The sequence below is a fragment of the Urocitellus parryii genome, chromosome 6 (assembly GCF_045843805.1).
Source record: "Urocitellus parryii isolate mUroPar1 chromosome 6, mUroPar1.hap1, whole genome shotgun sequence".
NCBI classification, from domain to species: Eukaryota; Metazoa; Chordata; class Mammalia; order Rodentia; family Sciuridae; genus Urocitellus; species Urocitellus parryii.
The window spans coordinates 61,076,953-61,365,310 of record NC_135536.1 but is presented as its reverse complement, the minus strand read 5'-3'; the positions used below and the strand labels follow the sequence as shown (position 1 = coordinate 61,365,310).

Genomic DNA, 288,358 nt, shown 5'->3' with positions numbered 1-288,358 from the left:
TATAGGCATATAGGATATTCCTACTCTCAGTGCCTGGCCAACTACATGCCAACTCTGCACTGACTAAATCTCAAAAGAGGAGGCCCCCCACAAAGGAGGGGGGCCTCCACCTTTGCCTAACAGTGAAAACAGCAGTGCCTCCCTGAATGTTGTAAGACTGCATCTGCACCATTTTCCATTGATTCTAAGATATATCTTTTGCAAACAATGTCTTTAAGTATAGAACATGATGCCCTAACCGTGGACCTCCACCGTCAGCCTCTGGTTGCTTTCAGGTTTTACTTTAATTCATCAAGATGAATTAAATGACACCAGTTTCTGCTGTCATTGGCTGGGCTTGGGATGGCTAACATCATTATGGATCTCAATGATAGTTTCTTCTATCTGAGGGATAGCTTTTACTCTCCTGATTTCCAGAAAGTACTTTGGTTGTCAATTTGCAAAAATATGTACTATTATGTTCACCCTTCTGATCATGTATATCTACTTCACTAATATCAAATTCAAGTCCTGCTGCTCTGTTTCTGGGCCTTTTTTGCACATATTTTTTTTTTCATTGTGCTTTGAAGTCATAGCATAATCTTTTGGAGGACTGTTTAAATGGTAATTGAACTCCATTCCTACAGTCCTAACAATGCACTTAATTCAATTGAAGTGATCACAGTAGGAACTGCTATGATGAACTTTCAACATGAACAACTGCACCTCCACCAAGTCTAGCCAACACCACATCAAATGATCCCCAGAGATGTTGGGATGTAGAAAATGAACATTCTATAATCACTTAAATATGGTTCCAACTCTCTATCCCATCCTGCTTTCTCAATGTCCTAACAGACTACTGTTCATAAGTAAGATGAAGAGGAAAATGGTTTCAACTAAGAAGAGGATAATGTAAAATGAATAGTCCTCTCTCTTTTATAATATTCTGGCTCATTTCCATCATTCTGTCTTAAAGTGAGAAACTCAAAGTTACTCTCTTACCTACTCTATGGTATATCAGGTTTCTTTACTGTGACCTCAATGTCAAATATCCCACTCTCTTTTTTCTCCCTTAATTTGTCTCTTTTTCTCTACTAGTAACCTGGAAATAAAAGCAAGTGACTGACTCCTATTTTATCAATCAAAGCTAGTACAATGACTTTTGAGTCAGGCCAATTTTTGCCCCCTCCTGCCCCACCTTGTGCTCTACTTGCATTTTTTATAGCCCTTGAGCAAGACCACCAGAGGCTCTTTTTACCACCTGACCTCTTGGGAAGGAGGGCTCCTCTTAAAGAGCTCAGGAGACCCCCACCCTGGGGAAACCTCTGACCAGGGCTAAGGCTGTAAGGAGTTTCTGGCATTTGGGAGTTGGCTGGTGGTCAGGATTTTCCAGTCTATTCTGAAAAAGCAACAGATTTTTTAAGTCAGGATGATAAAGTATCACTGAAGCACGGGAGACTGACAAATGGGATCACAGCCCTAACTTAGTGGAGCCAGATTCTCTGTATCACATAAGGACACAGACACCCTGGCTTCTTCCCCCACGTTAACTGAAGAAATGTGAATATGGAGCTTTTTATTCTATTCACCACATCCTCTCTTGGGAAAGGGAACAGTTCTGCTCTTGACTTTTCTTTCTGATTCTCAGGCCTAGGGCTGCAGAGGGTCTGTTGAAACTGTGAAGTTGTAGCCATTTCTTGTTTGTTATCCTCTCCTTTGGATGTTAACAAAGAGATGCTGCTAGGGAGGCTCAGGCATTTGAAATACAACTATCCAAAGTAATAGTAATAATATAGAGTGTTTTTTAGTTAAAAGTGCTTTCACCTTTGCTTTTATTTTAATTTGATCTTCATTTGATTCCTCCCACCCCAATAATCCCATAAGTATTTATCAGGGTCCCCGTAGGAATCAGATGAATAAAAAGACACAAAGTGTTTAATTGAAAATTATTTAAAAATAGGACTAGTTACAGAGATAAATCAGTTAGAATCTAATTAGGAAAATAGAAACTACATAATTATTTTGATAAAGTAAATTAAATATAAAGAATTAACTCAAAAGGGTTGGAGATCTTTATATGAGGTACCTAAAGTAATCACAGTAGCAACAGAAAATAGAATGGTGGGTACTAGGGGCTGGAAGAGGGGAGGTGGGGAGTTGCTGTCTCATGGGTAGATTTCCATTTTGCAAGATGAAAAAGTGCTGGAGATTGGTTACACAACAACGTGAATATGCTTTACTAGTGAATGGTGCACTTAAAAATGGTTTCAACAGTACATTTTTGTTATGTTTTTCAACACAATAAAAAGGGAAAAAAGGAGTGGGGGTTAGAGATTCAAATATGTAAAAGAGTTCATTCAAGTAACAAGTAATCCAGCAAAGAAAAGGGGATAAAACAACTGGCACTACTGGCCAGGAACCAGAAGACCTCGGGGGACTGAAGATCTGGGACTCAGGTCTCCAAATAGGCAGGGCTGACTACTATAGTGCTTGAGAACAAGCACCCTGGGGACAGTTCTGGATGCTAAAAACAAAACAGAACAACAGGAGGCTGGAATCTACTATGCTGTAGGGGAAGGGGCTGTTGCTTAGGGGACAATTACAGAAAGAAGAAGCAAAGAGAAGAAATGAGCCTTCCTCCTGCCTCCAGCCTTGCATGCTCCTTATAGCACCCTGCACTGGCAGATCTGAGAGCGGCTGCTGGCAAAGAGAGAGGCCATTTGCAAAGTCCCTTGCACTAGTACTAAACAGCAGGCAGAGAGGGAGCTGAGCAAAATTAGCTTAACAATGAACACACACACACACACACACACACACACACACACACACACACACACACAAATGTGGGCAGAATTAAGGGAATGGTCAAACAACCCACCACTAGGAATAGCAGGGTAGTTAGCACCCTTATGTCTAAGGGGCAAGAGGAAAAAATGATGTTACGAGAACCTTGTGAGGATCATCAAAACCTTGGCTGTCAGAGTAGACTGCCTAGCAGGAAAAGCAATGTCCCTCTGCCTAAATTATGGCCAAGCAAAGTAAGAATTGGGCAAGGGTACAGGGAAAATTCCCTAACCCCTCTCTTCTCCTACATGTTGATCTGAAACTGCCACAGCTTGGCTAAACCAAACTGGAAGCCAGAGAACAATATGTTTAATATTTATTTTTTTAAATAGAATGTACTATATAGCTTTATCTGCACCTTGATTTTCCTGCCTAAGGACAACAATAATATCAACAACAAAAAAAAAAATTGAAATCCCTCTGTGTTAATAGGCATCAGCTCATTCCTTCTCAAAAGTTGAGCAATAACTGATACTGCCACTGATGAACACCAACCAGGGCCGAGTTCTATTTGCCCAGATGTGAAGGTTGAACACCTAAGCCCTAACCCTTCATAACTTGGCATGAAGGAAATCTGATTTTATGTTAAGCATAAAAAATTTGTGATTTTTGTTAAATGTCTATGCCACAAAATGCCCATAACCGATTTTCATAAATACCTGAAAATTTAAACAGCAGATTAGATTTTTATCATTGGTTTCTTTTGCAAATTGTTGAGAAACTACTTCGTTTTCAGACTCCTCTAAAATGGCAATGATGGCAATACACATCTCAAAAGATTGTAGGAGGACAAATGAGGGGAGAAAAAAAAAACAGGTAATAGCACGGCAGAAAGATGGGATTCATTTTCTATTACCTTCAGCTCTCCCTGGATCTGAGACTTCTTTAAAGTACTACCATCCCTGTTATCACTATCACACCATCACTATTATCATCCCCATCATCACCAATATAACCATCATCACCTATGTCCTCACTGTCATCATCACAAAATCATTGTCACCTCAGTATAACTAAGATCATTATCTCTTCATAGTCCTAAAGATCATTGCCCTTGGGACCTTCAAAATTTTATGGAGCAATAAAACCTCTTGGAACAAAGTGAGTAATGGGATTCAAAGTCAGAGACAAGGTTGGAATGCTGGCTTTGCCACTGTCTAATTGTGGGATCCTCCTGAGTTTCCAAGTTTTCTATTCAAAAGGAATATCTAGTTGCTTTCTTCTCTGATGTGACGTATCCTCTCTGAGGATGTTTTTCTTTTGCCTTGAATAAACTTTGCTATACTTAAAAAAATAATTTAAAAAAACTACCTATTATTCTCCTTTTCCCTCTCCAAATTCATCCTCTACCTTTTGCTGTCCTATTTTGTGTACTGCAAGGATGACCTTTATAGACAGAATCACCTACTCTCCCTTATGTGTGTACATATTTGTATGAATATTGATAGAAGAGATGAAAACATGCATACCAAGCTTAAATTATGTGATTTAAGAGAGCAAGGGTGGTGACAATAGTGGAAACATTAGTTAAGGGAGAAAAAAAGTAGAATAAAATGAAAAAAATTTATATCTGAAAATATTATGCTAAGTAACAGAAATGATCAACAAAATCATACCTCTGTATGAAATTCTAAAACATACGAACTTATCTGTTGTGATAGATAGCAGATGAGCAGTTGCCTTTCCAAAAGTGGAAGGACAGATTGACCACATTAGGGTGTGAAGAAATTTTCAGGGATGATGGAAATATGTTATTCTGATTGTGGTAGTGGTTATAAGGTGAATACATATGTAAAAACTCAACTACTTGTACAATCAATTACCTGTACCTAAATGAGGATAATTCATTATACGTAAATTATACCTCAATAATGTTATATAAAAATATTCATGGCACAATATAAATGGAAGACATATATCACTGAATTCTAACTATGATATTACAACCTGAAAGTGCATGACATGGACCAGTGAGCACACAGTTTGCTATTTTACAAGCAACCATCAGAAAAGAAATGATTTGGTGAAATCTTCTGAAGACAGGACTTTCTCAGCAATATCAAAGACTTGATAAACTTGCTTTTTATAGAAATCATATATAAGAGTATTAAGAGAAACAAGAGGAAATCAAACAAAACTGTCTATAGAATCCTGATGGGGGTCTAATTTTAAAGTCAAAAAATCTCCCTGCAATGGATTGTTGAGTTATAATAAGGCTTAAAGGGAAAAAGAGAGCACTCTCAATGCCCTGTGGTCAAATAAGTTCACCAACCTTTCCAACTTCAATTCTTTTCTTTATAAACTAAAACTAATATGAATTTTCAAATGTCAAGTTTTCAAGACCTCAATTGTTGCTGAGAAATACTTTCAAAGACTTGAGAGGAAGCATTTATTAATTCAAACTTAAAATGTGCTTGTCTCATCTGACTTGTACTAATCATTCAGGAAATTTAAGACAACATAATTAGCTCCCCAGATTTAAAGAGCCCATCCTCTTTAGGCCATTCCAGTGGCTATCACCCTGGCTGCACTCCTGATGCATCCAACCCTTGGATGCAGCCTGGAGAACTGTGCAAGTTCTATAATGACTTGGGCACTCAGCTCATGCTGGGAACCATTCTGCAAGTGATATTTATATGTAGTCCAAGCAATCCAACACACACAGACCTCTCAGAGCACACTTTCTATTTTCTGGCATAAATGAAGTTTTGTGTTATTCTTTTAGCATCATTCCAACTCCATTACCTCATATTTTAAAGAAATGCAAAGCAGCTTCTATTCCCAGCTGAGATTAAACACATCTGAAAAGGGAAAGAAGGAGAGATTGGATAGCATGGTGCACCTTTCCATGTTCCCATCAAAAAGGCTTAATCTGGAACACTGTTATTTTGTATCTTCTTTCTACTTCCTAAGCAGTATTGGTTGAGTTACATAACAAACAGTACCTGAAAAGTAGTGTTCAGTAAATTAATGCAATAAAGGTGCAAAGAAATAAAAGAACTCCTCACCTACTGGTGACAGACCCACTTACACCTGCCCTGAGATCTAGGCTTCTCAGGAGCTCCTCATTCATTCCTTCAAAAACAAACTGATTGCCTGCCAACCTTGTACAAGTTCTGGTCTAGGTGATGGGGACACAGCAAGGAGTGAAACAGATGAGGCACTTTCCATTCTTGACTTACAGGCCAGTTAGAAGACACAAATAAAACACAATCAAAAGACAGTGCCAAGGAGGCCCGAGTCCATCCTGCCATCTGCAGACAACTACCAAGAGATCATGCTAAGTCCAGACCCACCTCACTGACCTGCATGGGAGCCAGGGTCCATGGAAGGACTGGGTCCATCCAGCTACCGGCAGAGCCCTGCCAGACGTAGCCCATACCTACCTTGCTGACCTTCACAGGAGCCAGGGCCCAGGGTAAGCTTGGGTCCAACCTCCCCCACCACCACCACCACCTAGTAGCCCAGGTCTAACCCACTTTCATCTGGAGACACTGTAGCCATTCCCATACCTTTCCCCATGTAGTAGCCTCTACCTTAGGACAACAGACAGGGCCTAGAAGCAGCTGCATCTTGGAACAGATACCCCAAAGCCAGTGTAAAGCTCACCCTTTCAGCCCCATGTCTGAAAGACATCGCATCCATTTTGGGGCACCTCCACTGCTATCTCGAGTTACCTCCTATTGCCACCACCACCTATAGTTGCAGGAGCATCCATCCTGGGACACCAGCAGGGTCTGGAAGCCCAACACCAAGGGGAGATACAGATAATCTACACAGATACTATAAGATTATATGGTAGAAACTATAATACCTCAAATCCACATTGCAAGTAAGGAAATCACATAGACAACATGAAAAAGCAAGGGAAGAGTTTCCCAAACCATCCAGAATACTATAATAACAGAACCCATGGATAGCGCAGTTGATCAAATGTCAGAGAAGGAGTTCAGAATGTCATAATTAAAATGATCTGTGGAATAAAGAATGACCTAAATGAGCAAACACAGGCAAAAATTGATCACTCCAACAAAGAGATAAGAGAGCAAATTCAAGCAACCAGTGATGAAACCAATAAACAGATAAGGGTGCAAATACAGGCATCCATTGATCACACCAACAAAGAGATAAGGGAGCAAATACAGATAGAAAAAAAAAATACTTCAAGAAAGAGATAGAGATTCTGAGGAAAAAACAATTCAAAATCCCTGAAATGATGAAACAATAAGCTTAAATAAAAAACTCAATAGAAAGCATCACCAACAGACTAGATAACTTGGAAGACAGAATGCCAGAAAATAAAGACAAAGTATACAATCTGGAAATTAAAGTTGACCACACAGTGGAAATGGTAAGGAACCATAAGCAGAACATCTGAGAATTATGGGATAGCATCAAAAGGCCAAATCTAAGATTTATTGGGATAGAGGAAGGCACAGAGATACAAACTAAAGGAATGCACAATCTCTTCAATGAGATAATATCAGAAAATTTCCCCAAAATGAAGAATGAATTGGAAAACCAAATACAAGAGGCTTACAGGACACCAAATGTACAAAATTACAACAGATCTACACCAAGGCACATTATAATGAAAATGCCTAGCACACAGAATAAGGATAGAATCTTAAATGCTACAAGAGAGAGAAATCAGATCACATATAGGGGAGACCAATTTGCATCTCAGTAGATTTTTCAACCCAGATCCTCAAAGCCAGGAGATCCTGGAACAGCATACACCAAGCTCTGAAAGAAAATGGATGCCAACTAATAATCTTATATCCAGCAAAAATAAGCTTTAGATCTGATGATAAAATGAAAACCTTCCATGATAAACAAAAGTTACAAGAATTTACAACTAGAAAGCATGCACTACAGAATATCCTCAGCAAAATATTCCAAGAAGAGGAATTGAAAAACAACAAAGAAAATCAGCAAATGGAAGTATTACACAAAAGGAAAAACTAATCAAAGGAGAAACCAAGTCAAGTTAACAACCAAAAATAAACAAAAATGGTTGGGAATACAAGTCATGTCTCAATAATATCACCAATCAAAAGACATAGACTAGCAGATTGGATTAAAGAGAGAGAGAGAGACCCAACAATATGCTGCCTCCACATCTTGCTAAATTGTCAAGGCTACCCTCAAATTTGCAATCCTCCTGCCTTAACCTCCTGAGTTAGTTGAAATTACAGTCATGCCTCACCTTGCTTGGTTCACTGAATATGGCCTAGAGTAGTAGCTTCTTATGCTTCAATGATCTTTTTGTGGAATTGATGTTACTGGCCCCAAGTGGCTGGAGAGGCAGGCAAGAGAAACCTTCACACACTAAAAAGATTAGTATAGTACTTCCCAAGCAAAAAAAAAAAAAAAAAAAAAAAAAAAAAAAAATCAGACTCATTCAGGTTGAAAGAAGCAAAAGTGATTCTTGCTTTTATAAACATATTTTCCCTAATAAAGCATGGTATCAAAAAAATGCTGCCTCCAAGAGACTCATCTCATAGGAAAAGATATCCACAACTGAAGGTGAAAGATTGAGAAAAATCATACCACTCACATGGACTGCAAAAGCAAGAAGGAATTTCTGTCCTTGTATCAAATAAAGTAGACTTTAAGCCAAAGTTAATCAAAAGGGATTAAAATGAACATTTCATACTGCTTAAGGGAACCACTAATCAATAAGACATAACAATAATAAATATATATGCCCCAAACAATGGAGTGTCTATGTTCATCAAACAAACTCTTCTCAAGTTCAAGAGTCAAATAGACCACAACACAATAATTCTGGGTGACTTGAACACAACTCTTTCACCACTGGATAGATCTTCCAAATAAAAGCTGAACAAAGAAACTATAGAATTCAATAATATAATCAATAACTTATATTTAAGTGATATATATGGAATATTTCATCCTTCAATAAGCGAATATACCTTCTTCTCAGCAGCACATGGATCCTTCTCTAAAATAGACCATATATTATGCCACAAAGCAACTCTTAGCAAATATAAAAATATAAAAAGGTAGAGATACTACCCTGCATTCTATCTGACAGTAATGGAATGAAATTAGAAATCAATGATAAAATAAAAAACAAAAGCTACTCCAATACCTGGAGACGAAATAATATGCTACTGAATAAACAATGGGTTGCAAAAGACATCAGGAGGAGATTTAAAAATTCTTAGAAGTGAAAGAGAATACACATACAACATATCGAAATCTCTGGGACACTATGAAGGCAGTACTAAGAGGAAAGCTCATTGCATGAAGTTCATTCCTTAAAAGAAGAAAAAGTCAACAAATAAATGACCTATCATTACATCTCAAAGACCTAGAAAAAGAAGAATAAATCAACACCAAAAGCAGTCGAAGGCAGGAAATAATTAAAGTCAGAGCTGAAATCAATGTAATTGAAACAAAAGAAACAATTGAATAAATTGACAAAACAAAAATTTGGTTCTTTGAAAATAAATAAATAAAATTGACAGACCCTTAGCCATGCTAACGAAGATGAGAGAGAAAACTCAAATTACTAACATACATGATGATAAAGAAAATATCGCAACAGACACTACAGAAATACAGAAGATAATTAGAAATTATTTTGAAAAATTGTACTCCAATAAAATAGAAAACACCAAAGGCATCAACAAATTTCTAGAGTCATAGGATTTACCCAAATTGAATCAGGAAAATATACACAATTTAAACATAGATTTTATAATAGAAGACACCATCAGAAGCCTGCCAACCAAGAAAAGCCCAGAACTGGATGGATACACAGCCGAATTCTACAAGACCTTTAAAAAACTAATACTAATACTCTTCAATTTATTTAAGGAAATAGAAACAGAGGGAGCACATCCAAATTCATTCTATCAGGCCAATATCACCCTGATTCCAAAACTAGGCAAAGACATATCAAAGAAAGAAAACTTCAGACCAATATCTCTAATGAATATAGATAGATGCCAAAATTCTCAATAAAATTCTGGCAAATCGAATACAAAAGCATATAAAAAAGATTGTGTAGTATGATCAAGAGGGGTTCATCCCAGGGATGCGAGGTTGGTTCAATATACGGAAATCAATAAACATAATTCATCACATCAATAAACTTAAAGATAAGAAACATGTGATCATCTCAATAGATGCAGAAAAAGCATTTGACAAAATACAGCACCCATTCATGTTCAAAACACTAGAAAAACTAGGTATATTAGGAACTTATCTCAACATCATAAAAGCTATCTATGCTAGGTCCCAGGCCAACATCATTCTAAATGGAGAAAAATTGAAAGCATTCGCTCTAAAAACTGGAACAAGACATGGATGCCCTCTCTCACCACTTCTATTTAACATAGTTCTTAAAACACTGGCCAGAGCAATTAGAGAGATGAGAGAAATTAAAGGGATACACATAAGAAAAGAAGAACTCAAATTAGCACTGTTTGCTGATGATATGATTCTATACCTAGAAGACCCAAAACATTCCACCAGATATCTCCTAGAACTAATAAATAAATTCAGCAAAGTAGCAGGATACAAAATCAACACCATAAATCAAAGGCATTTCTATATATCAGTGACAAATCCTATGAAAGGGAAATGAGGAAAACTACCCCCATTTATAATAGACTAAAAAATAAAATAAAATACTTGGGATCAACTTAGTGAAAGAGGTGAAAGACCTCTACAACAAAAACTACAGAACACTAAAGAAAGAAATTAAAGACCTTAGAAGATGGAAAGATCTCCTTTGTTCTTGGATAGGAAGAATTAATATCGTCAAAATGACCATACTACCAAAACCACTATACAGATTCAATGCAATCCCAATCAAAATCCCAATGACATTCTTCATAGAAATAGAAAAAGCAGTCATAAAATTCATCTGGATTAATAAGTGACCCAGAATAGCCAAAACAATCCTTAGCAAGAAGAGTGAAAGCAGGTGACATCACTATTCCAGACCTTCAACTATACTACAGAGCAATAGTAACAAAAACATCATAGTATTGGTACCAAAATAGACTGGTAGACCAATGGTACAGAATAGAAGACACATAGACTAACCCACAAAATTACAATTATATTAGACAAAGGTGCCAAAAACATATATTGGAGAAAAGATAGCCTCTTCAACAAATGGTACTGGGAAAACTGGAAATCCATATACAACAAAATGATATTAAACCTCTATCTCTCATCATTCTCAAAACTCAACTCAAAGTGGCTCAAGGACCTAGGAATTAAACCAGAGACACTGTATCTATTAGAAGAAAAAGTAGGCCCAATCTCCATCATGTTGGATTAGGCCCCAATTTCCTTAATAAGATTCTTATAGTGCAAGAATTAATATCAAGAATAAATAAATGGGATGGATTCAAACTAAAAAGCTTCTTCTCAGCAAAAGAAACAATCAGTGAGGTGAATAGAGAACCTACAATTTAGGAACAAATTTTTACCACACGCATGTCAGATAGAGCACTAATCCCTACAATATATAAAGAACTCAAAAAGCTAAACACCAAAAAAAGAAATAGTCCAATCAATAAATGGGCCAAGGAACTGAACAGACATTTCTCAGAAGATGATATACAATTATTCAACAAATATATGAAAAAATGTTCAACATCTCTAGCAATTATAGAAATGCAAATCAAAACTACTCTAAGATTTCACCTCACTCCAGTCAGAATGGCAGCTATTAAGAATATAAATAACAATAAATGTTGGCAAGGATGTGGGGGAAAAGGCACACTCATACATTTTTGGTGGGACTGCAAATTGGTGCAGCCAATATGGAAAGCAGTATGGAGAATCCTTAGAAAACTGGGAATGGAATCACCATTTGACCCAGCTATCCCTCTCCTCAGTCTATACTCACAGGACTTAAAACAGCATACTACAGGGACACAGCCACATCAATGTTTGTAGCAGCACAATTCCCAATAGCTAAACTTTGGAAACAATCTAGATGCTCTTCAGTAGATGAATGGATAAAGAAAATGTGGTATATATACACAATAGAATATTATTAAGCATTTTGAATAAAATCATGGCATTTGCAGATAAATGGATGGAGTTGGAGAATATAATGCTAAGTTAGCCAATCCCAAAACACAAAATGCCAAATGTTTTCTCTGATTTAAGGATGCTGATTCATAATGTGGTGGTAGGAGGAGGCTGGGAGTACTGGATGAATTCTAGATAGGGCAAAGGGGAAAAGGGAAGGGAGGGGAAAGAAGCAGGCATGGTGATAGGAAAGACAATGGAATGAGACAGATATCATTACCCCAAGTACATGTACGAAGACAAAAAAAAAAAAAATAGACAGTGCCAAGGGGCTGGGATATAGCTCAGTTGGTAGAGTGCTCTCCTCGAATGCACAAGGCCCTGGTTTAAATCCTCAGTACCACACACACACACACACAAAAAAAAAAAAAAAAAGAAAAGAAAAGAAAGAAAGAAAGAAAAGAAAAGACAGTGCCAGATTATCCCAATTATAATGCAAAACATTCCAAATACATTGTTAAAAAATAAGTGCTGGCAAGGTTGCTGGAAAAGAGGAACTCATACACTGTCAGTGGGAATGTAAATTAGTATAGCCACTACAGGTTCCTCAAAAAACTAAAAATAGAACTACCATATGATTCAGCTATACCACTCCTTAGTATTTATCATAAAAAAATTAAAGTCAGCATACCTTATAGATAGACGCATACCTACATTTATTGTGGCACAATTCAAAATAGTCAAGTTATAGACCCAGTCCAGGTGTACATCAATAGATGAATCGATAAAAATGGATAAAGAAATGTGGTATATATACACAATTAAGTATTTATTCAACCATAAAGAAGAATAAAATTATGACGTTTACAGGAAAAGTAGATGAAACTGTGAAGTTAAATAAGCAAGACAAGTATCTTATGTTTCTTCTCATATGTGAAAGCTATAAGGAAAAAGATATCTAAAAGATAGGAGATGATTAGGGTAGAGGAAGGAGATTATGGGCTACAAAGGGGAGATATTGGGGGAATGAAATTGATCAAATTATATTACATGCATGCACACATATGCCACTAATGGAAGTCAGTATTCTGAATAATTAATATGTACCAATAAAAAAAGGTCTTCAAGAAAAAAATTGTTATAAAGAATAAAATGCAGACTCACAGAAAGACAAGTACTGCATAAATTCACTATTTATGAGACATCAAGAATAGTCAAATACACAGAAATAGATAATAGAATGGTACTTACCAGGAGCTGGGGAGGGGGAAATAGAGAGATGCTATAAAACAGGTATAGAGTTTCAGTTATGCAAGATGAGTACATACTAGAAATATGCTGTACAAGTGTGCCTACTATAGACAATACTGTATTGTACACTTAAAAAATGTGTTAAGAGCATTGTTCTTACCACAATTAAAACAATTTTAATTAAATAAATAAAAAGTGAAGGGCAGAAAGCAGGAGGCAGGATATAGGAGTGGACAGTGAGTTGGTGAGTAGTCAGGCAAGGCCTCCCTGAGGAGTTGACACTGGAGCTGACACTCACGGAGATGAAGGAAACAGCAATGCAGAGAAGCCAAGAGGGGCCTGCGAAGGAGTAATGTGAGAGCAGAGGTCTGTCAGGAAGCAGAAGACTCTCAAAGGGACTATGTACAAAAGTACAGAGAGCTTAAGCTAGCTACAGAGGTCCCTGGTGAGAGCTGTGGTCATTGGTAAAGGGATGCAGACAACCCCAGGTAACTAGCCAGGAAGAACAGGGGGAATTGACACCCTGAGTAAACATCTCCTCCCCTGTCTGTCTCTGTCTCTCTGTCTCTCCCTCTCTCTCTCTCTCTCTGATCTACCAGGACTTCCCCTTAGCCAATTCCAACAGGAAGCCAGGAGGCAAGAGTAAGCATCTATTGATGCAGTTCTTATCATCATCCTACTGACACACAGACCAAGTTGAGAAAAAGAAGTGTCTGAAGGGCAAATAGAAGGATCAGCATAAACACCAAGTACAAAGGTACACGATGGGAAATAGCTCAGCTTGTTCCAGGAAGAGAAGGGCCATTGTGCTTCAAGGAGCTTCATGGACAAGGTACATGATGAGGACAGAGAAGACACTGAACACTGATCACTCATGGCCTTGTATGCCAGGACAAGGTGATAGTATATCAGTGTACAGTGTAAAGTCTTTAGAATGTTGGGGTGGGAGATCTCAAATTTGCCAAAGTCTTGGCTTGGCACTGAATCACGAGCCACCACACACTTGTAGATTCAAACAACAATTCTTTATTCCCGAACTCACACCCGCCTCCACACAGGTTCAGGGGCCATCTAAAATCTGCCCGCACAATTCACCTACTCCACGAGGCTTTTTTCCAAATCCCATTTGAATCTCACGAGAACTCAACGGGAACAAGCAGCAGGAACACCCTAATCCCAGCAGCAATAATCTTCAACCTCCAACTTCCCTAAAACCCCTATTGTCTTAAACCGGGAACGCCTTAAACTTATCTTAAACCGGGAATGCCCTAAACCCAAATTATCTTAAACCCGGATACTTCCTAAAACCTGCAGGATACACCCTAATCCTGGATCCACCCTGGTCATTGAGCAGGGTCACCTTTCTCAAACACACATGCAAAGTCACAGCAAATTTCCAAGGCAAGTCCATTTAACATGGGGTACGCTGGCAAGGAAATATCGATGCGTCATTCCTACTTGGCAATGGCCCTCAGCACAAATTCTCACACTTTAAAAGGCCACTGTGCCTGCTGTGTGGAGGGTGTACCAGAGGAGCAGTAAAGGTGTAGCAGGAAGCAACCAGTATAGCAGAGGTATAGTGAACTCACCCTGGAATTCAAATGCACAAAGGAATGAGACGTCTGCTTTGTCTACAGAAGATCTGTTCTTCTTCATTAGTTCCTCTCCAACATAGAAAGATATTTTAATCAGCTTTTCGTTGCTGTAATCAAAAGATCTGACAAGAACAACTTAGAGGAGGAAAAGTTTATTTTGGCTCACTGTTTGAGAGATTCAGTCCATGGTCACTGACTCCATAGCTTTGGGCCCAAGATGAAGCAGAACACCAAGGCAGAAGGGCATGGTGGAGAAAAGCATTTCAGGAAGCAGAGAGAGAGGTCTGCTCTTCAGTTTCAAAATATAAACCCCAAAGGCATGTCCCTTCCTTCAGCCACTACTACTCTCCCACAATTACCACTCATTTAATCCATATCAGTGGATTAGTTCACTGATTAATTCATATCTAAACCATAAGAGAAAACAAAAGGGACAGGGGAAATCTTTAGAACAAAGCAATTTAAATCTGCCTCTGGTTAATTATGCTTCATCACTAGATTTTGGCACCATCCCTGCCCTGACAGCAGGACAGGGGCAAAAGAAATATGAATGACCTGATGTTAAAACACGGGGAAAGAGTCCTCAAAACTAGGCAGGGTCCTCTGGTTGTCCAGCAGCATCCATGTCCCCCTTGTTGTTTGTCCTTGGTGGTATCAGTAGGATGACAGCTGAAGCTGCGGCTAGTGTATGTTTTGGTCTGTCCTCCCTCTCAGCTCAGTGGGTCCCTGGTGCTGCTCATTCACCTCAGCTCTCACTGACTTTATGGGCCCCTCTGAACGTTTCTAGTCCCCCATCTCAACAGGCCCAGGTAGGCCCTGCTGGCTCTCAACTCTGCATTCATGTCTTGGAAAAAGAAAGGAAGACCTGGGGATAGACTGTCATTCTCCCAAACCACATCACTGAATTTATTTCATATGGTCACCCTCCAGCTTGGCCAAGAAAATTCCTTAGGGAGCTTCCTGGTGTCCACTTTCCAGTACACAGACCGAAAGCTAAGAAGAAGCCCCTCTGCCCTATTTTCCTCCATGTACTAATCAGAGTCCACCCTCTCTCCAGGTAACCCAGAAGGAAGATCAGAATACCTAAATGACTTACTATCTTCCCTGTCTGTCTCCCTCTGTCTTCTGCCTCCAAAAACCTATCCAGGTTGATGAGCAGGTTTCATTATCACAGCACTTATCTCCTGAACTCCAATCTTATTATTGAGCATTGATGGTTGTTATGGGAAAATTTTATAACCTTTCAGGTTAATCCTTGCCATATAAATGGAAACTAAAAACATTTATGAAATCCTTTCTCTCCCTATAAAGACTAGCTTTCAAGCCTTTTGTCTTTTTGCAGAACCCATGTTTTAATATCTGGAGGAAAGTTTAACTTTTTGCCTTGTATTCTTTATCCACTCTTGGATACAGATATATTCAGGAAAAAGAGAAAAGCATGTTAAATTTTTCCAAAGATGGCCATCATTTCACCTGTCAAGACGCTATCTGAAAGTTCTGGGAGAAAAACAACCAAAGCTTGCTATCTGGTAGAAGTGGAGTGGAGAGCAAGAGATGGGAGAGAAGGCACATTTAGGAAATATTTCAGAGGTAGAACTTCAGAATTGGATGATGGACTGATCAGATGGTAGAGAGTGAAGAAAACAGGGAGCCAAGAATGACTCATAAGTAAGCAGTAGATTAGCCAGAGGGTAGTCTACTTTACTGGAATAAGAACTCCTAAGGAAGAAACAGGTTTGATGTGGGAAACAATGATTACCTTCTATCTAGTAAATTTGAGATTCCAATGAGACATCTAAGTAGAAATGTCAAATAGGTCACTCAGAACAGAGGTCATGGATGAAGATAAAAGTCTGGAATTCATCACCAAATAGATGGGTTCCTCGAGGCCCAACACACAGCACAAAGAATGTTATCTGTGCAGAAAAAGCACCAGGCAGGAAGCCTCTGTAAGCCAGCCCATGGCAGGACAGGGAGGAAAAAACCCAACCAATCCCAACCTACCTCAAGACATGCTCCCTCAAATATAGCAGAGCATTTAAGATCCAGCCACTACAAACCCATCTCAAATTAGCAATATCCAAAAAGAAGAAATCGCATTTGGAAATGGGTCATCATCATTGTTTAAGCTTTTTTTTTTTTCTCCAGGGGAAGTTGTAAGTACTTTTTTGATACCAGTATCATATAGAAAATACCCTGTGAAGCAAGAACCCAATAAGAAACAAGGCTTTCTCTACCATCCTTGACTCTGCTATCTACAACGGGGCTTGTAACACAGACTTTTCAGCCCAGAAGTAACCTAGAGGGTGAGCTCTCCAGCTGTTCAAAATCACCTGTGGTGTGGGTTTTCGACATGCACTCTAGCACATTTGTTGGGTAGGAAAAGGTAAAAAAGAACTCATAAGCTTCTCTACCTTAATGAAGGTAAAGAGACAACCTAGAGAGGCGGACAGAAGAACAGGTGTGAGAACTGTAAGGAGGAATACTATTCCCAATGAAACAGCCCCACCTGCTGAACCAAATTTCCATTTGGGTAAGGGAGGAGAAGGAAATAAGATTTGAGTCCTTTTTCAGGAATTGTTTTTACATAACAACTATAACCTTCTTACTCCCTCTAGAGGTCAACTGGATAAATAACATGTCTGTAAAAGAAATAGAAATCACAGCTTCATATTTTTAAAGGCACCTTTCTTTATCACTTTAAAATAAATATTAGAGCAGAAGGGCAAAATAAGAGCAAGAAATTTAAAGTTATCTGTCACTTTCCACATACCCTGAAATTTGAAGCCAAGAAATTGGGAGGTGGGGAGGGTGCTCTGCAGGCAAGGCCAAACCTATAACAATAATGAAATGCTTATGATCGACCTCATAAGATGGGAAAAGATGCTATACTACATTAGTCTTCACTAATATATTTTTACAAAAAGCTAATTGCTTATTCTGAAAATGAGAAGATTCTTTAATATGGTGTTCCTCTTCAGATCAATGTGGTCTTTCCAAAAGGACAATGTCTGGACTGTTTCAGGTTTTCTGAATTTGAATGAGGACACCATTGTTGCCAGGCAACTTTGTTCTCTAGATGTAGGTGCACATGAAAAATAAAGTACCTCATAATTTCAATGAATCTATTCTGGCAGTAATCATGATATCACAATTTGTCTACCTAGATCCAGCATCTGAATAAAGGAAACAAGTCCAGGAGCCAAGGACAATAAACTAATTAAGCCAGTGCTCATGAGGCCATTCTTCAAGGCTTCAATACAGTGGTTCAAAGTAGCACTGAGACTAATTTTAGAAAGCTTCACTTCAGCCTAACAACTTTACAATAGAACAGACACTGATAACATTTGGACAGAAGGAGTAATATCTCATAGCTGTGGGTTCAATTTGGGTAACAGCCTTTTATAAATACATAGCCAGAAGGTAAATTTCTCTAGCATTCAAGATTATTGCTGCAACAATTAACTATTCTTTCAGAAGAACAAATACCAACCCAGAACATTATTTGTGGCCACAGGCAATGAACAGATAACATAAATTCCTCTGGCATTTTCCACATACTCTTAAAAAGTACACTATGACAAAGTACAAAATGAGCAAAAAGGAAATTTTAAAGGTGATTCAGTGCAATTTATTATATGATAAAAATGGCATCTCAAGTCACTGGGGCAAAAATGGACTTTCAACAAAGGATATTAGGACAAGCGAAAGGCCATTTGGAGAAAAAGATAAAATTAGATCTGTATTTCAACCACACAAAAGAGTGAATTCCAAATGCATCAGAGGTCTAAGTGCAAAAATAAATAAAACTTTACAAGTGCTAGGAAAAAAGATGAAAAAATGCCTCTTCAATCTCAGTATACAGACTAAGACTTAAACTACAGAGGCTTTCATTAAAGTCCTATAGGATGTAAAATATTGATAAAATTATCAATAAAAGACTGACAATTTGACCACATAGAAATAAAATATAATTCAGAAAAAAAAACAACATAAACAAAAGCAAAAAGGACAACTGACAAAGCAGGAGTAAAATATATTTGCATTAGACATATCCCTTATATGTAAAAGCTCTTGAATACCAAGGGAGAAATTACCAAGAACCCCAATATAAACAGATAATTTCCCCAAATTATATCAGTGTCCTTAAAAATAGATAGATTGGGGCGGGAGGAGACAGAGAGAGAGAGAAACGTTTTAGGTTTAAATTTATAAAAGAAAACAACACTGAGATACCATTTCTTATCTATCAGATTAGCAAAAATCGAAAATGATAATACATTCTTTTGACAAAGCTGTTGGGGAAATGTTTTTATTCATGCTAGTAGAAATGAAGATTGGTACAATGCTTTCTGGAAAAAAAATTGACAGCATTTAATTAAACTAAACTAATGAGATGGTTGCTTACAGAAAATAAATGGGTACAGGACAGAAAAAAAAATTAGGAAAGAGAAACAGGATAGTAGTGACAATGGGAAAAAAAAATACTTCCATACAACATTTCACATAGCCACCAAAATAAATAAATTTCAATAAAACAGGTTTGGGGAAGGGGGATCTAACACATGGACTTAACTGTAGTACAGATGAATAATAGCCTCCTAAAATATGGGCAGGAGACAGCAACTCAGTATTATGACGACTATGAAGGGAAGTGAAAACCCAAGGAACTGTGTGTGAGTATGTTTGGGGCTAAGATACACACATAGACTTCCAAGCTCTATCTTATGAAAGGACTAGCTCTAAGTTCTTAGTTTCTAAATATCCTTCTCAGTAAATAGAACCAAAGCTTATAAGAAAAATGGTTGATTCCAGGCCCGAGACAAGAAAACTGATGCCAGAAAGGAAATGCTTAGAATGCACAAAGGAATAGACACTAACCAGCAGAAGTTTGCTGTGGCTAAGCTAGAACCACTTTGAACGATACAGTGGAATGACAGCAAAGGACCACGCCCATAAGTGCAAACTGATAAAAATAAATTCACTTTCCAGTTAATAAATAAGGAAGGAATGATGAAAAGAGAAAATCATCATTAGGAAAATATATTGAATAACTGTTGCAAAGAACCATCAATGGACAAATGGGCAAAAGTAAGATGAGAAGCAGGATATTTTTAAGCATCTCCCTACAAGATACTTACTAATTACTAAATGAAATGTAATCACCTGACAGTATAGAAATATGGCATACAATATCTCAATAAAGTGATCAAAGTATATATCACCAATAACAAGACAAACTGAAACCAGGTACTCCTTGACATCATCACACATTGAGAAGGGCAAAAGATGCATGATCTCACTCTACTCATGAGAAAACATCAGACAAACCCCAATAGAGGAATAATCTATAAAATAACTGATAGTACTGACCAAATATGTCAAGTTCACAAAAGACAAAGATTAAGGAGAGTACAGAGATGTGACAATTAATGTACTGTTGGATCCTGTTGGATTCTGCTAGAAGAAGGACATTGGTGAGAAAACTGTTGAAATCTGAATAATTTATAGATTAGTTAATAGTATAGCATCAATGTTAATTTCCTTATTATTCTGTTGAATAAATGTTAATATAAGAAAATGTTGGGTTACAGGTATGTGGGAACTCTGTGAGACTTCTGCAAGTCTTTTCTGTAAATCTATAAACATTTCAAAATAAACTGGTTCCATAAGGTGAAAATATCTCCATGTAGCACACTTCTGAAGGGGGTGATCATGTGGCATACCTTTTAATTATTATTGGACTTAAGTTCTGCAGATATTGATGTGTTAATTATGCAGGAAGACTATTAAACACAAAAAATCAAAATAATATATTTTTTAAATATCATAAAATAAAATATAGAGAACTGGAGTAGAGCACTTACCTCACATGCACAAGGCTCTGGGTTTGATTCCAAGAACCACAAAAACAATAATAAAATAAAATATAATCCATTTGTATAGCAGTCTAGGAAAAAATAATATTGTGCTACTTGTGATATTTCTACTTTCAGAGATATTATTCTAACTTTCAAGTCCATAAATAGTCACTGAATGTATAATATGTGCTCCAAACTGAGTTGGGTCCTATTAAGTTCAGAAAACTTTAATGGACATCTCTTATGCACCGCAAATAAGAGGTACCTCTTATTTGCGGTGCATAAGAGATATAAATCCTTTTGCTCCCACCTCTTGGAATTAATGCTTGTATGGCCAGCCTTAACCAAAAGAGGGCAAATAATGAATAAATATTTCCCTTTTCTGTTCCCCAGGCAAAGCAGTCTGAGACAATATTTAAAATAACACCTCCTCAAGAATGAACAACACTCATCCATAGGAACAGACAACTCAATTCTACATCACACTACTTCCCCCAACTTGCTGTTCCATTGCCCTGATCGCTTAGTCTAGCTTAATGGGATTCTTTCAGAGAAACTATGTGCTCACCAGCCTCAAAATACTGATAACAGAAATCTATAAATCTGCAAATGTGAACAATGTATCCCAGAGTAGATTGACTGTGAGGTAATCCTTGGGGGAATAATAGAATAAACCAAGAGAGCATTTCGTATTCATGGAGAAAGAACACCAGGAAATAGGTGAAGTTGGGTTGTCTTACTGCCACATGGAAAAAGACTGAAATGACTACATCTGCCCTGCCCAAGGACTTCTTATGTACATGCACCCTCGAAGTAGTCAATTAGCAACAAAGATGAAAAATAAAAGCATTTTGACGAGAGGAAAATGGAGAGGTATCTCAAGTTTGTTTATATCAAAGCCAAGTCCTACTTTTTTTCTTTTAAAGAAAGAGTTCCCATGTGAAATGCTGGAAAGGCAGTATTTATAAAAAGAAAAAAGAAAAGAAAGAGAAATCTAATAGAAGTGTAATGAGCACCAATCATCCACAGGAACAGAAGGGGAAAAAAAAAGAGAGAGAAGTCTAACAGAAACAAAATCAAAGCAAAACTTCAATTTGTCATTAAAAATAAATTCAACCCTATTGCTAATTTTTAACAAAATAGCTGCCTACCTAATAATTTATACCAACAGTCACATTATTTTATATTTTGCACACAAAACTTTTTTTTGCTGTTTTTTTCTTCTCATACTTTTCCCCCCACTGCCAGTGTGTGTGTGTGTGTGTGTGTTGACCCAAGACCTCATGCATATCTCTACCAATAAGCTATACATGTCCACAGGACCCCCATACTTCCTTTCTTTTTGATGATGTTTGTTTGTTTAAAAGATCTAATAGCTATTTCCCTTAAGAAGGAAAGAGAGGAATTATGAAGTAAGGCTGTTAACCAGTCTCCAAGTTCCTGTTGCTGTGAAAAATCATCTGGAGATAGCCAAGCACTGAGCATAGTATGTCTTCAATCTGGTCTTCAAGAAATAAAACAAGGTTTTGAGGCTAACTGGTCAAGAGGGCCCCTTCTAAGATGAATGACCCCTCTCAAGTATTGTAAACACACACAATTTTAGTGTAAATGGAAAGAATAAAAGTACTGTTTGACTCAAATGAGTTCGTGTTAATCACCTTCACATTTAATACTACTGAGAAGGATGATGTTTAAGTTTCTAAATGCCAATCTCTTAAGGCATGTTTCCTCAATATGTCAAACCATGTTGCTTCAATTTATCTTTTCAGTTTTTAAACTATGGGATGCAAGCTGTTAAGAAATGTAAGTCTCCTAAAATATTTTCTAAAATAGTAAATCCCACTTCAATAAGGCCAAGATCGTCACATCCAGTTACACAGCTTGTGCACTGCACAAACATATACAGTCAAAGGAAACCTAAGGGCCAAGAAGGGTTGGGCCCCAAAACATGCATGAAAAAAAAAAATATATATATATGTGTGTGTGTGTGTGTGTGTGTGTGTGTGTGTATGTGTGTGTGTGTGTGTGTGTGTGTGTGTAAATCTGTACATAATTTCAGGGGATTCAAGCCCTATGAATCCCAGATCCTGGGATAAGAAACACCTGCTGTTTCATTCTATCCAAATAACTGGGGTTTGCATTTTACCATATTGACTGAGAATTTCTTAGAGTCAATCATGCCTCAGGCATAAAACTAATTACAAAAAGACCTTCTTCAAGGTAAAAAGAAAATTTATTGTACCAACTTAATTAACTATATTGTACTCTGATACAAAACAAACTTTTATTTTCTCTACAATTTCTCTTCTCAGAAATGACTGAAAAGGTCACTCTAACATTGCCTTATAAATTTAAAGACAAACATTACAGAAAGCATATCCAAAAGCAAAGTCCTAACATTTGTAACTTTAAAATATTTGTATCATTTTAAATTTTCACTAAAATGAGAATTTATCCATTGTGACTACAAGTTATAACAGTTTAAATGAGTGAAATGACATAGGAACACATATACTCAGCTGCAAACTCTAACAGATTTAACAGTAATATTTAACATTAAAAGAGGGAAACAAAATTGCCACACGATTTCAGGATACAGCTATAAATTTAAACTTAAATTCTGTATTTGTGACATCATCACCTCTATGCTTCAGTGTAAAGAGGGCCCCAAGATAACAACTGAATCATCTTTTATAATAAATAAATTGTTACTCTTTAACTTTCTCAAAATATCACTAAAGTAATAGTAAAGAGATTTTTTTTTAAATTAAGTATAAATTCATAATATCAAAAGAATACTTCTGTTTCAGGCAATTTAGTGGAGTGGATAACTTGAGAAAAACTCCTTTGACAAATGCCTAAAAGTTTTGGGTAAATATATATATATTAATGACTAAATTCACAGCTAGGGCCAGTTACCATGGAGCACACCTGTAATCCCAGCAACTGTGGAGGCAAAAATAAGACAATCCCAAGTTCAAAGGCAGCCTCAGCAACTTTGCAAGGGCCTAAGATATTTAGTGAGACCCGTTCTTAAAATAAAAAATAAAAGGGGATGGGGAGGTAGCTCAGTAGTAAAGCATACCTGGGTTGAATCCCCAGTCTGGAAAAACAAACAAATAAAAAATCATTGAATTTTGAAACCCAAAGAAGAGATTAAATAGAAGATTAGGCATGGTTAAAGAATAAATTTGAAAATAGTTCTGAAGAAATTATCCAGAATTAAGGAAACAATAATAAGGAAAAATTCTTTATAAAAGGGAATTTAGTGGAATTCATTAGGCCAGAAGGAGAATGTTTAATGTAACTAATTAAAGAATACAAGATAACAGAAAATATAGGAAAGAGGCAATAGTCAAAGATAAAATAGTTAAAAATTTCCCCAAATTAGTGAAAGGTAAAAATCCACAGATTCAAAAATCTTGAATAATCCTAAAAAGCTTAAATAAAGAGATTTACTTCTAGACACTTTAGAAAACAAAGGACAGATCCTAACAGCATCTGAAGGAAAGAAGGCAGATCACATAGGAAGAAGTTAGTTCATAATTGGCTTCTAAACTTCAGAGGATCTGCTCTAGGAAAATATTAAATGGGGCCAAAGAGGCCCATGATATAAGAAACAAAGGTGAGCAAAACAAATGAAAAATACATAGGAAAACCTAAACTAATATTAGCTGCATACGTCAACAACAATAATATCTATATTGTGGGGTTAAAATAAAATAAACTAAAAAAAATTAATAGCATATGATTTGAAAGATAGTTAAAAAGTTAATAACTTTAGAATTTGTTAAGTTAAACATGCTTGTTAGAACTTTTATGACAGGAGAGTCGGGGCAGAGCCTCTCACAGCCAGAGGGCAACATTTTGGACTTCTTACCAGCTCTCCAGGCAAACAGCAGATCCTCGGAGGTAAGGACCCAGGCACAGCAGCAGGACTCACCGAAGTAGGGCTTGGAAAATTCACATGCAGCTTAAAAAAATAAGAGAGATCCCATGGAAACTTCCTCAGTTTTCCCAATGGTAATATCTTGCAAAACTATTATAGAATATTGTAGCCCAGACATCAAGAGCCAGAACATTTCTGTTACTGGATTCCTAGGACAGATGCATGACTGGCGATCCAACACATCAGATCTGGCCACTCTTCCAAAAAATTAAACAAACAAACAAAAAGAATTCATCTATGCCCTTATCAACTGAAGGGAGTCTCCTGGCTAGCCCAGCGCTTTCCCTGTTACAAAGGCTGCATCCTGGCAGATGAGTTGGGCCTTAGTAAAACCTGCAAGACCTCAGGACAGCTGGTGCCAAAGATGAGCAAGGAGTTTAACCAAACTGGAAAAAGAAAATGGGGCAAGAAAGAAAAGGAATAGGGGAAGAAAAGAGAAAGTAAAGATTTCAGGGAAGGAATGTGGAAGCTGGAGGGAACACTGTGGTAGGTCACCACTCATCAGCATGTGCCCCCTGGAATGATGATGAATGGAGGGCAGATGCTCTGGGGCTAGATGCAGCTGTTCAAAGCAATAAAAACACATGCAATGTCAGCTGGAGTGTCAGGGAGAGCAGGGGCTATTTTTCTCCACCTCAGGGACCAGACAATTAACTTCTCCATGAATTACATACCCAGAAAGAGATCAACCTACCAATGTTGCCTAAGAACCGACTGGCCACCTGAGCCCCATGAGCCTTCTCAAGGTGACCCAAGGACTGATCACACACCAAGCTGCCCCCACTACATTTGCCTCCCCCACCTTCCTTGCAGTGACACTACCAATCTGACAATCATGGGCAGGAGGATTCCAATTGAGGATATCTGTCCTTGTGCTCCCACAGATCCCCAACATGAGAGAGGAATGAGGCCAAAGGCCACCTGCTAAGAAGCATCCAGACTTCACTTCCTTACCTCTTGCACTGCCTCCTTAAGCCTGGGCAGAGTGTCCACCTGCTGCCCACTCCAAAGAGACTTTTAATATTTATTTTAATTTTTTAAAGTTATAGACACAATACCTTTATTTATTTTTATGCAGTGCTGAGGATTGAAGCCAGCACCTCACATGTACAGGACAAGCACTCTACTGCTGAGCCACAAACCCAGACCTTTTTAATATATTTTTGTATGTGATTTGCCAGTATTTTGTTCAGAATTTTTGCATCTATGTTCATCAGGGATATTAGTCAGAAGTTTTCTTTCCTTGATGTGTCTTTGTTTGGTTTTGGTATCAGGGTGATATTAGCGTCATAGAATGAGTTTGGAAGGGTTCCCTCTTTTCTATTTCATGGAATAATTTGAGGAGGATTGGTATTAGTTCTTCTTTGAAGGCCTGGTAGAATTCAGTTGAGATTCCATCTGCCCTGGGCTTTTCTTTGTTGTTAGGCTTTGTTGTTAGGCATCTTCAATTTTATTGCTTGAAATTGATTAAATTTTCTATGTCCTCCTGATTCAATCTGTACAGGTCATACATTTTTAGAAATTTAAGAACATCTTCAAGATTTTCTATTTTATTAGAGTATAAATTTTGAAAATAGTTTATCATCTGTATTCATTATTGTCTGTTGTGATATTTGTTTTTTCATCTAGAGTTTTAGTAGTTTTTCTTTTTCTCTTGGTTAGCTTGGCTAAGGGTTTATCAATTTTACTTGATTCCTCAAAGAACCAAATTTTTTTTTAATTTTTTGTTTCAATTTAATTGATTTCAGCTCTGATTTTAATTATTTCCTGTCTTCTATTGCTTTTGGAGTTGAATTGTTCTTTTTCTAGGGTTTCAAAATGTAATGTTATTTATTTCCTATTCTTTTAATGAATGAGCTCAATACAATGAACTTTCCTCTGAGCACTGCCTTTATAGTGTTCAAGAGATTGATATGTTGTGTCACTATTCTCATTTATAAAGTAGATTTTTATTTCATCCCTAATTTCTTCTGCTATCCATTGTTCATTCAATAGCAAATTATTTAGTCTCTAGGTGTTCGTTTCTACTTTTTATTTTATTGTTGATTTCTAATTTCATTCCATTATTATCTGACAGAATGCAAGGTATTATGTCCATTTTTTTTTATTTGCTAAGAGTTGTTTTGTGGCCTAAGTTATGGTCTATTTTAGAAGAGGATCCTTATGCTGCAAAGGTGTATTTAGACATTGATGGATGAAATATTCCATATCTTTTAAGTCTAAATTATCAATTGTACTTTTTGGTTCTATAGCTTCTTTAGTTTTTGTTTGGAGGATATATCCAGTGGTGAGAAAGGCATGTTAAAGTCACCAAGTATTAATTGTGTTGTGGTCTATTTGATTCTTGAAATTGAGAAGGGATTATTTGATATACAGAGATGCTCTATTGTTTAGGGAATAAATATTTACGATTGTTATCTTATTGGTGTAAAATGTCCTTAAGCAGGATGAAAGGTCCTTCTTTGTGCCTTCTGATTAACTTTGACTTGAAATCCACTTTTTCTGGTTTTAGAATAGAAACCCCTGCTTATGAGATCCACATGGATGTTTTTCCTCACCTTTTTAACTTCTATCTGTGGATATCTTTACCTATGAGGTGAGTCTCTTGGAAAAAATATATTGTTGGGTATTGGATTTTAACCCAATTTGCTATGTCTTTTGATTAATGAGTTTCAACCATTTACATTCTATGTAATTATTGAGAAATGATTTTTATTCCCTGTCACTTTTTCATTTTAAATTTGAATTAGTTTCTCCTTTGATTGACTATTATTCTAGTGTATTTACTCCTTTTGCTGGTTTTCATGTTTCTTTTTCATTCTTCTTCATGAAATATCTTATTGAGTATGTTTTTAGTGCAGGCTTTCTAGTTGTAAATTCTTTTATCATGAAAGATTTTTATTTCATCAATTCTGAAGCTTAGTTCAGAATTAATCAGGATAAATATTCTTGGCTGGAATCCATTTCATTTCAGAGTTTGATATATATTATTCCAAGACCTCCTAGCTTTGAAGGTCTTGATTGAGAAATCTGCTGTGATAAGAACTGGTTTCCTTCTAAATTGTGACCTGTCATTTTTCTCTGGCAGCCTTTAAAATTTATCCTTATTCTGTATGTTAGGCACTTTCATAATAATGTGCCATGGTGTGGGTCTTCTATAACTGTATATTTGGGTTCCTATGTCTCCTGTATATGTTTTTCCATTTCATTCTTTAGGTTTGGAGAATTTTCTGATATTATTTCTTTGAAAAGACTGCATTCCTTTGGTTTGTAACTCCGAGCCGGGAACCTTTGGGAACACAGTAAGTCCACAGGGTAGAAACTCCACAGCCTCAGACCAATACTGTTAGATGGGTAGACACACAAACAACATGAAGAAAAAAAATCAAGACACTTCAATAACAGAATCCATCGCTGCCACAGTGGAAGAAATGTCAGAGAAGGAAATTTGAATGTACATAGTTAAACTGATCTGCAAGCACAGGGGGATTTAAGGAGTGAAATCATGGAGAAACTACAAGAAGTATTTTCAATAGAGATTCTAGGGGCAAGGGGAGTCAAGTAGAAAACCTCAAAATGAAGGAGACAATAAACCAAATTAAAAATTCCATGGAAGGTATCACCAACCATCTTGACCACGTGGAAGACAATGAGTTTCAGGCAAAGACGACAAAATATAATCTTGAAAATAAAGCTGACCATGGAGAAAAAGTTATTGAGTTTTTTTAATGGAGGTTCCATTATACAGGTAGAATGGATTAAATCACTGGCATGGGTGACTGAACTCGATCTCCAGCTTCTGTTTTCTTTCAAAGAAGTGAAACTTTAAGTCCCCACCTTCTAAACACACAGTTGGTTCCTTTGGCAACCAGCCCTCATCCTAGCTGGGATTTTTCAGCCACCACTCATCTCACTAATAAACCAAAAGACATTCACTACTCATTACAGGGATGCCACACGTCTAAGAAGCTCTTGTATTAGGTACCAAGAAAAGATATTATAACAAAAGATGGTTAATCCATTCTACCTGTATAACGGAACCTCCATAATAAAAGATGGCCCCATCACCCTATCACTAAGGAAATTACATGATTTAGGAATTATCTTAAGAACCAGGGTCAGAAACCAAATATATATATTTCATATTATGCCACAAAGGGGATAACCAAGAATGAAACCATCTGTACCCATGTGGCTTACTGTTATTAGCAACTTTATCATTCAGCCATCTTCATTCATAAGGCATTAGTATTCTAGGAAAATTGCCCATGAAGCTAAAATTGCAAATAATTTTATTATTCCAGAACTTTCTCATTTATCTGAACACTACTGAACTTACCCTAATCAAAGTAAATATTCTGTTCTCAGAACTATTGCTTTGAATAACTATTTAGTTTCAAGATTCACATTAAAACCCTAACTCCAAATTTTTCCTGTCATAAACAAGGATCCAAATCAATGCACCTTAAGCCAGGCTCCAAATAATATTACCTTTGTACCTGGATTTCCTAAATTTACTTGAATATAATATATATTTACTATATTCAAGTAAATATTTATATCACCATAAGTAATATTAGCAACCAATACCAGTCATCCTTATCCACTTAAAGTTAAGGATCAAAGGTAAAATACTCTTGTATCTCTAAAGCAACATAAAGCAGGAGTAAAGTGTTTTCATAATACTTCACATTAAAAATAAGGCAAATTCATAGGAATCATGCAGAATGTTATTAATAAAATAACACGGTACAACCAGCAGAATCAGGGCTTTCTTTGTAACTCAAGATCAGTGGTAAACATAGCTAAATAAAAAAGTACATTCAACATATATTCATTAAGTGCTACATAGTGCCAAGATACTGTGATCTTCATGAACTTGGGCACTTCTTGTTACTGTTTTATAACCAACGTTAAAAAATAAAAAATACAGAACCTCAGTATATCCAACTGGTCCTTCTGTTCATAGTGCCAAGCATAAGATTCAAGCAAGTATGCATTAACAAGGAGCTTGAAAAAAACATTTAAAAAAGTAATCATTCTTGACAAGTTTGCAAAATAAGACTTCAAAAATTATTTAAGTTATAATGCAAGTTACAGAGTATTTGGCATTAGGGTTGTTCACCTGGAATCCACTTGCATAAACATTAAATCAACAACCATTCCAGATGACATAAACATACCCCACCATTTCCTTCTTCCTCCCTACAAGGAAAAAATAACAAAGCCTTCTCAGCATCTTCAAACCTGTATTGCTCCCACTCTCAGAAGACTGAAGTTATTGTCTAAAATGATACATACATAAGAAATTTGGTCACAATGCATTAAAATCTAAACATACAAGGATTTTAAAAGCTGAACAAGTCTTTTATCCTGATTTCACACAGAACAGCTACACTTGAACCCAACACACAATATTTTTGCTTCTCAGATTTCTCATAATTATGGGACATTAGTGTTACAAATTAAAAACAATTCAAAAAAGTTCCCCAAACTATATTCATTTAACCTTCCATTACCCAGTATGAGTGCAGGACATGTCTGACTTGGCCCATGAGTTAATTTTTTTCTCCTGATCTTGGAATGACCCAGTGAGATGTAAAGCATGGCTTGAAGTATTCTCAGATAATGAAATAGACATGAAACTGAACCAGGTTAAGGTAAATCAAGACACCATTGTTCACAAAGTCCAGAGAGGTGATAGCTATGTTCACATTTTAGTTTCAAGTAACTGAAGAGTCTTACTCAAAATGATTAGGTAATTAAGTATCTCAAGATGTCCAGAGGTAGGCTGTGCTATGCCAGGGCTTGCTAGCTTTCCTTTTACAAGATTATTCTGGCTCTGCCCTCCTGCTTATTGGCTTCATCCCCAGGCTACAGGATAGACACAAAATTCTATGTGTCACATACAGGTAATACCAAATTTCACTATTATCTAAGCCTCATTTTCTTTGCCCCATCCCAGGGCCTTTTTAAGAAGCCCACAATATCTCAAATCTATTGAGTATTTCTATTACAGTATCGGTAGCCTGTGTCTTCATAATAGAAATTAAAGCCTAATAGGCCAGAAAGGAGCCAGCTTCCCCTGAAGTATATGGATGGAGGGAGATGGCTTCTTCTGTGAAGGATGTGACATTAGTTCAGTGATTTAATGGTATGAGAATAAATACAAGCAGAAGATTCAAGACCAGGCTGGGAAGCTTAACAAGATTCCATGTTTCAAAAATAAGACAAAGGGGCTGGTGATGTAGCTCAGTGGTATAGCACTATAGTTTAATCCCCAGTACTACAAAAATAAAATTTCCAAAAAATAAATAATTTCATTCTGGGGAAAAAGAAAGACATCCAAAGTTTAAGGGAAGTTTCTTAGGAATGCCCAGGTGGCAATAAGTTGAATCTTCCTAAGTACCTGAGCTATTAAATCCAAGTTCCTAGCATCCTGCCTACTAGTAATATTTTAATGTTTTATTAAAAACACTGAAGCCAGGAACGTTTTAAAGAACACACAAAAGCAACAGTAAAACTGACTGCTTAAGTTATTCTTCAAAATGAGGTATATTTCCATTGAATTTAAAATTATGACTTGATTATGTTTTAGATCAATCAAACTTCTTTCATCATTTCTTACATCATCATTTCTCATTTTTTCATTTCCAATACAGAATAAGGTTGAGTTATAGTAACTATGAAAATAGGTTTAAAAGAAATGTCATGGCTAACTGGCCATGGCTAATGGCCAAAATACTATTACCATTTTCAGTAAATGAAACTATTTTTAAATAGAATGTTAGACTTATTCATGTATATAACTTGACTTACATACTACCAAACTTCAAACTTACATTGTTGCTCTAGTTTTGTTATTACTTTCTTTTTTTTGAGAGAGAGAGAGAGAGAATTTTTTTAATATTTATTTTTTAGTTTTTTTTTGGCAGACACAACATCGTTGTTTGTATGTGGTGCTGAGGATTGAACCCGGGCTGCACGCATGCCAGGCGAGCACGCTACCACTTGAGCCACAACCCAGCCCTAGTTTTGTTATTTCAAATAAAAAAAGGTGCTTGATATGTAATATCAACTTATCTAAATCTGCAAAATTTTCAATACAAATTTTTATCTTTAGAATTACATAATCACTGAAGACTTTCCATTTAAATTCCAACTCACATTATCTTGTAAAATTTCAAATCAAAAGCAATTCTACCTTATAAACTTTGAGAATAAAAAATTCTACCTTACAAACTTTCCTAATGAATTAAAAGGTTCATTCAAAAATGTTTATCTCATCATATTCAAGTCAAGAACTATGCCTTTATGCATTAGCTTGAGGACACAACTTGAGAAAAAAACTATCAAAAGCATCATTTACTGTAGTAACTTTATACAGGTAACCACCATCATAAAACTACAAATACTGAATAATTATGGTATTTCTGAATAGCATTTGTTGCTACAGTATGATAGATTTGAGAGAAATATAGATTGCTGAGTTCTCATGCTCTTAGGGAAGGTCAAGATTTGGAATCAGAACGGGATTCAAATTCTACCTATGTCTACCATATCTGTGAGCCTGTTCTCCCGAAAGACATGTGATAGTTGTTAGGGCTAACTGAATTAATAAAGAAAAACAAAGCTCCAAAAAGTACTCTTTGTTGGTATGGGTATTTAATTGTTAGTCAATTTCTTTTTAGTAGTGTGATTAAAATATCTGACAAGAATAACCTAGAGGAGAAAAAGTTTATTTTCAGGTCAGAGCTTTCAGTCCATTACAGGCCAAATCCATTGCTCTAGGCATAAAGTCAGGTGAAATGCCATGACAGAAGAAAGCATCTCAGGTCATGGCGGCATAGAAGCAGAAAGCAAGGGAAGAGCCAGGGGACAAAACACAATCCTCAAAGACTTGCCCCCAGTGACTCAGTTCCTCTAGCCACACCACACCTGCCCATAGTTACTACCCAGCACAGTAGTCCTTTCAAATCATTAATCCATCAAATGAATTAATTCACCATTTAAGTTACATCATTCAGAATCTAACCATGACTGTCAGGGTAACACATCTTATCCAAATTATAATATTGATATACACTCAGGAATCTTCATTAAGACTCTCTTTTTAGTTTTACCAATAAAGACTAGGCAATATGTGGAAGAATAATGCATTTTCTCTAGAGACCAGATTATACGATACTTCAGTGGTAAAGCTGAATGATTATGGAGTGAGTGAGCCAGGATATCATTGGCACTGCACATTACTCATTCCTGAACCACTTGTCAATGACTTCATATAGGTTTTGGAAGCCTGTAGTATCAACAGAAAAGCATTCAGATTTCTACAGTGACAATCTTCAACAACTGAGATCATATGTTTATGGAAATACCAAGACCCTACCTGTTTGCCTACATTTAGTTTTCTGTCATCACATTTTCTAGTTAAAAATCTGACAATGTGGGCTGGGGATGTGGCTCAAGCAGTAGCGTGCTTGCCTGGCATGAGTGTGGCCCGGGTTCGATCCTCAGCACCACATACAAACAAAGATGTTGTGTCCACCGAGAACTAAAAAAAAAAAATATATTAAAATTCTCTCTCTTAAAAAAAAAAAAAAGAAAGAAAGATCTGACAATGTCAGATACGAGAATGCTAAAAAAAGAATGTTAAGGAGCATCATTTTCTTCAATCATGTCAAATAACAGAAAAAGAATCCAGTCTTTGATTGCACATATAAAGTACATATACAGCAACGCACAGCGATTCATCTTAAACATTGTTAAATACAAAGAAATTAAGCATACTTTGAAATGAGCAACTAGAAATCATACTGGTCTTCAGGTTTAATGAAGTGCTTAGAAAAATTTATTTTGTGCTTAGAAATTTTTTTCTATGGCATCACAAATTACATATCCAGACCATTCAATGGCAGAATATTTAATATTTGAAGAGAAGCCTTTAAATAAAACTTGTATACTAAAGATACTGCAAGTCTAATGAATTCACACAGAAAGAGAACCTTAAAATTGACGATTTTACAGAAATAATCTATTACAAAATGGCTGAATTATTCATTCTGAGTATTTATGGGTGTTCCTATTCTTGTTATACAACCCTCTAATAAACCCTCTACTTGATGTAAGGTGAAAACTATGCATTTCTCTTGCTGACTTCCACCTGAGAAACACCACAGAATAGCAGTCAAGAACAATAGAATATGAAGTTTATCTTTTAAAAAGCATAAAAATGTTAAAATTTTAAAACACAAAGCAGAAACTAACTACAAAATCAATTAATTTTCTGAACACAGGACAAGGAAACTCTGAAAATATACAGGAGAAGATGTTTTTTCCTGAGTAGAAAGCAAACTTTATTTTATATCAAATTAAGCTTTGCACTTCCCAAGTATAAAATACCAAAGCTTTTCTATCTCAAATGAAAATCAGGAATGTCCACCTTTACATTAATAACAAAAAGAAAAGAGAAAAAGAACAAAATCAAAATATTCAAGACAAGTCTCAACAATAATAATGTAAAATCTGGACTGAATGACTAAAATTTTAAATTATCAATATAGTTCAGTTTGATGGATTTCTCTTAGTAAACTTCAATTTGAAACAAAAAAGTACTATTTACCAACAGTAAATGTAACAGTGATACTGTTCATGTTATCCAATTTGAGATGGTAAATTAAAAAATACAAACCATACAGTGACCAAAGGAACAACAACAAAAAAAGCAATTGACCTTATTAGGAATCAAGAGAATACCTACACTTATAAAAACTACCTCAATCAGTAGCATATTCTGTATATGATGTGCAGAAAAGTATAATTAAAGCAAGGTAGTTTTTTATTAGTTGCATAATTTTTAAAATGAGGAAAATTTGAACTATATCTCTAAAAGACCACAGAATTATCATTGAAATATGTGTTTCTCAAGACAATGGGCAAAAAGTTCCCACTTATGGGAAATATGTTCTTTTTTTTTTCACACAGTGAAACTGAGAAAAATCATACCAAATGAGAAATCTTTTTCTCTAATCTTAAATACCCCAATAATGCAAACTTTGGAAAATGTAATTTTTTCAATTCAGACAAACAGGTTGTTATTAAACAAACATGTACAAATCTTATTGCTTGGCACCAGATTTTTTAAAATTAAACATTAATTAAACAACCATAATGTTCTTAAATCATATTACAAACTTTTATACCTGCTTTTATTTTCTTAATGAAAACTGTTCAATCCAACAATCTGGATTGAACCCTGTAATACATAAGCACGTCACAGTTCACATAAAAACAAATGATCAAACTTCAGTTTTTGTTAAAATCATGATATTAAGAAATCCACAAAAATTAACTAGGATTTATCAGTGGACAATGATGGACCCACAGAGCGTTGTCTTATGGCATTCTGTGAAAAGTCTTTGTTTGTTCCTTCTTTACTTTCAGCTTCCTCTTCTGAAACATCTGCTTCATCAGCCTCTTGTTCCTCCTCCACTTTTTTCAAAGGTTGAGAAAATTCTGGTAATGACTTTTCTTAAAGACAAGGACCAGAGAAATCAATATACAATAATTAATATGCCTGTGACTGCTTTAGCATTTACTTACATTTGGATTTCCAAAAGGAATAAATTATTAGGAAAACAGTGAAGACTATAAACACTAGTAGAAAACTCCATTTTACATGCCAAATTCTTTCTACTTACCCATCTATTTATAAACTAAACTGAAAGTAATCAATAGGCACTAATACTGTGAATGTGGAAATTTTAAGAAAATATACTGCATTAAATAGATCTTATATTAATTCACTATTAATATTTTGGTATATAAGCATACTAAAACTTCAACACTATCCTGTTTTGGTTCGAGGTGGGCGGGGGGAAATCAATCACAAATTTACAGTTAAAGATCACATTCTTTATAGGGTTGTGGCTCAGTGGTAGAGCGCTTACCTAGGATGTGTAAGGTGCTGGGTTAGATCCTCAGCACCACATTAAAATAAATAAAATATAATAAAGGTATTGTGTACAACTACAACTAAATATATATATATTTTTAAAATCATATTCTTGTACATTTTGTAGACAAGAATGTGCTTTCCCTTCCAAATGTGCCTTCCCTTCATCATCTTATTAAGGTATAATTACAAACAATAAAATATACACATTTAAGTGTACAGTTAATGAATATTTAAGTATGTACACATACACACTTGCTATTTGTTATAGAGCCAATTGCTAGTTAAGTTCAGAGCACACCACATTACTAAGATGAAATTGGGCCTGAGTTTTACTATGTTCACTCATCCTAAACTGCTGAGAATTCTAGGCAACCCAGAACCAGGGGGAGGATTAATAAGTAGAGCAAATAAGTAGAATCCTAGGCAACCCAGAACCAGGGGGAGGATTAATAAGTAGAGTAAGAAATTCCTAATCATAAACAACCTATTATTTGGTCTGCCCTTTCTATGCTGGGTTAATAGACCATTGTGCTACATCACATCTTACATGGTTCCAGTAAGTACTACAGTTCATAACAGAGGTTTCCACCAAGAATGATACTGTCCCTCAAGGAACAATTTGCAATGTATGGAGATATCTCTGGTTGCCACACTTGGGGAGGGGAGCTGGGCAGGGAAATTAGCAACTACAGAGATACTGTTGAACATCCAACAATGTACAAAGGTAGTCCATCACAATTAAAAATCATCTGCTCAAAGTGGAAAAGTACTGTCAAGCTTGAGAAACCATGGTTTACAGCAACTCTTCTAAGTAAGCTCTTTAAAAGTGGAATGCACCAGGATTTCTCTAAAAGTTAGGTGAGTATGGAAGAAAGTGGGTTTCCTTCTTCCTCCATGATTGTGAGTGATGGCTTTTTTTGATCATCTTGTGCTACTTACTACAAAGAACCAAGCTGAGACTGGAACAAGATATGGAGAATTGAACTACTAAAAAACACACAGCATCTTAATAACATCATCTGGGTCCCAAGGATCCAGTCAATTCTGTCCTCGGACTTTCTTGCTACATGACCAATAGGTATACTGAGTGGCTTTTTTTTTCCCCCTGAGCAACTCAAAATCTTAGACAAACACTTACACTGGAAAACAACTCAAATCACGTGGCATTCTCCAGAAGGGGCATCATCACATTAAAGTCTAGATTAATATTTATCAATTATTTCACTAAAGGAAAACAAATTACCTAAGACTATGCACAGTGAAGATTAAGCACTTATTATGCATCATCAGGATAATGTATCACAGACCTATCTTTTTAAATAATTTGAAAAGATATTTAGAAAACCCATTACTTTATACTTTTCAATCTCTCCAGATTAAAATATATTTTAAGGCATAAGTTTTTCTAATAACTTTTTACTATGGGCATTAGTAGAAAAAAAACTTAAATACTTTGATATGAATTGTCATTTTTTTAAATTTCTAAAAAATTATTTTCCTTGTAACTTCCTAAAAGTATCATCTCTGCCATTTCCTTTGGTTCATCTCAGAAAATTTTTAAAATTACACCTATTCAGTATATTGTCCTCTTGAGAACACTTACCTCCTTAAATGTATACCAAGTACATATCTCACAGTTTATTCCATAGAGGGGAGCCTACCAGAGTCACTATTTTTTTTTAAAGAGTTTGTATGTCAATACAAGTTCTTTCATGGGCAAGGACCTACACAGCTTCCTATTGGTAGCCATTTTCTGCAAGACAGAATTTTTCAAAGAGTAGTCTTCAGACCAGCAGCATTAACTTCTCCTAGAATTTATCAGAAATACAAATTCCCAGCTTCATCACAGAACTTGATTCCAAAACCCAGGGCAGGGACCAACAATCTTTTAAACAAGGTCTCCCGGTGAGTACATGCCTTCACGTTTGCTCCAATTGATAAAACAACTCTGACTCCAATACTTATGGTCCCAGATACAAAAATTAATCTATGCAGACTACCAGAGTAGTCAGCAGATGACTTTGATGGAGATGAGAATCTGGCAACTGTCCCAAAAATGATTCAGTCTACGTAATATGATTCAGCATGAACTTTGGTACATTTATGGGATCTAAGGTCAGTTGCACCCTATCTACCTATAGATTTTCTAACAGCTGTCAGAATAAAAATACAGAAGAGTAATCAATAAAACTAATAATAGAATTGGTGAATGAACATATTTATTCATTTCACTTCAAAAACCTTAAACCTGACAATGAATTTATCTTTTAAATAATCTGTGCTTAACATTTCCCCCTGCAGATCAGTAGTCCCTGGCAGATAAAATTATTATTTCTTCCATAACTGCCCCTTTCACTGTCAATACAACTATGTACAAAGGATAGGTACATCACTGTAAATGAAATACCCACTGATTTCATTTCAGGAGTTTTGACCTCAATAAATCCTAAGTCAAAAAGGCAGCAACATGCAGGCAATACCATGATGGTCACAAGTTTGATTTAAGTCTGCACTCACCTCTGTCATTTCTGTGTGACTTTGGGGGAAATCCTTCATCTCTCTGAACCTTATTTTCCTCAACCAAAAAATGGGAACCATATCACCTGAACAGTCAACTACAAAGTTGCTGAAAAGCCAATAGATAACAAAGTCCAAGTTCTTTACTAACTGAAAGTATGAGGGCTTCGACCACCAGCAAAATTTTCCAAGATCAAAAATATAAGATTAAGAAGTATTTGTATTACAACAGGCAGCAAGAAATACTTTGAATAATATAAATTCATTTTACAATATAGTTCAGGTCAATGCCCATCGAAATCAGCTACAGGAATTACATTTTCCAATATTCTACCAAAAGAATGAAATTTGGCTGAAACAAGAAAAATCTTCAAACATGGTCACTATTGTAATGAATGACTTTAAGAGTGAAGTATATTCACCAAAAAATTGAATTTGGACTCAGGTATACTGAAACAGATCCATGAGTAACATGAAGTATTCAAATACATTGACATCAGATCAATGTCATTAAATAGCTACAAGCTAAATGCAATGTTGAAATTCTCTATGAGTCAAGAAAATAAAAATGTTCTAAATCACACTGGGCTACCATTCTCACATGAAGTACACATTTCCTCCCCCTTCATTTATACCACAACTGATAGAGACCACTTAGGAACTTAGGGACCAAACTTAGGAACCAAAGCTGCCGAGGAACCTATTAAGTGTGTAATTGTGTTTACAGGAACAAATGGAATTATAATGAATACAAATATAAACATTTTAGGGCTGGGGATGTAGCTCAGAGGTAAAGAGTGTTTATTAGCATGTGCTAGGCCCTGGATTTGCACAGCAAAAAACAAACAAACAAACAAAAAATATATATATATACTTACTTAAAGGGTATGGCTGTGGTTTGCGCCGTTTTGAAGGACAAAGGCAATCTGCCACAAATATCATACACTGTAAAAATAAACAGAATCATAACATAATACAACTAATGCAAATGTATCATTTTAAAATATTTTCTTTTTAGTGCTCTAAAAATGAAGTACTCACAAGTCCTAACAACAGTCCTGAAAGCAGAGTTGCTAAAGCAAAAAGTGTATAAGATCCCCAAACTGGTAACCCAAGGTCTTCAATAAAATAGTTGTGGCAAGTCTGAAATCAAAAGGAAAAAAAAAAATGAACTAAAAATTGTTTGTTTAAAAACATGACAGTTTACAATAGAAATATTTTAATACATACCCTGATGTACATAGACAGCCGAAAGAGTGCTGACATACTACTCATCCTAAAATTTAAAAAAAGAGATTCGAAAACTGAGTAAGATATACAACATTGTCTATATTTTCTATTTCTACTCCATAATTTCCCAACAACAGATATTACTGCTACTGTAATCACTCACTCACTCTCTTTGTGACTGTAATAAGGTTTTTTGCTCAGAAAAAGTAAGTTTCTAAATTGCTGTCATCATCTAATCATCTCATAAACAAAATACTTGGTAATTTCTTTTTTTTTCTTTTTACAGTTTTGATGATGGCTTTTACTTTTCCTTTTTTCTTCCCCCAGTATTAGGGATTAAACCCGGGGCCTTGCATATCCCTAGGTAATAAGCACTCTAATGCTGCACTACATCCCCTATCCCTTTTTCTTTTGAGACAGGGTCTCACTAAACTGCTGAGGCTGGTCCCAGACTTGTGATCCTCCTGTCTTAGCCTCCCAAGTAGCCGGGATTACAGGTGTACACAACTGCTTCCAGTTCAATATTCACTTTTAACTTTCATCTGATGGTTTCTCAAAATACTGACCAACTGACTCTGAGCTCTATTAAATCAGATGGAAATGGCAATTCTTATTCACCCTTAAAATACTTCAAAACATGAGCATAGAACAACTAGGAACACTTGTTAAGATGATTTTTCCCAGTTAAAAATCACCTCTCCAGGGATGTAACACAGTGGCAGACTACTTGCCCAGCACATACAAGACGCCAGATTTTATCCCCAGCACCTCCAAAACAAAATTACTTCTCTTATTATATCAAAAATTAAAATTTATAATAGCACAGTTTGACAACTTCCAATGATACATAAATGACTATGTAAGAAATAAATCATCATAAGTAAAAATAATTATTTTTACATAATTAAATGCAGGTAGTTTAGATGGGCAGTTTTAAAAAAAAATGCTTCAAAAAGAAGGGTTTGTGGGTTTCCAAAAATATTCCCTCTAGCAAAAAGCAGAAGTTGGTGTTGCCAAAGGCTTTTTCACACACAAGTGAAAGGATGGCTTAATTCAATGCCAATTGAAACTGCCAACCTTACACTTGCAGTGCCCCCTGTACGCAGTCTCCAAATAATAAAGGCCTGCTACCTTTAGGATTCAACAGAAACTTACAAACAACTGCTTTTTCTACCAGAAAAAGGTAAGATTCACTTAAGAAGTTTAAAGAACAAAAATCAGTTACTAAGTTCCACTGTTTAACAGGCCAAGTGGGAAGCTAGGTATAGCAGTGCAGGCCTATAACCCCAGAGACTTGGGAGGCTAAGACAGGAGGATCACAAGTTCAAGGCCAACTTCAGCAACTTAGCAAGACCCAGTCTCAAAATAAAAACAAAATCAGTTGGGGATTAGCTTAGTGGCAGACAGCCCCTGGGTTCAATCCCCAATATGGGGGGGGGGGGGGGAAGACAAGCACAAATAACAAGGAGCTAAAATTTCTGTGTGACCTCACGGTTGAATGCACTAATTAAACTATAGCAGGAATACTAGGTTCCATAATTGCACTGGACATGGTGGTTCAGTGAGAAGTTCTGACAACTAAAGAATAATCTGGCCAGGTGTCATGGTACATGCCTATAATTCCAGCAGCTCAGGAAGCTGACAGGAGGATCTTGAGTTCAAAGCCAGCCTCAGCAAAAAGCAAGATGCTAAGCAACTCAGTGAGACTCTATCTCTAAATAAAATACAGAATAGGGGTGGGGATGTGACTCAGAGGTTGAATGCCCCTGAGTTCAATCCCCAATAGCACCCCCTACCAAAAAAGAATAATTTGGAAGCACAAAAGGAAAAGACACACTTCAATTTCAAAATATTGCTTAGAGTAGACCTTTCCCCCACTCCCAGAACCCAAAGCATTTTTTCTCTGATGGTTGGTGATCCAATACCTCATCTCCCAAGAGCAAGTATGTTGAGGAGACCAGAATAAGAAGAGAACACAAACCTTACCATTCCCAAGTCTCTCGAATGACCAGTGAGGCCTTGTACTCCAACAATGTAGTAAGAAATATGCCTGCCACTCCCAATCCTAACTGGTATCTATCTCCCAACTAAATTTAAGCTCAGGGATTAATCATACCATTAGTTATTGTTCAAACAACTATTTATACAAATCAGATGGGCAGAATAATCAAATGTAATTAATCACTGTGCATCAAGAAATTTAAAGATAAAATATGCAGGTAAATGTTTGAGTCTTTCAAATTACCACACGTCCATTTACACTGTCCAGTCTTTGGGGCACTAGTAAGTTTTTAATGACACATATCAATCTAAGCATCTAAAAATATTTCTTAAAAAGGACTAAGCTTAATTTTGCAGAATAGCTCCACCTAGTTTAATAAGCACCAAGGTTATTTGTTTGATTTACAAGATCTAAGTAAAAATATCAAATACATAATGAATGTAAATATGCCTTAAGAGTCCAAGAAACAAACTATGTACTTATATTTATTTATATAAAATATAATTATCTCTTCCAATTAATTCTGAAGTAAATAAGAGAAAAATCCCTTGTACTTACAGAACAGAACCTGGACCAAACCATGATGAAACAGGTTCAATATTCTTCCACTCTTTTTCGCTTATAAAGTTGATGAAGTCCTTCTTAGTCCTTGGACCCTGATAGCGCCTAAATTCACCATCTTTACAACTAAAGATCAGGATTAAATATTAGTAGCAAAAGGAAATAAATTTTGTATGTTTCCACTATTTCCTCACCTTATTTTAATCAATCCTAATATTCAAAAGCATTAGCAACACAGAAGCCGCATATTAAATTATTACTGATGATATCACAGCCCAAATACAATCATAAACCTTAAGATTTTGTTATTACTCTTACAAGTATGAAAGTTATTATGAAGCACAGTAAGCAGAAAAATCTTAGAAAATTATTTTTATTTTAAAGGAATTGCCATATAAAAAGTTACTAAAATAGTGCCTAAAACATAAAAATTATTAGCTATTTTTAAACTGTAAGTTTAAAGTTTTTTTTTTGTTTTGTTTGTTTTGGTTTCCCCTGGTACTTTCCATCATGGTCATCATTTCTGCAATCCTGTTTTAAATTACAGAGAGCATCTGGGACAGTGCTTTCCTCCCAGGGACTTCAGTGATTCTACTTAAAGGCAATTTTGCACTGGTCCTTCCATCTACATCCTCCTTCCCATTCCCAATGTATGTATAGTATTCTGTCAAATAGTCCTAAATGTTCTCCAGTCTTAATGCATCCTCAAGTGCAAAAACTCAATAGTTCCCCACTACCTACCACAGGGTTAAGAGATTCTTCATCCATCCAGATAAAAAGACCACAAGGAAGCTCCCACTCAAAAACACAAAAGTTTTAATAGAAAGCAAACTGTTCTTTGAAGGATTGCAATAGGCAGAAATTAGAGAAAAAGGCAAGGTAAATGCCTTGGCTAAGAGAAAAAGGGCAGGAAATTCCAGACCAGTTCAGGGGTATTGAGAAGTAAAAAAGAAATAGGAATACTGATTATAGCCAATTAAGGGGCATGTGAGGAAAAGAAATGAGTGAAAAGGGAGGGACAGAAAAAAAGAAATTTAAATAGATACAAAGGAAGGATGGCTGACTTTAAAAAAAAAAAGTTTAAAAAAAATGGACAAGGAAAAACAAGATACAGACATACACAAGGAACTTCCCATTTGTTTTTCTATTGTTGTTCCTTTTTGCAGAACTGGGATTGAACCCAGGGGTGCTCTACTACTTACTACATCTCTAACCCTTTTTATATTTTATATCTGGACAGGGTCTTGCAAAATGCTGATTCGACTGTCTTAGTCTCCTGAGTCACTGGGATTATAAGCACGCACCACCACACCCAACAGAATTGCCACCTTGTCTTCGAAATTTTAAATGAGAAGTACCTCTTAATATTTAGCCGACCACCTAGACGACATTAAGGTACAGAGTAGGTAGATTTGAGATTTCCCATCTCCAGATTAGAATATCAATAAAATCAAACTAAAAGATATTGCAGACTACACTGTCTTGTTCCTTCTGACTTAACACTACCCTATCACCCACTACTTTCCCCCAAAGTTTAGCTACTTTTTAAAAATAACACACTCCTGTTTATGAGAACGTCCACGGAATGAAATGCTTACCCTGCACTCTTGACAATTCTACTTCCAAGATTTCATTTAAACCCCGTGTTCTCCAAGAACTGCTCCAGCAAACAGCAAGTTCTCCCTTTCACCCTATTTCCCAAAGGATTTACTAGCACTCTGGTCTCACAATCATTTCCTATGCTGAACAGGATCACAAAATTTCACATGAGCATCATGTTCCAAACAATTCCAAATCTCTGACAACAAGGACTGCTTCATGGATCATTTGTCTGTCTAAAGGAACTTAGGGTACAATAAAAGCAAAATGAGCTAAAATACTTGCTGAATGAGATTACCTCAGCTCTTTAAAAATGATCCAAGAGAGAGGCCTACTATTCTGATTACACTATGATACATCCTTCTCAATAACTGAGAATCTTCAAATACTTACTGATAAATAGTAGGAAGAGCAGTTATGATAAACCGTCCACTCAGTCCTACAAATGATAAAGAACATACAGCGGGTTTTATATTGGACAATCACTAAGTATAAGGTGACTCTAAATTATTTAAATACTATTATGAATATGGAAATCATGCCTAATATAAATTATAAACTTAAAGCAACTAACAGCCCACATTCTCATATCATATGTATTAAATCTGAAATTCAATTTTAGAGTCAAATCAAAGAATGTGACTTTGACTTTGAAAGAAACATGCCCTTATTTTGAAGCTTGGTAAATTGCAAATGATGACTTGGCTAATGTCTACTTGGACCACGGTGTTCTAAGACTTCTCAAAGGAATCTTACATGCTAGTAGAATGGAACACAAAAAAGATAAGAGAAAATTATATGGGCAGGAATAGGGAGAGAAAGATATCTCAAAAATCCCTTAGAGCAATAAACAAGGAATGAGTTGTACACACAACCAGTCAATCTGCTTTTTGCAGTCACTGCATGCTGAGCCCCCAACAGAGAGACGATAAGTCAAGTGGGTTTTAACTAGCTGTGGACTAATTTAACTAGATGCAGAACATTTTCAAAATGTAATGAAAGGTTAAGAGCATCTAATGTGGAAAATAGAATAGATTTCAACACAAGTGGCAAAAAAAACAAAACCAACCAGACTTACTGTACCTGTCTGCTCTGTGACATCTACTTTTGCAACATTAACCTCAAGATCTTCTCCCCATTCAGCAAAACTTTCCCATTCTGGTTGAAGATTTTGACAAGCAGGACACCACGGTGCATAACTAAAATATAGTTTAAAAACAAAAACTTAAGTGCTCTCATGATCACTCGTCTTTGGATTGAAAAAAATTATGAAAAATACTTTAAACATAAAATTCATGAAGAATATTTTATACTAAAAACTGAACAAAGTAGTTAATTTTATGCATATGAAAACAGTTCTGTGGGCCTAACAATCTGGATACTAAGAAATATGAATTAAGGATCATAACCATCCATAATAAAGCAACCCTGAGAATAAATTTTTAAAGACACAAGGGCTTTTTCACATGAATAACAACTCTTTAAAAACCCTTGGATTTTTCTACTACAATATAGCCACCAGAAAGCTAGAGACTTTTTTTTTAAGTTTACCATTTTAACAATTTTATAGTGCACAGTCAAATGCAAGGTGTTGGAAAAATAGAAAGTACTTTGGGCTATAGTGAATGAGGAAACACAAGTTCCAACTTAAGGCAGCTACTACTACTATGCAGCAGGATTGCCAGAGAGATAGCTGTTCCAAGAAGAAAGGCTATTCATATTAAAAGGAGCTAGACACCTGTGTTTTTATGTAAAAATATTATTTCAAAACCTAATCCCCAAATACTAAGCAGATTAAGCAAATATTTTTTGGCCACCAGTTTTCCAAGACCCTAGTTTTACAAATTCTATGGCCAATCATACTAGCATTTTAATGGCATTCATAATCTTCCCAGGTCCTAATTTCTCCCTAGAATTTTGCTTTTCTACTTTATTGTAGATTGCAATTTGCCTCAGCTTATGGAACCAGAACAAATGAAGCCTATACATGTTTAAAAACAAAAATACAGTTTCTGTATTCATGTTTTCTTGATTGTTTTAGGAAAAATTCCCAAAATAGGCACTGTAGAATAAAACAAACTAGTATTTTTATTTATATATATATATATATATATATATATATATATATATATATATATAACTCCTTAACAGTAAGTTATAATGAAAACATCTCTATAACAACTTCTGATCAGAAATAGAGTAAATGAAAATAATTTACTTGTAATTAAAAGCAGACTATTAAATCCTATTTATTTATTTATTTATTTTGGTACCAAGGACTGAACCTAGGGGCACTCAACCACTGGGCCACATCCCCAGCCTTTCCTTATTTTGAGACAATGTCTCACTAGGTTGCTGAGGCTAACTTGTGATCTTCTTGCTTCATTCAGTCTCTTGAGGGGCTAGGATGACAGGTGCGTGCCACCTTGTCCAGCAATCCTTTCTTTTTTCCAATGTGTTGCATCCTGTGTTTTTTTAAAGACTTCTTGAACCTTAGGATCTTTAGCTAAGGATAAAGAAGGAAAACACTATCCTATAATTTCTAATAGATGCTCTAATTTGAATTTAGCTCATCATCAATGAATTTGTTCATTATTTTCTCCTTAATACCTCTTCTGATGCTATATTTACAGTTAGACCAAATGAATTTAAAATGTCCTGAAGTAATATTTGACTGTATTTTGCACATAAACTCATAATCACTACTGCTTAACATATTGTTTAACATTAAATATTTTACAGGCCCAAATCTAAAACAAGCTACTGATGGAAAAAACAAATGCTGCCATTGGTTATACTTCCTCTCCTCCACAGCTTCAACAGTGCCTGATAACTCCTTCAACCATGTTGCAGATTATATGCATACTAAATACTTTCCCTATCTTATTTTTGTTCTTATTTTTTACGATTCAAAAGTTACTGACTCTGTCTTCTCCAATGTCCTTTCTGGATGTCCACCCCAACTTGTCTCCTTAACTCCTTAATGCTTCATCCATGATCCAGGAAAATATCTGAGCCTTGTTAAAGAAGCAGGTGTTCTAACAATTACTGCATGTTTTTGGAGGCCCAAAGAAAGCCAGTATAGCAATATCTGGACAGGCCAATTAAGTACTTAGGCATCTGTTTCTCATCTGTATAATGAGATAGAATACTAACTATCATTAGGAAATTAAATATGATAATGTATTTAAAAGTGCTTAGTAGTGTCCAGTATACAGACAATATTCAAACAATAATGATGCTTTGGGCCAGAATTAGTTATACCACTGAAACCATATTACCATCATCAAAAAATTTAGCATCTAAAACAAAGACAGTTATTTCCTACAGCAGCAGAAAGGACTTGAAAGTAGAACCACCACACAAGACACATGAATTCTTTCAAACTACCATAAGCTAGCGCTCTTAAAAGAGTTTATAATAATCCCAGTAGTAATTTTATCTTTTAATGCAATATCACTTACAAAGGTCTAGGAGTCACAACTCAAGGATTCTCTACATTTCGAATGCACAATGAAAAAAATGACTTGCAGAAAGAGAATGTGTGAAGGAGGGCACAAATATTTTAAAATAACCTTATTTCAACTTAGCATATGAAACAAAAGTCCCAAATTCCAACACACAAATGGATAATTCTTGAGGATAAACAAAAAGCCAGAGATTGTGCTCAATATCCTCTTCTGCGAAGCTTAGCGAAAATAAGTCTGAACGCCCATCTGTAAAAGATCATTCTAAAACAATATTATACGGGAACAAGTCTGAGGCCACCTCCACCCCATCCCATCCGAATTCTAATCTCAAAGCCAGGAAGAAAAGTTAAGAGACAACTCGATACAGCACAAGTCCTTTGGCGCACCACAGCACTAGAAAAGAAACACGGGAGCAGAGCGCAGAAGAAACTTAATATTCCCAGGTAGGAAACCAGGAGGAGTGCGACCAAGTCGGCGGCAGCTCCCGGGAGGAGCTGGGGATCCTGAGGAGTTGGGGCGCCCACTCGGCGACTAGAAGGCGAAGTCCGGGGAAAGCTGCGGCCTGCCTGAGGAAGAGGGAATGAGGTCGGGTGTGCGGGATCGGAGGGACCCCGGCCGGCGTCGCGGGACAAACGCTCCACACTCACAATTCTATCATCCACTCTCCTTCCAGCAACTCCCTCCAGTTCTCGTCGGTGATGACACGCACGTCACTCCGCCGCCCGTGGATCCACGGAAGCCCCCAAAGCAACAGCACCAACACTGTCAGAGGAACCACGAGACGCCCGGAGGGCGCCATGACCGCCTCTCGCCCACCCCTCGGACAGCTCCGCAGCCCCGCCTCCCCGCAGCAGTTCCCACTTCCGCTCTGGCCGGCAGCTCCGCTCCTGCGCACGGCGGCGCGGCGAAGCGCGCGAGCCCAGGGCATACTCACTGCGCATGACCAGTTCTCCTGGTGGGTGGTGGAGGAGGGAGAGAGGGAAGCGCGCCGGCCGCAGTGCGCATGACAGAAAGGCGGTGCTTCCCCACCACCGTTCCGCCCGGGTCTCCCGCGGTGTGGCGCGACCAGGCTCCGGAAAATCCCGAAATGGGGCTAGAGGCGCAGTGGGGCAGGGCTTTACGGAACGACGGCTGGCGCCAAAACCCTGGCGCCAGATGGTTGTCAATCTGACTGTTAAGTTTGTACTAAGGCAGTTCCCAATTAAATGTTCCTCATAGTTTTTATTTGTTTCTTTGAAAATTTTTGTAATAAAGTTACAGATGTTGATAGGAGTCAAGATATTGATTTACCTTTCTCAGGGATAATACAATGAGAAGGTGCAGAAGGAATATTATGGAGTACTCTTTCTGTTACCTAAAGCGTGATCCTTGTCCCCATTGCCAGTCCAAAAAGGAGAACAAGGTTTGAGGCGGAAAAAAAAAAAAAGTTTTTTGTTTCGCTGGCGAAACACAGTGAACTCCTGTGCCAGAGGCTGTGATCCCCTCTGCCTGCGGGAGCACAGGGCTTTGAAGAGCAACATTTAAGGGCTGGGATCCAAATATTATCAGTAGATATAATTAGTGAACAGCCACTGGGTGTCCTTGAGCTTGAGTTCTTAGGTTTGGAGTTTTCTTTGTTCTTGGGGACAATGACACTTTTCCAGTGAAGGGCATAATAGCTTAGCCTGGAAAATGTTAGTCTTGTTTCCCTTATTTTAAAAGGAGAAGGGAAAGAAGAAAAAAACATGTCAGTTTTAAAAAATAAGCCTCCTGAGCCCAGCGTGATAGCGCATGCCTGTAATCCCAGTGGCTGGGGAGGTTGAGAAAGGAGAATCAAAAGTTCAAAGCCAGCCTCAGCAACTTTGCAAGGCCCTAAACAATTTAGGGAGAACTTGTCTCAACGTAAAAGGGGCCAGGGTTGTGGCTCAGTGGTTAAGCACCCTTGGATTTCATGGCTAGTACTAAAAATAAATATATAAATAAAAATCAAGCCACCTAAGGTCTGGCAACAAGGTTTATACTCAAAACTTTATACTCATAAAGTGATCTTGGTTACATTTCCTTGTATCTTGGTATGGACGGTGATTAACTAGGCAACATAGATCAGTACATTGTGTGATGAATGATGATCCTTGATTAGAATTTCAAAATGGTAGGAGAGAGGTAGGACCATAATAAATGAGACTTTTTTTCACCAAACATTTGTGAATACAAATGCAAACCAAAAAGTGCACTGCCCCCATGGATCAAATGAAAATAGTTTCCATTACACTTTTCATCTCAACATCTCTCCTAACCTCACTCCACTCCAGTTATGGCCCTTCCAGAGAACACTAGTGATCTGTATATGTTACTGTCTAGGGGTCTCGGACTCATTGCTGTTCAGCAAAGAATTGAAGAACAGGACACAGAGGATTATTGCAAACTGTAGAAATAGACTTCTCTGAAGAGAGGGGGCTCCAGAGCCACAAGGTTTGGATTGTTTTTGATAGTCTCTGGATTTCCTCCTTTTTTTTTTTTTAAGAGAGAGAGAGAGAAAATTTTTTAATATTTATTTTTTTAGTTTTCGGCGGACACGACATCTTTGAATGTGGTGCTGAGGATCAAACCTGGGCCGCACGCATGCCAGGCGAACTTGCTACCGCTTGAGCCACATCCCCAGCCCTCCTCCTTTTCTTATCTTCTCTATTGTCCATGCTCTCCTGTTGTTCATTGGTGCCTCACCATGCATCCATTTTAGTTGTTTTATTGGATCCCCCACTTAGATGCATGAGTACAGAAGTGACTATCTGATTGGGTCCTCTGCTTGTGTGAGTGTTAGCACAGAATGTTATGGATCAGCAAAGCCTTTATTCAGCAGTAGAGTTTTGCATCTGGTGGACCCACTTTCCTGATGAAATAAGCTACTGGCCAAAGGGGGAATCTGTGCTTATATAGGTTGCACTGAAAGGTGACTTAATTCATGATAGAGTGTGTCAGTTTGGGCATTCAGGAAACAGGTTTGTGAGAATTTGAAATCTGTTTTTACTGGGCAATGGTTTTCTTTGGGGAATAATGGAGGGTCTGGGGTCATCATTCGCTTCAGGGTTCCATTGTACTGTCACTGGGAAAGGATTTATTTGGAGAAAGATTACTGCTTTGGTTTCCTCCCAGAGATTGCTGTTTTAGGCTTGATGCATATCTCCTTCCCAGGGATTATCTTGACACCTGGTGAAGTTTGCTTTCTTCCCCGGGATTGTCCTGTCATTGGAAAAGGATGTATTGGGAAAGAATCAATGTTATCAATGTGTTGCCTTCTTCTTCACTCCCTCTTTCCCGGCCACATTATTTGGGGATTTGTCATTTTCCATATCTTACAATGAGCACTTTCATCAACTGGGAACTTGACCTCATTGGAGGACTTCTCCATGCTCCTTTGATCTGGACCCATCCATGACTGCTCACTCAACATCTTGCCCTGGCTGGCTACACCTCTTCTACATCTCCCTTGGATGGACAAAGCCAATGGTTTTGATACTGGTCTTGGATATCAGGAATGGGCCCTCCTTCCCCCAGTGTTGAAAATAAAATAACTGAGAAATGCTGAGGCAAGTGAAGAAAGCAAGTTTTTAAAAAATATTTTTGTTTATTTTTTTTAGTTATACATGACAGTAAAAAGTATTTTGACATCATATGTTTATGAAGACAACTTCCCATTTTGATGGTTGTACATGATGTGAAGTTACACTGGTTGTGTATTCACATATGAACATAGAAAGCTATGCCCAAATCATTCTGCTGTCTTTCCCATTCCCATACCCCTTCCCTTCCCCCAACTCCACTCTGTCCAATACAGTGAACCTCCACTTCTCTCCCCCTCCCACCATTGTGAGTCAGCATCTGCATGTCAAAGAGAGGACATTTGGCCTTTGGTTTTATGGGATTGGCTTATTTCACTTAGCATGGTAGTCTCCAGTTCCATCCATTGAACAAAAAATGCCATAATTTCATAATTTCTTCTTTATGGTTGAGTTATATTCCATTGTGTATATGTACCACATTTTCTTTATCCATTCATCTGTTGAAGGTCACCTAGGTTGGTTTCATAGCTTAGCCTTTGTGAATTGAGCAGCTATAAACATCAATGTGGCCATAACATTATAGTATTCTAATTTTCAGTCTTTGAGGTATAGGCTGAAGACTGGGATAACTAGATCAAATAGTGGTTCCATTCCAAGTCTTCTAAGAAATCTCCATACTGCTTTACAGAGTGGTTGTACCAATTTGCAATCCTACCAGCAATGTATGAGTGTACCTTTTTCCTAACATCCTCACCAACATTTATGGTTAGTTGTATTCTTGATAATTGCTATTCTGACTGGAGTAAGATAAAATCTCAGAGAGGTTTTAATTGCATTTATCTGGTTGATAGAAATGTTGAACATTTTTTCATATATTTGTTGACCAATCATACTTCTTCAGTGAAGTGTCTGTTCAGTTCCTTTGGGCACTGAGTGGGTTATTTGTTTTTTTGGTGTTAAGTTTTTTCAGTTCTTTATATATCCAGTACATTAATGCTCTATGTGAAGTGCAGGTGGCAAAGATATTCTCCCATTCTATAGGCTCTGTCTTCATATTCTTGATTGTTTTCTTTGCTGGGAAGAAGCTTTTTAGTTTGATAGTGTCCCATTTATTGATTCTTGATCTTATTTCTTGTATGAAAGCAAGTTTTATTTAAGAGAGAGACAGAGATAGACTTCTCTGGAGAGAAGTGGGGCCCAGAGCTGGGTGTCTGAGAGAGGGGTGTGTCTTGCTCTTTTATAGGCCTCCAGAATCCCCACCTTTTCTTTCTTCTTCATATATGTGCCTAAAGGCAGGAAGGAGCAGCACAGGGGTTTATTGCTCAGGTTGGAAAGTGTAGATCCCCAGGTGCCGCAACCTGGCTGGGCACAGAATCACGAGCCACTCAAGCAGGAACAAAACTTTATTTTTGAAAAAGCCGCCAATACCCCCGTACACGTCAGGCTAGCAAGCTGGTCCACACACGTGGTTGCGTCTCCCGGAACCGGGGCCCAGGACCTCCCCCGGAAAACCCTCCTACTATCCTTCCCCAACCAATGGGAACTCTCCAGGAGTCCCATTCTGTAGCAGGCCAAGGTGAACAGCAGGAGTCCAATTTCCATATGAATGTAAATCTTAACATAATCATATCATCTCAATGGCTAGCTGGCAGTCACCTTAACCAAAGGTGCCATGCATCATAATACTTTGCTGTGGCTCCTAGCACCCAGGAATTTGGGGTCTGGAGATTCAGAGGTTTTAGCAACTAATTGGTGGGGGGGGGGAGATTGCTTTTTGGCAAAGAAAACATGGGGAGTCATTTTAGTGGGCTCATTTTATAGAATTATTCTCTCAACCTTATGTTCCCACCACCCTCACCTATTTGTCCCCTTACAGTTTCTTCTCTGTATTTATCTAGTTGCCTCCCAGCAGTATTTCACTGACCCACACACTCCTTGAAATGCTATGGGCAGCTTGTTTTACTTCTTCCTCACTTCTCAAACTTCTCCGCTGGTCCTCTCCTAATTGACTTACAGACTTTGTCTTGCCCCAGATCTTCTGTTCTTCTGTATATCAACACATTCCTCCAAGTAACCTAATCCTGACATTAAAAACTTTCAATATCCTGTCATTCCAATTTGGACCCTTCTGGGAATTACCAACAAATATATTCGGACAGCTCTTCAATACCTAATAGGCAGCTCAAGCATCACACAGCCAAAATACTACTAGTCTTCCATCTCTAATGGGATTGACATACAAGGGATTTACTGGGGAAAAGACCTGTGAAGAACCTGGGATAAAGGAGCAGGAGCAGGCAGGAGAAACATTCAGACTACAATGTCATTCTGATACCTGTGAAAAAAATAAAGAGAGGAGGATTGGCTGGGAAGATCCTTAGATCACTGTGAGTTCTAGGAAAGTGTTAGTCAGACCAATCAGAAGTCCTGGGTCAAAATTGATTATTAGAAGAATCCCCATATCAGCCAGAAAAGACTAGTGTTAGCAAAAAAGGACCAGGCAGGGTGTAAACTTCACGGATCATCTCAACCTTTTATTCAGGAATGAAGTTTCTTCCAGCAATGGGGTGGGAAAGAATGGTGTGATGCTGTTGGACCCACTTTCCCGATGGAAAATGAGCCACTAAACAAAGGAAGGGACTGGGCTTATATAGGTTATACTGAGAGGTGACTTAATTAATGACTATGTCAGTTTGGGCACTCAGGAATTTGGGGTCTGTTTTATTGAGCAAAATGGGAGGGGGTCAGTGGTCAGTATCTGGGATTCATCTTACTGGACCAGAATGGTATGGGATCAGTGGTTGGTATCTGGAAAGAATTTGTTTAGGGAAAGATCAATGCTTTGGCCTCTTCCCAGAGACTGCTTTTCTAGGTTTGATGGACATCTCCCCAGGGTTTGTTTTATCATTTTTTTTAAGGGGAAAAAATATTTTGGGAAAGGACCAATGCTCTCAATGTATGGCTTTCTTTTTCACTTCCTTTTCCCAGGCCTCACTGTTTTGGGTTTTGTCATTTTCCATATCTAATAACTGGTGCTAGTGTGTCTGAAACTTAGTCATTCTCTTGGAGCAGCAGATGGAGTCAGGAGAAGGGAATATGGCCTCGGGATTCACAGTGGCAGTAGCTGGGGACTAACAACCAGCCGTGCTCCCCACAGCAGGTTCTCTTGAAATCAACTGAGTGGTACCTCTCCATAATCACTACACAGGTATTACACATAGCAAAGACTAATAAATGGTGGATAAATAAGTAAAGAAATAGCTGTAAGGCAATGCCTTTCATGAGAAATATGATGAGAATCATTTGTAATTATACATTTCTAGGAATTAAATGTTTTAAAAGTCAAAAAGTCAAAGAGGAATGGGGGAATGGGAATACGAAAGACAGTAGAATAAATGGAACATAATTTTCCTATGTTTATATATGAATACACAACCACAAGAATGAAATCCTAATTAGAATAAGTTATATCCATGTATATATAATATGTCAAAATACACTCTACTGTCATGTATATCTAGACCATTGTCTTTTTTTCTTTTTCTGGAATCTATAGGGTTTCATTATGTTTCTAATAATAAAATTATAGACATATTTTTCATATTATACAATTCACTATTTAAAATGTACAATTTAATGTTTTTTAGTTTATTCTCAGAGTTGTGCAATCTTCACCGCAATCAAATTTAGAATTTTTCATCATTCTTAAAAGAAACTCCATATTCATTAGCAGTCACTTCTCTGCAAACATCTTTTCCTCTGGCTTTAGGGAAATGCTAATGTACTTTTTGTATGGTTTTGCATATGCTGAATATTTTATATAAATTGAATCATGCAATATGTGGCCCTTGTGACTAACTTGTTTAAACACTTTAAGGGCAATTTCCTTAAGTTCTTTGAATGAATGTAGTCTCTGTTAGATCTCACACTTTGGTCCTCTCATGGGTAGTTTTTTATTTTTGTTTTTGGTACCGGGGATTCAATCTAAGGGTGCTTTAACACTGAACCACATCCCCAGCTCTTTTCATTTTTTATTTTGAGGCAGGGTCTGACTAAGTTGCTTAGGGCCTCATTAAGTTGCTGAGGCTGGCTTTGAACTTGTGATCCTACTGCCTCATCTTCCCAAATTGCTAGGCCACAGGTAGTTTCCATTGCCTGCTTTTGATCTTCCCGTGTGTGGGTCATACTTTCCTCTTTCTTTGCATGACTCATAATTTTTCGTTGAAAACTGACACTTGAGGTGATATATCACAGTAACTCTGAGTAGTGAATTTCCTCTCCTCTCTCGGATTTGTTTTTGGTTGTCATTTGATTATTTAGTGGTTTTGTGAGGCTATTTCATTGAAATCCACTTCTCCCAAAGGGCAAATCCTACGCTGTCACTTTTCAGAGGATACAGGCTTGGACATGCACAGAAGTCACCAGGGGAAGATAGGTCTTTTAGCAGAGTTCTCTTTGACTATATCTTTTCTGGATGTCCCTATTATGCCATCTGCCTCATTTGGTATCACAACCAGATGTTACATTATAACAAGTGAAAGGTGATTGCTCTATTAAAAAAACAATCCCGGAGACATTACTTGCTCCATAATCTAATCCAATAAAACATATGCAGCAGTAGGTTTTGAAATAAGTCATTGTGGTTTGTTTTAATTCCATGAGAATATGTCTTAACTGTTTCTTTTCCTGAATCTCTGGTGAACTAATGACTTACAGTTTCTTGCTCTTAATTTAGGGAAACTATTATATTTGAGAGTGACTTCAGGCTTGCCTGGCTCACACATACTCTTTCAAATAGTGTCAGTTCCTTAGGGGAGAGTTCAAAACTCTCTTTTTTTATTTGTCTGGTTTTGGTTTTATTGATTATCTTGGTGATATCTAGGATTGAATCCAGGACCCACACATGCTAGTGCCCCATGCACTCTATCTCTGAGATACATCCCCAACCCTTTTTACTTTTACTAAGTTGTTTAGGCTGGCCTTCAACTTCAGATATTCCTGTCTCAGCCTACCAAGTAACAAGAATTATAGGTGCGCACACCACCCCACCCAGACTGGCTGGAGCTCTGTTTTTAGGGACTGCTTCTCCCCTTGGGCAGTCTCTCAACCACTACTCAGGCACTGGGTGGCTTTGGTGTTCTGAGCTTGCTTCTCCTGGAGTAGAACCTCTGCCATGTGAGTAATGTGGGGTGATCATGGTCCCAACATTCTCCTATACCTGCTATACCTGGAATAGAGTTTTCCTCCCACGTGTGGGGTCACACTCAAAGTTGTTGCAGGGGATAAAATTGCTAGAGGCATCTGCTGCTGGTGAGATACTATATTCTCTCCCACATACACATTGTAGTAGGGATTGAACACAGGGGTACTTGACCACTGTGATACATCCCCAGCACTTTTTTTAAATTTTATTTTTCATTTTGAGGCAGAGTCTCACTAAGTTGCTTAGGGCCTCTCTAATTCGCTGAGACTGGCTTTGAACTTGTGATCCTGCTGCCTCAGCCTCCTGACTAACTGGGGTTACAGGCATGTGCTGCTGAGCCCAGCTTACACTTGGTTTCTTATAGTACTTTGACCAAGCCATATTCTTCTGGGATTTTGCAGAAGACCTATTGCCCTCCTCATTCCAAACTGCCTTGCTCTGTCTCTATATAACTAGCTATTCCATTTTAAATATTCCATCTTTTGACTTTACCTGTGTGCCCCTTTATTCAGGAAATCTTCCCTGAGATAGTTGGTTTGGGTAAGGTGCCTTCCCTGGTATCCCCATTGAACCATGAATTTCCAACTTCAAATGTATCATACAGTAGTGAATTTGCCTGTCTACTGGTGCCTCTCCCACAGGACTCTAGCTCCAGATTATGAACTGTTATGTTCATCAATGTCTCTTTGGTACCTACAGGTCATTGGTGCTATCAGATTCCATAGGTCAATTAAATCTTGAGCTCAAAGAGTTAGAGGCATCAAAATTACTTAACTCAACAGACACAAATGTGCATATACTGTGTATAAATACAGTTATATGTATATGGGTATAGTACACATATATATTCAGTCAGTGTAATGGAATTTTTCTATCTCTTAACAAAAATAATGAGAAGTATGGATTTCTTTTATGACTTAAGTTTTTTAAAATTAAAAACAGTTGATGCAGTCATTCCTCAGTAAGAACAGGGGATTGATGCCAGAACTCCAACAGATAACAAAATCCTCAGACACTCAGTCCTTGATAGAAAAGGGCATTATGTTTGCATGTAAACTCCACTCATCTCTAGATTATTTATAATACCTAATGCAATGTAACGGTCATGTAAATAGTTGCTATCTTATATCATTTAGGGAATAAGGACATAAAAAATGTCCTTTTTCTTATTCAGTACATCTACAATTTTTAAAATATTTTATTCTGAGGTTAGTTGAATCTACAGATATGAAACTTGTGAATACAGAGAGCTGACTATATTGCAACAGCATAGTCATCAAACAGCTGGAAACCTGGTAAATTTAACAGTACTTTTGGAAATAATTTGACAGTATGCTTTAAGAATTTGAAATATGTTTATGCACTCTAGAACTTCACTTCAGGTACTTCCCAAAAGGAATGAACTGAAATGTCAGACTTTTCCTGACATGTATGTGAAAAAAATCTTCATATGCATTACTGACGAACTATAGAAAAGATTTTATCTTCCACATAGTATAGTAAATAGCATCCTAATATGGTCAAAGATAAAAGGTTTAATATCAGTGTTTGCAAAAGAAATCCTTTCATATTGTCTAATAGGTGGCAGTGGACGGTTGTCACTAAAACTAGAAGCAAAACACACTAGAGAAGCGTGGCATCACATGTCATCATGAAGGCACACAGCTCCTCAAACAATCTCACAGCTCTGTAGGCCAAGATTAGAGAGATTAATCACATAGTCTCCTCTCCCATTTATATGCAGAAAGACAAAAGTAAGGGTCATTCTAAATTTATGAGATTGGCTTTAAAATTTAACTTTAAAGAAACTTATTGAATATTTTATGATATTCTTGTTCACGGATGAAATATTTAAATCTACCTAGAGAAAAATCTAAGTGCCCAAAGAGATCCTACCATGTGAAACCCTAAATTATTAGTAGGTTGGTAATAAAGAGTTGGCCATCTGAAAGATAACTCATCACTGCTGTAATTACTTGGCAAGTTTCAGGGGATTGGTAGCTCAAGATTAGTTTATTATACATTGCTATAATTGTCCAAGAGGCATGAGGAAAGTTAAAAGTATAGACACCATGCTTAAATTCTGAAGTGTGATCAATTTCAGAAGAGGAAAGATCAGTATGTTCCCTTAGCATTAAAAATCTCCAAACAGAGTAGCATCTCTTCCCACACAGATGGCCCAAGGCATAGAAAGAATCAAATGCTGCAGAGCCAGGACAACAAGAAATGCTTGAACTAGACCAGCAAGAGATGGTTATCTAAACATTCCTGGCTATGGTTAACACTTTCTCTGCTCCTGAGTATAACAGTTAAATAAAGAACAACATTGCATATTAACATATTTATGTATCATATTATAGTAGATAAACGTCAAATTGTTTGAATTTATACTCATATACTACCCTTGCACATAATTATCCCTCTGAAATTCAATAATTATGGAAATGATCACTTATCTCAAAAAATCAAAGACGACAAGTTTGTATGCTTTAGGTTTTTAATATTTCCATTCTACATAATGGTTGGAGCAAATAGTAAACAGGGGCATCTGTTTTTACAAAAGCCTGTTCTGTTATTTAGCTATTGCTGTCTCTGCCTCAAATTACTTCAAGATATTAGTAACAAAGTTACAATGGCTGGGCATGGTAATGTATACCTGTAATCCAAACTACTCAGGAGGCTGAGACCGGAGGGTTGCAAGTTCAAGGCCAGCCTTGTCAACTTAGTGAGACCCTGTTTCAAAAAAAAATTTTTTTTAAAAGCATTGAATATGTAGCTCAGTGGTGCAGTGCTTGCCTAGCAATGACTAAGACTGTGGGTTCAATCCCCAGCAGAATCAATCAATCCATAAGCAGACAAACAAATAAATCATCTCTCACAGTATCTGAATCAGTAACTCAGCAGTGGCTTTTCTCCTAGTGGTCCTGGTGTGATATGTTTCATGAGATTGTTGTTAAAATGTCCGTGGAGTCACATTCATCTGAAGGCTTTCCTGGTGCTGGAGAATCTGCCTCCAGAGGGACTCTTATGCAAGTTGGCGCTGGCTGTTGCTGGGCTTCAGCACCTCTCCATGTACATCTTTTCCAGGGTTACTTGGTCTCCGTGACCAGCTTCTTCCAGAGTGAGCCATCCAGGAAAGCAAAAGTGGAAGCAGCAATGTTTCCTAGGATCTGGCCTGAGAAACTGCTTACCATCTGCTCACCTTCTACAATATTCTATTGGTTTTAAAGGTCAGATGCCCCATTCATCCTTTTTGTTGAGTTTGATCGTAGCATTCATTACTACCTGATGTTATACCTACTTTGATTATTGTGACTCTCTCTCACTATTATGTCAATCCCACAAGGACTTTTTCTCATTCATTATCATAACCATAGTGCCTAGAAATATGTTTCACTTATTGTAGGCGCTCCATAAATATTTGTTTAAAAATTTAATAATGCATATAAATCACTCAGCACATTGCTTGATCCAAACCATCATAAGAATTCAATAAATCTTAGCTCTTACCAGTTTCGCTGTCACCACTGTCATCCCCTGACCATATGTGGTCCTTTTTGGTTTTCAAAACCTTTTATCATTTAAGCAGTAGCAATACTTTTGAAAGAAAAGCTATAATTATGTACCTGAAGTTGGAATACTCAGAAAATTAATGAAACTGGGAAACGCAAGGGAAGATTTGTCTCTTATAAGTGACTTCTTAAAAAGATTGTCCTACAGAAAATGGGTCTTTTCTCATCAGATAAGCAGCTTTCCTTAGGACCAATGAGTTGTCCACAAAGTTAAAGCATACTCGTCTGAGACAGTGTAGCACAAATCAGATGCCACAATACTTGGGAAGGAGGGAGATAGATACCAACTACTGTACTATACATGTGAGTGTCTGTGTTGGCTGAATTAAAAGTTTAGTAGACTTTAAGAAGTTTTTATTGCAGAGTGAGGGTTTGGTCACTTTCAATGAGTTATTTTGTTTTATTCATTATTTATCCATTGAAAGATCCCTTTATTTACTTGTTTACATTGGTACCTGGGATTGAACCCAAGGGTGCTTTACCACTGAGCTATATCCCTGGCCCATTTGTTATTTTTTATTTTGAGACAGGGTCTCACTAAGTTGCTTAGAGCCTCACTATGTTGCAGAGGCTGATCTCAAGCTTGAGATCCTCCTGCCTCAGCCTCCCAAATTGCTGGGGTTACAAGCGTGCACTATCATGCCCGGCTGAAAGATTCCTTTAAAGATAGTTCTAGAATGGCACCTGCTTCTAATGAAAATTATAGTCAGGAATCCAGCATCTTAAGGATAGAATGGAGGTTGGGGTAGGGTAGACAGAAGCCTTTAAAGAACCTTGCCCTAGCTCAAAGCAATTCTGGATGAATTACATGTTCCCAGATATTTCTTGGGTTCCACAATCTTCATTATTTTGTTATTTGAATTTCTAACTTTTTTAAAGTCAAGATTGTGACCATGAGTTATTTACATAAGATATTGCTTATCTCTTTGTCATTTAATATCTGTCAATGTACATCTCTAATGCCCAATGTTCATAGAATGTATCAATGTAGAAAACTTGTAATGGTTAAATAATTGATATATAATCATGATTTGCTAGAGTTTTTTTTTCTATTCTGTCTTGCCCATAAAATCCAATGTGGTATTATTAGGAAGAATCCTTTACTCCCTTGGCATGTTGGGTATAGAAATCAGGGACTCACACACTAGCAAGCTACCACTGAACCACATTTCCAGCCCAGGATCTTCTAAATTAACTCCCTGTCTTCATGCTAGTAAGATGATTTCTGTTTTCAGAGAGGCTCAGTATTTATTAATACAATCTCTCCTTTTCAATTGTCTCCAAACTGGCCAACAGTTATTAATTAAGCAGTCCTCAGGAAAAAACAAACAAACAAACAAACATATATTGTAAACTGGTCCTTTTAAATTCATTTAAGACTTGACTCTCAAAGCTTTGAGTCTTTGGTGTTTGAACAGTGTCTTCCATCTTTCTAGACAAAACTGTGAAAAAGAAGATCATGTTTTAAGACCTTCAGAGTTCTGTAAGGTTAGATGTTTCTTCTACATACTTACTATCCAACCATCAGCCTCTGTTCTTGTCAAATAGATCCCCATGCAAGGCTGAGGATATTAGGAAAAGACATTCTTTCCTCCTCACAGAGAAAGCCTTGCAGGAGACCTGTGTTGCTGGGGACAGTGACCAGAGGACACTGCTTTTCTAGGGGAGCACAGCTGTAATTTGAGCTTCTACTTACCCCTTAGCTGGAGGTCTAGGGATACAGTAGCAGGCAATGAAACCTCTGTTCCCTGCATGATGCCTGCAGGCTGCCCATGCCCACTATCATCCAAGGAGTTGATGGCTCCACTGTCATATGGCTTAGAACAAGTCTTCTCTGAGAGGCAGTCTCCACAGTGGGGACAACCCAGCAAAATGCTTGAAAGTGAGGGCTTAGAGTAGCCTAGTCAAGTTTTTGTTATTGTAACAAAGTACCCAAGACTTGCAAGGAAAAAATAGTTTATTTTTGGCACACAGTTTTAGAGGGGTCAGTTCCTGATAAATTGGACCCCTTGCTTTTAGGCCTTTGATAGGAGTTCCAGATGTCAATGGCAAAGGAGCATGCAGCAGAGAAAACCACTCACCCAGTGACTGAGAAGTAAGAGAGAAAGAGAAAGGGTTGGGGGTCCATTATATCCTTCAAATGTGCTCCCTATGATCTAAAGACCTCAGCAGGTCCCACCTCTTAAAAGTTTCCATCACGGGGCTGGGCTGTGGCTCAGCAGTAGCACACTTGCCTGGCATGTGTAGGCACTGGGTTAAATTCTCAGCACCATATATAAATAAATAAAATAAGGGTCTATCAACAACTAAAAAAAATTATATATACATATATATATATGTGTGTGTGTGTGTGTGTGTGTGTGTGTGTAGATAAATAGAGAGAGAGAGAGAGAGAGAGAGAGAGAGAGAGAGAGAGAGAGATTTTCCCAGGGGACAGAGACTTTATCGCATAGATCTTTGGTCTTTGGGGGATACTTAAGATTAAAATTATAGTATAAAGCAGATAACTTTGCTTTGAATCTTGCTTCTACCAATTAATAACCTGTGGCCTTAAGTTATACAATCTTTCTGTGCTTCAGTCTTAGATAATTGTGAGGCTTACATTAGTTAATATGTATAATACATACTCAGTGCATGTTATTTATTAATGTGGATTAGCCCAGTAAACCCAAGGCACTTGTTCACATATTGTCTTTTTCGGTCTTGATGACAACTGGATGAAGGTACAGTTCCATCCAAGAATGCTTCACCTTAACACCTCCCACTCACCCTTTCCAGAATCAGAAGCTGGCAGAAAATATTGAGTCATATGGCATGTACCTAACTAATTACTGTGCACAATGTTATCAAAAACATTTTTAAGAGATAACCCCCACTCCCCAAAGTATGTTCTCTAATTCACAAAAACTGAATCAAAATAACAGAAAATAATTAACCATCATAAAAAAAAATATGACCATCTCAGGAAGCATTCCATAGGCCTTCTGGTTTATTAGAACAGACATGTGCTCTGGAGACAGATCATCTTTGAATCTTCTCTCACTTATTATCTGTATGATCTCAAGTAAGTTACTTAACATCTTTGAGCCTCAATTTCCTAATAAGTAATATAAGTTAAAACAAGCAAAAAAAAAGGATTATCGTAAGTATTGAGGCAATATTTGGAAACAAAAAGATTTGTGGCACATAGGAAGTAATTAATCAATGGTAGCTTTTGTCCTTATCAAATTTCCTATTATTGTCTAATTTTCTATGTAAAGACCTATAGTGGCTCCTAATATTTCACATGTTGAAGTCCAAACTTAAATCACATTTAAGCCCTTTGAGAATCTAGCCCCCACTTAACCTTTCTATTCACTCTCCTTACCCTGAACCCCATAGGCCCTAACACATGGAATTACTTGCAGTTCCCAGAACCTGTTACAAGTCCATTGCTACCTAAGTGTTTCTGGGAGGATGTTTTTGATGAGATTAACCTTTAAGTAAGTGGACTGAGTAAACCAGATTACCCTCCCTGAAGTGGTTGAAACTTATCCAATTAGTGGAAGGCCTAAACAGAACAAAAAGGCTGGCCTTCCCTTTGGGAAGAGAGAATTCTTCCTGTTGGATGGCTTATGGCCTTCCCAGCAGAACACAAGCTTTTTCCCCCTGCTTTTGGACTTGAATTGAAACTTCCCCTCCTGAGTCTCAAACCTGCCAGGCTTCAGACTAGAGCTACCCCGTCAGATGTCCTGGGTCTCAGGCCTTTAACCTGGCTGAACTATTATCTTTCCTGGGTCTCCGGCTTACCCACTCACTCATTCTGATTTCAGAACCAGCCACCTCCAGAATCATATGAGCCAATTCTCTGTAGTAAGTCAAAATCAATCTCTCCCCTGCCATTTACCTACCTACCTACCTACCTGCCTACACACACACACACACACACACACACACACACACACTCTTAACTGATTGTTTCTCTGGACAACCCTTACTAATACATCTTCCTTGACATCCAATGTCCCCTCTGTGTTGATGGCACTTCTTGCTTCTTTGGTCCAGTGGACTTCTGTAATTCTTACATAAAACATGTGGTAGACAGAAGCAGGCTTATCTCCGCACATTAAGAAACAAACAGAAAGCCCTGAGAACTCTGCATTTTTTAAAAAAATCAGCTTCATTCTACTTTTATTTTCAAAGCACAGAGCAAAACATTCTCATATTGATATTTTGCCTCTGTCACAAAGAAACCAAAAAACTTAACTGTTGCCAGAAAACCATAAAGGATCCCAGTTGCTCTGCAGAGATGTTGTTAGCATTTGAATATTCAGATGAAATTTGATCAATATTCTGGAGAAAATCAATAATAAAATTTTAGTATTTGAAATGTAATGGTTTTTGTCTTTTATATATTGCTTCTTTGGAAAAACTGACAATATAGGTCTTTTGTTTAAAATCAACATGAGTTTCATGAGTTTTATTTGTTTGGGGATTTTCCTTGCTGTTTTTAAGAAGCCACTAGGTGGCAGAGGATACTCCTTTTGATTACAATAAGAGATTATCTTAAAAGAATTCAGTAAAAACAGATTTTAGAAAACAATTTTTTAAAAAAAATCACATTATTGACATGATAGAGCAACACGATGTAAGAGTATTCCATGGCTCCACCATGAACTAATTTGGCCTATCAGCTGTATTATAGTAATAATGATAACAACAACAATGATAATAGCAAGAAACATTTATGTAATGGTTGTCAGGTACCAGGCGACGGACTGAGAGGGTCGTACATATTATGCTGTTTTTCTGCACAGTGGGGAAATGAGGCACACACTCTTAATCTCCATTTTGCAGAGAAAGAAGCTAAGTCTCGAAGAGGTTTGAACAATGTGCCCAGGTCCTCCGACAGTGACAGAGACTAGATTCAAACCAGATCTGTTGCACTTTCTTAATGTCCATATGAAATTAAAGTGTTAATTAAGAATTTTACAACCTCTCATTTTCAGTTTTTTAACCATTATGATTGACCCATTTCCCCAGAAAATCCTTTCTATCATCCTGGTATTCCTGGCAGAGGTAATTCATCAATGAAAGACAATTTTTTTCCCACAGACTTTTCTCTAGCCCCCCAATTTTATGTCCCCTCCAATAGTGTAATTGGCAAGAATAATAATCTAATGGTGTCCATGTACACATGTAAAAATAAAATGCAATCAATTGTCAGAGCTGTTAAAATTTTGCTTTCCCAAGTCTGATAAGCTTATCTTCAGAAAATTACACCATATACTAAAAGCTCTACCTAGCTGAAGGCATCTATAATCATGAGAAGGCAGGTTGTCTTTATTTTCTAAGTGTATTTAATAACTGTTTAAAGGCTATGATGGGAAAAGTGAGAGATCTTGGAGACAATATTGGTTAATGTCAAACCCTTTGGTAATATGTGACTGTTTTATAAATGTGAATCAGGATGGTGGTGATCATGTAGAAATTTCATAGCACTACATAACTAGGAAGTCTCATAGGGCTGCTCCTGTTAATTGTTTTATATATTGTTTTTACCCTTGTGTTTTCTTTTTATTTATCTTCTTTGGAAAAGTGTGTGTGTATGTGTGTTTGTGTGTGTGTGTGTGTATGTGTGTATGTAAGAGAGAGAAGAGAGAGGGACCTCATACCTACACTAATGTCATTTAAATTAGCAAAAGAATGTCTCTAAAACCTTCATGTTCCTAGATATTAAAGTGGGAGTATGGAGTTGAAGAAGAAAGTCTAGGTCTGTATGTCTTAATTGCATGTTAAGCTATGAAATTGTCTCAAAACATCTAAATTGAATGATAATATTTTATGTACTACATTCATATAACTATGTATAATTTAGAAAGTGCTTTCAATAAACATCCACTTTTTTAAATCTTTAAAGCCATGTTTTGAAATAGACAAGGAAAGAAAAAGACAGATTAGAATAGTATTGTACATTGGTAGTTTATTGGATGTTAAATGTGATAGTTATTTGTATTAATACCTAAACTATATCTTAGGGATTTTTAATGTTTCACTAACATTTTAAAATTATGTTAGTATAATAGGCAAAATGAAAATTCAGAATTCTCCTCCATTTGGTTGCCCTTCAACCTTTTACGTTGGTCAAACTCAAATGTCTAGTATGACTCTACATTTTAGATATGCCAATAAAATGTAAATTTATATAACTAAGAAGTTTTATAAAAACAGAACAAAACTAAATAAATAAAACTTTCAAGAATCCTGATTCTTAGGTATGTGAAAGAAAAAATCACAACCACATTGGTTATAAATTTTACTGACAAGTAACTTTTTAACACCATCTCCTTGAATTACAGAAGCACATCAGGGATCGGCAGCTGAAAGCCACTAACTGTCACATTATCAACTGATTTATTTATCAATTATTTATTTATTCTAATTTGTTATACATGATGGCAGAATGCAATTCATTTCATATTACACATATAAAGCACAATTTTTCAAGTTACTGATGATACACAAATTATTTTCACACCATTCATGCCTTTATACATGTACTTAGGGTAATGATGTCTAACTCATTCAACCATCACTTCTACCCCTATACCCTCTCCTTTCCCCTCCTTCCCCTTTGCCCTATCTAAAGTTCCTCCATTCCTCCCATGCTCCCCCTGCCCCATTGACATTAGGAGTCAGCATCCTCATATCAAAGGAAACAATCAGCCTTTGGTTTTGGGGGATTGGCTTGCTTCACTTAGCATTACATTCTCCAACTTCATCAGTTTACCTGCAAATGCCATGACTTTACTCTCTTTAATTGCTGAGTAATGTTCCATTGTGTATATATATCAAAGTTTCCCTATCCATTCATCTACTGAAGGGCATCTAGGTTGGTTCCATAATTTAGCTATTGTGAATTGTGCTGCTATAAACATCGATATGGCTGTGTCCCCTAATATGCTGTTTTTAAGTCCTTCAGGTATAAACCAAGGAGTGGGATAGCTGGGTCAAATGGCGGTTCCATTTCCAGTTTTCCAAGAAATCTCCATATTGCTTTCCAGATTGGCTGCACCAATTTGCAGTCCTTGTATGAGTGTGCCTTTCCTCCAACATCCTCACCAACACTTATTATCGTTTGTATTCTTGATAGCTTCCATTCTGACTGGAGTGAGATAAAATCTTAGAGTAGTTTTGATTTGCATTACTCTAAATGCTAGAGATGTTGTACATTTTTTCACATATTTGTTGACTGATTGTATATCCTCTTTTGAGAAGTGTCTGTTCAGTTCCTTGGCCCATTTATTGATTGGGTTATTTGGGTTTTTTTGATGTTAAGGTTTTTTGAGTGCTTTATATATCCTAGAGATCAGTGCTCTATCTGATGTGTTTGTGGTAAAGATTTGCTCCCATTTTATAGGCTTTCTATTCACTGAATTATTTCTTTTGCTAAGAAGAAGCTTTTTAGTTTGACTCCATCCCATTTATTGATTCTTGATTTTAATTCTTGCACTATAGGAGTCTTATTTAAAAAGGTGGATTCTAATCCAACACGATGGAGATTTGGACCTACTTTTTCTTCTAATAGATGCAGTGTCTCTGGTTTAATTCCTAGGTCCTGGATCCACTTTGAGTTGAGTTTTGAGCATGATGAGAGAAAGAGGTTTAATTTCATTTTGTTGCATATGAATTTCCCAGTTTTCCCAGCACCATTTGTTATCTTTTCTCCAATGTACGTTTTTGGTGCCTTTGTCTAATATAAGATAACTGTAGTTATGTGGGTTAGACTCTGTATCCTCTCTTCTGTACCATTGGTCCCCAGGTCTATTTTGGTGCCAATACCATGCTGTTTTTGTTACTATTTCTCTGTAGTATAGTTTAAGGTCTAGAATAGTAATGCCACCAGTTTCACTCTTCTGCTAAGGATTGCTTTAGCTACTCTGGGTCTCTTATTTTTTTCAGATGAATTTCATAATTGCTTTTGCTATTTCTATAAGAAATGTCATTGGGATTTTGATTGGCATTGCATTGAATCTGAACAGTGCTTTGGGTAGTATGGTCATTTTGACAATATTAATTCTGCCTATCCAAGAATAAGGGAGATCTTTCCATCTTCTGAGGTCTTCTTTAATTTTTTTTCTTTAGTGTGTTGTAGTTTTCATTGTAGAGGTCTTTCACCTCTTTCCTTAAATTTATTCCCAAGTATTTTTTTTTTGGAGGCTATTGTAAATGGGGTGGTTTTCCTAGTTTCTCTTTCATTGAATTTGTCACTGATGTACAGAAATGCCTTTGATTTACGGGTGTTGATTTTATATCCAACTACTTTGCTGAATTCATTTATTAGTTCTAGGATATTTCTGGTGGAATGTTTTGGGTCTTCTGGGTGTAGAATCATATCATCTGCAAATAGTGATAATTTGAGTTCTTCTTTTCTTACCTGTATCCATTTAATTTCTTTCATCTATCTGATTTCTCTGACTAGAGTTTCAAGAACTATGTTAAATAGAAGTAGTGACAGAGGGCATCCATGTCTTGTTCTGGTTTTTAGAGGGAATGCTTTTATTTTTTCTTCATTTAGAATGATGTTGGCCTGGGGCTTAGCATAGATAGCATTTACAATGTTGAGCCGTGTTCCTGTTATCCCTAGTTTTTCTAATGTTTTGAACATGAATGGATGCTGTATTTTATCAAATGCCTTCTCAGCATCTATTGAGATGATCATATGATTTTTATCTTTGCCTCTAGAAATTTGTCAATAACTTCAATATTTCCTATTTTATTGGAGTACAAATTTTAAAAATAATTTATATTTATCTTCTGTATTTCTGTAGTCTCTGTCATATTATTTCCTTTTTCATCATGGATGTTAGTAATTTGAGTTTTTTCTCTCCTCTTCATAGCATGGCTAAGGGTCTGTCAATTTTATTTATTTTTTCAAAGAACCAAATTTTTGTTTTGTCAATGTTTTTAATTGTTTCTTTTGTTTCAATTTTATTGTTTTCAGCTCTGATTTTAATTGTTTCCTGTCTCCTACTGCTTTGGGGGTTGATTTGTTCTTCTCTTTCTAGGGCTTTGAGATGTAATGTGAAGTCATTTATTTGTTGAGTTTTTTCTTCTTTGAAGGAATGAACTCCATTCAATGAACTTTCCTCTTGGCACTGCCTTCATAGTGTTCCAGAGATTTCAATGTGTTGTATAGGTGTTCTCATTTACCTCTAAGAATTTTTAAGCCTCCTCCTTGATATCTTTTGCAACCCATTGTTCATTCAATAGTGTATTATTTAGTCTCCAGGTGTTGGAATAGCTTTTATTTTTTGTTTTATCATTGATTTCTAATTTCATTTCATTGTGGTCTGATAGAATACAGGGTAGTATCTCTACTTTTTGGTATTTATTGAGATTTGCTTTGTGGCACAACATATGGTCTATTTTATTGAAGGATCCATGTGCTGCTGAGAAGAAAGTGTGTTAACTCATTGATGGATAATATACTCTATATGTGTCAGTTAACTCCAAGTTATTGATTGTATCATTGAGTTTTATAGTTTCTTTGTTTAGCTTTTGTTTGATATATCTATCTAGTGGTGAAAGAGTTGTGTTTAAGTTACCCAGAATTATTGTGTTGTGATCTATTTGACTCTTGAGAAGAGTTTGACTGATGAATGTAGATGTTTGGGGCATATATATTTATAACTGTTATGTCTTATTGATGTATAGTTCCCTTAAGCAGTATTAAATGCCCATCTTTATCCCTTTTGATTAACTTTGGCTTGAAGTCTTCTTTATTTGATATGAAGATGGAAACCTCTGCTTGCTTACATAGACGATGTGAATGGTATATTTTATCCCAACCTTTCACCTTCAGTCTGTGGGTGTCTTTTCCTATGGGATGAGTTTCTTGAAGGCAGCATATTGTTGGGCATTTTTTTTTATCCAATCTACCAGCCTATGTCTTTTGTTTGTTGAGTTTAAGTCATTATCATTTAGGGTTATTATTGAGATATGATTTGTATTGCCTGTCATTTTTGTTTATTTTTGGTATTTAGCTTGACTTGGTTTATCCTATGGTTGGCTTTTCTTTTATTGTTGTTCTTCTCTTTGCAGATTTTCACTGTTGTTTTTCATTTCCTCCTTGTGGAATATTTTGCCAAGAATGTTCTATAGTACAGGGTTTCTTGCTGTAAATTCTTTTAGCTTTTTATCATGGAAGGTTTTTATTTCATTGTCAAATTTGAAGCTTAATTTTGCTGGATATAAGATTCTTGGTTGGCATCCATTATCTTTTAAAGCTTGGTATATGTTGTTCCAGGATCTCCTAGCTTTGAGAGTTTGGGTTGAAAAATCTGATGAGATTCCCTTATAGATAATCTGATTTTTCTCTCTTGTAGCCTTTAAAATTCTATCCTTATACTGTATGCTAGTCATTTTCGTTATAATGTGTCTTGGTGTGGATCTGTTATCATTTTGTACATTTGGTGTCCTATAGGTCTCTTGTATTTGATTCTCCAATTCATTATTCATGCTTGGGAAATTTTCTGATATTATTTCATTGAAGAGATTGTGCATTCCTTTGGTTTGAATCTCTGAAACTTCCTCTATCCCAATAAATCTTAAATTTGTTTTTTTTATATATCCCATAATTCTTGGATGTTCTGTTTGTGGTTTCTTAACATCTTCAATGTGAGGTCAACTTTATTTTCAAGATTGTGTATTTTGTCTTCATTGTCTGAGATCCTGACTTCCAGAAGATCTAGTCTGTTGGTGATGCTATCTATTGAGTTTTTTAATTAGCTTATTGTTTCTTTCATTTTGAGGATTTCTGTTTGTTTGTTTTCAGTGCCTCTATCTTGTTCTTGAAGTAATCTCTTGAAACCTGTATTTGCTCTCTTATCTCTTTGTTGGTGTAATCGATGGTCACCTGAATTTTGTTCTCTATCGCTTTGTTGGAGAGATCAATTTTTGCCTGTATCTGCTCACTTAGGTCGTTCTTTAATTCCCAAATCATTTTAGTTATCTATATTCTGAACTCCTTCTTTGACATTTCACCTACTGCACTACCTATGGATTCTATTGTTGTAGTGTCTTGGTTTGTTTGGGGCACTTTCCTCCCTTGTTTTTTCATGATGTCTATGTGTTTTCCTCTCTTGCAGTGTAGATCTGAGGTATTACAGCTTCTGTCCTATTGTCTCATAGTGTGCCTACAGGTTACCAATACCTCACTTTTAAGAGAGAGATCAATATTATAGCATTCAATGTACCCAACGTGCAACCATATATCGGCAGCTTCTATTTTTACATTTGCAGATTTGTCACTATAAACAGAAATGATGAGTTCAGTTATCTTCAACCATATAGTCAATAGGTTTGCATAATGATTTACAGTTTCTGATGGTGGAAGGGGGAACTGGAGGGTTGACTGAGATGTTTACGAGGTAGGATGTGAGAATATGGATGTATTAGATTATATGACAAGTGAGAAGGTAATTATAAGAAGTTGGCTGTTACTAGGAGAAACAAAAGATAGGCAACCCCAAGCAAGACTCCTTGTTACCTCAGCAACAGGATAACTGTTAGCATCCCTAGTAGAGAAAGCTCTGGTGTAGCCAGGCTACCGGGACTTTGGTGATGTCTTACCAGGTCCTTATTGTTGTCTCTTGATAGAAGAAGCAATATCCCAGTTTCGTGGCAGTGGCAGCCTCAAGACTATATGTTTCCTGATGTTGGGCTGTGGAGCCATGCTTTGGTGAGTAAGGAACCCCAGCATGGCAGTCTGGCTCTCCCCTGAACTCTGGGCCACGGGCATGTGCTGGTGGGCTTTGCCTCTGGAACTCCAGGCCATGGTGGCACTCACAGAACATTTTAATTATGTACATCCTGAACTCCTTCCCTGTCGTTTCATCTGCTGTGCTGCCCATGGATTCTAACAATGTGGTATCTTGATTTGTTTGGGGCACTCTCTTCCCTTGTCTTTTCACATTGCTTGTGTGTCTTCCTTTCTAAATCTGTGGGTCCGTTTTTACCCTATAGGAGGCTTAAATGTCCCTGTAGGGTTCCAATACCTCACCTGGCTATCTGGTGTTCCGACTAAAGATGGTGATGGAGATGACCCAAGATGGAGGCAGCTGCTTTCAGCAATGGGGTGTTGGGTTGGATGTGGGGAGCCTAGTGATGGCGGTGTGCCATGTGTTCAGAGATGAGCTCTGTGGCTTGCAGGGTTGTGGCTGTGGACTTTCTTCAGAGCCTATGGTGTTCCCAGGTACAGGCAGGCTACCATGAGTAGGGTACTATGGCAGTGGCTGCCAATTCCCAAGAAGGAGGCAACCAGGAGAGGTCCATGTTAGTAGATGGGGGTCCACATGGAGTGGCGGCCAGAGTTCCTGCTCGTGGGTAGTGGCTGAGTGTCCTGCGCGGAGTGGTATCTGGGAATTCTGCGCCAGTGCTGATGCTGGTGATCCCGCTAAGGCACCCGAGAGACCTGTGTAGGAAAGTAGTCAGGAGTCCTTTTCTAATGCTGAGGCCTGGGGCTGGCATGGCATGGTGTCTATGATTCCTGCGCAGGATTAGCTATGAAGGGGTCCTGTATCACTCTCAGGAAAGCAGTATTCCCACTAGTTGAGACCCAGGTCATGGAATGACACAGAATGCTGCTTCTCTCTCACCCACCATCTTGGATCCCCCTTAATCATCTTTCTAATCTTTAAAATTGACTGAATATAAGTTTAATTTGATGGCTTAAATTTGAGTAAAGTCTTTAACCACTTATACAGAGATTAAAAGACACCTCAGTTCTATTAACTTGCTTTATTGTTGTTACCATGGAGACCAGGGAGGCACAATCTTTGTAAATTCTCAAACTATAAATTGGATTTCAAGCAATTAATGTTTTATACATTTGTTCACTTTGAATAAATTTTAAAATCAATTACAGTTTTTGTAGAAAACGAATATAGATATTTTCTACTTGCTTGAGTTTTATAAATATGTAGCCTAGGACCAAAGGTTATAGATGTAAAACTAATTCACTGAAATATTCATTTATGAGTCTAGAGTTATTTATTAGTTCACAAAATTTCATAGCAAAAATAAAATGTATAAATTGCTTTTACTAGTTTATAGATCATTAAAATGCATAACCATAATGAAAAATTATATACATGATATCAAGCTTAATGTTAATGTTATATTCTAAATCAGCTAGTATTCTAGAGGGCATATATTATTCTGCTTTAAATTTAAAAGTTATTATGTAAAAATATTCATGAAATGAAAATCACTAAAAGTCATAACAGAAAATGATGTGCTGTTGGTCAATGTAGAGTTAGCAATGGTTATAACCAGCAATATTTAGTTTACTCTCATGGCAAACTTTTTGCTTGAATAACATTTCTTTCTAAATATTGTCTTTTTTTGTTTATAATTATGACCCATGCAGATATCTCTGTTGGGACTCTGGCAGAACTCTGGAGTTAGTCCAATAACTGTTACGTTACTGTTAATTCTTTCATCTTAGCTAGCAATGACATCTTAGGCTAAATTTAATTTAAAAAGAAAAGTCAATTCATATTGCTATCCTCTCTAAAGTATGTTCAACAAGATTCTGCAAACTGAGCTTGTGTTGAAATGTGGCTTCCCACTTTGGTACAGAGGAGAGAAGTAGAGGAACTTTTTATTCTTAGGGTCTCCCTTTAACTAGTCTTTTACCTATTTAGGTCAAAGAATCATCCATGCCTCCCTAAAGCAACACTCCCCACTTAAATATTGATCAAAATAGTTTCTGCCACAATCAGTAAGTAGGTTAAATAGAGATGAATTGGAGTCACTAGGGACCTCTACATGTCCCCAGCAGAAAGAGAGAAAAGTTTGAGGCCTGTTTTTGTTATCCCAGCTCAGCCATTCACAAATTATAGAATCTTGTGCAAATTGCTAAACCCTGTTCTTCAGTTTTCTCTTAATGTAAAAAGTGAATAATAATAGTACTTATTTCAAAGGCAGTGGCATGAGGCTTGTTCCTATTTGCAAAAGATAATTGTTAAATTTTGGGGAGTTTTGCAATCCATTGTTAAATAAAACCACTATTAAAAGATAAATTATGATGCAATTTAATCAAGTAAACTATATTCAAAGATAATAAATACTCCAAACTCATCATTTCCTAAATATTTGATTACATTTTACTAATATCTATGTGTTTCTGAGGTTATTTGTATCTATCATATCTGTACAGGCAAATAGCATATAATGCTGAGTTTCTCAGCTGCTATGAATCTCTACCCAGATTCCATGTTCAGTGACATCACAGGCTGATACCTTGAAATTGGCGTTGGTGGAAATCAGCAAAAACACTACAATGCAGGATTTTTCATTTCTCTAAGCTATTGTTAAAACATTCCCAGTAAACTACTGCTCATAGTACTTTTAGAGTTTTTCATTCTTAATATGTTAGATACATGCATGTTATATGAGCATGTAATATATGATACATATTTGTATATTATCATGTAAGTATATTGTGTGCATGTGTACAAACAAAGGAACGGAATTGGCAATGTGAGCTCTCAAAATGTATTAGCCATTATCATTTCTGAAGTATTTACTCGTTTTTCATATCTATATTCTTTCTTCACTTTTTCCCTTAGTTTTACTTTTTTTCTCCTTTCTTTCTTCCCTTCCCTTACCCCCAAACCTGAAGCACTTGGAATTGGGAGATACCACAAGAACCAAAATCATTCTAGTTTCCCTTTCTTTCCTCCTAACCTCTAGTGACTTGGCTTCAAACCCATCCCACAGACCTGAGACTAGGTGTGTATAGGTGTGTATGTGGCTCTCTTATGCCCCCATTTGATTCTAGACAGTCAAAGCTCCAGTTTGGAAATTCTGCTTTCCTGTGCCCTTGCCCCTCAGGCCACCCCCAGATTTCACTAAAAGGGTTTTAGAAAATGTTTTAAAGAGTCTATTAGATTAATAACCTTGAGATGTAAACAGTAGTGGCCTATTCTGTGAAGAAGTATGCAAACATAATGACTTAATAAAGGTTTTCATTTGCCCCCAATACTAGAAGCTCTTTGCCTTTGTCCTCCTTCTCCTTGTTTATACCTGGTCGGGAACTTTCCTATGTAACAATTACTGTCAAACTGCCTCTGGTTTTGAGAATCAATATTTTTCTTGTTTGTCAACCCAATGACCTGCTTTAGTTCATTTTACAAGTAGAAATCTTTCTGCCCCATGGCCTAATTCAATTTTCATTAATTTGCCTTTTAATGAAGAACTTTGAGATTTAGTTTTCTATGTCTTGGCTATGCTCTATTTTAAATTATAGGTTACGATTTTGTCCTATATCAAACTAAGAGTAACACCTGAATTTTGAGTTGCAGTTGAAAGTATAAAAATACTGATTTGCTTCAGTACAACTATCTGTGGTTATACTTTTAGTAAATAGAGTAATTTGTAGATTCTAAAGTTTAAAGTAAATTATCCAAAGTGATTTTTTGCTTGTTTGTTTGATTTTTCTTCTTTTGTAGTACTGGGGATTGCAGTACCCAGGGCCTCACTCATAGTAGGCAATCACTCTACAGCAGAGCTACATCCCCAGCCCTCCAAGAGACTTTTGTGCATATTTGCCTTTATACCCACTGATCTTCCCAATGCTCTTTTTGAAAATAATTCAGGGATCTGTGAGTAGCTCTTTTACTTATTTCACTGGGGATAACTTATATAAATCTACAAACTTGTACCTTCAAATAATTGGAGATAAAGAAATGAAATTCCAAGGTAAAATCTTTCTTTTAATGACCTAGTCCCTGAAAGTTTTTAAAGACACGAATTAAATACTTTTATATCAAGTTTTACTGCCCAAGTTATCTTAAATGGGCTATGGGTTGGCATTAATCTATCCCCTGGGACAACTTGATTGCTTTTTAGGTTAAAAGTGGCTCAGCACCTGGTTCATGAGTGGCCATCTGCAAGGGTAATTTAATTGTCCAACACAGCCTCTGGTATTGTCCCAGTTGCAAAAGAAATGGCTCAGTGAGCAGAGGGCAGCTGTGGGGGGGCCAGCTTCCTGAATTCTGTTTAGAGGCCACAAATATCTTTCTTTGCATACGCTTGAATTTATTCCCATTTATTTCCTACTGTGGGGTCAAAAAAAATTTTCCTTCTATCTCTGCTTCCCTAGTCCACAGTAGAGACCTGAAATACAAGCTTTAAGTGTAATAAAATATAGTATAATGATTTCCATGCATAGTTGAAAAAAAAAGTTCATTTAGTTTAAGGAAAAGGCAGGCACCTTAAGAACAGGTGTTGCAATGTGTTTGAATGATGGACCATCTGCTAGGTCATGGGAACCTGCTGGGCACAGTTGGCTGCCTGACACATCAGGGTATCCCTGATTAACATATTACACGATGTCTATTAACATAGTTGTAGAACATGGTGCTTAGTATGGCCTGGAGCTGAAATTAAAAAGATAAATCCATAAAATGTTCTGCTTGTTGTGGCCTAATGTGAGACTCAAAGTGTGTCATATTTGAGGGTTGTTTTCCATTCATTACTATTAAGTAAAAACTTGTTATTTTCTCTTTTATACTTTGAAGATTCAATGACATTAATCTTTCAGATTAATAAAAGGATCTCTACCTCTACAAAAATATAATATAGTCAACCAATATTCTACCAAAAGTACACCTCCCAAAGATCTCTTTAGTAAGATTCTTTGGTCCTAAACCAGAATTTTGAATAGTGTTAGTATAATTCAGTATTCTGTTTCACAGTTGTAGTTATATACCCAAAATGTATTACTTTGTCTTGACTTCCTTTGAATGGTGTTTGTCTACTAGAAGTTCTCATTTATGTTTTTGAGGGTAGTTGGTACACAGCCAGTTGTTATCATTATGTACTCTTTTGAAGTATGTTAAGTGTTATCTGAAAGATCTGTCTACTTCTCTTACATCTTTCAGATAGGCTGGTGAATTATTGGTACTGCTTTTCATCATGAAATACAGCTGGCAGAAACTGAAGGAAACACTTTAAAACTACCTAGGAAAATGTTATAATTGAAATATAACTTTCTTTTCCAAAGACAAACATGCAAGGGAATATAAACTGAGAAGTAGCAGCAAGTAAATCCATGATAAGTGAGCAGCTCTTGGTAATCCTCAGTGAAATTAGAAAATCTCTTCCCCAAGAAGGAAGTCTTGGAACTTGGAAGCACAGAACTGTGCACTGTTTTCTGCCTGACACAGTTTTCTGCACTTCCCTTTGTTGGACTCCCCAAGTTCTTATAGGAATTACAGTCATGAATTATACTCCTGAATCGTTTAAGGATGAGGACCTATTCTGAGAACGGAGTCATTAGGCAATTTCATCACTGAATGTAGTTACACAGGACTAGAGGGTACAGGTCAACCACTCATCACGGCCTCTCCATGAAATCAAGAGACGAGGTAAACACAAGATGTAACAGGCTGCTGCTGGCATAACACAACATACTATTTACCATACATGTTTTATTTGGTAAGTAGGAGCACACATGAAAATAATGATTAAAAAGTATAAGTAAATTCATAAGCCAGTAACATAGTCACTTATTATATCACATATTATGCACTTTACATAATTGTCTTGCTATATTTTTTATATGACTGACAGCATAGTAGGTTTGTTTATGCAACAAATAACATGTGAGGAATGCATCAATCTATAGGTTTAAGCCAGCTATCATATCAATAGGAATTTTTCAGCTTCACTATAGTCTTGGGGACAACACTATACATGTAGTCTGTTGTTGGCCTATATCATTATGTGGTGCACAACAGTATATATACAAACTATAATAATGTGCTTATAGTCACATTATTATAGGGAGCAGAAGCATCATTGGCAATATCGTTGTTAGTTTGCAATTTCCACCTCAAATCATAGTCTGGAGCTCTCCTTCTCCCTCTCACAAAGCACACAGAGCTGATTCTGGCAAGTTGAGAAGAATACTTTGCAAATACATCCAAATGCCCCTTGGGATCCAGTTTAGTCAATCTGAGCCTCAATACAGAATCATTCCAGGCCACAAATATCTTTCTCTCTTTCCATATGCTTACAGGCCACAAATATCTTTTTTATTTGCAAAGAACTGCTCTTGTTCATAAAATGCAATAATCAGTCAGCAAATCTGTTGGTTTTATCTTAGGGCATTAACCTATAATGAGACTCAACATTCAAAGTAACAATCATTGGTAAGTAGTAAAATAGCCTTTTAAGGATTTGTTAGCTGTTTCTTTGTTAGGTAACATGATTCTACAGAGATTCTGGACATCCCTGATGAAATGCAGGAATTGATAAAATTAGATAAACTAAAAACATTTGCAAAAACCAAATATAAATAATCATAAGATGTTGCACGTAGCTTATCAAGGGGAACAGAAATATGAGCTGGTGTTCAAAGGAGGCCAACATTTACAAAGGTAAGGAGAGATATAAAAATAGAAATTTGAGCAGTGGCTCACAGCCTCTTTTATATCATTTGGATTGAGAACAAATTTTGCCATCCCATCTATCCTTAGAAAAGAACACATCCTATCCCAATGGGAGAATGGGCGAAAATGATTTATGAGGTACTTTTGGAAGAAAACCTGCCTTCTGGGAAACAAATGAGGGCAATCAATGAAACAGCTGTAAACAATGAGTATTAAAATTCAGGAAAGGAAATCTGGACCAATATAAATTGAAACACAAGCATGAGATGAATAGGCGGGATAACTTAAGATCCATACTCAATCTCAGGCTCTTTGCACTCAAATGATCATAACTAAGTCATACTCTTTTCATTTTTCCAACATGTAGTTGCCCTTTGTCACAGGCCAGCCATGGGCTGTGTGTGTGAGCTGTGTGTGTGAGCTGTGAGCATTCTGAGCGCATGAGCAGAGTGCACTGACTTTGCTGCTCTTTCTGGGCTGTGCATGTATGTGTCCTTTTCGCTCACTCTCCCTTATGATCCTACATAGCACCTGAGATGGGTGTGACTTGACAAATGTCAGTCAATCTTCTGAGTACAAGACACCACAAAACTAGATTCAATCCCCTGAAACCTGACCCTTCCCCTTATTTGCAAAGAACATTCCACCGAACCTCCCTTTGTATGTCCCCCATTATGTGAGAATAAAGAATTCAGGTGTCTCTCTCTCTTTCCAACAGACTCCTAAGGTCACTAGGGCCATCCTGGATTTTGAAAAGGTATTTTTGTGTACTTGTGTGCTTTCTTCACCATTTTCTCAGTTATTGATGTATTCAGGTTTTGTGAACCCAGCATGGGTCACCAGCTCGGTTAGATGGCAATAAATGGAGGCACCATTGGGATTTGAACCCAGGATAACTTAAGATCATACTCATCTCAGGCTCTTTTTACTCAAATGATCATGACTAAGTCATACTTCTTTTATTTTTCCAACATGTAGTTGCCCTTGACTTCAGCTTGAAGCTATTTTGTCTATATACTTAATGTATTTAATAAACAATAAAAATCTCAGACAAAAATTACCCACCAAAAGAAAGTCTCCTAACCACCTAGAACTTCCAAGTTTAGAAAATCGAGGCATTTTATCTTTAAGAACAGAAGCTGAGTTCTAGGATCAAGGAGATACCAGCTACTGGCAGTAACTTCTGAGATGCCCAAGTGATTTCTGTTTCTGGTGTTGTCTCAAATGTTTAATGTAGCTAATACAAAACCCATCTCCATTTTTATGAGTATAGGGTGGTGAAATATAAGAAAAGTATATATTTGTTCTTTGTTACTGGTTCCTGGCACTGAGCTCATAAAACCCTTATAATTTCCTGAGTGGCGGGAATTTGGGGAGCATGTTTTGGTCTAACATTTGGTCTTAGTTCCTGGTGCAAAGCTCCTAATTACTTAGAATTTCCTGAGTAATAGGAGCATCTTCTGTTCTGATAAAATGACTCTTGGTGGGCTTCTGAATGGGGGCTGGTGCTTAGAAATTTGGAATGTTCTATCCCACTTTCCAATCTCCAGAAAATGAGAAGGATTGGAGATTGAGGTAATGATGGACCATACCTACATGATGGGGTCACTGTAATAATCCATGAACTACAGGGTTTGAAGAGCTTCCTGGTTGCTGACATGTGGAGGTTCCTGGAGTGTGGTATATTCAGGTAGGGCATGGAAGCTCCATGTCTCTTCCCACATACCTTGTTTTCTTCATCTTTTCCATTTGGTTGTTCATCTATATCCTTTATAATAAGCTAGTAAGTGTAAATAAACTATTTCCCCAAGTTTTGCAAGTCACTCTAGCAAAGTAACTGAACTCAAGAAGGGGGTCTTAGGAACCCCCAATTTATAGCTGGTTGGTCAGAAGTTCTGGAGAACTAGACTTGTGATTGGCCTCTGAAATGGAGGTAGTTTTGTAGAATTAAATACTCAACTTGGGGAATTTGACTCTAACTCCAGGTAGATAGTTTCAGAATTGAAGTATAGGATAAAGAGTTGGTGCTTAATGGAGAATGGCTTGGTATCAGAAATGAAATAGTAATAGAGTTGAGGGGTGAACATGAGAATAGGAAAAACAAATTGTTTTTTGTTTGTTTGCTTGTTTATGTTTTTGTTTTTCTACCTAAAACAAGGCTCCTGGTAGGGACCTGACATTCCCTGGTAGAGACCCGACATTCCCTTTCTTCACTTCCTCATCTCCTTTGCCACAACTTTCTTACCTGCCACCACTAATCCATGGAGCCACTGTGATGGCATGTTAACATGATATTAACAGCAATAAAGATTAGTAAGGTAGGAGGTGCAGTGAGGGATGGGAACCAGTCTACTCTCTGCCAGAGATCTGCCTGTGGCATCCAATGGGTCCTTCTGTACCTGCAGGTGAGCTCTGGCTCTCCCAGCCTTCTGGCTTGTATGATGGAGGCTGGGAGGCATTTGTGCCATGCAGAGGTGCTCATTGTTCCCATCATGGCTTTAAGAAGTCATGTTTTCTCCACTTACACTGAGAGAGAACTACTAGGCTCAAGTCTACCAATAGTGAGCTGTCAGCTTGCCAACAATAGGATCACCATGCCTCAGAGTCCAGAATTTATGGTTAAAAAAACAAACTGTGCAAAGCAGTTTGGCCAAGAAAAATGAGTATTTCTTTCTCATTATAGAAAGAGAGTGTTAGACTTCAAATATGATAAATGTATGAACTGGCTTAACCATTAATTTTTCGTAAATGACAAGGGAAATTTATACGGACCATAAATTTTTTATCTACACTTCTTTTTGAGATTTTTATAAAGAAATGAAATATATATTATATTTAGAAATGCATTTTAATGTTAAGGTTCTCCAAAATTTCCCAACATATCTACCATTTTCTACAAATGTAATAAAAACAATGGGCAATAATTTATTCTTCATATTCAAATAATTACAAAATAATTACAGGGGCAGATAATAATTAATCACAAAAATATACATATGGAAATCATCCTTCATTTCGGTACTACATAAGATATTTACAAAATGCTTTAAATCTGAGAATGTAGGAAGAAATCTGGACTCACTTGAAAGTTTAATTTTTAAAAACAAAAAATCCCTTTTATATATCAAAGTCAAATAATTGAGTACACTTTCAGAATTCTAGGGTCCCATATAAGTAGCCCTATTCAAAAGCCAAAATCCACATTTCTACTTCACTAATATTTGAACCTGTGCAGTTTTTCTTGGAGTAAATGGGGGAAATCCCACATAAATTTGACTTGTCAAGCCTCAAATAACTAATTAATGACTATTATCAACAGTATAGGTATATTTTAGAATTCATTTTCTTATGGAGGGGAAATTATGTGAAAGATTATTCTACAAATAAATGCCACTGTATGTAAATACAATACTAAGGTTAATAACGTGAAAAAGCTCTAACTTAGAAGACAAAGGATCCTATGTTCAAAACATTATTCTGAGCACTTTAAAAAGCTTTTAAAAAAATTCTTTATAAATGAAAATAATACCTACAATCCATATGTTGTGAGGAGGTGTGGAGATCAATCAGCCATTTGAAGTTTAGCTTTGAAGAGCTTTCTTAACTCACCCACTACTTTGCCTTACCTGGGATAATTAATGTGTGAGCTGGTGAGTTCTACATTTATCCACTTGGCATTTTTCTTGGGCTTTCTTCTGATACAGTGTGGTATTTACTGTTAAGGGTAATGTTCCCTCTGGAAATAACACATGAAAAACAGCTAGGAATTATTAGCCACAGGAGAGAATTGGATTACAGATAGGAAGCCGTGGAAACTGCAAACCTTCCGTGGAAACTAAACTCCCAGGAGACCCAACCCCCTCTACCTTTTTTGTTTCCTTCTGTTTCCTCCTGAAGATTCTGCTTTGCTTCATTCTCCTGTGGGATATGGATGAGAAAGAAAAAAGAAAATTTTGGTAAGTTTTGGGCTTATATTTTATATTCATAAGAGACATTCTAAGCATAAATCATTTGGATACGGATATACCTATATTTTTTAACCCAATTAACTGCTGGGATGAATGAAGCAATGGATTTCTCAGGTCATTTTCCAAACATAACAGATTCAAAAAGGGGAAAAATAATTTTTCCCCATAGCAAAAAATATCTTTCATTCCTCAGACTTAAATTTATCCTGTTCTATTTTCTATTCATCTAGTCCCTTTATTTGTCAAAGAATTATTTCATAGTACACCAAAAAAGTATAAAATGAATGGATGAATAATGAAATGATGATAACTAATAATTATACTCTGTAATATCTATAGTAGAATTTATGAAAGTCAGAGATTTAAAATACCCTGTAAGATAAGTATTTTTTTTTTCTACTCTGTGCTCCATCACAGAAAAAAGTTAAGATTGTGGAACTAAGTTGCTACCTGGATAATGACAGAAGAACCAAGGCAGAATCTGAACTAAAATTGGAGTAAAAAGAAATCCCTGTCATTTAAGAGATTGACACTTCTGTTCCATTTATTTCAGTCAGAAATGTCTTCTATTATGAAGCTTAGTCAGCCCCATTATTGTTGCTCTGGAATTGAATACGGACTCTCTTCTACTCTTTCTCTGCACACAGTCATTCAAATATTACTAATTTGATTCTGGCTTCCTTTCAATTTCCTATGTTCTTTCCTATGAAAGAATTCAAGGTGGGCACTATTCCCACAGTATTATCTGGTCCAAGTTTTTTATCTTCAGTAAATAAATGAAACCAGCCATCTAAGTAGTCACATCTTAATCTCCTCGGTACTAATAAGCTTTGTACTGTGACAACAATATTAAGTTTGTCCAAGGACAAGCTCTGATCTTCAGAATCGTCCAAACGTAATATGCTATGTCCCAATATAATCTGTTTTGGTGCTGTCTTTGCTCAAGCACAGCCATTTGGTATGTTTTTAGATTCATAGATTCTTAAGAACTTGCCATCTTGCTTAATCAAAACACTTTAGAGTACCCTATAATCCAACAGGATACTTGGAAAGTCATGTTTTTCAAAGTGTCTGTGATAAAGAACTACTTCTTAAAATTTCTTTACAGTAATATGCCAAAATTTTTTGCAAAATGCCATGAAAATTTATTACTAGAAAATGATATTTGATATCAGCAAAATCAAATTGCTGTAAAAAAACTAAGATATTACTCTGTATTGCTTTCACAAAGCAGCTCCAGTCCACAGGTGTGTCTTACACAGAAATGCTATAAAAAAATCCTTGTTACTTTATCCCAATCTTTTGTTGCATGCATGTATCATTGTCATATCAACAGCAGGGAGGTGAAAATCCTTTTCTTGGCACAGGCAATAGAAATCTGTATTGTCTGTAGATAATTTTAAAACAATCATTTAATTGGCTAAAATCAATCTTTTAAAATCATCATTTGCCAGAACTTCTGATGTCAATGATAACATGGGTTCCCTCCAAACAAATACTATTCTCCATGTAGAATCTACTATGTGAAGTTTAATCAATTTGTTGCTGTCTCCATCCTCTCCATGATCTCCCATTGAACATTCTTTTCCATGCAGGGTTTGCCTAGTCTAATGTGGTATTCTTCAGGATATCAGACCATCTATGAATCCTCATTTATATTGGTTCTGGATAAGATACTATGGGTAGAGTGGGAAAACCCATGCCTGAACTATGTGTCATTCCTGATCAGGGACAATCCCTGATCTTTCTAGGAAGAAAGCATCTGATGGAATCACCTTAATGGCTGACGTGTCTCCTCAAGGATGGTATAAAACCAAGAGGTCAGTTTGGGTTTCCGTTGTTGGAAGGTCAGACATTCAACAACAAAGAATGGTTTAGTTTGTTGTGCGGTCTAGACATATCTCCATCTCTGCCTCTGTGTCTGTCTGCTCTTGAGTACATTGGGTAAATACTGATAATAGAAGCTGGTAACATATATTGGCCAAGACATGCTGCCCTCATGGTTATTTTGTGCTTCTTCTGCAGTGGGTACTGTCTGGTGGTTAGTAACATCCAATACAAAGATGTTACATTTTGTTCCTACTCCAACAGATCCATCCACGTGCCTCATATGCCTCTTTCCCAGAACATTTTTGTTCCCACACCCTCCCAGTGGACTAAGATAGAGGAGGGGGGGGGAGGTAGGACACTCATTTTCATGTATATTTCTGTATTTGTTGAAATTCATGAGTTCACATCATTTTCTTTTTCCATATTTTCTCTCCTTCAATGTTTGTAACTCTTTCTCCAACACCTTCCCACTTGGGTTCCAGTATCCCACCCTTGTTCTTCCTTCCAAATGAATTCTGTCCTCATTCTGCTAAGGTTCTCATACCTCATGCCAGGTCTGCCCTCCCACACTCTATTTAGATTCTGTCATGACTCAGAGGAAGGGCTTCACACTGTCTTGAGCCATGTGGTCCAAATCATCTCTACTCTAGTGCAACAATGGGGACATTGGCAGGGGAAATAAGATAGTGTCACCTTGTTTTTTATTTGTTTTTGTTTTTCTTTAGTATACAATTTTCTCTAGACTCATTCCATGAGGGAGAAGGAAAGAGGAAAGAGTGATTGGCAGGACAGAATTGAGAATTCCAATACTATTAATAATAAAGTCACTAAAATTAAGCACAAGTAATAAAGATTGCCGAAGCCAAGTGCCAATGACTCGGCTTGGCACAGAATCACGAGCCACCACACAGCTCTGTAGGTTCAAACAGCAATTCTTTATTCCGGATCTCACACCAGCCTCCACACACGTTCAGGGGCAGTCTCGTTCTGCCGCACACTTCACCTACTCCACGAGGCTTTTTCTAAAATCCCATTTGAATCTCACGAGAACTCAACGGGAACAAGCAACAGGAACACCCTAATCCCAGCAGCAATAATCTTCAACCTCAACTTCCCTAAAACCCATATTCTTAAACCGGGAAACGCCTTAAACCGGGAACACCCTAAGCCCAAGGACCGGGATACTTCCTCAAACCTGCAGGATACTTCCTCAAACCTGGATCCACCCTCGATCACCTTGAGCAGGGTCATCTTTCTCAAACACACAAGCAAGGTCGCAGCAAATTTCCAAGGCAAGTCCATTTAACATGGGGTACACTGGCAAGGATTACGATGCGTCAATACCTACTTGGTAATGGCCCTCAGCATCTCCCCCCTTCTGATTAATTAAACAACAAGCAATGTGGCTTAGGACCGTGCCTGGTAGGTTGTCCAATTCAACATGTGGTTCTTACCCGTCATGGGAGAGCTGACCTTTGGGCGTCAACTTCCTGTCTTAGGTTGAATCCACTGCAACCAGATCAACCCGTCACTGACTACCGGTCCAGCATTCAGCCATGCTTGTGGATAGGCCTAAGCACCAGTGGGGGGGTGAGGTTCTTGCCTCACCTCTGTTGGCCCCCAAATTTTAGACCATCACTAGTAGAAGGGAGGAAGACACAGAAATGCCAAGACACCAAGCCAATTGACGGCTCCTTTGGAAAAATTGCGTCACTGGTGACACCATCAGCAAAGATGCCAGTGTTACCACAATTAACATGGGGTGCGCTGGCAAGGAAATTGCATCACTGGTGACACCATCAGCAAAAATATGCCAGCAGTACCACAATTCGCTGCACCAGACGATAGTTCACAATGCATGCAACTGATATATAGTCCAGGCAAGTTCTGCAGGCAGTTCAAAGTGGAAGAGTCTATCAATATGTCCATTTCCTCCCAAAGTAAATCAAGTCCTTGATTGAGCATTACTTGTTGAGTTATATTCATTGATGCATCAGTTTATACAGTTTACTGTGATCATAGAAGCTGTAGTTTGGTTTTCTTAGTCTTCACAGGCACTGGGATGGAGATGGGAATTCTGGCAATGATGTTAAAGAGACATTATCCTGAACAGAATTATTAAATATAATGAAAAGGAAAAGTGAAAGTAAACAAACAGATCTGTTAATCACTTTTAAAAACAATAGCAAGCAAACAGATCTGTTAACCACCTTTGAAAACAATCATTAACAGCTGTTTACCTAATTTAGATTAAACCACTTAAATCACGTGAATAAAAAAAAAAAATTCGGATCCATTTTTTCATGAGCGCTCCTCAAATAAAAATATGGACATACACACATACTGACATGCAACACAAAACAGTACACACATAACATACAACACATAAGACAATAATAAGTAAAGGCCTTGTAGCTATACCTAAGTGAAATCTCCATTGCAATGTTTAAAAACTCCACAGTCAAAAAATAAAACACAGTCAAAAAACAAAACTGATCAGAAAAACATTAACCTAGGTTTGTATGAGCTCAAAAAATAAAATAGAACTTTATGATGTGGGAAAAATGCAATAATAAAATAGATATTGAAAAAAAGCACCGTGGTTAATCACTGTCGCAGATGTAAGAATAGCCAAGCTGGAGCTCTGGATATCAGCTGTTATGGATTTCAGTCAAATCATCTTCTTTTTCTGTAGAAATTGTTTTGGTTAACCTCTCTGGAATCCAAATCGGCTGCTGTTCTCCCTGTGGGAACACACAAACGGAACCCCGACTCCAGACAATAACTGGGTCGGGACCTTTCCATTGTCCTGTTAGAATATCTTTCCAAAGTACCTTAGGTTTATGTACATTTTTCGGATACATATGTCTTTCCGCAGCACTAAGTCCTGATGAATCCAAATTTAGAAAGTTTAGAGTAAAAAGGGTTATTTTAAGTTTATCTTTGGGGGATATATACCCCTTTCTAATTCCCTCTTTTTGCTTTAATAAGTACGTTTTAATAGTTTGATGAGCAAAGCAATCTTTTTTTCCGCCAAGAAGGTATCTCGACTACCTTCAATTTAACCTTTTAAAGCCTTTCATTTATCATGTATACTGTACTTTTAAATGTACTTTTTCACCACCTACAGCTTTACTCTTTTAAATGAGGCTTATATTCTGTTTAAATCGCTAAATGTTAGTTTACATGGCTGCCCTTCAACCAAAGGCTCTTTTTTTTTACTCCATTAAGAAGCTTTGTCTCAATCTGCCATGTACAAATACCTTTTTTCTTCTTTCTTCCTTTCTTAAGCTTTTAAAGTAAGTCTAGTTTCCTCAAAATCTTTTTAAATGGCATTTTACAACTTTTTACTTTACCACACAGAGATTATCTCATCTAGAAACATTTCTTTTTCCTTTAACCTTTTATATTAAAATATATTTCCACATCTTGAATCTTTTTATCTCTTTTTTAACCATTAACCCTTTTTATAAATTCACATTCTAAAACAACCCTTATAAAATTTCTGATTTAGACAAATTACTCCACTTTAATAAGATGAAATATTTTCATGTTTTCTAAGGTACTATTATACTGTAATTGAAACCCAACTGAAACTTCTTATACTCTCTGTATATAAATTACACATGATAGAATCTTAACTCTTAGTATTGTTTTAGCAAAGACACAGACCAAAGCAATATTAAACCTTTTTTTTCCCATTTACCAATTTATGAAAACACACATAATGTTTAAATATATTACCTTATGGAACTTAATAAGTAAAGAGTACTTGATTTTATATTTAGTGGTTGATATTTTAACACTTTAGCTTGGTAATTAATCAGATGTCTGTAAAAACCAAGATCTTAGACAAATGTAGTAAACAGAACTAGCCATCTCTTTCTTGTTGAAGAAAAATCCTTCTACAGGATACCATGATGGTCCCATTGATAGACTTAATAACTCGTCTGTAAAAAGCCATGGGCTACATTTTTGTATTGTATCAACATATGCCCTAGCTGTTCTTGGTCTTACTGGGGTGCCTCCTTTCTCTGACAATTTGTCTTCCTCAGAGGCGAACAAATTCAAACCTTGAGTCAACCATTTTCCCCAGTTTGCCTGAGAAAGTTCTAGGAACAGGCAACTTGAAATAAAAACAAAATAAATCACAACAAGAACACATTGTTTTTTGAAATGGTCACCCATTTTTTTGCTCTCCTTCGGGAGGGAGCAAATTCACTTACCCCCAAGCTTCAGACATCCCCGTACGGGCCACCATTTGCCGATGTCTTGGGGGGGCACCAGAATCAGGAGGCACCACACAGCTCTGTAGGTTCAAACAGCAATTCTTTATTCCGGATCTCACACCAGCCTCCACACACGTTCAGGGGCAGTCTCGTTCTGCCGCACACTTCACCTACTCCACGAGGCTTTTTCTAAAATCCCATTTGAATCTCACGAGAACTCAACGGGAACAAGCAACAGGAACACCCTAATCCCAGCAGCAATAATCTTCAACCTCAACTTCCCTAAAACCCATATTCTTAAACCGGGAAACGCCTTAAACCGGGAACACCCTAAGCCCAAGGACCGGGATACTTCCTCAAACCTGCAGGATACTTCCTCAAACCTGGATCCACCCTCGATCACCTTGAGCAGGGTCATCTTTCTCAAACACACAAGCAAGGTCGCAGCAAATTTCCAAGGCAAGTCCATTTAACATGGGGTACACTGGCAAGGATTACGATGCGTCAATACCTACTTGGTAATGGCCCTCAGCAAAAGATGTAAAGAAAATGGAAAAATATAGAATTATCATTGTTGTATGCCAGTATGTGATACATATTAAATTATCTATATATAACAAACACCACAGAGAACTCTTTGAGTACATATCAGTATATTCAGGTTGACAAATAACAAGATAATCACAAAGTCCATATGGAATGAATGAGAACTGATTTTAGTAATAGCTTGTTAATTTCCATCCCACAACTTAACATCATAATGATTGAACTCTTCATTTTAATTATTCCATGCAATCCTGGAAATAGATCAGTTTGAAGAGAAAAGTGAGGAGAAAATTTTCTCTAGTGAAGCATTCTTGCTATAATCCTTGTGTTTGTACCAAAAATGATGAGATTATGCTGATATCTCCTTGGTTTTAAGAACTAGAAATAAATTGAATGGCAGTTATTGCTGGTAGCCAGATGTAAAAGCCAGAGCAGATTTTGAAGAGGGTTAAGAAAAGGAGTTGCTAGATAAAACACAGGTCATCTAGTTAAATTTGAGTTTCAATTAAGTAATAAATAGTTTTTACCATGTTTGTTCCAGATATTACATGAGACATTTTAAAATTATGTGTTGTTTAGCTGAAGTTCAAATTTGACAGCATGTCCTGTATCTTTATCTGCTAAATCTGGCAAACATAGGTAAGAAGAAAAGCTTAAAAAAAAGTCTCATCTGTTGTTTTCCTAAAATAATGGAACAGTACCAACAACTTCACTCAGCAAAGACAATGTAACCTAGATAAAAACAACTGCACAGTATTGGGAACTCTTCCAGGTGTTATCAGGACTGAAATTAACTGGTTAAAACATGAGAGAAATAGACCAGGGGAGGAGTATCCCAACCCTAGGAGACACAGAAGGAGACAGAGAAGAACTAAGAAGATAGAAGAAGATACAAGGAAGAGAAAAGGAAAGAGAACAAGAAAGGAAGAAGTTAAAGGAAAAGAGGGAGAATAGGATAAGGAAGACAGAGCCATACAGAAATGGACCATTTTTACCAGCCCAGCAGAGGTAGAATGTAGTTGAAGCCCACCAGAGGAAACATTTGGCCATGCCATCCTCAGCTCCAAAGTAAATATAGCTACCTTATCAAAATTATGATCACATGTTTATCTGATGACAAATATGTAAAACTCAATACCCACCCTTAGAGAAGGAGCAATTGGACAAACATTTACATCTATGCTCCATATTGAAGTCATGATGAGAAATGCTTCTGTGGTATCCACCTTCTCCAAAATGAGCCTCTCCAAATATGTAATATTTCTAATTTGTGGCTAGAAACCATTGAATAAAATGTACTAGAATAGTTAGAATAAAACCCCATAAGATCCTACCAAGAAACCAGATATTTTGATACCACATATTACAAACAATATCCTAGAACTTATTTTCCAAGATAGTAGAAGCATCCAACACTCCATTTGCATTATAATAGTGTCAGTAAACAGCCATGGAACTCTGACCAGGGATTTTAAGCAAATGAAGAAATGGAAAATAATCACACACACTGTAGAAAACATCAAATCCAAATATTTCTTTTATCAGATAATGGCATTAACTAGGTCAACATCTTGCATGAATCAAGTAGAAGGAGATTTGGATCAGCTAAGAAACCCTAGTAGCCGACCCTGGCAGCCAACACTCTCACATCTTAGGGTCTGATTTCCCACTGCCAGCATCTCCATTTCTTTACTGGAGGGTGAGCACTCTTGCTGCTGGATCCCACTCTGATATTAGTGGGCCCCTCCTGCACTTTGTCACTCTTTAGACTGACAACTCTGAAGGGTGGGACCTAGGCTAGCTCCCCCAAATCCTCCAGCGTTGACTGCCTTCTTTCTTTCCACAATCTACATGGCTAAACCTGTGATACTTAGGAGGGATGATGGGGGATTAATCAAACACACACATACACACAGAGATGAAGATAAATGGCTGGGATCAGATGTAGTGCTGCTTTCTGATGGAGAAGCAGTATCTCAAGAGCTGTTCCAGCAAGTTTTATTTATACATGTCTCATGATCAAGTTAAAGACTATTGAAGTATTATTCTTTGTGCTCAAGAAAGTTACAGGACTAGAAACACCTATGTAGCTTTTCCACAGTTGCAATGTACAATGTTAGGAGCTTTGTACAGTACTCAAGAAGCCCATTGTCTAAAGTTACTGTTAAGCGGGTAGGCTTATGAGTAGCAGTGCTGGTGAAACAATTGTGATTGTGTTGCATGCTCAGAATTCCTCTATCCCTGGGAGATATGAGCTTGAGATCAAGGTCGAAGCTGATAAGACTCCTGCACAGAGCCTCTTTGGGTGGGGTGTCACCACAGCAACTGGGCATTCTGTACCCTTGCACAGAAACATTTCCAGGCCACAGTTATGATGTCATCAGATACTCCCAATCTTAGTCACTGCTCTCCCATTCCCTGTCACTGCTCTCCACACCTTTCTTTGTCTCTTGTCCTTATGCTCAAATAAACTTCTCAAATTAACTATCCACATTTGAAACTTGTCTGTCAGGGGGGAATCCAAACTAAGGCAGTCAAATTTCTAGTTCATTGTATCTCTGAATTTCTGACCATTTGTTTAGTAAATCCTATTTTATTATACTTTTAAAATTTTCTGTTGTGTATTCTAATAACAAGAATTGTTATCACTTATTTTTTCAAATATTTTTTATAAATATATTACTCTAATTCAGTGTTCCTTCATCCTCTTACATTTTTCTTTTAAATGTTTTTGTGAATTAGGAAACTCTCAATTGACAAGAGATGTGAAAGTCTTCTATTAGTAGACAGTTATCACTAGACCCTAAGGAAAAATGACAAGAAGAAAAACAAAACTATTTTGGAAAAAGAGTGAAACAAGGCAGACACAGAAGAGCTGAAAGTCCACTTACAGGCTCTAGTGTAACTGAAGTCGATAATTACTTCTTACAGCAGCTAAATGGGCTAGGTTATTTTGCTGTGTCCTATTAAATCACTGCCTAAAAACTGCTCTAGAATGGAAAGTTGTTTGAAATTTTAAAATTTCTTAAGTTGATGCAGGAAAATCATCTCAGTATTATCAGGTGCTGCACTTCTTAGAAAGAAGGAAAGGATTTGGAATGTTCGGAGGAAAGTCACTTGATTCAAGCCCCTCTGGAGTAGACAATTAATATACTTGGGCTGCTTTGCCCCTTTAACACTCTTCCTATGCCAGGAAATTCTCTACCTTTTGAGTCCTGGCCTTCCTGTGACAGAAGCCAGACACCCTCTTCTGCATCCCACTTAAATAGGAACTACTGAATGATGGAGGCCACCCCAATCAGACAACTCATGTATTGCCTCAGATCAAAAACTGGTGACCTACCAAGGCTACTGCTACACAGATTCATGCTGGGGAAAGTGACTGTAAAGACAAGCTTCCAGAGAATTTTCTGGGTCAGCAGTGAGCTGCAGTGTTGATTCCATCTGGTGACTCCACAGGGACCCATCCTCTGGTAGCATTTGCACATAGCTCTGGGCCTGGTGACCTTCAAAACTGATTTTCTGGTCCTTCTGAAGATTATTGTGCTACCAATATCATTTGATACATTTCTGACACTTGGAATTTCTGTCAACTTGGAACTAAACTGGTTGACACATTCTTTATATGCAAAGTTACAATATTAAGAAATTTAAAGGTGAATTAGAGTATGTCCTCCAGGAGCTTATAGAATAATACAGAGAAAGAAAGATAAATAACCAAAATACACAGGAGGCTCAAAGATGGTGGGAAAGTGTTGTAAATAAGAGAAAACCATTTGGAGAGACAGACTGCCTGCAGTTCAATTGATCCAAACATTATGAACTATTTTTCCTTGAACAGTTTACTTAACTTCTCTGTGTTTCAGTTTCTTTATCTGCAAAGTGGGGATAATAAGATGACTATCTAACAAGGTTTTGTGATAGAGAGTCCCATTTGTTTCCCCATGTCCATTCTCTCCTTCCTGAGCATTCTGAGCAGATGGCTGCTCTGCTAAAGATTATATATTTCAGCCTCCCTTAGAATGAACAAAATGCAGCCATGTGACTAAATGTTAATGAATGGATTGAGAGCAGATGCTCTCAGTTTTACTTGGTTAAAAAAGAAAAGTCTTTTCACTAGACCTTTGCTCTTTCTCTCTTTTCCTCCCAGCTGTTTGGAAATGATTATTGTGGACAATGAGCAATGATGTTGAAGCTGCATATTGAGGTTGGCAGAGTAACCTGGCAGCTGGGCTCATGGATGACTTGAGCAGAACAAATCATCTATCAGTATTGGATTGTTGAAGGGAGAAATCAATGTCTTTTTTCTTTAGGCCTCTCGATCATTTAGACTATTTTTTCATAGCAACTCTATGAACTCTCTTTTACACTAAATACTATAGTTATTAAAAGGGTTAAATACACATATTTTATATATAGCTTAGAACAGAACCTGGCTTGAAGCAAGCACTAAATATGTTTTAACTAGTGTTACTCCCTTTTCCTATTTTCATATGAAAACACCGAGGCCAGAATAGATTAAGCAATAGACACATGGCCACACTCAAAAATGTCAGAATTAGGATTTGAACCAAAGTCTGTCTGCCATAGAACTACACATGAGTTTCAATGCCGCAGTCCGGCTGGGCACAAAATCACGAGCCACTCAAGCAGGAACAAACTTTATTTTTGAAATTGTCGCCAATGCCACGTATGCTCCCGGCAAGATTGCCAACCAACCCACGCGGTGTTCTCCTGGACCCCAACAGGAAGTCCCTCCTCCGGAATTCCCTCCTATTGCACTTCCCCAACCAATGGGAACTCTCCAGGAGTCCTGTAGCAGGCTGAGGTGGACAGCAGGAGTCCAATATCCATATGAATGCCAATCTTAACATAATCATATCATCTCAATGGCTTGCTGGCGTCACCTTTCAACCAAAAATGCCATGCATCGCATCGTATTACTTGGCTGTGGCTCTTAGTATTTCCCCCCTTCTGTTTAATTAAGCAACAAGCAATGTGGCTAGGGACCGTGCCTGTTAGGTTTGTCCAATTCAACATATGGTTCTTACCCGTCATCGGATGAACTGACCTCTAGGCATCAGCCTCCTGTCTTAGGTTGATAACATTGCAATTGGATCATACCCGTCACTGACTACCGGTCCAGCATATAGCCATACTTGTGGTAGGCCTATGCACCAGTGTGTGTGGGGGGGTGAGGTTCTTTGCCTCACCTCTGTTGGCCCCCAAAATTAGACCATCACTAGTAGAAGGGAGGAGGATACAGAAATGCCATGACACCAAGCCAATTGACAGCTCCTTAGGAAAAATTGTATCACTGGTGACACATCAGCAAAGATACGCCAGCACTACCATAATTCGCTGCATCAATAGATAGATCACAATGCATACAAGTGATACACAGTCCAGGCAAGTTCTGCAAGCAGGTCAAAGTGGAGGAATCTATCAATATGTCCATTTCCTCCCAAAATAAATCGACTTCTTGAATGAGCATTACTTGTTGAGTTATTATTCATTGATGCATCAGTTTATACATTTTGTTGTGATAACTATCGAAGAAACTGTAGTTTGGTTTTATCTTTGTCTTCACTGGCACTGGGATGAAGATAGGAATTCTGACAATGATGCTAAAAAAAATTATGTAACATTTCAATAGGTACTAAGAAAACAATTTTTGAACAATTTACATTACCCTGAACAGAATTATTAAATATAATGAAAAGGAAAGGTGAAAGTAAACAAACAGATCTGTTAACCTGCTTATTTGTACACATATTAAAACAATCCTCAACAGCTGTTTACCCAATTTAAATTAAACCATTAAAATCACGTGAATAATAAAAAAAACTTCCGATCCATTTATTCATGAGCGCTCCTCATATATGATATATGGACATACGCACATACAGACATACAACACAAAACAGAAGTGTGCACATGTAACATACAACACATAAGACAATAGTAAAGGCCTTGTAGCTTTACATAGGTGAAATCTCCATTGCAATGTTTAAAAACTCCACAGTCAAAAAATAAAACTGATCAGAAAAACATTAACCTAGGTCTGTATGAGCTCAAAAATAAAATAGAACTTTATGATGTGGGAAAAAGCAAATAATAAAATAGATATTGAAAAAAGCATCCTGGTTAATCACTGTCACAGATGTAAGAATAGCCAAGCTGGAGCTCTGGATATCATCTGTTATGGATTTGAGTCAAATCATCTTCTTTTTGGTCTGTAGAAATTGTTTTGGTTAGTCTCTCTGGAATCCAAATCGGTTGCTGTTCTCCCTGTGGAAACACACAAACAGAACCCCCACTCCAGACAATCACTGGGTCAGGACCTTTCCATTGTCCTGTTAGAATATCCTTCCAAAGTACCTTAGGCTTATGTACATTTTTTGGATACAAATGTCTTTCAGCAGCATTAAGCCCTGATGAATCCAAATTTAAAAAGTTTAGAGTAAAAAGGGTTATTTTAAGTTTATCTTTGGGGGATATATACCCCTTTCCAATTCCCTCCTTTTGTTTTAACAAGTACATTTTAATAGTTTGATGAGCTCTTTGGCTCTTAGCATTTCAAAACACATTTCTTCATTATTTATGTACATATACTTACATAAAAATAGTGAGGCCTAACCAATCTTATCATCCCTGAGAACTTACATGTCCCAGGTTTCCTTAAAGGTGAGGGGTGTGCTTCCATCCCAAGCTTCCCTTATCATCTGGATAACACTGAAACTATCAGGGGAATAGGAAGTGTGTGGCATTGTCCACAGCTGGGGCTTAGAAAATGACCACAGGAAAAGGAGTCTAGGCCTCACTGAAAAAGCTATTCATGGGGCCCACCTGGGTGGGAAGAAAGTAGGGGAAAAAAGAACAGAGGAGCCCAGAGACTTGCTGTCTGTCCTCTAGGGATATAAAGTACAGGTGAGGGATTGTGAAAACAGAAAGAATGGGAGGTGATCATTACTGCATGGAACTTCAGACCTAGCACACAAGTCTGTCTCAATCTTTTTCTCAATGGCATGTACATATTTATTTTTTCTTCCATTTTAATGGTCAATGAGATTTCTATGTCACCCTCTTAAGGATGTGAATTCTTTTATATTAGGAGATCATATCATTTCACTACATTCTTCTGACAAATGGATTTATTAATTTAATGGTTGATTTGCTCAGACTGACTGTTTACTATCTATATTGGTAGCTTCTCCAGGGTCGGTTGTATATGGATCTAAGGTGACATTTGATTTACAGCTCTGCAGTAATTGCAGAGGAAGGGAAGAAGAAAACCAGAGTTCCTTCAGCACCAAGTAATACATATTTGACATTTGAGCATATAACTTTCTTTATTTCTGATAACTCATGATATTTTATTATCCTGTTTTTTAAGGTAAGAAATCTAAATTTCAGAGAGGTTACATAAGTTATCCAAGTTTACAGATTCAGAAGGTGGAGGAACTGGTGTTCAAATTCAATCCTTTCTGACTCTGAAATCTATGCCCTTACCACTCTACTTTGTGGGCATGACCATGAAGTTTCTGTCATTCAGACAGAACTGAATTTCCTCAGTAAAATAGGAATAATGTTATCTCGTGTAACTACATAAAATGAAATAACATAGGCACTCAGCATAGTGTCCAACAGAACAAATGAATCCCATGCAAGGCCCTGCTTGAGAAACACATAAGACTTTTCTGTATGTAACCTTAAAGTCGATAAAGTTTGAATGATTGCATTGAAATTTTCATTTTGCACTGAAGTCAGAAATCTAGGAGAGTGATTCTCAGTTTGGTCAAGTTCCCTGAGCTCTGAGTGGACAAGCTGGGTTAATTGTTCCATTTTGATATTAAGGGAATAATAATTTTTAAGTAATAATAATCATGATAATTGTTTTTGTTTGTTTGTTTTGCTGCTCCAGAAGGTAAAGTAAAAGGTGAGTAGAAGTTTTAGAAAGGCAGACTCTTTTTATAGAGAAAGAATTCCAGTTGTCAGATGTTTTCCCAGGTAAGTAAAGGTCACTGCATATGTCCAAGATGACCAGGGGACCATCTGGCATCCTGAACTGGGCAGGACAAGGGCTGCAACAGTCTGATCCTGTCTCCTTGCTAAATTTCAATGGCTTCTTTGCAGCTTGAAGAGAAGAGTTCTGTTTACTTCCGGGGTGATTTCAGGACAGCTCAACCTTGAAATGTATGTGGATTATGCTAGATGGGAGACTGTTTTCTTCTTCAAAAGCCACTTTTCCCATTTGTCTTTCCCTGCACCTTTTGAGGGAGGAACCGTGTTGAGCATCTGCTCCCGGATTCTTGTCCTGTCCTCCAGCTATGAAGAACACCCCCGTTCCTGTGGGGGCGGGAGGCTTGGCTCTCCTTTTAGAAATTCCCTTCTGTGCTGCGCTAATCACACCCTCGGTACATTTCACATCTTATTTTTAGGAGCAAAGCATAAAGAATCCCAGCACCAACAGCAGTTTCTGTGGCAACCTGTATCGCCACCCCCCTGCTTGTCCAGCTGTGCAAGAATTAAATTCTAAAAGAGGCCACTTTACATCATGTAAAGGAGATTCACAGTGAAGGTTCTTTTTAAATGAAGGTTTTCTAACTTAAGAGAGAACTAGATGGGAATTAGGTTGGGGGGTGGTGGATGAACAATAGAAACAGAACCTTTACTTAGAACTAGAACTGTTATAAAATCCCAGGTATGCACAGATATGTCCTAGTTGCCTTGATTTTTTCCCCACAGGGTATTATTTTAGATGCAAAAATAGCATTTAGACCAATGAAAACTAGGTTCAAATATTTATATCAAAGGGCTTTGTTGATAAGTTATCCTTTACCTCCACCCTCATAGTCTTCCTTATAATCTTCCACACAAGGCTAGATTACAAATTGACATGCTTCTCGAATTTTCTTGAATAACTCTTGCAAGCCAACAGTCCCAGATCTCCAGAAAAGTTTACCAAACTCTCTCTTCCTAACGCAGTTGACTCAAGAAGAATCTCCCTGGGCCAGGACCAAGGGTGGGCCTATAAAAAAAAGCTTCTTAGAAGTGTCATTTGAGGGAAACAAAAAGACTACCACAAAGCCTGACACAATCCCTCCCCAGGTCATGGTTTGTTCTGGATTATCATTATAACCACTATTTGGGGTTAAGTCATTTGTTTGCTTATGATTCTGGGAAATTGAAAATATGCTTCTTGGAGGCAGAATATTTTATAATCAAATTTATATTTTGTATCTTACTTGCTTTTAAAAAACATGAGGAACCCATATTAAAAAATATTTCTACCATAAGATTATCTGTATAGAGAACACTGAAAGGAATAAATATACTCCAAACCTAGATTAACATCAATACTATGCCTAAACATTAATAGAGCTCAAAGTTTCCTGAATTCACTCAAATAAAATTTTTATTATAATGCATTATATGATGATCACTTATTACAAGGAAAGATACCAGTTGGTCCAGAAAGAGACATTTTCTAATACTATGTTCTTAAAAGGGACTCTTTGTACACGGGAAACAGAATGACTTTTTTTTCACAGTTATTTTAAAAAAGATGAAAATGGTTCTCCACATGGCCATTGCTTTTATTAACTTTGGATAAATCTAAATTTATAATCTCAAAATAAAACACAGCAAAGCCACTGATTAATTAATTAATTAATCTTGAGATTGAGTCAATATTTCTGTGACTGTTAAATGTTGTAATGAATAACATGCAACTCTTTTTTGACAATATTTGGCACTACCATAACTCAAATGACTTTCCTTTGTTCTGTTACGCATGAAACATATTGGTTGTGGGGAAAAGACTCTGAAAATTATAGTCAATGAAAATTAGTCTCAAAATTATGTCTAAGACAGCAAGTTTTGTCCTCAAATTTCTTGGTTAAACTTTTTAACTTTTATTGGAAGTTCGAAGTAAGGTGGGTCTTTTTGTTTTGTTTTCTTGGGGAGAAACCATTGGAAAGTGAAAGTAAATTATTTTTATACCATATCTTTAGAGTTTTCATTAGAACATTACTAAAGAGGTATGTTTTGGGTGCCAGTAACGTTATAACTGGTTTTTTAAAATTACAAATTAAATAATGATTTTAAGGGGCACAGCATTGACTTTTCAAATACTAATATTAAATTTTCACTTTACCTCTAAATTTTGGTAATATTAAGATAGTAACAAAATGAACTTAATTTATAACAACATGACATATTCATCCCCCCTCACCCCCCTTGCTTTCAAACACAGCTGATCCTAGAGTCCTCTCCAGCTTGAGAATTCCAATAGTTGAAGAACTTTGATGATCAACAGCTGGTGTGCTATTGTCTTTGTGCATTAGGGAAATGTGGTGAGAAGACAGAGGAGGGTAGTGCATCCTTGAATTTTTTTTCTCTCTATTAGATGTAAATTCATCAAAAGCAGAGGATACATTTTATCCATTTTAGGAATGTTGGTAGCTAACACAATACCTTACATAAAAGCAATACTTAGGACATGGTTATTGAACGGACTGAAAATAAGATTAGTTATTCAAAACATAGCCTGTAACATCCCAGAAAAACTTCACCCTGGCTGTGGATTTGAAGGCTGTTACTCTGCCACAAGTTTGGAAGTGAAAAGGAAGATCCCTAATTCCAAGGATTGAGAAAGGACTCAAGGCATCATCTCTGCACCTCTCTCTGTCCATCTACTCCCTCCCCAGCATCTAGGCGGTTCATGGCAACGTTCTATTACTTGGCTCTGTAGATAATTGGGAACTTTCAACCACCTGGCAGAGTGTTTGAAGCTGGGGCACAGGACATCATTACAGCTGCTGGCATTGGCAGGAAGTTCACCCAAATATCCACTGAAAGTAGGCATGACCATAACTGGATGAGTGACAAGAATGACAGCTGGTTCCTTCTGGCAGCACAGAGCAGAATAAGCCCAGAGAAACCCAAAGATGGAAAGCTTTCTCATTTTTTTTTGGGGGGGGGAAGGTACCAGGGATTGAACTCAGGGACGCTCAACTACTGAGTCACATCCCCAGCCCTATTTTGTATTTTATTTAGAGAAAGGGTCTCACTGAGTTGCTTAGCACCTCGCAGTTGCTGAGGCTGACTTTGAACTCACGATTCTCCTGTCTCAGCCTCCCAAGCTGCTGAGATTACAGGCATGCCACTGCACCGGGCTTTCTCTATTTCTGCCCTTGGGTAACCCTGAGGATGAGAATTTTTCTTCTTCACCAATAGTGAAATCATGGTACCTTCTCTGTATTTCTCCTTTAGTATGAACCCCATAAAATACTGAGGCATTTGGATTTTTCACTAAATGTATGGGAATTGCAGGGTGGACACTAAATACGAATTAGAGGATTTCTAAGTGCTTAACCTCACTTGGTGGAACTTAGCCTGTATCCTTTGACAGAATTAACTGTCACATGCTTCTATGCTCCCACAGCCAGCTGCCATTCCTCGTGAATATAGGGAGGCCCCTTTGGATCACTCAAGAAGCAAGTCTGGCCTTCTCTCAGGGTTGTGATTTGGGGCTGAAAAGCTTACTAATTTTCTTAGCTAACAGCTACCTGGAATTTCGCACACAGAAATTCTTGAAAGTAAAATTCTTCCTTTCTGGGAAAATGCTGCCCACACCAAATCCTCTCTGTTGTTGCTCCTCTGAAGTTCTCTTATCCTTCATCTAAATTTCCTAACAGCTCCCAGCCTGACTCATTGTCTTACCTGACGAATGTTAACATATTTAGTGGAGGAATTTAACCCACTCACATTTATTTTAACCACCAATATATTTAGTCATATTCTTGACTTGTAATTTTTAAATTCTTTATTTTTCATTATTTTCTACTGGCTACTGTTTCTCCCTCTTTCCTGGCTTTTACTAGACAAACCAGTTTTTCTTTTTCTTTCCCTCTGCAGCAGAGATGGCTTTTCTTAGAGCTGGCTGCAAAGCAACATGGTCCTGGGAATATGTATATAGGGTAAAAATGTATATAGGGTAAAATATGTATATAGGGTAAAAATGGGAGTTCATAATCCACTTGAATCAAATGTATGAAATATGATATGTCAAGAGCTTTGTAATGTTTTGAACAACTAATAATAAAAAAATAATAAAAAAATAAAAAACAAAAGACCCTCTGTAACATGTCCTTAAAAAAAAAAAAAAGAATCCTCTCTTATGGGTCCTGTTTACTAAAGAATTGCTCCTCACCTCTATCTACAACCTTCATTCACCTTTCAGTCACAGGAAAGGAGAAAGGGGAAGAGGAAAGCATTCACTTCTCTTTTATTTATTGCATTATTTTATTTTTATTTATTTATTTTGGGGGGATACTGGGGATTGGACTCAGGGAAGCTCAACCACTGAGCCCTATTTTGTTTTTTATTTAGAGACAGGGTCTTCCTGAGTTGCTTAGAGCCTTTTGCTGAGGCTGGCTTTGAAGTTGTAATCCTCCTGCCTCAGCCTCTTGACATACTGGGATGATAGGTATGAGCCACCACACTGGCTTATTTATTGTATTATTTTATTTTGCTTATTTTTGGTACTGGTGATTGAATCCAGGGGCACTTGAGCATTGAGCTATTTCCCATTCTTTTTTCTTTCTTTCTTTCTTTCTTTCTTTTCTTTCTTTTTTTTTTTAAGTCAGAGTTTTGCTAAGTTGTTGAGGGTCTCAATTCTCACTAAGCTGCTGAGGCTGGCCTCAAACTTGTGATCCTCTTGCCTCAGCCTCTCAAGTCACTGGGATTACAGGCTTGTGCCATCAGATCCAGCAAGCACCCCCTTCTCTTTGAGTGGACAGGCCTAGAAAATACAAAATCATTTTTGCGTACATATCTGTAGTTAGAAATAAGTCCTAGGCCACACTGGCTTGTTAGGAAGCCTAGGATATGTAGATAAACTTGAAGGCCATGCACCCATCTGTCAATCCTAGGACAATAGGTTGCTGGACAGATTCAGGAGCATCTGACAGTCTCAGCTACAACTAAAACTTTGATTTTCTGATTTTCTGTAAGGATTAATTAGCAACTATAACCCCTCATCCAATCAAAATAGAACCATTAGCCTATTGCTATAGTTTGGATAAGTGTCCCCCAAAGGTTCATGTGTTCAAATCTAGGTCTCCAGAGTAGCACTATTAGGAGATAGTGGAATCTTTAGGAGGTGGGGCCTAGTGGGAGGTCCTTAGGTTATTTGGGTTGTGCCCTTGAAGGGTATTGTGGGACCCTGGCCTTTTCCTCTTTGCTCCCTGAATCATGATGTAAGCAGTTTTATTCCACCATACACTCCTGCCATGATGTGCTACTTCTTCATATGTCTAAAGCAATGCTCATCCCTATCATCTTGGATTGGAGCCTCTAAAAATATAAACCAAAATGTACCTTTTTTCTTTATAAATTATCTCAGATATTTTTGCTATACTACCATGAAGCTAACTGATGCCTATGTATGGGGCCTTTTACAATCCAGTTACATTTGTACTGTTCTTATCTCATGAGGTTTGGATGATTCTAACCCCCTTATGAGTTTTTGATGTTTCACACTCTTCATCTAATAATTCTCTAAGATCTGAGCACCAAACTTCCAGAACAATTATCCTACATCTTACTCTCTCATGTTTCCCCCTCCCCATGGGGAAAAAAAGAAATAGAACATGGAAGAGCCTTAATATTTTTGCTTTGAGAGGTCTAAGTTTTAATTATGATCATTTACAGATGATTTTTGTGTTTTGTGGTGGACAACATGAAATGAAATGTTTGCTAATGTGACATGACACTCAAGGAAGGAACAGCCCTCCACAGACAACATGTGTCAGTGAATTAATTCCCTGTGGTGGTAACTGTTCCCAGAACCTCAGCCATCATCCCCCTTTATGAATAATTTTCCATTCATACATACGGGTGTCTGACAGTTTGTTTACATGCGCTGTGGGGGAAAAAAGCTAACATTATTTGGCTTGCTGTCAAAAATCGTCTCTATTTTCGTTGTCTGCAATGCTCTGATTCAATGCATTTTAATAAGTTTTTAACAATGCATGAATTAGAGTCAGAGGAACTAGAGGAGAGACTGGGATGACACACACTCATTATACAATATAAAGGGATGAGACGTCATCTATTGTTTGTCATGCCAGCAACTCTTAAATTAATGCCCTTTCTCCTTCACAACTGAAGTGTTCTCACTGCAACTGGGCATAAGCCACTTGGCATAATTTGGTGTGTTTCTTTAAGAAGCTTTAAATCTTAAGTCATGCTTGAGTTACTCTCCAAATTTGATCTCATCCAGATTTTATCAGCCTTCATTAGGATCTGGGCTTTCAAAAGCCTCTTCCCTTCATGGCTATTAGTTCACCGTGTGCATCTTGAGCCAGGCAACAGCAAAAGGGAAATACAGTGTTGTTTCTATGGAGGCCAAAGGAATCCCTTTTTCATTCTCTTGATCTTTGGCATGTGATATTGAGTCAACAATGAAATATAAATTTAAATTTCATAGCATTGAATTATATTAATTGTTTTAAATGAAAAAATAATTTGGACTCTCTCATTTGGGTGTGAGTAGCCCTTATACAGTGGCAAATCGGTATATTCAAGCTGCTTGTAGTTTCTGCCTATTGCTGGAAGTAGAGCTTGAATTTTAAGTGACCAGAACTGAAAAACTGTCTCCTGGGGTCCATAACCAATTTCTGCATGCTAAAGTGGAAACTGAAATCTGTTCTATGGGCAAGTCCTTATTAGGTTTTACATTACAGACAGATGTGAAGCAAATAACTCCATATTAATTTTGGGAAAGTCCTGAACCACTGAAATAATACAAATGTAGATGCATCTGACTGAGATGTTTTCATTCAATTTAATAGTAGAATTGTGTACCTACTTAGCAAGATGTGTCTTTGAAAAAAACTATCTTTGCTGTTAATATGCACATATCTGGGTTTTTGAAATATTTTTTTTCAGTTGTAGATGGACACAATGCCTTTATTTTGTTTATTTTTATGTGGTTCCAGGATCCAACCCAGTGCCTCACATGTGCTCCGCAAGTGCTCTACCACTGAGCCATAACCCCAGCCTAATATGTGCATATTTGAATGGAATGAAATGTTGTCCCAAAGGGGTAATTATTCAAGACTGAATAACTTAGACTTTAGTCCATCAATGACTGCCACTGCCTTGCCATGGAGGGGACATCAAATCACACTCTTTTCCCCTGACTAGGGTGGAATGAAGAAAAATGGACATTGGTCATATAGGAGAATTTTCTCTCTTCCTCTTTCTGAATTGATGAGAGAGGTGGAGAATTAGGTTTTTGGGAGAAAGCCTGGGATGTGTTATTTGTGGGACATTGAGCAGGTGCTTCTGGGTGGTGACAGGTCGGGAGCAATGACTGCAGGGGCCCTCTGTGAAAAGGTTTGGTCCATTGACTCTAACTTTTTCTAGCCTAGAGTTTCCCATACTTATTTGAACAAGCAACATTCTCATTGGATAGCACTGTTGCTATGACCCAGAATACCTTTTCTAAAGACTACACAATGGTGGGACATGGAGCCACCTGCCTGGATTGTTAGAACATATGTTGCTGGTACCACGCTCAAAGTCCCAGCCTCAGAAGGGTGGGCCTGAGAACTTGTATTTCTAACAGGGATGCATGTTGATGCTGGGTCCAGGAACCACATTTCAAGAATGAATCACAGCCTAAAATGATTTGGTTTTGTCTTTGTCATTTTAGAATAACACAAATAAAATCAAGGAGTGGTCATTGAGCTTGTATGCTGAGCAGTACATACAGGGTTTGTTCTGGCCTAGATGTACAAAAGCACTCTGATGAAGCAGATCCCAGAAATAAAATCTAAAAATACAGTTGCCCCTCAGCTGTAGCAAGATAATTTAAAAAATCAATAAGTACACAGTATGTTATTTAAACTTCTAGGTTTTTGTGACCATTTCACAAGTCAATAGTGGTTTTGTTTCTGAGTGTGAAATAACTGAGAGGAGATGGAATTTTACTCATTAATATTAACTTTAGTACATTTTTCTGTAATTTGACTACATTAAGAGCCATTTGGGCATGTTGGTTTATGTTATCACAGCAGCTCAACATCTAGTCAATTAAACCTGAAGAAACTCAGTCATTAGGCAATTTGGAACATATAACAATAAACAACTGGTTTTGTTGATTACTCTGGGTGAATTGATTAAATGCCTCGTTGAAACAGTAGAAACCCTTCAGCTTGTATGACAGCTTTACACATTTGCTTTCCAGTAATTATAGTGTCTGCTGAGCCAGTACTTCCAAAGGAGTACTGTGAAATGTTCTGAATTGGTGTCTCATTTACAATATATCATTATTTTTATTATATTTACCTGAAATAGAGAATTGGCCAAAGCAAAACCGAAATACATCAGAATAGATGGGAAGTCTGCCCTCCGATCATCTAGAGAAGTTAAATATGCACACCATAGCTATTTCTGTATCTGTGAGGCAATTCACATACATTATCAGCCCACAAATTCAAATGTGCTTCACTCCAATTTGCTTTAGGCATTGCCTCTTGGCACAGCTGCTTATAGCAATGAACCTCAAGAAAATGTCAAGGGCATTCATTTTGTGTTTCAAAGATTTAGGGAGCCATCTATCTATTCATCTTCTTATAGTGTACAACATATGACTGTGATGAAACTGAACTTGTGCCACTCAGATATGCTAATGTGATGAGCATAATTGACCATGACCCCAGTGTCTGTCCCTCGGAGTGCATCACCATTTGTACTACAATTGTAAACATAATTCCCATGGCTGTTCCCAGCCAATGACTGAGTGAGCATGATGAAGATATGAATGTGGTGTCATACCTGTGAGATTCAAGTGACCTTGATATGCTTTGAATGTGGTGTCCTCTCCAAAATTCATGAGAAAAATCAATAGGCTCACTGCCCACATCTACATAGCATATTAGAAGGGCACCGTCTATGAGACCGAAGAGTCACTACTTCATTAACTAGCTGGATACCCTAAGCTCTTTATAATAGTGTTCATAACTGCAGAATCAGGGGAGTTGAAATAGATAATCCCCAAAAGAAATTAAAGGCATAAAAATAGGAAAAGAAGAACTTAAATTATCACTATTTTCGGACGACATGATTCTACACCTAGAAGACCCAAAAGGGTCTACAAAGAAACTACTAGAACTAATAAATGAATTCAGCAAAGTGGCAGGATATAAAATCAACACGCATAAATCAAAGGCATTTCTGTATATCAGCGACAAAACTTCTGAAACGGAAATGAGGAAAAACACTCCATTCACAATATCCTCAAAAAAAAAAAATAAAATACTTGGGAATCAACCTAACAAAAGAGGTGAAAGATTTATACAATGAAAACTACAGAACCCTAAAGAGAGAGATAGAAGAAGATCTCAGAAGATGGAAAAATATACCCTGTTCATGGATAGGCAGAACTAACATTATCAAAATGGCGATATTACCAAAAGTTCTCTATAGGTTTAATGCAATGCCAATCAAAATCCCAAGGGCATTTCTTGTAGAAATAGATAAAGCAATCATGAAATTCATATGGAAAAATAAAAGACCCAGAATAGCAAAAGCAATTCTAAGCAGGAAGTGTGAATCAGGCGGTATAGCGATACCAGATCTCAAACTATATTACAGAGCAATAGTGACAAAAACAGCATGGTACTGGTACCAAAACAGGCGGGTGGACCAATGGTATAGAATAGAGGACACAGAGACTAATCCACAAAGTTACAACTACCTTATATTTGATAAAGGGGCTAAAAGCATGCAATGGAGGAAGGATAGCATCTTCAACAAATGGTGTTGGGAAAACTGGAAATCCATATGCAACAAAATGAAACTGAATCCCTTTCTCTCGCCATGCACTAAAGTTAACTCAAAATGGATCAAGGAGCTTGATATCAAATCAGAGACTCTGCATCTGATAGAAGAAAAAGTTGGCTCCGATCTACATATTGTGGGGTCGGGCTCCAAATTCCTTAATAGGACACCCATAGCACAAGAGTTAACAACAAGAATCAACAAATGGGACTTACTTAAACTAAAAAGTTTTTTCTCAGCAAGAGAAACAATAGAGGTAAATAGGGAGCCTACATCCTGGGAACAAATCTTTACTCCTCACACTTCAGATAGAGCCCTAATATCCAGAGTATACAAAGAACTCAAAAAATTAGACAATAAGATAACAAATAACCCAATCAACAAATGGGCCAAGGACCTGAACAGACACTTCTCAGAGGAGGATATACAATCAATCAACAAGTGCATGAAAAAATGCTCATCATCTCTAGCAGTCAGAGAAATGCAAATCAAAACCACCCTAAGATACCATCTCACTCCAGTAAGATTGGCAGCCATTATGAAGTCAAACAACAACAAGTGCTGTCGAGGATGTGGAGAAAAGGGTACACTTGTACATTGCTGGTGGGACTACAAATTGGTACGGCCAATTTGGAAAGCAGTACGGAGATTCCTAGGAAAGCTGGGAATGGAACCACCATTTGACCCTGCTATTGCCCTTCTTGGACTATTCCCTGAAGACCTTAAAAGAGCATGCTACAGGGATACTGCCACATCAATGTTCATAGCAGCACAATTCACAATAGCTAGACTGTGGAACCAACCCAGATGCCCTTCAATAGACGAATGGATAAAAAAATGTGGCATTTATATACCATGGAATATTACGCAGCAATAAAAAATGACAAAATCATGGAATTTGCAGGGAAATGGATGGCACTAGAGCAGATTATGCTTAGTGAAGCTAGCCAATCCCTAAAAAACAAATACCAAATGTCTTCTTTGATATAATGAGAGCAACTATGAACAGAGCAGGGAGGAAGAGCAGGAAGAAAAGATTAACATTAAACAGAGACATGAGATGGGAGGGAAAGGGAGAGAAAAGGGAAATTGCATGGAAATGAAGGGAGACCCTCATTGCTATACAAAATTACATATAAGAAGTTGTGAGGGGAATGGGAAAATAAACAAGGAGAGAAATGAATTACAGTAGATGGGGTAGAGAGAGAAGATGTGAGGGAAGGGGAGGGGGGATAGTAGGGGATAGGAAAGGTAGCAGAATACAACAGTTACTAATAGGGCATTATGTAAAATTGTGGATGTGTAACCGACGTGATTCTGCAATCTGCATTTGTGGTAAAATTGGGAGTTCATAACCCACTTGAATCTAATGTATGAAATATGATATGTCAAGAGCTTTGTAATGTTGTGAACAACCAATAAAAAAAAAGAAATAGATAATCCCTAGGGTCTTGTCCATGTTTTTTTCCCCTGTTCTGTATTTTTTTTATTGGTGCTTTATAGTTGTACATAAAATTGGGATTTCTTGTTACATATTCACACATGCACACATACAACAACATAATTTTTCAATATTATTCCCCATCACTTCCTCCCTCTCTCTCCTCTTCCCACCCTGTGGTCCCTTTCTTCTACCGATGATCTCCCTTTGGTTTTCATTAGATCCCTTCTCCCCCACACAACTTTCTTTCTCTTTTTTTTCTCTCAGCTTCCACATATGAGAGAAAGCATATGAACCTTGACCTTTTGAGTTTGGCTTATTTTGCTTAACATATTGGTCTCAAGCTTCATCCCATTTTCCTGCAAATGAAATAATCTCATGTTTCTTTATGGTTGAATAAAACTCCATTGTGTATATGAAGCACAGTTTCTTTATCCACTCATCCATTGATGAGAACCTAGACTGACTGGTTCCATGGTTTGGCTATTTGTGAATTGTGCTGCTCTAAACATGGGTATACATGTATCACTGTAATATAATAACTTTAATTTTTTTGGATAAATACCAAGGTGTGGTATAGCGGGGTCATATATGGTGGTTCCATGCTTAGTCTTTTGAGGAACCTCCATACTGATTTCCCTAGTGACTGCACTAATATACAATCTCACCAATAGTGTAAAATTGTTTCTTTTTCTCTACATTCTCACCAGTATGAATTATTGTTTGTACTCTTGATGACTGTCATTCTGACTGGAGTAAGATGAAATCTCCATGTAGTCTTGATTTGCATTTCCCCAATGGCTAATGATGTTGAACATTTTTTCATGTATTTGTTGGTCATTTGTATTTCTTCTTTTGTGAAGTGTCTTTCCAGAGTTAACAGCACCCTAGTAGAGCAGATTCCTGCTTGGAGGTGTGATCTGCCTGGGAAATAAAAAGTCTGAAATAATCAGTAAGGAATAAAAGACAAAGCCAGAAAATAGATTTAAAGGGGGGCACCTGACGGATCTTCCAGCCTTGATAGGAACTGGAATTAAACAACTGATAAAGTCCCCAATCCTTTATTTAAGGGAAAGTGCATCAAAAATTTCAGTGTGGGAGGGATCTTGAGGTAAACAGGTTGTTTGGTGCTTGGCAGGTTACGCCCATCTCCTGACAGCTGTGTTTGAACCTGGGGCTGTGAGCTAAGGCAGGGCACCAGCATGATCTGGGCTTTCTCAGACCAGGGTATTTCACCCAGGAGTTCCCAGAAAAGCAGCTTTCCTGCCTTAATGGCTCAAATAATATCCATAGTTCATGCATGGCTCCCAACAGTGTGTGTTTTCTTCATTTACCCATTTATTAATTGGGTTATTTCATTTTTCTGGGGTTAAGTGTTTTGAGTTCTTTGTGTATTCTAGATACTAATCTTCTGGCAAAAGAGTAGTTAGCAAAGATGTTCTCCCTTTCTGTAGGTTTTCTCTTCACATTCTTAATTGTTTCCTCTGCTGTGCAGAAACTTTGTAATTTGATGCCATCCCATGTATTAACTCTTGGCATTATTTCCTGAGCTTTAGGGGTCCTACTGAGAAAGTTGTTGCCTGTACCTGTATGCTGGAGTGTTGACCGTACATTTTCTTCTAGGAGTTGCATGGTTTCTGGACTATTTCTTAGATTTTTTATCTGTTTTCAGTTTATTTGTGTCCAGGGTGAGAGAAAAGAGTCTCATTTCATTCTTCTACATATGGATAATCAGTTTTCCCAGCACCATTTGTTTTAAAGGGTGTCTTTTCTTCAATGTGCTTTTAGCCCCTTTGTGAAGGATCATATGTCTATATATGTGAGGGTTTCTCTCTGTGTCTTCTGTTCTGTATCATGGGTCTCTGTGTCTGTTTTTCTGCAAGTTCCATGAAGTTTTTGTACTATAGCTCTGCAATATGATTTGGAGTATTATGATGTCTCCAGCACTGCTTTTTTTTGGCTTACCTGTCCATGTTTAATATTCTTGGATTTGCTTAGTGCACCTATCACCTATCCAATGCCATCATTTTCCTTATTCCTTTTCAGGTTATATAGACACAAGGAATACTATTGGTAATGAATTTAGGGATATAACTTAAAGGACACTCAACATTATGTTGGAATATGGTTGGTTCTACAAGCCTTCATCTCATATAACCTACTATTTCTGTGTTTTTAAATTACTTTGGACCCCCAAGTGTTGTGAAGTACATCAGAGCTAAGTAAACCTGCTCACTAAACCTTCTAATGTTAACCCAGAGCAAAATATTATTCACTTGTTAGGTATTGAAATCTCACATTTAAAATTTTTCTTTTATGTTCTTTGCCTTGTTAATCTGATTGGATCTTCATTTTAAAAGGCTGTTAAGTATTTCTCCATGCATGTCTTTGTGCCAGGAATTGAATTACAAAGACATCATTTTCAATGTCCAGGAATTTCCAATTGAAGTGCCATGATGCTTTGAGGAGAGGAACAAAGGACACAGGGGCTTCTGAACAACCAGTCTGAACCTCAGTGCCTGCTGAACTTGAAAAGGTAGGAGCCAGTGCATATCCCCCTCCTCAGAGAAAAAACATGTGTAGAAGATGGGATTCCAGAGCTTTTCAAATAAAGTGGCAAGACTTGAGTTCTGCCAGAGGGAAATTTCAAGATCTCAGATCTAAATATGTGACGTTTCTTCTTGATATAGATGGAGAGAGATAGCCAGGCATAGCGGTGCATGCCTATAATCCCAGTGGCTTGAGAGGCTGAGGCAGGAGGATTGCAAGTTCAAAGCCAGCCTCAGAAATGGGAAGGCGCTAAGCAATTCAGTGAGACCCTGTCTCTAAATAAAATACAAAATAGGGCTGGGGATATGGCTCAGTGGTCGAGTGCCCCTGAGTTCAATCCCTGGTACCAAAAATACAAAACAAAACAAAAACCAATGAAGAGAGAGCCATCTAATATTTACAGAATGAATATAAAACAGTGAAGAAATTTGTTCACTAACATCTATTCCTCAATCATTGTGTGTGTCCCTTAATCAGTCAGTTCTCCAATCAGAACCACTAGGAGATGATAAAGAGATAAGTAGGTAGGTAAATAGATATAGATGATAGATAAATAGATAAGAGGAGATTTATTATGGAAATTGACTCACATATTTATGGAGGCTGAAAAACCACACAATCTGCCATCTACAAGCTGGAGAACAAGGAAAGATGGACATATAGTTCAGTCTGAGTTTGTCGGTCTGAAAATCAGGAGCTCCAATATCTAAGAGGAGAAGATGGATTTCCCAACTAAGGAGAGAGAGAATTTCTTCCTCCTCTGTCTTTTTATTCTGTATTGGTCCTCAATGGGTTGGATGATGCCCACTCATATTGGTAAGGACAGATTTTTCTAAGTCTTCTGATTCAAATGCTAAGCTCTTCTGGAAATACCCTCACAGACACACCTGGAAATAATGTTTTACTGACTCTCTGGGCATCCCGTAGCCCAATCAAGTTGATGTATACAACTAACCATCCTAGTCCCCTAACACATTAACCTCCCTATATAAAAAGCTCTCATTTGTCCTAAGACAAAAGCTAAAAGATGTCTTTGTACACGCTGAGGCAAGACATTGGCCACTTACAGGAACTGTCCACTGACTGGTTCCATTTTGCCATCTGAGATCTGTGCTGGGTCAGATGAGCTAAGTCCACAGAAGAAAGCTATCAATGACTTTTGAGTAATGCCAGTACCTCTTTCATTACCAGATTTCTTATTGCCTTAGTGAAAGGATGGTCTTCAGAACCTTCCTGGGCAATGTAAGTATTTGTCTGGTTCTCTGGTATCATGTATTAAGCCAGTTTTTAACATGCCCTTCTGCCTCTTCTCTCCACACTCCATTGGTGTAGTTGTAGCATTTCTGTCTCAATTTTTATGTTATTACCATGTTCAAACATCAAAAAACATGGCCAACAATGTATTAAGTGTCCTTGCCAGGAATTTAAATCCTGAGTCACAAGAGGATGATCCCAGGTCAATAAACAACTCCTCTAAACAACTTTACGCTCCATTTTCCTCTGTCCAGCATCTCCAGCATCCACTCCCACACATGTTCTCAAGTTCCTGCCAGTATATATTAGTAAGATTCCACAGTTTTTCCAGAAGAAATTTGTTTGCTCCTACCATAGGCACTGCTTGAGCTAGGCTGATGCTGAGAGCTAATACAAATGATTAATCTGAAGGTGATGGGGAGAGGGATAGACCTTGAAAAGGACAAGCAGCATCTTACCTCTCAGGTTTTTGTTTGGTCTGTTGGCAAAGGGGAGCTACTCTTTTCTAGCAAGGTGGAGGGGAATTCTTCTTCCAAACCAGAGGAATGCAGGACTTCAAAATTCTCAGGTGCATTCACTCAATAGTCCATCTCGTTTCTCAGCATCCTACTTCTCCTGTACAAGGTCCCTGATTTCACCAAAGGACACCTGTCAAGAATGAGCAATCATCCTCCTTAGTAACACATCTGCCCCTCATCAGTAGGAGATAAGAATCTCTTTAATGCTGCCATGTGCTTTCTGGGTTTTCCTAAATTGACAGACCATCTGTGATTCTCTTGCTTCAAGATTTCTACAGCAGATTAAAAAAAAAAAAAAAGCCAATCCCATAGTCCTGATTATTTACTCTCCTAAGTACAAGAATATATGAGGTATCAAAACTTTCCCCTTTTAATTAATCCTCTTACCCATCCTCCTCTGGGGAAAGTCTTAACAACCACATTATCACTGACAGAAACCAGTTTCATTGCCCTTTCCTGATGGTCTGCTATTTTTAAGGTCACTTTCATTTTAGATGTCTTAGTTTGGGTTCCCCTAAAGCAGAGTGGTATGATGGCTTACTTGAGAGGAGACCCAGAGCTGAAAGACAGAGTGAAATGAGAAAGGGAAAAATGTCATTAGAAAGTGCATTTTAAACTGGTAACTGTAAGATAAATTGGGGCCCAATTCTATTGGACTGGAAAACTAAGTGGGCAGTACCTCAAAAATTATCCAACCAAGAATATGGAAGCACAAAAGGCTGGATATTTACCTATTCCCCTTCTGTCTGCATTGGTTGTACTTTGTCCTCCAGGGGCATTCTTTTCCCTTACTGGTGCCATGTGCACACCTTCCACAACTTCTGAGAAAGCATTCAGATAGAAAAGCAGAAAGACAGCATGGGGTATCCTTGGGTAGGATGCTGGCCACTCCCATGGAATTGTTCCCCATGGCTGTATGGAAATCAGTTGGGCTGGGTTGTGGCTCAGGTCACTGCAAACATTTGCTACAAGAAGTTAGTAAGTTAGAGAGATTTAAGGCAAACCAATGGATATTTTCGAACCTTGGATAATCAACTCATCCTCCAAAACCATTTCTTTAGGGACAACCAGAGGAATGCCATTCACTTTAAAGCTGATACCTAGGAAGAAGTGCTCTACTTCCTCAGACACCAAGAAAACTAAATGGAATAGCCAGAGTTGTCAAACTAGGAAGATCCCTTGAGCAGGATGAGATCAAGCAGGAAATGGCTGGAATAGACTAGGACTAGTCAATACTTTAATTCAGAGGTACACTAATGGAGAAGAGAAACTGGAGAAGACATATATAAAAGAAAAAATACACACACACACACACACACACACACACACACACACACACATCTTTTTCATACTGGTGAAGGCTTTGTTCTCTCATCCCAGCAAACATAAATGGTAGCAGCAGAACTGTTCAAGAAAAGCATAAACACCTGCCCACGGAGCTATTTATCTAGGATTCAGTGTAGGGATGCTTGGTTCCCAGGAATCTGAAAAGAAATAGCTACCTTGCTTCAATTCTGTGTTAGAATAGGATGAGTGGTAGGACGGACTAATTGCTATGACAAACAATTTCAAATCTCAATAGCTGGCATGCACACAAAAGGTTTAATTCTTGCTCATATAGTGATCTAATTAATACAGGCTTTGCTCCATGGCAGTTAACTCAGGGGCCCAGGCTTCTTTAGCCTTGTGGCTCCTCTGTCCCCTAGAATATTGGAGAACTTCAGTGGATTCTGTTTCTAATCAACCAAAGTGCAGAGAGGAAGAAAGAGAATGAGGCAATGTGGGGGACCACCCAGGAGATTCAGAGCCCAGTGGCCTATATGTCTTCTTTCTACTTTCTTTTACCCTGAGTAGCCACACAGTCCCACACAGAAACAGTTGTCTTAGTTTGGGTTCCCCTTAAGCAGAGTGGTATGATGGCTTACTTGAGAGGAGACCCAGAGCTGAAAAACAGAGTGAAATGGGAAAGGAAAAAATGTCATTAGAAAGTGCATTTTAAACTCATATGAATCTAAGAGAAAAATGAAAGAGTTGGGTGAACATAGAAAGTTGTCTCTGCCCCAAGCTGTATTTTATTTACAGATTGTACTACATGATGCTCACTGGAGTGAAGATCATCACTGACATAACCCCAGAAACTCAATTCTTTGCATGCTTCTAATTTTGGTTTAAAAATTACTTACATTGATGCTTTCTGTCACTTCTCCCTGATGCCTGAATAAGACTTCCTCCCTAAATACCCATATCCATGTGTCACTTTTCAGTAAGGCCTGTCTCTATCATCCCATTTTAAATGGCAACCTATCTGCTGCATCCTATCACCCTAACTCTTCCCTGTTTTTCCCAAAGGTATATACCATAATCTCATATAACATATCATTTGTTCGTGATTTTTCTATTTTATTGGATATATTCCCTCACTAAATTATAAGCATTATGAAGGCAGGGACTTTTGTCCCATTGGTTCATTAGGGTATCTCAAAGCCTAGAAATGTGCGGGGAACATAGTAGGCATGTACTAAATATATGATAAGTTAATGACTGACTGAATGGATAGACAAACAGGGAGCTACAGGTGTCACCAAGAAAGAATCCAGAAACAGTTATTTGTACCGCTATGTGTATAGCAGCATTATTCACAGTAGACAAGATGGAATTAACCTAAATGTCCAATGACAAATGAAAAGATAAATAAAAATACATACACTTCAGCCTGAGAGAGGAAGAAAGTGATTTAAAAATTACTTATATTGATACTCTCTGTCACTTGTAATCCCAGCAATCCCACTTGTAGGTACATATTCAAAAGCGCTGAAAGCAGAGTCTCCAAGAGATGTTTGCATACTTTTGTGCACCCTCCACAAAAGCAAAGAACACAGATGTCTATCAACACAGATGTCTATCAACAGATAAATGGATGAACAAAATGTGGCATATACATCCAATGAAAAATTATTCAGCCTTCAAAAGAAAGGAAATCTTGTCCTTATGCTATCACTGACGGAACTTGAGGACACTAAGCTAAGTTAGGCACCAAAAGACAAATACTATATGATTCTACCTATATGAATCATCTAAATCATCAAATTTATTGAAACAGAAAAATAGTAGTTATCAGGAGCTGGGGGAAGGGGAGAAATAGGAGTTGTTTAATGGATATAGAGTTTCAGCTTCACAAAATGAAAAACTTACAGAGATCTGTGGCATATAGTAAAGGTTGGTAATAATATTGAACTGTACACTTAAAAATAGTTAATATGGTAAAATATATGTTGTATTTTTTACCACAATAAAAAGGGAAGAAATTATGAGATGATACACACTATGTATAAACTTGAAGACAACATGTTAAGTGAAATAAAGCCAGTCACAAAATGACAAATACTGTGTGATTCCTCTTCCATGAATTATCTGAAGTAGCCCATTCACAGAGACAGAAAATAGAATGGAGGTGGCCAGAGGCTGGATAGAGAGTGGTGGGAATTGGGAATTACTGTTTAATGGGTAATGTTTCAGTTTGGATCTGAGGTGTCCCCCAAAACCTCATGTGTGAGACAATGCAAGAAGGTTCCACAGGAGAAATGATTGGGTTATAGCCTTAACCTAATCAGTGAATTGTTCCCTGATGGGGTTAACTGGAGGAGGTGGGAATTGGGGCATGCCTATGGGGTAAATATTTTGTACCTGGTAAGTGGAGTCTTTCTGCTTCTGATCATCATGTGAGTTGCTTCCCTCTGCCACACTCTTCTACCATGATGTTTAGTCTCACCTTGATCCCTGAGGAATGGAGTTGGCCTTCTATGGACTAAGGCCTCTGAAACCCTGAGCTCTCAAGTAAACTTTTCTTCCTCTACAATTGTTCTGGTTGGGTTCTTTTACTCACAGCAGCAAGAAAGCTGACAAAAACAGATAGACTTTTCACTGAGGAAGATGAAAATCTTCTGGAGATGGCTGTGGTGATGATTGCACAACAATGTGAAAGTACTTAATACCACTGAACTGTAATTTCAAAATGATTAAAAGAATACGCTGTATGTTATATATATTTTACCCTGATTTAAAAAGGAAAGGAAAATCCAGGAAAGAGACAAACATTTACTTGTAGACAGAAAAAAAATACCACTCAAAAATCAAGATCCCTTCTTTCAGTCATAGATGAGACAGAAACAGGATTCCACTAAAAGTTTACACATGATAGCATCCCTAAACGGGGTCCCTCAGTGGTGGGTCTTTTCATCAGATGTAGAAGGTGAAAAAACAGAAGAATAAATGTCTATATTGTTCAGTCTGTTCAAATACTGACTGCTATACATTTTCTATCAGTTCCTGAGTAACTGAAATGGACCAGGCCATCTTAACCTGACAGCCACTCCCAGATAGACTGTATTATTATTATTATTATTATTATTATTATTATTATTATTATCATCATCTTCTTCTTCTTTTTTAATGGATTCAGAGATATTGAATCACTTCCTGAGACATTAAAATCATTCATGGGACAGAAGCAGAACATTTCATCTTATATGTGCCTGACTCCCAAACCACGTCACCACTCTTTCTCTTCTATTAGTTAACCTCTTTGCAGTGCTCTTTGCTGGTGGGATCCCCACTGAGAAAGGACACAGGTCAAGAGCATGAAGTCTATTTCAACAACTGTGTCAGGATGCTGGTCACTATGCAGGAAACTGATGACCTAATGTTCTGAATTTCCAAGTATTTCATAAAAATGTCCTGAAGGTGACAAGAAAGCTAAGGTGGGCAAAAATTCCTTTCAAGGAGCCAGCTTGAAGGTGCTGCCCCTGGCCACACTGAATAAGAAAATCTTTGATCCCTACTAATGGAGAGAGAAAAAAAGAGAGAGACCTCCTTTATAGAAAAACAAAGGCTAATAAACGTAGAATAAATCATTTAATTAGAAAATCACCATTTTGCAAACTTTATATTGTAATTTATCCAGGCAATGATTATAAAAGGATGCTAAAACCATAGGGTCAAAATTTGAGAATAAGATAGTTCCATTATCTCAAATTATCACTCTTAAGATTAATTTTAATTAAAATAGGAAAGATGGATTTACAGCATATATAGTTGTTGGACACATCTTAAGCAAAAGGCCAAACTTTGTTTCTTACTAATAATAGAACAAATTAATATTCTGTGCTTCTTTTCTATAAACTACAGAGAGGAAAAAATGACAAAGCCTTTGTAGTATTCTTGTCAAAATGTTTAATTTGAGTCTAATCATGAGAGACAATTCAAAATCGTAGTATATTGTACATGACAACAACTCAGTGTCTTCAGAATATCAGTGTTAGAAAAGAAAAATGGAAAAGGGAGGGATAATATTCTTGATTAAGGAGACAATAGGGGAGGGGGTGCTGGAGTTCTGGCTCAGCGGTAGAGCGCTTGCCTAGCACGTGCGAGGCCCTGGATTCAATCCTCAGCACCACATGAAAATAAATAAATGAATAAAATAAAGGTATTGTGTCCAACTACAACTAAAAAATAAATTATATATAAAAAATGAGACTAACGGGTCATAACAATCAAATATAATACAAAAACCTAGATTTCATCTTGTAGTTAAAAATTGTATGTGAAGTCCACTTTGAGGATAGTAGATATATAGATATCAATATAGACTATTAGATAGATAGATAGGTAGATATCAATATAGACTTACGTTAGATGAATCTGTCAAGTCCCTGTTAACTTTCTTATGGATAATAACAGGGGTGAAATGTCATTGGGAAAATAATTTGTGGTAGAATATCATGATGCTTCCAATTTAACTGATTCCAAAAAGTATATATATTTAATGCACGTAAGATTTAGACATTAGATACATATGTAAATAATAAATGAAACTATAGAGACAGTGGCAGAGAGAGAAGCCTTAGAAATTATGACAAACCTACTAGCAAGAGTAATTCTTAGTATCCAATTTATACTTTGAAAGACTATTTCTCACTAATAGAGACTAGAGCTTCTGGAAGAATTGGCTGATTCCAGGTCTATGGGAGAAAATGACAAGATGTACCTAGAATATCTTATCTATCAAACATCAAGGCTACTAAACTACTAAGGTCATATCAAAAAGATGCAGGGCCCAACTTGAAGAAACTCCCACTAGTCAAAGGTAGGACAATTAGAGCTTCAGTAATGAAATAGTAATTTCAATGAATTAAGCCTAATCAAATATGCTTAAATCTATGGGCTCATGATATATATCTATAAAAACTGATCACCTTCAGGATATGAAAGTAAAAAAAAATTAAGGCTCTGTTCTGCCTTTCTATATGATTGGAACCACTGGAATAGCACTTATAATACAATTTAAACTAACAAATGAGAGAGACATTTTAAAAATTAAAACATTTCCACTTTATAAACCAATAATAAAAGAATCAGTAGAGACAGTGAACTACCAGATATAGGCAGTGATCATTAATGGCTGCTAACATCACACAAAGATAAATCACCAGATGTGCCTTTTGTAGAATTGCCCAACTTTTCCTAGCCTTGCAAAGGAACCAAGTCTGAGACTAATCCTGTCTCTGGATCCAGCTTCCAGTTTGCAGGAACACCCAGAAGGCAGATGAATATGTTGAATTATGAATTGCACTAGGAGTGTGTGATCAGTAAAAATCCAGTCTATAAGAAACTCTACAGGTCCCCCAAACCCAGATAAAATATAAGGGAAAGAAAGGAATGATTCAATTAAAACTTGAAAAACACCTTTTCACAAGTGGGCAAGACTAACTAGAACATCTAAGGATGCATAATTTAGTGATTAAACTCTTTGTATAGCATAAATTACTATAAAAACAATTATAAGAAGAAAGAATCCATCACTGTGATAGGGGCATGTTGGAAGGGCTTCTAAAGTGAAAGGCAAAGTTTTGGTAAAGGTGGTCACTTTAAAAATCCATTGTCATACATTTGTCTTATGTGGTTTTTTATTCCAATTTTTAAAAAATTAAAGGGGACTGGGGATGTAGCTCAAGCAGTAGCGCGCTCTCTTGGCATGCGTGGGGTGCTGGGTTTGATCCTCAGCACCACATAAAAATAAAGATGTTGTGTTCACCAAAACTAAAAAATAAATATTGAAAAATTCTCTCTCTCTCTCTCTCTCAAAAAAAAAATTATAAATAAAGAAGGAAAAATACTTTTGATATTCAAATACCAAATATAATGTGTGGTCCTTGTTTGAATCTTGACTTAACAAACTAATCATTAAGGTCATCAGGAAAATTAAAACACTGAATAGATTTTGATGATATTAAGAAATGACTACATCTTTAGACATAATAATGGTATTGTTTGTTTTAGAAAAAGAGTCCATATATCTTAGAACACACTGAAATTTTTTAGATAATGTTTTGGATTGACCTTAAAATACTTCACTGGAAGTTGATCAAGCAAGTAGGGGTATAAATGAAACAAATTGGCTTTATGTTGATAATTGGTAATCTGGTTGCAAGGTACATGGTGGTTACACTGTTCCCCTATACTATCTCTATAGTTCAGTGTATGCTTGAAAATTCCCATCAGAAAGCATTTCTCTTATTAATATGGTTTCGATTAATCATAAGCAAAAGAAAGATGGACCCATACATTTTGTATGAGGTTTGCTCAAGTGTTTCTTTCTTTTTTAATTAGCTGTTGGAGAAATTCCCCCAACACAATAATTTAAGTAAACAGAAAGCTCAAGGTCAAGGTTAATTTGTCAGATATAACGTCATGAAACACCAGCTTCCTAGTGCTTCTTTCAGGTCAGAATAGCAAACTAAAACATATTCTCATTTCTCTTTGGAGTGCCATGGGCCAAGAAGCGCAGCTACAATGGGCTGTAGTGAGTCCAGCACCTGAAATTCAGATTGGTGCATCTTGTAGAATAGAATCTTCCATTCCATTCCTCAGAATTTAGGGTCCAGACCTAAAATCTGCCTCTAAAACGCCTCCTACACTTATTGAACAGCTGCTCAATCTCAAGTTAGCACCCAAAGTAAAACATAATAATGTGTTTTATTTTCAAGGCCTCACTGCCTCTGTTTCCTGCTGGCATCAGCACCATATGCCTACTGGGGTGGTAAATTGAGAAGAAAATGTTTCTATGACCATGCTGCTGATTTTAAAAATAACATATCTAATGAGCCAGCTGTGGTAAGAAAAAAAATCCATAACTATTTCTGCATTTACTTCACCCTGAATATTTCTTAAATCCTATTCTGTCCTTTCAAAATTGTAATACAGATTTCACACAGATGGCCTGCATCATGGGGTCTATTTTAAACAGGCCACCTGGAAGATCATTCTTTTCTAAAAAGGTGGGGAAAATAATTTATCCCAGGTCAACAGGTTGCAAGGTACATGGTGGTTACACTATTCCCCTATATTTCAAAATGATGATGTTGATAAAATGGTTTATGTTTTATAAGGCAAAATGTAAATTCTTGAAGGTGATTTGTCCCCAGATCTTGAAAGTAAGAAAAATAAAGAGTTAAACCATGCAATCAATATATAATTATCAGAGCTGAGAATGTAAATCTTCAGAGAAATGGAAGAGATATTAGACCAGGAAGATTACAAAACCAGACAAAGTCACATCAAGGAAAGAAAACTTCAGACCAATATTCCTGGTGTACAGAGATGCAGAAATTCTCAATACAATTCTGGCAAATTGTATACAAAAATGTATTTAAAAGATAGTGCACCACAATCAAGTGGGGAGTTCATCTCAGGGATGCAGGCTTGGTTCAACATACAGAAATCAATAAATATAATTCATCATATCAATAGACTTAAAAACAAGAATCATATGATCATCTCAATAAATGCCGAAAAAGTATTTGACAAAATTTAGCACTCCTTCATGTTTTCAACACTAGAAAAACTAGGGATAGAAGGAACATACCTCAAAATTGTTAAAGCTATCTATGCTAAACCCAAAGCCAGAATACTTCTTAATAGAAAAAAATTGAAAGCATTCCCTCTAAAAACTAGAACAAGACGAGGATACCCTCTTTCACCACTTTTATTCAACATTGTCATTGAAACTCTAGCCAGAGCAATTAGAGGAAAGAAATTAAATGGATACAAATAGATAAAGAAGACCTCAAACTATCACTATCTGCTGATCACAATATTCTATATTTAGAAGATCCTAAAAATTCTACTAGAAAACTTCTAGAACTAATAAATGAATTCAGCAAAGTAGCAGGATATAAAATCAAAACCCAGAAATCAAACACGTTCCTATACATCAGCAATGAATCCATGGAAAGACAAATTAGGAAAATTACCCCATTCACAATAACCTTTAAAAAAATAAAATACTTGGGAATCAATCTAACAAAAGAAGTGAAAGACCTCTGCAATGAAAACTACAGAACACTAAAGAAAGAAACTGAAGAAGAAGGGCTGGTAGAGCGCTTGCCTTGTACGTGTGAGGCACTGGGTTCGATCCCCAGCACCACATATAAATAAGCAAATAAAATAAAGGTCCATCAACAACTAAAAAAAAAAATTAAAAAAAAAAAGAAATTGAAGAAGACCTTAGAAGATAAAAACACCTCCCATATCCTGGATAAGCCAAATTAATATTGTCAAAATCGCCATTCTACCAAAAGTGTTATACAGATTTAGTGCAATTGCTATTAAAATCCCAATGACATTCTTCAAAGAAATAGAAAAGGCAATCACAAAACTCATTTGGAAAAATAAGAAACCTAGAATAGCCAAAGCAATCCTTAGCAAGAAAAATGAAGCAGGAAGCATCACAATACCAGACTTATACTACAGAACTATAGTAACAAAACCGCATAGTATTGGAACCACATAAACCAATGGTACAGAATAGAAGATACGGATAAGCCCTACAAATACAATTATCTCATACTAGACAAAGGTGCCAAAAACATTCACTGGAGAAAAGATAGCCTATTCAACAAATGGTGCTGGGAAAAATGGAAAGCCACATGTAACAAAATGAAATTAAATCTTTATCTCTCACCCTGTGTGAAACTCAACTCAAAGTGGATCAAAGACTTAACCACTAGAACAGAGACCCTGGGCTTACTAGAAGAAAAAGTAGGCCCAAATCTTCAGCCTAGTATCTGACTTCCTTAACAAGATCCCTAAAGCACAAGAAGTAATCAAGAATCAATATATGGGATGGATTCAAACTAAAGAGCTTCTTCACAGCAAAAAAAAAAAAAAAAAAAAAAAATCAATAAAGTGAAGAGAGAGCCTATAGATTGGGAGAAAATCTTTACCACATGCAACTCAGATAAAGCACTAATCTCTAGGGTATATAAAGAACTCAAAAACTTAACACCAAAAAGTCAAATAACCCAATCAATAAATGGGCAAAGGAACTGAACAGACACATCACAGAAGAAGAAATACAATCAATCAACAAATATCTGAAAAAGTGTTCAACATCTCTTGCAACTAGAGAAATGCAAATCAAAACTATTCTAAGATTTCATCTCATTCCAGACAGAATGGCAATTATCAAGAATACAGGCAATAGTAAATGTTGGCAAGGATGTGGGGGGAAAGGTACACTCATACATTGCTGGTGGGACTGCAAATTGGTGCAACCAATCTGGAAAGTAGTATGGTGATTCCTCAGAAAACTTGAAATGGAACCACCATTTGACCCAGCTATCCCACTCCTAGGTTTATATTCAATGGACTTAAAATCAGCATACCACAATGACACAGACACATCAATGTTTATAGCAGCTCAACTCACAGTAGCTAAGCTATGGAACCAACCTAAGTGCCCTTAAATAGATAAGTGGATAAAGAGAATGTGATATGTGTGTGTGTGTGTGTGTGTGTGTGTGTGTGTGTATATATATATATATATATATATATATATATATATTCAATGGAATATTACTCAGCTTTAAGGAAGAATGAGATAACGGCATTTGCAGATAAATGGATGGAGTTGGAGAATATCACACTAAACAAAGTAAGCAAATTCCCCCAAACCAAAGGCAGAATGTTTTCTCTGATATGTGGTTATGTAATTCACAATAAGGAGGCGGGGGTGCTAGGGAAGAATAGAGTTACTTTAGATTAAGTAAAGGGGAGTGAAGGCAGGGGAGAGGATATGGGGATAGAAAGGATATTAGAATGAACAGACATTATTACCTTATGTGTGTGTGTGTGTGTGTGTGTGTGTATATATATATATAAAACGATATGATTCTACAACATGTACAATCAGAAAAATGAGAAATTATGCCCTATTTAAGTATGATATATCAAAATGCCTAAGTTCATTCTCCTGTCACATATAACTAAAACAAATTAAAAAATTATAAAGTAAAAAAGAAGATTAGGCTATTAAAGAAAGAAGGTATTCTGATACCTGAAAAATGCATTTATTCATAGATGTGTGAGCATGTGTCTGTGTGGGGGAAAATGATCCCTCATCAAAAAATAAGAAAATGAGGTCACTGATGCAAGGACGGCTGTGTGCATTTGCACACTTCAATGGGCAGGATCCTCAGTCAAAGACTCTGAGTTACTCAAGTCCCACATCACGGTCATCTGGTGCCACATGCATGAGGATATGGAAACTTGAGGCAGAGGTCACCAGCTGGAGCACTGAATCCGAATTTGGCTCACAGAGGGATTTGTCTTGGCTACTGTAGGGTTTCTTCTTAGTAATCAAATTAATGAGAAATGTCCATTAAATAAAAAAATCTTACACAAGATTCTCCATTTATTACTTTGGTTTTGAAAATACCAACGTTCCCATGTGGTGACGATCAGAATTGCTAAGAACTGTCCCCTGCAGCCTGCTCCCTAGTGATCTGAAGTCCACATGACACCTTCACTCAGTTCTCTTGCCTGCCTGGCTCCTGGAAGCATCTGCATCAGCCACCCCAGCTTCCCACCTTCCATTAATCAGTTGCTCCCACTGCTGTGCCCTGTTCCTCCACATCTTCTGATTCTAGCCAGCTTCCTTTGTTGGTCTTCTTCAGGGCAAGAATGTGCTAGTCATGTTGATGTGAAAATTCCTGCCTATGTGACAGCTTTATACGTTAGGGTCCTGTAAGAACCTGACAATTCAATTGGACTCCTGAGTGTGTAATAAGTTAGCCTTCAGAGAGATGGATCTGCTCTTGGTGTGCCAACAAAGCCAGATATCAATACTCAAGGCCGCTGATCAAAACCTCATTGCTAAATTCACAATGGTCATGCTCCTGGTAAAGTTGCTTGAGACTAAACTACCCAATGTTCCCTTCTAGGATCCTCTATCAATAGGACTTTCTCATTTGATATTTAGAAGGTAAGTCATGTGCTGATTTTTTTTTTAATTTTATTTTATTTTTTCATGTGGTGCTTAGGATCAAACCCATTGCATCACGCCTGCCAGGCAAGCGCTCAACCACTGAGCTACAACCCCAACCCCCTGATTTTGTTTTTTAAGTCACATTTGCTTATATTTTTGTATGTATGTGTGTGTGTGTGTGTGTGTGTGTGTGTGCGCGCACGCGCGTTTGCACATGTAAACCTGAAAATGGAAAATTAGGGGAAAAGCACATAAGTCAAAAGTTGTGGTTCAAAAATAAAATGGTCTTTGCCTTTCTAGTAACCTCTTTCCTGCAGAGTGTTGGATGTGTTTTTGATTTCTTGATTCTGTTAGTATGACATTCATGGCTCTTTATGAATTGTGAAAGACATTTTCCTTGTCTAATTCTCAAATTCATCTCTTCTCCACTTTGCTAATGCCATTGCCTCTGCAGTCACCCACTAGCCTCCTTTATTTTATAATTTAGAAATGTCCACCTACATATTACACCTTAATTGTGTCATCTGCCAAAAAGCAAGATGATTGGGAAAGAAAATCTTAAAAACACTTCCCACACATTCACACATTGCGGAGGCCTTACATTATAGGCATTTGGGAGTCCCACTGTGTCTGGGAGAACTTTGGAATGATCCATGCAGGAAACAACTTGGGAAAAGATGAACTCTGGAAGATTCTTTTTAACGTGGTCGCTACAGTGCTGACTCGAGTAACAGCTCTGAAATGTTTAAGATCCTCCAGCTCGTTGCCCACCCAGCCATAAACATTGACATTCCATCATTCATTCAAAAAGTGATTATCAGGTATGTACTACATGCAAGTGACCAAAGATTGTATCCACTACATGCTAGTGACCAAATAGACTGTATCTTTGGCCATTTGGACAAGTAATAGATGCTTTCTGTTTTTCTAATGAAGAGCAAAGTTTTTCTAAACTCAGACTCATGGGTGATGATGATGATGATGATGATGATGATGATGATAACAATAAAGCAGACATGGGCTGGGAATGTGGCTCAAGCGGTAGCGCGCTCGCCTGGCATGCGTTTGGCCCGGGTTTGATCCTCAGCACCACATACAAACAAAGATGTTGTGTCCGCCGAGAACTAAAAAATAAATATTAAAAAATTCTCTCTCTCTCTCTCTCTCAGCTTGAAGAGAAATGCAAAGAGAAAAATGAAATAAGAAAATTTAAAAAAAAACAATAAAGAAGAAAAGGATATTTTTGCCTTTACAACCACAGAAGTGATTTCAGTTGTTTTTCCCCCTGTGCTCCAGGATAGAACCATTTGTCAGCTTTCAAGAATTTCCAGAAAGTGCCAAGTAGATACATGTTATGGTTTGTGTTTTCCTCCCATAAAGAGGAATCCTCAGATGTCAAATTGAAGAGGAGATTGCTACTACATTCATGCTGAAAGCTGACAACTACTTACAGAATATTTCTGAACACTGCTTCCAAGTAATTGGCAAATCATAACAAAATATCAAAAATTCATTTTTTATCCCTGTCCTTCCTTTATCATTCCTGTATCAGCATCATACAAGGTGGAAGCATCTTCAAGGGAAGAGATGATATGTGGTATATTGAGAAAAATAAAGGAATAGATCTCTTAACAACATATTTGAAAACACATTTGTATTTGATGATAAATCAGTCACTTGTAAAAGAATCCTAACTGAGCAAATTCCCAGACCTTTAATTTCAACAGAATAGAATACTTCCAAGGTTGACATTTCAAGTATTAAAATACAGAGGGCACATTCCCTCTTCAATACAGAAATAAGTGTTTGGGTTAATTCTTTGTCAGGGTTACAAACTTTATTTTAGTTATTGCTTTCTAAGAATCAAAGAGAAAGAAAGACAAACAGAATAATGACCACATTTTTAAAGGACCAAATATTGATGTTTGGATGATGGAACAATCCAGTTTCAGTAACTCAAACCAGGCATCCTAACATTGCTGTATAAATGGGTCTTTCCCAATAAACAGTGTTGTATTTCTTACCTTTAGTGAGTACTTGAGCTTCAGATTGACATAGGAAGATCCAAGATATAATTCATTGTAAATGTTAGCATAGGATTCACCACTTTTATTCCTAAAAATAGATTAACTCAGCAGAAAATCTTTCCTTTTTTTTTTAAACTCTGTCAGCAACAAGCCACAGAATTTAGTAACCTGACAAATAGGTCCTAGAAACCAGGGGAGATGATGAATTGTTAAAGCTGTGCTGAGGTACTATTAACTTTTGACAGCAGACAGTTGCGCTGCTGTATAATACAGAGTGACAAAATAGCTCTCTTTCATATGGGAATCTTGTAATCTTAAAACTGGCTTGGCAATCTAGAGGTAGGCTTCGTGATCTGACTGCCAATGAGGACGTTTGATTGACAACTTCACAGAGGTGGATTTGATATAGTATCGTATTATAGAAGAGAAAAAATATCAAGTGAAATGTCAAATGTCATGCATTATGTCAGTGACCACAGAATGAATGACCTGAAGGGAGATAGCAAACATGTTTACCTGTCCGGCTCAAAGCCACTACCAAGCTCATCTAACTTGAAGACAAGGCAGATGCTATGGTTAGGATATGATTTGTCTCCCTCACAAAGGTTCATCTGCTGGAAGCTGGGTTCCTGGTGTGGCAATGCTGAGGTGGTAGAGCCTTTAAGAGGTGGGGACTTAGTGAGAATTAGTGAGGTTATTGAGGAGCTACCCTCAGAAGGGGTTAATATTGGTCTTGCAGTCTTGCAGTGTGACTTAGTCCTCTCTCTCTTTCTCTCTCTCTCTCTCTCTCTCTCTCTCTCTCTCTCTCTCTCTCTCTCTCGTTATAAACAGTGAAGACGATCTCTGAATTTCCATGGCTTCCTATTTTGCTATGTCATGATGCAACCTAGGGGATGCTCACCGCAGGCCAAACAAATAGATCACCTTATCTTGGACTTTCAACTTCCAAAAGTGTGAACTAAAATAAAACTCTTTTCTTTACAAAGCACCAGTGTCTGGCATTTTATTATAGCAACACACACACAACACACACACACACACACACACACACACACACACAAAATATGATAGCAGATGACTTTCCACCTGGTATTAAAAGGCAAGGACTTCAGTGAGTCCATCCCACTTCAGCACAGGATTCAGAATTGGACATTGAGGATCTGTGTATCCTTGATCAGTTTCCAAAACCTGAATCTAAAACTTTTATCTGTCATTAATAAATTCTAATGTCTCAAAATAAAAAGAATAAAAATTCCTATTCCACAACATAGGACTATTTTAAGAGTCAAATGTGCTTAGCAATGTGCCTGATGAATAGTCAGTGATCAATAAATGAGAGGAGTTAGTGTGGCCCTCCCCACCACTCTCTGTTGGCTGAAAGCAAGGGAACAGAGCCACCACTTTTGACTCCTGCTTTGCCTTTACCTCAATATGTGGTCATTTATGAAACTACAGCAGCTGCTTCTGTTTTCTTTCTAGAGGAAGACAGTTATATATGAGCAACATGATGTGTAAGTGCCCCTTGCTAACATCAATGAGATGTTAAGAGGAGAGATTGCCCTCCTGAGGAGGATCAATAGAGAGGAATGTGTGCATCCACTTCTGTATAGCAGCATGTGCTGGGCCCCCTGGGGAATTTAGAATGCCACTGTGCACATAAGAAATACAGGTGAGGGACTGAGGTTGTGGCTCTGTGGTAGAGCACTTGCCTAATATGTGTGACGTACTAGGTTTGATTCTCAGCACTACATATGAATAAATAAAACAAAGGTCCATCAACAACTAAAAAAAATTAGAAAAAGAAAAAAAAGAGAAATACAGACAAAACCATTTTCCTCACTATAAGAGGGGTTGGACACTTCCCTCATGTTTGTTTCTCCACTCACGTCATTGCTCACGTTACTTATTCATTGAGGCCTCCTCTGACCACCATACTGAAAATAGCAACCCACTTCTCTATACTGATCCTCCTTCCTTACGTTTTGTCTTCCTCTTCCTTAGCCCCACTAATCAAACGGAAAATACTGTTTTAAAATTTATCATATCTGTTACTTACTGCCTCTCTTCTACTGGAATGTAGGTTCAAGAGAGCAAAAATCTTTGTTGTATATCTGAAATGACTGGTGATTTACTGAATGAACAAATAATAGAATAATTAATATTTGCTTGTATACAAACAGAGAAATTCTAGAAAGCTTCTTGAGTTTGTTGGTCAGAGAAAACTGGAGAGGCGGCGTGGTTGAACTGGGGAAAGGAACAGGAGGAAGATTTTAATTTTTGATTTTTGAACTATGTGAAGGCTAATATGCATCAAAGACATCCACTGTTCCTGAAGTCACCAGCCAGCCATGACAGGCCTGACTTCTTCGTCTCTGTTCTCTCAAAAGACCTCTTTCCCTTTTATGCCCTTAATTTCTCTGTCAAGCCTCAAAATAGCAAATGTTCTTCCTGCTACATATGTATCTATACATATCTTTTCTGTGTAAATGAATGTTTTAAGAAAAGTGTGAAAATGAATTTCAATTTCAAAACAGAGATGTTCTACTCAAATATGAAATGTAACAAAAAGTCATCAATAAAGACTCACTGAACAAGTGTAACAAAAAAAAAAAGAAGAGTCCAAAGAGGAAGGAAGCAAAACCAGGAAGAATGCAGATGACTTTAGAGGGTTTCACAGATTGATGGTAAATGACAGTAACCCTTGGTTCCCAAGGCTCACATGATGGAAAGCCCATTGAGCATCTGAGCTCTGCAGTGAGCTCTGGGCTGGGAACGAGGACTCTGGGATGCTCCCCACTGGGGGATGTCTGTGCTTCTGGGCTGCAACTTCCACCATTCTGATGAAAGGACTCCATGGCGTCTGAGGCAAATGCCTCAGAGAGACTTAAGAAACGCAAACAAGTAGATCTGCTGCATGGTATGAAGAAAACAGAAGGGGCATGTGAGTCGGGGTGTGCTAAACATTATGAATTCATTTCCACAGTCACCAGGGGAAGCAATGTGATCTAGAGCCAAGATGGTTCCTGCCTTCAAATTTCCAGCACTTTGAAACATAAGTAAAAATTTTAAATATGTATGCTTTGTTCTTCCCTTCTAACCTCTTTTCCACCTCCCTCCCATGTTTTCCAGCTGGTTTTAGGCTAGTGGGTTATTATTCTAGCCAAATTTCTCCAGGAAGGAAAAGAATAAACTCAAATCCATCTTCATTTCTCTCCTCTGACAAGGTAGGTAAGACAGTGATGATATCAGTCCTGTACTGAATTTTGCTCACAGTGATTTAATGAATAACTATTAATATAAAGCAATGCAAAAATAAGAAGCACATCAAAGTGATAATGACCATGAATTATAATTCCTAACCCCTATTATGCAGAAAATGAATCTATCCTTATAGCAGCCCTAGATCCTGTTGGTTCCCTTTATGTACTCCTATGAATTTTAATTAGTCAAGATTTATTCCTAATTTCTCATAAAATTATTTCTCTTTATAAAGAAAAGTTAGTTCTTTAGCATGGAAATTTGCCAGAATCACACACCTCAATGACCTGAAAACGTCTTCTATTAAAGGCTAAAAAGGTTTTTCAGATTGACTTGTTAATTTATCTATTGTATTTAATCCACTAACCTAGACAGTCATGTTAGTGTAATTGGGAATTGAAAGCAACATTTTCCAGATTGTTGCTCATAGTCTTTTTTGCTGTTGACTGTTGCTTCTACCCTAAATCACTGTAATGACACCATTCCTTGAGAGCCCTGCCAAGCAACAAGATATTGCTCCATTCAGTTCTTTACTTTTCCCCCTACTTCCTCACTATCATGACTGTTATTATTTTTCCATTGTGAGAGTCACAAAATCAAAGAGAAGCAGGCCCCATAACATCTTCACATTACAAAAGCATTCAGCCCAAGGGAACAACCCAGATCCTCCAAGCAGCACCTACAGAGAGGGCTTCAGACCCAAAAGAAGAGCTTTGCTCTGAGGTGCATAAAAGGATATAATCCCTCTTAGGATATCCCTAAACTGCAGTGCAATTAAATACTGAACAGCAGTCACAGCTCAGTGGTCAAGGGCTGGAGGAAGGGCCCAGACAGAACCCAGAGCTCTAGCAGTTGCCATGGCAGCAGCAGTAGGACTATGAAAGGTTTCTAGAAGCAGGTCTGTCTCAAGAGTTTATAACACACCATACGCTGTCTGTGTTTAACACATGCTGAAAGAAGACGGCTTCGGTCTGTTTTGTGACTCACTTTGTCAGTTTACACCAAGATTATCTGGTGAAATTCTGGGAGAAGATTAGAAGAGGTTCATGACCTGGGTCTTCAAGTGTGTCTGCAAGATAGAAGGCTGGGTCCCTTGCTCCCAGCTTGTGCAGGAAATGTAGGAGCAAATCAAACACCACATTGGTGCATGTAGCTCACTCAGCTGAAATGTCTGGATATACTGTACATTTTAACTGTTTCACTCCAGAGTGGTTGATCAACCAGCACAACTGATTTGATTATTATAGTATTACTTGGGAGAACTAAGAGCTAATCCAGAGGGGAATGTTCCTTGAATCTGCATTTATTTCAGAAAAGGCAACAAAGGATATTTCTCTTTCTCTTTATTCCTGTGATTGCTCATTTTATGGGTTAACTTGAGGGGGCCATGGGTTGTTCAGAATATACATTATTTCTAAATATGTCCTGAAAGTGTATCTGGATGAGGTTTTTAATCTGTGGACATGGGTAAATTGCCTTTCCCATTGTGATTAGGCATGATCCAATCCTTCAAAACCCTAAAAAGAACAAAAGGTGGAGGAAGGGAAATTCATCTCCCTTTTATTACTCACTCTTCCAATTGGAGCATTTCATCTCAATGTCTTCTGCCATGGGACTGGGATTTATAGCCTCAGCTACACAGGTTCTCAGGCCTCCAGATTCAGACTGAATTATACCACTTGCTTTACCATTTCCAGCTTGTAGTTAGTAGGTCATGGAACATCTCAGCTTATTTAATAATCATGTTAAACAATTCCTCATAAAACATCTATGTGAATGCGTGTGTGTGCGTGTGTGTGTGAGAGAGAGAGAGAGAAAGAGAGAGAGAGAGAGAGAGAGAGAGAGAGAGAGAGAGAGAGAGTGTCTCCTGTTGGTTTTGTTTCTCTGGAGAACAAAGACTAATACCATGTCTCTCTAGGTAATTTGCAAAGGAAAGAAGTTAGACTCAACTTGAGAATATCAACCCTTTGCTGGGACAGACCAGACCTTCAGATGTGGGTCCACACTCTAGATAAAGCCACCCTGCCTCACTCCAGGGAGAGCAAGCCACCTTTTTTTTATGGTGTTAAAATGTGCATAATTTAAAATTTGCCATTTTAGCTTTTTTAAGATAGTTAGTAGGTAGTTCAATGGCACAGAGTACACTCCCAATGTTGTACAACCATCACCATTAGGCATCTCCAGAACTTTTCTCATCGTTCCAAACAGAAACTTGGTTCCCCTTAAATAATAACTACTAATTTGTCCCCCACTGAAGCCTCTGGCAACCACCATTCTACTCTCTGTCTCTATGAATTTGACTACTTTACCTCATATAAGAGGAATCATGTCACATTTGCCCTTTCATGATAAGTTTATTTCACTTAGCACAGTGCCTTCAAGTTTCATCCATGCCTGGCATGTCAGAATGGCATTCTGTTTTAAGGTTGAAAAAAAATCCATTTTTATATTTTTAAACATTCTTTATTTTAAGGTTAAAAAAATTCTAACATTTTGTTTATCCATTCATCTATTGGTGGGGATTTAGGTAGTTTCCACCTTTTGGCTACTGTGAATCGTGCTATTGTGAGCACTGGTGTACAAGTATCTGAGTCCCTGCTTTAAATCTTGGAGGGTTATATACCTAGAAATGGAATTCTTTTGTCATGTGGTAATTAATTCTGTGTTTAACTTTTGGGGGAGACACCAAGCTTTTTTCCACAGCGGCTGCACCATTTTAGATTCCCACCATGTTCCCCCATTTAATGCTTTTGAAAATATACTTCTGTGTTACTGTTCTTGATTTGAAGGTACTGGGAAAAGATTGCCAGGAAGCCAATCCTGTGAGCCAGGGTCCATACATTTCCCTGAGGTCAGACGTGGAGATACAAAACTACAGTGTGATGAATCCAGTGAGAGGAGGGTGTGCAAGACAATAAAAGGTCAGGAAAAGATCTACAGAAGGGATGATGAAGCTGAGTTTTGAATGATCAATAGGAGTTTTCCTTAGAGGAGAATGAAAAATTGCCCAAGCAGGGGATAGTAGGCACAAACAAAGATCCAGGTGAATAGGCATTCTCAGGCAGCTGAGCACAGTGCATTATGGCCACAGTTTGCTATTTGGTTACTGGCCTGTTGCTGTTCCCTCAGAAACTCTGTGGAGAGGGGAGGATGACGTGCACAAGAAGAGGCATGTGCTCACATGCAGACATGTGGCTGCAGGTGGGTGGGAAGTGTGAGACTTCTCCAGATGGTGTTCCAGGTCTTGTGATTCGTGGTCAAATGCAGAAGCCTCGAGAGGCTGAGTTAAGAAGATGACTGTAGGGGAGAAAGATCCTTCAAGGCACTGAAGCAGTTGCTAACCAAACAGAATTTTAAGGATTTTCTACCTGGAGATAGAAATGTGACCCACTTAAAGTGAACTTAAAAAAATTCAACTTTTGAGTGATCTCATTTCAACAATACAGCAGACTAAAAAACCCCAAATCCCTCCTACTGTGACTTATAAAATATAATAAAAATGTAACAAAAGAATAGTAAAAACCCTTTTATTGCAAAGCCCAAGTCATACATACAGAGAATGGAGACATGATGGGATGTCAGAAGAGAGGACATTGGAAAGTAAAGCAGTGATCTGAAACTGTAGGCCAGGGAAGTGCAGGGACAGGGATGCAGAATAGAAGGTGAAGTTTAAAAGGAGTGGTCAAGAAATCCACAATCACAGTGAGATTATAATGGACCCGTAGCAGTTACTGATAGTTCAAGCAAACAAAAAGCCAGGATGTAGATTTGAATAACACAGTTACCATCCAGGGCAGTTACCGTCTTCCCTTGTGGAAACCCAACAAATATCATGAGAATCCCAGTCACAGTACAAGCCCTGAAGTAGTGTTCTCTCAAAAAGGATGAAGTGCCATGATATGGAAGTTAAATGTACTCCCCTTCTATTTGGGATCTTGCAGTTTTTATGAATCCTGAACAATTAAAGTTACAACAAATGAGTATCTCTCATCAGAGGCAAAATGGATGAGGAGAATTCTCTGACATTGGTTAGAAGGGGAAGAGAAGCAATTGAAAATAAATGTTAGACTTAAACTTCTGTGTATTAGTGTATTAGCTTTCTATGCTATGTAATGGATTATCATATGTTTAGTGATTTCAAACAATACTAAGTGAAAGATGCTAGTAATAAAGGAGCTTATGTTATATAGTTTCACTCATAAAAATGTCTAGACTAGGCAAGTTTATCGAGACAGAAAGTAGCTTAGTGGTTGCTGAGGGCTAAAGTGTTGAGGAGTGACTGCTAATGGGCCTGGGGTTTCTTTATGGGAAGATGAAATGTGTTAAAATTGATTGTGGTGATAGTTTTATACTCAATGAATGTACTGAAAATCACTTAATTGTACATTTTAAATGGAATAATATGGCATGCAAATTCTATCTCAGTAAAGCTATAAAAAGAACATATACTCACTTATCATGGCATGGGTCATGCATGATTCCAGGAACAGCTTAGCTAGGTCCTCAGCTGTCACCTGGGCTCTGTTTTCATCTGGAGGCTATATTGGGAGGAATTTTCTTCCAATCTCACTTAGGTTGTTGGAGAATTCATCTTCTTGAGTCTGTAGAACTAAGGGCTTCAATTTCTTGCTATTTTGACTGGAAGCAACTGATTGCAGCTCCTAAAGGACACCTACCATTTCTGGAACTTGGCCCTCTCCACAGGCAATTCACAAAAGGACCACTTCCTTCTACAAAGCCAGGGGAAGAGCAAGAGCAGGAGGCAACAACACTTATCTAACACCATGTAACACAATCAGGAGGGTGACAGCCCATAACCTTTGCCAAATTCTATGGGTTAAAAGTAGGTCACAGGTCTCAATAACATCCAAGGGAGGGCATTGAACAGCAGAAGGAAGGGATCATTGGGGGTCACCTTAGGGTCTAGCCACCACTATTATCATCTGGGTACAAATATTCTATGTTTCCACATCTCAAAGAGTATCTGCCAAGAAGTTTCTCACTAACCCCAGTCCAGCGTGCTGACTGCTGCCTTTCTCACCTTTGGCATCCTGCTACTAAGATTTGCCCTATAACCACAGCTGTGGTTGGGGAATGCAAGATATACACAAATTAATTTGTGTCTTTTATGAAAGTATTCTATAGTTATGGAAATATTTCAAATAATGCACAAGTACAGATTCTCTATCATTTACAAACCCAACCCTACTCTTCAGAAATAATCTTTAGAAACAGTTTCTGGATAGTACATTTTTTAAAAGACTATCATTGTTTCAGTAAAATAAGAGTAACATCTGTCCAAAGAAAAGTATAAATTGTCCCGAGGCAAGTAATGTATTTGGTTTTCTGAGGTACCCAAGATGAAGATGAAAGAAAAGAGAATGATTAAAGGATTAAAAAAAAAAAGGCAAAATCAGAATAGCTGTGTGAAGCCAGCCTGCCTGTTGTGCTATGGTTCACCAATAGGTTAAGAAGAGATTAAGACCAAAGGATAATTTTAAAGTAAGAAAAAGGGAATAAAATACACATATATGGAAAAAATCCAACAGATTATTTAGGAGTAAAGAGGAAAAGTATCACCATGAAAAATATAAAAGTAAATAAAAGTTAAAAGTTATAAAAGTCACATTGAAAACTAAAATTAAATGTCAAAGCAAAAAACTACATTATTAGGCTTTTTTTTATAAAATAAGATGGTGATGAGAGCTGACAATTCATAAGAAACAGATGTTCTATATATATGAAAATACTGTAGACAAAACACCCTTATAACTGAATAGATAAATATAGATTTCACAAGATGCTGTCTTACCTATTAGTTTGACAAAGGCATCCAGGATAAATATGAGGAAAATAGTCTCATGGATTGTTAGCAGGAGTATAAATTTCTCTAGCCTGTTTAAATGACAATTTGACAATATCTATAAAAATTTTATAAGCTACTTGAACTAGTCATTCCCTTTTAAAGAATATGTCTTATATTTGCATGGTGTATGCATGTGTACATAAATGTGCCATATATCTTTATATGTGAGCTAGCCAACTACATAGATATATAAATCAGAACTGATTGTAACAGAAAATGTAGAATAACCAACACGTTCATCATTTGGGAACTGGTTACATAAATGATGGTATCTCCAGTAAATATGACTTATTCCCAGAATTTCTTTCTCTCACTTGAGATTGCTTTCCCTTCATTTTCTTCCTTCAGGAATCTTTTTGGGATATTCTATATCTACATGAATATTTCTTTAGTACTTGCTAAGCTATTCCCACCACATCAATTTTCTTTCACAGTGGTAGATTGATACATATTTGGTTTTAGTTATTGACCTCTCTATCTGAATAAGGGCTTGGCCACGTGCCTTTGGCCAATAGAAAAATAGCAAACTTCACACACACACACACACAAACACAAACACATACGCTTGAAGAAAGAGTTTGCAACTCTCCTTCCTTTTTCAGACCTCTGAGATTGCCACAAGAACATGCCTATGCTAGCCTCCTGGAAGATGAGCTATGTGGAGTGGAGCTCAGGCACCCCAGCTGAAGTCACAACTGTCAGCTAGTCATCAAGCTGTGAGTGAGCCCAGCTAAGACCAAAGCACTACCCAGTCAAACCAAGTGAAGATCAGCAGAAATACCCAAACGACATGTAAATTCATGAGAAATTATAGTAATTGTTGTTTTAAGATACCACATTTTAGAGTTGCTTGCTGCACAGCTATTGCTAACTGATATACCTTCCAATTTACTTTTTTCAAAATATGCCCATATTTTTAGGAACTTCTTTTTATTAATTGCACTATCTTCAAAATATGTAAAAAAAATGCAACCACCATTAAGTACAAGATACTCTACTGTTTTTACACTGGTTTAATTATTATATTTTCTATAGACCTGATGTTTTTTGGAAGGGGATTTTTCATTTTTTTTAACCTATTCCCACATTTGCAGCTGAGAATCAAATATATTTTTATACATGCAAATATATATATTTTTGAAATTTTTCTTCTTCAGAATGATATATGTGACATATATTATATATATATTATATAATGTATATTATATAATATATATGATGAAATATATATAATTTTATATATATGATATATATATATATTCTGAAGAAGAAAAAATTCAAAAATTACATGTTTCATAAAATGATTGTTTTGAGAATTTGATGTTTTTAAAGTCAAGCTACATATTTTTCAACAGTATGGCAAACCAGAGGATAGTGATTATCAGCAAAGTAAAGAAAAAACCTTTATTGAGAGGGTTTCCTAAAGTAAATTGTAAATTGTTTTTTCTCCCATCCTATTCTAGTTTCTTCAGTGTCTCAGATTTCAGTTGACATATAACTTCTTTAAAGGGAGAGTGTGTACCCTCAATTATCCATAGTAAAATATTTTTTTAATGGTATAATATTTTTTAGATGTAGATGAATATGCCTTTTTAATCTTGGAAAAAAAAACTTCAGGCATTTTCAGAATGCTGTAAGAGGCAAATTAAGTTAATGCATTGTCCTCACACATTTTAAAGGCCTATGGAAAATATATATTTAAAAGGAGGAAATACAAATATCAATATTTGAAATCCTTAACTTCTAAATCCTCCAGCTTTTCTTTTTGCTTAGTGCTTCTCCTAGAAACTGTCTTCTCCTTGTATTTCTTTCCTTTTTAAAACAGTCTTCAAATTTCCAAAACAGAGGGATGAATTAGGACCTCACCCATGCTTCAGTTACTCCATTTTTGGAAGATAGAAGCCTTCTTCAAAAATCCTTTGCAAACAAACTGTCAAATCAGTTACTCTCTTATTTTTGGTAATGCAAAACAAATTATACCATTAGTTATTTAACTCATCTCCGTTTGTGGAATTTACCAAGCCATTTGGTTAAAAATAAAGGATAAAAAAAATTTACCTAATAGATGGAACTTGATAATTTTTCCATATGTTTTTATTAAAGTTGACATGGCAGAAGTTGCCAAGAGGAAGCACTAAGCAATAACAATAAATAAAGAAAAGTAGTTCTTAAACTCTCATTAAATGAGAGTTTTAAAGTTTTTTTTTTAAAAAAAAAAAAAAAACTTTTAAAAAGTTTTAAAGTTTGGTTTTGTTTCCACCAAGAAATTAATTGCCATTGTCACTTATGTCTTTGCCTAAAATTAAACAACTTCAAGAGAAATGCCTTCAGAATTACTATTTCCAAAGTCAGTCTATGGAAAAGGCAACATCCCTAAGTAAATTTTTATGATACTTAGGACACTAATGAATGTAATGTGAGTATGACTTTTTTATACTGAACAAAGCAATAAAAAGATATTCATATCTTCCAGACACGGTGGTACACACCTGTGATCCCAGCAACTTGGGTGTTTAAGGCAGGAGGATTGCAAGTTCAAGGCCAGCCTCAGCAACTTAGAGAGACCCTCCTTTTGTGAGACCCTGTCTCAAAATAAAAAATAAAAAGGACTGGGGATGTAGCTCAGTGGTGAAATATCCCTGAATTCAATCCTGAGTGCCAAAAAGCAAAACAAAACAAAAAAAAACCAAAAAGGTAATCACATTCTCATCACTTTTTTTCTAAGACTTTGACACTGTCACCATTAGTTGCTTTAGAAATTGGAAACTTCTAGAGCAAAATGATTTAAGTTGAAATTACTTTCTTTAAATCCAACCTGGATTTCCTATGGTCATACCCCATGTTCTAAATCTATATTCAAACCTCCCGGCAATTATACTGTATACCAAAGGAGTTTCCAGTAAGAAGACAAAAATATACTAATTTCACTCAATTTCCTTTTTTTTTTTTTGATAATAGTTTCCCAAAAAAAATTAACTGGAAAGTGCAATAATGGCAGCCAAAAATCACATTACCCAAGGGCAGAATGCCACTATTAATATACGAATTTCTGTCTCACTAGACTCCTTTGTTTTAATTTTAAAATAGTTATTCTTACTGTCTTGGCATGTCATGGCAAGAGACTTGTTTCTTTTATAATAAAATTACATTCATGTTGTGATTCTTTTAATTGTTAAAAATGTCTCTTTCCATATCTGTAAAAGAGAGGAAGGATTCAAAGAGAGGGAAATATAAGTTAATTTACTATGAGCCAAGTGTTGTACATGTGTTACCTTATTTAGTTGTCATGATCACTCTGTAATTCAGGTATTACAACCCCAGTTTTATAGCTGAGGACATCAAGTCTCTAAAAAACGATTAAGTAACTTGCCTAAGGCCACATGTGAAAACAGAATATGGTGCCACATAGGTTTTCTGATGTATCCACTTCTTACCTAAGTTTAATGAAACCCATTTGAATAACATTTAAAATTCACCAAGATTCATCTAATTTAATTTCTGTATTTAGGATTATTTCCTCAACTTTTCTATTTAGTCTACAACTTGATTATTTTTTGCCCTTTTTAGTTGCCCCAAATGCCAAGTAATACCAGTAAAATATGGTCTCCTATTAGCAGAAAAAGCTTCTGTGACCAACAGTGTGGCAAACCAGAGGATAGTGATTATCAGCAAAGTAAAGAAAAAAATCTTTGGAGAGGGTTTCCTAAAGTCAATTTTAAGTTGTTTTTTCTCCCATCCTATTCCAGTTTCTTCAGTGTCTCAGACCTCAGTTGACACATAACTGCCTTCAAACATAGGCAAAGGCAGTGTGTGTACCCTCCATGGTATTATATATATATAATATATATATATTATGGTATTTTATATATATAAATTATATATATATATATAAATGGTAGTATATTTTTAGACATAGATGAATATAGGGAAGACAAGTTCTTTGCACATGTGCAGGGGAAGCACTGTCAATGAAATTCCTGACTCTGTCATCAGGCAGACCAGGGTTCAAACCTCAGGGGATTGTTTGAGGACTAAATAAGGTTGTGTATGTAAACAGCCAATACATGGTACAATAAGCAGTAGCTTAATTTAACAAATGTTTACAAAGTGGCAGGGAAAGCTGACCCAATTCCTGCCCCATTCAATGACTGTACCCTGGAAGAAGAGAGAGGGAATGAAAAGTGAAGAGCATGGGGTAAATGTTAAAAGAAAGGTTGCAAAATGAAACTAAAAGCACACAGATCCTAAACCCTCCACTGTACAAAGTCAAGGGCTGTGGCTTTTCATTGTATCTGGGGCTCCATAAAGCTTTCTCCTCCTGTTAGAGAACCTCCTGATTTCCACTTGAGAGGGAAACAATCAAGCTTGGCAGATAACAAGCAGCTCTGTGATGCCAACAATGCTCAGACATCACGCCTGTTGACAGAACATGCTGACAGGTTCATACCCTCCGTTCAGGATTACGAATTCTCAAACGTGTTTTGCCACCTTTAAGTGTGGACAGATGTATTTGGAAGAAAGTGATCTTATTGCAAATTAGATTTTTCATATGTTGCCGAGCAGCCCCTGCAGTTTTGACAGGTGCAAGAGAGGCGGTGGAGGTAGGTTTGCAAATGTAGCCACGATGCCTCCCCCAACTGTGAGAGGTGGGTGATCAGCAGGATGTGCCGATTCAGTGTCTGTTGGCATTTGTTCCATCAGGATGTAAATGACAAGTGCTGCTTGGAGGAAGCTTCCTAGCAAAGCACACCCCATCTCCATGCTTCATCCTTCATGGGGAATTCCTTTAGGGAGCTAACTGTGTGCTGAGCCCTGTTTTAAGTGCTATATGTGTAATAAATCACTTTATCTTCATATCAGCCAATGAGGTAGCCACTAAATTATCCCCATTCACAAAGGAAGACCCAAGGCACAGAGCCGTCAAGTAACGTGCCCATGGTCATGCTTGTACGTAAGTGACTGAGCCATGTTTTTAACCTAAGCAAAGAATCTCTGGAGTCCATATGACATGCAGGGTCTTGTAATTTCAAGGCAGGAGACTCCAGAATCCAATCCTGGCCTTGCTACTTCCTGGTAACAAGGGCTGTGTTCATTGAGTGAACTGTTTTCTCAGCCCTGTGCTAAATACCTTCAGTACATTTCTCATTTAATGCAATATCTGGAGGAAGTAAATATCACTTTTCTCCTGGCAAATGGGGAAAACAAGGCTTAAAGGGAGTAATAAACTTGCTAGAGTTTACAAAATAAATATTATTTGAAGCCAAAATTTTAAAACTGACCCTAGAGCCCACGTTCTTAACTATTAAAGGGTCCTGCTCCTGCTCCTTACTAGCTGCCCTGGGTATTTGATCTCTCTTAGTTTTCTGATCTATACAATGGGGATGATATCAATACCTAGTCCAAAGACCCACGTGAAAAAAGAAAGGTATGTGAAAATGATCTACAATGGTCCATACAATCTGAGTTACTATTATTTTTTTTCACTATATTGCTTTAGATTTGCATTTTAGTTCTCTCCCTATTTCATAGATGAGGGAACTAAGGCATTTAAAGAGATCAAATGCCCAAGACAGCGAGCAAGGAGCAGAAGCAGGACCCCAGAGTACTTAAGAGCATGGACTCTGGGTCCGACAGAGTTTTAAAATTATTCCTAACTCAATGCAAGTTTCTCAAGGGTAGAAACAACAATTTCTCTGCTTTATAATTTTATCTCCTGTAGAATATAGCCTTTTATGGATACATAGACAGTGCTTGGTAAATCTTTCTTAAATAAGCCCAGACATGAGACATAGCAATCCCAGAGGAAGCTTTGTTAAACCATTGTATAAAATTTAATTCAGGCTTTTATCCAATAGTTGTTCTATTTATAATAATCATTAAGTGCATATACATTCTTTTAGTTTAAAATAATACACAGACTAATGTAAATCAACCTGAAATCAATATAAGAAAAGACTCAAAGAAGAAAGCCATTGTCATGTCACTAAACCCCTTAACCTGAGGTGTCCTCCACTGCACCGTGTTCTAAAGGATGTGCTGATTCAGTTCCTGTTAGGACAAGAAAAGTCCACTTCATGGAAAATCTGTGATCTATGATTTGTGTATCAAGACTTATGGAAATGACTACCCTTTTCTTGGATTTTCTAACCTATTCTCTACAAAAATAAAATCTCTAAGTTATGTTAAAAAATATTATTCCTATTACCAGTTTGCTGATGTGTGACCATTATATTATCAATAGACAATTTCTACAGTACATGTTGTGAGTTCATATTCTTCCCTAAGAGAATTCATTGAATTCTTCACAAAGCTGATGTTTTGGGCCCCTTGCTGACTTATTGGCACAAGACAGTAAGCAGGTGGAGGAGAGAAAAGAGAAGGCAAATCACTCGTTTTTATTTCTCCCACCAAGTGGTTTTGTGCAGAAAAACTGATCCCCAGTCACTGAATCATACTTTTCCTTCCAACATGGTGGGTCCTTATATGTCAGAGTCTTTGCATTTGTTCCTTCCCCTGTCTGGCATGCTTGTCCCCGTACTTTCCCATAGCTGCCTCCTTTCCATTTTTCAGGTCCTTTTCTTAGATGAGTTTCCATTCTTGGCTAGAGTAGCTCCCTCACTCAGTCCAACCTAGCCACCTTCTTTAAGCATCTCCACAGCAATTCTCTGGGCCTGAAGTTATCTTATTTTTTATGTGTTGACTGCCTGCTTCCTTCCACTTCACTATAAGCTCCTTGAGAGGAGGGAACTCTGTTTTGTTTATTATTGCATCCCTAGATTCTTGTCACAGAGTAGGTGCTTGTTATATATTTGTAGACTCTGTTACAGGATGACAAGCCAACATCTCCAAGCCAGGAAATCTGTATTGAGGTCAAATCCAAGGAAGCAATACTTCCATGTCCTTGATGGTGCCCTGCAGCTTTACAGTGATTGGAGCACCACATCTTTGCCTGTGGCAGCTGCATCTCAAAATCTAATCCACATATTCAGTGTATTATTTCAAAACATCTATGTGATGGCTTCTAGGATTCAAATCCGTGCTCTGGCTTTCTAGATGGGTGACCTTGGGCTGGTTGGTTATTAAGCCCATGGTGCCAAGTTTCTTTTTCCTTACAAGCAGGGTTATTTAGCCCCTATCCTGTAGAGCTGAAAAATTAGCTGAATTAATGAAGTTTCCAGTCTTAGCCCAATTCCTGGCACAATATAAGTTTGCTATAAATTGTAACTCTGAATTTATTACTGATGAAACATAAGTTTATGTTTGTGCCATTAGTCCTTCTTCCATGGCAGACCTCACAAATTGATTATGGCACTCTTTCTTTAAAAAGAAAAAAAAATGGTCTTACAACCTTCTCAAGACGGACCTTGCCTAGACAGTCAAGACAAATCAATCACTTGGAGTTGGCTTGCAAACGGAAACCTATTAGCTCTTCCTGACTCAGAGCCCCTTAACAGGCTGTCAAGCAGGATTATTAACATTGAGCATGGTGTCCAAAAGTAAATTGGTAGTTAATATTGCCTCTGGACAAATGACAAATTCAGCAGTGTGCACCCATGGACAAATTTACTGGCACTGGAAAAGAAAATGTATCAAAAGAACTGGCCTTTTGATAGATGAGGATGGAGGGAAGGTCCTGCTTCCTCCATTAGTTTTGGCTCCCAAGAGATTGTAGAAATAAGGACTCTCAGAAGGCAGGGTATGAACAGTTCTCTGATTTTCTTGCTGATGTATTCCTTTGGATGGAACAGCCATGATGGAAATTGGGAGTTCACCAGAAAAAAAAAAAATCATCCCTGATGTTGATTGGCCTCCTGTGAATTCTTGATAAACATTCCAATACCCTCTGGCAATTTTTGGATTTCATTCTATATCAAAAGAGGTCTATAGTTTTTTAATAATTTATTTTTAAATGGAAGAGAACTTAGAAGTTTACTTTTTTCTTTCTTCCTCTTTTTTTCTTTTCTTTTCTTCTTCTTCTTTTTTTTTTTTTTTTTTTGTCATTTAGAATTGACAATGGGATTTTGCTAAGGAGCTTTTCCAAGAGCTGAGGAGCCTGCCAGTTTGGTTGGATAGCAATGATGCTTTCAGAACAAAAATGAAAAGAAGCTAGAAAAGATGAAATAGAGAAGCAAAAATAGAAGGACACTTGTGTTGAATTTAGTTCCAGAAATTTGACTGTATCAAAAATAGCAAATTAGGAGATGCTGGTCCTAAGCATCCACAGGTTCTCTTTCTTGTTTCCAACTTTGAAGGCTTCTCTTCATTCCTTAAATAACCCAAAGCTTCCAACATTCTTCAACATTCTTCATCACCACCAAACTTTTCCTGCAGGAAATGTGTTGGGAAAAAATTAATTCATACCAGGGTGGAAATGGCTAGATGACCTGGTATTTCCTCTTATTGGCAATACACAGATTTCATGGTTTAAGGACTATTAAATTGTGTCTGAATTGTGTCACTCCAAACCCTGCCCCCAATTCATATGTCAATATCATAACTCCCAATACCTCAGAATATGACTCTTTATAGAGTCAGAGTCTTTAAAGAGGTAATTGGGATTAAATGAGTTCATGGAGCTAGGCCTTAATCAATATGACGGGTGTTATTATAAGAAAAGGAGATTAAGACACAGCCAGGCAGTGGGAAGACCATGTGAAGACAGCCATTTAAAGGCTAAGGAGAGAGCCCCTTCAAAAGGAACCAATTATACCTTGATCTTGGACTGTTAACCTCCAGAATCGTAAGGAAATAAATTTCTGTTTCTTAAGCCTCCCAGTGTATGGAATTTTATTATGGCAGCCTGAGAAAACTAATGTAAGTGGAGTCAGTGAAACTTATGTTAGAATCTCAACTCTTCCATTTAGTAACCAATGAAACCCACATAGTTAACCAACCCTCAGTGTTTCAGTTTCCTCTGCTATATTTCATGAGGTGGCTGTGAGGATAAAATGAGATGGTGCACATTATTAGTTAGCATGGTACCTGGAACAGCATCTCATAAAATAATATTATCACCACTATGATTGTTATTATGTTGGAATTTTAACTGGATACAATTGGGTGAAATAAATACTTATGGACTATCACTTTTTTCAAAAGATATTCATTAAGAGAACATACTGTACTGATGCCTTCTTACTCCTAAAGAGACTTCAATTCCCATAGAGGTGCCATCAGAGGCCACAAGCATGGCTTTGGTCTTCAAAATGCAGGTAAGAATTGTGGAAAATAAACCAGGTGCAGTGCACCCACTTAGATACCAGCAACACAGGAGAGAATCAAGAAGATCACAAGTTCAAGGCCTGCCTGAGTAACTTAGTAAGACCCTGACTCAAAATAAAATTAAAAAGGTTGAGGATGTAGTTAAGTGGTAGAGTTATGTCTAACATGTACAAGACCCTGAGCGAATCCCCAATACTGAAAAAGAAAAAAAAAAAAAAAGAACGTGGAAAATAAAGCAGAGTCTATCCTATAGTAGAAAGAGATAAGACTGATCTGTGAGAATATAAATTCTAAACTCATAGAACTATGAGTGGCTGTGGTTAGACAAATAGTTTATTAAAGCATTAAGACTAATAATAAGCAACTTGTTTCTAATTAATTTCCTAGGAAGTTGAATCATTTAGGCATATATCAAAATATAAAACTGAAGGTAGACTTCTTTCTGAATCTTGTCCCTGATGTGCAGTCTGTGCCTGGTCATTACTTCCCAGCAGCATTGGGCTCACTCCTCTGTCACTTTACCCAAACCTTAGCACAAGATCTCTTTATTCACTAATCCTGAGGGTGTAATGTTACCCATCCTACAGCTTTGTGTTCTATTCTCCCCCTTGTTCCCCTTGCTAGGCCCCCCACCATTCTTTGGTACTCAAAGTCTACTAAACCCCTTCTTCTGAAGAATCTCTTACCTATTTCCCTGTGCAATACAACTAGGATCATCGTGCAACAGACTCAAGAAATCCGAAGCAGAGAGGCTGAGAGGAAGGGAGAACTGGAACCCATTCACTTATCAGGCCTCTGAAAGTTCCTAGAACATAACTATTAAGAGTATACCATTAACTTGATTGTTTAATATCTCCCCAGATTCAGAATTGACACAAACATTAGAAATGGTTTAACAAAATAGACAAAGGTAATGTTTTCTAGACTTATAGCTATTTCTTTAAGAAGAGTGTGAACAAGACAAATTTCTTTGAACTGAAATGAAATCTTCCATTGTAAATGGTTATTTACATGAGCCTTACAGAAAATCATTTCTAATATCTCTACCAAAAAAAATGACAAGCATGACATGTTCACAAAGTGTCTGTTAGTCTGACATTCCCACTCCCACCCCACTGTCCAGCAGAAGGGAATAAAGACAGACAAGTGTTTCTAAATGGTGTAACTAAATTTTTATTGCACATATATCTTTGCTCATTAAATTTCTAAACTTAGTAAAGATGTTAGCTTTGTTTTCCACTTTTCTTAACTAATGACAAATCAATTAATTTATTCGCCTTAGCCTCTCAACTTTTAGACCTCATGGTAAATAATGAGAGCAGGAAAAAAGGGACTTACTTAAATTCCTTTGTATTGCATCCAAGAACCTTCTTTGACTGTTCATGTGGACTCACTCCCTTAGCTCCTTAGCTAGTCACAGGTAGACTTGGTTTGCAAGTGCACATTCAATGTCTTCCATGCACTGACTGCCAACATCACTGATTTGATTTTGCATCTGACCTGACTATGCTGTATCTTTTTCATCTCCTTGTAATGTTTCAATCTTAATGACAAGTCAGTGTGTTCTGACTTTTTAAATTGTTTTAGTCTATACTGATGAAAGAAAACAAGTGTTGATAATGTTATAATCCTCTGATTTTTTTTTCTTCCCCTAAGTTCATGGAGGAATTTGGATTAATACCTCTGGATGTGATAGTTTCTGTGAACGATTTGTGATATCTCTTGAAGGCCTGATAAAACCTTCATGTCTTCTTACAAGCAGAACTCCATATTATACAGACAAAAGAACATACCAGAGCATGTAATTATGACTAGCTTAATCACAGGCTTCCTTAAGAAGAGTAAAGGAATAAAAATAGTCATTAAAAATGAAATTAAAAGCAGCAAATATAATGCAGTGTTCCCCATAAGCATTAAGTAGATACTCATTAGCAAACTAAAAGACAAAGAAGATACCAAAATGTGACTCAGGTCTGCACTGTCAGAGATGTGCAGTCACTGACACGATGGTCTCAGCAGTTCCTGCAACAGGTGATGGGGAGGCTTGGATAGGGGAAGTATCACTTAAAAGTGAAGTTGTTCACAATAAGGCAGGGGGCACTAGGGAAGAAGAGCATTACCTAAGAATCGGTAGGAAGTAATGGGAGGGGAGGGGAGGAGATACGGGGATAGGAAAGATAGTAGAATGAAACAGACATTATTACTGTATGAATGAATATATGTGACTACATGACGATTATGATTCTGTAACATCTACATTCAGAAAAATGAGAAATTATATCCCATCTATGTATGATATATCAAAGTGCATAAATGTATTCTACTGTCATGTATAACTAATTAAAACAAATTTAAAAAGTTATTTTAAAGTGAAGTTGTTTTGTTTTTAGTAGTGATGGCATCATTAAAAGAGTTTTCATTTGTTTAGTGAAACTCATGTGACTAAGCAAATTCTCACCTATTGTTTAGCAGAAAAGCTGTGTCTGGTCAGCATCATCCAGAATACACATGCTCCCAATTGAGATAGTCAGTGTTCTGTTTCATAATTTATTGGATCTTTGCCCTTAGTAGAAGAAAATTTTAAACTAAGTTTATCTCCAGAATGTACTGTCTTTGAAAAGTGTATTTTATTCTAGTATCTGTTAAAAACTAAATAAGCCATATTTTTAGGGAAGATATCATCAACTATCTGGACTATATAGACCAGACCAGAAGTTCTGATATGAATTTACTCTTGACAGGAATATCAACTTCTGGGGACAGAAAAGGACAGCCCACTGCTTATCATTTCCAAAATTGGAATTGAGGTGGTTCTTACAAGGAAAATGAAGGAGAAGCTTCCCCTTTCTCTAGTGCCAGATATATAAGCCATCTAATTTATACAAATGCTTAGATATTTTTATTTATTTGTTTGTTTGTTTATTGGTGGTGCTGAGTATTGAACCCAGGGAATTTGTGCATGCTAGGTAAGCACTCTACCAACTGAGCTATATCCACAGCCCCCTAAAGATTTTATTTCTTGAGGTTGAGCTGACCTGTACTACTTAGAGGCCTAGGCTGTTTTCAATGCCTAGGATAAGAGTAATCACTTTTCATAGCATATCTAAGATATTCTCAAAGACCAAGTGATCTATGCAAGGCAAAGCCTCAAAATATTTTCATTATTCCTTGCAAATATTATCCTAAATCTGAAAACGGAATGAAGTTTCTTACTTGTCTTTGTATCTCTAGCATCTAGCATAGGTCTTGGCACATTTTATTGGATTGGACTTTTATAAAATTCAACGGATAACTAAATACATTGAATAAAGATAACTAGCCCTTAGATGACTTTTGTCTAACTCAAAATGCATCTATAGACAGTCTAGTTCAACTGCCTTGCTTCACTGTGTAAAACTGAATAGGTTGGTCAAGTCACTGGAATAGGTGAAATCACAGGTGTCCCTTGACAGACCCAAGGGAGAGTCACTGATTCATCTCACTGTTCATTCCCTGTTTCCATTTCACTCAGGCCAGACTTTCACTGAGTCAACCAAAAGCATCAAAGCTAATGTTGGTTTGTTTTTCCAATCCATGTGTTCACACTTTCATAGTGTCCTTGAACCTATAGATATTAGATCACATGTTTTTTGAAAGCCCAATGTATAGTCATAAAACTAAAAAAGTAACATATTGCTAAAACACATAGTTAAGTAAAATCTTGATCTAAGAATGAAAAGAAAGGCATTATTTTAGAAACCTGTGTGAAAGATATTGTGTTCAGACACTTTTGCTGACATTTTAAAAAATGTCTTAACACACTCTTTGAACTGAGTATTAGATTTCCCTCTTTATTAAGGAGAAAATTTGGGTTCAAAATGGAGCATTAATATTTAATTTCATTAAACAAATATTTATTCATTATGTATTAGTTGTGTTTCAAGCACTGTTCTAGATGCTAAGAACACAGCAGTAAATAGAACAAAACTTTCATAGGCTGTGTACCTGTGTTCATGTGACCAGTACGTGGGTTTCCCTCCAGATTTGCCAAATCCCTATATTCATGCTCTTTTCACTACACATGGTGGTTGGAATGGAGGAACTTGGAGAGAGAAGGCTGCAGTATTTGAGTAGCCTAAATAAGTGCCATGAAGTCCTGCCCAAAGTCCCCTCTGCACTAGACACAACACCCCAAAATTAAAAGGCTTCAATTGACTCTAAAATTGTTTTAAAAAACAATGAATACACACACACACACACACACACATATATATATATATATATATATATATATATATATATACACACACACACATATACATATATATCTCACTAGAAAGTATATTGTTAGAGATTCTTTTCCTTATTTAAATTCTGGAAAGTATCATTTTCACCAAGTTAGCAAGGAGTGATTCTGAGATTTTCAGCAGATACTAAAATTCATTGACCTATTTCTGACCTTTTGGAAAAAAATCCAGTTCCTTCATCCATTCATTCCTATGTTCTCATGTCTTGCATGACCAAAATAATAACTCAGGACTGACTCCTCTTCTTTATAAGCTATATCTTCAAAAGCTCTGCATGCTAACTTCTCTGCTTACTGTGTTTTTCTAAACATTCTTCCCCTACCTGTGTTACAGTTGGGTTTTTGTTGTTGTTGTTGTTGTTGTTGTTGCTGTGACCAAAGGACCTGAAAAGAACCACTTAAGAGTAGGAAAAATTTATTTTGGCTAGAGATTTCAAGGGGTTAGTCCATGGTAGGCAGACTCCATTGCTCTGGGCCCAAGCTGAGGCAGAACATCAGGGCTGAATGGCATGGATGAGGAGAAGGTATTTTCCTCAAGGTAGCCAGGAAGCAGAGAGAGGGAATGGGACTGAAGAAAAGATGCTCCCTTCCAGGGCACATCCCCAGTGACCCATCTCTTCCAGCCATGTCTCACTGCCTACAGTTACCACCCAGTACATCCATTCAAACTAGGATGGGCTGATTAGCTTATAGCTCCCATAATCCAATCATTTTACCTCTGAATATTCCTATATTAACACAGGAGCATTGCGGGAGTGGGGGGGACACCTCATATCCAAACCTCAACACTATCCTAGCTCTTTCTTTTGAAATCTGACCCATAAAAGCTTCATAACTTCACTCATGAGTCTTGCTTATAACCCCAAAATACTCAGGATCCTTTTCCTAGGATTTCAAAGACTCTGATCACAGTGGCTTTGGTCTTTTTCTCACAAATAAAACATTGAAAGGGTAAGGGCGGCTTTCTCAAATATCTCATGATCAATAAGTGAGGAATAAATATTTTTAATCAAATCATGTAATTGAATTTGTGAAGAATTATAAAATAATTTAATAGCTAATTTAGAAAGAAATTAAGAGAAATTTAAACTGGTTTTGGGGCAAGAAAAACAAACTGGTTCATTCAGTCTCTTGTCAGAAATAAAAATGCTAGGGCTTACAAACCAGCAATGAATGAAATTGTCCAAAACATCCACGTAAAGGCTTTTTAATATAGAGTCCATTACACACATGAAGGAAAAGAAACATGGAACAGTAAATATTCACCATCTTATAAAATTTGGCATCTTGATTTACTATTTAACTACCCAATAAATATCAATGAACCTACATCGTAGCATGCTACTTCCAAAATTATGACAACAAAATGTTCCCTTGCACAGTTGATTTGGCTACCCCTGTGTATGACCTGAGCTTTACTTCACCTGACCAGGAATGACCCTGGACACACCATGCCACTTTTCAGAGCCTTCATTTCTCTAGAGTCACCTACTCACTAGGGTTGTGAAAACTAAATGAGACCAAATACATAAAAGAGGTAGAGACAAATAAGGTACTATACCAAAGGTTATTATGTTTTTTCTCTGCTTAAATTATCAAATTAATATTATATTACATTAACTTTGGATTTTATTTAAGATATGAGTAGATATTTTCTGCTTGAAAAACTGGACAAAAATTCATAGCAAGGAGAATAAATTAATAGAACGGCTAGTAATTCTACAACCATGTCTCAGAAATTTTCCTCCTTTGAATTAGCTTAGCTCTATTTTATCCTGTTAGATGTCATTTAGCAAGCAGTTCTGACCTTCCATTTATTGGAAGAACGTGTACAGGATGCTGTAAGCCCTAATGGACTCCAGAGCCCATCTTCTTTCTCAGTGTGCTGGAAGAAAAATAACCTGAAACATTTTCTCCTTGGAAACCACAAGGCAGAATCTCTTCCTCCTTCTCCTCCCCTTCATTCTCTCTTGTTCCTCATCTTTCTCAGACTGTATTTCTAATTTAATTCTATTTTAGTACACTTTATGTACTAAAGTCAGAGATTTGCAGAACTACAGGGGACTAAAGGAACTATCTTGGAATTCTCAGGATTTGGAAACTTAGGCCCATGTAAGGTACCTGCACAAGAATATAAATCATGAAAGCCTGAGAAACCTAATTCTGGAACTGTAGTCTATACTTTCTCTCTTTAAGAACAATCAAGTATGAAGACCCTGTCTATTCAAGATCTTTATATTGAGGTCCAGGGCCTTTTCAGAATCTCTTACCTTGTCCTTTCCCTCCTGAATATTTTTTAAAAATTAAAACATGATAATCTTATTGGGGGGGGGGCTGGGGATTGAACCCAGAAGTGTTTTACTGAGCCACATTCCCAGCCCTTTTAATTTTGACATAGTGTCTCACTAAGTTGCTTAGGGTTTTGCTAAGTTGCTGAGGCTGACCTCCTTGTAACCCTCCTGCCTCAGCCTTCCAAGCTGCAGGGATTACAGGTGTGCACCACCACACCCAGATTATTCTTGCTTTTTCCTCTCCGTGGAAAGAGAATTGAATTACATGTTAGAACTCATATTTTAAGTGCTGGCTCTGCTCATTGCTATGTCACCTTAGAGAGGTCACAAGATTTGAGTTCTAGGTCTTGTACGTAAAACACTAACATGCCTACCCTGATTACCTGCCAGAGTTGAAGCAGATAAGATGATAAATGTGAATATTTCCATAAATTATAAAACCCCAAATACAGGGATTATTGTTAAATATCTTGTGACTTCCAGAAAAGCTTTTAAAAATTTAACTAAAATATTATATCATATGGGGTAGAAATATAAATTAACTAATTCTATTTTGAAATGAAAGGTAAGAGTGACATCAGAACCAGGCATGGCGGTGCATGCCTGTAATCCCAGCAGCTCTGGAGGCTGAGACAGAGGATAGCAAGTTCAAAGCCAGCTTCAGCAATGGCAAGGTGCTAAGCAACTCAGTGAGATCCTGTCTCTAAATAAAATACATAATAGAAGGATAGTAGAATGAATCAGACATCATTACCCTATGTACATATATAAATACATGACTGGTGTGATTCTACATCATAAACAACCAGAAGAATGAGAATTTATACTCCATTATAAATTATGTATCGAAGTGCATTCTACTGTCATGTATAACTAATTAAAACAAATAAAATATTTTAAAAAATAAAATACAAAATAGGGCTGGGGGTGTGGCTTAATGGTTGAGTGCCTATGAGTTCAATCCCCAATACCAAAAAAAAAAAAAAGTGACATCAGCAAGTTAGTGTAATTGGAGTCTTTAGTCCTCACAGAGACACAACCTTAACAACAACAAGTGGACCAAAATGCCCTGTGGGAATTCAAGAAAATAGTTAGAAAGTTGCAGTGCTACAGGTGAACAAGCTGAGAAAAGACACACTAAAACAAAACAAAATAAAAAGCCATTGTTCTCCACCTTCAATTTCCCCTCACCCAAGTTGTTTTCTTCCTGTGCATGGCTCAGCACAGGAAGAAAACACCCAACTCTTGACTTGAAAGGGAAGAGAGGAGTTCCAGTGAGGGGCTGAGGTGGGACAATGCTTGAGGGACTGATTTCTGTCTGAGCTGCTAAGAGTCATGAAGAACAAGTATTCCCTGCATGGCTGAGAGCTGTGGAAAGCAAAAAGGAGCTTAGCAATATCACTATGTCAAGAACCTGCAGTACAACAAACAAAAGAAAGAGCAGCTGATTGTAAACTCCTGAAAAAGAAACAGATAACCCTTATGCACACAGGCTCAAAGAGGACATATCGACCTAAAATTTTGATCCAGACTGATTTGAGATGATCTCCCAAGTACAAAGCCTGCTCACTAAGGACAGTGAGAAGTAGCTGTTTTTTCAAGTGCCTAAGTTTTGACAATCAGGAAGCATGTGAAGAAACATGGCTCAAATAAAGGAAGAAAATTAATCTCCAGAAACTGATCATAGGGAAACAGAGATCTATAAATTATCTGACAAAGGATTCAAATTAGTTGATTTAAATAAGGCCAGTGAGCACAAACACAACACAGAGAGACAAATAAATTAAATTGGGGAAACAATATATAAATAAAGTGAGAATATCAACAAAGAGAAACTACTAAAATGAAACACAGAAATTCTGGAACCAAAAAATAGAATAACTGAATTGAAAAATTTACTATAGGGGTACAACAGCAGACGTAACCAAACTAAACAAGTGATCAGCATACTTAAAGATAGGTGACTGAGATGATCAAGACAAAGAAGTAAAAAGAAAAATGTGTTATAACTATAAAATGTCTTATATAAGCCTCATGATAACCACAAAGAAAGTATTTACAGATACACAAAAGAAAAAATTAAAACAGGAATCAAAACATCACTATACAAAAATCAACAAAATACAAAGAAATACAAGAAAGAAAAGAGGAACAAAAGAACTACAACACAGAAAACAATCAACAAAATTACAATAGTAAATTCTTCCTTTACTTGAAATGTAAAGGATTAAACTACTCAATCAATTTGAGAGAGAGTAGCTAAATTGATACAAAACAAGACTCAACTATATGCTGTCTTCAAGAGACTCACTTTAGACTTAAGGACATACATAGGTTAATAGTGAAGGGTTAGAAAAATATATTCCATGTAAATGGTAAACAAAAGAGACCAAACTGGCTATATCATATTAAATAGATTTTAAGTCAGAAACTCACAATGAAGAAGGATTTTTATATTGATCAAAAGGGCAATTCATTAAGAAGATATAACGTTATAAATATGTATTTCACTCAACATCAAAGCACTTAAATATGTAAATCAAACATTAAGAAATCTGAAAGAATAGATTGTAATGCAATAATAGTAAGAGGCTTCAATACTCCCACTATCAATAAAATAGAGATCATCCAGACAGAAATAATAAATAAGGAATGAGAACATCAAAAATTATAGAATAAATGGACCTAACATAAAAACATAGAATCATCTTGACCACACAGCAGAATACTCATTAATTTAAGCACATAGGGAACATTTTCCAAAAGAAATCATGTTAAGTCACAAAAAAGTCTTAATAGTTCTACAAAGACTGAATTCCACCAAACATCTTTTCCAACAACAATGAAATGAAATTACAAATAAAATCAAAAGGAAGACTGGAAAATTCACAAATATATTTTAACACACTCTTGAACAAACAATGGGCCAAAGAACCAGTCATAAGGAAAATCAGAAAATAATTTGAGACAAATGAAATTGAAAACATGCTAAAATTTATTAAATGCAACAAATCAACACTAAAAGGGAAGTTTAATCCTATATTTAAAAGAAAAAAAGTTGCAAATAAAAACCTAATTCTATACCTCAATGAACTAGAAAATTTAAAAAGGAGCAAACTGAATCCAAAGTTAGCATGAAATGATAAGATAATGAAGATTAGAACAGAAATAACACAGAGAACAGAAAAACAACTAACTCAAAAAAACCCCAAGAAAACTAAAGAGTAGTTTTTAAGAATATGACCTACAATATTGACAAAATTTTAGCTAGACCAACTTTATACACATTAACACTCCCTTTTACTAACAGATTTAAGAAACTGAAACCATATATGTATCCCTATCTTATAGAAGGATAAAATGAATCTGAATGAATTCAAGCAACTTGCTCGAGGCAACTCATAAAGAGAAGAACTAAGACTGCAATCTATGTTTGTCTGGCACCAAAACCAGTGGACATAATGTTGTATAGTTGCAATCATAGTCTTTGTAGCCTTTTTAGAATGGCTACATTCACTTAGCAATATGCACCGAAAAGGTTCCTTCAAATATTCCTATGGTTTGATAGTTCATTTCTTTTGAATCAATGAATAATATTCTGTTGTATGACCCATTCAGCTATTGAAGGATATACAATTATAAATAAAGCAGCTAAAAACATTTATACTGTGGTCTGAATGTTTGTGGCCTCCCAATATTTTAGGGTTAATCTCCTAACCCAAAGATGATGGTATTAAGATGTGAACCTTGGGAAATGATTAGGACATAGGGTTGGAGCCCTCATAAATGGTACTAGTAACCTTATGTAAAAGACTCAAGAGTTTTCATTTTTCTCTTCCACTACATTAGAACACTACTAGAAGGTACTATCTATAAACTGCAAAGTAAACCCCCACCAAACACTGAATCCACTATGTTATAGCAAGGCACACCCTTACATCTCTGGCTTTATTACACCAAAAGTTAATTTCTCCTCTGTTGTTCTTCAGACAGTGACTCGATTATTCTGATAATTGCTTTCTATGTGGTGATTTGACTCTCTAAGCAGCTTTGGCATCATGGGTCAGGAGAATCTCAATATATTATCCATAACAGTGTGTAGGGGCTTTTTAGTAACTCAGTTTGGAAATAACACACATCACTTCTAAATGTATCTTTTAATATAACTTGTTAGAAAATCTTGCTTAACAATAATGGGTTGGGATGTGATGTCTCTCCCATATGCCCAGGAAATAAATTAGATATCACTAAGCATGGGTAATGTCTACCATCCTTCAAACTTTACCTTCCATATAATGATCTTGGCTAAGTTGATCTCCAGTATACTCATGAATTATTTTGCCTAGCCCCCTAACTAACATACTCAATTTTTCAGTTTCTAATTTCAAAAACTCAGAGAAGAGTTCCTATACTCATTGTCTTCAAGCATTACCCAAAGCAGTAATAGCTCAATTTAAAAGAAACTGCGGTATGAATAACTTCTGACTTTGAGACTTGAATATTGCAGAAGACCTGGGGCAGCATTTACTAAACACCTAAAGAAAAGGGATTCTGCTAACCAGTTTATTTTTCTAGTAGACTCTTCATTTTAAAATCAGGAGAGAATATTTGAAAATTTGCAGAATGTAGAGAAATTTACCAAGAAGACAGCATCATGGGAACATTATAAGGAATAATGGCCTTGGATCTGTATTGGAAATCTTAAGAAGAAAAAAACTATAATTTCTGAGGACACAGTTGGTAGAGCATTTTGCCTAGTATTATGGTTTGGATGTGAGGTGTCCCCTAGAAGCTCATGTGTGAGACAATGCAAAAAGGTTCAGAGGGGAAAAGATTGGGTTGTGAGAGCCTTAACACAAGTAGTGAATTAACCGCTTGATGGGATTAATTGATTGGTACTTGGAGGCAGGTGGGATATGGCTGAAGAAGGTGGAGCATTGGGAGCATGGCTTTGGGGTACATATGTTGTATCTGGCCAGGGGTATCTCTATCTCTCTGTTTTCTGATCATTGTGAGCTGCTTCCCTCGGCTACACTCTTCTACCATGATGTTCAGCCTCAACTGGTGCCCTGAGAATGGAGCTGGCTGTATATGGACTGAGAACTCTGAAACTCCTTCTTAAAGCACTATCTTCATTCTCCCTCTCTGTATATACATATGGTTTGCATATGATTATATGAACATGTAGAAACTTACAAAAGCATGAAAAGCAATTTGTAAATCATGGCTACCGGAAAGCCCAGGAGATGGAGGCCTTTAGGTGGAGATGGAGGAAGACAGTGGAAGCCTATTGTATGTTTCCAGCATACAGAATTTAAGATACTCTACTTAAGTAAACTCAGTTTATGAGTTGCAATGTTTTACACACAAACATACACACACATGGTAAAAGGAAAATACCTAGATCTACAGATACTGACTTGCATGGTTATCCTAAAGTTCTGTCAAATGAAAATATTTAAGTCATCCTACTAAAAACAAAATTATCTTGAATATACTCATATGCATCTTATTTTTCTCAGTGACTTCATCATATTCTATGGTATGGATTCAATATAATTCATTCAAAAATGACAGTCTCAGTGAAAGCTATTAGATTTTCTTAAATCTAGCTTGAAGACAATATAAACATCTATCTACAGTTATTCTTACATGTTGATATTCTTAATAACATAGTTTCCTATCAATAAAACTGCTGAATTGAAAGCAGGTATATTTTTAACTTTAATAAATGTATCCCTATAGCTTAGAATTTTCTGAGGTCATCTTCAATTTCTTCCTTCGCTGTTGTATACTTTTCATTATAGAGGTCTTTCACTTCCTGGGTTAGATTTATTCCTAGGTATTTTTTAAAGCTATTGTGAATGAAATTGTTTTCCTGATTTCTTTTTTCAGCAGATGTTTTGTCTGTATCTAGGAAAGCGATTGATTCTTGTCTGTTGACTTTGTAGCCTACTATTTTGCTGAATTTGTTTATTAGCTCTGAGCAGTCTTTGATGGACTTTTTGGATCTTTCAAGAATAGGATCATATTATCTGCAAATGGTGATAATTTGACTTCTTTGTTTCCTATTTTATCCTTTCTATTTCCTTCTCTTGCCTAATTACTCTGGTTAGAATTCTAGTACTATATTAAATGGAAGCAGTGAGAACAGACATCATTGTCTTATTCCAGATTTTAAAGGGAATGCTTTCAGTTTTTCCCCATTAATTCTGAAGTTGGCTTTGGGGTTTTTGTAGATAGCTTTTCTGATGTTAAGGTAAGTGCCCCCTATACCTAGTTTTTCAATGACTTTATCATAAATGGATGCTAAATTTTGTTGAAGGCTTTCTCTGCATCTTTTGAAATGACTAAGAGATTTTTGTCCTTAATTCTATTTGTGTGATGAATTGCAAATTTTTTGACTTGTGTATGTTAAACCTTCCTTGCATCCCTGGAATAAAACCAACTTGGTCATGGTGTACAATCTTCTTAATATGTTGTTGAACGTGATTTGCTAATATTTTATTAAGGATTTTTGCATCTAAGTTTATCAGGGATATCGGTCTGTAGTTTTCTTTCCTTGATGACCTTTTCCTTAATGACCTTATCTGGTTTTGGTATGAGTGTGATACTGGCTTCATAGTATGAATTTTCAAGTATTCCCTCCCTTTCTATTTCATTAAACAATCTGAGGAGTATTGGCATTAGTTCTTCTTTAAAAGTCTGATAGAATTCAACTGAGAATCCATCTGATCCCAGACTTTTTTGTGTGGGATGAATTTTTATTATTGCGTCTGATTACTAGTTATTGATTTGTTTAGGTTTTCTATATCCTCCTGATTCAATTTTGGAAGATCCTGTGTGTTTAGAAATGTATCAATTTCTTCTGGGTTGTCCAATTTATTGTATAGGTTTTCAATATATTCCTAATGACCCTTTGTATTTCTATGATGTCTGTGATGATTTCACTTTTTCATCTCTAATTATATTAATTTGGTCTTCTCTCTTTTTATTTGGTCAATTTAGTTAAGGGCTTGCCAATCTTGTTTGTCTTTTCAAAATAACGACTCTTTATGTTATCAATCCTTTGTATTTTTTGTCTTGATTTCATTAATTTTGGTTCTGATACCCCCTTTCTTCTATTGGTTTTAGAATAGATTTTTTTTCTTCTTTTTCAAAGGGCTTGAAATATATCATTAGTTTGTTTTGGAGGCTCTTTCTGATTTCCTTATGTAGGCACTCACAGCTATAAGCTTTTCTCTTAGAACTGCCTTCATCATGTCCAAGAGGTTCTGGGATATTATATTACTATTCTCCTTTGATTCTAAGAATTTTAAAATTTCTCCTGATTATTCTATTGCCCATTCATCATTCAAAAATATTTTGTTAAATTTCCATCTGTTTATACAGTTTCTATAGGGTTTTTTGGATTTGACTTCCAATTTCATTCCATTATGATCTGATAAGATGCAAGAAATTATATCAAAATGTTTATGTTTGCTAAGAGTTGCTTTGTGGCCTAAAATGGTGGTCTCTTTTGGAGAATGTTCCATGAGCCTTTATTGGGTGAAATATTCTATAGCTCTTTTTGGGTGAAATATTCTATAGAAGTCTGTTAAGTTCACTTGATTTATAATATTTTTAGGTACAAAGAGTCTTCACCAAGTTTATATCTGGTGACCTGTTTATTGATGAGAGACATGTGTTGAAATCACACACTATTATTGTAGTGGGGTCTATCTGAGGTTTTGAGTAGTGTCTGTTTTATGTAATTAGATGTACTAATGTTTGGGGCATAAATATTTATTATTGTTATATCTTCTTGTTGGATTGTTCCCTTTACCAGTATGAAATGATTGCTTTTATCTCTTCTGATTTTGGCTTGAATTCTTCTTTGTCAGCTATGAGAGTAGCTACTCCTGCTTTTTTAAAATTTTCTTTCTTCTTTTTTTTTTTCTTGGATCTGCTTGCATGTTACATCAATTTTTATCCTTTCACTTTCAGTCTATAGCTGTCTCTGCCTGTAAGGTGAGTCACTTGCAAACAAAATACAATTGGATCTTGTTTTTTAATCCATTCTGCCAGACTGTATCTTTTAATTGGAGAATTGAGACCATTTATATTCAATGTTATCATGGAGGGAATGTTTATTAATTCTTGCCATTTTGATATAATTATCATGTTTAATTTGGTCCTGTTGCTAATTTTCTTAGCTACTCTTCAAATGAGATTTGTTCATTTATAACTCTGAGACTTGTTTTTTAATTCTTCTGTATAGGGTATTTCTCTAATTAAGTTCTATAGTGTTGGATTAGTAGTCATTTTCTTTTAGTTTCTGCTTCTCTTGGAAGGTTTTTATTTATTCTTTGGTTTTGAAGAACAGCTTTGCTGGATTTAACAATCTTGGTTGACAGTTATTTTCTTTCAGGACTAGTAACACATTCCAAGCCTCCTGGCTTTTAAAGTTTGTGCTGAGAAATTGGTAGTGATTCTGATTGGCTCACCTCTAAATGTGACCTGATATTTTGCTTATAAGGCCTTTACTATTATATCTTTGTTCTGTATGTAAGCATTCTAATAATAATGTGCCATGGGAAGGTTCTTTTCTGATCTTGTTTATTTGGGGTTTTAAATCCTGTATGTGAACATCCACCTCATTCTCAAGGTTTGGAAATTTTTGTTATTATGTCTCTGAAAATGTTGTCCATACTATATCCTGCATCTCACAACCCTCTTCAATTCCAGTGATTCTTAAATTTGATCTCTTAATGTTGTTAGAGAATTCTGTATATTCTGATCCCACTTACTTCTTTTCTTTTATTTAATACTATCATAATGTTCTAGACTGGCCACTTTGTCTTCTAGCTCTGAGATTCTGTCTTCAGCATAGTCTACTCGATTAGAGATACTTTCAACAGAACATTTTATTTGATTTATTGTGTCTTTCATTTCCAGGATTTATGTTTGGACTTTAGCTCCTCATTGAATTTCTCATTCATGTCCCGTATTAATTTTCTTAATTCATTCAGTTGCTTCTCTGTGTTCTCTTGAAATTCATTGATCATTTCTATAATCATTCTTTTGAATGATTGTATTTTTATTTCATACAATCATTTATATTAAATAACTTTAATATATTTGGAGTCAGTTACTTGTGAATTATGAATCTTAGGAGGTGACCCGTTACCTTATTTTTTCATATTTCTTATATTTCTGTGTTGCGCTTTATGCATCAGTTGGGGTGGATTTCTCTTCCACTCTTACATGTAGACCTTTTTTGGGCATAGCCTTCTCTTGCCAAAGTGTCCTAGTATGATCTAGATTGAGACTTTCTCATAGTTGTGGTATCCAGTCTTTGTGTTAATTTCATTTTTGCTATATGAGTAAATAAGCATGAATGGTACCTGAGAGCCCACTCCTCACTATTTCTACTTGGGGCCTGGTCATTATTTTGGTTTTTTGTCTTTTCCATTTTTATATTAAAGTATACCTAAAATTTCAGTTTGTCAACTTTGTGGAGCAGGGTGCTATCTGTTGGCTGAGATTATCTCAACAGCAGAGTCTCTACTCTGTGAACTTGTGGTGTCACTGTAGATTCCCAGCATCTCACTAAAAAGGGAGAAACAAACAATAGCAACAACTAATGCAAACAATGTACAGCATTAAAATAAATACTCGGTGCCTATTATGGCATCTATAATGTTAGATGTACCACAAAAACAGGAAAGGTGTGGTCAGCAATTGCCATTAGCAAAAGCAATAACTGTGAACTATATTTGGCATTAAACATCATGTATCAACTATGTCATCAACAGCAGTAATAACTACAACATGAATGGGCAGGAGTTATTTAAACCAAATAGTTCTAAAAGATGATAAAAAACATAGTTCATTAACAGAAAAGAAAATGTAACGGGAAGGTAAAAGAGAGTTCAGAATGTTTAAAATGTGAACAGAGTTAATCCAGAAGAAATGTAATGAGTGATCATTATAAAGAAGAGAAAATAGGAAAAACAAAGTAAATGAAGTGAGAAAGAACAGAGAAATTGGCTGTTAGCATGAGAAGAAAGGAGAGAAAGAGAAATAAACAAACAAAATAAAAATAACCCCAAAATCCTAATTCTCAAATGACAAGGAAAAGTAACTGTATTTTTTAAAATGTTAAAAATGAAGGGCAGGGAGAACAAATATCTATATGTATATATGTCCACAAACCAATCAGCATAGCAAGGATACCAAAGAAATAAAGAAATAAGAAAGAACTAATGATGCTTAATGAAAAATGAAAGGATGGTTTCCACTGAGGTTGTTAAAACAGTCGATGAGAATGGATGATCACTGCCTATGCCCAACTGTTCTTTCATATTTCATTTTGGACTATATACTGGGGCAGGGGAAGGGGGTACTGAGGGAGGAAACATGTAAACATTCAAGGGCTGAGGATTATTAACACTTTTCTTTTTTGGTGTTGCTCACTGAGCTGTCAGCTAGAGTGACCTAAAACTCCAAATAACTGAAATAACTTTCAGCATTCTTTATCACCAGTGTGAGGCAAGATGGAATGGAAAGTACTGACAGTTGGAGTTTTATCTAAATAGACCCTACTGATGCACTAACAGGGTGGGGCTGGGACTTAGGTCTAATCAGACCTTAGGGGCTTTGTTGGATGGTATCTGCTCTGAAGGAATTAGATTAAGATACCCCTGGGGCCTAGCAGATGCTCTCTTCTGGGAGCCAATCTCGGGCCTCCCAAGAATTCTACTCATGGGGCAGAAGAGTCAATCCTCCACAGACTCTGCTGCCTAGGAACACAGCCTTCAAAGCCTTAGTCCCTGTGTATATTTTTACCTCCCTGTTTAGATGCCTGTTTAGATTTTCAACCCTCTTTACATGGTCACATAAGCCATCAGACTCAAAGGCAAATCAAGTTGGACTCTTCTTCATTTTTCTGACTTGATTCCCCCTGAGTTTTCTGTGCCTGTTTCACTCACATTCTGCTAGTTACACCCTAGGCCACATGGCAGGCAAGCATGGTAATGTTGCTATGATCTTCTGGGCTCTGCAGCCACAAGCTGCAGTGTGGTCTTCTCGGGATGGTTCCTGCCTCAGTTCTCCATTTGTCAGCTGAGAAACACAGAGCATTTTTTAAACACTAGAGCTTACCATGCAGTCTCTGATCAACTAACATCAGGTTTCTTTTCTGATCTACAGGTTTTTCTGTGCCAAATATTTCCATTTTGTTTCTCTCTATGTGCCAACCCTCCCTTCTACAGTGAACCAGTGCCACTCTGCTGCTGCTGCCACTGCCACTGCCAGCACCAGCTTGGCTCCAACATACTTTGTCTTATTTGTTTGATGCACCCAAATTTCTAAGTCTCTAAGACACTCTGATTGTCCAGCAGTAAATTTTAGTGAAATCCCTCTTTTACCCACCTTGCTGAGAAGCAATACTCCCACTTCTTGAGTTCAAAGACATGGAGCAACTGGAATGTAGTCGTCCTCAAATCTGCCACTTAGAATGTGTACTTGCAATTAAGTGACCTTAGATGTATGAAAGTATTTCTGGATTCTACTCTGTTTCTTTGATCTATATGTTCATCCTTAAGACACTAAAACAATACCTCATTGTGGCTTTATAGTAAGTCTTCAAATCTGCAAATCCTTCAATTATAATCTTTTTCAAAATAATTTTGGATGGTTAGCTTCTTTATACCTTCTTATAAATACTATAATGTTTGCCTATTTCTGAAAAAAAAACCTCAAATTATGATTGAAATTGCAATGAGGGGGCTGGGGATGTGGCTCCAGCAGTAGTGCGTTCGCCTGGCATGCACAGGGCACTGGGTTCTATTCTCAGCACCACATAAAAATAAAATAAAATGTTGTGTCCGCCAAGAACTAAAAAATAAATATTGAAAAATTCTCTCTCTCTCTCTCTCTCTCTCTCTCTCTCTCTCTCTCTCTCTTTCTCTCTCTCTTTAAAAAAAAAGAAATTGCAATGAGTATGTTGATCAACTTGGGGAAAACTGGCATCTTAGCCATTTTAAGCCTACCAAGCTATGGTCACAGTGTATCTTTCCACTTATTAAGGTCATCTTTAATCTATTTCTGGAATGCTTTGTAGTTTTCAGTGTAAAGATCTTGCACATATTTGATTTCATTGTTTTTAGCAGTATTCTAAAGGTTAGGTTCTAAATATCAGTTGCTAATTATACATGGCTAGTATAAATAGATACAATTGATTTTTGTATATTGAATGAGTTCTCTTTATTCTGGCTGAAGGGAACATGAAACATTCCTGGTCCTGTATTGCTCTGAGAATTGTTTGTATTAGAATTTCACTAATTGCTTTTTCCTCAGAATTTGTTACTGCAATTCACCCTACAGCCAAACATTGTGTTCCAAGACTCAAGCAAATCACCATATAGATATCTGAAAATTTTTCCCTCTTTATCTCTTTCCTCTGCAAATTCTTGCCTCTTTGGTCTTCTCATAATTCAATCTCTGTCTCTTCAACTCAGGAAGATTTGGGGCTTGGTTTGGGTTCTTCTTCTGTATACCAAAATCTAGAAATGGTCATCTGGTAGACATTGGCTCATAGCCATGATTTCTAAGAACAGAGTTGGTAAAGTGCTTGCCTAGCAACCTCTTTGTCTGCCTATAGCTGTTTGCAATAGATAATCCTGCTTTATAGAAATTTATGAATGGGAAATTACTCACACTTCGCCAAAAGAGGGAATTCTGTCTCTTGCATTTTTTGTAATAAATTATGTTCATAGTTTTCCTGACATCTAGCTATACTACCATTTCTGAGAAATCCCTACTTGGTCATAGTTATTGGTCATTTAATTCAATGCTTAAATCAATTGGCTGATATACTATTTAATATTTTGGCATCTAATACTTAGTTTTTTGTTTTGCTTTGTTTTTTAATTTTAGGTGGACACAATATCTTTATTTTATATTTATGTGGTGCTGAGGATTGAACCCAGTGCCTCTCGCATGTCAGGTGAGTACACTACCACTGAGCTACAACCCCATGCTCTAATACTTAGTTTTAATTCATAGTTTTTTACTTATTGTGTTCTCTATTAACTATATAATCATATTTTTGTTATTAAAGTCATGATGGTTTTATAAAGTGAACTTGGGAACATTCTGTTTTTCTTTAAATTATTTCAATAAAGCCAAAATTGCTTGTTTTTACACAGAACTCATCTGTTCAAACATCCTGTCAAATGATCTTTCAAATCCCTTTTATAGAGTTTAGTTTATTATTCAGTCTTCTACTTTGAAGGGTTAATTCAGTTACATTTTGTGGGGACATATCCATTCTTCTAGTTTTAAAAATTTTTTGTTATAAAATTTCACACAATATCTTGCTAATGTTTGTTAATTTGCAAGTTCTATTGTGCTTTTCATAGTCCTAGTATTTATATATCCTTTTACAGGCCTAATGATACAAGTATTTACTTACTATTATGTGAGGGGGGAAAAGAAGATATCAAGCAATCCCTTCAACTGAAACATTTCTTATCTTTTCTTTCCCATTTCTTCTTTCTCCCCAATACTAGGTCCATAGAATATTTTTACTTCCCATTCATTCCTAACCCATCTTGAGACCCTGCTAAGATTCATCTCATTTGGTTCAAATGAAATTTCTTTAATATTTTTCTCATATATGTTATTGCTATATTGCAAATATCTTTCTTTTACCTGAATAGCAAATGATCTCTTGGTTGGCTATAAAATACTTAGGATGTGCTATGATTTGAAAGTGTTGCCCAAAGTTCATGTGTTGGGAAACTTGATTCTGAATATAGAGAAGTTGTGAGGTAGAACCTTTAAAAGGTGTTTAGAACATGGGGCCACTATCCTCATAGATTGATACCATTAAGGCCCACAAGAGTTCATATAAATGGATAAATTCTGGCCCTTCTTGCCCTCTCTCTTTGCCTTTTCTCCATAAGCAGGTCTGTACAGATGCTGGTGTCTTCAACTTAGACTTCCCAGTCTTCAGAACTGTGAGGCAATAAATTTCTATTTATTACCAATTAGCCAGTCCATGGTATTCTATTACAGCAGTACAAATGGACTGAGATAGGGTGCCTTCTTTTACATTTAATAGACCTTAGAATTTATTTCATATTCTTTTTGACTTCCAGGTTGCATAAAGAAGTCAAATCCTGATTCTATTTTTTTTATAATTAACTTGTTTTTGTCTGATGAGGGGCTTGTAAAATGTACTCTGTTTTTCATCAAAGTTCAAGAATCATATTCATATATGCCTGAATCTTTTTAAGTCAATGCCATCTATAATTCTAAAATCCTTTCACTCTATAATCTCATATGTCTTCAGTTCAGGGATATTATTTTTTTAATGGTGGCTTTTTGCCTCCATGTGTGCTTTTTCCTCATTCCTATGACTCATAAATTAGGTCTCCTGGATTATCCTCTATTTCTTAGTTTAGCATAGGATTCCTTAAATCTCCATTTTCTCAGATCCTCCGGATACTGATCCCAAAGCATCAATAATACATTTCTTACAATTACCAATGCTTCAGAATTTGAAAAAAAGTCATCTTCTAGTAGTAGTACTAAACAGCAAAAACCTCATATTTCACCATAATAATCATGTGATTTAAAATACCAAAGAATATCAACAATAGATGAATGTTATTAAAAATGGGACAAAACGTTACAAATATAAAATTGAATACTAATGGATTAATTTTTTCATAAAAAGTAGATTTCTCAGAATTTCTTTTAAAGAAAAAAATTGAAACAAAATTTGAAACCAATTTGGCAAATGCCCTGAACCACCAATACAAAATATTTTTATATGTGTGTCGAAGAATATTAAAAGTATCAGAGGATATGACCAGCTTCTTACACTGATCCCCCCACCCTTCCCCACAGCCCCTACAACTAAGCATAGATAGCTCTAGGAGGAAATGTGGAAAGAAAATCCTTTCTTCTCTACATTCATTCTTTAGACTCAAAGAGACTATTGTGTTAATAATCAAGCATTATAGTCAAAACAAACAGGAAATCAACCCTATTTTTCATTGTAAACATTTATATATTTTTAAAAATAGAAAAGCTGTTCAAATAACTGCTAAAGAACACCATTAGGGTGAATAGTAAGTTTCAGAAGATAATCAGCACTTTACACAAATGAGAACATCTGCAGTCACCCCAGGATTGATGAAATTACAGGGTTATCAATCCTCATGCTTCAGGGAATGGACTAATCACCAGATGGAAGAAAGAAGATATTCTCCCAATGGTATAATATTTCTGCAATTTCATCAATTACATTCAGATTTTTATTCCCCTTTAAACATAATTCATTGGGAGGCTTTAAAGTACACCACGGCCAAATAATGTAACCTGAGAGGAAACTCTTTAAAGGTTATGAAAATATATTTTAGAGAAATGAACTCAAGAAAAAAAAAGAAACTCTCACAGAAGGTAAGCAGAATATTATATTAGTTAACAATGATCCACCATTTTGGGTATTTATCACACAGAATATAACATCTAACACAAAGTAAAACTCAGCATTTATTAAACAAATGAATGAACAAAGGAACAAATTTTCACATGCCTGGCTGGGTTCAAATATACCAGTCTTACTCTTACTAGTATTTGGCCTTGAGTTACTAACTCATGTGTCTTTTTTTTTCCCACTGGGGATTGAAACCAGGGCCACTTTACCACTGATTTACATCTTTAGCCCTTTGTTATTTTTGACACAGGGTCAAGCTAAATTCTGAGGCTGGCCTTGAAATTGGGATCCTCCTGAATTAGCCTCAGAAGTTGCTTTGATTATAGGCATGGGCCACAGAGCCAAGCCTCAAGTGTCTTCTTATCCTCAGTTTATTAATCTGTAAAATAGAGATAATTGTAACTAATTCTTCTTATTACAGAGAGTGAGCCAAGTAATGTATATAAACAAAACTGCTATAGACAATGAATTGATTTTAAATTATAAATGTAGCAGCATTATAATCAAGTTATATTTTCTGGAAGGTGGGAATTTGAAAGATTTCTTAGAAACTGAAAAGAACTTTTTCATTTCTTTCATGAGTCACTCAGCAAAAATCACCCATGTGCTATTTCAAGTTAGTTATTACCTGGGAATGTCATTTGATTCAAAGATTTTCTTTTCTCTCCGTCTCATGTTTTTGCTCTCTGTTTTGCCTTTCAAATCACCAAAACAACAGTTCTGCAGGCATGGGGCAGGAACCATTATCTCCATAAATGTTTGGGGGAGAAGAAAAAGAAGGCTGCTTAATATTTAAGAACTGACATTAGAATCACTCTCTCGTCCCTACCCCACCCACCCGACTCCATCCCACTCCATCCCACTCATGTCACTATCACCATCACCTTACAGAACAAAAAGAAACCCCCGTGCTGGAAGCGGTGGTAGATGCTCATGGCATGTGACATTGAATAATGTTGTTTGGAGTCAAACATTCAGACTCCTCTGTCACACTGTGATTCATTCACAGAGCTAGTTACTAAACCATAGGCACTCAGAAATAGACAAACTATTCCTGCCTCAACTGAACCAACGTTCCTGCTGGTCTTGTGAAAGCTCAAGCCAGATGCTGAGTGAGATGAAGCCATGGCTTTGGGATGCAGGGAGGGTGACAAGCGATGGAGGCACGTTCACATCAAAGCACGGCAGCCTCCAGAATTTAAAACGAGAAATGAAGGCAGGCATAGACGTAAACTGATGCTGATGTTCCCCCAAGAACACTGGGTACCTAGTTAAACCTCGCCTTATGGAGACTAGGGATTGAGGGAGAAAGAAGCTAGGAGACTCTTGCCCTGGCTCACAGCTGCGCCACCAGGCTCCCGGAATGAGGGGTTCTGTGGCTTCTCGGAGCGGGCTTAAAGCCAAAAAGCCCTGTGGAAACCCTGGCCTGGAGAGGCGCCCACTCAAGCTTCCAGCAGCGGAAAAAGGGGTGTCCTCCGCTCTGCGCAGCACTTGCCCCTGGTGGGTCGGCGCCGGGATCTGAGCTGGAAGCCAAACGCCTGTTGGCAAGAGGCACCAGCCCCCTCCGCCGGCTCCCTCGCGGCGGGAGGGGTTTCTCACGCCCCCCTGCTCCTGGGCGACGGCACCGGAGGTCTGAAGGAAGCAGGGCGAGGGATGAGTCATCCCGCCTAATTTCTCCTTCCCGGTCCCTAGCCTCCGCACTCCAGCCCCCTCCTGAGATCATGCAGCCGCGAGCGAACACTCCCCTCACCCTCACAGTTCACCACCAAACCCCCAGTGGCCTGCGGAGGAGAGGAGATAGACAGGGCATTTGGCCAATGATAGCAACGCTCTCTCGCCCACTGTCCAATGAGCCTTGACTCTCAGGCGGGGCGGGACTAGGAGGGCAGCCGGGGGCGGTCCTGGGCTGGCGCGCGGCACAGCGGCTCCGCGGCTCACAGAGCTAGAGCATCGCAGGGAGTCGGCGCCAAGGCGACGCGGGAAGGCGCCACCACCACCGCGGTCGCCGCCGCTGTCGCCGCTGGCCGAGGTGCTGGACACGACAGGCCCGTCGGCCATCTCACCAGCTGAGGAACCCGTTGCTGCAGCTGCTGCTGCCTCGTTTCCAGCCAGGTCCCCATGGAAGAGATGGAAGAAGAGTTAAAATGCCCCGTGTGTGGCTCCTTCTACCGGGAGCCCATCATCCTGCCCTGCTCTCACAATCTGTGTCAGGCGTGCGCCCGCAACATCCTGGTGCAGACCCCAGAGTCTGAGTCCCCCCAGAGCCGTCGGGCCTCCGGCTCTGGGGTCTCCGACTATGACTACCTGGACCTGGACAAGATGAGCCTGTACAGCGAGGCGGACAGCGGCTATGGCTCCTACGGAGGTTTCGCTAGCGCCCCGACTACCCCGTGTCAGAAGTCCCCCAACGGCGTCCGTGTGTTTCCCCCGGCTATGCCGCCACCACCCACCCACCTGTCACCGGCCCTGGCCCCGGTGCCCCGCAACTCCTGTATCACCTGCCCGCAGTGTCACCGCAGCCTCATCCTGGATGACCGGGGTCTACGCGGCTTCCCGAAGAACCGCGTCTTGGAAGGGGTAATTGACCGCTACCAACAGAGCAAAGCTGCGGCCCTCAAGTGCCAGCTCTGTGAGAAGGTGCCCAAGGAGGCCACCGTCATGTGCGAACAGTGCGACGTCTTCTACTGCGATCCGTGCCGTCTGCGCTGCCACCCGCCCCGGGGGCCGCTAGCCAAGCACCGCCTGGTACCCCCGGCCCAGGGCCGCGTGAGTCGGCGACTGAGCCCTCGAAAGGTCTCCACCTGCACAGACCATGAGCTAGAGAACCACAGCATGTACTGCGTGCAGTGCAAGATGCCCGTGTGCTACCAGTGCTTGGAAGAGGGCAAACACTCCAGCCACGAAGTCAAGGCTCTCGGGGCCATGTGGAAACTGCACAAGGTGAGCCCTAGGAGAACCCACCCCCTCGTTCCCCGCTCCTCGGATCCTCCAGTTTTGCTGCAGACCGTTCCCTCTATTGCTCACAGCGCGTCCCAGTGGGGGCGCAATGCAGGTGCCTTCGATGTCTGCCTTCCCGGTCTGGTGCATTGCAGGAGACTCGGGGGACATCATACATCACACAGGGAAGTTGAATATCCCCAGAGAGTTGTTGCGGGGATGCCTTAGAGTGGGTCTCCAGAGGCGCGCTGCTGGTGAGCTGGCCCCGCAGGGCGCCCTCTCTCCGTCGCGGGCCTGCAGCCTGTGGCCGCGGCCAGAATGTGCAAAGTGCTGCGTAGCTAGACAGAGCCGCTCCAGTGCTGAAAGCCTCCAGGCAAGCTCCAGCTCAGGTTGAGCTGAGAGCCTTGGGGGAGGAGGCAGGTTGAGGCAGTGGGGTGGCGGGGACCCTGGGGGCTGTAGTTGCTGGATTCGCTGCCTTGAAGCGCAGCGCGGGCCGGCTAGAAGTCGCCCGCGGAATATTGATGAGCCGCCCAGAGCCAGACCGGGTGCACCAGCCGGGAGAGGTAGCTAGTGCCTAGTGCTGGAGACAGGAAAGGAAATACTGTGGTCGCCATGGCAACGCGGTGCCCAGGTCCAGGCCTCTGATGCTCTGGGAGGGGGACCTGAAGCTAGAGTGACAGGATCAGAGTTGCGGTTGTGGCCTGAAAGCCAGGCAGGTGCATCTCCCAGCGAAACCCCCACCTCCCAACACCACACTTCGTTTCTCCAGGGTTCAAACCTTTTCCTCTTCCAGTAGTTGTATGTACAAACTTTGGGGTACCTCCTAAGAGATTTCTATCTCTGGACTCTTTTGATGGTGCCGTTCCCATGGCTAGACAATAAGACTGCCTTTAACAACATACTAGGTCACACCATTCCTCTAATCGCAATCCTCAGATGGCTCCCCGCTTTTCTCAGGCCGTCCTTAGAATGGTCTGTCAGGACCTGCAGACCCTTATCTTCAGTCTCAGTCTCAACTTCGTTGTCCCTCACACTCATTCCCTTTGCATCAGCCACACTGTGCCTTTTTATGTTCCTCAGCTATTGCCAGGTGCCCTACCAACCTAGAGCCCTTACATTCAGTGTTCCACCAGCCTTGAAAGTGTCCCATACCTAGGTCTGGATGGTTCACTCATTTGCCTTCTTTTCATCTTTGCTCACAAGTAACCATTAGAGTGAGATCTTCCTATGACAGTGCTTGCCACCTCCTCAAGAACCCCATAATTCCCTTTCTGCCTTATTTTTCTTGGTAGTACTTGTTACTCTCTGGCGTGCTAATCATGCTATTTATGTTAACGATTGTATTAGTTTTGTATTCACACACATACATATACAGGAAAATAAGCTTCATAGAAAAGAGGTGATTATAATAATATGCCCATACCACTTAGAAGGAAAGCAACCACTTTGCCAAGATGTGCTTATATTGGCTTTTTCTTTTTAAATAACCTACTTAGTGGAGGACAGGGCAGAGACTCAGGATTATTAGAGGGGAGTTTTCTTTACATCAGTCACCAAGTTGCATGACCAAGGAAGAAGCAGGACGGTGAAGATGATGTACAGGCCTCCACTGTAGCCCCATGCAGAGTTCCCCACATTCTTGGAAATTAGAAAAGATAGCCTTTGAGAGATGCCAACTCTGGGCTGGAACAGTGATCACAGCAAAAAGCTGGGAGCAAATATCACCATTTCCAGCAATCATTGGAGGTTTCTTAACCCTGTATCCCAACTGAATGTAATCCATGTTTACAATCATTCGTATTCTCACATGTAACCTATTGAATCATATTAGCACTGATGAAAATTTATTTTAGCACAGATTTGATCCCCACTGGCACATGCCACTGTTTTTAAAACACTTCAATTATATTTCTTAATGACATTTAATTTAGAAAGTTTTCAAAATTTTAATTCACAGCCAATTTGTTCTTCATATTACAATTTCACTGTTCAACTGCTAACTATATTCTATGTTGAAATGCCCTACAGAGGGTCTAAGAAATTAATCACCTTGTCTTGTCAAAGAGTTAATACATATGCTAATTAGGATGGTCAACCCACTGTATTACTTGTATTACTTTTCTATGAAGAAGAGTTTATACTTTATGCGTTAAGACCAAAAAGAACCTTGAAATCTTTATCAAGCCTAATGTCAAGCCTAAATAAACTATTTGTTTTATTGATAATGGAAGTTGTGAGTAGACACTGTGATCCTGACTGGATTAAAATTTGGATACAGGATTTTAAAAAAATGTTAAAACCCTTGAGACAGGGCTAAAAGACCATTTGTTCTTTGATCTTTTACACATGTATTTCAACATAGTAAGTAGGTATCATTTTTATTCAGTCACTGTCAAGATGATTAAACTACCTAGAGAAAATAAGGCAGAAGGAGGACAGGTTTTAACTTTCAGTTGTCATCTACTAGATGAACAGCATACCTACTCCAACCTTATTTCCTTAAAAGGTAGTTAATGTGTTAATACTCACTTTTCTCATATAGTCTATGTTCTAGTTAATAATACCTCTGTCCCCACAAAACCTTATGGGTCAGAATTTCTGTGCCCTACAAAACATACAAAAGCAAAGAATTATACTTAGTTCTCCCAAAGTTGGGGAATTAATTATCAGTAGAGGTTATTATGAGACCTGAAAGTTTTCATTAATATTCAAATATATTAGCCATCCATTTCTACTGATAAAGAAAATGTTGTGAATATGTATTTCCTCAAGTCATCATCTTACATATTAAAGATAAAATGAATGAAGTTTATTTTTAATTAGTTTCAAAAACAACTAGTTAAAATGTATTAGTTGTCAGATAACCAAATTAAATATATATCATACATTTATGACCTTCAAAATCCATTGGAAAATATTAATACAAGAAGTAGACTGATAAGCTATATCTGGTAGCAATTTTTAGTAGTCCTTTTACTTACTTTACTTGCTGTAGCCCTTTATTCAATTCAGGCTGACATAAAAAACTGCAATACAAAAAATGACTTTGTAAACATTTAAAAACAGGTAAATGGAACATCTGTTATTACTTTTTAATTTCAAGTAGTTAACCTTTCTAAATCCTGACATTATTCCACAGGTGACACTGCTACTTACTCCTCCAGACTTTAAGCAAGTCTCATACCTCCCATCCACAAGGATATAAAGGAGTTAAAACTGTATTTGTGAAAGTATTATGGAAAAATAGTTTAAATATTTATAATTTATAATTTCAGTTTAGTACAACTGTGAACTGTAGTGCAAAACAGAAGTCAGTGTTTCACTGGTCAACAAGGACTGCATAGAAGTCTCATCCCTAATTGGGGTTTGCTTGCTTCTTTCAGAGCACAAAGTATAATCCAAAACTGCTCTGAAGGTGGCCTAAAAGGGTTAGTCTTATCTTCCTGGGTCTAGAGAAAAATTCTCATTTGATTAAACTCAAGGAATATGAATATTACACAAAGATATATTACCCAAAGGTATTTTGTTTTTCCATAACAAAGCTAAAATGATAACTGATGACTCCATTGTTTTCAGATTCTCCAATAAAAATATTGTATCCAGTTTGAAGTAGCTGAATTTTTTCCTGTGTATGATATGAAAAGATGCTATTAATTAGAACATCATATCAAATCACATTTTGCATAAATAAGAGAAAATTACACAGTCATCTATTATTAAAATACTAAGAATTAAGGACAGGCAGAAATTATACTTACCCATCAGTAAATAAATTGTACTTTCCTCCCTGAAATAAGTTAATGGGCTTTTCAGTATGTATGCATATCTGTGTTTCAGTATACCTTATCTGAAATGTTTAGTATCAAAAATACTTAAGGTTTTTTTTTAAACTTTGGAATATTCTCATATACATAATAAGATATCTTAGGGATAGAACCCAAATCTAAACATGAAATTCATTTATGTTTCATATATACCTTATTCACGTGGGTGAATAAGGGAATTTTATACAATATTTTTAGTGCGCTGCTGGTGTTTTGACTGAGACTCATAATACAAGGTCAGGTGTGGAATTTTCCACTTTCAAAAAAATTTTATTTTGAAGTATTTGAGGTTTTTAATTTTCAGATTAGAGATTTTCAACCTGAAACTTAACTTTGGAATCTGGAGGAGAGTAGAAGCTATTACATGATAAATGTTTAAGAACAAAATGGTTCTAAATAATATCATTTTTAAATCAATTTTATCAAGTACTATTGGTTCTAAGGAACAGAAATTCACTTGGGTGATGACAGAGGCTTTTGTGAGAAATGAACCAAAATATATGTATCAGGAGAGTAGAATTTGAAAACCAGAATCTTAGTTTATACTCTGTACCAGTCAGCTTGGACAAAGTGATGCTGCAGTAACAAATAATCTTCAAATCTCAGTGAATCATGACAGTAGCATCTAATTTTGTACTCCTATAACTGAGTCCATGCCCCTGTCCCCGCTTTTTTGCTTTAGCTAGTTTGTGTTCGTTTTCTATCACTCTCAACTGAGAAGTTCAGACTTTCGAGCAATGAGTGATCTCATGTAACCATTTGTATATGAATATTCTAATTACTATTAATTCTAGATATTGTTATTCTGATGCTGTAAATATAAATGGAAAGGCAGTTTGGTTCAATGAAATCATATAGTATTTAATGCTATCTGCCCACTTACCACTGGTAGCCTTAACTGGCCTATTGGCTGATTTATTTAACTATTTTTATTGTGAAGTTATCTAAAAAGAGGCCTAAGGGAATATTTATTTAAACTAACTCTGAATTACACAATGAATGTAATGATGGTACCTTTAAGGAAAATAGACTTTACAGGGAGGTTCTGGAGTCAAATTGCTGCCTATAATCAATTCTGTTTGTTTTCAAAGTCAAGAAATCTCTGAATATGTGAATGAAACCTCACATATTCATTTTGTTTTAACCTATACTCTACAAATTAGATTTTTCAAACTATTATTACAAATTTTCCATAGTTGAATAAATTTGAGACTTTCTAAATACATTCCTGCTAGTTCACCTTGTGCATTTTTACATCATAATAATAGTATATGGTAGTCCTCTTTAACTATCATTTTATTTTCTGTGTTTTTAGTTACACAATGTCAATCATGTTCCAAAAATATTAAATGGAATTTTCTAGAAATAACTGGTTTTTAAGTTTTAAATTGCTTGCATATTTAAAACTTACAAAATCTTGCTATCATCCTGCTTTTCTCCACATTGTATATGCTTCCTACTTGCTAATTACTGAGTAGCTATCTCAGTTAACAAATCTAATGTTGTGGTACCACAGCGCTTATGTTCAAGGAACCCTTGTGTAATTGCCCAATACTGTGTCACAATGTTAACATCATTCACCTAAATTCGTCTCATTGGGAAGAAAAGGGTAAGTACAGTACAATGTTTTGAGAGACACATGCATTCATATAACTTTTATTACAGTGTAACTATTCTATTATTTATTTTTATTAATCTTTAATAGTGCCTAATTTATAAATTCAGCTTTATCATATATATAGGCATATATATGATAATATGCTTTTTTCTGTGTTTTTAGTTACACAATGTCAATCATGTCAATCATATATATTATTATTATTATATGTATATATAGGCATATATGTATGATAAAGCATTTTATACATCCAGATTTTGGTACTATCCAGTTTATGTATCCACTGTGTGGGGGGTGGGGTCTTAGAATATATCCTCTGAGGATAAGAGAGAACATATGTCAATATATTTTGCAGCAAACCAGCTACTTGATTCAACCTAGCATTTTCAAAACTTATTTAACTTTGGAAACACCTTTTGAGTGGCACACATGTTTGAGAAACACTAGTCTAGGCAATGATTAGTCAATAAGCTAGTAAGGAGGTAATTGTTATCATTTCTGTCTAGGCAGAATAGAATACCCTAAAACTACATACACATGTCCACAGTAAGCCTGTCCTTAAATCTTATGTTAATTCCTAAGACATATATTAAAGTTAAATTTGTTATTCTTTAAATATTAAAAGTAGAAGATAAGACAGCCTCATTTTATGGCATTTATATATAAGGACCTGAATACAAATTGCCTCCCTTTCTATTATAAATAATTTACTCTTTAAAAATGATTTTAGATTTCAGGAGTATAAATGTAATATAATAAAAAAGTAACTGATCTATTTTTTTTTACTACTTTTAGGCTTTATATACATGATTCCAAATAACTGGCTTAATTGAGTTTTTATTAAACTGTGTTAATAATGTTATTTTTAAAAATATGTTTGATAAAAAGATCTTAAAAAGTTAAAACTCCTAATGTTGACTCCAGGACAACATAGCACAGCAACTTATAAAAGCTAAACGAATAGCACATCGCCTATTATATTCCAGGCTTTACTAATATTTTCATTTTGACAATTCGTGTCAATTTCTAAACTTAGAAAAAGAGTTAGCTATAAAATGGCCACCAGCAGTGTACCTAGATGCTCAGTTTTAGGGTTGTCTCCATCATATGTGATTTGTCCCAAACCCAAAAACACTTCCTGAGAGAGTGCTCACAGAAGTTTCATCCTCAACCCTAAGGACTCAGGAAGGCTCAAGAAGTATTCAATTGCTGGTTGTCTTTCCGTTTTCTCTGCATCTGCCTCAGAGAAGTCATCATATCATCTCACTGTTGTTTGCCCTTGGCTTTGCCATTGTGTTAAAGTGGAGTATGTTGGTCTAGTCACAATCCCATCTGCCTAAATTGCCTCCTCCCTCCAGATACCATCTGGCCTTCCAGCCTCCCCACTGGGTGATGCTGTCCTGTCTTCCAGGCTTGCCCTCCATCTTTCTCAGACCAGATCTTGAGATCCCCCGACTATCTAACTTTGCCAAGATCAGATCAGATAAGCCAGCACTGACAGACTTCTAGCAGACCAGCCTGCCAACCAGGAACCTGGTGCTACCCTGACCCTATCAGGGTTACACCTGCAGCCTCCCCATCCTCAGCTGGGTTTAATTGCAGGCATTTTTTTAACTGTAGAAAGGGACTTTTTTTTTTCATTTTGATTGATTCATTTTAACCTGAAAAAAGCAAGATAACTCTTCTTGAATTTCAAGTCCTGAGTAAATGAACATCATTGACTTTCCCTCCTTTATCATGCCTGACTTTAGAGACTCATCTCCATAGTTTCAACTCCTGCTGTAACTGAATTTCTAAAACAGACCTATTTATCTCAGTACCATTCCTTTTCACAATGTGGTCCCAGACTATCTTTCCAGCCCTATCTTCTATCCTTCTGCTTCCCACAACTGCTATATCTGTGTTCTAACACTGAATGTCCTCTACTGTAGGGTAAATGTTTATGATAAAATCTTCCAATGGACCACTCGGTGTGTTGGACTGTTTCTTTGTTCTCCCCATTTCTACACTTAGTAGATGTTAGGTAAAGGTTGATTTAATGAAGAAAAGCATCAGAAATAGAGTATTAAATTAGTAATATAACCCAATAGTTTAAGTTTCATATATTAGCCTGACAATAATCATTAAATAATTAGAAAACTTTAATTTTATACTTTTTGTTAAAATGTATTGGGCATTTATTACATGCCAGACAGTGTGTTCTAAGCCTTTAGCAACATTTTCTCATTTAATCTCCCTAAGTTATAAGTTCTCCTATGAGAAAATTGTGGCACAAAAAGATTATAAAGTCATGTCAGTTATAAGTAGCAGAGCCAAAGTTTGAATCCAGGCTGTATGACTTTAGGGCTCAGGCATTTAACTATTCTGCCCTACTTCCTGATGATCCCTGGAAACATACGACCCATAAGGCATTGTTTGATGGTCTTATAAATTACAGTGACATAAATAGCTGGGGTCCTTTCGTTCTCAGGTATAAAAATTGCTGAGAAATTAAGTCATTTTTCTCCAAAGTTTCCTGCTAATCCTCCTCAGCAGGATTAGCTTGGGAGGGATCCAGCCTAACTCCCTGAAAGATCTAAGTCACACAGAGGCACAAGGGTCTATCAGCACAGCAATAGAGTCACTGTGCTCTTTTAACAAACAATGCATCTTAAAACTTACAGAAAAAAACAGCATAATAGAATCACTGGACTTTTGAAATAAACGTAGCACATAAACATTGTAAGTCTTTATTTCGGCAGACCTAGAACATTTATAAGCTCATTTTTTAAAATACAGAAATATGTTTTAACCTGTAAGTACATATGTCTTCAATGTTTACTGCCAGTTGTTTGCTTGTACCTTTGCTTATGTGGCTTGAAGAAAACATGCATAATCCAGTTCATGAATAAATACCTGACTCACTTTTCACCATAAATATAAAAAAGAAATTTGTGAACTAGGAAAGGTATTATTTAGGAATGGATTCAAAAATGTGCCAAATAATTTTTTTATAAGCCTGGCTGCTGTGGTGTCCCCTAAAGTTCTTGTGTTGGAAAATTAATCCCCAGTGCTATTGTGTTGAGAGGTGGGACCTTTAAAAGCAGATTAGGTCATGATGACTCTGCCCTCATGAATGGATTAATGCCATTATAGATGGAATGGGCCAGTTATTGAAGGACTAGGTTCCTGATAAAAGGATGAGTTTGGCCCCTTTTCTCACTCCCTCACACCCATTGATGCTTTCTATCATGTTATGATGCAGCAGAAGGTCCTCACCAGATGCAACCCCAAACCTTGGGCTTCCCAGGCTCCAGAACTGTTAGCCAAACAAATTTCTGTTTGTTTTAAATTACTCAGTCTGTGGTATTCTTTTATAGCACAAAAAAATGGACTGCCTGTTTTCAAGAACTGCCTGTTTTTCACTAACAGCTCTGATCAAGGAAGAAACTGTTCCTTAAGGAATTAGCTTTAGAAATAGAATGTTAAGCATTGTTCTTTGGTTCTTTGGTTTGGCAGAGCCAACTTCTGCCAGTAGCCAGTACATATAGATCGTTAATTCTCCTCTACCGTTTACTTATGCAGGTGAAGCTAACTTTGTAGCCTGATAGCAATAATCCAGCTTTATTGAGATTTTTTGTTCATCCCTCTAGTATTACTTCGCTTGCAGCCTACATTTAAAGAATTAACAGTTTGACACCAAATATTCATCACTCCATGCTTCAGGAAAAGCCTGAGAGGATAACCCTGTTCTGACCTGTCATGTGTATCAGTCTAAGAGATTATCTGTTCTCTGAAGAAAACAGCTTGCAGACAGGAATAAATGTGAATATGGGGAATTAAGCAGTTTCTACTAAAAGCAGGTCTTCATAATAACCTTCATGATTTTGTAGGGAGGAATATTTTGCAAAGTCAAGCATACAGAGGCTCAACTTCAAGTATAACTGTCTCAAAAACAAATAGAAATAACTCTATAATATAATCTATATTCTTTGATTATCTGTGTTTTAGTTTCTTTTATCAGTGCAAATAACCAGCAACTGATTTTACCACAAATACACACAGTCTGTTACTTGGTACTACTGATGACATTTATGCAGTTTTCACAGAGCAATTCATGAAACCAATAAAACAATTTTGCTTATGCTTTGCCATCCTCCCTTTCACACCTTCAAGTGTTATCCCAAGAGCATTAGTCACATAAAATCAAATGTATAATTGGACTTCTTTCCAGTCTAATAAATCTTACATGGCATAGATAAATCCATGGTGCTTTTAACAAGCACTTATTGATGATTTTATTGACCATCAATCATCCAGCCAAGACTTAGCAAGAAAATATACTAAACAGCTTTCAGCCACTAATCAACACAGTATGAAGAAGTGTGTTCTTTGGCTACCTTTTGCCATTACAGAAGTGAATCCACCACTGGTGAAACTAAAACATTATTTGGTATTAAATAAAAATTTCTCCATTTTCTGTTTCAAGGACCAAGAAATATGAAATGTTGAAGCTTATATGGAACATAAGACACTGAATTTTTAGGCTGACTTCAATAAGCTCAATAAGCCAGGGTCCCAGAATGTGGCTACCATTCCCTTAAAGTTCAAAAGTGGCACATTTGCACCTCGTCTAAGACATGGATTTTGGATTGTTCTGATCACTATATATTTTAAAGTATGGAAAAGTTTAAAATTAATAGTAAGCTTCTGCTATGATATAAAACATATTACTTAAACTGTTGGTATTAATTGTTAAGGGGTATGACGTTTCCTTTGGGGTGATTAGTATTAGTATTAGTATTAATTGGCAAATTGGCATACAGATCTTTCATGTGAATTTTTAAAGCTTATTCATAGAGAAAATGGAACTGAGAATATCCCCAATTCTTGTTTGTGTTGCATTCATTATTTACTTGATTCTAGCATAACATATTGAGATTGCTATTATTATTTCAGAGTTACTGAGAGATTACCTAAAATCACACTACTGATGAAGACAGAGCTTGATCCTAGGCCTATTTAATTCTCAAGCCCACACTCTTCTCTATTGAACCTCACTAACTATGAATGTGGTTTAAATGTATTTCAGATTGTCAAGATTTCACATTTTTTGTAGTTGATCTCATATTTGGCTATTAAACATTTTGTATTGAACCCCAGACCTAAAGCTCAGTCTTATCCCCACTTGGATGTTCCACAATTATCTCCCACTTAGCACACGCAGAGCTGAATTCATCCTCTCTTTCCAATTTGCTACTCATAGGTTTCTTTCTCTTACTTTTTGAACAGGAACCAAAGAATGCAGGTATCTTAATTCTATAGTGGAGTCAAGTGAAGAGTATTCATTCAAAGTATTTCAAAACTAGAAATCTTAAATTAAATACTTAAAACCCACAGATATTTCAGAACATCAGCATTGGAAAACTAAACAAAAATTCACTTAATGGAGGAAAGCATTAAGTTTGAGAATATTATAGAAGGAAGTAAGTCTTACAAGGAATTTATCAAAGTTTTCTTTAATAATCTTTCACCATTTATTATACTCAAAGTATGACAATATTCTGGGCATGAATCCAATGACTTTCTATGCATTAATAGATATAATTCCTACAACTATATAAAGCAAGTACTATTATTATCCTCATGTTACAGATGAGAAAACTGAGGTTAAGAAACCAAGGCTGGGGCTGGGGATGTGGCTCAAGCGGTAGCGCGCTCACATGGCATGCGTGCGGCCTGGGTTCGATCCTCAGCACCACATACAAACAAAGATGTTGTGTCCGCCAATAACTAAAAAATAAATATTAAAATTAAAAAAAAAAGAAACCAAGGCACCCAAAGTCACAGCTAATAAGAGCCAGATCCAAGTTTTTCTTTTAAAGAGTCCGATTCTAGATTCTGTATTTTCAGCAGGATAACTACCAGCTTTGTGCACAAGAGATCCTACAAATGCTCACTCTCATCTTGACAGCTGTATAAGGTTTCTGGCTCTTATGTGGATACAGCAGGTCACTCATTGGTTTTTTGTTTTTGTTTTGAGATATAACTCACGTTCCATAAACTTCATTCTTTTAAAGTATATAATTCATTAGTGTTTCATATATTTACTCACAGAATTATATAATCAGCACCACAAATTCTAGAACATTTTCATCACCCAAAAAGAAACCTCATACCCATTAACAGTCACTCACCACACATCCTCTCCTCAACTCCCGGCAATTACCAACATACTTTCTACCTCTGTGGATTTTCCTAATCTGGATGTCTCATATAAATTGAATTATACAATATGTATCTTGTGTGTCTGGTTTCTTTCACTTAGCATGATGTTTTCAAACCTCATCTAACCTTATAGCATGTATCAGGACTTCATTCCTCTTTATGATAAAGTAATATTCCATTGTTTCACAGCAGTTGAAAGACTTGGTTGCTTCCACTCTGGCTATTATGAGTAATGTTGCTAGAATATTCATGTACAAGTTTTTGTGTAGAGATTTTTTTCAATTATTTTTAGTATTGTGGTATAACAAATATATTTGGTTTTGTCCTTAGTTCCTATCCCAGAGCTTTCAAAAACCTTTGAGATTTCTTGAATGATAGAAATGTCTGATTTTATGCTGCTAAGGTGACTGGTTGGGACCCCCACATAACTTCAGAATGGGAGTTCAGAAAGACCAAATGTGAAACTTTCAGCCTTCTTAGCTTCTGACCTCTGACCCCTAGGGAGAAGAAGGAGCTAGATATTGAGTTCTATAAAAATGGTGGAATGGAAAAATTTGGAGAGCTCTCAGTTTAGTGAGTGAGAACACAGAGGCAATGAGAGTGGCACACTCTGAGAGGGAGTGCCAAGGTCTACTCTTTCCCTTACTTTTCCCTATGCATCTCTTCCATTTGGCTATTCCTGAATAGGGTCCCCTATAATATACCAGCAAATATAAGTGAGGTGTTTTCTAGAGTTCTGAGTCATTCTGGAGATACAGAACCTGAAATGGGGTGCCCCAAATTTGAAATCAAGTCAGACAAAAGGGCATGCAGTCTAGGGACCCAGAACTTGTGACTGTAATTTGCAGTGAGTACAGTCTCAGAACAGGATTGGATTATAGGACACGCATTGGTGTCAGAGAACTGGGAAGTCACAAAAGTGTACACCTAGGAGTGTAATTATTGGGCCATATGATAACTCTATGTTTAACATTTAAGAAATTATCAAACTGTTTTTCAAAGATGCTGCACCATTTACATTCCCAAGAGCAGTATGTGAGGGGCCCATTCTCTGCATCCTCACTGACACTTGTTGTCAAACTTTGATTAGTTATCCTAGAAAACTATGAAGTAGTGTCTCACTGTGGTTTTGATTTGCTTTTCTCTGGTGACTATTAATTTTGAAAATCTTTTCATATGCTTATGGGCTACGTCTTTTTTATTTTTAAGAGAGATGTCTATTCAAATCGTTTGACCATTTTAAATTGGGTTATTAGTCTTTTATTGTTGAGTAATAAGAGGGCTTCTATATATGCTGACTGCTTAATAACTTTTAAAATGGAAGGTCAGAGATGTCAGCCTCTCATCTCTCAGAGACACAGGAGGAAAAGCATAGACTTAGAGCTGAGTCTTGGTCAGAGAGAACTTTTAAGTCTGGCCTATTAGAATCTACTGCAAATTCTTTGTCCAATAAACCCTAATAAATCAATTCTGAGACAGAGCTTGGATACGCTCCATCAGGACTAGCTCTGACAAATAGGAGACATGGAAAAGCCCAGAAGCAGGAAGAGGAAACATTTTAATTATCAAGACACTGGATATTGCAGCCGCTCTGCCTCCTACTCCAAGTTGCACTCCTGACTTTGGTAATGGAGTTCACTTCTTCATAATATCATAAAGTTCCAGTGGTACTCTGGTGTCTGTTATGTAAGTTTACCATTATGATATTCACAAAGTTACTTTGTGATGTCAAAATAGTCGTTTTCTCCCCTACATTTGAGAGTTAAAAGTGGATAGAATTAGGATACGGGATCTTAGAGCTCATTTGCCTATCCCTCTTCCAAGGTGGAAAAAAAAGTTGAGCATTTCATTAAGTTACTGAAGTCATTCAGTACAAATAAGAATTTGTAAATTTTTGTAGAATTTATACTAAGAATTCAGAACATAGAAGCGTTTATTTTTTATTGCTTCTCTGTGGGTATGCATGTACATGTTATGTACATATCTGTCTGGTGAAGCTCACTGAAACACCTATGCTACCCTTGGGGGGGCTTTCTCATGCCCCCCCATACCCATAATCAAAGGTGTTCTTTTTCTTCCCTATATACCATGACATGACTACCAAAGTTTACCTTATGTGTTTTCTCTCTTTCAGGGGAAATGATGTGTGTCTGTATAATTAAATTGATGTTTCTTCATTATAAGTAATATATTCTTTGTTGTTGTTGTTGCTAACATTGGCTTTCAGTAATACAGTACTTTGCCCAAAGGTTCAATCTAGTGGTAGAAGATTCCACACAAAGCTGGAACAGAAAATATTCATAGGCTTTAAGTTTTACTGTGCCTCTCACACACAATTATGCAGTTGCTGACTAATTCTGACTAATGGCTGACCCCTTCAATTGACTAGTTCAGTTGGTTCCTGCCCTAGTAAAAAAGCACAAAAGAAGTTTCTGGATGAAGCAAAAGGGTGTTCCCTCACTCCCCTCCCCATTTTTTGCACTACTTATTACCTTTCTTGGCATCTTACCGGCCACCATTCTCCACTCTCCCTTGTTTCCTCTGTGGTCCCCTGTGAGTCTTTTGATTTCTGCATACCTGTCTAGAAGCCCAGCTTGCTTCCAAATCATGTGCCTTCTTTCCTAGGTACTTTTATTTTCTGTGCTTAGGATCCAACCAGGGCTTTGCACATGTGCTCTACCACTGGCCTCTACCCCCAACCTCATGTACCTTGTTCAGTTATCTCCATGACTTGCTTTCATCAGTGTGTGTGATCTCAGCCAGCTCCTGATTCTTGACCAGGAACTTTGGGAAGTCTCGGCCCAGCCGGTTCAGCTTATGAACACTCTTTCTTCAGCCTTACACTGTTTTTTTTAAGCCCTGGCTTCATTCCCACTAAAGGTCCTGGAGTCCAGAGCTCCTGAAATCTTTCCTTGTGTGTGACAGCTTTAGGACTGGCACAGATCCCAACAATAGATTATTGTAATGTACTTGGCCAATTACCTGTAAGGTTAATATAAGATTACAACATATACATCTGGGTCATATAAAAATAAACTCATGTAACCCTCTTCTTTTTGAAAGATGACATAAAAATTATTTAACTAAATGCAGCACAGAATCCATTAACATATATCCACCTCTACAAAGAAATAAGGCAGATATTTAGTAATACCTGGATGTTCTGCTTACATTAAAGACAGGAAATAAAGAATAATTTATTAATTTCATTTGCAAAATGGAAACGAAGAGATTAGTAGGAAGAAGATTATTACCTAAATTTTAAGGCTAGACAAAAACTGGTCAATTACACTTTTGAATGAAGCCAAACAGTTCAAAGATATTATAATCTTGTACCATTAAATGCTCTGTTTACTTTTACAAGAACAAAGTCATAAATATATTATTTAAAATTTAAATAGCATATTATGCTGATTTGGGTTGTTGATTATTAAGTTTTCTGAAACTCTGTATGTACAAAAGATTATTGTGAAATAACCATTGAAAAATTAACTGAGAATATTCTGTTTTTCAAGTTTTCTTGTGTATATTTGAGGTCTCCAGCATGATGCTATGGGATATAGAGATGGTTAAATGGTTAGTATAGTGCAACAGACTAGTAGACCTATCATCTCAGATAGTTACAGTTTTGGTGACAAGAGCAACTGAAATGTACTTATTGAACAACAATAACCTAAAGCAAAACAATTTTATTACCCATAGCCATCACATTTTACTTTAGATCTCTAGACTTGTTCATCCTATATATCTGCTACTTTGGGTCATTTGACATATAGCTTCTCATTTCCCTCACCATGGTAACCACTGTTTCATTCTCCTGCACGGTGTATTTGACTTTTTGTTTTGATTTCACTTATTTTTCCTTCTGTATCTAGCTTATTTCATTTCACACAATGCCCTCCATGTCCATCTATGTCACACCAAATGGCAGAATATAGTCTTATTTTTTTTAAGGCCAAGTAATCTCTCTTTCTCTCTCTCTCTCCCCCTCTTTGTGTGTGTATCACATTTTACTTATCTGTTCATCCATTGATAGATACAAATGTTTCCACATGTTGGCTATTATGAATCCCAGAGTGTTTTTAGAAAAATTCCTTTAATTGATATAACATTTTTCAAGAATTCTGGATTTGAGAGTTAACTCCCTTTAGTATTTGTTCACATCTCATGATATTCTTCAAAAATAAGTCATATTTATCAGTGGTACACTGTACTCACTCCATCCTTTCAAGCTATGATAAGAATTTAGATAAACCTGCATTCAGGCTCCATCCTCATAAATATCTCAAGACCCCATGTAGTTTGAGTAGGGCTTTTATATTGGTGATTCAGTTTCAGGGTACTGATGATAAGACCACTGGTTGTTTAGTAGGTATTGAGCTCTGGATTTATTTGGTTGTTTGTTGAGAAGTTCATACAATGAAGGAGATTTCAAGTTTGATTACAAAAGCCAAGCACTTTTTTATGTCCAGAAGGAGGAATGGATAATGCTTATTCAGATTATAAGCCTTCCCAGAAGTCTCTAAGAAGAACTGATTTTTACAATGTGTCAAAACCAAACAACTGTCATGGAAGAGTTGTTGCTGGAATAAGATTTGCTAGGTGAACTATGCTGTGTGATGTGATTTCATCTCAGTGTCTTTTCCACCATGAGCTTTTCTTTCATTTACAGGGCAACTCATTAGAATTGGATTAAGAAAACTTTGTGCATGTTAAAGCTAAGACTGAGGGCCAGAACTGAAGTTAAACAGGTTATAACCACCTTTCCTCCAACCTTAAAACATCTAATATTGGCCACTGTATCAATTACAGGAAACATAAGATTCCATCCTCTAACTCCTAACTGCAGTTGGTCATTTACACTATTGTGTAGTGGCCAAATCCAAGCTCTATTGACGGAGCACAAATTACAACAAACATTTTGATACTATACGTAAGCTAGGAGAATCTGAGATGCAGGAGGAATTCAGGCTAACAGATAAGAAAATAAGAGAAGTGGAAAATAGGATGAGCATGGAAGAATTGCAAAAATTAAGCTCTGGTTAATCCCTTTTATGGAAAGTGCTAAAATTAGAGTTAAGGCCAAAGGTACTTAGCCCAACTGAAAAGTGGGGACTACCCATGAGATATCAGTCAGTTAAATAGTATACAGCCAGAAACACTAGGTTCTGTTCCTGGGTCTACTGCTATTCAGAAGCACAATGGAGGGATTAAGAATATGGCCTTGGGGCTGGGGTTGTGGCTCAGTGGTAGAGTCCTTGCCTAGCACAGATGAGGCCCTAGGTTCAATCCTTAGCACCACATAAAAAATAAAAATAAATAATAAATAAAGGTTAAATTCTTAAAAAAAAAAAAAAAGAATATGGCCTTGTAGTTTGTGGGCAGGGATGGTGTTTAACTGTGCATGAGCTTGAGTAAGTTACTTGATCTCTCTATGCTTCAGTTTTCTCATCTGTGAAATAGAGATGATAAAAAGCACCTACCTCCTGGGATTTTTGTGAGGATGAAAAGAAGACACAAAGCCCCCCGGAATGAATTGAACCTAACCAGAATAAGTTCTGATTAATGGGAGTTATTGTTACCTGTTAAGTGGAACTGTTTATTTCTGTCTGGACCCGTGGAGATGAGGACCAGATGAGAGGATGAAAGATGAGAGAGCCTGTTGTAATAAATCCAACTTGTCGTTATGGCTGTGTATCTATACAGATAGGGGGTTACACAAAATATGGAGGGAGTGGTCACAATGCTTCCTGCACAGATGGGTCCCTACCCTGGGACTGAAGGAAAGTCAAGCAGCCAAACTCACAGAGCAGGCACAGGATGAAGAAAAGGAGGGTGAAGAAATCAGGAGACAAAATCTTTAGCAGGAGACTATATCAGTCCCTGAGGGTCAGGCCTGACCCTCATAGAGCATATCATTCCTTGGAAAAGGGGAACTAGTACATCCTGATAAGAAAGATGGACTTTGGAGTCAGAAAGCCTCACTATTCCTTATTTACTTAACTATCTGGTAAATCATTTAAATCATCTATGAAACAGACATTTCCTCATCTGTGAAACAGACAACATGCCACCTCCTAGAGTTGTAGGACAGGCTCAATGACCTTGTCTTTGACAAGTGCGGGACATTAACGTGTCTTTAAAAAATAGTATTTTATTATTATTAATTTTATTATTCAAAGATCATCCAACAGCTACATGTGTGCTAGGGTGCTCTTCCTGCATGTATTGGGATTATAGCAGTGGGAAAATAAAAGGAAACTTAAAAAATGCTTGCCCGCCAAATAATAGGCTCTATTTAATAGAACATATTTTGAATACCTGCCTTAATCCCCTTCTAGGTTGTATGTTCTCTAACAAGACAGCTGATGATTTTTTTTTTTTGTATTCAATGACTTCCGCACCAATAAAGGTAAAGGTGTGTTAGTCAGAGGTTGGCTGAGAACAGTGAGATCAGACCCACTTACCAGCTCCATAATTCTTGAGAATTAGGAAAGCTCAGCCATACCCATTGCCAATTTCCCTCCTCAGGGTCTGTTTCAAGGCTCCCTAACTCACACTAACCAATGGATATTTGCAAAAAATTTAGTCCATGACACTAAGAAGATCAACAAAATGGAAAAAAAAAAAAAAAGATGGACAGGCCATAAGCTGCTAAGGAGTGCTTCCAAAATGCAGGTCCACATGGATATCTGTTTCTGAAAATTCTGTGTAAACTAAGTCAGATTTTAAATGAACTCAAGACTTTTTCAGTAAGAATAAATCTTTGGTGTATATTTTCAAATGTCAATACATGTAAAACTACATTGGCTAGATTTCAGGACACCAACAAGTTAATAACAGGCTTTTAAATTTTTTTCCTAGGAAGAAAACAATAAATAAGAAAAGAAAATTACAATAAGAATTATAAGGCACATCCCAATTTTAGAAACATTAACTTGGAGTAGGAGTCGGGGTTAGTGGGGAGGTTTATCAAGGAATCTAGATTTGTGGTGGCCAAGTAGAGAACAAGAAAAAAGGAGACTCAGAATTGGAAGCCAATATTGGAATCCTGATTCTACCTCCTTGAAAAACTCACTTAATTCCTCGGACTCCAGCTTCTCGTGCATAAAATACAGATGCAGAATCAGATGAGAGTTAGGTCTCAGTTAGTGGCAAATTTAATTGGGACCTAGATTGATTGATGTTTCTATGACTCAGTTCCTGACAGGAGACTCTTGGATAAAACTGTCTGATGTCTGCTGCATGTACTTTTATGAAGAAGCACTTTATATTTCCCCCTGTTTTAAGTTTCTCAGTTGGGGCTTCAACATTTTGGAATCAAAGGATGATGGGCTAGGTAGCTGCAGCATGTTCCATTCCTCTCATTTTATCTGGGCCTTGGAAGTGCCCAGGAGAATCCACAGCCCTGTTAGATCCCTGTAGGATAGAGGCAGAATAGTACATGCAGAATGACAGCTGAGTGCAGAGAGGAGATCACATGCTGACCAGGTTTGAACTCCGCTTCCCTATTCTGGGGAAACAACCCACTGGATAATCTGTTAAGAAGCCTGGTCTATGGACCACACCCACTGTTGTTTCTTGGAGGGAAAGAGTGCCCTAGGGAGTCAGAGGGAACACAAAACAGTATTTGACTATCGCTTCCTAAAATGAGAAGTAAGATTTGACTGAGAGAAGTAAAGATGAAATCAAAATGGATAAATATGCTTGTGCCTCTTTACTTCTCATCAGGGAGTTTTTGAGGACTGAGTTTGGATTTGAACCCATCCTGGAGTTCTTAAACTCGGGGTAAGAGCCACAGTTTGGTGCCGAATTTCTAAGGGAAGTAATGTGTTGCTCATTTTAAATGCCAGTTCCTTCTATTCCATTACATTCCTTTTCATGCAGGAGAAACAGATGTTTGGGTTTTGTAGTTTTCATTGCTGACATCAGCAGTGTGCTGGAAAGCCCTGATTTAGAGCATCTGCTGTGGCTGCCTTCAGGCTAGCTACCTGAGATCACTGACCTTGGAGTTGGAAGACTCCACCAGCCAACTCTAGCATAACACAGCTGGTTAGTTTTTAGCTTTATACCAGATAGGAGGAACTGCCAGATTGCAAGTTTTCTACAATTAATTCTAAAATTGTTTCTAAAGTTATTTAAACTTATAGCTGCAAAAAATAAAGGGGAACGGATATGTTACAGAAATGTTCAGTGTAGAAATTATGAATGTATAGCTCCAAGAATTTTCACAAATTGACCACCGTTGTGTTATTAACACTAAATCAAGAAACAGAATCATCAGCCCCTGGAAGCCCTCTTCATGCTCCCTTCCAGTAAACAGTGTCCCCCCACCCCCTAACCAAGGCTAACCAGTATCTTGCTTTCTAGTGGACCTTAACTTTGTTTTTTTGTACATTATATAAATGTAATCATACAGCATTCGTTTTTATGCATGGATTCTTTTGCTTAACTTTATCATTGTTGGATTCATTCATATTTTGCATGTAGTTTTAGATCATTCATTTTCATAGTTGCATAGTATTCCATTTTACAAATATTCCATTGACAAATATTCCACAATTTATCCATTCTACCTTTGAATAGTTTTAAGGTCTGGGCTATTCTGAGTTGAGTAAGCTATAAACATTATAGTACCTATCTTTTGTGCACAAATGTAAGCATTTCTAGTGGGCATATCCCTAGAACAGGAATTGCTGGGTGATGAGGTACACACATGCTTGGCATTAGCACACATTGCAAAACTTTGTTAAAATGCAATGGTGCCCTTAGCAGTCCTGCCCACCAGCAGACTGCCCACCAGCAGTCCTCTTCATTCTCACCAAAACTAGCTATTATTTGTCTTTCATTTCAGCCATTCTTATGGAATTGTATTACAATTTATAACAACCAATGGAATTAAGCATATTTTCATGTTTTCTGGTCATTTGAGTAGCCTCTTTTGTGTTGTATCTGCTAAGACATTTGTCACCTTTTTATTGGTTGTCTGCCTTTTTATTACTCTCCTTAATATCTTTTTTTAAAATATTTTTTAGTTGTAGTTGGACACAATACCTTTATTTTATTTATTTACTTATTTTTATGTGGTGCTGAGGATTGAACCTAGCACCTCGCATGTGCCAGGTGAGTGCTCTACTGCTGAGCCACAGCCCCAGACCCTCTCCTTAATATGTTTTTAAACCACAAATACTTTAAAAAATCAAAATGAAACAAAACCTAATTCTGAAATACACTTCTTTTTTTCTTGTAATTTTGACTTGTGAGCCAAAGAACCAATCGGAAAAATTTTACCACCTCTGCCATCTCTTATGGCTTTTCTCATGATGCAGATCATTTCCAACACCAATTGTGGCTCTCTATCAAACTGATAGTAGATTTTGTATATATTCTTAGCTTCACTTAGAAATATCATAAAGCAATTTAGGGAGAGGAGTTCTTAAGAGCAAAGAGTGAAAATGCAAATACATTTAAAAGAACAATTCTTTTTTAATTGAAAGTAAAAACTGTATCAAATAGTTGCTAAAAAAAGTAAGGAAGTAAAACCTAAATAACCTTGAAAAAGTCATTCTGATTTCATATTAAATATGAATTGTAGGAAGTTTCCAGGGTGAGTCTACTTTTTTCTTTCTATAATCTCCATAGAAGTACTTTGTTTCTTATCTGTAAGTCTTTTTTAGAAAAACTTTACTCCAACTGAATTCCTCCTATGCATTGTGGAATATCTTATTTTTGTTTAAATCCATTTTTAAATACCTGGGTGCAATATATTAATTCACAATTTATTGTATGGCAATAATCTAGACAATTTTTAAATAGTTCACCATTTCAGTGGGCAGGAAACTCCGTGGAGGGCTGGATCTGTCAAACATACCAAGTAGCATTCCTGCTTGATTTTTCTCCAGAGTTTTTTCTCCTAAATGAAAGGAAAAGGTGAAGTATTTGTACTATGATTTCAGGAAAAGATTAATTTTTCCTATGAAGAAGAAGAAGAAAGAAATTTCCTGAAGTGTTCCAGAGAGAACCAAGGATACACCCAGAACCTCCTGAAGGCCCAGACATATTTCCCAAAGCCAGGCCTTCCCAGCCCTGTCAAGCATGCTTTCTGTTGCACAACATGGACAGCCCAGGGCAAATCAGGGAGGAAGGGGACGTTCCCCTCCTGTGCATTCTACCTCTCTTGTCATTGTGCCACCGCTTCATGGTGCTGAGACCAGAATTGCTAAGTCTACAGCACCTTGCTGCTCCTCTCTTCTGGGCCAAGGCAACCATCACTGTCAATCATGACACCTTCTCCACCAAGTCCAGGGGCAATCTGAATGCAGCTTGGAATCCCTAACACAGCACACTGAGTGACCAATACCAATCTATTGGAGTTAAAGTCTTAATTTTCCATCATTTCTTAGGTAATGTGCTTTTTATTCAGTCTTCCGTATCAGTGTACCAAAGCCCCAGAGGATAAATACATTCCCTTTGCATTCCCAAGATTATTCACATTGTCTTACATGGTAGTCTGCTTTCTGAATCTCTGACTGGTTTTCTTCAACAGTCCTGGATGCTTCCCATCTACAGTAAGAAATAGAAGAGGAGAGGAGAGGGAAGGAGACAAGAGAGGAGGGAAGGAGAAAGGAATAGAAGGAAGGAAGGAAAGAGGGAGGGAGGGAGGGAAGGAGGGAGGGAAAAAAGATGGGAGGGAGAGAGAGAGGGGAAAGAGAGAGGGTGAGCCAATCTAGAAATATAAGTCAAATTCCTGTGGGGCCCAAATAATACGAGCAAGGTTTTTGCATACTTAGTCCACAGGAATAGTTTTTACCTTCAGAAAGAAATACACTGTCCTATTTTTCTGGAACTGTATGGCCTTCATTCTTTCTTTGATTTATCCATTTTTGAAAAAGACATACTGGCAGTTCTCAGCAGAGAAAGAGAAACTGTAAAAAAGAACTAATATAAACACTAGAAATCAAGCACTATGTAATAAATGAAGAATGTGTTCTGATAAGGTAGCAGAGGAAAGAAAAGAATCAGTAAACCCCAAATAAGAAATCCTCTAAACCAAAACACTAAGAGGAATAACATGAAAACAAAAACACAGAACAGAGGATCTGATGATATTATATGACCTAACATATATATCAATGAAGTCTAGAATGGTGGAGATGGGGATGGAACAGAATAACTATTTGAAGACACGAGGTCTATGAATTTTTCCAAAGTTGAATCATAACTTTAACCCACAGATCCAAAAAGCTAATAGAGCCCCACATGGAATAAATGATCTTAAAACAATAAGACTGTATGTTTTCTAGAAGGAAACATAGGCAAATATATTTTCAGTTTGCAATAAGCAAAAACTTCATTCAGAAGACAACTACAGAAGAAGAATATATACATTGATTGTACCAAAATCTACAGATAAAAAAGGTATGAAGACACAGACTAGACAAGATGACATGTATCAACAGACTTGAATTTATTCCTGTAATGAAAATAAACAATCCAATTAAAGAATGACAGAAGACTTGAGCGGACACTTTAACAAAAACAGTGTAGGAATGGTCATTAAGCACGTGAACAGGCACCCAACGTCATTCATCAAGCTAATGTGAATTAGAACCACAAGAAGACCGTTTTATATTACTTATTAAAATTACAAAGACTGGCAATACTAAATGTTAGGATACGGAAAAACTAGAACTTTCTACTGTTACTGATGAGAGAACAACAATTTTTGGAAAATTGATAATTTCTTATAAAGGTAAACATATACTTATGCTATGAATCAACAATACCACTGTTAGGAATTTACCCAGCAGAAATGAAAACATACGCCCATGGAAGACCATGCTGGAATGTCCACTGCAGTTATATTAATAATAGCCTAACACTGGAGAAAACCCAAGTGTCTCTGGTAGGAGCATGAATAAACAAGTTGTGGAATGATCACATGGTAGATACTACTCTGCAGTTCAAAGGATGAACTCAAGGTACATGTAATAATATGATAGAGTTGCAAAAAACATGTTGAGTGAAAGCAACAGACTCTATATACCTATCATGTAGTTCTGTAAAAATAAGAAAAGTATAATATATGCCGAGAATGTGAGGCTGCTGATGTAAGAAATACTGAGGTGTTAAAGAGGTTGGCAAGATGGCAACAGGAAGATGGGCTGATGAAAGGCTTTGAAGGCCTGGCAAAGTGGGTGGGAATTGACCAGACACAAATGACAATAGATTCTCCACAAGTAAATAATATGGTGAAAATGGATTTTATCCTAAAATTCAAGTACAGTTTGATTTGTGAAAGGGGGAAACAGAAAGCTGGAAAATCCATTACAAATTCTCAAGTGTTCCAGGCAGAAGGTGATTTATCTGTGTATTCTGGTTTGAAGGAATTCTACTTGTTTAAATGAAAGCCATTCAAAAGTCCTAAAATGAGGATAAAACACTCAAAGTATTTGCTCCATATTTTCCACTGAATACTTCATTTGGAACTTGTGATCTGGCTAGCGAGCAGTATTCTAAAGCTTCCCCTATGGTTAGATATCCCCGTTAGAAGAATAGGGCAGTATTTTTGTTGTTGTTGTTTTTACATTCTCACTCCCAATCCTGTGCCGCCAATTGGAATACTGGTGAACAAATGGGGAAAAAAGTAAATGTTGAAAGAAAACGCTACCTCATTGTGTGCATTTTTAACAGATGGCCTGAATTTCTCATTATTAACGAAGGCACCTGAGTAAATGCCATGCTTATCAGCTTCCACAATTGCTGCTTCTGTAGAAACCAATTCAGAAGTCATGTGGTAACCATAGTAATAGGAGGGCAAGTTGTAAAAGTGGCATTTAGGGGAGATGAAAAACCTCTGCCACTTCTCTGCTCTCTGATCCTCTATATTCTGTTCTCCCTTCCCTGTAGGAAAGAGCTGATTTCCCAGGACAACTGCAAGGGTTGATTGTGCTGGCAGAAAGGAAGTGATATTGGGGCTAGTAATGGCCTGGAAGACTCAGCCTCCATTTCATCAGATCTTTCTTTACAAACAGATTCTAGCCTACCCTGGACAAGTCAGAATACCATGGCGCTGGTTCAGAGGTTCCACGATCCTTGTTTCTGAAGAAAATGCAAAACATTGCCTGAGCATTCTTACTTACATGTAGAGAGCTAAGAGTATAACCTATTATGCTTAAGAATCGGCCATATTTTTTCTTATTCCTCAAACATCTCATAACAAATGCCTTCCATCATCTTCAGGACATTTGTCATTTTGAATTAGTGTGATAGAGATACACAATATGTGGCTTAAAAGAGCTTACACAAAATAGAAATTTCTTTCTTGTAAAAATCAATGTATCTGCAATTGGCTCAAGTCTGGCCCTGCATGTATCTGTCCATCATTGGGATCTAGGCACATTTGGTCTTGCAGTCATCTGCATGGCCAAAGGTGGCTCACTGTAACACCTGCATTCTCACAAGCACAATGGGAAAAGGGGAAGGGAGTGTATGTCCTGGAGCATGCACCTACCACTTTTTCCTCACAACTTTTTAGTCAGAAATTAATTCTAGGGCCACACCTAGCTGAAGAGAGGCCAAGAAATGCAGTCTTTATTCTGGGTGAAGAGAATTCACATGCAGCTGAACCAATAGCCTGATTAATATGTATATGAATTCTCATTTGGTTTCCCCAACCAATAACATTGATACTGGCAGAAATAACTTCCCATTCTGTGAATGTGAGGCTCACAACACCCAAGTAATTAGCTCAAGGGCATTAAAATACTAAGTGGTGTGTCCGGGCTAGACTTCAGTTTTGGCTCTGAGTTCTAGTGCATGATCAAGGGTGATATAGTGCAGGGATGCCTTCTGGCCACAGTAGGAGGTTGCCCTGTTCTAGCCTAGGCTCCTAGATTGTCAGGGGACTTCCCCCCCCCCCCCCCGATTTTTCACTTGTTTTTCAATCTCTTTTCTGATAGGCTATCAGCTATCTCTTCTTGCTGTAATCTGTTTATGGAAGCACTACTATCAATCAATTATAGACTTAGAAACTAAATAAATCAAGGTTGTTAGAATTTAATTTAAAACCAGGGTAAATTGGTTTTGATTCAGGGCAGACATCCCTCCTAGTTATCTCCTGTCTCTTATATAAATGTTTTAGTATCAAAATATTTTTAAAACATATGGATTTTGTAAGTGTGGCTCATTTTTTTAGTCAGGAGGATACATTACTAGAAGAATATGAATAACAGGATTAAATGATTATTTCACAACAAAAATAGAGGAAAATAAAACATGATATTCTTGCCTTCTGAAATTTCTAATGTGTAGTGTTATTTCTGTCTATGTGTATTATAGTTTGAATGTCTCATAAATGGTGAATAGATTTTAAAGTTTAAAAAATTCAAGAGTGATTTTTCAAATATTACAAATCAGTACTTTAAATTTTAAACTTAAAAATGAATAAATTTTAAAGTTTATTTTATTTTTGCAGATAGATTATTATCATTATTAATAGTAGTAGTAGTAGTAGTAGTAGTAGTAGTAGTAGTAGTACCAGGGACTGAACCCAGGGGCACTTAACCACTGAGCCAAATCCCTATCCCTTTTTAAATTTTGTATTTTGAGGCAGGATCCCACTAAGTTGCACAGGGCCTTGCTAAGTTGCTGAGGCTGTCCTTTAACTTGCAATCCTCCTATCTTGGCCTCCTGAGCCACTGGGGTTATGAGTGAGCCACCATACACAGCCAGAAAGAATATTATTATAAAAGATAGAAGACTTAAGTTTTAATAATACTAATTATGGTGATTTACAGAAAAACAGATTTCTTCATCTTTAAGAGGAAATCATATTACCTATACCCTTGAAGAGAATTCAGGGAATATCTATAATTACTTTAGACTATTTTAGAAGAAAAAAACACAACATTTTAATTTTGTAAAAAGAGCAGCACTGCTAATAATCAGGCTAATAGTGATAGTAGAACGATTCATTTGCTCAGTCATTTGCTGTGCGGCCACTTGAGTAAATTTGCTTTTCAGTGAAACTAGGGGCAGCAATTTCTACCAAAGTGCTGTGGGGTGGTGGAGGCTTGAAGCAAAGCATCAGTGGCCATGCAGACAATATTTCTGAGTCCCTGTGCTAGCTACCCAAAAAGTTATATTAATGAAACCTCAAAAAACAAAGGCTTCAAAATGATTTTGTTAATGAATGGGAAGTAGGTTCATTTATTCATTCTTTTGTCTGATGGGCAGAAACTAAGCCAAGCCAGATGAATATTAACAGGTACAAGATGTGGCCTTAAATCCCTATTTCACCTTTATAAATATTTGCTCCTTGATACCAAAAGCTGAAAAAAATGACCTTTGATTTGAAGGGAGTAAAGAGCAAAGCTTCAGCAAATTGCATTATGTATGAGAAGACAGCAATGATAGAGGAAACAAAGAAAGGGAGGGAGGAAGGAGTGATAGAAAAATCAAAATCTTGGACCAGCTGCTGTTAAGATAATGAAATTGTGAAACAGTGATGAAGGATGGCATAGCCATAGAATGGCATGAGAATACCAAAATAATGGCTGGATTGTGGTTCAGTGATTGATAGAGCACTTTCCTAGCATGCATGAGGCCCTGGGTTTGAACCCCATCACCATAAAAGGAAAAAAAAAAAGAATAGCAAAATAAGAATTCTCCTAGTTTGCTGAGCTGTTGATGTAAACCAACTGTCTGGGTCATTTATTTTGTATTCAGAGTGGGTGCTCTCTGATGGATAGCTCACTGTGCATATGTGAAGTGACATTTCCAAACCGCTTGGAAAATGTTGGACTCATTTGTTGAATGTCAGGTTTTACATGGGAGATTATGAGATCTGGGATCGAGAGAATAGCGTATCTGGCATGGGGCATTGTTTCATGATGAGTTTTCTTGTTTTATTTTTGGGAATTCAGCTTTGGATATAAAATTATTACAGTTGCAAATTACACATTGGTATAAAATTAATGTTGAATGTGCTGGAGCCAGGACTATGAATTTGGTTATTTTTAATTTGAAAAAAAATTACTGTAATATTTTTCATTCCCTTGTGGGATAAAGAATTATTGGTTGCCAATTAATTTATGTCTGGTTAGAGAGATTTTTAAGCTTCTGAAATGCTCTGATTTCTTGTATGGATCAAAGGTTTTTAAACCCCAAGTATAATTGTGGTCCCCTGTGAAGGTTTACTTCGCCATGTCTGTAATAAACAGACTCGAGGAGAGTGTTGAATACTGATCATACTTATCTGAATTTATAAATCTTAATGAAGGTTGTCCCTCATAGCAGAGGAGTGCATTATGAAACTTTCCAGGGTTATCTAAAATATTTGTTGAATAAATCTCATGAATTTAAGTGTCATGTAAAATACAAATATTGTAACTTCAAATTTATGCAAGTTAAGTTGCATTTATGGGTTCTAAGATCTACGTTGTATTAACAAATCACAGAAACAAAGTGGCTTGAACAAACACAAATTGGTTCTTTCATAAACCTGTAGGTTAGAAATTCAATATGTTCTGGGCTGAAATAGAGGTGTCATCAGGGATGTTTTTCCTTCCAGTAACTCCAGGTAATAGTTCATTTCCTCACCTTTCCGGCTTCTAGAGGCCACCTCATGCTCAGCTCCAAGACCCCCTCTTCCATCTTCAAACCCAGCCTGTTTTCCTCTGACCATTCTCCCTCTGAATGTCTTCTCTCTCTTCCACTTTCAAGACCCATGAGAGTACACTGTGGTTAGAAGCCTGAATAACCTCCCCAATTGCTCATTAGCAACCTAAATTTTCCACCTGAAACTTTAATTTCCTTTTGCCATGTGGCCCCATACATTCTTGGATCTGGGGATTAGGATGTGGACATGTTTGGGGAGTCATTATTCTGACTAGTACACATACTTTTTTTTCACATTTCTTAATCTCTGCAAACAAGGTTTATAGTCAATGTGATAAGAAATCATTGTTTCATGGTTTAATTGACAGTGCTCTTCTTCCTTATTGGAACATTAAACAAGGGTATATTTTTACAATTGACAGATTTTAAATTTAATGAAATAATATCATAACTTCAAAATAATAAGCCAAGTAAGTATAAATAAGATCCAATTCTTTCTCTTCTACGTGAATCATAAAACATGCTTTCAAAATGATGTCAGAATTATTTTCACAAATGGATTATTTTTGTGATAGTCTCTGAACTTCAGTTACTAAATTTTAAGATAATCAATTTTTAAAGTTTAGGTTATCACTCATCTTTTTTTCAAGATGGTAGCTGATTAAGTTGATAATGTATTTCATTAAAGAACTTTAAGACAGCAGATCCCTTGTAAATTTACTCTTATCCATAACATGCTTCCTTTATATTTTATACTCAATTAGTCTTTACCTTTGGATAATAATCTGTAATATTTCCCATCTATAAGAACACTATTCTGATCAATTTTAAAGCTGAGCCTGTGTGTCTGAGACATATTCAGTAAAGTGTGAACTGCAAACTGAGGACAGAATGAACTTTCCTGCATTTGAACTGAAGCATCCCTAATGGTCAGTGTGCACTGTGCATAGACCTCCATGAAGATCCAGATCTTTATTTTTTATTAGTGCATATTAATTATACAGAATAATGGATTTTATTGTGGCATATTTATACTCTGATCATATTCACCCTCCAGTACTCTCCCTCACCCTCCTTCTTTCTCCTTCCTCTTCTCTAATAAGACTCAGTTCTTTAAAAGAAGATCCAGTCATGTACTGCATATTGATGTTTCAGTCAACAGTGGACCTAATGCATGACAGTGGTCCTATAAAATTTGTATTGCCTAGTGATGCTGGAGCCATCTTAGCTTGCATAAGTACACACTCTATGATGCTCATACAATGACACAATTTTCAGAATGCACCTCCATCATTAAGTGATGCATGTCTGTACCAGGAAGGCTATCCCTCAGCACACTGGGAGGACACGGGCATTTGAAAAGCTAACTCCTTTCAGGACTCTTGAGGATCTGATAAGTGCTGTTAGAAGGCCTAAAATAAAGCTCATTCTGTTGCCATTAATAAAACATTTCATAAATATGAAATAAAAGTGCTCTGTGCCAGGCATTTTTCAAGATACTTTTTTGTTTCTGAGGTTTTGGAGAGGTTTTTTGTTGTTTTTTTGTTTGTTTGTTTGTTTTGTTTGTTTGTTTTTTTACAGATATTAAACTGACAAGTTTGTTCCATGAGCACCAGCCACATGAGATATGGTGCTCCAGTTAAATTATATGACCCACTGAACTGTAACTCTTAGTGATTTATGGGCTATGATGTCTGAATATGGAATCAAAACAGGAGCTAAGGAGGAACCTGCTTAGCTAACGGAGTTTGACTACACAATGGCAGCAACTAAAACGAATGTTAGGAAGTCTTGGCAACCTTTGTACCTATGTCAAAACTCCTACTTTGAAATGGAGGACATGTATCACCAAAGAGATATGTCACATAGGCTGTGTAGCTTTAGGCTATCAGAATCATTTTCTGCTTTTCTTTCAAAATCAAATCCATAGGGATTAAATGTAAATTTAATGTTGCTAATAGCAACAAAGGCCAAAAATAAATAAGGGCTGGGGCTGTTAATCATCAAATTCAATTCCCAGGAAAGGAGGAGTTCCAGCAGACACACAATAGGAGGTAAAAAGGTTTTGAAGAGGTGTTATTAACTAAGAAGTTAATTCTTAATTATGTTCACAGACCTTGGTTCTTGTCATTTTTAAGGGGTTTCCTTATTGGGGAGTTGGTAGTTTACATTTGAATAGCTACAGGTTTGGGTTTTGTTTTGTTTTGTTTTTAACCATATTAATGATTTGGGGAAAATATATTTTGAGAAAAGTAATCAAATGCCAAGCCAAATAAGAATATTAATGGAAGTAAGTAACTGCATTATTGTGCCTTTTATATCAGAGACCTTAAATATGGATGGTTTGGCTATTCCATCTTTTTCTTTGAGAAGCCTTTTATAGCTCATTAACAATTCCAGATTCGGAAAATTTAGCTATTTGTGTTACACTCCTCTGCTAATTACACCCACACTAGCAAGTTACATAAATGCATCTCTTTCTGGGTGTTTTGTAAAAACCTCCCATCCTCAATGTGCCGCAGATGCTTGCCAGGTAAGACTTGCCTGCCCTTACCTGACCTGGCCCAAATTTGCCCTTCAGTCCTTTCTCCACTGTGGTACTTTTGGCTAAGAAAATCACAGGTCCCCTGAGGGCCCTTGTGCAGGCCAAGGAGGGAGGGAATAAAGAATAAATGCAAGAAAGGAAGGGGAAATAAAGAAGGGTAAATAGAAACAAAGCTAGAGAGACAAAGAGAGAAATGGGGAGAGAGAGAAGGCCCTGCAGAAGCCTTTCAGCCCTTCGTGACCTAACCTCAGATAGCACTTCACTTTGAACTCCTCTTTTACCCACTGTCATACCTTCACCCATCTCTGCACTCCAGGCACTCTACCAAGCTCATTCCCTCTGCCTGTATTATGTGTGACAATATAAGTATGTATGTTTATATTTTGTAGTGTTACACACACACACACACACACTTGTAGTTTGAATGAATGAAAACCAAATGGATAGTAACTCCTCTAAGCCATTCCCAAGTTGCCCTGACCCATTGTGGCAGCACTGTAACAAATGTGCCCTGGAGGGTTAGGAAGGACCGGACTCCACAGCCTGTTACTCCAAGTCATGGTGTAGAATTTGTGAATTCTGAATCTAAGTCAGCTATTTGCTTATAAATCTTCTGATTATTCAGGCCAAACTCAAAATTCTTTGAGGCTTTTGAAATGCTGGGGTGGTATCTTTAATATCAATATATCAAAAAATTAAACATTCAGTATTTTAAAGGCAAGCTTGCCTTATGGATCACTGATCACAAGACAAATTGTTCTGCTGATGAGAAGATAGTTTAGACCTTTCCTGAAAGCTAACAGAATAAAACCAAGCACAATGTCTATGGTTCCTAATTTTAAAAATTTAGCAACAAGTTGGTCAGTAATGATAATACCACAGGAAACAGGAACATCGAGACACCTCTGGATCCATGGCAGTCTGACAGTCTGTGCCTCTCTGCTTGTGGTTTTTCCTCTTCTGGGAATGCTTCTACTCTTGAGCTTCAGCTCTCTCCGAGGCCTCTTTCAAACCCCACTACTCAAATTTGAACCTGTGTTTCCTTCTGGTGACTCCACAGTATTCTGTGCACACATAGACCTTATACGTACACCATAACAATTTTTTGTGTTTATTTATGTTTTCAGTCCCATCATGAAACACCAACTTCTTAATAGCCAAGTCTGCATCATGTTGAACTTTATGTCCCCAGTAACCAATCAATGATTTTCACCTGGGACACACAAAAGGGAAGGGTCTGATGAATGAACAGGCAAGAAGATAAATGTATGAACTTTCTTAACTTTGCTTCATCAAAAAGAAAGCATGTGAGGACATTTACTCAGCATCCTGCTACTGTGCTCACTGAAGAAAGGATTGATGCCTCTCTTTTTAGACTGTCACAGTGAATATGGTTCCTGTCTGAAAGGTTTGTTTGATGTGAATTCTCAGGACTGGTGTTTGGGGACAGAATTACATGATATTCTGCACAGCCTGTATGACATGTGCAGATAAATATTCAAAAGGCCGATATTGCCCATGCAGTGCAATGATTTCCCTAAGCTGCTAAAAAATCATTTAACCTGAAAATTTCTACACTGTAGAACAATTGGGAATTCAATTTGGTATGGCTCTATATGCATGATTCTAACATTAAAAACACACTCTTATATGAGTAAAATTTAGGAAAAGGAATCTTGAAGAAGGTACTAATGAGGAAAGAAAATTTCACCTTGGGGCACCTAAATGAAGGCATGTCCTAGATACAGTTAAAGATATGTTACAGGGTGTTTTTTTGGCTTGGTTTTGTTTTGTTTTCAGGTACTGAAGATTGAACTCAGAGGCACTTTTCCACTGAGCCACATCCCCAGCCCTTTTTTTAAAATTTTTTATTTTGAGACTGGGTCTTGCCAAGTTGCTTAGGGTATCAAACTTGAGATCCTCCTCCTCACCCTCCCTAGTCACTGGGATTACAGGCATGCACTACCGCACCCAGCTACAAGGATTTTTTTTAAAGAATAAATTACATAAAGATTTACATACTTAAAATAGGTTGTTCTTTAATGTGAATGAAATAGAACTTTGTGTTAAAAGCTACATATCATCACACAATTGAAAGCTTTGTCCTTTTTCTATTAAGATGTGTTGCATTTTCTCACTGGCATACTCTATGGTCATTAAGGAAGACTTAATTTGCTGATTCTAGAATTGAATATTCTTTCTCTTCTGTATTAGGCAGAGTTCAACCATTATATTAGGGGATATAATGGATGGGTAGATGTATGTATGTATGGAAGGATGGATATATAGGTATTTTTATTACCAGAATTTGACCTTATATGATTATGGGAGGAACTGATTAAGCAGTCTCCATAAGACTATTGACTTCACATCTGATTCTGGAGGGTGAAGTCCACAGAGCAGGCAGCCACACAGGCTGGGAAGATGGATGGAAGGGGAGAAGAGCGAGAGGAGGCTAAACCCCACAAGCACAAGCTGGAGTCCATGAGGATGAACAGAAAACCATATCAGTTCTGGCTTCTGCCCTTGGTAATATGATGAAACTGTTTTGCAGAGTCTGGGGTATTTTGTCATGGAACTGAACACATACACATATTCCTGGCTAGGGAAATTGGAGAAGCTGAAGGAAAATCCAAGGGAATGTAGAACAGTTGCAGGTGCAGTTGCTGCCTCTTGCTACCTACTTGAGCCAGCAGCAGATGCGACATCATGTATCAACCACAAAGTGGCTGATAATTCATTTCCCACCTCCCGGTCTCCCACAAGAATCTTTCTTGTGTCCCACTCAAACTGGACATACAGGACAAGGAGATCTGGGGAATACAGTTTTGCCTACCCTGACAATTTCAAAGCCACCAACTCTTCTCAGTTCCATTCTACTGCCGAGAACTGAAATGCACCCACGTAATTAGTGAGCCATCTGGTTGTATGAAGTCTGTGTGCATGTCCTATAGAACTGGTTAAGTGTTCTTATCTGATGAATAAGCACTTCAGTGCCACCCCAGATGATCTAACTTTGATTCTAATTAGTTCTCCATCTCCACAATCTCTTTACTCCATTGTTCCCACTATTCCTGTCTTCCTCCTTTGGATGTTGCCTCCTAGCTCAGTGTCTCAGCTGCTCTCTGCTCACAAGACCAAGTATTCTACACACTCTGGCTTATTTCTTCCCCTTCATCTCTCCTCCTTCCATACTTAACTCATCAAATAGCCATTAACATGTAAAAGTTCTTTTTTTTTTTTTTTTTGAGGTGCTGGGGATGGAATCCAAGACCTCCTGCCTGCTAGGCAAGTGCTCTACCACTGAGCTACATACCCAACCCCTATCATTTGAGGGGTGAAGAAGGAGACCTTTAAAATTTTTCACAATATGCCCCTAGAATCAAGAGTAGCTATCAACTTTGGAAGATATATTTTAAAGTTGAGGCCAATTACAAGCTTTATAAACAGTGCATCATTTGCTCCTAGGATTGTTTTTTTTTTAGTATTTTTTTAGTTGTAGATGGACACATATCTATCTTTATTTTTATGTGGTGCTAAGGATCTAACCTAGTGCCTCACACATGTGAAGCAGGCACCCTACTACTGAGCTATAGCTTCAGCCCCCTGAGATTCTTGATAAGTGACAGCTCAACTAAGTTAAGGTTTCCTTTCTGCCTGAATTTTTTAACTGTGCTCAGACACACATAACTGGCATCAGCATAGTTTTGATTCACTTTAGATAATCAGGGTCTATATATTGTTCCTTTTTGTGTATTTGTTCATCTGTATCATGTAATGTAATGAACATCCTTTAGCCCACCATTCAACCCAAGGACCAGGGCACTGTAGATAACTTGCTTCTATGTGCATTCTCCCACACAGCAATTAATCTCTTTTCCCAGACCCAGCCCTTATCTTTTAAATCAACAATTAGAAATGGGCAGAAAGCAATAATTCTAAATATAAGACATTTGGAAAAGACAAGTTCTGGGGAATACATTTCTGCCTACCTTTACAATTTCAAAGCCTCCAACTTATAAAAAATGATGTACCCAGTAGCAATGTTCTTAGAAAAGTCACAGGAAGAAGATACAGTATAGACATTTTTGAACCTCATATGGGCAAGATATGCCATTAATTAACATTATTGACTACTGGATGAAGTTTTATGGAAAATAGAGAGCAGAGATAGAGATGAGCATTCTTGGAACCAGGGACAACTAAGATTAAGAGAGGAAGAGGAGAGGCCAGCTTTGTGATCACTCAAAAAAGATTGGAAACAGTTCTGGAGTAAGAAGAGCCTGCAGCAGCAGGTCTGTACAGATTAGCCTCATGGTCCTGGGAAAAGCCCATGTGGAAGGTACATGAATCCCTCCACCCCCACTACCTATAAAACTGGGCCCTTGGTCACCTCCTAGGGTGAGTTCTCACCCCTTGGAAGAAGATGCCTGATAAATGGGAGGAGAGAAACTTCATCCTGTCCTGATAAGGTCAGGTTTGCCTTTGTAGCCAGCAGGTAAAATTTATGTGATTTCAAGGTTTTCTTTCCTTCCCCAAATTGTTCCCATTCTTCTCAACATTACCAAAAATTCTTTTAGCTACAGTCTATCATTTGACAATGAGGAATAAAAGATTTAAAAGGGAAATCTTTGGTTTACATAAAAATTTAATGTGAGTAAATTTCAATAGAAGGATAATGGGTTTCTGGTTCTTTCTAGCATTGAGAGAAGGGTTAAGGAGGGGAGTTGTCACCAGAGAATGAGCCCAGGAGTCAAGGAGAGTACAGAACCCATAAATGCACACTTTGCCCACATTGTCTTCTACTGGGTGGGAATGATGACAGTCTGGGTAGTGAGGGATTTCTGTCACATACTTGCATTGACTTTAAAAAGCCAGCTCACTTAGCATAATGCTCACTCAGCAAAGTGCACTCATCACAGTTTTGAGTGTTTTCATCTTTACTCAAAGCTGTACATTCATCCCCTCCTCAGACCTGTGCTGAGGACACCACCTGTCCCCAATAGAACTTGCTGCTCCGGCAAGAATACCAACATTCAGAAGAAACTCCAGGCTTAAGAGATTCAGGGATACAGGGTCACTTTGACTTCAGTTTGTTAATTATATTGCTAGATTATTAGAACTGTTTTCTTACTTGTACAAATTAATGTTATGATTTGTATAATTGTCATTAGGAAAACATTTATGTTATTTGAAATGCTGGATTTTCAAGTGTTAGATTTTAAAATAAAAAACAATAGGTTTTAAGGTAGTAAGAGATTTCAAAGAAGTAGAAATGTAGTAAAGAGCATTACTCTTATACAATAGCATCTTGTAATCTTTAACCAAGAAATAGATCTAAGAAAATAAATTCCTACCTGACTGGATGCCTTAAGAACTGCTCTTGGAATCTGATCTTATCAAAGAACTAGAAGTTGCTGGAAATAAGAGGGAAATTTGCTCTAAGGTGCTTTCAAATCTATTCCCCCCACCTTGGATTAAAACGTCACTGCAGTTCAAGAGAGGGCAGCGCTGAGCAGACCCACAACTGCAGCTCACAACAGTATCCTGAACATTGTCCTGAACATTGTTCCACCTGTGACCTCAGCGGCAGGTTCTGTGGTCACCTACAGTAACATGCCCTTGCTTGTGCAAGCTTACCACAAGATTTTCTTCAAAATGACTGAAGAGTTATTCGGTCATTTACAAAATCAGCCAATTCCCACGGTGAGATTTATTTCCGTGGGAGTCAAATCTTAGGCTCTAACCAGCAGAAAGAAAACTGTTGCCATGGAAACCATTCCTATTTTCACCAGGCTGGAGCTATAGTTCACTTACATGGAAATGAATTGACAAAGATGCTCAGGGAAAGGATGAAAAATATCAGACAGTGCTTAAATTCACTCTTTTGAATAACATTGATGATCATTCTAATTGTATTGCAAATGGAAATGAGTCCATAACTACTGGATCCTAACAAACCTTTCAATATTACTAAGGAAAAACCTTAATCTAATGTGGGTACTATTTAAGATATGCGAAAGAATTTCCTTTTGCCAACAAAGATGGTCAATTATTAGAATAAAATTCTTTTTTAATTAGTTCTTGGAATAATTGAAGCAGTGGCAGTTAAGAGGGTGAGTTATGTGAAGGGTAATTATTTTCCTTGTACTCAGACTTTGTGAATGTAATGTTAGGACTATCATGGAAGGAATTTGTTGTTCATCATTATTATGAAAGGACTGCATGCTGCTCAAACCCATAGTCAAATAGAAGGAACAAAGCACATCTGCACTCAGATTTTGCTTGTTACAAATAGAGCCTTTCTGAGTTGGCTGCAAAGGGCACCTGCCTGCATATGACAAGCCTTGTGGTGTTGGTGCCTCTCTAAAGATGAGACCCTGAAGGGTGAAGGTGAGAACGGAGGTGGTATGTGTCATCCAATGCTACACTCCATGGCTTCAACTACTCCTGTTTCCCTGGAGAATTGCCGCTTTTCATATTAGGCATAAATAAAATCATGTCATGTGGGAGGGCACACAGATCCCACAGAGTTAGCAGTTGCTATGTCATTAGATTTTACATGTTTCTGGGTATCTGTAGCAGAAGAAGAGCTGGCAGCATGATGTGGGGAAACCTTCATCAAAGGCAGCAGGGGCCTCCAGGGAGAGGACTCCCAATATCCAGTATTAAAGATAATTGAGGAGCAGCCTGCAGCAGGGCCCGGAGAGCCAGGCCAACTGATTCGCGTGGCCTGCCCTGCGGCTACAGAAGGCGTGGCGCCTCAGTGAAGCCATTAATTGGCAAGCAGGGAGGTTAGGGAAGGCCATTAGGTGGAATCCCACCAGCCAAGCCCACACGGACCCTTGGGCCGAGCACGGGTTCTCAGAAGGGGAAGGAAGCGGTACAGTCCCATCCCCCACAGCGGACACCCCGCCGAGGCAGTCAGCGGCTAGCATCCGGGAAAGCTGAAGGATACACCGCCACTCTCCTTCAGAGTGCGACATCAAAACAGGTCGGTGTCATTCAGCTCACCCCCCAGACAGCGGGAATTCGCATAAAATCTCTCCTAGGCTTGCCGGGAGAGGGAGTATCAAGCTGAACCTCCATACAGGCCAGGGGGAAACCAGAGACACCTGACCTCCAACCCCTCCTCCCAGTAGCAGCCAAAAGGAAACCTGGCTAGCCAGCGCTGGGGGAGGGGCAAGCAGAAAAAATCAAAGTGATAGAGTGCCAGGGATCCCAGCAGCCTGCAGCAGGGCCCGGAGAGCCAGGCCAACTGATTCGCGTGGCCTGCCCTGCGGCTACAGAAGGCGTGGCGCCTCAGTGAAGCCATTAATTGGCAAGCAGGGAGGTTAGGGAAGGCCATTAGGTGGAATCCCACCAGCCAAGCCCACACGGACCCTTGGGCCGAGCACGGGTTCTCAGAAGGGGAAGGAAGCGGTACAGTCCCATCCCCCACAGCGGACACCCCGCCGAGGCAGTCAGCGGCCAGCATCCGGGAAAGCTGAAGGATACACCGCCACTCTCCTTCAGAGTGCGACATCAAAACAGGTCGGTGTCATTCAGCTCACCCCCCAGACAGCGGGAATTCGCATAAAATCTCTCCTAGGCTTGCCGGGAGAGGGAGTATCAAGCTGAACCTCCATACAGGCCAGGGGGAAACCAGAGACACCTGACCTCCAACCCCTCCTCCCAGTAGCAGCCAAAAGGAAACCTGGCTAGCCAGCGCTGGGGGAGGGGCAAGCAGAAAAAATCAAAGTGATAGAGTGCCAGGGATCCCAGCAGCCTGCAGCAGGGCCCGGAGAGCCAGGCCAACTGATTCGCGTGGCCTGCCCTGCGGCTACAGAAGGCGTGGCGCCTCAGTGAAGCCATTAATTGGCAAGCAGGGAGGTTAGGGAAGGCCATTAGGTGGAATCCCACCAGCCAAGCCCACACGGACCCTTGGGCCGAGCACGGGTTCTCAGAAGGGGAAGGAAGCGGTACAGTCCCATCCCCCACAGCGGACACCCCGCCGAGGCAGTCAGCGGCCAGCATCCGGGAAAGCTGAAGGATACACCGCCACTCTCCTTCAGAGTGCGACATCAAAACAGGTCGGTGTCATTCAGCTCACCCCCCAGACAGCGGGAATTCGCATAAAATCTCTCCTAGGCTTGCCGGGAGAGGGAGTATCAAGCTGAACCTCCATACAGGCCAGGGGGAAACCAGAGACACCTGACCTCCAACCCCTCCTCCCAGTAGCAGCCAAAAGGAAACCTGGCTAGCCAGCGCTGGGGGAGGGGCAAGCAGAAAAAATCAAAGTGATAGAGTGCCAGGGATCCCAGCAGCCTGCAGCAGGGCCCGGAGAGCCAGGCCAACTGATTCGCGTGGCCTGCCCTGCGGCTACAGAAGGCGTGGCGCCTCAGTGAAGCCATTAATTGGCAAGCAGGGAGGTTAGGGAAGGCCATTAGGTGGAATCCCACCAGCCAAGCCCACACGGACCCTTGGGCCGAGCACGGGTTCTCAGAAGGGGAAGGAAGCGGTACAGTCCCATCCCCCACAGCGGACACCCCGCCGAGGCAGTCAGCGGCCAGCATCCGGGAAAGCTGAAGGATACACCGCCACTCTCCTTCAGAGTGCGACATCAAAACAGGTCGGTGTCATTCAGCTCACCCCCCAGACAGCGGGAATTCGCATAAAATCTCTCCTAGGCTTGCCGGGAGAGGGAGTATCAAGCTGAACCTCCATACAGTCTAGGGGGAAACCAGAGACACCTGACCTCCAACCCCTCCTCCCAGTAGCAGCCAAAAGGAAACCTGGCTAGCCAGCGCTGGGGGAGGGGCAAGCAGAAAAAATCAAAGTGATAGAGTGCCAGGGATCCCAGCAGCCTGCAGCAGGGCCCGGAGAGCCAGGCCAACTGATTCGCGTGGCCTGCCCTGCGGCTACAGAAGGCGTGGCGCCTCAGTGAAGCCATTAATTGGCAAGCAGGGAGGTTAGGGAAGGCCATTAGGTGGAATCCCACCAGCCAAGCCCACACGGACCCTTGGGCCGAGCACGGGTTCTCAGAAGGGGAAGGAAGCGGTACAGTCCCATCCCCCACAGCGGACACCCCGCCGAGGCAGTCAGCGGCCAGCATCCGGGAAAGCTGAAGGATACACCGCCACTCTCCTTCAGAGTGCGACATCAAAACAGGTCGGTGTCATTCAGCTCACCCCCCAGACAGCGGGAATTCGCATAAAATCTCTCCTAGGCTTGCCGGGAGAGGGAGTATCAAGCTGAACCTCCATACAGTCTAGGGGGAAACCAGAGACACCTGACCTCCAACCCCTCCTCCCAGTAGCAGCCAAAAGGAAACCTGGCTAGCCAGCGCTGGGGGAGGGGCAAGCAGAAAAAATCAAAGTGATAGAGTGCCAGGGATCCCAGCAGCCTGCAGCAGGGCCCGGAGAGCCAGGCCAACTGATTCGCGTGGCCTGCCCTGCGGCTACAGAAGGCGTGGCGCCTCAGTGAAGCCATTAATTGGCAAGCAGGGAGGTTAGGGAAGGCCATTAGGTGGAATCCCACCAACCAAGCCCACACGGACCCTTGGGCCGAGCACCGGTTCTCAGAAGGGGAAGGAAGCGGTACAGTCCCATCCCCCACAGCGGACACCCCGCCGAGGCAGTCAGCGGCCAGCATCCGGGAAAGCTGAAGGATACACCGCCACTCTCCTTCAGAGTGCGACATCAAAACAGGTCGGTGTCATACAGCTCACCCCCCAGACAGCGGGAATTCGCATAAAATCTCTCCTAGGCTTGCCGGGAGAGGGAGTATCAAGCTGAGCCTCCATACAGGCCAGGGGGAAACCAGAGACACCTGACCTCCAACCCCTCCTCCCAGTAGCAGCCAAAAGGAAACCTGGCTAGCCAGCGCTGGGGGAGGGGCAAGCAGAAAAAATCAAAGTGATAGAGTGCCAGGGATCCCAGCAGCCTGCAGCAGGGCCCGGAGAGCTAGGCCAACTGATTCGCGTGGCCTGCCCTGCGGCTACAGAAGGCGTGGCGCCTCAGTGAAGCCATTAATTGGCAAGCAGGGAGGTTAGGGAAGGCCATTAGGTGGAATCCCACCAGCCAAGCCCACACGGACCCTTGGGCCGAGCACGGGTTCTCAGAAGGGGAAGGAAGCGGTACAGTCCCATCCCCCACAGCGGACACCCCACCGAGGCAGTCAGCGGCCAGCATCCGGGAAAGCTGAAGGATACACCGCCACTCTCCTTCAGAGTGCAACATCAAAACAGCGGACACTCCATCCAGGCAGTCAGTGGACACCATCCGGGAAAGCTGAAGAATACACCACCACTCTCCAACAGCTTGCAACATCAAAACAGCCAGCAGCAGGACCCCGGAGATCCAGGCCAACTGATTCGCGCGGCCTGCCCCGCAGCTACAGAAGGCGTGGCGCCTCAGAGAAGCCATTAATTAGCAAGCAGGGAGGTTAGGGACTGCCATTAGGTGGAATCCCGCCAGCCAAGCCCACCGCCCACGCCCGGAACAGGCCCAGCGATCTGCCAGCATTGTAGTCACGACACCCCAATTGGAATAGGGACAGAGCAGAGCCGCCTTCCACTCCCGGAACAGGCCCAGAGAGCCGCCAGCGTGGTAGACACGTCACCCCAATTGGAGTAGGGGCACAGCCGCCGCCTGCACCTGCAAGGGAGACTTTTCAAGTATACAAGAGCAACATAAATAAATAGGGGGTAAATTTCAAAACACAACAGTTGCACCAAGCAGAAAGAAACGCGAGCAGTATGAAAAGACAAGGAAAGAAAGGTCCACAAGCAATGCAGGTCAACTCAACTTTAGAAGAGGTAATAGCTGCAACAGATGGAATATCAGATAAAGAGTTCAGGATATATATGCTTCAGATGATCTGGAGTCTCAAGGAAGACATGAGACAGCAAAATCAGACAATGAAAGATCACATTGACAAACAAATCCAGGAAGTAAAAGATCAATTTCACAGGGAGATAGAGGTAATAAAAAACAAACAAATTGAAATTCTAGAAATGCAGGAAACAATAAACCAACTTAAAAACTCAATTGAGAATACTACCAGCAGAGTAGATCACTTAGAAGAGAGAACATCAGACAATGAAGACAAAGTATTTCAACTGGAAAAGAACATAGACAGCTCAGCAAGTCTGCTAAGAAACCATGAGCAGAACATCCAAGAATTATGGGACAATATCAAAAGACCAAATTTAAGAGTCATTGGGATACAGGAAGGCACAGAGCTCCATTCCAAAGGAATAAACAGTCTATTCAGTGAAATAATACGAGAAAACTTCCCAGAATTGAAGATTGAGACAGAATCCCAAATCCTAGAAGCCTACAGGACGCCGAATGTGCAAAATCATAAGAGATCCACACCTAGACACATTATAATGAAGATGTCCAACATACAGAATAAGGAGAGAATTTTAAAAGCTGCAAGAGAAAGAAAGCAGATTACATTTAGGGGTAAACCAATCAGGATAACAGCTGATCTCTCAACACAGACTCTGAAAGCTAGAAGATCCTGGAATAACATATTTCAAACACTGAAAGACAATGGGCTCCAACCAAGAATCGTGTATCCGGCGAAATTAAGCTTCAGGTTAGAAGATGAAATTAAAACCTTCCACAATAAACAAAAGTTAAAAGAATTCGCAGCTAGAAAACCATCTCTTCAAAAAATCCTTGGCAAAACATTACAGGAAGAGGAAATGGAAAACAACATTGAAAACCAACAATGGGAGGTAGGACAGTAAAGGGGGGAAAGTAGTCAAAGAGGATAACAAATCAGGTTTAGTAACATCAATAAACAAATATGGATAGAAGAACAAACCATATCTCAATAATAACCCTAAATGTTAATGGCTTAAACTCACCAATTAAGAGACATAGGCTAGTAGAATGGATCAAAAAACAAGACCCAACAATATGCTGTCTACAGGAGACGCATTTGATAGGAAAAGATATACATAGACTGAAGGTGAAAGGTTGGGAAAAATCATATCACTCATATGGACCGCGGAAACAAGCAGGAGTGTCCATACTCATATCTAATAAAATAGATTTCAAGCCAAAGCTAATCAAAAGGGATATAGAAGGACACTTCATACTGCTCAAGGGAACCATACACCAACAAGACATAACAATCATAAATATATATGCCCCAAATAATGGTGCAGCTGTATTCATCAAGCAAACTCTTCTCAAGTTCAAGAGTCTAATAGACCAACATACAATAATCATGGGAGACTTCAACACACCTCTCTCACCACTGGACAGATCTTCCAAACAAAAGTTAAATAAGGAAACTATAGAACTCAATAACACAATTAACAACCTAGACTTAATTGACATATACAGACTATACCACCCAACATCAAGTAGCTACACTTTTTTCTCAGCAGCACATGGAACCTTCTCAAAAATAGACCATATACTATGTCACAGGGCAACTCTTAGACAATACAAAGGGGTAGAGATAATACCATGCATCTTATCTGATCATAATGGAATGAAACTGAAAATCAATGATAAAAGAAGAAAGGAAAAAGCAAGCATCACCTGGAGAATGAACAATAGGTTGCTGAGTGATCAATGGGTTTTAGAAGACATCAAGGAGGAAACTAAAAAATTCCTAGAGTTAAATGAAAACACAGACACAACATATCGGAATCTATGGGACACATTGAAAGCAGTTCTAAGAGGAAAATTCATTGCTTGGAGTTCATTCCTCAAAAAAAGAAAAAACCAACAAATAAATGATCTCATACTTCATCTCAAAATCCTAGAAAAAGAAGAGCAAAACAACAGCAAAAGAAGTAGAAGGCAAGAAATAATTAAAATCAGAGCTGAAATTAATGAAATTGAAACAAAAGAAACAATTGAAAAAATTGACAAAACTAAAAGCTGGTTCTTTGAAAAAATAAATAAAATTGACAGACCCTTAGCCATGCTAACGAAGAGAAGAAGAGAGAGAACCCAAATTACTAGCATACGGGATGAAAAAGACAATATCACAACAGACACTTCAGAAATACAGAAGATAATCAGAAATTACTTTGAATCCTTATACTCCAATAAAATAGAAGATAGTGAAGGCATAGATAAATTCCTTGAGTCCTATGATCTGCCCAGATTGAGCCAGGAGGATATAGACAACCTAAACAGACCAATAACAATAGAGGAAATAGAAGAAACCATCAAAAGACTACCAACTAAGAAAAGCCCAGGACCGGATGGGTATACAGCAGAGTTTTACAAAACCTTTAAAGAGGAACTAACACCAATACTTTTCAAGCTATTTCAGGAAATAGAAAAAGAGGGAGAACTTCCAAATTCATTCTACGAGGCCAACATCACCCTGATTCCGAAACCAGACAAAGACACATCAAAGAAGGAAAACTACAGACCAATATCTCTAATGAACCTTGACGCAAAAATCCTCAATAAAATTCTGGCGAATCGGATTCAAATACATATCAAAAAAATTATACATCATGATCAAGTAGGATTCATCCCTGGGATGCAAGGCTGGTTTAATATACGGAAATCAATAAATGTTATTCACCACATCAATAGACTTAAAAATAAGAACCATATGATCATCTCAATAGATGCAGAAAAAGCATTTGACAAAGTACAGCATCCCTTTATGTTCAAAACGCTAGAAAAATTAGGGATAACAGGATCATACCTCAACATTGTAAAAGCAATATATGATAAGCCACAGGCCAGCATCATTCTGAATGGAGAAAAATTGAAGGCATTCCCTCTAAGATCTGGTACAAGACAGGGATGCCCTCTCTCACCACTTCTGTTCAACATAGTCCTCGAAACACTGGCCAGAGCAATTAGACAGTCAAAAGAAATTAAAGGCATAAAAATAGGAAAAGAAGAACTTAAATTATCACTATTTGCAGATGATATGATTCTATACCTAGCAGACCCAAAAGGGTCTACAAAGAAGCTATTAGAGCTAATAAATGAATTCAGCAAAGTGGCAGGATATAAGATCAACACGCATAAATCAAAGGCGTTCCTGTATATGAGCGACAAATCCTCTGAAACGGAAATGAGGACAACTACTCCATTCACAATATCCCCCCAAAAAATAAAATACTTGGGAATCAACCTAACAAAAGAGGTGAAAGATTTATACAATGAAAATTACAGAACCCTAAAGAAAGACATAGAAGAAGACCTTAGAAGATGGAAAAACATACCCTGCTCATGGATAGGCAGAACTAACATCATCAAAATGGCGATATTACCAAAAGTTCTCTATAAGTTCAATGCAATGCCAATCAAAATCCCAACAGCATATCTTGTAGAAATAGATAAAAGAATCATGAAATTCATATGGAATAATAAAAGACCCAGAATAGCAAAAACAATACTAAGCAGGAAATGTGAATCAGGCGGTATAGCGATACCAGACTTCAAACTATACTACAGAGCAATAGTAACAAAAACAGCATGGTACTGGTACCAAAACAGGCGGGTGGACCAATGGTACAGAATAGAGGACACAGCAACCAATCCACAAAACTACAACTATCTTATTTTTGATAAAGGGGCTAAAAGCATGCAATGGAGGAAGGATAGCATCTTCAACAAATGGTGCTGGGAAAACTGGAAATCCATTTGCACCAAAATGAATCTGAATCCCTATCTCTCGCCGTGCACAAAAGTTAACTCAAAATGGATCAAGGAGCTTGATATTAAATCAGAGACACGGCATCTGATAGAAGAAAAAGTTGGTTATGATCTACACGCTGTGGGATCGGGCTCCAAATTCCTCAATAGGACACCCATAGCGCTAGAGTTAACAAATAGAATCAACAAATGGGACTTACTCAAACTAAAAAGTTTTTTCTCAGCAAAAGAAACAATAAGAGAGATAAATAGGGAGCCTACATCCTGGGAACAAATCTTTACTCCACACACTTCAGATAGAGCCCTAATAACCAGAATATACAAAGAACTCAAAAAATTAGACAATAAGATAACAAATAACCCAATCAATAAATGGGCCAAGGACCTGAACAGACACTTCTCAGAGGAGGACATACAATCAATCAACAAGTACATGAAAAAATGCTCACCATCGCTAGCAGTCAGAGAAATGCAAATCAAAACTACCCTAAGATACCATCTCACTCCAGTAAGACTGGCAGCCATTAGGAAGTCAAACAACAATAAGTGCTGGAGAGGATGCGGGGAAAAGGGCACTCTTGTTCATTGCTGGTGGGACTGCAAATTGGTGCAGCCAATTTGGAAAGCAGTATGGAGATTTCTCGGAAAGCTGGGAATGGAACCACCATTTGACCCAGCTATTCCCCTTCTCGGTCTATTCCCTAAAGCCCTAACAAGAGCATGCTACAGGGACACTGCTACATCGATGTTCATAGCAGCTCAATTCACGATAGCAAGACTGTGGAACCAGCCTAGATGCCCTTCAATAGATGAATGGATAAAAAAAATGTGGCATTTATACACTATGGAGTATTACTCTGCATTAAAAAATGACAAAATTATAGAATTTGGAGGGAAATGGATGGCATTAGAGCAGATTATGCTAAGTGAAGCTAGTCAATCTTTAAAAAACAAATACCAAATGACTCCTTTGATATAAGGGGTGTAAACAAGGACAGGGTAGGGACGAAGAGCTTGAGAAGAATATTTACAGTAAACAGGGATGAGAGGTGGGAGGGAAAGGGAGTGAGAAGGGAAATTGCATGGAAATGGAAGGCGATCCTCAGGGTTATACAAAATGTCATATAAGAGGTAAGGAGGGGTAAGTCAAGAGAATACAAATGGAAGACATGATTTACAGTAGAAGGGGTAGAGAGAGAAAAGGGGAGGGGAGGGGAGGGGAGGGGAGGGGGGATAGTAGACAATAGGACAGACAGCAGAATACATCAGACACTAGAAAGGCAATATGTCAATCAATGGAAGGGTAACTGATGTGATACAGCAATTTGTATACGGGGTAAAAGCGGGAGTTCATAATCCACTTGAATCAAACCGTGTAATATGATGTATTAAGAACTATGTAATGTTATGAACGACCAATAAAAAAAAAAAAAAAAAAAAAAAATAAAGATAATTGAGTGAAATATTTCTATTGGTTCATTTTAAGTGGCTTGAGGGGTTTGTGGATATCTATTTAAATTAAGAGATCCATTTGGAAATATTACGGTTATCTGAGTAACCAACTAACAAGTTCAATTGTGTTTAAGAATATATTACAACTTTACATTACCAGTACTCTCATTTTATGTATATATTCTCTTCTATGCCCGTGGAGTGTTTACCAGACACTATCATAAACATGCATCTATCCACAAAATGATGGTTGTAAATTTTAAAGAATAGAGATTCTGTGAACTAGACACTCTGACCACCAAAACCAGTAACCATGAATTTTTACTTCTTCTCCATGAAATCACTGAATTTTCCAGTTTAACCCCAAAGTCATTCTTGGTGATGACAAAAGCCTTGACAATAGTCATTAGCAATAGGAAAAAACTAACTCATTTAACAAAAACTCAGACTGGTGGCTGGGGTTGTGGCTCAGTGTTAAGGTGCTTGCCCAGGATATGTGAGGCACTGGGTTCGATTCTCACCACTACATATAAGTAAATGAATAAAATAAAACCCATCAACATCTAAAAATACATATGAAGAATACATATTTTTTTTAAAAAAAAAAGTCAGACTACACTTTATGTGCCAGGACCTTTTCCAAGGGCTTTACATGTAACACCAATGTGAATTTATACCTTTGCTAGGAAAAGATCATTAAGATGCTTTTGAAAAAATTGGGCTCCTCCCCCAACCCTGAGAAATTTTAAATGTAAGTTATTAAAAATGAGCAAATTCTTTGCCCATCCAGTTACAAAAAATAAATATGTATCATTGATAATACTTGAAGTGAGGTACACAGGAAAGATTTATTCTTAGCAGCCTCAGTGGACATGTAAACTGGGTGACTCCTCAGAAGAACATTTTGGTAATGTGATTTTTAAAACCCTCTGAATATAAAGTTTGTTGAACAAACAGTTTCACTTTCAGAAACATGAATAATCAAGAATATATTCAAATACTTTACAACATGAATTTCAATTCAACTCTTTTCAACAAAATTAAAACAAATTAATATTCTAAAGTAGAGCTCAACTAAATAAATCATGATGTCCTGTATAGTGTACCATTGGTTTATTTAATTAATTTTCTATTTTATCAGTTATTAGCATGAATTATGGATCTAGACTGCTTGTTTGGTATCATTGCTCTGCTCTTTAACAGCTTTGTGACTATGGGACTGCTTAAATTTTCATATCGCATTCTATCACCTGTAAAAATTATTTTGAGAAAAAATGAGATAATATGTTTAAAGCATTGCAAGCAGTACCTTGTACATAGTAAATGTAATCAAAACATGCTATAGCTATTAAAAGGTGGTTGTAAAAAAGGTGGGGGATAGTAGCATATTTAGATAGATGGAAAATATTTATAGCCTACAAGATGAAAAGAGTAGTTTTCAAGACAACAACCAACAAATAACATAAGCCCAATTTTGTTGATGTACAGAGACTATCTGTATATAAATATATACAGAGTTTCTATTTTTCAAAAAGATGGAAAATAGGGTTTATTATCAAAGCTATTCATACTGTGTCTCTGGTGAAATTGAATCTTTTTTTCTTCTTCTACGTCTTTTCGATTATCTGATTTTCCTGAAACAAACAGTTCTACTTTTGAAATAAAAAATAAGTTACTTCTCAAATAAAAATCTTACCCCAGTTAGCTATGTAGATCTCACTGGACATTTGCAGGGTAAATGATAAGTCTATTCTGTTTTAACATTTAATACTCGAGTCTTCAGAAGAGCACAAAGCATTGCTATATGAAATATATTTCTGTGATCTTTTTACTTTATCACATATATTTCTAATGACATGTTTTTAATTAGTTAGCAAAAAGCCTTTATTTGGGTAACTGAAATTTTCTATCTGGGGAACTGAAAAGTCATGGATCTCAAATCTGTTTTGTTTATCCCAGAACTGTTCCCTGGCAGTATGAAACAGCAGAATGCTGTACCACCTGGAAGAACATGGTGGCCCAGTGTGACATGAAGGCAGCCAAAGAGGACTGCAGAGAAAACTGTTTTCTGGGAAAGGACCCAGAGCCTATTTGTTAGGACCCTCCAAAAGAAAAGATAGCATATGTAAAGAAACAGTCTATTCTGTAGCCCATCTCCAGTGTGTAAAATCCAATATTTACCAAAGGCTTAGCCCAAGGAAGGCATTGTTTTGATCCCCAGTTGTTACATACTTAGTAACTGCCTAACAACATACATATCAGGGTTTAGAATATCCATAAAAAGGCATGCTCTCTGCAGAGCCTTGGGCAGAGAGGTGGTGACCTCACAGTCTGCACCCCTGCTGCTTTATTAAAGTTTCATGCCTTCAATCACAACAATCACTGCATGAATTCTTTAGCTGTTTTCAGCTAAGTGATAGCCACAGACACAGCCAATCAATTTTCACCCAGGACACTGGGTGAGGTGACAGTTTCTTTTTGCTGTGCCAGGAGGCCAGAAATAGCTCCCTCCATCTCATTGCAGGAAAAAACTACCATGTTGATGTGTATCTCCAGCTTGAGAGATTACTGTCTAAGGCACAGAAATATATTATGTTTGGTGGATCATGTCTGTGCAGAGTATCTGGCTGTGAAGTTCAAATTCTGACCAGAATTAGCATTGTCTTGCTGGAAAGGAGCTACTTTTCTTTTTTCCCTGAGAGGTAGAAAAGCTGCATTGCTGTGTTCAAATATTAGAATATCCTAAATTTGTGCTTTGTTCGAGAAGAGAACTTTTTTTATTAGAGCTTTATAGTTATACATAATAGTTGGGTTGAGAGAGAGAACTTTTAAATAGACATTATCAAGCTCAGAATGGTAGCCATTTCATAGATATTATGGTTCCTTGGGGATTGTGTCTTTTTCCTTTACCATTGTTTTCCAAACATGAATCACTGTGTCTCATGGTCATAATCCATAAATATTGGTTAAACTGATAAATCATGAGACAAATCATAGTTTTTGTCTGTATTAGTCAGTTTTGCTGCAGTAATAAACAATCCCCAACATCTCAGTGGTTTATCAAACTAAAGTTCATTTCTTCCTCATGAAGTATGATTAGAGGCATTCTGAGGTTTTGTTCCATGTATCTTTTGATTCTGAGGCCCACAGCTGCTCTTTGGGATGTGCTCAGTGGTATGCTGAGTTGGCTTACCTCAAAAGAGCTGATATCTCTTACTAAGTGCAAGTTCAGTAATGTCATGTTGGTATGCTAAAATCAACTCATGTCATAAAAATTGACAAATACTATAAACCAAAATTAGGTGGTTTTGTTTCATTTTGTTTGGCTTGGTTTGGTTTTTTGTTTGTTTATTTGTTTGATTGTTTGGAGAGTTTGTCAGTACACCACTGACTTGTATGAAAAATAGGAAGAGAAAAAGAGCCGCCAAAAAAATCACAATTCCCCTTAAGGTTAACAAAAGTCATGTGGCCAAAGATGACAGTAAGGCAGAACACATGGTCCATCTTTAGGAGGCACAGCGGGAACTGACAGAAGTGGAGGAGCAAGTAGTTGTGAACAATACCACAACCTACCTCAATGTTTGAATAATTATAATTAACTAAACCCCAAATCAGGACATATGGTATGACAAAGCATTTCAATGATTTATGTGAGTATATTTTAATATTATTCTTACAGAAATAGCCCACATTTTGAGTTCTTACAACAGGCCCCACATTCTGTAGAAGTTTCTATATGATTTTATATAATCCTGATCATCCTATGATGCAGGTACTGTTATCATCCATATGTTGCAAATGAGGCAACTGAAGCTTAGTGTATTAGATAAGTTGCATAAGAATGAGTAATTGTTTAGTGCTCTTGGTAGACACACCTGTAAGAATGGAAAGAAACCAAGATTAAGTAGAGGATAAAGCTGACATGTAGTTTCCTGAGCCAATCTACAGGGAGTTCTGCAACTAGGATGGTCCTTCAACACTGCCCCTGCAATCAAGGAGAGGGCCATGGGATACCCCTATACATGGGTATAGCCTTCAGCAAGACAATTCCCAATGGCCAAGAACAATTCCTAGTGTGCTCTAGCAGCAGTTGATATTCCCAGCAGCTGGGAGAAGGATGAATAACCTTTAGGAGAGGATTCTGGGCAGAATACCACAGTATCTAGAACAATTAGGTAATGTACCCATGATCACACAACTAGTAAAATGCTGAGATTTAAACCCAAGTCTGTCTGACTTTAGCCTGTCCTCTTAATTTTGATGCTATATTCATCCCCATTGCCCTATCTATCTGATCTAGTTGCTAGTATCTGACAGAATAATGACATTTATAATACATTTTTATGGTTTAAAAACAAGTAAAACAGCTTATTTCAGTTGAAATTGTTGTGAAAAAGTAAGCAAATGGCGCTATGCATTAGCTTTTGCTGTGAATGTTTGTATGCTTGTGTATACAGGTCTAGCAATGAAGTATGGGAAAGGGGATTATATATAACAGTGTGTTAGTAAAAGTCCTCCTTTCTCCTTCCAAATGGCTCAGAGCCAAGCTTACAATCAATGTGGCGAGATTCGTTTGCTAAATGAGAGATGTGCCAGCTTAAGCAGAGGACTTGGCATCCCTAGAAGTACTCCCTCACGTGTCCTTCAAATTAACAACTGTGGAGGCTAGCTCATTGCCCAGGATTGCCCCAGTTCTCCCTGGGTCAGAGCCAGGGTTAGCAACTGTCCAATCAAAACAAGCCAGACATTAGTGAAGGAGTAACAGAAGATCTTAATAAAAAATATACTGTTGCAATAGAGAAAAGAGTCCAGCATGAACTGAACCCAACTTTCATTTATACAGAGATAACTCAGCATTTTGTTTGTTGTGGGTTTTTATGTTTTTGTTGTTTGTTGTTTATGTTTGTGCTTTGTCATCAGGGATTGAACACAGGGCATTTAACCACTGAGCCACACCCCCAGCCCTTTTTAAAATTTTTATTTATTTATTTATTATTTATTTTAATTAGGTATAAACAATAGCAGAATGCATTTTGATTCATTGTACACAATTGCAGCACAACTTTTCATTTCTCTGGTTGTACACAATGTAGTAACGTAGCGTCACACCATATGTGTAGTCATACATGTAGCTCGGGTAATTATGTCCATCTCATTCCACCATCTTTCCTGCTCCCATGCCTCCTCTGCACCCCTCCCTCTCCTTTGCCCAGTCAAAGTTCCTCCATTTTTCCCATGCCCTTCCCCTCCATTATGGATCAGCATTCACTTATCAGAGAGAACACTCAGCCTTGGGTTTTTTGGGATTGGCTTACTTTGCTTAGCATGATATTCTCCAACTCCATCCATTTACCTGCAAAGGCCATAATTTTATTCTCTTTTAATGCTGAGTCATATTCCATTGTGTATATAGACACAGTCTTGCCAAGTTTTCTAGGGTCTAGCTAAGTTGCTGAGGCTGACTTTGAACTTGCAACACTCCTGTCTCAGGCTCCAAAGTCACTGGGATTATAGGTGTGCTCGCCAAGCTGACTGGGCATTTTAAAGGGAGAATGCGGGAGTATGAAGTGGGGTGAGCAGGGGCTCAGTAGAATTAGGGAGGTGAAAAATTACAAGAAGTGGGAAAGTGGAGGTTGGTCCATGTAAAGCTCATCTGCATTTGCTGACTGATGCTTATTGAAAAGGTTCCCACCCTCCCTATCTTCAGGTGTTGGTTGGACCAAACAGTAAACTTTTTTGACAACCTCTAGTTTTCTCAGACAGGCACTTTAAGTGGAGCTGGGTTCAGCCTTGGAATGTAGCCTTGAGCTATTAGAAACTATGTTAGTGTTTATTCATGTCTTTATAGATCAAGGTTGAGGCTTAGTCTAGAAGAGGGCTCCAAGGAGCCTGGCTAGGTTTGGGGCAAGAAGAGAATCTTTGTTATAACCAACTAGCAGTAGGTAGCAGTTTAATGGACAAAATCCCTACTCATAAGACCCCTTTAACACCATTCTAACCCAAAGCCAAGAGCCTCCATGTACTCCACCAATGAGATCTCACACATATGCACACATCTATACTCTTAAACTCACATTCCTGTGCACTCATACACATCCACATTTACATACATTCATACAACCACCTTCTCACATACATATGCCCACATGCATATATACACTTACATACTCATACATACACAAACTAACACACACACACACACACACACACACACACACACCACGTCCCTAGATTATGTACTTCAATTCCCAGGCCCAGCTTCTCAGTCTGCTGATCACAATCCTGCTGCTGCTGGGCTTAGAGACAGTTTAGTATCCTCCAAGCAACTGATCTCTGGGAATTCCTGTCCATCCTCTACTCAGTGAGCAGGGGTTGGAGTAGATCCCTTCATGGGGCAGGAAATGTACAAGCAGAAAGAATGAAAATTTTAGCTAGAAGGAGAATCAGATCCCATGGACAGTTCATCTGGAATGTCCCCAAACATTAGCCACTTGGTTCTTATTCTTTTACCTCACTCCCCACTCACCCCAGTCTCGGTTCAAGTTCTCAGGCCAGTAGGTGATAAAGCCAGCTCTGGGCCCCAATCCCAAGCTTCTTCCTTATTGCCATGATACCCTTCTCTTTGATAGGATTCTTTTTCAAATTCACCAAAACAAAAACAAAACCAAAAACTTCATGCAGGAAAGGAAGCTGAACATTTCCCAGGGTAACTAGTAATGCTATGGCTTATATATTAACTGACGATTGAGCATGACCAGGTCCTTTCATAATCATTAATGAGCCCTCATCAGCTCACCTTCTCTGCTTTTACATGCTTATACCATGGGTTGCTCCGCCCCCCTCCATTTCTTTGGGGTTGTGGAGCAAAAGGCATGATCTGGGGATCCCACTAAGGTTCGTTGTATTCCATGTGAGTAGAAACACCTTAACTCAGGCATATCTTCTCCAAGCCTCTACAATTGACAGATTGGTGATTGGGATTAAGTAGAATGTACATTTAAAGCACCCATCAGAGTTCCCAGGTCATAACAAATGACCATTATAACTATTAGAGTTTCTTGCTTTTACTTTTTACTTGTATAATATTGGTAATGTTGTGAGAGTAAAAAAAAATCAGCATTTCTTCAGGAAAAAAAAAAACTTATTCTCTTGGGTACCTTTTTTCAGAATCTCATTGCACCAGTGGCCACTTTATTCCTGTGTTTGGTGTTTACCTTGGTACCTGCAAAGGAGGCAGAGTGGGCTGTGGCTCACCTGCAGTACCTGAACAGCGTGCACTGTGATGGAGAAGGTGCCCCACACCTTCTGGGCCACTGAGCAGCTGTTGTGTATTTGCTGCCTCACCTGTTTCATACCAACTCTTTCGTTGATCCTTTTTGACCTGCTCTTTACTTGTATCTTCAAATCTTAGACAACCAGGAAGTTTCACCCAATATTAGTAGTAAATTGAGGGGAAAATGACAAGTGTATGATGTTTACAGTGGAGTAAGGGGAAGAGCCAGTCTTCTTTCGGGGGTGTGCTCAGCAGCATGGCTGCATGCACATAAAGTAAGAAATTGGTCAGGATGGATTGAATTCCTTTCCCCTTTGCTGAGCCTAAGAAATGGGTTCTGAAACATCCTCTGCGGTTGCTCTAAGGTTGAACTCTTGAAATTTCTCCTAGAAATACTCCTTTTGGAGGCAAGGAAAGCCTCCAAAAGGAGTATTTCTAGGTGTGGAGTTAAAGGGAGAGGCATGCATGGAGGGGAGGAAGAGTTGGAGTTCTTTGTTTCTCTTCTTCAGCAGCTTGTCATCTTTCTGTAGACCTTGGTTATTCTGATCATGCTCTGAGCCAAGAACAACTTAACCAGAAAACTGTCTGTGCTTCTGTGGGTGCATCATTTTTCCACTCTCATTCACTTTCAGACACCTTCATTAGAAAATGAATCTCCAAGAACTCTGAAAGCCACTGCATAGGCATTATAAACAGCCTGTAGAACCTTCCTCCCTCTAATGACTATATGTACAGCCAAAGATATTGCAATAAAAATACACACTGCATATTTGCATTTTCAGTGCTCTGGTGGTAAATCTACAATGCTGCTCTGTGGTCCTGAATACAGAACGTCTCTGCTAGCACAGATCAGGAATTTAAAGGTTTCTAGGAAACCAGATCAATGAATAATAAGGTTCTTCTATATCAGATACAGCTTACAAATGTTCTCAAAGGACTACACTATAAAAACATTGCACATATAAGCCCTTACCACAAAGGGCATTTTCTAGTGATAAATAGCTTTCCAGGATTTCTCATTGTCTCCTGCTCAATTTCTACCAGAAGACAAAGCTTAGAAGAAAGGTTTCTAGACCTTTATCTTATAATGCAGTTGTTTTATCAAATACCAGAACAATCATTAGCCAGGTGAGGGCACTAGGACTGAGCATAGACACAAAGAAAGGAAACCTGGGAAAAATTGTCTTTTGCAGTTCACTTATTGCTTTGCCATATAAAATCCTTGATGAAACCAGCACTCTTTGTCTACTACTAAATGTTTTTTTTTCTAAGGATATGCAACTCTTGGTTAACAAAACTTCATGGGTGTCAGCTCTGACGTAGATACACAGACAAAATTAATCGCAAATTTGGAATGTAAGAAATCAGATAGCTCCACTTCTGTATAGCCAAATGAATTTACCTTCTGTACTCACACTTCCAAGGGTGATTACTAATTCATAGGTTATAATAAAAAGGGAATAAAGCTGTGATTGCTCAACAAACCTTTAGCCATTCAGAAAAAAATAAAGAAACATGAGTTCTAAAAGAAACATTTCCTCCTAAATGAGATACTTTTTTCCTCCTTTATCTATTGGGTTCCTGGAAACAGTTCTTAAGGAGACATTTAACCTCTTATGATGGTGTAACTAAGACCCAGTGTTGTGGTTTATATGTAAGGTGTCCCCAAAAAGCTCACATGTGAGGCAATGCAAGAAGGTTCCAAGGAGAAATTATTGGGTTATAGCCTTAAACTAATCAGTGGATTAATCCCTAATGGAATTAACTGAGTGGTAACTGGAGGCAGGTAGGGTATGGCTAAAGGAAATAGTTAATTAGGGGCGTGGCTATGGGGTATTTATTTTGTATCTTGAGAGCTCTCTCTCTCTCTCTCTCTCTCTCTCTCTCTCTCTCTCTCTCCTTTCTGATTATCATGTGAGCTGTCTTCCTCTGCCACACTCTTCTGCCATAATGTTCTGCCTCACCCTGAACCCCAAGGAATGGAGCCTGCTGTCTGTGGATTGAGACCTCTGAAACCATGAGCCCTTAAATAAACCTTTCCTCCTCTCCAGTTGTTTTGGTCAGGTCTTTCAGTGCAGCAGAAAAAAGCTGACTAAAACGCCCAGTAAAGCATTGAGTAGTCTTTTTGCAACTCTAGGCTCGATGTGTGATTTTTCTTACTCAGTTGTGTTGGTCTACCCTTCTGGCAGTGCAAGTGATGGAGAATATTCTCCAACAGATCCTGTTCCAGGAATCTGTGCTTTGGATCCCTCCAATCAGCAGGTGTTTGTGTAAGCAGTAATAAAGAAAGCAAATAAGAATTAATAGCAGCCAACATTTATTAAGCATGTACCCTGTGGCTGTGCACCAGCAGGGTTCTGGGCTTTAGACATAGTATCTCATACAATGTCCACATCACCCAAGAATAGTAGTATTATTCTTCTCATTTTATGGAGGAGGTAAAACTATGTATAAAAGGTTGAATAGCCAGTAACTGGCAGCATTTATGTGATCTGAATAGTTGCCTTAATCACTACCCTGTATTAGCAGAAGGTTTCAAACAGATGAATGCATTCAACCCTCACAAACCCACTGACAAAGTATTATTACTATTCCCATTTTTTCCATTGGAGTAATTCAGGCACAGCTAACTTTATCAAGGCACACTTAGTAAAGGACAAAGCCAGAATTTTAACTCTTTCAAAATCTATTCTTTTTACCATCCCACATTGCTTCCTCTCAGCATTTGGCATACATATTTTTAATAGTCAGTACCCATTCTGTTTTACAGTTATTAAAAAAAGAGTCAATAGCCTGTTTGTATTTAATAAGGCAAATATAAGAGAACATTCACAGGACCAAGAGATTTAATTTTAAGATTCTGTCCTTTTATTAAAGAAAAAAAATGGGTAGATAGTACATTACATTGGCAAGGAGGAGAACAGAGTTTAGTTTATCCAAGGAGGCATTTTGGCAAATGGAGTCTGTCACAATGTGAGAGACAGAAGGATATGACCAGCTACTTGGAGATGGAATTTTGTATCAAATACAATGCTCATGGCTGGAAGTGAGGAAAACTCCTATAGAGGGGACTGGAATTTTACAAGAAATCTAGTTAGTGGTGGGAGGCTCCACTGCTCCAAGATGCCATCGGATCCAGGCTCCTTTTTTCCCCATCCTTCCACCAGATATTTATAAATATGATTGAAAGACTATCCTATAAAAGCAATGCACACAAATCTTTACCAACAAGGACATTTTCTAGTAATGAAGATTCTTCCAGGATTTTTTCATTGTCTTCCCAACTGTCTTACTTCATTCATCACTGCTCCACATGCCAGTCAGAAGACATCACAGCCATCGTAAAATCAGGAGCCAAGGGAAGAGGCTACACCAGCCACACCAGTCCATGTCAGCCAAAAAGCTCTCTCAGACCATTCCAGCCCCCAGTAGACTTCCACTTCCATTGATCAGCAATGTGTGTCATGGCCACCCAGCAGACAGTGAGGCTGGGAGAGCAAGTGTTTACCTGGATACATTGCCTTTTCAAGGGAACAGCACCCCTGTAGGGCCAGGGTGGTGAAGAAAGTCAGAAAGGGAGCAAGACTTGGTTAGGAGGCTGGTGTGGAGAGGTGTTAGGACAACAGGGCCATCATGGGAAGAGGAGGAGGACATTGATTGGGTGAAAGGGGGAATGACATCCTGATGTTTACCTTTGTCACCACATGTAAGTGGCCCCCAGAGCATTGCACTAGAACCTGAACCTTTCTTCTTTATTCTGTTCTTGTCTCTCTTCATTCTTTCTGACCCAATCTCAGATAATAGCTCTTTGAACTAAATAATGTCAATAATAATCAGATCATCCGATTCACTGTTTTGTTTGTTTATCCTTAGCAAATAATAGGTATTACATAAATAATCACTTAATTGGAGATGAGGAAAGTCTAGATATATATCAGCTCATGAGGCAAAGGCCAGAAGTTTTCACTGCTTTTGAGGAGAAACTCCTCAGGAGCCCCTGGAAAGGAGTGTGGGCACCATTGTTGATGGAATCTGTATGAACCAATGTCAGCTCAATGACCTGACTCAGACAAGCAGGTTGACAACTCCTGGTCCCGGGGTCTTCCTCTCTGAAACAACTCTGTGTGGCCTTGTGTGATTAGAACTCCATGTTTTCCCCCCTTTCTCTCCTCAGAGCCAGCTCTCCCAGGCACTGAATGGATTGTCAGACCGGGCCAAAGAAGCCAAGGAGTTTCTGGTGCAGCTCCGCAACATGGTCCAGCAGATCCAGGTAGCAGAGTCACCTGGGACGGAAAGCAAACCCCATGGGTTAATGTGAAATTGTGGAGGTGTTTGTGTCTTCTCCTTTATTTTTGTGTTCTGGGAAAATTCCTATTTTTTGTTTCCCGCCCTGTCTCTTTTATACATTCAAACACACAGAGAGCAGCTTCCAACCTGCCCCTTTTTGAGGTGCTTGCCTTTTGCCCACAAGCAAGAGACAGCCTGGGTTTCCAAGTGGCTCCTGTCTTTCACACTGAAGTCCTAACTCCCTACTAGCATGTGTGTAGAAAGAGGACTATTTCTTTGTAAATTCTAGTTGTTCATTACTGAGTTTTAAAGCCCTATTCATTCCCAAAACACCTATAGTAAATACATCTTATTTAACATTAACAAGGCACATTTTCTCTAGTTTTTTCTTCCTTTCCTTCCTTTTTTTTTTTTTTTTTACTTATTTACCTTCCTTCTTTCTGTTCTTTTTCTTCTTTCTTTCATTTCTTCCTTTCCCATAGAAACGCTTCTCCTCTACTTAGGTACTTGGATATTTTCCAGCCATGATCTCTTGGTGACTATAATTTCATATATCTTTATCTGAACACAATGACCAGCAAGCAAGTCATTCATCATTTGAGAACTCATAAATTATCTACAGTAGTAAAAGGGATAACCTATAAAAGGCATGAAACACTAAAATAATGAACCTTTTCATTGTTTGCCATTCTTATGTTTTGAGGTTTGCCTCATAGAAATAACCTAGACTCTGGCTATTGGCTTTCTGAGTTAACATTGAACCCATATCAAGGCAGAAATGGATTTTTTTTTAACAACATAAGCCAACCTTTCAAAGCATTAGACACTGATTTTGCCCTTTTTTTGGCATGCATGACTATGTTAAAACGTTTGATTCCCCTAACAACCCAACGGTTTTGTACACTTCCTTCTGGTTTTCAAAGCCATGGAGCTTATCAATCAGTCCTTTCTTTGCTTTTGCTGGCATAAAATGTGCAGACCCAGGCTTGCCTCTTTCTTGCCTCTTCATCAGAGCAAAGCTTTCTTTCTGCAAGAAAAAAGTAACAGAGACTTCCAGGAGAAAGCTCCCGCCCTCCCAACCTCCTTCCACCATTTCCCTGCATGGGGCATAGAGAGCTCTTAAATTATGTTTTCAATTGGTGTTCCCTGAAAACTCAAAAAAAAAAAAAAAAAGATTGCCATGAAAGCCAGTATTAGCATCTATAAATGCATTACTCAAGCAATTACTAAAGCATACCTTATATGAAGATCTTGTGTTTGAAAAAAAGTTACCAAATACCTATCAGTGGATTATTATATAGACATAGTTCTTCATGGCTTTGGGAATAAAGTGTGTTATGTTAAACTGTTCCTTCCTTGCTATTCCCAAAACATTTACAATTTACTCAACACTGTGCTATTTTTTTAAAAAAAAAATGTTTAGTTGTAGATGTACACAATACCTTTATTTTATTTATTTGTTTTTAAGTGCTGAGGCTCAAACCCAGTGCCTCGTGCACGCTAGGCAAGTGCTCTACCACTGAGCCACACCCCCAGCCCTCAACTGGGTGCTATTTTTAAGAGCTATTAATACATATGTGAGTATTTAGCTTTCATTTACTATAAATTCTAATTTTGTTCAGATTATGGTTTAAGAATCAAAATTGCATATGTAACTTATTGAAAGATTATTTTGCCTAAATGCCTATTATTCAGTGAATTGCTTAAATGAAAGACATGTATAGATTTAAATCAAGTAAAAATTTGATATCCTACATTTAACTTAAACATCATAAGGAAGCTCTAATTCATTTAGCACATAGTTACCTTTCCACATATGTTGCTTTATACCTGATGTTTACAGCAATGACCCTGTTACAAACATTGATTATTATTCACTATTGCTTTCCCTAATGAAAGGGACAAGATCTTTTGCTGATCATTCTTGTTTCTTATACACTTCTGTTGTCATTAGAGTATTGTTTAATGTTGAAGACCACTGTAACCCTGTCTTCTTCCTTATGTTGAATTTAATGATTTTGTCTCCTGCACTGACCATCTCCCACTCCACTTGGTTGCCACCCTCCACCACACAGAACTGAACACATGTGACTCTCTGTGGGACTCATGTGCCACTCTACAAGTTAAAAGGTTTTTTTTGTTGTTTTTTTGATACCAGGGATTGAACTCAGGGGCACTTGACCACTGAACCACATCCCCAGCCCTATTTTTCATTTTATTTAGAGACAGGGTCTCACTGAGTCGCTTAGTGCCTCGTTTTTCTCTGAGACTGGCTTTGAATTCACAGTTCTCCTGCCTCAGCCTCCCAAGCTGTTGGGCTTACAGGTGTGTGCCACTGGCTTAAAGATTTATTTTACTGACTATAATCCAACTTGTGGAAATGGTTTCCTTTTGATAAAAATGTAAGCAATAAAAACTTTTTTGATCTAAATTTAACACTATATAATGAGGTTTATCCAGTTATTTTTAAAATACCAAATGTGCTCTGTGAACAGAGTCCATTTCCACTCCCTTTGTCAGAGATGCCCTGTCCACATGTGAATGAGGGAGCTGTGTTTTCTCTGGCAGCTCAAGTCCTGAGAAATGTGCTTTCTCACACAGGAGAACAGTGTGGAGTTTGAGGCCTGTCTGGTGGCCCAGTGTGATGCCCTCATTGATGCCCTCAACAGAAGGAAAGCTCAGCTGCTGGCCCGTGTCAACAAGGAGCATGAGCACAAACTGAAGGTAAGCACTGCGCTGTGGCGAGAGCGGAAAGCCCAGGAGCCAGGCTTCCAGGGGCCGTGATGGACAAGCTGGGAGAACTCCCTGCCCTGGTGAGGAGGGCATGATACCCACAGCCCTGTGGCCTGGCCAGATAGCAAGCAATCCTGCCATTCACTACTAACTCCTTCATTTTCCTAATCAGTGTTTGTTGAATGACAGCTGTGGGTACAGAAATAATAAAATTAGTTAAAATCCCTACCTTCATGGAGCTTGAATTCTACCAGGAAGGGTAAACAGTAAGCAACATAAGTAAGATATGCATTATATAAGTAAAAAGTGCTAAGAGGGGATAAAATGCAGGAAAAAAAGGTGGTGGGTATTAGGGATGGGGGTTGAAACTTTAGATAAGGTGGTCAATGTGGTCATTGAATAGGGAAATTGAATCTGTACTTTCTAGAAAACAAACAAAATTTGTCTGGATTTCTAAAGTGAACTTTGCAATTGGGCATGAGTGCAGACTTATATCACCACACAGTGAACTTGATTGATGACAAGTCTGGAACCCTAACGGCAGGTTTGGTCCTCCTGGAGACAACTTATGGTCTATCGATTGCCCCACTGGAGCAAAACAACAAGATGTGAGAGCAAGAGTTAGATGGCAAGAGTGAAGCAGAAGGGAATCCAGCAGTGGGCAGTCAATTGAGGACCTCACATGTGGTCAGCAAACTCAGGGTGTTTCTCAGAGAATGAGTGGCAGGCAGGTGGTATAAGATATTGCCTTGGGATTAGGGTGGAAAGAAAAATGAAGTCTGACCAAAGTTTCTCTATTGAAGCCAGGCATCAGGAGGTTCAATCATGGACAACAGTGAGTGGACACAGCCTCAGAAGGGCTAATGATGGGTCAATGACCCAGTAAGGGGCAGGTATCACCTAGAAGGTCTGGAACAGGTGCTAGTCCCTGGAGAACAAGAGAAGACCAGTTTCTAAAGAATGAGGTTCCAAGAGGTAAATTTTTGTCTGCGGCCAGCGCAAATGGTTAATTGTTTAGTCATTCGGGGAAATTCTCAGGGAGTTACAGATTTTACCTTTAAACCAAGCTCCAGGATGGCTCCTCATGCTCGCTGCCTCAAGCTCCCCAGGGAGGAAGCGAGGTTCTATGAGAGAGACTAGCGAGAAAGAGCTAGCACGCTTGGGAGTGGGCTTTTATTGGGGAACTCTAAATTCTGGGGAAAATCCTGTCCAATGAAGGTCAGGGGGGGTAGTGTTGCAAGGTCAGGTGAGGTGATTGGGTCCCTGGGGTAGTGGAGAGACACACCTCTGCATGGACACCACTCTGGAACCCAGGAAGGGAGGGCAAGTCCTGCCACATCTGCTACTGGACACCTCAAAACACCTAGCCGGGGAGTAACTCAGTCACGTGCATGGTTGGTCTCCCACAGTAAATCAAGGAAGAGTTTCAAGAGTGAAGAAACAAGTGACCACAGCTTACAAGATCTGGGGTTGAAGCTTGGTGGCAGGGAAGCTTTGAGCAGGACAGTACCCCATTGGTAATTACTAGAAACAAGGCAAGAAACCAGTTGCTATCTGGAGCATGAGACCTGGGCAAAGCCTGCAACAAGACTGGCAGTGCCAAGCCCTGAGCAGGAGAACTGCCAATCATTAATGTGTGCCCCACCCTCGTACCAGGACCCTGAGCCCCAGAGAGCTCTGTTTTGAAGTCAGAGAGCCACATAGCATAATAACAACAACAACAAAAAATGTTTCCCTGAGGAAGCTTCACAATTCATTACAAAGGTGAACAAAGGTGAACAAACCCAAACTCCAGCTTCCTCCTCCAAGGCTCCCTCTTCTACTTCCCATCTGCATTTTCTCAAGATGCATTTAGAGTCACACACCTGTTTCTTCCTTCCCCAATGTCAGGAAGTAATGTGGTGGGAACACAAATCTTTCTTCCCTGCCTTTGAGAGTTGTCTGGCTCACACTCTGGGGGTGAGGGGCCTGTGGAATTAAGGCAGGCAGGAGGATAAGCTTCCTGATGAATTTTGCCTGCCTCACCTCCAGCTAGTGTGTCCTTGAGTGCTGATTACAACTGCACACTTTTATCAAGGAGAGGCAACAATGGGTTGCTGGATAAAGGAAATTGCATACCATGGAATTAGAATCTGAACCTTAAGTTTAGAAAGAAAATGTCCAGGGCTCTAATGTTCAAAGAGCCCTGGCCTTTTGGTTTGGGCAGCAAAACACTGCTTCCAAGTGACCATTAATGTTTCCTGATTGTGGGTCTAACTAGAAGACTTTCTTAGGTTCATTTTAAAATGAACTCAAGTTTCTGAGGGGAACCACACTCACCCTACTTGCATGGAGACTTCAACAAGGACTGAAAGTCACAAGAAGGGGTTGGATTTCCTAGGGAGGAATCCTCCTCATGGCCTGTACATGCCTAATCCATAAAGTGTCTAGCAATGAGGAGTTTTACTTAGATGGCTCTTGGTGCCTCAGTTTCCAGTCTCATCTCCCAATGTCTATGATTTTGTTATTTGCTTTTGAATTCCTTAAAGGCCCACCAAACTGTGATTCATGACAATATGTGTACTGATTCCTAAAATGTGGGGGGAATTAAAGGCAATATTAAAGATACAAATGCTTTTTTACCCAAAGAAAAGTTCCTGAAAGTTTTATCATGTAGATCTCAATCTTATAGATTTATCTGAAACAATCTGGAAAATGGTTCTATTCCATAAACTTTTTCATTCAAGATAGTCAGATTAGGTCTGAACAAAATTGTTTTTTCCATAATCACCATTTTAAAAGTCTGAATTAAAATCTGGAAATGTTATGACATGTGATTCTGCAGTTTCCCAAACAGTAACACAGAATAGACATTCTCCATAACCAAGTCTTGGCTTTAATAATAGCAATAGCTAAACACTTTCTTTGAGGCAACGCTATATAAATTGTGCAATAGGGATCAATTCAGTCATTCCCACAACAGCTCTGTGAGGTCATTATTACCATTGTCTCCATTCTAGAGAAACAACACCACCATGATATTAAAAACAGGTCCAGAATTTGATTGCTGGTACCAGAGAGCCAGAATCATAACCACAGCATTCTATGGCTCCTGGCCAAAGTCTCTGGTAGAAGTACAAAGCAGAGAGCAGACTTTCCATCAGTCAGCCAGGACCTAATGCACATATGCAAGGAGACAGATGCTGTATAGAAACACAGGTAGGGGGAGGGACCCAGGTGACTGACTATGGATGAATCCTGCCCTTACAGAGGTTACAGTTCAGTGGAAGAGATAAGTCACAAAGGACTCCTGCACAGGTAGTGAGCAAGCTTCCGGGAGAGGTGGCCAGTGCCATAGAAGTTGTGAGCAAAAAAGTTGGAGCTAAAAGGGTCACAGAGCAGCTCATGGAAATGCTGGCACCGGAGCAGTCTGAGTTGCAGGAGGAGTAGGTTTATGACCAACCACTGCATTCTTGCCTGCAGAGCCACAAAGCTTCCAGAGAAAGAGAGAGTGAGTAGCACAGTGTGTCCTGTGGTCTTGCTCCTTCCAGTTAGATTTGAGGACCGATGGTCATTTTCCATTTCCATTATCTGTTTCAACATGCTTAAAAATTGTCAAGATAGTCCTTCATTTTGGCCTCCTTCTGAAAAGCAGAATTTTATTGTAATAACAATTCTCAAAATATTGTTGGAATCACATAGCACTGTATAAAATAAAACTATAAATGTCTTTGGGAATTGAACTGGACAGCTAGAGATTTCACCGCTAAGTAGCAAAGCAACCAGTCTCCATCCATACAATTTTAACTTCTCCTCAATGGAAATATCTTTTATAAAACATAGCAAATGCTTTATAGCTCCATTACACAGAAGATGGTGAATGGATTGTGATAAGTCATGTGGCAACTCTAGTGGCAGCTCCAAGTTTTCTATATAGGAGACACAGACAGAAGGGCAGCAATGTGAATGAAAGAGGAAGTCAAAGATTGAAAAAGCAAAGTTTATCCATGTCAAAGAATGGCAGATGGATATGAAAAACTCCCAGTAACCCCCGTTTGGTGCCACCTGTGCAGGACAACACCGTGAGAATATCAGTTATGAACTGTGCTGTGTGTACAGATGTAGATGGCACCAGAATGGCTTTAACTCATCACTGGGACTCCATGTCCTGTAACCTTCCTCCTTCCCTCCCCTGATAGTCCACCTGTGCTGGGTGGGCTGCCCTGGCAGGGCACATCAATGTGCATGCGCAGAGGCAGCTGCCTGCCCTCATTCCACCCTACCCCTTCTGGAGTTCCCTGCCCCAGACCTAAAACGACTGCAGAAATGAGAGACAGGTGGCTGGTTTTCCCCAGGGCAGCAAAGCTGTTCTGTCTTCTGTCTGGAGCGATTTGTTTCAGGGCTGTTTTCAGCTGATTGTATCTGTCACTGGGTCTAGAAACAGCCATCAGTGCTGCTGCCCGTCCTGAAGACTGATACGGGCCTCTACGTCTCCCTTCCTCTTCTTTGTCCTCCTGCCTTTTCCCTCTCTTGTCCCTTTTGTTGCTACTGAGATTCATGAGAAAAGACTGGCCTTTTATAGACACCACTTGCTGAGCACAGTACTTCTTTCTGTCTTTGCTGCCAACCCATCCTTCACTTTACTGGGGGATAATCTTACGTTCTTCCGCTTCCTGTCGGCTGTGTTCTCTGAGGGCTGCTTTTTTTTGCTAACAAAGAGAGAACTGAGTTTGGGGTGTCTTTTTCTGGCAAGTTTCTCTCCTTGAGCAATTCAAAAGGCCAGGGATGCTGGAAAGAGAGTGTGTATTTACACAGTCTTTGTAAGCTGCTCATGTCCTTCTCTGAAAGCACTGACTTTAACAGGTTTATAATGATCTTGGTCCTGATTCCCAGCAAGATGGAGCTGAGTGGGGAGGAGCCTGGTGTCTGTGCATAGAGACTCCGGTGACAGGTCACACTCTTACTAGATCTCTAACTCTGGGCAATTCTATCACTTGTTTCTTTTTCTGTTTGTAAAATACTGTTAAAAATAGTACTGTTCTCATCTCATAGGTCATTGTAAAGCACTCAGCACAATATTCAATAGGTAAGAACTGTTACTGTTGCTACACTGAGAAAGAATAATTGGAAACAAAGTTTCAGCCAACAAACTGAAAAAGTGTTTCCAGGGCTTATTTTCCATAATACCACAGTTCACAGAATACGATTTTCCTGTACAGTGGTGGTATTATCTCTGAAAGTGGGGAATTCTTTAATGACCTTGAGTTATAGTTGATCTTTCTATGAAAGACTTCACAAAGTTTGGTGAGCTATTATAAACTAAAAAAGGCAAAAAGGCTTTGAAACATATGCACATGTGGCCATATTTTAGGAATCTTTTTTGATATGTAAATTATAGTTAATATTATCCAGCAGTTTGAAAAAAAAATTGCTGGGAGCAAATTGTCTATTTCTAGGATGCGATAAACTAAAGCAAATGGAAGGAAAGAATATTTTTGAACTTCCAAGAAATAGTAACTAGCTTATATTCAGAATTAATATTTTGGCCAGTATCTCAATGATTTGTAGAGTAAGCTGGATCCCCAGATTCTCATCCTATCTATAACACCATGTTAACATCTTCCCAGGTCTTCCTTAGCTGTGTAAGGTTCAAAATTTCCTCACAGAGAATTTGTGACAATCTAAAAATAGGTCATGAGTGACATCTATTTTTTTTCAGAAACTTTTCATATGTAATTTTCTTTTTGTAAGCTTCAAGTAATATGTGGGAATTATTTTTGCTTGTTGCATTCAGAATTTAAAATAATTCTAAAGTCATCATAAATGTGTTCTCTCCAACATTTTAGAATAAACTGATGATGGATTGAGGAGCATAAGGTAATATATGTCTTCTTGATTGCCTTTCAACTCTGAGATCCTCTGAAAGAAAAAGATGTTATAGATATTCATAGTTATTCTGGGGAAGATCTAATCTTTAATTTCTATGTGTGGCTGGCAAATTTAACATACCAATAAAATCACTCAATCCGGATGCTAAGAGATAATGCTCAAGTTCACTGATTTACAGAGCTTCCATATTTGCAGAGGGCCTCTGTGTGCCAACTGCAGGTATGAATGGTTCATTCTGAGGCCTAGTACACTGTTGTGTTTTGTTAGAATCATTTTAATTATTTTCATCATTATCTTTATCATCACTCTCCATGTATCACCTGTCACGTTCCCACTATGTTTGCAAATAATTAATTATATATCACTAAGAGTACAAATTTCTATTATGAATACTATTGTCTTGCAAAACTGTTTGCCTCAGCTATTTTGCCATTGCTTCCTATAAGGCAGATAATTCTTTGCTTCAGGAATGAGAGGGAGAAAAATCCTGACCAAACTCACAAAAAATCTTAAAATGATTAGATATGATTTAACTGGCTACAGCCATTGCTAGCAAGAAAAAGTAGCTTATTCAAGCCAAACACCAGCCTGAACCCAATAAAACTAATGGCAAAGAGTCCAGATAGTCCATTAAAAAGAAGAAATTCAGAAAAATTGGACACCTAGAACAACTCAAAACCTCCAGCTACACTTAGCAAAAGTTGGTAGGGGCTAACTCTAATAATTCAACTACAGTAATGACTGATTCGAGTCCCTTAGTAATGAGGAACTCCTTTCCATGTTTCACATGGCATATTCTGTTGTCCTCTGCTTCCCATTCTGTGGGAGCAAAAGTCACAGTGTCTGTGTGGATAGAGCAACCAGAGTTCCTATGGAACCACCAGAAAGCCACCACACACAGCTGGGACTCCCCCAGGTTACAGGGCACACCCTTCAATATCCTCAAACCACACTGGCAGCATCAATGAAGGATAATCTCAGAATGTTTTTTATACCCTTAGCCTGCACCCAGATATGAGTGATACTCCTAACTTCCAGCAGGCACCTGACTATACTTTGAAGATGATGGAATAATCCACCGTGGCTTACTGCATCTCACATCCTACAAAACAACATACTGCATAGCCTTAATGGCAGCCCATCGCTGATGGTGACTATTGTGTGTGGGTGGCTTCACCAATGTGCTCACCTCTCCCACTGACTTTTATTTCTTCCTTCATTAACTTCTCTGTACAATGATACAGCATTCTGTACACTAACATCAGTCTTTGCAAGTTCCTCTAAGTTTTTGTTGATAAGGCCTCTGGTGGAATAGAGAGTTCACCCTCTGGAATTGAAAGTTCACAGCTTTACTGTTAAAATCTTGAGCCTTCCTTGAAACAAGTGCATGTTTTATTTATTTAATATAATACTTTTCTTAATAAAAACTCAAAGCTTCAAACTTGCCTTTGAAATGATTGTTTGCCAATGTAGGTAAAACATGTGTAGAGAGGACAGTATCAAGAGAATGGGAAAAAATATTTGCCTTAAATCTTTTGAATGAATAATAATATATGAGAAACTTATAATGTTCTTCCTGAATTTAAATTCTTTTGTGTTTCAGTGATTACAATAATATAATAGGTAATATTATACTCAAGGAAAAAACAATTCCGTATTTTACTAAATGAATCTAACACCCAAAGCTCTTCACCTTGAACTCACACGTGAGTCAGTTCAAAGTATCAGTTGGTCAAGTGCCTCAAGACATTATGGAACACATGGAAACTCTCAGATACACACACACACACACACACACACACACACACACACACACACACAAAATGTGGAGAACAAATCCTTCAAGCTTGCATCTTAAAAGCATGTGTGCATTAGTGCATTAAGTAGAAACAAATAAACAAAAAGGATCAAAGGTTTACCTTATGCTCAGAGGGAATCATTTCAAACTGTGATCCAAAGGCATAGGTTATATTATGGAAGGAGTTTTTGAAACAGGAAAGAGAATGTTAGCATTTACTTAGACTAACAACTTACAAGTGGCATCCCTCCTGATTCCATGTTGAGATCTAATATTATGATTAAAAATATTTATTCAAAAGAATAAATAAAGAAAAAAATTTTAAAGAGCTACACATTGTCAAGGTCAAATTTAACCTCAAGTCTTCCTGCCAGTTGTGTCATGAGAGCTGACTGGAGGAAGGAGACTGGCCTGTGAGTGGGGATGTAGCTGTGGACAGGCAGAACCAATTCTACCTTTGTATTGTACAAGCTCCTCTGGGTTGCTCCACTACTAAAGTGGTGTGAAAATTCAAGGGACACAACAGTCCATTCTCAAACTTTCCTTTTCTGAATGGGTGCCAGCATCGTATCCTGATACAAGAACTGAACTTTGTAAGTGTGCCATTTAACAAAATAAATCTATTCTAATGGTCACTAGACACCTGCCATCCAGAACAGATGGTGACTCTCCTGAGAAAATTTTGAAAATTTTCTCTGAAATTATGGACTACAGATTAATTCATGGTCCTGTGAGAGCTAGCTTCGGCTGTATGTAGTGCAGATAAAAGCAGAAAGAGTGTTTTCCTAGTGCCTATTTATCATGCCTTTCTGGTTACTTGCACAGTTCCTAAGAAAAGAAACTCTTGAGTCCAGCCAACTGCAACCATGGTGCCAAAGCATAGAAATGAAAAAGAAAAAAGGAGATGGCCTGGCTTCCTGTGAATTATTTGCCATAAAATCACACCAGTATAAAAATATGTAGTAATAAAAAGTGATATGAATAAAAAGTTGGAGAAGGTCACAAGTGAAAGAACTGATAAAAGACTTGGCTAGAGGAAAAAATATTTATACTTTTAAAAGATTTAATTATTTATCTGATTTCCATAGGGTGGGAACTCTTGTTCAATTTTTTTCAGAAACTATAAGTCAATTACAGTGCACCCAAATTTCTGCTCTGAGAAACCCAGTTTAAGCTTTAGCAGTGATTTTATCACAGGCTGTTGTGATCATTGTGGAATTGTTGATTAAAACCGACGTGATTCTGTAATCTGCATTTGGGGTAAAAATTGGGAGTTCATAACCCACTTCAATCTAATGTATGAAATATGATATGTCAAGAGCTTTGTAATGTTGTGAACAACCAATATATATATATATATATATATATATATATGGGAAAAAAAACATAAAAGGAGCCAAACCACTTGTAGAAGCAATGGCTCTTGAGAGAGAGAAACTCAGAATAGTGAATCCTCCCATGAAGCTTGAGCCATAGAATAGAGGGACCACGGGCAACTGCCTGTTGAAACTCAAAGACTCTCTGGCTGTGCAACAATTAAGCTTCTCAATGGAAGGCAGAGAGCCCCTTACTCAGAAACTCAAAATAAACCTTGATCCAGAAAGAAATTTATAGAAGCAGGTATGGAATTTCATAAAGACTGAGTAATGTTCTCATTTCAGTACTTGTGTGTCATAAAATTATCATCGAGCTGAATCTTCTGGAAGGTAAACACAACAATTCAGTCTATCTTATCTCAAAAGCAGATTCCTGTTGGGTTCCTGTGTTCTGATCCACTCTGTACTTGTTGTTTGGACATTCAGGACCAGAAGGCACAGGGCAGATGCCACTCGGATAATGAAATGCTACTGTTGAGGTCTCTGCTACCTAGCAACAATGATGGCCTGGCTACCAAAATATAAAAATATCTTTTGAGATCAACTGAATTAAGCCTCATATAGCTGAGGGAAGTAGAGTATTAGTTTTAGGTCAACAGTATTTAATTTTTTAATGTTTAATTCATGAAACATTTTTTTAGAGACCCTCTCCCCCACAAGAAACAGAAGTCTAAACTTCCTGTTTGTTTTATGAATAAAAAATAAAATAATTTGTATTCCTTGAGCCCCAACAAACACAGAGATAGTGTCCTAGTAGTTGTTAGAAACATACTGAATGTTGGAAGAAAATAAGCCCCCAAAATTCACACCAAAAAACTTCACATCAAAGTTGTTGTATGTCACCAATTGTGATAGATTTTTAAAACCTATATTTTGTTTTTTATTTCAATTATTATTAAGTTAAAAAGCAAAATGACCAGCCTCAGCAACTTAGTGAGGCACTAAGAAACTTAGTGAGAACTTGTCTCAAAATAAAAATAAATAGATAGATAGATAGATACATAGATAGATAGATAGATAGACAGACAGATAGAAAGATAGATAAATGGTCTGGGGATGTGGCTCAGTTGTAAAACATCCCTGAGTTCAATCCCTGGTACAAAAAAAGGAAAAAAAGAAAAATTAAATCATCATTCATAAAGTAGGAGATCCAAACAAAACAATCTTGAAACAGACAAATGGAATTGAAATCCAGGTACTTTTGAATTTCAAAAGTAACCTCAAAGTTACAATTTCAAACAGTGGGGACTGGCTTAACAGAGACAGACCACTGGGATAGAATAGTCCAAAAATAAATTCTTGCATATATAATTAAGTGATTTTCCAGAGATGTGGTTAGATCATTCAATGGAGAAAAGACAGTCTATTCAACAAATGGTGTGGGGAAAACCTAATGTCCATGTACCAAAAAATAAAGTTAGACACTTACCTAATACCACGTGCAAAAAACAAAAAAAAAAAACTCTCAAAATGAATCAAAGACCTAAATGTAAGTCCTAAAATTATAAGACTTAGAAGGAAACAAAAGAGAAATTTGGCAATGACTTCTTAGATATGATGCCAAAAACATAAATACTGAAAGGAAAAAATAGGTCAATTAGACCTCATCAAAATTAAAAATATAAAAGGAATCAAAGGAACAGGAGGAGATATTTTTAAATTATATATCTGATAAGGGATTGATATCCAGAATATATAAAATATTTTTACAAATTTGTAACAGGAACAACAAAAAACCCTAACTAAAATAATGGTGAAAGGCTTGAGTAGATTCTCTCCAAAGAAGATCAATTAATAAGCACATGAAAAGAAGCTCAATATCCCTAGTCATTACAGAAATGTAAACCAAAATTATGATGATAATACCTCTCACCCATTAGGATATTTTTTTAAAACAGTAAATAATAAGTATTAATGAGGCTGTGGAAAAATTTAAACCCTTTTCCATTGCTGGTGGGAATGTAAAATGGTATGGCTATTGTGGAAAATATTATAATTCTTCAAAAAATTAAACACAGAATTACCATATGATTCACTAATTCCACTTTAGGGAAGACTAACACATATTTGAACACCTTTTTGGATAGCATTTTTATTCACAAGGTTAGAAGGTGGAAACAAGATCAGTCTCCAAGGATGTTTGAATGGATAAACAAAATGTAGTATATACATTTATGCATTAGAATATTATTCAGTCTTCAAAAGACAGTAATTTTGACACATTCTTCAACATTGATGAACCTTGAAGACATTATTCTAAGTGAAATAAACCTGTCATGAAAGAGCAAGCTGTAGTATAATTCCACTTCTATGGGGTTCCTAGCATAGTCAGATTCATAGAGACAGAAGGTAAAATGGTGGTTACCTGGGGCTGAAAGGAGGGGGCAATGTGGAGTTATTATTTAATGGGTATAGAATTTCAATTTGGGAAGGGAAAGAAAGTTCTCTTGATGGATGGTGGTGATAGTTATACAACAGTGTGAATATAGTTAGTGCTATAGACTGTATACTTTTAAATGGTTAAACCAGAAACATTTGTATGTTATGCACATTTTATCATAATTTCAAAAGTGAGAACAAAAACAGAAATAATAAGTGAATAAGTTGTTGAAAATTGGGAAGAAGTTAAATGTATAGTAATAGGGGAACTGGAATGATTAAAAAAATCATTATTACCACTCAATGGATATTTATGGAGCCAACAATATTTATTAATGGTGGCAACATGGAAAAATGCCTATAGGGTATTAAGTGTATGAGGGGGGTAAGATTGTCATATAATTTGATTGTAAGTATAAATAACTCTGGTTCCAGGAAAAAAAAACTAAAAAGAAATATCAAAGTGCTTTAAAATTTTTTAATTTGGATGGTGAAATTATTTGCTTTGTTTTCATTTATTTTCCAATTGTTTTGGAAAACAGATGTAATAATCTTTAATGGAAAATGAATTTATAATTAAAAAATGAAAAGAAGTAACAAATCAACATCTTAAAATAAGTATTACAATCCTTTTTAGTTATCTATAATATCAAAAATACTGGCTATCTTTGAAGCTTTTGCCAATAACGAAACTATCAAGGAAGCGAGTGATTAAGGTTCCTGGAAATTCTTGTTCAATTTTCTGCTTCAAATACCACTCAGGATTCAGGTCACTGAGCAGAGGATACAAAGTTGAACATCTCTGAAGGAAGAAAGAAACTCGTCATGCATTTGTCACTGGGCAGAGAGAACTTCCCAGAGGCGAAAACGGCATGCATGGAGAGATGCCTATCTAGGTTAAAGCAGACTCACAGCTTGGCAAATAGGGCAGTCTTTAAAACTGCTTTCCAAATTGATGCAATGATTCTAAGTAGGTTATTCTTAAAACTTAATTCTACATCCATCTTTCTCCAACTGACTTGTTGACTCCATCTCATTGTCTCTCACAAGTTCCACCTTGGCCCCCCAGCCCCCTACCACCCACCCAAGGGACCATAATCAGAACAAATGCACAGGAGACTGTGGGGGAAGGCAGCAAGGGAAAGGCACAGGCTTCAGATGGTGATGTCTGCTCTTTGAAACAGGCAGGCAGTAGGCAAGGAAAGTGGGCAACAGTGTCACAAAGCAGAGCTGCAACCACCCATCAGGAAGGGGTAGCTGTCTTCAGACTCCTAGGGCCTCATACTCACAGTAGCTCACAGGTATATTTGATGGTCAAGGTCACCAGATTCACAGGGTTCCAACCTCTATGTTCCTTTCTTTCTTTTTTTTTAAGAGAGAGAGAGAGAGAGAATTTTTTTAGTATTTATTCTTTAGATTTCGGCAGACATAACATCTTTGTTTGTATGTGGTGCTGAGGATCGAACCCAGGCCACACGCATGCCAGGCGAGCGCGCTACCACTTGAGCCACATCCCCAGCCCCCTATGTTCCTTTCTGATGGATCCTGTTACCAATTCCCTACAAGAGCCTTATCTAACCTGTCTTCCAGAGCCATTGTTCATGTGGATGTTGCCATAAAGTATTCTCATAAATTTAGTTTCATTCCATTGATGCTCTTGGATTCTGGTCTGAAGAAATCTTCCAAGGTCCCAGTTGATATCTCTTCTATCCTCTGCCATTTTAGACCATTCTGTCTCTCATCAATTCTAGGTGGTTCGAGATCAGATCTCTCACTGTACGGTGAAATTACGCCAGACCACAGGTCTCATGGAGTATTGCTTGGAGGTGATTAAGGAAAATGATCCTAGTGGCTTTTTGCAGGTAAGTGTTAACTAGTTCTGCTTCAGATTCCACATCAGATTCCATGGGGCTGAGTCTAGGATTCCTAAGTGGGGCGTCCAGAAGCCCTAGCTGAGCATGGGTCCCTCAATAACAGAACCTACCTTCACACTGCAGTGAGTGTGTGGGTGCCTGCTAAACTCACTGACATATACTGGAAGTTCTGTCACCATGTATTAGAAGACTGAAAAGTGTTTGGGATTTTTTGTTTATTTTTGTTTATAGATTTAATCATAAAAACTCAACTCCCTATAAGTTCTCCCAAAGTGGAGTCACTGCCTTGCCTAAGAATCGGGCCTTCTCTATTACTGTCTCTTGGACAGTTTTGTTATCTGGAAATGTCTGAGTGTGCAAGGTTTCCACCTCCCAGTCACTGGCCATAAGTCAGTGATTTCTCAAATATAGCAAAGCCTTTTCTATTTTTTCAGTGTTATTTTAGTGAATTGTCATAAGATAATCTGACTTTTACTTAAGTTTTGATTCCAAAGATAAGGAACCCTTTGTTAAGGGATGTGTTGATGGTTTCCAACTCATATTCTACTGAACTGGCCAAGAGTAAAAGAAGGAGACTGAATGAAAGAATTCTCTGTCAGAGAATACGGTATTAATTACACAAAGTTGGTGAGCCTAAAATATAAGAAATTCCATATGCAGCCTCTTTAAACCAGTTCCCAAGTCTTTATAGACTACCCACACCTCAAAATAGAAACTTAGATCTGTTGGTTCTAATAGTACTAACTAATCACCAACATCATCTCATCCTTTACAGTCGTTGGATTTGAGTCTCATGGAGTATTGCTTGTCTCTCACAAGTTCCACCTTGCCCCTCCACCCATAGCACCCACCCAACTGGCAATAATCAGAACAAATGCCCATGGGTCTGTGGGGGAGAGGCAGCAACTGAAAGGAACAGGCTTCTCCCTCTCTCACTCTTGGCCAATTTAGAATGATCATATATCCAGGCATGTCTATTAGATCAATTAACACCTGATAATTACTTCTAGTGCCCTCCCTCCAACTCATCAAAATGTTCAGGTTTGCTTGATAAATCATAGGTTATCGTAGTCATAACAGGGTCCTTCTCACCAGATGCACTGAGACAGGACAGGTGTGAGTCCCAAGGCGGTTTGGTGGTAATGCTCTTGGAGTCGAGGGGCAGTGTGGCATTGTATTTCTTAGGCTGTGGTCTTTGATGTGATTAGATTTCTGACGCCCTCATAAGGAGAGTGCACCTGACAGAGGATCAGTGGGGGAAAGGCACGCTCACTCCCAGGATGACCACGGACTTTGACTTGAGTCTGGACAACAGCCCTCTGCTGCAGTCCATTCACCAGCTCGACTTCGTGCAGGTGAAAGGTACGTGATTGCGTCTCCCGAGTCAGAGAGCAACCTCTGGAACAGATGCTGGTGCTTTGGGAAGGATCAATATCTCTCTGATGAATGTTATAAAAATCTGTAGTGTCTTCTATCGTATTGGGTAATGAAAACATCTCCTGTTAGCTGTGTAACTCACCTCTGAGCAAACCAGATAAATTCTGATAAACTGTTTGAGAGTCACAGAGATTTCACATGCTCAGCATCAGAGAATAGCTGACATAAAATGAGATAGGGAGAAAGAGAAAACATCACTGCACATACCTAAAGCCTTGTTACAGAAATATTGGTATAAATCAAGGGAGCCCAGAATTTAAATGACTGCTTCCACCTGGATAGCGATAACCAGTAAACAGTTCAGCCTGGACCAGTGGGAACTTGGGAAGATCATAGTCAGCCTGACAGTACTGGCAAGAAAATAACAAATGTAGAAGGAAAAATGAAAATTCAACCTAAACTTTAAAATCAATTTATGTTACTAAAGCAAGTTCTCTTTTGAGATTTGGGGTAGGGTGTGAAGGGAAGTACAAATATATAGAATTAATTTTAAGGAAAAGAACTTTCAAAGAAAAATAAACAATTCAAGCCAACTATGCAAAAACACTTTATGGCACATTAAATAATATCCATTTAAAGAATATTTCTGTTTTATTTTTCACTCTTTTGCTTTGAAAGATATATACATTCTCAGGAAGGTGCAAACACAGTATGAAGAGGTCCTTCAAATTCTTAATCTAGTTGCCCTCAATGGTTACATTTTTGCATAGCTATAATATAATACCAAAAGCAGGACCCAGCATAATGTGTAGTTTATGCCATTTCATGATGTGTAGACTTATATAATAACCACAGAGATCCATGAACAGAACTATTCCATCCCCACGATGTTGCCTCTTTATAGTCACCTCCTCTCCATCATCTCATCGCTGGCAACCACCCATCTGTTGAACATTCTCCATCTCTATCATTTTATCATTTTCTGGACCTTTTTTTTTTAACTGAAGAAATTGATTTTCTCTTTGAAACTTCTGATTTAAGTTTCCACATAATAAATGACTCTTGGAATTTGGCACTTTAAAATAATTTTTTTTCTTAAGAAAAATCTACCTGCTTGCTTTTATCAATCACATAACTAAGCAAGCATCAGGGCTTGTAGTTAAGCCCATCCTTGTACTTGAGATTTCTCTCATCTTTTTAAAGGCTTGCTTTATTTTCAGTTCTCTCCTTTTTTTTTCTTAATATGCATTGCTTTCGAAAGATACCTTAATCAATTTTTTAAATAGTATATACCTGATAAATCAAAATGCTTTGTTACAGTAACAAAAATATTTAGTATATATTGAATGCTAACTGAACCAGACCCTCTCCTAAGTGTTTTATATGTATTACCTCATTCATTCCCATAGCCCTAGTAGAAGCCTGGGTCACACAGCTAGTGAGTGACAAGGCCAGGATTCATACCCAGGGAATAAGGCTCCAGAAAATGCTCTTACAACTTCCCATCTATGCTAAAAAGTTAGTACGTTCCTCTGTGCTCCTTCATGGAATATCTGTATACACTTAATAAATCCAACTGTTTGTGATGCGGCAATTCTTTCTTGCTGTTTAACATTTTTCTTTTAACACCCACATGGTAGCCTGTGAAATAAACCTATCCCTAGATGAATATAGAACCCGAGGTAAATCTTCCATCAGCCTCTCTCTGTCCCAAGTTCTTTCAATGAGATAAAAATCACTGAAAGGTTATGTCACAAGTAGCTTGGAAGAGAAAATATGTCACAAAAGACCGAAATGAAGGCTTGATGGAAGAGGAAAAAAAGGAGCCAACCCAGTTAAGCCTTGGTGAGAGGGTAAAGGATGGGAGGCTCGAGGGTAGAAGCCTCAGGGCTTTGAAATGTTTTAATCAGTTGTCAGAGCCCTCCCCTTGCCCATTCACTGCCCTTCTGAGTCCTGTCCATCTGCCCACGGTGGAGTCCAGGCCAGTTGGCAGGATGGCAACAATTGTGTGAACTGAGCAGGCCTTTCAGCTGCTATGAGAACTGTAGGTCCACGTGCCTGGCATCACAGAACACATTTCCAAAGCATTGTCACTTGGCCACTTAGCACTGCACACAGAAATAAGGGTGAACACAGCTGTATGTACAGTCTGTTCAAGTCTGTACCCACAGCAGAGAATGGCCAAAATGTAGAACACCCTCACAGCAAGAGTTCATCTGGACCACAAAATATCCAGAACAGTCATTTATGAAGTTAATATGATACAGCATTTAGTATGAGAGGTAGGTATTCCATTTACCTTTTAACTTTTCATCTTCATTTACTTCTGCCTTGTTACTTTATATGCTTTGTTTTGTGCTCATTAATTTAATTAATTAAGTGAAAACCCAGTCCTTTTTAGAATCTGAATACTTTTTTACCTGTCAGATGCTTGCAATGGAAAGAAAACCCAAAGAGGTCATGATGTGATAGAACTTGATTGAGTAGTTAAAAATTATCCTACTGGACTGCGTAATTTCTCTTAACACATGTACAACTGTTCCTGGCATAGTACTGGTCTTTGTTTTTAAAAGAAACACTTAGTTTAATGAACAACTCGTTTGCAACTTGTTGATAAAAATATCGCAAGAAACTATACTCTAAAATGCATATACAAATGGCCCAAAAATTAAATAACTTTTGGAATAGTGTTAATGTAATCTGATAATTGTGAAAGTAACAATATATGTGATTTAATATGTGTTTTCTAATCATACTAAGTAGATTACAAGTAGAAAGTTAGTTTTTTTTCAAAATTACTGAAAGTATGCATTTAAAATTATGATAATGAAAATATCTGTTTTCTTCTTGACTGAAAACTTGAGCAGCCATCTCTTTGGTTTTACAATCTCATCACAAGTGCCTTTGCTGTTGTTGTTGATACTAAAGAAGATAGTTCTGCTGTTAGTTTCTACACATTTCTACTCAGCCAGCTACTGCTCAGCAATAATGCACTGCCTGAAGTTATTCTCTTAATAACTGAAGACTTAACTGGTCTTTTTTCTCTGATTACACATCACCCCTAAGCAATTGAAATCCATCTGAAGAAAGCTGATATATTCTTTGTTCAAACATTCCTAAATTGAAATATTTTCTGGTTGCATCTTGATTAGAAAATCATATTACACTCTTTACAGATGATTAGGAGTGATATTGGATATTTCATACTTTTTAAAAATTGAAAGCAATATATTAAGCTCTCTTATGCTTTTATTAGAGAATAGTAAAAAAACATTTTTCCCTTAATTCTAAGTTGCTATCATCTACTATTCTCTAGGATATGACAAAGAAATTTTAAGAGTCTTCTCCTAGTCTGCCAAGGGTTCCACTGCAGAAAAATATTAATCTGGAATTGAGCAAGTACACAGAATATGCCAAGATTCGTGAATCAGGATGCTGAAATGAAATGTGAATGTATTCATTATAAACCAGGATGAAACCATGACCTTAAACTCCACTGATGCTTTTTTAGCACATAGACCAAATGGCTGTTAATTTCTTTAAGTGCCTCTGCTCCTCTAAAGATATATTTATCTTCATTAATTCATCTTGAATGTGAAAGCCCTGAGTACACACCAAGGTCATGGGCAAGGACAGTGTGATCTGAACAGACTCTCTTACAAATCATAGAGAAGAAGCAGCCAGGTTGGCAGCAAGGGGGTGAGCATACCCATGTGTGCATGTAATCTAAACCTATATAGTGGTATGGGGACCTGAAATGCATGTCCTCAGAATATGCATTCACATTTATCCTTAACAGTGTACCAGCAACAGTTTTCTAGAAATGGCCTATAGTTCCTCCATTTTTTTTTTTTTGTCAGCCACCATAAAGAGAAATGACAGTCTACATACCAGCCTTCAGAGAAGATGTAGTAAATTGGCATTCACAACCATCATAGCTCTGCAGGTGAAATAGCTCATTAATATCTACCAGCAGTTCTTAGGAATGTTTGTCATTCACATCAGAGGAAACAGAAAGAAGCCTTCAGAATCACGCATGGAGACTCTGCTCTAGTGCACTTCCCTGGAGAAGCAGCTGAGCCAAACACAGCCCCAGAGCCAGCCTCCTAGGCTTTAGATCCTAGCCTGCCCTTTCCCAGCTGGAAAAACTCTCTGGGCTTTAGTTCTTAGTTTTAGTTTTTAGTCTGCAAAGCAGATATGATAACAGGCCCTACCTTGTGGGGTTGTTGTGAAAATTCAGAGTGTTAATACACATAAGCCTCCCGTACACTGGCTGTCAGTGAGAGATCAGGAAGCATCATGTATGATTCATGTTCTCTGTGGAGGGTGGGAAGTCAGCTACCTTTCTCCCTCAGTCTTACCACTCCTGTTGGTTTCACAGAGGAATTCTGAAGAGTTGTCATTGTTCACATCTGAAGGATTTAAGAAGAAAACAAGGAAGGAGAGATATGACACCAAGACATTTTAAAACATTGGTAGAAGAAGCCCCTGTTGCAGAACATAACTTTAAACCACAACTCCTCCAGACTCTTAAGGAAGTCAGGAAGAGTAGCTCCCCTGGTATCTAAGAGGAACATTTGTAGCCTGAAACTTGATTTTATAAGCTAAAAGAAAATTTACATGCTAGAAGTCTGATCAGGTCAAGAAAAAACTAGTTGTTAAAGAAAAGCATGAAAGGAGCTTAGAAGTGTAAAGATCAAGATAGCTACATTTCCAGTGCAAGGAGTTTAAATAAAACAAAACACTCTTTCTTAGACACCAGTCCAGGAACTATAGTGTTCTGCATTTCCAAACCATAAAAAATAGATTAACTTGAAAATACTTGGATTTTTATAGACCATTTATTCTATACCTAATAAAATGAAATAGGGTAACATAAAAATCTTCTATAAAGTCTATTTTTTCTAAATGTCAGCCTGAGTATTTGCTAATGAGGCTGTGATTTTATCACATTTGCCTTTTATGTATACCATAATTTTGGAGTAAATCAGGAATAGATAAATAAGGAAAAAGAAAAAAATAATTTTTAGCACATGGGGAAATAAATTTAGATGCATGCAGATGTCTCTGGGTAAGTTCTTTCCCCTCCCTTTGCATTTTTGTCCATTTGCTTATTTGTTTAAATCTGGAGTGATATCAAGATTTGAAGATTAGTAAGAGGTTAGTTTTATTTCTATCCTTTCATTCTTTTTAAGTGTAACCACTGAGGACTTATAAATCAAGTTCTAACATCTTAATTACACATGGCATCATGTATTTCAATTAATCTTCTAATTATACCTATGTCTGACAGGGAAATTTGAGGACCTTATCAGAGACATTGCAAGCATTTGCAGGATTCAAGTTGAAACCACCTTGTAATTTTATTCTTTGATTTTTAAATTGATGAAAGGTAGACTTGTCCAAAACATAAACAAAGGGAAAACAAAAGAAGAATATAGAGCTAATGAAATAATAGAGTCCAGGGAATTATTTTATGGTGGGGTCTAACTAATAAGAACATTTCAGAACAAACATCACAAGGACAATCAGTCATGTTTCTAGAAGCCTTTTAGAGAAAGATCTGCTTAAACTTCTCATATTTTACTTCCACGGTAAATATGATAAAATGTATTCCTCTTATAAAGGAAACAATTTTTTAAATAATAAAAGTAAGTCACCAACACATACCATGACCTACAGTCAGTCCTCAGTTAAAACTCTTGGGTGTTGCCTATATCTATGTGGATGCTCATTAGAATCCTTAGACGGAGTTATGTTTTCTGTCTCCTCCTCCTACCATCTAGTCCTGGAGTTTATTTATTGAAAAAGACAATGAATTTATCTCCCTTCCTCCAAATCCACATGTTCTGAGGTTGTAGTAGCTACAATTATCTGATAAGATTCCATCCTATATCATTGAAACACAAAACATGATTTCCTTTCCTAAACTGATCACCTCCAGTTAGTGAGTCATGAAATTTAATTTACTTTTGTTGATTTAGTAGCTCAGACATGATTTTATTATAATGTATCACAGTCTAAAGTGATCTGTTTGACCTTCACATCTCATATGTTATAGTTACTGCTTTTGTTTTCTAGGTTATCCAACATGGAACCTGTTTCCTAAACTGCTGTTAAGTCAAACATCTCCTTGGTTGGGGTGACTGATAGGGAGCACATTTAATTCAGTGTAAGATAAACAAAGTCTAGTTTGGTTCAGGTGTTCCACAATTAACATTTGTTCATCTAAATGTCACTCAATCTGATTCAAACTGTTCTTTCTAATTTTTAGCACATTTTAAAGTGTGAAAAATAATAATAAATCAATACTTTGATGCTTAAAATAATTAAGCTTTTGGCATAAACACTGCTCCATCCTGCCTACATACATTGAGTTCATCTGTTAGGAACTTGGACCACTTCTTAACTAACGTTTCTAAGTCTGTGCATCTACAGTCCCAACCACTCTTTAGTTCTAATATAAGATTCTCAGTATAAAATGTGGAGGAGGAGGTATTATTGCTAATCACACTGAGACAGTTCTTACAAGGCCATGAGGATACCTGGTGCCTTCTATCATGTCCCCATCTGCTCCCAAATACTCCTAATGGACTTGACCTCATGCTATTTCCAAGATACAGCTGTCTTAAGGATATAATGTCAGGTTCCCCTGAATTTTTGAAACTGAGAAATCTGTATTTGTATCACTTGCTACCAAGTTTCAAAAGCCCACTGCTTTAGCTATTTATGAGCACAAGATCTGGAGTAGAATCATTGACTTTTAAAAAACAGGATCACATATATGCACATAGAAACATAGAGGTTTTAGTGACATTTAATGAAATAGGCAGTTGGAAGCTGATAAACTGAGGTTTAAATCTCAATAAGTGCTGTGATAAATGATTGGCTTCAGCCCTGATATGAATTAAATAAGTCTTAATGGGCTGGACTGGAAGTCTGCACCCCTTTAAGTCATTTCTCTTGAGGATGATAATCTTCCCTGCCCAAGAAATGAAAACAAATCATAATACCTCCTCCTCCACATTTTATACTGAGAATCTTATATTAGAACTATAGAGTGGTTGGGACTGCCACCCCTCCATCCACCACAGTGCAGGTGGGAAGTGAGGCCGTATGCTTAGAAAAAGGTCTCAAGATAGCTAAGGAACTAGCCCCACCTGGGGACTCAGGGCAGATCCAGGTCAGGTTCCCATGCACCCCAGGCTGACTCCTTCTAACCACATGTTTATCAGGGGGTTGCTTATCATTCCAAGATACTCAACAGAAGCCAGAGGTACACTGATTTTTGTTTAGCTTCCTCTCCAGTCCCAGCAACACCCATCCTACAGCTGGAAGAGTGTTGCACCCACAACAACAGCGCTACCCTGTCCTGGAAACAGCCACCTCTGTCCACGGTGCCCGCCGAGGGATACATTCTGGAGCTGGATGATGGCAGTGGTGGTCAGTTCCGAGTAAGTAGACAACCTACGACTTTTATCTCAAACCAGTGACTCCTTCAGAGAACCTGCCATGGAGTCTCTGGCCTGGCTTCCCCAACCCTTCTGGAGGTAGACCACCCTGACAGGGCCTACTGGCCCTTCAGCTGTGGCCTCCCTTCTCCTAATACCATTAAAGACAGAGAAATCTCTGGAATTTTCCTACTCTTCCTGAAAGACAGTACTAGCAGAGCTGCAAGCTCTGAATCAGATGGCCTGTTATAATCTGCTCACCTCCACTGACCTGTGTGACTGGGTCTGTTTCTTACCTCTCTGCACTTTCAGGTCCTTGTCTGTAAACCAGGGGGATAAAAATAACATGTATCTCATGACTTGTTCCTAGGACTTCACTGTATAATCGTGTAAGAGTCTTAGCATGCTGCCCAGCACATGGCGGGGCTGCAGTAGTAGCTATTGTTATTACCATTATTATTTATTGCTAGTACCATCATTAACCACTGTCTAAGATGTGTTTCTTCAGTCATAGCTTGTAATGTCATGGGTTGGCATTCCTCTTACTTGACATGCTGTCTAGGTATGGCCTCCCTATATTCAAAAGCTTTCCTAACAAAAGTTCCCCTGGTTCCATGTTTTTTCCGAGCCTTTCACCAGATAGAACTGATGTCAGCAGATTATTATCACCATAACACAAGGGAGTTCTAATCACTGTGGGAAGCTCATGATCCCCTCTGAAGGTAGCACAGGCTAGCCTTTTGGCAAGACATACCCACGTTGCCTACAAGTTGTTATTCTATGTGTGACTGCCAGTCTGCAAATGTCTGCTTCCCTGTCATATACAGACAAGCTCATTCTCATTCATTCTCTTTTCCTACCTTGCTTTCCTCCTACTCCAACTCAGTTTTCTTTCTTGGGAGCTCTGATGCCTTGGACCTCCTAAAGGAGCAGCCCTTCTGGGTACTGAGTTCAATCCCTGCCCTGACAAAAAGGCACCTTGTCCCTGAAGAGGAAACTTTCCTACTCTTCTGGCCTTCGATGGCCAAACCTGGGTCACCAGTATTCTAGAGCAAAGTCTACCAGTGACTCCTTTCCTGAATGTCTTTGATCCTCCCTAGGTTTGAATGCTTTCAAACAGGAACCATGTCTTCAAGGCAGAGGCTCTTTCTCTTCTAATAAGAAAACCTTTGTTTACATATGTGTTGGTTTACTGGTATGGCAGAATCAAGTTTCTACCCTTCCAAAATAAGGGTCTTGGGTTGCATCCCAATCCATATCTTTGTGTGTGTGTGTGTGTGTCTATAAAATCCTGCTATTGGTCAGTTTCTTACCTCTGACCTTGCCTTTCAGGTCTCATTTCATTTCTAGGGCCTTTCTTTTCCCTTTTATTTTTTTCCTGAGAAACTAATGCTCATGGTTTTCCCTGTTCTCTCCAAAAATATTTATTTTATCCTGACTCTTTCCACCTAATTGCTACCCACCGGCAGTGTTTCAGGCATCCTGCCAGGTCTCGCCTTCTCTTACAGTCCCAGTGTCTCATGTTCATCCCGCTTCCTCATCTCATCCCTCCTGAACCCATCTCTCACCCACACTTCTCTTCCAAGAGTCAGGCCCAGATTTCTCCTTTTGCCGAAATGTCCATGTCTGTATCATAAAACCCCCTTAAACTCAGCATGCTTTAAAACAAACCTATAATTTTCTTTCAAAACAGCTGTGTTCCTTTCTCATTCCCATTGTTTCTTCTTATATATCAGATTCAGAATCTCAACACCAACTGCTCCTCCTTCCTCCTTGAGACCCAGTAACATTAAGGAAGTCATTGAGTCCCCAGATCCTTCCTAGTCAGTCCACTGCTCTCCCCCCAGGGTCCCTCCCTTTCACTCCACAGACTACCTTGAAAAGGTGCCGCCAGGTCAAGCTCCACAAAGGTTCCAGCCGAGTCTGCAGGCTGTTCCTTTCTTACTCTTCAAACACATTTCTTGCCTGGCAGCACTGGCTTCACCAGGGCATTTGTTAAAATGAAAAATCTTAGACCGCACCCCAGAGACCTGCTGGATCAGAAACTGCATTTTAATCAGATTCACAGGTTATTCCTATGCCCATAAAATTTGAGGAGCCTGAAAGAGAAGGAACAATATTCAAATTTGTGTTACTGCTGCAGTAGAATGAATTGTAGGGCTATCCGAGGCCCCAATCTTCTTAGGAGCCCACCGGAGAGCTGTCATTTTAAGGCTGTGCCTCGAATGCAAATTATTTTTACTCATTATACCGCATAATTTTGCAAAGTATATAGCTGAAGAGGGAAGCAAATGCCTAACCTATGCTAAAGATGCATTATGCTAGGATTTATTTTAAGCCTTTGAAATGTCATTCTTCCTCCCCCTTCCCTCTGTACTGTGGTACAAACCTTTACTTCTGAAGCTTTGAGCCTTTGTGACAGTTCCTAAAGTTATCAGTGGAGTTATAAACACAGCACAGAGACCACCCTCATGTTTTCATACATGCTTTAAAAAAATGCTTCTAAGAAATAAATAAGGAAGACTCCTTCTTATAAACAAAGAGCTCCGCAGGTGTAATATACTGTATAAATGCCAAGTTAATATCAATAAGTATAGTTCTAAATATAAGCCTTCAATTTTAATTTCTTAAGCCCTACTAGTTGCTAAAAACTATGACTCATTAAGCTGCTGGGCCTATGATAAATACAAGGATCCATATTCTCCATCTGCACATAAAACCTTCTATGGTCCTCAAGTCAACTTTGGAAGGGGTGTATTATTTTGCACCCCATTTCACAGATTAAGTACCGAGGCTTAAAGGGGTACATTAAACAGCCCAATATCACACAGGGGATTCAAGTTCACATCAGGCTTTCAGAAGAGCTCTTACTCCTAACCATTCAGCAGTTTTGTCTTCCTTGCTCCTGGCAGGGTTCACATTAAGTGGTGTCCTCTTATTTGTTGACCCTCAGGAAGTGTATGTCGGAAAAGAGACGATGTGCACTGTGGATGGTCTTCACTTCAACAGCACATATAACGCCCGAGTCAAGGCCTTCAACAAAACAGGAGTCAGCCCCTACAGCAAGACCCTGGTCCTCCAGACGTCTGAGGGTAAGGCCCTTCAGCAGTACCCCTCAGAGCGAGAACTGCGTGGCATCTAAAATGGCTGGCACGCCCGGAGGTAACCCCACCACTGCCCACATTCCTGAAGTGTTTCCATGACTTGCTCTGCATTCTGGCACAGAGCCGCTGTTCCTCTCCTGCCTTTAGAGAGCCCATGGTATGTGGATGTGATCAAACCAAAGATTCCACATCGGCAGTTCCAACGGCTTGGGCCGTCGGCTTCCTTTGATAACACTCTAAATAAGCTGCAGTTGAAGAAACTGAAAATGAAGGCCTGAATGTGCCCCTGGTGTCTAAGACGAATGTATCTAGGCTGTAGAGCAGGTCTCCATTCTCCACCAATACACATCAGTTGCCAGTTATGCCCAGATGGTTCTCAGTTCCTGTGTCGTGCTTGCTTGTTCCTGAGGGTGGGACCTAGGTTCTTTCCAGCTGTGGATTTGGATGACTGCACATGTTTCCCATGGGCGTGGGGTGCTAAAGCCGTCCAGAGAGGGCCTGTTGGCCACTCCTGGCTTAACCAGTTCTGATCACTTCCATTTCCTACTCAAAGCTCAGGCTGTGGGCACCAGGACAGAGACTTCCTGTGGGCACCAAACAGGAAGAGACCAGCCTCTCTGCATTACCTCGCCATTCTCACCTTTGCCAGTCCCTCTAGTCTTGGTCCAGCTGCCTAGGGCCACTATACAATGTTAATCTCTAGAGAACTTTTGCTTCTTGGCTATACTGTAAATATTTTGGTCATCAAAGACAAAATAATCAGCCTCAGAAGACAGGCTTAAAAGTGATGACCGGGTATAACCTCTGAGGCTTTTCACATTTTCATTTTAAGAGCAATCGCAACACATGAAATTGAACCTATGAGAGGTGTTTGTAGCCAGTGCCAAAGTATTTTGAGACCTTGGGGTGTCATTTTAATCACAGAAGTCGCCTCCCACCCCATTGGCATTCTCGATAACTTCCCTTCACAGAACCAATTATATTGATTTTGTTCACGTTCAAGATGTTAACTAAAAGAACTGTGGAGGTGTTTTTTTTTTTCCCACTTCCCACAAATCACAGCATGTTCCAGTCACCCTCTAAAATGGTTCACATGGTTAAAAACAAGCACAACTTTGAATCCTATAGCAAGGGTGGACGACCCCTAGCCATGAAAACAGTGCTTTGGGGAGCAGTTTTAAGTCTGAGTGATGCTATTCAAACAGAGGATTTGTTGACAGGAAAATGTCCACATGACCTATTTTATTTGGATTACAGTGACATGGTAACTAGAACTTTCCCCAAGATTATCATTTTAGAAACTCCTCTCTGGGATGAACCTATCAACCTGAGAGCAGTTGCCTTTTTCCCCAAAATACCATGATAAATGCTAACACCCTCCAAAAGTTTTTCCTACGTACAATGCAAAGGGCCCTCGATGTGCTGGCCTGGTTTCCCATGTATGCACACAGCAGATTCAGTGAAGTGCATGCCAGCAGAGCAGAGAGAAAATTGTAGTAGTTTTGCTAGTATTTGTCCTCAGACCTATAAGAAAACTATTTCTACTCATAATACATCGTGGGAATTCTATTCTGCTAAAATCAGTTATTAGCATAACAGCCTGAGTGCTACTTTCATCCTGCAGAAGGATGTAATTTCGTAGTTTCTTTTAATGTTCATGAGATTATGGTGTCTAATTTAATAAATTACAGGATTTGGAACTGCGATCCTTGGTACCACAGTCACAGAATCGGGGGTCAATTTCTAAATGAAACTAATGGAACCAGTTCTCTTCCAACAAAGAAACTGTACTGTAGAAATTAATTTCCTCCATGAATTTTATATATTGTATACAAATATAAGGTATGTATCTGAATACAAAGCAGACGCTATCATCATGTAGATATCAGTGTTCTCTGTTACTGCACAGAAGTGACTTTCTCATGATGAAATAAAGTTCACACACATACTTTCTCCATAACTTTGGTTTGTTCTATTTGTTTCTCCCTCTCTGTAATTCATTCAAAAAGACTTAGAAAGCAAGAAAAATATAGTGGATAGTTAAATTAAAAATTTTTTTGTTCAATCTGTTACAATAGATAAAGCCCTATAGAGTTAATTATGTCATTTTTGTTTCTAGAAACAATGAGAAAAAAATTCTATCAACAAATTTTGATACATTCATTGCATTTGTACTTTATTTATGTTATTTCCTACTTTTCCTGGAAAGTTTGCTTTAGAGATTCATCATGTTTGCTTATATGGGGGTCGGGGGGGAGATGGTTCATTTTGGCTTTCTACTATAACAAAATCTTCCACATTCTTCTTAGCAAGAATCAACCCTTTTCCAAAGTTCAAAACACAAAGTTTGAATGTGAAAAGAGTACAATTACATTTGTGATAGCAAGCATAATTTGAGATTACATGTATTTAGTCTGAGGTTTAAATCATTTGTCTCTAAAACCCTGAACTGTCACAAAACCTTCTGCTGTCCTAAAGGTAACATTACACAGAGGAGATCAAATGTCTACATTACTATGTATTCTTACCATTTTTTTTCCTCAAAAGAAAATTTACCTATCTATCTGTCTGTTTCTCTATCTCTCTGTGTTGGGCATGATTGTTAAGTGCCCACTCTGTGCTACACTGTGGTATAGAGTCTTTAGCAGATGGTACTCCTACTCTGTGGAGCTTACAGACTAGTAAGAGAGACAGGCCTTAGGGAAATAAACACACAAATAGGTCACAAGCTTACAAATTTTGATGAGCATTGTAAAAAAGAAAAAGGAAGGCATGATTTTTTATTTTTTATTTTTATACTGTCCAAAAACCAATGTAATTCAGTAGAAATGAAATGTGCTATTATAAGATAAAAGGAAAGGAAAATGTGTTATTTGTGTGAGTTCAAGTTTGGCTGGTTCCTGAAAGCAAATTCCTGGGGAAGTATCTAAGACAGCCATTAAAATATGGCCAGTCCCAGATCTAAACCAAATCACCCTGACTTAAGAAGAAATATAACTGTAAGCAATTTAGAATTTTAAAGCAATTTTAAAATAAGGCCCACAAACTTGGTTGTGTAGAATTTTACAGTAATTCATTTGATACCGTCATGGCTATGTCACAGTCCTTGAAACCATCTACAAAAGAGTGCCTGCTAAACACCTTGTGTACCGAGGCCTTCTTGATACACAGTGTTCTGAGGCTCATTCGGTGTGACAGACTACACTCCCACCAAAAATAACCAGGCAAGGCTGAGTGCAGGATAGGACACTTTCTGTTTATTTTTCTCTAATTGCCTTCTGCCTATCTAAACAGACTGACTGAACCTTTTTCTTGTTTTAATCTGGAGACAAGAAATAAAGGGATGGTAATATTCATGGGACTCAAATAACTCACTGAGCCTATTAACTGGCTGAAAAAAAAATTAAGTCCCTGAGATTTCACTCCACTCAAAACTGGGGAATTGCTTCTGGAAGCCTCCTCTCCAGAATTAAAGAATTTACCCTCCCCAGTCCTTTAAGGAAAGTAAAACATGGAGGATTGCAATATGTGTACTTCAACACTGACCTCTCCATAGAGATTTTCCTTGGACAGATTCTTTGAAAGTGGAATTACTAGATCAGAGAGTCTGAACATTTTTGAAGCCCTTGATCTGTATTTCCAAATTGCTTTCCAAATAGTTTTACTCTAGGAATGTGTGAAACATTCCATTTTAGTATATCACCTTAATTCTACTAATTGGGGTTTAATTTCAATTAACAAAGTCCTCTAAAAATAAAAATAAAAGATGTTTCCAAAAGTGTTTTTACTATATATTTTCATAGAAGTACTATTCTGATTGTTTGACATCTAATAGCTTCATGAAATAAGCCACAACATACTGCAGGGCAAATTAATGTGATCTAAAGGGAAAGAGAGTTCCCAGAGAATGAGTTGGGAAGAAAGCAGGTGGGGTAGAGATAGAGGAAGAGAGAAAGAGGTATCCAGGTAGAGGGGATACCAGTATGCAAAGAAAAGCTTCAAAAATCTGCCTTGCACTGACACAAGATGATATTTGGTCATTCAGAACTTTAATGGAGCACCTCTGTTATGTCAGGTAAATAAGCTGGGCCCCAGGATCACAGGAAAGCATGAAGCAGGGCATGTGCCTTAGAATTCAGGAGCCTTACTGCTCCTCCAAATTCTGTGACACCTTACCTTACTCAGATCAGGGGAGGGATTCAGATATTAACCATGGACACAGAGGTGTAGGCATATTACTGAACTGCCTTAGGGTAGATAGAAAAAAGAAATCACTGTTGTTGTGGTGGTGGTGGTGGTTGTTGTTGTTGTTTTCTGTTGGACCTGATAGTGAAACGTTTAATTAATAGTTTTTATATAATTCCACTAGTGTATCTCAGTCTCCCAAAAATATCTGGGGCTTTCACATCCCTGTAATTTTTCATAGACTCTTTCCATGGACTATGAAGTTCTCAGAACTACCATACCATTCACCTTGCTTAGAACTAAGATCTTCACCCTACAATTTAGTTGCTATCCTGCAATCAAACAGTAAAAACAATGTCTCCAAAATTGGGGAAGAAAAGAAAAAAGGACACAAAGTTCAGGTTTATTTATTCTTAGTTTATGCACAATTCCACTGAGCTCATTGGCCGATTTGTTAAGACCACAGCAAACTAAAAGCCTCACACTGGAACAGAGACAGGGAGTTGTTATAGAAGTTAATTTAGTATTTTGGCAGCATTGATCAAGGAAAGTGACTGGAAAAAATCTTAGAAAAGACCCCCCAAGAAAATCAAAAGAGAGCATTCTGTGCCAAATGTTCTGATTAAGAAAGTCAGAAATATTTCTATCTAAAACATTTAAAAGCTAGTATGTTCTCTGGAACCCTCAGTAGTGGATATAGGGTGTATCAGAGAAGGTCTTATGGAATTACAACATGAAATAAGCTGAAAAAAACTATTACCTTAAACCCTTCTTCATTTTGCATCAAGCTGCCGAGAATTTCTTCATTGTTCATCTGAAGATTCCATGAAGATAGCTATGTAAGAGTCAGAAAATATTTTTAGTTTGCTGAAACTCAATGGAATGACTATATAAAAACTATTCATTCCATATTTCACTGTAAGAGCCAACAGAAAAAAGTGGGGGGGGGGGATTTTTTTCATCCACCATAATGCAGTTAAATAGACTACAGACTACACTTCCACACGCATTGCTAATGTCTGAACCTCTCTCCTGCTCTGTTACTACAACATTCCAGATCTACCCTATGTATTGTCTTCTGCTATAACAAATTACCCCCAAACTTAATGGCTTTAAAACAACACAAATTTATTAGCTGGAAGTCAGATTCCTATGGGGCCAAAAGTGAGGTGTGAGCCAGATTGTGTTCCTCAGGAAGTTCTAGGGGAGCCTTTGTTTTCTTGCCTTTTGCAGCTTCTAGAAGCCATTGCCTTTCTTGGCTCTTGTCCCTTTCCCTGTCTTAAGAACCAGCATCATAACATCTTCCAGTCGCTCCCTTACTCTGACCCTCCTGGTTTCTTTAAAGAAGGAAACTTGTGATTCCTTGGGCCCACCTGGCTAACCCAGCATACTCCCCTTATCTCAAGATCTTTAATTCAGGCACACCTGAAATTTTTTTTGCTATGAAAGATAATACTTTCAGAGGTTTCTGGGGACTAGGATGTGGACATTTTGGGGTGGGCCATTATTCAGTCTGCTATACCCTATGAAGGAGGTATCATGATTATTATTATCCTACTCTCCATATGGGCAAACTGAGCTTTGGTAAGGTTAGGTAACATTTCAAACCCACTTCTTTTAGCCTCCCATGCCTGGCTCAGCATGCTGTGGTGCTGACATTAGAAACGTGCTATTTTCATTTAACCAAAAGGAAAAAAAAAAAAAGAGGGGGGTGGAAACTACCCTAACTCTGTCTGTTAGGTATCTAAAAACATCCTGTCAAAGCGAAGCCACCCTGAGTAGCTGCCTTGTGTACTTAACCAGGAAGCCAGAAATAGGTCTTGAATATTTTCAAAAAGTTATGTTAAGCTTTTGTCAAAAGAATAACATTTCCTGATTGAAGACAGAGACATGGAAGGGGCCATTATTCTCAGCATAACATCTGGACTCCTCCTGAGCCCCGGTGCCTGTTTCCATGTCTCTGTTCTTTCTCCAGCCCCCTTCTACTCCAGGTGAACAGTTCACCTTAGAGAGGCTCTTCTCCCCAAGTGGTACCATGGATGCTCCTGGCTAGCAGTGATGAGTCACTATTTTAAAGGTAATGTCAGAGGCACATCTTTGAGGCCTTTGAAAGCTACAACCAGATGAGATCTGGGGCTTGGAGCCCTGCTCGGGTCGAAAACACAGAGCTATTTATTCACAGAAGGCTTCTGACCCTCAGATCTCAACTGGGAAGAAAAACAGATAGAAGGAAATCAGTGAGAATCATGCTTTAGGTAAGGCTATAAACTCTAGCATTAACCAGCAAATACATGCCTAGGACACTGAAGAGTGCCCCCAAGCATCCTTAGTCAAATGTCCACAGTAGCCATCACCCAATATTTTCCAGGATTGTTTTAAATGTCTTTTTCCTTGATTAGACTCTCCCATCAAAGGAAACCAGTCAGAAAATACTTAATGATATAGGCAGAATATAGATTGCTGCTTCCATTTTTTTTTTTTTTTTGGAATGCCTAATGGCTTCATCTGACCAGTATCTCTTTGCAGGTATAATTTTATAGTGATTTTAATCCAATGTAAGTACCACACTTTTAAACCCTAATGGACTGAGGCCTCCTCTCCCCCAAGAAGTTATAATCTTGTGAGGGAAGAAGAGCCTCTCAGAAGATCAACAACAAGGAACACCTCAGCCCACTTACTCCTGTGGCCAGAATTCTAAAGGGAGGGGGTGATGCATTTGTTTAAAGGGGGGTGGTGCTGCATTTGTCCCTTGTCCCTAACCACACTGGTCCACTGAACACTTTTTAGAGAAAAAAAGATTCATCCTTAATATATTCAGGTGTGTAGCTGCTATCAGATAATCTACACAAACCTTGGTTACCTTGAGACCATCGAAATGTACCCTATGGTCTGTGGCATAAACTTTACCTTTTGTGAACTTCCAAGTCACAGAAGAGCAACGACAGGGTTTTTTCAACCCAAATTTTATCTACCATAAATCGATCCTGCTATAGTCTAAATTCCATCCCATCACAACTACCAGTGTGACCTGGATATTCCCTTGGCCTCTCTGGACATCAATTTCTCATCTGTAAAACTAGGAACTTGGAACAGATGACCTCTAAATTCTTTGCAATTAGTACCTTTGGGGCTCCTCTCTTTAAAATTGCTGTGGAAAGCTGTTAACTATTCCAGAGAATACTATGAAGAGATATTAGATACTTCCAAGGGTCTTTGTGGGTCTTACAGTTCTACCTATGACACCAGAAGTTCAACACTTTAGCAGATAGTGAATAAAGGATCCTATAAGGAAAAGTAAATGGCTCACTGAGCATCTGGGCCTCTCCAAAAATAATTATGTTAAGGGACGGGGTTGTGGCTCAGCGGTACAGGGCTTGCCTAGCACGTGGAGGGTGCTGGGTTTGATCCTCAGCATCACATAAAAATAAAGTAAAGGTATGGCCTCCAACTACAACTAAAACAAAATATTAAAAATATTAAGTTAAAAGAACATTAATTTCTAGAACAAAAGCCTAAAGGTAGATCAATCATACCTGACCAAATTTGGGTAAATTTTGCAAAATGAAAGTCATAATGATAGGTTTCACACAGAGAGAGAGACTTTGTTCCTTTTAGTTTTGACAACATACATGATATCCCAAGAAATTTCCTGAAATTTTTCCACAGGACTGTATTGGATCCAGACTCTATATTTGGTTCTAGGGCATATGCTTGACAGTCGACATTTTGAGGAACAGCTGAGTCCTTTGGAATCTTGGATATCTAATTGAAATATAGGAATTTTCAGTTCTCCTAATGATATTTCCTGATAAATAATGCCATGGCATTCTAAATTAGAGTGATGAGGTACACAACCATCCTAGGCATAGCAAAGGCTGTTTTATTCTTTTAAAAGGAGGCTTTCAAAACAGATTTGTTTTTCACTTCTCAACTGCAATTAATGCCACACTTAAGAAAGCTTAAAATACCACCTTTTGTTATAAATTATGTACCACTTGGACATAAATTGTGACTTTGGTTGCTTATTAGGTCATTGAAGAAAACTCAACCTCCTTCTTCATTCATTTCTTTTGTCTCTTAGAATCTTCCCAACAAAAGGATATTATTTTACAGCTGGCTTATAACTGAACTGAAACTCATCTTTAACACCCTTTGTACAATTCTTAGTGACATGTCTTGCTTTACTGTGCTCTAAAATACAACCACCATGTTGAACCAGGGCCCAAGGGCTGCTTGGTTATGAAGCTGTTCACTATCAGACAGGACACCTTGGGGATTCCACTAGAACACAAAGAAACCTGAATTAGCATACACTGTGATAAGAAACCTCTGTCAGTGTGCTTTTCCTCTTTGAGTCCCAAAAATAATACCTTAAAGACTGTACTTTACATTTTTATATTATTCTACACCTGTAGAAATCTTTCATACTCTGTACATGTTGGTCTAGAAATGCCACCCCTAGAAGTATAAAAACCAATCAATAATAAATAACACAGATTCTCTATATTATTATTCTTATAATCAGCTCTTCTGCCAGCTTCATGTACACCAATTGCTCAATTCTAATACAATGTCTAGCACATGATATGTGTTCAATAAGTGTCAGCTAATGAACAATTCAAAGAACTATACAAGCCAGGCACAGCGGCACATGACTGTAATCCCAGTGATTTGGGAGGCTGAAATAAGAGAATCACAAATTCAAGGCCAACTTCAACAATTTAGTGAGGCCTTATGTAACTTAGTAAGATCCTGCCTCAAAATAAAAAATAGAAAGTGCTAGGGATGCAGCTCAGTGGTAAAACATCACTGGGTTCAACCCCCAGTACAATCAATCAACCAATAAGTAAACAGGAGAACTAACTACACAGTGAGCCAAGCAGAGTACACCACCTAGATATTCTTTTTTCTCCTTGAACCAAAGCCAGTAAAGAGTACACGTGGTCCCCCAGCTGATCTTTATTTACATAATTCTCGGATGCTTCTTTTAAGTAGAAGTCTCTGCCATTAGCTAGGTCTCTGCTCCAGAATCCAGCCAACCCCAGGTGAGAAGGGAAAGAAGTCCAGAGAACAGCAAGAGAAAAATGATGGTCATTGTCAGAGTAGAGGAAAGCACATCTTGACACATTTTCAGTCCCCATCTGAGAGTCTCTACATTCAGTCACTGGCATACTGTTTTCCACTCTACTTTCCCACTAAACTGCTTTCACTCAGTGTAGCTCTTCAGCCTGGCAGGATCACTGCATGTAATGATAAGATATTAGCAATCTATTAGGGAGTTACTTGTCTTTCTCTGGAGATCCTATAAGCCAAAAAATCATCATCATCATCATCATCATCCTGGATAATAGCTGTGACCTGAAACATAGCTTCATATTCTACAAAAAATAACCTCATTCTTCTTTGTCTTGACTAATAAAATATTAATGACTAAGAAACTTTTTCCATATCTCACTAGTTGTATTTTGATGGGGAAGTGAGAACGTGAGATATACTTTCTTCTTGCATCCCATGGGGATAACAGAATACACACTAGAGTAGTTCTGCATATGTTAAATATGACTTATTTGTGATTTGGCTAAGCCAGGTTGTGGCAATACCATTCTCAATATTATCATATTGTCTTTGATTCATGCCTTTCCACATGCTCAGAGAGGTATGACCAGGAGCGTGAAGGATCTGAAATCCATACATAGAAGAACAGTTGGAAATAGACCACGCTTTAGGTGAGAAAAGGGAAAATTTAAAGAGGAGTGGTAGCTTGCCTCAAATACTTGAAGAACTATTAATCTGTTCCATAAGGCCCCAGATGGTAGTGCTACAATTGGGGGGGGGCAGAGTTTCCCAAGGAATACATCCACGCAATACAAGCACTAACTACAGATTAGAGAAAGCTGGATGGAGGTGACATTTCTTATCTGAGGGCACTTCAAGGGAAGCATGATGGTTCCTCCTCAAATGTTGAGATAAGGGTCTTCCTTCTGAGACTTGCAATCTAAGATAACATGAAGTGGCATAGGTGACCTGAAGGCAACTGATCAAACACTTGCACATGTGCCCATGTCCATGAGGAGCAGTGTGAAGGGAGAAGTGCCTGTCTAGTCTGGCTGGAATCAGGTGGACAGTGTTCTCCTAATTCATTTGGAAAGTTCTCATGGCAAGGCAGAATGATGATGATGATGGTGGTGGTGGTAGTGGTGGTGGTGGTGATATAGAAGCAACTTAGAAGAAATGGGTAAGAATGAAGATGTCAGGAATGGGAGGCCCTAGTTGGGGAGAATTTAAAAACCTCAAAAAATAAAAATGGAATGTTTAGGTAACATGGATATTAAATGTTTTCCTGAGCAGAGGGCAGAGTCCAAAAGTAAGAGGAGTCAAGGAAAATTGGGTCATTGATAAACAATGGATCCACAAAAAAGGATAAGACAATAATCATTTGAGTGTCAAGTTATTAATCCCAGGAGTAGCCATAGCTATCGTCAGCCCCCACCCCACAAAGTGGTGCCCTTGCCAATCCTTAAGTTCTCCTTCCTGGTGCTGAAAGTAGAAAAGGTGAGTATGACTCAGGATGGTCATATGCTTCCCCAGTTCTGGATTCTGTACCCATCTCGTCATGGGTTTACAGATAATTGCTTGAGGATTCAAAATGCTCCAAAATTCATCTTACCACATATGCATTTTCCCTTAAATTTTGAAGCAAGAAGTATTTTCAATATAATGAATTGAGAGTCATTCCAAGGAAATTCTTTTTAATACAAAATCTTTTACATGCTGGGGTTGTGGCTCAGTGTAGAGAGCTTACCTAGCATGGGTAAGGCACTGGGTTGGATTATCACCAATATATATATATATATAACTGATAAAATTATAGCTGTAAAGGCCCTATCTCATTAAAAGCCCATGTCTATTGGTGGTGCTATATTATAGTTCAAATCTTTCCCATTAAACTTAGAGGGTAATTTCCCCCTTAAGTTGATTATAACATAATTGATTTTTATAGATAATAATTTTTGATGTATCATATCTGAACAAAGAAAGGATTTTATATGCCAATTCATCCGAATCATATGAAGTCTAGGTAGAAGTTTTGGAAACATAAAGCCTTAACTCCATAAATAGCAATTCCTTTTCTCTGAGATCTGGTTTATACTTAGAAAAAAAAAAAAACTTGCCCTAAGGATAATTCTAAAGTATAGAAAGCTAACTTTAATATTGTGAGTTCAGAAATGAAAATGAAACTGCTTCTTGGCAGTATTAGAACTTGCCAACACCCTTGTTCTGAGCTCCTCAAATAGGATCACGTTGGTCCCACACACACTGCAGTTATTTTTGCCTAAACATGCACAGAGTAGCATTTTGACAGGAAAAGGGCGTGCCCAAAGAGGGGCTGCTAACAGACTCAAGCCAGAAAAGCATTCCCAGTAACACCTGCTGGCCACCAAAACAAAATTACTTTTTCAAAAGATGAAAGTTCCCTTGGGGTTTTGGACACAGTGTGTAACTTTCATGTCCTGAGTTTTTTCTGTTAAACTGAGTGTTAAGAAGGCTCCAATTGGTGAATGATTCATTTCGGACAAAACCATATCACTGCATAGATAGCTATTGTTTGACAAGTGAAAGAAGTCGTTTTACTTAGTCGAGAAGCTAACTCACAACTCTAAAGTCAGACCAAGTAATTGATTAAGTTCTTACTCTGGTATAATGATCTTCAATACCAGACAGAACTATTTGAAAAGAAACAGAGACACTTTACACCAATGCACCTCCCCACTGCCCATAGCTATTTATAATTAGAGAACCAGAGAAGGTCAATGATGGTCCTAGGGTCTGAATAGAATTCCAAAGCAAAGGTAAGACTCCTCCCAGGTTACTTGTTGGGCCCTCTCTTAGGTCACCCCACATTTCATCTCCTATTCAAAGATCAAGCCTTCAGTGTGCTATTATAGAAATCATCTCATCCATCCAGAAATGGAAAAAGACACATTAGCAGAGAAAGGAGGAAATAAGAAACAGTTTGTAAAACTTATTGTCTCCTAAGTTAGAAACACTTTAAGAGATTTTTATTGAATACCCAGTAATTTGTTGGGGTAGCTGAAGCTGATAAAGTAATAATCTCCTCTTGGTCAACAGTGGGTAAAATTGACCTCTGAAGTTTCTGAATTCAACTCTAAAAATATTTAATTTAAAGGAATCCTCCCAAAAGACTTTTTCTACCACCAAAAATTGGGGGAAATGAAAAAAATTGTTAGTGATGTGAGAGGGCCTTGAGTCTAGGTCTTGGGTCCTGACCTGCTGAGAATTTCCTGCCAGCCAGCAGATACCTCAGCTTTGTTAATATCTGCATGTGGCACCCTGCAGGACAGATGAGGCTTGTATGAATGCATTGTTAAGACAGGTCTTGGGGAACCACAGGTAGCAGATTTCTGATCTGTAGTTTGCATTGATCTTACATTTAGACACAGACTCAGAAGAACAGACCCTCCCTTTTCCAGTGCCTTCGGAAAGATTGCCGCTCCGTAGAATGAGTCCTTTCTCCTCCACCCTTAATCTACAACCCAGCTTCCCCGGGAGATCCTACTTTGATTTCCGATCCTCACCCCACCAGCTGAGTTTGCATTCTTCTTTACAGTCTCTCAATACATCGGGTGAGCTGAGCTGTCAGACCTTTCCTCTTGATCTCTGTGCCTTGAAGGCATCTCTGAAATACCTGTTTTGTTCTTGCCATTCATGTGCTGTGGTGAGGGGGATGAGCTAGTCTCTGTGTCTGTGGCCTGCTTCCAGTGTGAGGATCATTTGGATGATGGAGCTTTGTGGCGTTCTTGTTTGTGTGGCGAAAGGACCAACCATGGAGCTGTGATCCGTGTGTGATGGCATTGGAAAGTGATGAGTGAAGTTGTTCTTTTTGCACAAGCTGGTAGCACCATGGATAACTTGCTGTCATCACATGCAGTGGCATAGCACGGCACAGGCGCTGGCTGAGTGGAGGCCGCAGTAGTAGCTGAGAGGTTTGCAACCCTTCTGTATCCAGGAAACCAGCTGTGTCTGGGAGACTGGATCAGTGCATCCAGCCTGGAGTGGTCTGATTAAACATAGACTCAAGAGATCTTTATTGACAAAATCAAATAAAAAGTGAAAACATGCCCACAGCAGAATGCATCGTACAAAGCAGGCAAACCAGAGAGCAGGGAGTGAAAGTATTTTCTGCAAAAGCCTGTATTCACTGGCCAGACAGCGGGCTCACAGCTGTTTTCCTAGCAAAGGGCAGGGACCACCACTGGCTGAATTAGAAATCCTTAACTCCTAATGCTCGATGCCCAAAGACCCAAAGCAATTCAAAAGTTCAACCTCTGGGGAGTTTCCCTGGTTGTGACACAGGGCTTATGGTTGATTTCAGGGAAGCTAGACTTGTGTTACTTTGCAATGAGCTACGTCTAGCAAATAGAATCTTAAAATATCTACAAATGCAGACCTATTTGATCTCTTCAGGACTATATTGTAATCATGGATACACATGATGCACATTTCACATTTCCAAAGGTTTCTTTTGGCTTTTATTTTTATTCTTTTGGCTCATCCCACATCCTGGAATGAAGAAGGCCACAGCATGACAGTGCAAAAAGGATGCAGGGACTTCAAGCTCTCTTGAAAATGATGTTTTTCTTTGTGCTTTTGCGTTTCTTATTGTTTCTCTGTGCACTACTGGCTTTCTGACATGCTTTGTTATGGAACTCTCTTCACTTGTGTCTAATGTAATGAAATATTGTTATAGTCTTTGTAATGTATATTGTCTCAAGAATAAAATGAAATGTGGGTTTGGGGATATTTGACAGGTGTATTTAACAGCATTGTTCTAGCTGTATTGTGGAATCTTGAATGTATGTGTTTAAAGTAGTGTAAAAAGATTTCAGAACGTTCGTTTCAAAAAATGACTTGCAAAAGGCATGATTCATTTAAAAATCGGTAAAGCCCTGGTCAGATTCTACAAATTTATTTCCAAAGCTGGAAATAAAATTCAATTTTAAAACTCTGAATGTTCCACACTCACTGTGCTCTAACCCAGGAGTAGGAATCGAAGTGATAGTCAGTAGAAACCAAACATAAAAACCAGGCTGAGTGAAGTTAGCTAACCCAAAGTTAGGTCATAATCTTTACATTTTGTTTTTTAATTCAGTCCTTTTCTTCAGTAAGTTGCTTTTCTAATTGTTGTAAATTCTTGTAAGTCAGTGAATTATCCTTTAGTTGTTTTAAAAAGTGGCATGTAAGGACCTTACTAATTGGAAAAATAAAATTACATGATCCTTTATCCCGTAGTGCTCATTAAGACTACATTTTCTAAATTAGTCCCTAACACCACTGGAAATTATAAGTCACACACCTTTGAACACTTTAAGACTAAACAGCCTTCCTCTGTCTCCACACAACTCCTCATGTAGTGGGGGTTTGCAAACCTTTGGGAAGGGGACAGTTGAAAAAATTCCCCAGGTGACTCCACTGTCTGAGATCACTCCCACTCCCATCCTCCCTGCTCCTCTCCTTCAGGGACAACTACCGATGTAACAAAGCAATCTACAAAAAGAGCATTAAATGTGGGTATTGCTACCAGTCAGACCAGCTGTTTGTAGTATATGTAACATTTTTCAGATTTTTGTTTTTAAAACATTCAGTTCACACCATTATTACTTATCAGATGCATTAACATATGGATTACATGACACATTTAGTTAGAGACATATCATTGAACTTGGGCCTAAGTCAAAAGAAAGACTTTGGGGCATATCCAGAATTAGAAATGCACACAATAATGCTAAGAGAGCACAGCTTCGATAAGATCCAATAATTTCTCCATTTTGATTGGGCATATTTTTCTCATATTTTTCTCAGTCAACCTTCTTAGTATGAAAATTCAGTGGACAAGATTGAACTTGAAAGATGGATGATGAAAATTTAAGCTCCAGGATTTAGAATCAATTGGAGAAGACTTTATTAAAGAGTAAAAAGATGTACTTTTCATTTGAAAGAGCAGAGAAGCAATTTTTACCCAGCAAAGACAATGAACACAAAAAGGGCTTTGTTTTTTCATGAATCAGGCCTCTGGTGACTCCATGCAGTCGGTGCTTTTTAAATGTGTACAAATATTTTTTATCAACCTGGCTGTTGTTTCATAGCTTTGATGTGTAGTATCTCTTTATAGGATGCAATTTTGAGACACAGTCTGCACCTTACTCTCAATTAGGCAAGTATACCTATTGTAATTGTTATCTTTGACTTATGTGACTGGTATGCTCAATTTCCTTCACAAAATAAATGGCAGCAGCTTATTTTATGTCAATAAAATTGTCTAATTGTCTTCTCACCCCTTTATGAGTTTTTCAAATTCTTAGCAAAATGGAAAAAAAATCTGTATTTTTAATGTTATATCTCAAAGCTTACTTTCCCCCCAGTTCTCTTATGCATCAGTGCAAAGTACTCTTTATGAGCATTTAATGTGGGTACTGCTACAAGTCAGACCAGCTGTTTGTAGTATTTGTAACATTTTCAGTGGATCCCTTTGTGGTATTAGTCTATCAAAAGAGACATGTTTTCTTATCAATGTCAATTTTGCTTCCTATTTCTCTCCCCCATGCCTTTCATTGGAATGACAACAGTTGACATTAAAAAGCTGTTGGCAGGTATGGAATAACCTTGTTCTATTACCAGTAGCAAAGACTGAAATGCATGTGAGGTGGCTCACAGGTTCAATAAGTCAGCAATATCATCTCGCTGTAGTGTGTTATTTGTAGGCAGCATTTAGAATTTGAGGTACGCAATGTATACAAAGACGTCCTTCTATCTGTGCTTAATGCCCAAACTGCCTACTGCTCCAGCAGAACAGAGTACATATTAGTTTTAGGAGTAGTACATTTTCTAGTTAGGAAGGAAGAAACCTGTCCTATATTCAAGTCACAATCATCCGTGGAAATTAGTTTATGTTGCTTATAGCCTCACAGCTTCTGAGCAGGCAGGAAAACCAAGAAAATTTTCAAAACAACTAGACATTAGCACTTCTGCCTAAGGGCTATTTCCTGATTTCATTCAGTGTGTTTTATCCCTCCTCCATCCAGGACTCTAGATCTAGCCTCCCCGCCTCAGGGGTTACACAGGCACCTTAGTGCATCCCCTCTCCCTTTATGTCTCTGGTGCACTGTTCTGCCAGTCACCAGAGGAAGGGACTTGCACCTTCCAAACTCGATGCTACTTCACTCCCGGATCACCCAGTTGGGAGTGCAGTCTGCGCCAGGTAACCCCTGCTGAATCGGTCGTGTGTCCTCCATCTGCTTCTGGTGCAGAGTACCAACTCCCAGGATGTGCCCCTGTCTGCTCACTTATGGCCCCTCTGGCCCCAGACACCTCCTTCCTGCATGGCAGCATGAAAACTTGACACGATGCTCCTCACCCACCCAGGGGTGTGTTTCAGACTGTTGGATCTGCCTTAATAACCCAATTCCTTTCTGTTGTTCTCAGTGGCCTGGTTTGCTTTCGACCCTGGCTCTGCGCACTCGGACATCATCTTCTCCAATGACAACCTGACAGTGACCTGTAGTAGCTATGATGACAGGGTGGTCCTGGGGAAGACTGGCTTCTCCAAGGGAGTTCACTATTGGGAGCTAACGATAGATCGCTATGACAACCACCCGGATCCTGCCTTTGGTGTAGCTCGCATGGATGTGATGAAGGATGTGATGTTAGGAAAGGACGACAAAGCTTGGGCAATGTATGTGGACAATAACCGGAGCTGGTTCATGCACAACAACTCGCACACCAACAGGTACCCTGCAGCCCCAAACCAAGCCTTCTTCACGTTGGCTTCTGGTCACTGATGAGAACCCTGGTCCAAAGACCTGTTACATAGGTGACATTAAGAAAGGGATGGTAGTTTTCATTAAGTCACAGAAGAGATCCATTACTCTAAGCTGTGTCCATCTTGCAGGTGGACCTTTTTTGCATAATAATAATAATAGACATGTGCAGTTTTCTTAGCCCTTTATTGCTATGTTACACCCGGGACTAGGAATTAGAGTCCCTAGGGAGATTCACTGTAGAAAAACAATGCAGGATTCTAAAACCCAGGCCTATGACTTACCAGAAAAGTGCTTCCAGACAAAGTAATATTTGTTTTTCCCTATGTGGGTTTGCATAGGCTCCAAGTTAGTAAAAAAAAAAAAAATCCATACAGGAGTATTTAATCTGGAGATTAAATGAGACATAAAAAATTGCCTAACGGTGGAGGCACCAGAAAATAAAAGCCATTGTTCTTATTATTATCAATACTACTCCAAATAGAAGCAATGCATTGTACAAAATCTTCTTGATGCCAATTTGGTGAGCTTTGTTCTAAGACTTTCTTATTATTGTATGAATTCAGAGCACCCAGTTGCTAAAGAAGGAGAAGTTAGTGAGCTCCTTAAGGTTTTCCTCTATTACCAAAATATAGTTTCTTTTTTCATTTGTTTGTGTTCTCTTCAAATGTAGTTTATCAAAAATTTCTGAGGCGAGAAGTGTCTTTCATGAACACTGGTTCACCTTAGTCTTAAAGATTCCTCAAGATACATTTGCATTGGTGTCTCTGAAAAAAAAAAATCCAGTTGCATTTGGTCAGACCAAAGGAAAAGCAGGTCAGGCAGTGGTGGGATGACCAGTCTCTACCATTTTAGCTTTTTCCTATATGTGCATCCCTGGCCCTTGTATTGTAGACAGTAGATTCCTAGGGCCTCCTGTTCCCTGGGATATTTTCAATATATCTCCATTTGGGTGTGTATCTTTCACTATCACTTGAAGTGAGCACATATACCATTTCAACTTGATATCAAATCCTACGGATGTACACAGTTGTCTTCAGTGATTTACCTTTAAGGGAACTCTAACACTAGATTCCTGATGCTGTTACCTCTGTACCATGATTAGCATCTCTTTTTTTGAAGTGAAGGACTGAATAAGAACACAACCAACACACTATGCAGAGAAACACATTCTGAACACATGTGCCTGCATGCAAACTGCATGTCACTTGTGCTGTTTGTGTTAAACCTGTGAATAACAAGATGCAGCTTGTAAACCTGTCTTTTAATGGCTGTGTACAGTCTGTATTCTGCATGCAAGAGGAAATGAATTGTGTTTTTAAATTTCTGTGCTCTGCTGAGATGAGGATGAAGTTCAGTATTGCTAGGTTTCAAAAAGGAAGGGAAGACAAATCTGATCACCCCTGTTTAATGGCGTTTGGTGAAACCATCAATTGAAGCGAAGACACAATTCTTTGTAAAAAAATGGCATTGATATGCAGGTTCTATAAAATCACTGCATTTCCTGTATTGTAATTACCTCACTTTGCATGGAAGAATATTCTTAGATGTTGTCATTTTTCAGAGACCCTATAACTTCTTAATTCAAATTCAGCATGCCAAAAAATTATCATCTTTCTGGAAAGAGTTTTACTATTTAATGGGAAGCAGAAGGCCCCAAATTCAATTTCCCATGCATATGTTTTAGGTTCAACCTAACTGCGTCTTTATTTAGACTTTCATTAAGTCATTTTGTATTTAATGATGTTTAATTTCCACTATTTATGCAAAGTGTGCAACATAGCCAGAATCTGAGCTCCGGCAGCCGAAAGACTATTGTTTCCCAGACCTTAGTGTTTTATTTTCTACTGTTGCAGCTCATGGTAGAGACCCTGATGAACAAGTTCACTCTCAGCAATGCAGAGCAACTCACATACTCCCATCAGGAGCTGATTCCTCCCCCAAGGGAGTGGACTTTGGTGGGAGACAAAAAGATCTTACCCCTTGTACAGCACAGATATATGTACTGTACAATGATAGGTATACAGTATACCTGTGATATTTAAATTTTATGTGAAAGGAGGTGCTTACAGGAAAACTTGCTTCAAAAAGCTGGGAGGGAGGGAGGCAAAACCTATAAACAGGTGGCAACAGATTGGCTTAACCATACAAAAAGGGGAGCTTTAACAATGATAACAAGCAAGTAAAACCCCATTTCTTTCTTTTCCCACAGAACGGAGGGAGGAATCACAAAAGGGGCCACCATTGGTGTCCTCCTCGACTTAAATAGAAAGACCTTGACATTTTTTATCAACGATGAACAGCAGGGTCCCATAGCATTTGAGAATGTGGAGGGCCTTTTCTTCCCTGCTGTCAGCCTAAACAGGAATGTGCAGGTAAGCCCCAAGCCCCTCTGGTAAGAACAGCTTCTTCTGGTTTCAAAGGCTGTCCCTGGGCTCAAGTCAAACCCCTAGAGCACAGAGCACAGGCATGGAGGAAAGCGGGAGAGAAGGGATCAGCACCACTAGTGGTGGAATTTCATACCAGTGTAATCCTTTCCTTATATTTTCAATTTAGTTAACAATGTGTGGGAAACTGAAATCTGTTTTGTTCTACACATGATTTGCTCTAGTTCATCTCTAAGTAGAAGTGAAAGCCTTTAACAACTAACACAAAACCAGATGAGATGACTTACACAGAGCTCCACGAATGCCTGAGAAGAAGTGAAGATGTATGATTGAAGTATTCCTACACTTAGCAGAAAATACAAGCACTTTCTCTGCATTCCAGCTCTGCTAGGTGCTGTAGGAATAGAAACATCGAGGCTGCCTGGAACTCAGTTACTTAAGATTTATTGTAGACATAAAACAGGTTCTCCTCATTCAGTCATTCAGTAAAAATATATGGAGTGCTGTTAACATACCAGGCACTATTATACATATCTAGTATACATCAGTGGGGGGAAAGAGCAGATAATAACCTTATAGAAAACAAACAATAAACAATAAGCACAATGACATTAATTATATGGTGGTTAGAAAGTAAAAAGTGTGATGGAGAAAAGGCTGGGTCAGGGAATACAAAGTACTGGGACTTGAGGGGGAGGGGAGCAGAGGGGTTTACAGTCTTAATGAGGATGGCCAGTATAGGCTGGCCCTATTGCAATAACAGATGAAATGACCCTTACAGGGGTGGAGTGAGCTATGTGGAGAGTTCCATGGAGAAGAAACAGCCTTTGCAAAATCTCTATGGCATAAAGAGCCCAAATGGACAGGGAAGGGCAAAGAACCTGGTGGGCTGGGGCAGCAGGCAGCAGTAGAGGAGGATCAGAGCCATGCAGGGGTGGAGGCTGTGCACTGCCAGCCACTGTCAGGACTTGTGATCTCAGGGTCCTCCTGAGCTGGGGCTCTCATTAACAACCGTGAACCTCCGTCAGAAAATAGCTCCTTAAGATAGGACTTGAGAATCCTATCTTGAGATATTTTTAAAAATCAGTGTTGTCTATCAATATGAGCAGTAAAACTGATTGGAGCCCAGTGACTCCTGCCCTTCTTTTCTTTATGCAAGTAGATGGAGATTTCTGGGAGGCTATAATCTAATCTTTCAGAGTTTATCTTCTACATAGGAAGAAAGAAAACTACAAATTTCCCTATAAGTAAATCTCAGAAAAAAAAAAAAAACACTCAACGTTTTCAAATTTTCAGCCATTTTCCTTCCAAAGAAGATCATACTACATGCTCTACAGGGGTTTCCAGGATGTTCTGAGTATCTTTAGATTAAAGACTCTTGGGTGGGGAAGCCAAGGACAAAAAGGAGGAAAAGATAGTACTGAATGAAATAGTTCTAGTCTTGCCCATGGAGGTTTGAGGCTGAACAGAAACTACTACGGCCATGTTTCTTCATAACTGGCAAACAATTGTCCATGCAATCCCAGAGAGGTTTATCCCCACCTGGAATAACTAGTAGGCTAGCAGTAAGGGAGGAGTCGTCTCTGCTGATCTGTCCTCTATCCATGGATTCAATGGTGCTCACTGAGGAGAAGCCAGTGGGTTTACTACCTGCAAATCAGTATCTTTTATCATAAGGTATACAGTCTCTCAGAATAAAAGAAGCAGGTGGCTGAGAACCAGATTATTAAATATCGTCAGAATTTGAGAGCCCCCCAAGATAGCCAGGCTGTTGCCACAGCTAGAATTCTGCTAGAACCCTCCTTACTGTCTACTGGAATCGACCGGAGAGAAACAGATAGACCCCTTTTTAAATTAATAGCACACCCACTGTGCACTGTGTTGGGGGGGAAGGGGTTAACCGCAGTGTATTGCAGAACTCACAGTCTCCTTCCCACCAGGTCACACTTCACACTGGGCTCCCGGTCCCTGACTTCTACTCCAGCAGAGCATCCATAGCCTAAGGATGTGCTGTGGAGGCACCAGCTGCCTGTTTCCTCTGCCTGAGAGAGAGAGAGAGAGAGCAAGTCAGCAAGGAGCTCCGCCAGCCTCAGCCAAGTTCAGAGTTGGCAGAAGAGGGAGAAGGAGGAAAGAACAGCTGGTCCTCTAGAGTTCTGCCCCTTTCCCTCCAGCCTCTCCACCCTCGCCATGCCTGTGTGCGCTTCCACGTCTAGCAATCTAACCAACAAAGGACCTAGACAGCCCACCCTCACTTCCTTTCCGCTCCCAGGTTTTGCTTTTATTTAACTTAGTATTTTTATATAGGTGAGTTCACTCCATTTCTTTTCTGAACATGATATTGGTGACTTACAGAACTGGTACTGCCGAGAAAAAAAATTCTCCTAATAACCTTTTTCTTAAGCCTTCAGTCAAACAATGAAGTTGTAGAAGGAGGTAGAGAAGAATGAGCTGAATTTAGAACTTTGCAGTTTACCTCCTAGAATGTTCTTGCCCTCATACCTCTCATGCAGTGCTAGGTCTGCATAGCTAACCTTTGAGAGGTGGGCAGAGTGAGTCTATCATGGAGAAGTTTTACTACCCATTGAAGCACAAAAATATCAACTACACAGGTTCACACCAGGGTAGGATCATTAGGATAGCCCAATCAGTAGGACAGGCCAGCAACCCTGGCCACTATAAGAACCTGGAAAGTCTCTAGACAGAGGCAGACCAGGGGATTTCATGATTTGATTCATTTATTTAATGCAAGTTTTTAATTGAGAAACTACTATGGACCAGGCACTGTTCCAGACACTAGAACCCTATGTTCTAGACACTGTGGAAACATGGGATGAACAGACAGGCATAGCCTCTGCCTGTTGGAGCTTATATTCTAGTTGGAGAACAAAGCAAAAATTAAATAATTACAAATTGTTTTAAGTACCAGAAAGCAAGTAGACAAAGGTCAAAGAGCTTTATCAGGAAGGTCTTTCAGGCTCCCTAGATGATGCTAAAAACCCACACATTCTGGCCATCACACCAGAAATGTACCAACTCAATGCCTTTTCAATTGCCCTCTTTTAATTATGTCCTGCTGCTACTCATCACAGAGCCCTTCTTTGGTAGAAATGACGTCATCATTCTTAGATACCAAGCCTTAAAAACGGTTAAGAAATAAATGGTGAGCAGAGGGCAGAAGGCCCATGCTCGGTAATGGGGGATCTTAAGTTGCGGTCCACAGCATTCACACTCTCAGGATAAACATCTACCTGTGTGCTACCTGTGCCTATTACAAACGAAAACTCCACCCACTCTGCTGCCATCCACAGCCCGACTTTCTGGGGTAGTTCAAATAATGTTTGGATAAGATTTTTGCTACTAGTTGTTACTAGGACTGACGGCAGAATAATAAGGCTTATTACTTCTATAGAGGGAGATACTTACCCTTCAGATTCTTTAGTTTGACATGAAGTTGTAGAAAATGTAGGACCTGGAGGAAAAAGGTCTAGTTGGTTGTCTAAATATTTTCCAGCGAGCCAAGAATATCACCATGAAAAAATAAAAAAACAGGAATAACAAACAGAAGGGGAAAAGGTAAGAAGGGAAAGCTAATAAAGTCTTGGCAAAAGGTAATATATGTAAATAACTACTTTACTATTATTTACTTTTGTGCTTCTTTTACTTAGATTATTTCTATCAGTTATAATGTTTTTCTAATTGGAAGCTAATTTATTGAACGGGTGCTATCCTATCTATCGGTCTTGGTTTTCCATGGCTACACAAACACTGTTGCAGGACAACACTGGTTTGATATTTGATTTGTGCTCCAATGAGACTCGATGGCTGGGCCGCTGTAGACTCATAGTTGTTCTCATTCTTTATTAAATTCATCCTGCTAATTAGATTTCTAGTGGCTCATAACACGTAGTTTACACTGAATTGCAATGATAGATGCATATGGCTACTGTACTAGAAAAAAAAAATCATTTCCTGTGCCAATAAATGATTTTTATGAAAGCACAAAATGTCTCTGTAGAATTTCTTAGTTTTTATTTATTTGGGTTATAATTCACCTTTGTTGGGACAATATTTCTTCGGTAAAGTGTAACTGGAAAATCCAAAGCTCTTGAAAGCACATGCTCTCCACTGTCTTCCCTCATGAGCCTGCATCATCCCCAGGCTCACTCATTCCTGAACCTTAGTTGGATGTGACAGGTCCACAGTTCAGCTGTGTTGGGGGTCTGCCTCCCAGCACTGGGGACCTATTTTAACAAACGTGCTTCTAAAAGAGCCACAGGCTTGTGCTGCAAAACATCAAGTCACTAACTTGGTCAAATCTGGTTCCTGGAGCATTTTCTGGAAGAGCTAATTGTTTTTAAATGATGGTACAATTGTTTTTAAATAATAACTTTTCAATCTCTCTTACATTGTTAGTCTCCCTCTTTGATAAACTGTTTCTTTTTTTTTTTCTTCTGATCAAGGACATCTTTTTTTTTTTTTTTTAGAATTTTTCAATATTTATTTTTTAGTTTTTGGCGGACACAACATCTCTGTTGGTATGTGGTGCTGAGGATCGAACCCGGGCCGCACACAAGCCAGGCGAGCGCGCTACCGCTTGAGCCACATCCCCAGCCCCGATAAACTGTTTCTTATTAAAAGAGAACATGACTTAAAAGTACATCATCTGGGGCTGGGGATGTGGTTCAAGTGGTAGCACGCTCGCCTGGCATGCGTGTGGTCCGGGTTCCATCCTCAGCACCACATACCAACAAAGATGTTGTGTCCTCCAAAAACTAAAAAATAAATATTAAAAAATTCTCTCTCTCTCTCTCTCCCTCCCTCTCCCTCTCTCTCTCTCTCTCTCTCTCTCTCTCTCTCTCTCTCTCTCTCTCTCTCTTAAAAAAAAAGTACATCATCTGGACTATAATCTCAGCAGACAGGACACATTGGTAACAGTACTCTCTGTCCATCCCAGTTTCTGCATATCCCTCTCTCCTTACACCCAACTGGAAGAGATTTTTCTTCTTCCTCTATTTGTCCTCTCTCCCCCCAGTTTTCTTCTCCTCCATTCACTACCTAATGGAACTCATCAGCCATTTTTTGTTTTATCATGGTCCTAATATTAATGAACATTCTGATCCTCAGCACTTCCATATAGGAATGATTAAAGAGTGATTTGCAAAAAAAAAGAAAAAACCAATTTTATGGAACTGACCTCCTATTTTTTCTGCCTCTAAAGTGTGCATTCATCTTTTGCCTATTAATTTGACTTACAGATAAGAAAGAAGGGCTTGCTATTGAATCAAGACTTCCAGTTAGAATCACGGGAACTAATAATTAAAGATATTCTCAGATCACACTACCTCACAATTTATAGGAATATGCTAAAGACACATTCATGCACATATTCTCAAATATATGTGCTAGTTACTTCCACCAACCCTGGTGTTTAGGGAGCCATGAATCTGACATAAAATACATCACACACAACTAAGGCTACCTAAATCCTATATTTATTTAAAGAACCAGATTTTTAGATAAACATGGAATTGGGAGTACTAAATGTGAATGAACAACAAAAGCACCCAATTAAATAGAAACATCAGGGAGGGCCTTTCAACTTCTTACTGCCCCACTCACCCTGCCATAGCTGTGCTAACAAACACTGCATCACCATATATGTGGGAGAAAAGGGGCCAAAACTTCATACAATTAGCTATTGGCAATGGTTTGTATCAGCATTGGAACAGATATTTTCAGAGGTGAATATATGACATGTGAATTATATCTCAGTCAACATGAAAACAAACAAACAAAAAAAACATCACAACACTCAAAGGTTCTCCTGAGCAAGAAAAAAAGTACATGAGGGCACTGAGGCCCTTCTTAGGCCCATCAGACCCTACAGCCTCCTTTCACCAAGGGTGTGCTATGACCTGGCCACTACTACATTATCCTCCACATCCTCCATGGGCAATGGAATCAGGATCACTCTGTGTGGTTTGGGCGGATGATGAAAAGACCACACTGACACGGAAGTACTTCATTCACTGAGTGGGGGTCGGGATAGCTCTGAAACCTCAGGGGTCTTCTTCCACACTGGAGTGCAAGAGGGCAAGAGAGCAAGTACACCCAGAACCCCTCTATTTATTAGGGAAAAGACATTCAATAGAATATTCCACCCAAATAAGGCAGAGGATAAAATTTCAGAAGGGGGTAACGCTCAAGTCCATAGCTGAAGTACTTCCTTGCCAAGCAAAGGTAAGGCCCACTTGCTTCACATAGTGTGTGTTGTGGGATGCCAGTTCAATACCCCCAACAAGGCTAAGGGGGCGTGCTTAGCTCATGCGCAGGGTGGCCCCTGGCACTACATGGCCAAGTTGGGCAAGCCCCTTTGTCTTACAAGTGCTCTCTTTCTAGTTTGTTTCTGTTTCCCCAATCTGTCTAGATGTTCCCGTAGCTTCTCTCCTTGAAACAAAAACCAAAACAGAGAGAAGGTATCAAGGACCTAGACCTAGACCTGACCTCCCAACCTTATCCTTCCTTTCCCCTTCCTCTGTTCCCTTAGGTTATTTGTCAGTTTTTCATTGCTATAATGAAATACTGAGGCAGACTACTTTATGGAGAGAAGAGTTTATTTATCTCACTGTTCTAGAGGCAGGAAGTCCAAAGAGCATGATGCAGATTTGGGGGAGGGCACCCCATGGCTACATCAAATCATGGCAGGAGTGCATGCATATCTCTGTGTCTATGTGGTCTCTTTCCCTCTCCTTATAAAGTCACCAGGATTCAACATGGAGGTTCCACCCCAATAGATCTAACCTAATCACTTCCCAAAGGCCCCAACTCCAAACATCACAGTCAAATTAAATTTCCACCCTCCTAATACCATGACCATAAGACTTTGGGGCTTAAACTCTTGCATGATTCAGGGGTTACAAATCCACTAAACCCCAGAAATGCTCTCATTTACTTCCTCTTCCTATCTAGTGTAGATTACCTCCACATTTAGTTTTCAGCCTTCTTAAAAGGATATTTAATCTGTTCCTTTCCTTTAACACCACAGTAGTGGAGAGAATAGGGAATTGGCCATATTAAGAAAACAAGGTAAATAGGTCTTACACATCCTTAGTAGTCATAAAACTTGCTCGTATCTTTTTCTTACTCCCAGCAAGTAAAAATAAGCACGTTCCATGAAATTTAAGAGTTAATAGTTTGGTTAGTGTTTATTTATGATTTGGGTTTGATGTGTCCCCCATAAGTTCATGTATAAGATAATACAAGAATGTTCAAAGGTGAAATGATTAGATTGTGAGAGCTATAACCTAATTGGTGGGTTAATCCACTTGAATGGATTAACCAGGTGGTAAATGGTGGCTGGCAGGGTGTGACTGGAGGAAAAAGGTCACTGAGGGTGTGCATATGGGGTTTATATTTTGTCCCTGGTGAGTGAAACTCTCTCTGCTTCATGGTTGCCATGTCCTGAGCTGCTTTACCCTGACATGTCCTTCCACCATGATGTTCTGATTCACCTTTGGCCCAGCACAATGGAGTTGCCCACCGTAGACTGAACCTCTAAAACCGTGAGCCAAAATAAACTTTTCCTCCTCTAAGTTGTTCTCATCAGGTCTTTTGATCACAGTAACACAAAACTGACTAAAACAGTTTTATTGCCTTTTTTACCTAATATATTTTTTTAAAAAAATTCTCTAATAACTGATGAAGATAGTAGATTATAATTTCCTGAAGATGCATGGAAAATGGTATATTTTAACTAATTGTTAACAACTCACAAATTAATATCTTTTAATGTATTGCTATGGTTTTAAATTTGTATGAAAAAGAAAACCCTAAAGCTAAAGAAACCAATTTGATAAGAGAAAGAGTCATGAAGACATAAGTTATAAACTAATGTCTCTCAATCCTGCCTGAAACTCTCTCATAAGAACAATGTATTCAATATGTATTTATATGTAGCCAATGACACATTTCAAGGCCCCCAGTGTATTCCTGAAACCACAGATAATACCAAACCCCATAATTTAATTCCTTTTCTATCTTAACTAAGAACTTAGCGTGCATTATAGTCATAGATTTTTTTTTTTTTTTTTTTTTTTTTTTGGTGGTGGTGGTGGTGATGGTGGGGAATACCAGGGATTGAACTCAGGGACACTGAGCCACATCCCCTGCCCTATTTTGTATTTTATTTAGAGACAGGGTCTCATTGAGTTGCTTAGCATCTTGTTTTTGCTGAGGCTTGCTTTGAACTCAAGATCTTCCTGCTTCAGCTTCCCAAGCAGCCAGGATTACAAGCGTGTGCTACTGCACCTGGCATAGTCATAGATTTTGCAGTTTAAAGAGCAGCAGAAAAACTAGCACAGATTTCTCCTTCACAATTTCATGGACTGAAGACTTGTTCTTTCTGTATGTAGATCTTGGCAACCTCTGCATCAGATTTTTTTTCCTTATTAATTGCAGAATTTTCACTTTTTCAGAGGGTAAAGCACATTAAGGCTTCTCTTTAGTATATTTAAATCTCCAGTATCATTACTCCTGCACTTTGGGGCTATTGTTTTAAAAAAAGGTTATTTCCATGCAAGAACTGCAATACCTCAAGTCAGTGGGCTGATAATCAGAATGGCTACTAAGTAACTGATATGGAAGTAGCATATACAGTGTGGATACACTGGACAAAGGAATGATTCAGATCCAGGGTTGGACAGAGCAGGATGTCACTAGATTTTTACACTCTGCACACTTGAACAACCCTAAGGGTAGTGAAGTACAGTGATAGAGCACAGCATCCAACAGTGACTGTCTAGTTAAGGGTGTGCCAGCTTTGTGACCTGCAGCAAGTAATGAAAACTCATCCATAGTTTCCATACTTCTAAAGAATTGAATGAAGTGATATAATATGAAACACTCAAAACAGTACCTGGCACATAACAAGTTCTATGAAGTATTAGGTATTACTAATCTATGTGTGATCTGTAAATGATTACCAAGATCCCAACTCAATTTCATTTACTGATTCCTCCTATCATATTCTTGGGTGACCATGTCTTTCTTTGGAATTGGGTATTCCAAAGAATATCAAATTGATAAAATTATTTTGCAAAAATTAATGGAAAATGTAGGCAAGGAAAGTCTGAAAAAAAGTAGTAACTTGACCTGTATGACACATGAGAACAATTTCAAAACAACAGTAATTGAAATGATATAATAATACTAAGATAAACTGCAGGATAACTCAAAAATTAAGATATTTGATGTTATATATTTGAAAATGTGTTCCTTTTCCAATTTTTCCTATTTTGGTACATGATGCTTTTGTCCACACAGTTCCTTAAGTCAGCATTTTGGAACAATTCCAACAGCTTTCTCTTTTCCCCAATCTAATCCTATCAGTAAAGGATGTCAGTGTCTTAACCCAAGACATTATATTAAAACAAAACAAAAAAATTAAGATTTTCAAGCTTACTGAGAATCACAAAGGAGGAAATGAAAATTTCCACCAGCTGGCGGGGCTGACATAATGAGCTGGGTTCAAAGGAGCTGGCTGCAACAACAATCTAAGAAAACAGCAAAGAAGCCACACAATACACAAACATGAGTTTTGAGGGTAGGACTGCTCTGTGACCCCAAGGGTCAGCTCCACACTGGATAGCAAAGAGCAAGAGAAAGAGTGCACCTAAAACCTCTCTATTTATTAGGGAAAAGAATTAGATAGAATATTCCACCCAAATAAGGGTAGTGTTACAAGAAACAGGGGGTAGCCCAGTCCCATTGAGTGATGCCCAAACCTAGAACAGAGGCACTTCCTTGCCGAACGAAGGTAAGGCCCACTTGCTTCACACAGCATGCGATGCCAGTTCAATACCCTCATTACTTAAGGCCTGGGGGTGGGGGTGGGGGAGGTGCTTAGCTCCAGTGCACAGCTGTACCTGACAGAAAATTATTTCAAAATGGTGAAAATATTATCCAAAATTTGGTTAACTGGGAAACAAATCTATGTTCCTAACCATATCATATTTCAGATATTAAGGTATTGTTGTAGGGTCAGACGAGACAAGGCACCAAAGATAGCAGGAAACAGTTTTATTTGGCTGCAGCCAGGTTCAGAGGGCACAGTTTCTGCTGTAATCAATACCCACCATGTAAGGGGAGCAGCTCAGAAGTTCACAGTCTGCAGAAGTTTACAATAAAGCAGCTTTTCTTTCACTATTTTGGGCAAGTTAACCTTTCAAGGACAACACCTGAGAGGGGGAGAGTTTCTTCCCCCGCCTTTCTTTACTCCCCCTGCCAGCTGTTACCATGGAGCCCAATTGGTATCTTCTCTTCTCTTAGGAAGGTAGACATCTCTGTCTACCTGTGAAGCCCAGCTCAAGGCCAGAGGCCTTGTTTGCACATTTCTACAAACTACTATACTGGATACAAGTTTGTGAAAAACTAGTAAGGGGGTGTCCAGCACCTGGAGTGCTGATTTCTTCCTGGCCAGTGGCCAAGTAAAATGGGGCAACATGAAAATAGGAAGTTTATCTACATTGAACTCTTTTGCAGAGACTCTTTTGTTGACAATCCCAAAATCAGCCATGGTGAAGATTTCAGGAGAAGCCCCGTTAAGACTTTTCTGTGGAGGAAGGGGGTGACACTACAATATCAAATATAAAATATTTAAAACTTTAAAAACGACAAGAGAGTGCAAATATTTATCTGATCTTTCTTAAGTAGGCTGAGTCACTGTGAAATACTTTATGCAATAGTCTCCTCAATTTTCTCAAACTCCACTCCAATCTCTCTACTCCTCTCCATATAGCATAGTCATCTGTTTTCTTTTTAATTAACTGTACCCATCTTCAGGCAGTCTAAACCCATTTCTGGAACTGATGATTTATTGAATTTATTGATTCATCATTATGCCACTCTTTAACAAACTCCTTCGAAGGAAAGACAAAGACATTAAATATGAATTATTTTCCATTCTGTTTCTAGACTGTTTTCAACCTAGTAGCTAATGATTTCATAATGAGCAAGTCGTCTGCAGCAAATGAGGACCCTGATTGTTCCTACTGCAATGCTGATCTTCATATTGATCTCAATACATCTTCCCAATTGCCTGGTGGGCATCAGAGCTGTCATATGTGAAATAAATCTCCAGCTTTACTTGTTAGGCAGGGTTAAAATTAAGAGTAGTTGAAAGTTAATTGCAACTTCTCAAGAGGTTGGTTTCATTGTTAGCATTTTGGCAGAAATGGTGGGCTTTGCAGAATATACACTTTAACTAGGTTATAGCTATGCACCTGATGTAACAGCAGAAAGACCACAAATGTCTTCATCAGAAAGAAACCAGTCTGAAACACTCCTGAGGTCCAACTGAAACTCCATGCCACAATCAAATTCCTCATCTTCTAGATTTCACCTCTGACCACAAATTGAAACCCCACGTAGTTTCCACTTGTAACACATTCACTGCAGGGAAATGAGCTGTCCATCACCCAGCTGAGGGGACACTCCTCCCTGAACTCAAGCATCTGCTTTCCATGTCTTGGGATGGGAAAAAGGAAGAGTCCTAATGGATTGTGTGAATGAAAATGAGAGCCAGTTCAGGAGGAATTGAGATGCCAAATCAGGGGCCCACAGGGACCACAGGGAACACAAGGTACAGGATATAGGAGTGCACTCAATAAGGAGCATATCCCTGTGCATTTTACCCCAAGCTTTTTAATTTTCTTTTTCTTCCCCAATTTGGAAGTCTTTAGGTCTCTGATAGTAACTAAAGGAATGAAATAATTCCTGGGGCACTTTCCTAGAATAAACTCTCAAAAACACTATAAAGGAGAACAATTAAGGAACATCAGTTCTTCCACAAAACTTGTCTAACTCAATATGACATTTTTCATGGTCTGAATTCCTCTGGGACTAGAGTAATAACAACTTCTTATTTTTTTAATCTTTTTTTTTCACATTTAACTTCTCTCCAAGCAATACATATCTTACAACATACGTCAGAAGGAACTCTCCAGGCACTGGTAACATGGTAGTTCTCAATTTCTGCAGCATACTAGGGGACTTGAAAATTACTGATGTAGCAGGGCATGGTGGCACACGCCTGTAATCCCAGCTGCTCCGGAGGCTGAGGCAGAAGGATGGCAAGTTCAAAGCCAGCCTCAGAAATTTAGCAAGACCCTAAACAATTCAGTGAGACCCTATCTCTGAATAAAATACAAAAAATGGATGGGAATGTGGCTCAGTGTTTGAGCACCCTGGTTCAATTCCCAATACCAAAAGAGAGAGAGAGAGAGAGAGAAGGAAAAGGAAAAATACTGATGCAGACCAATAGTTTAATTGGTCTGGGATGCAGCCAAGAACCGCATTTTTGTAAGTTCCCTAGGTAATTCTAAAGTGCATCTGGGGCTGAAAGCCCAGATATAAGGAATGAGTGGTGCATACACTCAGAAACAGTTGTTATTGCCTATATATTTGCAAAAATAATAAAATGGGGGTACCATTTCATCAGTCTTTCACTTCTGTTGAGTCACTTGCATTGATAGCTGGTAAACTTAAATTCACCTCAAAATTATCATGTAAAAGGTCTTTTTAAGATTCTATTAAAATGCAGCATAGAAAAGGTATCATATATATAAGAATAAACATATACTGGAAAATATAATTGAAGGCAGTAAAAATTGCCACCATGTTTAGAACAGATCACAAATTTTTCAAATCCAGAAAAATTTGTTGACACCAACTGATTCTCTGAAGACTATCATTCAGATGTCCAAATCTGTCAAAAGCTTCCAGCTACTTTCCAGAAAAGTGCATTACTTCCAGTTTTTTATAGTCCAATTAACAACAATAATACAAACAAAATAGCCAAAAGGAAGAGAAATACACAAAAAATCCAACAGGATACTTTATTGAGCAGCATTATAGAAGCACTATTTGTCCTGATCATGTGCACTGGACATGCACATTATGTCATTACATATAACTGCCAGAGGCCACACTCAATGGACATTTCAGACCCCTGACATGTTTGTTAGCCTAAAGA

The 288,358-nt window shown here is 38.1% G+C and overlaps 2 protein-coding genes and 1 non-coding gene across 27 annotated transcripts; 1 reads left to right on the top strand and 2 right to left on the bottom strand.

Moving 5' to 3' along the window:
* Nucleotides 1–33,701: 33,701 nt before the first annotated feature.
* On the bottom strand, nt 33,702–47,720 carry Tmx1 (thioredoxin related transmembrane protein 1). The gene is made up of 8 exons (XM_026391035.2): nt 47,493–47,720; nt 44,459–44,574; nt 43,769–43,814; nt 41,774–41,902; nt 39,214–39,259; nt 39,025–39,126; nt 38,862–38,928; nt 33,702–35,039 (listed from the first exon to the last, which is right to left on the bottom strand). Exons 1-8 carry the CDS (start codon nt 47,642–47,644, stop codon nt 34,861–34,863), a joined length of 837 nt encoding a protein of 278 aa, XP_026246820.1. The 5' UTR covers nt 47,645–47,720; the 3' UTR covers nt 33,702–34,860.
* Nucleotides 44,196–44,333, bottom strand: LOC113184407 (small nucleolar RNA SNORA70). Its single transcript, XR_003300990.1, has one exon. It is a non-coding gene; the product is annotated as a small nucleolar RNA SNORA70 (small nucleolar RNA).
* Nucleotides 47,721–168,676: 120,956 nt separating the features above from the next.
* Trim9 (tripartite motif containing 9) lies at nt 168,677–277,331 on the top strand. Of its 25 annotated transcripts, none has more exons than XM_026391065.2 (14): nt 168,677–169,498; nt 227,848–227,943; nt 230,562–230,684; nt 243,866–243,976; nt 245,197–245,350; nt 252,662–252,819; nt 255,770–255,908; nt 256,755–256,787; nt 268,562–268,750; nt 271,297–271,338; nt 271,751–271,774; nt 272,607–272,856; nt 275,154–275,316; nt 277,269–277,331. In XM_026391065.2, the coding sequence occupies exons 1-14, from the start codon at nt 168,677–168,679 to the stop codon at nt 277,329–277,331; spliced, it is 2,367 nt and encodes a 788-aa protein (XP_026246850.1). The 25 variants fall into 25 exon arrangements, with proteins under 25 accessions (XP_026246850.1, XP_026246848.1, XP_077655758.1 ...); XM_026391063.2 differs by having other exon boundaries at nt 272,607–272,910; XM_077799632.1 differs by lacking the exon at nt 256,755–256,787 and having other exon boundaries at nt 252,674–252,819; nt 272,607–272,910.
* Nucleotides 277,332–288,358: the final 11,027 nt, after the last annotated feature.

Bases quoted from the DNA above. Each gene is read 5' to 3' on its own strand.
- Tmx1 (XM_026391035.2), bottom strand. From the start codon at position 47,644: ATGGCGCCCTCCGGGCGTCTCGTGGTTCCTCTGACAGTGTTGGTGCTG. The intron at 43,815-44,458 runs GTACAGTAAGTC...TATCATTTGTAG, and splicing joins AGATGTCACAGAGCAGACAG to GACTGAGTGGACGGTTTATC. The intron at 41,903-43,768 runs GTAAGTATTTGA...CCTGATCTTTAG, and splicing joins GCTCTTCCTACTATTTATCA to TTGTAAAGATGGTGAATTTA.
- Trim9 (XM_026391063.2), top strand. From the start codon at position 168,677: ATGGAAGAGATGGAAGAAGAGTTAAAATGCCCCGTGTGTGGCTCCTTC. The intron at 256,788-268,561 runs GTGTTTGTAGCC...TCTTACATTTAG, and splicing joins TGAAATTGAACCTATGAGAG to ACACAGACTCAGAAGAACAG. The intron at 275,317-277,268 runs GTAAGCCCCAAG...CCTTCCCACCAG, and splicing joins GCCTAAACAGGAATGTGCAG to GTCACACTTCACACTGGGCT.